General features: G+C 48.0%; 2 protein-coding genes, 1 long non-coding RNA gene and 1 other non-coding gene across 9 annotated transcripts; 3 read left to right on the top strand and 1 right to left on the bottom strand.

Annotated features, from left to right (window-relative positions):
* The first annotated feature begins 3,483 nt into the window (after positions 1-3,483).
* On the top strand, positions 3,484-114,549 carry LOC144733393 (tetratricopeptide repeat protein 39B-like). The gene is made up of 19 exons (XM_078615299.1): positions 3,484-4,097; positions 37,728-37,765; positions 57,763-57,867; positions 58,928-59,059; positions 59,600-59,676; positions 75,998-76,065; positions 76,156-76,220; positions 78,340-78,442; positions 79,834-79,899; positions 84,975-85,083; positions 91,300-91,367; positions 96,553-96,612; positions 97,510-97,671; positions 98,395-98,486; positions 99,671-99,791; positions 100,723-100,831; positions 101,031-101,148; positions 101,560-101,676; positions 113,178-114,549. The coding sequence occupies exons 1-19, from the start codon at positions 4,044-4,046 to the stop codon at positions 113,305-113,307; spliced, it is 1,794 nt and encodes a 597-aa protein (XP_078471425.1). The 5' UTR covers positions 3,484-4,043; the 3' UTR covers positions 113,308-114,549.
* Positions 37,777-57,360, top strand: LOC144733394 (uncharacterized). Its single transcript, XR_013588353.1, has 2 exons — positions 37,777-51,088; positions 56,461-57,360. It is a non-coding gene; the product is annotated as an uncharacterized LOC144733394 (long non-coding RNA).
* Positions 114,550-132,119: 17,570 nt separating the features above from the next.
* On the bottom strand, positions 132,120-132,201 carry TRNAS-GCU (transfer RNA serine (anticodon GCU)). The gene has a single exon. It is a non-coding gene; the product is annotated as a tRNA-Ser (tRNA).
* A 47,171-nt stretch (positions 132,202-179,372) lies between these two features.
* On the top strand, positions 179,373-273,912 carry RAD17 (RAD17 checkpoint clamp loader component). 6 transcript variants are annotated; one of them, XM_078615300.1, is made up of 18 exons: positions 179,373-179,474; positions 182,489-182,570; positions 200,574-200,813; positions 213,509-213,592; positions 213,831-213,954; positions 214,851-215,005; positions 215,748-215,800; positions 216,354-216,479; positions 218,118-218,187; positions 219,092-219,203; positions 240,658-240,675; positions 241,152-241,343; positions 250,157-250,242; positions 258,232-258,378; positions 258,982-259,125; positions 263,726-263,846; positions 270,960-271,017; positions 272,959-273,912. In XM_078615300.1, the coding sequence occupies exons 2-18, from the start codon at positions 182,532-182,534 to the stop codon at positions 273,182-273,184; spliced, it is 1,995 nt and encodes a 664-aa protein (XP_078471426.1). In that variant the 5' UTR covers positions 179,373-179,474; positions 182,489-182,531; the 3' UTR covers positions 273,185-273,912. The 6 variants fall into 6 exon arrangements, with proteins under 6 accessions (XP_078471426.1, XP_078471427.1, XP_078471430.1 ...); XM_078615301.1 differs by having other exon boundaries at positions 273,063-273,912; XM_078615304.1 differs by lacking the exon at positions 263,726-263,846.
* Positions 273,913-288,358: the final 14,446 nt, after the last annotated feature.

Here is a 288,358-nt window from a genome sequence, read left to right on the forward strand (position 1 = left end):
CCTTTCACATTTAGAAACATGCGTTTAGAGTATTTGGCTGCTAGACATTTGCACGTGATAAGCCACTTCGTTGAGCTTTTATTTGTGGCCAAGTTGCTTCTGACAAAGAGCCATATAGCTCAGTGAGCCTTACCTGGTAAAATAAAAAGAATTATTCTTAGGTTTTTTCGGTAAAGTCACGTAGGTAAAACATCAAAATTAATAAAAATAAAAATCACGACGTTTCGGAGGCAACACAAGTCTCCGTCATCAGGTGGGACCGTCACAGCCAGATTAGCTGCATCAGCTAGCCAGATTAGCTGCATCAGCTAAATCTGGCTGTGACGGTCCCACCTGATGACGGAGACTTGTGTTGCCTCCGAAACGTCGTGATTTTTATTTTTATTAATTTTGATGTTTTACCTACGTGACTTTACCGAAAAAACCTAAGAATATGAATCCTTGCAGTTACGAAAGCTTCAAATCTAGAAATAAAAAGAATTGTTTAGTTTTTAGTAGTTTCTGCCAAATCTAGTTTGCCCTCACTACGCATTGTGTCCCTAGACTCACATCTCATTTAACAGGTCGTTAACTTGAAGCATATACTCTTTGGTTCTTTCGGTAAAGTCATGTAGAAAGAAAATAAATTAAATAATAGAATACGATCTTTCGATTGCAACACAAGCAATCGTCATCAGGTAGAACTAATATTGAGAGAGAGACAAAACACAAACACGGAGACACAGACAGACACACAAGCAGAGAGAGACAACACATAGACACAGAAAGAGACACACATAGTCCCAATGCCTCTGTGTCGTGGCCTTAAATAGAGAAGGGGGAGGCAGAGAGAGAGGTGGGTCTGCTGGAGCAGAGAAATTAGCATGTCAATGAGAGAGCTGTGTGGAAATCCACTCCGCGGCGGCAGCGGGAGTGAAAGACCCAGCAAGTCTGGTAAAATGTAGAGAGAGTTGTGTGGAAAATCTACCAGTCTTGCTGGGTCTTTTTCTCCCCCTGCCACCGCGGGGTGGATTTCCACACAGATCTCTCATTGACATGCTGTCTCTGCTCCTGCAGACCCACCTCTCTCTCTGCCCCCCCCCCTCTCTCTCTATTAAAGGCCACGACACAGAGGCATTGGGTCTCTGTGTCTATGTTGTGTGTCTCTCTCTGCTTGTGTGTCTGTCTTTGTGTCTGTGTTTTGTCTCTCTCTCAAATGTAGTTCTACCTGATGATTGCTTGTGTTGCAATCGAAACGTCGTATTCTATTATTTAATTTATTTTCTTTCTACGTGACTTTACCGAAATAACCAAAGAGTAATTACTGCAGTCACGAAAGCTTCCAATCAAGTTTGAAGCATATAGGCGTTTTCTCGGATTAAAACTGTCCTTCAAGGCCGACATCAATCATATGGCCACAAGAAAAAAACTAATTGGATTACTCTACAGAAAGAAACAGCATCTCACCTCAGTTCCGTCTTGAAATAGTCAAAGCCGCCATCTATGACTATTGCGACATCATCTACCGCCTAGCCTCTATAACCACTCTGAATGTCTCGTTCTCTTGCACCACGGCGCTCCGCTTTGGCATCGACACCCCCTATAGAATGCACCATTGCAACCTCGGAATCACCCCCAAATTGTCCCCCCTAGAGATGTGAAGAGACCACCACTGGGCTGTCTTCAGTCTAAATTTATTTTTAACAAATTGTCCAAAGAGCTAAGTGCCATAACCTCAGCAGTGCCTCCTCCCTGCTGCTGTTCTTACTAAGAATAGCGGCTGATAAAAGGAGGTTTGGCGACGCGTCACGTGGGGCTGCTGCTGCCCCACGTTACTGGAAGCCTTCGCCTCTCAGCTCAGGCTCGGCTCCCTCCCCCGTTCCCAATCGCTCAGAACGCGGAGCGCGGCTGCGGCTGCTTCTGCACCCAACCCATTTGCCGCCGTTGCTCTGCGCGTCCTCGCCGTGGTTGTTTTCATCACTCGAGCGCGCTCCCTTCACCTCGCGCGATCTCCCTCCTCTCAAACCGCACTCCTCCTCATCGTTGTTGATGCAATGTGCGTGTTTACAGTATTTCATCGATATTGTTTCTGTTATTTACACAACGTTTGCCTGTTCCTCTGTACGAATCACTTGGATGTTGTTTTGTGTGCTGGCGAATCAAAGTTCTCGTGATTCCTTGCAAACTAGCTGGTTGACTGGATGAATTGGACTTTTACTGCAACAAATAACCATTGCTTTAATGATGACAGTGCAGGATAGTGGCTTTCATGCCACGCCAGTCTCGCATGCCCTCCCCTGGGCTAACGTGGGTGCATCGATGAGGTTCCTGCTCATCCCCTCTGCACTGTCTTATCTTGGGATGAGGTTTCTCGTCATTTCGAGGTTTGAATAATCCTTTCCGCCTGCCGGCCACATTGACGTTTGTTTATTTTTCTGAGATCTCATTTGTTTCCCCCCCCCTCTATCCCTTGGCCTGACCCTTCTAAACATTGCGCGACCTCTCCTACTGCGTCCAGGAACCTTCAACGCTGCCACCTCCTGGCGCTGTCCTTGGGCCTCATCTGCAGCTTGCTCTGCCCAGGAGCTCGTTGTTGGATGGGCGTGGGGCCCCTGCCACCCGTGAGATTCAACTGATTGATAGTTGTCATGGAATTACGTCTCATTCTCCTCTTCCAAAAGGGAGAAAAAACTCTCCTATCACATGTGCATAGAGTACATTGCTCACGAAGACCACTGGAAACAGTAATGAACGACTGCACGAGCAAGTGCGATTTAGGAGAGGCGTTTCTACCATCGATTGCATAATTTGAACACGATTCCGTAAAAAAAGTCCAATGAAGATCAATTACCATTATGACTACCCTGTGTAGACGACAGAGGCATTTGAAATCGATGCAGTCATCCGAGCAGCTATCATCATCATTAGTCATGATCAGTCCACAGCTGGATGAACGCCTTCCAACTGTAGCGGGGCGGTGACGTTGGTCTCGCGGTAGCGTTGCAGAGGTTTGTGGGTCTGCTCCGGCGGCCGTACTGATTAATACTGCGAGAGAGGTGGGGGGGGCATCAACCTGACTGATGCTACTCGCCGCCTGCTTCACGGCGGACGTTAAATATCCCGTGACATCTTTCTTTCTAAACGAGCAGGCCACTGTGTGTCGGGCGTAACGGGCCAGATTTTTTATTTAAAAAAACGTACATACAGATAAATTATCGCCTCCTACTGCGACAAATTGGTAGGACCAACGTGAAAAAGCCCTCCTGGGTAAACGAGCGTAGTGATCACGGAGTGTTTTCTTTATGCAAATCTGTTGCAATTGGTTTGTGGAAAAAAGAACGTGTTACGTGACGTCCCCCGCGTGTCCGCAAAATTGACGTAACCGCGGGCGTGCCGTAGAATGACGTCACTCGCCAACCGACGACGACGAGGTCGCAGGTAAACACTGGCGTGACCTCACCGGCCCCCGCCACCGCGTGGCTCGTGACGTCACCACGGGTGGGCGCGCATCACGTGGCCGGCGCGGGGGCGCGCGCGCGCGCGGGAGACGCAGAAGACGCAGAGAGAGGAAGCAGCGGTGAAGTCGCCAGCAGCAGTAGGACAGCGAGAGTACTACAGCAAGCAGCACTATAGCAAGCAGTACTACAGCAAGCAGTACTATAGCAGGCAGTACTACAGCGGGAGTACACAGCAAGCAGTACTACAGCAAGCAGTACTACAGCAGGCAGTACTACAGCAGGCAGTACTACAGCAGGCAGTACTACAGCGGGAGTACACAGCAAGCAGTACTATAGCAAGCAGTACTATAGCGAGAGCACACAGCAGCAGTACTACAGCAAGCAGTACTACAGCAAGCAGTACTACAGCAAGCAGTACTACAGCAAGCAGTACTACAGCAAGCAGTAGGACAGCGGGAGTACACAGCAGTGCGGTACAATAGCGGCAGTCCACAGGAGTGCAACAGTGGGTGTCGTACAGCAGCATAGACGTAGACGACTACGGCCGTGTACAGCAGCGCTGCTGCGGGTGAAGCAGACGCGGCAGCAGGAAGCGGGCGCGGGGAGATGGCCGAGCCGCCGCCGCCCACGCGCGGAGTCAACGACAGCGGCCTGCCCGAGGTGACTGCCGCTGCTGCCGCTGCTCGTGCGGTGCTCGTGGCGCACTCTGCGACATTCTCCACGAGCGCGGCGTGTTTGCTTCACCTGGACACGAGCGGCGCTTGCCGCCTGCGTGGTTGCGGCTCGGCGCTCACGCCGCCACTGCTTCGCGTGGACGCGTTCATGCACAGTTCATATACAATGTACACCGGAGGGGTTTCTCGGCCCATCACAGCCTCCCCGGGTCGATAGAATTAGTACCACTCTGTATGGAACTCAATAGTGGATGTCCGATATGGACTCGTCTCCGCCACAGGAATGTGGAATTCCCACATACACGTCACGCACTGACATACGCGCGACCATTGACCAGAACTTAACGCGTGAGTGGTGTTACAGGTGAATTGTGGAGTGCCACAGGTGAGTGATAAGTTTATACACAAGTCGGGATTGTTGCATGCGAGTGGGGAGTATTACATGTGACAGGGAGTACACACGAATCCTGGAAAGGCAACTTGTTTTTTCCGGCAACAACCCCCAGTTTAACAGGAGGCTTTCGCGACCAATATTATCCGTAATAGAGGGTTTTTTGGGTTAGTGAAAATAGAAATGCGTTGTTAAACCCGCCACCATCCGACACAGTTGGTTAGTGAAGTTTGTCACGTTAACAACGTGCCAATGAGTCACTACATTGGCACAGCCGCTATCGCCTGCTGAAGCTCCTAATTACCGTCGAAACGTCCTTCTAGAATTGTAAACGTTGTGGGGTTACTCTCCCAACATTGTAACAATAAATACATTCAAGTGTCGTTATTGTAGAACAACAAATATGAAAATACGTTTTGATTTAGAAACAATGACTTTACCGAAAACCCCAAGAGAATGAAGCCATGATTTGATGTGTCAGGCAGACCTCGCTTAGCGCTCAAGATGCGTTCCTGGAGAACTGAGGGCGAATCAAATTGGCGCTAAAAGGGGTCATTCTTTAATATATAAAAATCCAGAGCCTTGATGTCACGCTCACTCCGTAACGCTGTCATTAATAATCATGAGCGGTTGACGTCACCCCATATGGGGGGGGGGTGGGGGCGCCACCTCACCGATAACTTAACCCTCATTAAAAAGCCAGAACCCTCATGCCACGCGAACTCTGTAACCCTATTGGGACGCAGAAGGAAAAAGGGCGTCATGATGAACATGGGATATAACCTTACAAATGGCACACCAATGGATGCACAGAATATGATTTTACTGTCTGCTTTTCACTTGAATGTCAGATTTACTGCAATACACCCGTCCTTGGACGGGCTATAGGCTAGTTGTATATATGGGGATGCGTTCTTAACAGCATGATTTCTTTTGTATGGGCAATATATGAGGTGCTTCATTGTGGTATCAGTAATAGGACTGATAATACAGATGGTAAACATTTCACGAATAGAAAGAATACATTAAAATAACAGTGTTATCAACTGTAGTCACGAGTACATTCTACTGTGGTCCTACATGGCAGCGGTGGGAGACGAGGTTGGAGGGAGCACCCAATTGGGGTCACTCACAGAAGGGCTCCAGGACCTCCGTGTTCTTAGTGATGTACTCAGTATAAAGTTTTTTTGTGACGTTTCTTTTAGCTGGAGCATGGTACGCAATCCTGGTATCTCGTGAGTTCTCACCTGGCTCAACAAATCGATTTTTTAAATCAAATCGTGACCACAAAACATAATAATTGAATTGTGGTCGGTGGGGTTCTGACTGACTCAAGAGCGTACGTCGCTTTTTGAAACATTTTCTCCAGCATAAAGAGCGCAATAACGAATCGGCATTCTATGGGGTCGCGCTAAGCGAGGTCTGCCTATACTCACCAGGCCTAGTGAGACACATGGCCTTGTGACAGACAGCTCAAAATTTGGCCATTTTGATATTGCACATTTGATCTCAGTTGTGATATCCAGTGAGACTTAATACAAACAAGTGTTCTGAATCCGCCTTTACATATGTACGTGCTTGTGAAGGGTACCATTAGTTTCAAGGCATGTTAAGATTCCGGGGTAATCTTTATTCACAGAAGCCAACCATGTGATCCCAAATAATATTTTGCCCTCTATGTGGCCATGGGAAGTGGCAGACAAAACAGGATGCCCTAAAGTATAGCATCCTTCGAAATGTATCGCACAAAAGCCAATGAGTGTGCATCATTGCCCTCGGTGTTCACATTAATTTCAAAAGTTGAAGCAGAGGTGCATTTCAGGCATTCAACTCATGTTTGTTCCTGATCGTCTGCTATTGCCTCAATTCTTTGTTTCACAGTGTTATTGAACAGTGGTATAGATTTCAGTTGATTTGCCTATGCCTCCCCACACATTTTTACCATGTCAGTTGCAGCAATTAAAACAACTTTTCACAATTTGATGTGGCGTCTTAGCCTAAGTAATCCTGTAGCTCACCTCGAATGATACTTTTTGACCTTTGTCAGAAACAGTCCCATGTTAAAACGCACCTTCTAACACGACAGATCTTTTCTGTGTTGAACAAGCAACTTTGGCTCTCCTGCATATGCTCTGTGACCAGTGTCCAAGTGCTGTTTCCGTTTGTTTGGTTTTCTGCTCTTGCTCAACACCACAGTGAGACATAGGCATTTTGTCTCTTCTTCCTTCCAAAAAACGCTTATGAAGCCATACTCAAGAAATAAATCATCGTAATTGCAAACGCGTTTTTGTGAGTTACTTTTCACGTTCACTGAGTTAGTGGACTCAGAATTAGAGTGGACAGTTTAAAATATTCCATTGTGGAAGAATGAACACTCGTGAAGACTTTTCTCATTCAGATGGAGCAAACTGCAATTCCCACAATGCTAAAATATATCCACCAATCAGAAAACTTTACGAGCTGACTCAAATCAATATGCAGCTTTATGATTGGTGGAGATGTGTTGGGCTTACTCCCAACCGAAAACACAGTTTGAATGTTAGAAATGTCTGAGACGTCTCTCTATGCCTTCGTTTTGCTCTATATGACCAAAACATAGTCATATTTCGATATACGAAGTAGATATACGTTCCTGGAGCTTTGTATGTTTTGAAACTTCGTACATTGAATTACATGACAGTACGATGAGGATACGTTCCCAGCCCTCATAACTTACTATTCATATTGTAAACAAACGCAATTTATAGTGGAAATAATGTTTTATACTGTAGAGTATTAAAATGAAAAACTTACAAATTAAATAAACTGCAGAATCAACATTTTATTTAGTACTGTAGATCGATAAATGTATTATTTATACATTTCCATGTATTATCTTTATTTTTAGCTTCCTGTTTAAAATAATGGTAATAAATCCAAAGTTCATTATACTGAAACTGAATTTATCGAATATATGCATATTGAGGAATTACTGCATTTGTGGCCATGATATTCGTGGGATTTAACTGTTTCTCACAACCACATACTCTGGTGAAATTATCTTATTGGGGATCGCGATCCAAAGTTTTGTAACCGCTGCTTCAAGGCGTTCGAACATGACCCTTACACAGGTGAGTAGGAAGTGCTACAGGCGAGTGGGGAGTGTTACTGTGAAGGGGTAACTTTTAGGTGAGTGCTTCACTTAAGTGGGGAGTATTACAAGTGAGTGGGGAGTGTTGTAGATGAGGGGTGAGTGTTAAACATGAATGTGTGGTGTTATAGGCCCAAGAAGTTTGAACTTTGAAATATTTCCAAACATTTTTAAAGATGATTATTGAAAGCGTAATGCAGCAAATACATTATGCATGGTGGAAACTGCTTGAATTATTTAACATAGAGCCCAGCTTTCTTGCCTGCCGAGTGTATTTTATACACCAAAATTTTCCTCATTGCTCATGAAAACAGATAATGTGCAATAAACAGCCCTTTAACTTTATTGTGGTCACATTGGTAAAGCAGAACATGACACAACCCCCATAATCCTTCTGTCACTGTTCATTCGAGTTATAGATACGTTCCATTTTCACTCCATGCAAATAATTTGTAAAACTATATCTTGGCTGCCTTTCTCAGGACATGCTGTGGCCTCTGGTTGTCCCCACCTGCCTGTGTTGGTGCAGCACTGCCTCCGGCCTCATCTGCCCCGCAGAAAGCCACGGGGCAGATGCGGCGGTGTTCCGTGGTGCCAGGCCGCCTGCTCCGGCCTCGCTTAGATCCTCCCCAGCCGCTGTCGGCTTGCGCGTACATCTAGTGGTGCTTTGCGGCCTGGGGCTAGTGACCTCTTCCCCTTTGCCTGGCCTTCATGGCCTCAGGTTGCCTGTGCCTACCTGCCCCAGGGGGTATTTTGCTTTTTTAGTCCGCCTGCATTAGCCTCGTCTGGGCTCTGGGTTATTCTGTGCTCTACCCTGTGGATTTTTGTCGCACCTGTTGGCCTGCAACCACCACCGTTAGATAGCTTCTGTAGGTGGACTGCTGCTACCCCTGGCAGCATGCCACAATCTCCAGTTGCTAGGGCTCATCAACCATGCCCATTCATAATACAGATTTTTTGGGTTAGATCGCTTAAATATATAAATGTGTCGTTAAACCTACCACCACCCGACACAGCCAATTAGTAAGGGTTGTCACGTAAACAGAACGTGCCAATTCGTTACTAGTACAGCACACCGGTGTGTTCGAGAGCAAAGCCACAACGTTTAATATCTGAGTACAATGTTTTGCCAGTAATTACAACTAGCTTCATCGGGCGACAGCCAGATTTGTGGAAACATTATCCTGTTTCGTTCCTTAAATAGAGGGGTAGATGTGATGACACCACTTGTGAGCTCTTCTTGAGTGAAGTGGAGGTGCGAGTTGGTGTTTTGTGGCCTCAGGCTGCTGGTGCCGCCTCTGCTTGGGCTCCCATCGCTTTAGCTTGTTCATAATCAACGTTTTTGGGTTTAGATCGCGTTATTTATAAATGTGTCGTAACCCTCCACCACCCGACACGGCCAATCAGTAAAAAAGTGTCACGTTGACAAAAGACAAATAGTTCACTGCTTTAGCCCACCGGTGTGTTGAAGCGTGAAACCACAACATTTACAATTTGAGTACGACGTTTCGCTGGTAATTGCATCCAGCATCATCAGACAGTGCCTTCAAGCATTGCACAGATGAATTGGCAATAATGGTTAAGCATGTTGCTAATGCCTATTTTCTGTCCGGTCTTTTTCCAGTGTATGTATGTTGAACTTCTTTCGCACTGTATGTAGCCAACCGTGGTAATCGGAGGTGTGGGGGAAGGACAACAAACTAAACACAAAAAAATATTCTAAAGAAATTAGTTTTAATCTCGATTTAAAAGTGCATAGCTCCAGTAGCTTCCTAACACATTCCTGTGGAGGGAGCTGGTAGAAACGTTTGGTTGCTCGGTCAATGGCTAGGGTCAACAGCGACGTGGTGTATTCAGCAAATATGCCCGACTGTGAGGGCGGGCACAAGCCGGCGTGAAGGGTGGGGACCGAGTGGGGACCTAGGATGGTGGAGAGAAAAAAACAGCTGTTCCTCAAAAAAAAATACTACAATACCCATCGGGGGGTTGTTGAACAAGTTATCATACAATACTTACTCTACCTGGATGTGCATGTACCGCCTGAATAGAGTGCAATTCCGCCAGAAGGCGGTGGCGGAAGACGGGTATCGCGCGGATGTTTTTTTGGATGCACGACGGACAGACACAATAATCCCCTGTGGGCTGGTGGAACCAGGGTGTTCCAACCAGTATCAGAAGCAAGAGCATTCCAGATGGCTGCAGAAGCGCACTGGAAAGCACGCAATGCAGTGACAGTCTTCGTTTGATGGTTAGCTAAAAGCCGCTGCGAGGATGATTGGCGTTTGCGTGATGATTTCCGCTTGGCGTTATCAGCAAAGTATTGTGGTTAATTTCTGACAAGCACTTCGTGTATAAATGTCACTTAAATCATGGCAAGTGACACCTCTGAGAGAAACCTACAAACTACTGTCTAATCACTAACATATCAACCATCTCCCAACGCCTGGAGAACCTTGCCCTTGTCAGAATCAATAATCACTTCACATCATCTGCCTACCACCCATCCTACTCGACCGAGACTTCATATGTAAAGATTATTGACGATATCCTAGTCTCTATTGACTCCGGTTCTATTGTTGCTCTAGTTGGCCTCAACATGTCTGTCACCTTTGACACTTTAAACCACAATAATTTGATTGAGTTTTACATTAGTGATATAGCTCTACTCTGGCTCACATCATACCTCTCTGACAGAAGGTCCTCCATTGTACGCCCCGCCTGCGTGGTTCTGTACGCCCGTGTACGCGCTCAACGAGTGTTTACACGGGCGTGTTTGCATCCGCTATGTACGGGGAAGTGCTTGCTGACAGCATGGAGCTTGGACAACGACACCTCGACTTGCTGCTCAGGGCAGCAGAGCCGCTGATTGGAGTCCACCCGAATCCGGGCCCCTTCATCAGCACCATCGGTGCAGCACGGGCTGATATAATAGGGCTACGACATGCACCATCTCTTCATCATCTGCACCTGGAACCCGCGCTTCTCTGAGGTCAACGTCGGAGACTGCATCGGCACCGTGGTTGCAGAGGTGGTAGGGGCCGCCGTTCACAGGTCGACCTCGAACCAGCCATCTCCTCTATTCCCTCGACGCCTCACCTGCATGGATCTTCACATCTACCTTCACACATCCGCCTTGGCCTACTCAACGCACGCTCCATCACCAATAAATCAGCCCTGATTCACGACACCATCTCGGACCACCACATCGACCTTTTGCTCATCACTGAGACCTGGTGCAGGCAAGACTCCCCGCCAGCCATCTCTCTGGAAGTTGCGCCCCCAGGATACAAGGTTTTTCATAAACCTCGCGCAACTAACCAGCGGGGGTGGTGGCTTAGCAGTCGTTTACAATGCTCACTTGAAAATTAAAGAGCTCTATCTACCAATGGATCCCGCCACCTTCGAGGTCCAGTCCGTATCCCTTACTACTAACGATTGCTTTTCAATCATTTCCATCTATCGCCCTCCAGATGGCAGCATCAACACCTTCTTAAATGAGCTTTCGGAATTCCTATATCCGATTCCTAACCCATCTCACAGGCTCGTGCTTACAGGTGACTTTAATTGCCCCGGCAATACCCCAGCCTCCATCGATAGTCACCATGAGTCAACTTTGGTCTGCCATAACCTAGTCATCACAAACTCAGGCCCCACCAGAGCTTCGTCAACAAACGTTGAGAGCATGCTCGACCTGGTTCTGGAACCTGACCAGTACCGACGCATCACTGCACTGGGAGTTTTCCAAACTGGTTACTCCGACCACCGCCTCATACTTTCTTCCCTCCAATTTCCCAAGCCAATCACCATCAAATTCACCCGCAACTTGCGTAATTTTAAGGGTATCGCATTTTCTGCTTTTCGTCACCTCCTTGCAAATTTGCTTTCAATGTTATCCCCATCATCGGATCCAACCGTCTGCGCTCTCCAACTAGAAGCTGACATGAGGGCGGCGCTGGACAAACTAGCTCCATTAAAATCACGAACCGCTAGGCAGTCTTCCCACGACACTCACTGGTTCTCAAGAGATGCCATCATTGCTAAGCGAACCAGGAGGCACCTTAAAGTATCGCATCCCGCAGTGGTCTACCTGCTGATCGACTTGCTTACAGAGTCGCCTGCAGGAAAACTAACAAACTTATCCTAGTCTCACGTTCCTCCTACATTGAGGAACGCATCAAAAAAGCAACCGGAAATCCGCGCATTCTATGGAAAACCCTCAAAGATCTTCTACATCCTGGTAGCACCATGGTCCTTCACCTTAGCGATCCCCTTGCCTCACTGAAACTTGCCACCTCTTTTAATACTTACTTCACCAACAAGCTAATCACCGTCGCAAACTCGTGCACATCTACCGACACATCGCACCATTGTACTCCGCTCATGGTACTTAAAATTGTAAGCACTAACCCAGACACTCTTCTAATTACGCAAAAGCTGGTGTCTACAAAATACGTTTTCTCTTTAATTGAATCACTTCATTTGAAGTCATCTCCACTCGACGTGCTCCCAGGTTCCTTGTTCAAGCAATGTGCTCCGGAACTTGCCATCATGATCAGGAACATCGCAAATGCCTCCTTCTCTTCGGGGTGTTTTTCTTCCAACCTCAAACCTGGCCTGGTTTCTCCCTTGTTAAAGAAACCAAGTCTAGATCCGGATGACCCATCTAGTTATCGTCCCATCACTAACCTCTCGAACCTCTTTAAACTCCTTGAACGACTAGCCCTCGCCCAGCTAAAACCACACATCACCTCCTCCGCAAACTACTGCTGCTTCCAGTCAGCTTACCTTCAAAACTATTCCACAGAAACAGCACTCACTAGAGTGCTCGATGACATTTTAACGATCATTGATTCCGGCTCAACTGTCGCACTTGTAAGTCTGGATATTTCGTCAGCCTTCGACACCATCAACCATTCGCTCCTTACTTCCCTCCTGAAATCCGACTTCGGTATATGCGGCTCAGCACTCAAGTGGATAGTTTCGTACCTTTCTGACCGGCAATCTTCAGTCAGGGTGGGCATGTCCACATCGCCTGAAACAACTGCATTATGCGGGGTTCCCCAGGGATCTGTTCTAGGTCCCCTGCTCTTCACAGCCTACACTTCCCCGAACGGCCGGCTCATTGCAAGCTTCGGTGTTAAGCATCACTCATACGCGGATGACACGATTCTATTCACCGCCATCGATTCTAGCAATGCATCTGGATTCGTGAGGCTCTCGGAATGTACCACCGCCGTGCAACAATGGTTCACTGCACACAACCTAGCCCTTAATCCGAAAAAGTCAGTGGCCATCATGTTAGGTACCAAGCAACGTCTCAATTCAGCAGCACTCCCCACACACATACACATTTTCGGTCACAGCATCAAGTTCACCGACCACTTCAGCTACCTCGGTGTCATCCTAGATTCAACTTTATCCTTCGACCGTCAAACCAACCATATCATCAGCTCATATAACTTTCACCTGAAGGCTCTTAGACACATACGTCCTCTCATCTCTACTGAAATTGCCAACACATTGGCATGTTGCATAGTTGGGTCTCGCCTTGACTATTGCAACTCCGTCCTAGTCCGGACCTCTGCTGGCAACCTTAAGAAACTTCAAAGACTACAAAATAACCTAGCACGCGTCGTCATTGCCCACACTCATCCCCGTCTCGACTCACTAGCTTGTCTCCGTGCTCTCAACTGGCTACCCATCGCCAGTAGGGTCACATACAAGACCGCCTGCCTCTGCCACAATGCCTTCATATCCGCCTGCCCGCCGTACCTTTCTTCATTATTGACAACTTGCAGCTCAGCACATGGCAGATGCCTGCGCAGCGCGACTCACGATCTCCTCTTGATACCAAGATCCAGGATGGTCATGTCTATGCACCGCTTTTCGGTGGCAGCCCCAACAGTCTGGAACGATATCCCTCTGCACATTCGCAGCATCACCTCAATCGCTTCCTTCAAGAGAGACTTAAAAACTCACCTATACAATCATGCTTTTGAGCGACTCTGAGCTTGGCTCCGCGCCTCTGAGTTGCGGCCACTACGTCTGCAAATTTGCGCGCGTTACAAATTGAACTATTATTATTATTAAACCTGGAAAGTCTTTAACCCCAATCAACATATGCACTGCAGGTGTCCCTCAGGGATCCGTACTGAGTCCTGTACGTTTTTCAATCTACATCTCCCCAATTGGTCACCTCATTGATAACACTATGTAACACAATTTTTGTTCCTGGGTAGTAAGTGTTATTTCGTAATTTCTTATGCCTAAAAAGTAGAGAAAATGACTTATTCCCCACAAACTTCGCTTTTGTGACCAGGACAGTGATATTTTGAAATGTACCTATTTTCAATGAGAAAACGGGCAAAAGTCAGAAAACAACAACATATGAATCAAAATTGACATGTATTTATACTAAAGTAATAAAACAAATACTACAAAAGATTTAGAAGTGAGTCGTTTTTCCAGATTTTTACGATTATACTGTAAATCACCTTCACGAATCAGCCCCCAAATGTAGTCTCCCATCGTGTTCTCGTTATACTGTCCTTGGTAGCGGCGTTCAAAGTCCAGTATATGCTGGTGGAAGCGCTCGCCTTGCTCCTCCGAGTACGCTGCCATGTTCTTCTTGAATTTATCAAAATGAGCATCAAGCATATGGACTTTGAGGGACATCCTACAGCCCATTGTGCCGTAGTTCTTCACCAGAGTCTCAACCAGCTCCACATAGTTTTCGACCTTGTGATTGCCCAGGAAGCCACGAACCACTGTCATAAAGCTGTTCCATGCCACTTTCTCCTTACCGGTGAGCTTCTTGGAATTCATTGCACTCCAGGATCTTCTTTATCTGTGGTCAGACGAAGACACCAGCTTTGACCTTTGCCTCAGCTTAGGGAAGCAGTCTTGAAGGTACTTGAAGGCTGCTGACTCCTTATCTACAGCTCTGACAAATTGTTTCATAAGGCCCAATTTGATGTGCAGTGGTGGCATCAGCAACTTCCGGGGGTCCACCAGTGGCTACTACTTGACGTTGTTCCTCCCCACAGAGAACTCGGTCCACTGTGGCCAGTCCCGCCTGTGGTAGTGCGCCTTGGTGTCCCTGCTGTCCCAAAGGCAAAGATAGCAGGGAAACTTGGTAAAACCGCCTTGGAGACCCATCAGGAATGCTACCATTTTGAAGTCTCCGATGACCTCCCAGCCATACTCATCATACTTCAAGGCGTCCAGCAAGGTCTTGATGCCGTTGTAATCCTCTATGAGGCGCACTGAGTGAGCTAGGGGAAGAGACGGGTACTTGTTACCATTATAGAGCAGCACGGCTTTGAGCCTCCAGGATGAGCTGTCAATGAAGAGGCGCCACTCATTCTGGTTACAATGTGACTGGTCACATTTTGGCAGAAGCAGAGCCCATCTTGATGGGTGAAGAAGCTGCAAAAAGGTTGGTGATGCTTGTTCTGATCTGCGACTTGCACACTTTCATCCAACAAGTTCCACTGCTTGAGCCTAGACGTCAAAAGCTTGAGGTCTTTTTGGTTGGGGTAGTATGGGTTTCTCTCCTCAGCTCCACCTTTGAAATTGTCATCTGGATCTACAACGTCTTCCTCGCTCTCTGACTTACTGATCTCTTCTAAAGACGGCTGCTCTCTCTCCGGAGGAGTGGGTACGGGGAGCTCATGGCAGTATGGCACCGGGGGCGATGGATGAAGGAAGGTCCGGATACGTGATAGCAGGTGCATTCTTGCCGGTCCGACGTTTGGAAGGGTCCACCATGCAGAAGTAGCAGTTGCTTGAGTGGTCAATGGGTTCCCGCCAAATTCTTGGAATAGCGAACTTCATGGCTCTCTTTTCCCCTCTGTACCATCCTACAAAATATATTTATTTCACCCATGACTAATGTGTAAGAGATTCTCGCAACATTTTTCATATGATATATTTTTTTCAATAACATTGAAAATTGTAAAACATTTTAAAATTTAAAACTTTTACAATTTTAAAAATGTTAACAAATTTTATAACATAAAATTCCGAGCAACAATTGTACATCTTACCTTCCAGAGTTTTTTCGCATTGCTCGCAGGTGAAATCAAGTGCCCAGGGTTTGTCTTGATCCCCGACAGGCAGGCCGAAATGTGCCTTGTAGGCCTCACACATCTTAGCAGATGCTTCCTTAGAGTACTTTTTCTCTCTTGTCTTGATAAATTGGCTGCAGAAATATCAAAATGCATCTGCCGGATGCTTTACAGCCTCTTGATGCCATCTCAGAAAAATGCAGATATGTATCCACTTAGGCAGTTTGAATGAAACTGAACTGGTGGGCTTAAGGCCCCTGTATTTATACTACTATTTATATTACTGGAAAGTTCTAGAATGTTATAGAAGTTACTCCAAGTGTACTCAGCACTAAATCTATCTGGAATGTTCTTGAAAATAGGTAAATTTCTAAATATTTATGTTCTGGTCATAAAAGCAAAGTTTGTGGGGAATAATAGGCATTTTCTGTACTTTCGAGGCATAAGCAATTAGGAAATAACACTTACTACCCAGGAACAAAACATTGTTTTGCTACACAGTGTAATCACAGTATTAACTATCACACCTATGCTGATAACACTCAATTATACTCCGCTCTAACCTGCGATGAACAATCTCGCAAATTGTAACTCAGCGTTATAAGCACTGGTTTTAGTCAAATCACATATTAAACCCCGAAAAATCCATAGCCCTTAGGAATTATCTTATCTTTCCCACACATCCGATTAGCACTTTTGGCTATGAATGGTGGCGAAGAAGTTCAACAGACCATACATAGGCACGAGGCAATGGCTCACTGCAGTGTTGCTTCAAAATGTAATCGATGGGTCCACCATGAGCCTCTCAAATAATTTTTAAACCATCGGTATTAATTTGGACACTACATTATTTATTTCTCGTCAGCCATGTCCTCAATGTAATAAACACAATCACTATCTCAGAGTCTTGTGGCACATCCGCCCAATGTCGAATGTAACCACAGTAAACAGTCTGGCTTGTAGGAGTGTCAGCATTCACCTTGATTGTTGCAACTGCATCCTTACTAGGACATAAAAATACCTCAGTAAACTGCAGTGTCATTTAAAAATCTATCATTAGGCATGTCCATATTAGGCACATCCATATAATATTCATGGATTCGCTAACAACTTTACACGGGCTCCCTATCAAATAAAGAATATGGTACACAACCGGTGTTCTGTGCCACCATGCTCTCTTTCAACGTCCCCTGCCATACCTCTCCCCCCTTCTCACTTCACTGACCACAGCAAACCTCCACGTCCTATGTCTAACAATTTGCTTATTGTACCCAGAACAAAGACTGTCTTGCCTGTGCAGCATTTCTCCATGGCTACACCAGCCATCTAGAACTCTACCACTGCACATTCGCAGCGTACACCATCCACCTTCAAGTGACAGCTCAAGGCTCACCTATTAGGGCTCTCACCTGTGCAAGCTGGCTTACAGGAGACTTTGAGCTTTGCTTTGCCTCTCAGGTTCTTGATCTAACATTGTGGCCTTTTTGTGAAAAATGCCCGCTATAAAATTGTGTTCATTATTTTTTACTAGCAGGAAGTACCCGGCTTTAACTGGGGGGAAATATATGTTTAAAAACTTGTCTTTAAAAAAACATAACATATAAATACACAAATACTTAGCTATTATGAAAGCTCGGCGTTCCGTTTGTCCAATTTTCCGTCAACAAAATTATAAGCACCTTTCAGAAGTCCTTAATCAAAAAGTCCCAGAAAGTTGGGGGAAAAAGTTAATCTAAAAGGTTTCCAAATCTTGTCGACACCCCCCAATTTTCTTTTTACTCTCCCCACACCACCCATTTTTCTTTTATTTTGTAGGCATATATACCTACACACCCTACATACAATAGAATAAGTAGTATCCAGTGACTTTACACTGGTATTTAGTGGCTCTACAGTAGTATCTAATGACTCTACAGTTGTATCTACTGACTCTATAGTGGTATCTACTGACTATAGTAGTAACTACTGACTCTTAGTTGTATCTACTAACTATAGTAGCATCTACTGACTATAGTAGTGTAGTGTGGGCTTTACGAGAGTGGAGACGGACGGTTAGAGGCAACACGTTTATTAACAACTAGGTTGTTGGGGGGCGCCTATGGCACTCCCGCACAACCACAGCCTGCAGCATCCCCGAACAACCACAGCCTGCGGCACCCCCCAACAACCACAGCGTGCGGCGGCCCCCAACAGACTGGTCAAGTAAATACTCTTAGTTTTTTCGGTAAAGTCACGTAGGTAAAAAAATGAAATTCAAATTAATAAAAATAAAATAATAAAAATCACGACGTTTCGGAGGCAACACAAGTCTCCGTCACCAGGTGGGACCGTCACAGCCAGATTTGCTGTATCAAGTGAGGCAGGGATTCCAAGATGCAAGTTCTTAAATACAAGTTAAGGGGGAGGAGAGGGGGGGGAGCTTATCAGAATGTGGTAGCCAATGAATGGAACGTATTGGGAGGGGGGGGGGCGGGGCTAAAAGAGAGCACGAGGTGTAAGTAGACGTAGACGTGGACGTGTTTGTGCGCAAGCCCCTGTTGGTGCACATGATAACGTATTGGAAGGGGGGGGCTAAAAGAGAGGATGAGGTGTACGTGTACGTGGACCTGTTTGTGCACAAGCACCTGTTGGTGCACATGATAGAAGAGAACGGAAATGCCCATGTTGTTTTTACCAGTGTTGGCTGACAATCAAATACGAAAAAGGAGAGTACTGTTAAACGATAGGGATGTTAACACTAGGTAAAGTAAAATAGTGCCTGGCAGATAAGATGGTCCAAAAATGTGTAGTTAAATCTTTTTTGCATGGTTAATAAAATCTTTCCAATGATTACTAAGTTTGTACCCATCATCACGGTTGAAATTATGTCTGTGTTTGTATATCTGAATGGCTTCGTGTACAAACCTTTGATGGTAGCCAGATGGTTTGCAGAGCACCTTGGTCTCGGAAAAAACAATATCATGAGAGCCCACCGCGTTGTAGCAATGATCGGCAACGGCGGAAGACTCAATTTTGCCGTGTTTCAAATCTGACTTGTGCTCGCGGACACGATCAGAGACATGACGTTTCGTTTCCTCAATGTAACAATCACCACAGCTGCAACACAGTTTATAGACTCCAGGGTATTGCAAGTCAGAGATGACGTCCTTCACAGATGGAATTAGATCACGGATTTTATGTACTGTACTGAATCGGACTTGGATCTTATGTTTGTTTAGAATTTTGGAGATCTTTTTGGTCACGCCAGCTATGTATGGCAACGTGATAGTTTTGATCGGAGTTTCAAGTGGCTGTTTCTGTATGGTGGGAGAAACAGCTTGGCGGATGGTGCGGTCAGAGTATCTGTTCATCCTGAGGGCCCGATGTACATGTCTTAATTCACTGGCCAGGTGGTGTTGGTCAGAAATGCCATGAGCTCTGTGGTATAGCGTTTTGATGAGAGAATTCTTTTGAGATGGGTGGTGGTGGGGAATCAGGTTTCAAGTAGGAATCTGTGTGGGTGGCTTTCCTGTAGACAGACTGTCCCAAGGATCCGTCAGGTCTCCTCTCAAACAGAATATCTAAGAATGGTAGTTTGCCATCTTTCTCCACTTCCATGGTGAATCTGATGGATGGGTGTCTGGAATTGATGTGGTCCAAGAAGTGGTTCAATGCTGGGAGGCCATGTGGCCAAATGACAAAAGTATCATCCACATACCTCTTCCACAGGGAAGGATGTAGGGTGGATGTCTGGATGGCGTCTGATTCAAACTTTTCCATGAACATGTTGGCTATCACTGGTGACAAGGGGGAGCCCATAGGGGTACCCTCATTCTGTTTGTAGAAGGTGCCATTCCAGGTAAAATAAGTGTTGGTGAGGCAATGCCTAACCAGCGCAGGTACATGCGAATTCAATCCATGTTGGACCAAGTCCTCAATTATTGTTAGGGTGTCAGGCACTGGGACTTTGGTAAACAGAGATACTACATCAAAACTGATGAGGATATCATCAGGAGATAGTACCATGTCCTTGACCATAGAGACTAATTGGGTTGAGTTGAGTACTGCCGAAGAGGTCTTGCCTGTGAAGGTGTAACGGGTTCTGGAGACACTTGTAGAGGTAACTTCTTTATTACAATCCAACACTCCAACACTCCAACAGTCCTGATACTCTGTTACAGCCTAGGTACACAGCCTAGGTACACAGCCTAGATACACTACTCTGGCTACGCTCTGGAACTCGCCTCACAAGGACATAGAGCCGGGAGTTCCAGAGTCCCACCACTGGCCCTCACATCGTCCCAGGGTCCTGAGATGGCTGGTCTTGGGTCTTGGGTCTTGAGCTACAACTGGCCCCGATCGTCCAGGGAGCTGCCCTTTTATGCCTCGTCCCCAACGAGGGGTGGGGTTGTGTGCGCCCCCAGATATCCCACAGAGCACACACAGCCCCCCCCGTTGGTGGCGCCAAGGGGCTTAAGCGTCTGGGTTGCCTGGGAACCTAGCGCCTGGCGCCAAGGGGCTTAAGCGTCTGGCCTAGGGTCCCAGAGCCCCCAGCAGCCCCTCCCCTCTTATGTCACTACATTACCCTCTTCTATGTAGCCTCCAGCCGTCCCGGCTGTCAATAATTAGAAAGTTTAAATTAGCGAAAGGGAGAGAAGAAAAAAAATACGCGAGCCTCAACAGGAAAAGAAAAGAAAACAAGAAAGCAACCATAAATACCCTAACCAACCTGTACAACTTTACACTATATACACGCGTCAATCAACAAAAAGGTGAAGCAATGACACGTGAACAAACGACCCGCGGCACACCTAGCCCTCCTCGGGATCCACATAGAAAACGGGGAATTAAAAACAACAAATATACAGATTCCGACGCGTTGGATGCACAACCAACACCGGTAATCGAACCGAAATCACACAACCACCGCATGGATGGCAGGGATCCACACCACCCTGCCACCCTCCCATCCGTCAGGTGGTGAGAAGGCGAAGACCAACATGTCTAGCACCCCTCTACACACACTTATCCGGACGTCTGTCTACGTCCCGGGTCGAGAAGTCGTACTTCAGGGCCGACCCATGTACTGGGCAAAGAAGTCGCACTTCAGGGCTGCTCCAGTATCTACATTTTAAAATATATATATAAAATTGACATGACACAAACAAAATAAATCTGCCCGCTCCTGCCCAGAAATGGCGGACGCACGCGCGAACCGCATCTCCAAGGCATCCCATGCTTGCGTCCCAGCTGCCCTCACTGAGGACCACCACCGACATTACATGTCACCCCCTAGCACCCCCCGCCTTTCCGACGTGGCGTCTCCATCCTAAAACCGCGCACGTCGGCCATATTGGGGGGACTTCAACCCAGTCTCTCTTCAAGACTCACGTCGCAGCATATAGCTGTACCGACCGAGCTGAGACGACCCATCGTTCACTCACTGCACAACATGCACCCTAACAACTGAGGGATACAGTCCCAACGTAACGGGACAACTACACCTGAACACTACGAATCTCCAGCCCACTGTTTCAACGCGCCTCGGAGTGTTTCAATCTCCGGGCCGTCAGGGCGAGCCTACAGCTCCAGACACACCACGGAGGGTCTCAACCTCCGGGCCGTCAGGTCAAGCCGTCAGCCATTTCATGACGGGACCACACTCTCCGAGCCATGTGAGCACACAGCCCACTAGGCTAGACATGCCACGGAGTGTCTCTATCTCCGGGCTGTCAGGTCAAGCCGTCAGCCCTAGCATGACGGGACCACACTCTCCGAGCCATGTGAGCGCACAGCCCACTAGGCTAGACATGCCACGGAGTGTCTCTATCTCCGGGCTGTCAGGTCAAGCCATCAGCCATAGCATGACGGGACCACACTCTCCGAGCCATGTGAGCGCACAGCCCACTAGACTAGACATGCCACGGAGTGTCTCTATCTCCGGGCTGTCAGGTCAAGCCATCAGCCATAGCATGACGGGACCACACTCTCCGAGCCATGTGAGTGCACAGCCCACTAGACTAGAAATGCCACGGAGTGTCTCTATCTCCGGGCTGTCAGGTCAAGCCGTCAGCGATAGCATGACGGGACCATAACTCTCGTGTTAGACACGCAACACCCACTGGGCCATCCTGGTCAGGATCTGCACCCCAAGATATTTGAGAGCCAGCACGACAATTCCAAATCCTTGGCAGCATGTCACCATCTCAAGATAAATGCCCCATACAGTCGTTACCAATGACAGCACAAGCTATACATTAACAATCACGAACAAAGCTCCATACAAACCATACATTGTTAACAATCACAAGCAAGGTTTCACACACACATTGACAACACCCACGAGCGAAGCTCCAAACAGTTTACCCAACAACAATCACGACTCCCCGACGACAACGAAGAAAATGTCAACAAAAATCATTAACCCGGAGAGTGTAAATGGACGAAGTGTCAGGGGCCTGGTCTCCCGACCTCCAACCTTTGGCCAGAGCAGAGGCGACGACCAGCGTGTCGATCGATGTGCCGGCCCCGGCGCCGGTTACAGTAAGAATGGCGCCCTCACTGTCCGGTCGCAGCGCTAATGACGCGGTATGCTAGGTTGAAGCCAGCTGTTGTCCGGCGGTGAAGGTCGCAGCGCTGATGATGCGGCGTTGTTTGGTTGGACCACGCTGGGCCCGGAAGTGACGTTGCTCCCAGGGGTCATTGCTCCCCCGGCGGCAGTGACGACACACCCGGAAGTATTCCCCACATTTGTGGCGGGAATGCCGGTGGCGGGAACGGCGGTGGCGGGTTCGGGCGAGCGCTGCGCCTCTTCTCTCCCTCCCGCCATCGCATGTGAGCGCCGCATCTTGCCCAGGAGGGAGGCGGTGGCGCCGAGCAGCTCTGCGAGGCGAAGCAGCGCCTCCTCCATCCCTGCTCCCGACGCTGGAGAGGGGACGGTCGGCGGAGCAGACAGCTGCTCAGCCGGCGGTGCGGCGTCGCTGTCGGCCGGCGGTGCGGCTCCCATCGCTGCTTGCTTCTCGACATCGCCGTCAGGACTGAAGGTACGTGGCTTACTTCTTGTCTCCATGGCCACTTCTGACTCCAAATGTAATGGGTTCCGGAGACACTTGTAGAGGTAACTTTTTTATTACAATCCAACACTCCAACACTCCAACAGTCCTGATACTCTGTTACAGCCTAGGTACACAGCCTAGGTACACAGCCTAGATACACTACTCTGGCTATGCTCTGGAACTCGCCTCACAAGGACATAGAGCCGGGAGTTCCAGAGTCCCACCACTGGCCCTCACATCGTCCCAGGGTCCTGACATGGCTGGTCTTGGGTTTGGATCTTGAGCTACAACTGGCCCCGATCGTCCAGGGAGCTGCCCTTTTATGCCTCGTCCCCAACGAGGGGTGGGGTTGTGTGCGCCCCCAGATATCCCACAGAGCACACAAAGCCCCCCCCCCCGTTGGTGGCGCCAAGGGGCTTAAACGTCTGGGTTGCCTGGGAACCTAGCGCCTGGCGCCAAGGGGCTTAAGCGTCTGGCCTAGGGTCCCAGAGCCCCCAGCAGCCCCTCCCTCTTATGTCACTACAAAGGGAAGCAGAGTATCTGATAGAAAACGGGCTAGTTTGTAGGTTGGGGAGTTGATCGTCGACACGATGGGTCGTAGCGGGGTGCCTTCTTTATGGATCTTGGGAAGACCATAGAATCTGGGAGGTCTAGCCGCCGAGGGTTTTAGAGAGGGACGTTTGGTTGGTTCGATTAGGGAAGTCGAACTTGTGATGATCTTGTTGGTTTTTGTCGTTAGGCTGTTAGTAGGATCGCTTTTAATTTTGGAGTAACTCCCATCATTAAGTAGGTCCAGGATTTTGTTGTTGTATGATTATTTATCCATGATGACCCTGGCATTGCCCTTGTCTGCCGAGAGGATGACTATATCATCTCTCTTTTTTAGGTTTGCGAGTTCAGGGCGTTCGTTTTTTGCTAATGTTACTAGTGGGTTTCTTAGCATTCTTAAGAATAATGGCTATTTCAGCTCTTGCTACATCCGCATGGATGTGTCCTATGCCTCTGAGGGCAACATCAACCTGAGAAATGACATCCTCTACTGGTATATATTTAGGGGTGACAGCGAAATTTAGTCCTTTGGCCAGTACCGTTTTCAGATTGTCAGAAATTGGGATGTTACTCTGATTAATAACGGTCTTGTTGACATCCAGCTTTGTGATTTGTGGCTCTGATTTCTTCTGAGATAGGAGGTTGAATTTAGAAATCAGGTTGGCTTTGCATTTGGCTGGCAGTGAGTCAGCAGAGGCAGAAGTCATGTTGTCAACGTGGTTCCAATCAGAAGGGGACATTTTTTTGTGTTAACATTAAATGTGTTTGTAAGAGAGTCTTGTCTAAATTATCTTGTTCAACTCAGAGTAACCTTATTCTCTCCGAGATTAGTGATAGGCTAGCTTCAAATAAAATCTGTTTAGAGTTCGGTGAGGACACAGCAGCAGATGTGAGTGTGAAAGCGATGGGTATTACCTTGTTATCGCGACATCTCTTGAGGAAGGCCAGCGTCTCGAGAAGCTGAAGTATGGTCAAGTAAATCCTTACAATCCACTCGCACAGCGTGCGGTGGGCCTTCATCCAGCAGTGGATTTAAGCACCAAAAAACCTCCAGTACGAATGTAATGGACAGAGCACGGATCTCCCTCAGGGCAGCAGTGGACAGAGCACGGCTCTCCCTCAGGGCAGCAGTGGAGAGAGCATGGCTCTCCCTCAGGGCAGCAGTGGAAAGAGCACGGCTCTCCCTCAGCAGTAGTGGATGGAGCACGGCTCTGCTTCAGGGCAGCAGTGGAGAGAGCGCGGCTCTCCCTCAGGGCAGTACTGGAGAGAACGCGGCTCTCCCACAGGGCAGCAGTGAACGGAGCACGTCTCTGCCTCAGGGCAGCAGTGGAGAGGGCGCAGCTCTCCCTCAAGCCAGCAGTGGAGAGCACGGGGGTCCCTCAGGGCAGCCGTGGACAGAGAACGGCTCTCCCTCAGGGCAGCAGTGGAGAAAGCACGGCTCTCCCTCAGGGCAGCAGCGGAAAGAGCGCGGCTCTCCCTCAGCAGCAGTGGACGGAGCACGGCTCTGCTTCAGGGCAGCAGTGGAGAGAGCGCGGCTCTCCCTCAGCCAGCAGTGGAGAGCACGGGGGTCCCTCAGGGCAGCAGTGGACGGAGCACGGCTCTCTCTCGGGGCAGCAGTGGAGAGAGCACGGCTCTCCCTCAGGGCAGTACTGGAGAGAGCGCGGCTCTCCCACAGGGCAGCAGTGAACGGAGCATGGCTCTGCCTCAGGGCAGCAGTGGAGAGTTCAAAGTTCAAAGTTCATTTATTAGGTATAGCCCTGTGAGCCATTCGGCTCTTGAAACGGGTGCAACCGCAACAAACAAAAAAACATGAACAAGAAAACATCTTAAAGTGACTATGTGCAAACAGAAAATCCAAGAAAAGACAGCAAAATATTGCAGAAAAATTACCGTACACCCACCCTGTGCAAATATCCCAGTGGGATGCAAGTCAAACAACAACAACAACCACAAGACAACTTAGATTAAGGCCATCAGTCTAACTCTGTACTACAACAAACAAACATGGCCAAACCAAAAAACTTTTCGAAAATCACCAAAATAAAGCCATAAAAGCAATGAAACAGTGGTCATAGGAACTGTGACCGAATTTTCACAATAAACGACATAAACAACATGTACTACCAAACTCTGCAGCCATAGCTGGCTGCATGAGTCACTCCACAACAGTAGGAGCATCAGTCGGAGTATCAACATTTTTCAATGCACCTTTAAGATCAGCACACTAAATCAAAACACAGATCATACTTTGCATACTTTGCAGCGATCATCCGGAGCGAAACATTGTATTTTAGGCCAATAAATTGCAGTGGCAGCTAGGGGTGTACAACTCCTCTAGAGCAGTTTTGAGTGAAGATTTCATAGGTAGTGATTCAAGTTGCAGTTTATTGGCAATAGCATTCTAGACCCTGGGGGCATCAATAGCAAAGTCCCTTCCTCCAGTATTTGTACGGGAATAGGGAATGTGAAGCTGGTAAATGAGCGAAGACCTTAGGTCAAATTTGTTCTTTGAAACAGAGAGGAGATCCAGTAGGTAATCTGCGGATTTTTTTGTAAGTACATCATGAATAAATAAGATCTGATGCACAAGCCATCGAACATTGAGAGATGTTAAGTTTGACCCAATGTAGAGATCACAGTGGTGAGTCCTATATGGGCAGTTCAATGCAAATCTTAAGGCTGAGTGATACATTGAGTCAAGCTTCTTCAGCACAGTACTTGGGGCTGATTTATACACGATGTCACAGTAATCAAATAGAGGCATTATGGTAGCTTTTATCAATTCCAAACGGAACATAGGGGGGAAGCAGTGCTTGTGTCGATACAGAAAAACAATTTTTCTTTTTTTCTTTTTACCAATATAATCAATGTGATCTTCAAATTTCAGTTTTGAATCAAGAATGACCCCAAGATACTTATAGATCTTGATTTGCTCTATTTGATAATTATTTAAGGAATGTAATTGGGGGAAAATAACTTCCCGCTTTAGTCCTGGTGAGAAGCATAGCACCTTGGTTTTGGAGGTATTCAGGACTAGTTTAAGAGCAACTAGCTGATGTTGTAGTTTGTTTAAATCACCCTGGAGCTTAGCAATCACGTCATCCGGAGAGCGGCCAGCAGTAATCAATATCGTGTCATCTGCAAAAAGATTTACCCTGGAATGATCCAGGTCAGTGCCCAATTCATTGACATTAAGAGAGAACAAGAGGGGGCCGAGGATTGAACCCTGTCGAACCCCTTTTGTTATCTTAATACTGAGAGAGCGCAGCTCTCGCTCAAGCCAGCAGTGGAGAGCACGGGGGTCCCTCAGGGCAGCAGTGGACGGAGCATAGCTCTGCCTCATTCTGACTCACCCGTCTCCTCTGACGTGCATGCGATTGTGTGTGAGTGAGTGTGAGTGAGCTGTGTGTATGAGTGAGCCGCGTGTGAGTGGATCGACCGTCAGATTTCCGTGGCTGCGTCTCTGGCGCTGTGGCCGTGATGTTGCTGCTTCTCGGGCCTCCGAGGTGCGGGGCGCACCACAACAGAAAGTGGCCAGCTCGCGGTCACGTGACCCACATCAACCAATCTGGGGGCGTTAATCACAGTCACAGAACGACAGAGCTGGGCTATTATATATGTGTATGGCTACAATACAGCACGTAGCGAACCCTAACACTTGAAGGGGTAACGGCCCCTTCACCCGCTGCCTAAGGAGGTACCGTCTCCAAACTGACGTGCCCTACTACTGGGGCTACAGTCTCTGGGTCATCCGGCTAACGGTGACCTAGGAGAGGCTATTCTGACCTGACCCAGCCAAGGTAAAGGTCCCGACCACTGGGCCGCTCGGTCCCGGCCCTTACAAGGACGTCGGGCCCTGAGGGTTCCAGGGTCGCACCACTGGCCCACTCAGACCCGGCCCTTACAAGGACGGCGGGTCAGAATAAAGGTCAGGGTCCTGGCTAGCGGGTCTTCAGTCTTCAACTGGCTCCTCGAGCCGTCAAGAGGTTCGACTTTTATACAGCTCCGGAGGCGTGCCCGCCCTCGGCCACGCCTCCCTTCCAGAGTTCCAAGGGGGGTCCCGGGGGATCCCAGCACACCCCGCAGCCCCCCCCCCCCCCTTGCCTCGGAGCTGGGGAATCTAGCGGCCCCTATCCCGGTCCGAGGTATTGCCCCTGGTGGATCCCGTCTGCATCTGCAGGTAAGTAGCGCGACCCATTAAGTATATATATAGCCCTATTTACACCGCTACAGTAGTATCTACTGACTATATTATCAACTTCTGACTCTATCGTAGTAATCTGACTGTCGTAGTATTTACTGACTCTACAGTAGTAACTGCACACATGGGGGGGGGGGGGGGGGAGAAGAGGACATCACGATGTTCAGGATTTTCCTCAGCCTGTGCATCTACTGTAGTAATTGTGCAGTCTCTGGCTTGTCTTGACGCAGGCTGCTCTGTAGTTTTCTTAGCCGTGCTGCTGAGGTGCCTTAGTTGTTTATTTGTTGTTGAAACAGCCTCTGCACCTCCACTGTTTGTTTTGTGCGCCACAGCGCCACTACTCTTTGTGTTTGTTTTTTTTGTCTTGGAGGGACTTGGTTTTATTGTGACATTTTTTTCTTGTAAACAAAATGACCACCAAATCTTTAATGCGAGAGAACCTCTCTCCCGTCGCGTTTACGCACATGCGCAGATGCGTGCTCTCAAAGTTATCATTACAATCAGCGTACATTATTACAAAGTGTGATTTTCTTAGTTTACTTTGGACCAAGGGCGAAAATAAATAGTGAGTTTTTGTCCGGGGGCTTAGTTTGTTGTATCTGTGTACTTTGTTAAAACGTAAACCCAACAGTTTGTCAGTTAAAGCATTACAAGGATTGGCATCCCCACACACACACACAGAGAGACATAAAATTACTTTACTCGGTAAGACTTATAAATGCACAATATACTTAAAAAAGAAGCCTAAGGATCAGATGGATTGGGAAACATGATCTGAAGCAGTTGCTCCTAATATTTCTGGACATGCGGAGCACTGCCAATCATCAACACATCTTAGTGGACCACCATACAGTACAATACCGGGTGTGTTGTGTGGAATATATTATAACATCACATCTGAGCCTTTTCAATTGGGATTTAGGGCCATTCACAGCACCGAGACCACTCTAATGGGAGTGACCAACGCTGTATTTCTGTTAGTGGATAAGGGGCAAGGCCAGTGCCCCTCGTCCTGCTTGATCTCAGTGCCGCGTTTGACCCCATTGACCACAGGGCCATCGAGCGATTCCAACTCTGAGGATTTTTGGTGCTACTCTTGCAGTGGTTTTGCTATTATTTAGAGAAACGCATGCACTACAGCACACTGGATACCTTTAAATATCCAATCAGACCAGTTCAATTCGGTGTTCCACAGGGATCTGTACTTGGTCCCTCAATGATCAATGCCTACATGGCACCTTTGTGTACTTTGATACTCAATTTGGGCTTCTCTTATCACTGTTATGCAGATAACACCCAAATGTATGTCTGGTTAGGCTCTGGCTCTGATGACAGTTTCTGCACAGTTTTGAGTCATTAAAATTAGTCTTGGTTGCAGCAAAATCTTCCGACTAGCACACAGTTAACGCATAGCCTGGCTGATTACGTTCTTCCAAAGATTGCTAAATTAGAAGTTAAGTCTAGATTTGAAGCTTTCGTGACTGCAAGGATTCATACTCTTTGGTTTTTTCGGTAAAGTCACGTAGGTAAAAAATAAAATAAATGAAAACAACTAAATTAAATCACGACGTTTTGGGCGCAACACAAGCGTCTGCATCAGCAGTAGGCCATGCTTTCCCACCTGATGATGGACGCTTGTGTTGCGCCCGAAACGTCGTGATTTAATTTAGTTGTTTTCATTTATTTTATTCTTTACCTACGTGACTTTACCGAAAAATCCAAAAAGTATAGAAGTTAAGTGTGAAACAAACTTTACCGAAAGAAACAAAGAGTAATTCCTGCAGTCATGAAAGCTTCGAATCTAGTTTGAGACCTTTATTATTGTGTTATTTATATTATTCACAACTATGCTCATTGTTATTTAGAGTTATTGCTTTCTGATTGGTATGTTGTGACTTTATTCAGTCTCACTGAAGCTGGTTCATCAGTCTACATAGGTACACAGTATGAGGTGGCTTATGCCAGTTTGGACGACTGCTTCTGTTTAAAATAGAACCACATGCATTTTCATAGTCGACAAAAGCTATGTGTAATGGTCGAAAAATAATAACTTTTATTTCGTATAATCTGGTCGTATATATGTGGTCAATGGTATAGAATCCTTTTTTTCCAAAAAACAGCTTGCCGTCATGCTTGATTTGCCTCTAAATGTATCTCTATGCGATTCTTGCATTTTTTGAGCTCCTCACACATTGCCATGAGCTCCGAGTAAGTTTGTGTCGCACGTGAGGGCATGCGTGTAAATGTAGGGTAGTAAAGTGTGCCCTAACGAATGCATTCTAAACTCTTGCAGTACTTTGTGTTGGCAGCTTTGCCACACTGTGCCATTGCTTTGAAGAAAGAATGTAGTAGCGCTATGATATTTCCTTTCACTGTCTCTTGTTTTTGAGTCCTGGTCGTGTAATACGGCTGTCTTTGTTTTCTGAAAGCACAGTCCTTGACCAAATGACCAGAGTTTATTTTTAGACCAGTTTTGGGAAGGGTTAATGTTTAAAAATATTTCCTTCTGGTTACTGATTTGCTCAATTTTTCAGAGATAATGCAACATATTTGTATTTGTTTAATGTGCGTGATTTGTATCAATTATCTTAAGTTTCTGAATTAGCATGTAGTTTTGAGGCTTTATATTCAGTTTGTTGCACTTCACTTTGTTGTTGTGCTGCTGCTACATTTCATTCTTGCATTCATCTCTGCAACCCCAGGATGCTGAGGTGAGATCCTTTTAGCACTTATTTTTTATCACCATATTTTTGACATCCCTTTGATACATTTGGGCATTCTTGAGAGGATATGACCCTAATGACAATACGACATCAATCTAAACTCGGGCTCATAATGAATTATTTTTGGAGAGTTATCGCCTGTAGGCTGCGATGCGACAATGGGGCACGGATCGCGGCTCTGCCCGAGAGGAAGTGCTTCATTTGGTCAGGGTCAGGATGCCGTGGGGGGGGGGGGGGCACTCTTTTCGTGTTGATTTTTTTGTCCCTCAAGTTTTTGGCAAACTTTTTTTTATCAATTAGGCCAGTTTTCTTAAGGGTGGGTCTCGAATAGTAACAACTTTACACAAAAGTTGAGTTCATATTGGATCATCTTCACAAGGGTTATTGTACCCGCCTGTTACAGATTCCCGTACGAACAGAACTAACACATCACATAATTGAATTCTAAATTAAACCATAAAATAAAATATGGAATAAACTACTAAATACTCAACTTTTTTATTTTATCAAGGCCCACTTAGCTATGTAGCTTTTTTTTTCAGAAGTGACCTGGCTATCACAAATGATAGCACAACAAAGTGGCTTATCACGTGGAAATGTTTATAGCAACCAAATACTCTAAAGGCGCATTTCTAAATGTGGAGGGAAAAACCGGAGGATCCGGAGAAAATTCCACGCGACCACGGGGAGAACATGCAAACTCAACATATACAGGCGTCAGGGTCCGGATCGAACCCATGACCTGTATACCAAGCGATGTAGTTAACATCTCGCCCCCATTGCAAATCATGCAGCCACATTAGAACTGCGTGAGCTGCTTCTTGTCTTACAATTGTAGGACTCGTACTGATGCGACAGCTTCTTGTCTTTCTCGTCTCTTTTATTCACACATATAGTTCACACCTCCTCCTCGTCATCACTCCATTTCTCTCCGTTCGCTCCAATGCACAACCCGCCATCATCATCACTCCATGTCTCTCCGTTCGCTCGCTCCCTCTCTCTCTCCCCCAAGGTCCGTTACTCCGCTGCTACCCTACTCAGTACTCGCTCCGTCCACTGCTACCCTATCTGTATTCTCTCTATCCACTGCTACCGTACGCTGTATTCTCTCTATCCACTGCTACCCTATCTGTATTCTCTCTATCCACCCTTATCGTATCTATTCCTGCTCCCTGCTGCTCCGTCTCTGTCCCGGGCACCAACCACTCCAACTCCGACTCCAACACCAACCAAGACTCCCCGTCTCTCCGTTACGCTGTGCCTTTATACCCGAACCAATCAGCCCCAATTATTTTTCTCATCCCCCGCTTCGTTACTCGCCCCCAGGCCCCCAGCCTCATGTGACCATGTTATCGTCATCATCCCGGCGCCAGCCATCAGCCACTCACCCTCCCGACCAATCACCGGCCTCCGTCCTCAGTTACCCTTAACACCTGTGGTGTCTCTTAATGACCTCTCCCTCAAATGGCACACAACAACAACCGTATCCTCAGTTGCCCCCACTGTACGCTGCTCGCTCCCCTAGCAACAGAACGCGTGGCGCGTGACATTTCAAGTCCTACACAATTATTACAATAGTGATCAAGACCAGAGTCCGTGAAATGGTGCATTTTACCATGGACCAAAGCATAAAATAATCTTTGGTTTAAGAAGGGATTTCAGTCAAAAACAGGTGACATCACCATTAAAATATTAATCGTTTCAGGGTGTGCTCCACTCTCCACACCTCAAGTAGTAAGAAGAGGTACAGCATCACGAAGCCTTAGGTGTAGCCTTTGACGTGCTTGTGGTTTGCTAAACGTCGCTAACTATAGGGAGAAGTTGGTCGTGCCGTGTTGATCTTTTGTGACCAGTGGGTTTTCAGGAGTAAAGGATGTTTTGTGAAGACTAGCTCTGTTAGTCTGCAGAATGTCCATTTCAATTGGTTTTCGGAAAAAAGTTGTGATTAAGGGTAACTTATGACTGTCAAATTTCGATTTAAAGCTTTCGTGACTGCAGGGATTCATCTTCTTGGTTCTTTCGGTAAAGTCACGTAGAAGGGAAATAATAAAATAATAAAAATAAACCAATAAGATAATTCTCACGACGTTTCGGCCACAATGTAAGCAGCCATCCTCAGGTGAAGAACAGGTCTGTCGGAAAGACAGCGTCTGAATGAAACACCACCAGGCTTGGAGCGTATATTTAAGCTGGTTTGGAGGGGGAAGAGCGCCTTGACAAAATAATTTGCATATCAAGAGGAATTTCGCATATTTATGGGAAATGCAGATATGGGATTAGTCATTACTTGTGGAATGCGTAGGAGATGGGCGGGGGGTTTCAAAGTCATAATTTGCCCGTGCATTATGCAGGATTAGCAGCATCAAAGGGAAGGAATGTTAATAGTATGGAGCTGCAGCAACTAAATCACCACGTAAAAAAAAAACTAAAGTATAAACTACATCAGTATCATCAATATACTAAATATACTCTCCAATAAGCTGAGCTACTAACAGTAAGTAATACATTACAATTCTATGTCGCAAAAATATATAATGCTTCCAGCTAAACTTTTTTTTTCCTCTTACATCACACGGGTCTACCCCGTACTATATACTGCCATAAACAAACCCAACATTAAATTATATACTGTATTACTATACACCATCCTATACCTTAGACAATACATTGTAATATTACACTATGTATTATTCTACCCACCCTACTGTATACCACTCTGCTGTATATTCACTATACAATTATGATACTATATATTACCTTATACATTCTATTAAACATTACACTTTTATACTATTTATTATTATACAATCTGCTATACACTATACCATTGACCGTCGCGTGCAAGGTACTAAGAGGAAGCAACGAAATATGTCAATGGGAGAGTGGTGGTAGGAGACTTGGAGCGGAGCAAAGAATCCATTCCCAGCGGAGAATAAAAGATATATAGTCAATGCCAGTGAGTGGACTGCGGTCTGAAAGTCACCATAAACGTGAACACAATCAGTTAAGATCCGAAATGGTTTATTATGTCCTTCCAATGATTGCTGAGCCAGAATCCATCTTCTCGGTTGAAATTGTCTCTGTGTTTGTATATGTGGATCGCCTCATGAACGAATCTCTCATGGTATCCAGATGGCTTGCAGAGATCCTCGGTCAATGGTATAGTGTATAGCAGATTGTATAATAATAAATAGTATAAAAGTGTAATGTTTAATACATTGTATAAGGTAATATATAGTATCGTAATTATATAGTGAATATACAGCAGTGTGGTATACAGTAGGGTGGGTAGAATAATACATAGTGTAATATTACAATGTATAGTCTCAGGCAGACATGGGCAAAGTACGGCCCGTGGGCCGTATACGGCCCGTTGGGCTTTTTAATCCGGCCTGCCGAACTTGTCCAAATATTATTATTAAATAAAATGTTACCTTCCTCCTGTAATGCCCCCATTTCCCAAATAGATGGCGCACCTCGAACAACAGAGAAAACTAACATTGCCACATCAAGGTTGAGAACCGTTCAACAAGATGATTGTTTCGTCTGCTACATCAATCGGTCGATTCTGAGAGAGAGAGAATATTCGTATGAGCAATTCATGTTTCTATTGAAAGTAAGTTAACAGTAATATTTGGGTACAGTATTGTTTTTGGAAGCATTCACCGTAATATCGTATGAACTTTTATTTCACCGCATCATCGTATGAATGATGCGAGAAGAGATTAACGGGTTCTTATGTTACCGATTTATGTACTCGGCGCTTTCGCTCTCTGAATTACGGCTTGAATGAGGGGGAGGGGTATGACTACACTCACAAAATTAATATCTTACTAGGAATTTTATATAACAAAAGTTATATACATAACTGTTACGCTTTGTGTAATTCAACAAAACAAACAAAACTTAACTCCGAATTCTCTCCGAATTTCACGAGTCCGTTCTAGACCCCATAGTTTTTTTAAAGAGTTTTAAGCACAGAAAACATAATTAAAGTTTGAAAAATCATTAATTATACTAAATTTTCAATAATTTCCTTCTTCACTTCGATTTAAATTTTCTTTATAATCTTCTTCTCACCAAGATTACCACTCATTACCAATTTCTCCGAAGGCAAGTTTGCAAAAGAATGCATGGTACAGACAGCAGACATCTTGTGTCCGGAGATCAAAAGCAAATTTGAAAAAGTCAGTTATCACGCAGGACTGTGACTCGCCGTGTGGAAGTGATTGATAAAAATATAGCCAGTCAATTAAACAAAAAGTCTGATTCCTTTGAATTATATTCACTAGCACTAGATGAAAGTACGGACGTAAAAGACACTGCTCAGCTCCTCATTTTTATCCGAGGCATTGACGACAGTTTTGCGATAACAGAGGAGTTTTTGACCATGGAGTCCCTGAAAGGAACAACGCGGGGAGAGGACTTGTATAACCAGGTATCTGCTGTCATCGAAAGAATGACGCTACCTTGGAGTAAACTTGTCAATGTCACAACGGATGGATCGCCAAATTTAACTGGAAAAAATGTGGGGCTGCTGAAAAGAATCCAGGATAAAGTGAAAGAGGAAAACCCTGTCCAGGATCTTATTTTTTTTCACTGCATCATCTATCCGGAATCCCTGTGTAAGTCTGTATTGCAGCTTAATCATGTCGTGAGTCCAGTCGTAAAACTTGTGAACTTTATACGAGCAAGGGGACTTCAGCACCGTCAGTTTATTACGTTCCTGGAGGAAACTGATGCGGATCATCAGGACTTGCTGTACCACTCTCGTGTCCGCTGGTTAAGTTTGGGGAAAGAGTTACAACGAGTGTGGGAGCTGAAAGAGGACATCATCGCATTTTTGGAGTTGATGGGGAAATCTGACGAATTCCCTGAGCTAAGCGACAAGAACTGGCTTAGTGACTTTGCGTTTGCTGTGGACATATTTTCACACATGTGTAATAAAGAACTCGGACGCTTCTCTCTGACTCCGTGTCCTTTATTTGGGTTTTTTTTGCTTTCCCTCACGGCACTCCTCTAGAGACCCGCTGCGTGCAGCCCCAGGCTGCTGTCGCTCTCGTAGCCTCCTCCCTCTCCTTGCAGACCCGCTGCTGAACTCTTTGTGCAGACTCCCGCTGCCGAACTCCCCTTGCAGCCCCGCCGCTGCTCCTGCTGCCCTGGGGTCGGTCACCGTTGGCCGACGGTGCCGAACCTCGTTCTCTGTGTATGTGGCGATCTCGCCACTCACTCACCCTCCGCCCTGCGTGGCCTCACTCTTTCCCAGTCTCCAATCACTCCCCTTCCTCTTCCGGTTTCTCCCCTTATAGACCTGAACCCTCTCCCCACGTGACGTAACTCCTCCCCCCATGACGTCACATCCGGAAGGTCGTTTACGCCCGCATTACACATGAATGAGCTGAATGTGAAACTGCAGGGGAAATATCAGTTTGTTCACGACATGTACAAACATGTGAAAGCCTTCAAATTCAAGCTCACTTTGTTCTCCAGACAAATTGCGAACAAATCTTTGGCTCATTTTCCCACACTTGCCATGCAGGAAGAGCCACCGCGAAACGGAAAAAAATACAGCAAATCGCTTGAGGACCTGCGCGGAGAATTCTGCCGTAGGTTCTCTGATTTCGAAAACATTGAACAATCACTTCAGCTGGTGTCCTGTCCCCTGTCACAAGACCCTGAAACAGCACCACAGGAGCTGCAGTTGGAACTGATAGATCTTCAGTCTGACTCCGTCCTAAAGGAGAAGTTAAACTGAATGACTTTTATGCTTCACTTAACAGAGCCACGTTTCCAAACCTCCGGAGGACTGCACAGAAGATACTTTGTTTGGCTCGACTTATGTGTGTGAGCAGACATTCAGCGTCATGAACGCCAACAAAGCCCGTCACAGATCAAAGTTAATGGATCAGTACCTCAGATCTATCCTGAGAATTTCCACAACCAAAATAACTCCAGACTTGGTTGCACTGGCAAAAATGGGAGATCAACAACACTGTTCCCACTGAAACTGAAAGTGATGATGTGTTGCTGCAGCAAGGTTGGAGCCAAATCTCCGACACACATCCTGCGTGGCTGCTCTAACCTGTTAATGTAGATAATAAAGAAGTTCAAGTGAGGTAATTGGTTTGGCGCAGGCCTCAGATGTTTTCATGATGTTTGATCAGTCACATTTACGACATGTTTTTGTATTGTTCATGTTCGTGCAATTTGTTAAATTGCTTTGCAAATAAATGCTTTGCTACCTGTTAAAGGCCAAATCCTTTCATGTAATGATTTTTACATGTCATTTATATTAGTTCACACAAACACTCCATCCATCTGTTCCTGGCCCGGCCCCTCTGTCAAATTTTAGAACCCATTGTGGCCCGCGAGTCAAAAAGTTTGCCCACCCCTGGTCTAAGGTATAGGGTGGTGTATAGTAATACAGTATATAATTTAATGTTGGGTTTGTCTATGGCAGTACATAGTACAGGGTAGACCCGTGTGATGTAAGAGAAAAAAAAGTTTAGCTGGAAGCATATTATATTTTTGCGATATATAATTGTAATGTATTACTGACTGTTAGTCGCTCAGCTTATTGGAGAGTATATTTAGTATATTGATGATACTGATGTAGTTTATGCTTTAGTTTTTTTACGTGGTGGTTTAGTTACTGCAGCTCCATACTATTAACATTCCTTCCCTTTATTAATGCTAACCCTAATCCCTCCCTTTGATGCTGCTAATCCTCCATAATGCACGGGCATATTATGACTTTGAAACCCCCCGCCCACCTCCTACGCATTCCACAAGTAATGACTAATCCCATGTCTGCATTTCCCATAAATATGCTAAATTCCTCTCGATATGCAAATTCTTTTGTTAAGGCGCTCTTCCCCCTCCAACCCAGCTTAAATATACGCTCCAAGCCTGGTGGTGTTTCATTCAGACGCTATCTTTCCAACAGACCTGTTCTTCACCTGAGGACGGCTGCTTGCGTTGTGGCCGAAACGTCGTGAGAATTATTTTATTATGTTTTATTTTTATTATTTCCCTTCTACGTGACTTTGACTGTCAGTCAACCATATATTCCTGACCAGAAGTACTGTACATTTGCTTTTTTTTTCAATGGGCTTTAACATATGACTAATCTGAAAATTAGTGAAACATGTCAAGTTTATTTGGCAATGTCCATTTTAGTATAATATATACAATAATGTTTTTGAGCAGTTGGATAGTGATTAAGTTAACTTTTCAATGAACCACGGCCCTCCTTTCACGAACCCACACTGGCCAACGTGGGGAAGTACGGTCAAACCTCATATTGGTCATAGTTTGGAGAAGTATGGTCATATTTAACTATACCGCATGGGGAGACCTTCATCCAGCAATGGATTAACAAATGGCTGCAAATTATTATTGTGTTTTCCTGGATACTGTGCTGTGCATACAAAATATTGTTGTTTGTGCTTTGCGCTTTACAGTTGTGGTAGTTAGTTTTTGCTCGACTAACGATAGCTGTGTGTCTGTGTGTTCCCAGCACGACGAATTTGAAGATGCCTTTGAGCACGTGCCTGTGTAAGTATCCCATTGTGAATTACAAAGAGAAGGTGTGAAAGTTCATAGTGTCACCTTCATAACTGAAAGAACTGAACATCACAGGGGAGTGGCTCTAGTTTGGCCAAGAGGCCATCGCGGCCAATGCAATTGGTGCCAGCGCAGCTCCTCCTGTCTGCTAGATACTGGAATCATAGCAGTGTTGACGCCCGACTTTCGCGGGTTGCTCGTGCAGTCGGCCACCATGCGGCCATAGGCGATAATCTAACAGAGGTGGGACAAAGTCATTGTTATGCAAGTCCAAGTCGAGTCGCAAGTCATCAAATTCATGACTCGAGTCTGACTCGAGTCCAAGTCACATGACTCGAGTCCACACCTCTGTAATCTAATGCCTGTCTCTGTACTGCCCATGCGCCTGCCCCTTGTCTGTACGTTGCTTACGCTATCTACTTCTGTCACAGAGGTCGTGTCATGTTACACACAGTAAATCATCTCGTTACGGGGGATGTCTGGCATACTGTTTCTAATTAATATTTACCACATATTTTTTTGTTACATCTTATTACAACCTAAGACATTTAAGCAACACTCAATAACTGAATATTGACAACTTAATGTAATCTAAGTCACTAACATTTATCTTGAAACTCACATGGAAAGCTGAGGTTTGCTGATTGTGGCAGGTAGCAGAGATTTTATAACGTGGGTGAAGCAGTTTTTATTTGTAAGGTAAACGTAAAATAGATGTGAAGAGAGTGAACTAACAGAGCATGAGGATGGGTATAACATTCACAAGCAATTCTGCACGCAGTTCAATGCGCACGCAGTGTTCAACTCAGTTGTTTGCTTTTTATGTTCTATCTGTCCATTACAGCCTGAAGCACTGGCCCTTGCATTTTTTGTTGAAGCTAGTTGTGCCCGATATGAAGACTCGTTCTTAGAAGCGGTTTTGAACCAAACATCCTAAATTTGGCTGAAGCGTGATGCACAAAATACAATATATTGTAATAATTATAGTCTTAAGTTATAAGGAGTAAGTAACAATTATGGCACCGAAAAAACGAATGTTTAAAATGTATGGCATGTTGTTCATTTAGCAGACACAGCACACGCCGCAGAGGGTGGGGGATTGAAAGTGAGGGATTGTGAATGCTGTTGTTTTTACTTTAATAGAAAATAACCTGAGCCCGCTGAAACTCGCTTGTTTTTATGAGAGTGTCTAACAGCTAAAGGCTGTGACCGGTCACCACGTGGATGAGATGCCACAAGGGTTCCCGTGTTCTGCCGTAGCAGATTGCTCGGAGCTATATTTCCGTGGGATTAATTATTCTGAGAACCAGTCGTATAATGGGGGTTTATTTCTTGACTTTGCTGCCTAAGATAATTTGTTTTCAAGAAAATCTATATGTACTGGTTTCTCTGTGGCTGCATCTGTGGCAATACACTTTTGCCACCTGCTGCACTTATTTGATCAACAGGAAAGTTCATAGTTGAAACACTTAGATATGCAGACTCGTCTTTTTTTGTTAAGTCTCTGTAATTTTTTGAGATTTGCAGGTTTGTATTTTTTTTGGGGCCTGGTTTAATTGAAGGTCACTTAGTTGGGTTTCTTCAGGCTTTGCCCCTTCTCTCTTTTTAGGCTCCCACCTCTTCCTGATCAGGCCCCACCCTTCCTCTGGACACAGTGTTGGGCTGGTTGAGGTGGTGGTGAGGGTTGTGGAAGAGGTGGGAGTGTATCTCCAACAGTGGGTGGTGGTGGTGGGTGAGTACAGTCGGTAGGGGTGGTTTCATGACGACCAAAATTCCTATTAGAGCAGCAATAAAAAAAAATATAGAAAAGAATTGTACGACACCATGACCAACCCACCCATAGAATGCTTTTGATTGGCATGACCATAATGCAGTTCATATTTATCATCAGCTATAAAGCTTGCCGCTGTAAATGTGGCTTCTAATGACATCTCTGTGCGCACTATTCAGGAGGCATACCATGGTTCATCACCTCTGAAAATGGAATTAATTACTTCTTGTTTAATTTCATAGGTTCATTATTCCCACCATTCGCCATTTCCCTTCTCTGCTTATTTTGCACAAGCTATTCTAGGATTTTCGATAACTCTCCAACATTTTCTCCATGTTTATTAAAGTTTGACCATAAGTCACAATTCAAGGCGTATAAAGTTGCATTTATTTAATTCAGTTCAGAAGCTTGTGCATGATACGTGCGTCAGAATCAATTATGTTTGCATCATGTGTGGCATTCACGTGAGCTCTGCAGTCACTGGAGGTGCTGCCCCTATCACAAAGTAGAATAATTAATTTATTAGGAGTCTCATTGTAATGGTGCATTAAATTTATAATTTGCGCTTAATCTCACACTGCATTTTAAATGCAATGAAGTGATTTATTTTAACGCTCTCGCAGTAAATTCATGTGACGGCTACTTACGCTTCTCTCTGGTCTAGGGAGTGTTAGCATAGCACTGCCACCCTACTTGTATAAGCTGGGCCTGGGGCTGTTAAAAGGAGCATCGGAATCTGTTATTGTATTATTTTTGCATTCATGAACGATGGCATTGAGAACTTAAAAGGAAAGCTTAACACTAAGCAACTGTGTTATATGGTGTGGGTATAGACAGCGGTGTTGTAGTTGCCAGTGCATTGTATTTGGAGGCACAGAGGCTCACTGCTCGCAATTGCTGCGTTCAAACCTTCATCCAGCATTGCTGAGCTCCTGGGTTAAAATTCGATTACATCATATTTTCTTCTGGGAGGAATGTTCATAATGTCAGGCTAACCACCGACATCACAAGAGAGCACCATTTTTTTACATAACTGAGCCTAGTACTGTATTCATTTTGAAACACGTTTACCCAGTAAAGTTTCACCGAGTCAAGACCTTTTCAGGAGGGTCCTGCCAAGTTTTCCCAATTGAGTAAGTTGCAGATAGTGTTTCAGCATTGGAATATTCTGCCAATACCAAGTAATATTTAATCTTGTTTTTAGTTACAGAAGGAAACGAGAGAACTCGGACAAAACCCATGCGCATTATGGGGATAAAATACAAATTCCACAGAAAAGGATCTGGGTTGGGAATCCACCCATGTGGTTCTTGTTGTGCCGCACCCTGCCGCCCATGCGGTGTGTATTCATGCCTGTCAGTAAAAAGAAGCAGACATGACTCAACATTCAATTTGGTGGTTTTTTGTAATAAAAAAAGGCATTGATTCTTGTTTCGAATCACAAGACTAAGGACCGCAAGAATCATATATCACAGAGCAGAGAGACACAGTTTGACTCATTCTGAATCTGACTTTTTGCACAGGAGTCATTCACCACCGTTGATCAGCATGAACCACACGCAGCTGCTTTCTTGTATCAAATGCAAGCATTGTCTTGTTCCCATTGCACACGGCTCCTTTGTGTGGTTGGCTCTCGAGCTTCTCGGTCATCTCTGTTGGATTCATCATCCTCAGCTCACCAACCAGTTGACACTACCGTGGTTCGTGTTCCCCTGAACTTCATATTGAGGACTTGGTTCATTAAGATGCTGACTGTTTCGTCTCATCCACGTTGTGTTCAACCACCAACACTGCAGGTTACAAAAACACACTCGCTGATGCATCCACTCACCTGTTCACCCATTCACTCGGACCATATTGAAGTTTAAAACACTTCTCTTTCTGCTTCTTCCTTCGCATTGCTTCACTTTGAAATTCCTTCCCATAGTCTCTTTTCCCCAAGCTCTTACAATAATAACCTTGCTCAATTCAAGAAACACGTTATATATTCTATCTTTAATAGTGCTCTTTGTTGTTGACAGCTTGACATTTTGAACCTTTGGGCCTGTGATCTTAGATACCAGAGGTCCTTTCCTGTAACTGCCTTGTGTTCAAGCCAGGTATTAGTGCCTGCCACTAGTGCCTGCCACTCATTAAATGTGTCGGTGTGTTGTCGATTTAACTCTATAAGCCTAAAAAGCACTTGGTGTATGCACTGTTGTCAGTCACTTTACAATGTAGATACTCCTATGCCTCAGGCATTGGCAGCTGCCATACGTAGAAGACATGCAGGGGCCAATGCAAGTGTGAAGTGTGTGGTCTGGCCAGGCATGTGTCTCTACACCACGTGGCACTATTTTGGTTAATTGTCGCCTTCAGGTGCAATGGCTCTGACTTCTTGTGCAGAGAGCCAACAAACTGTGAGAAAAGGAAGAACCATCATAATTGCAGAATAACGACAATGACTTGTTAAAATTGAGTTTTGCATCTAGTCATACACTAATGGTGAGACATACATTCAAAGGGAATCATTAAATCTAGGCTTGGTGAATATAATGCCATAACCGGGCGGTGGTCGTTATGCATGTGACCTGTAATCTAGCACTGTGGAGGCAGCGAGACTTGGAAGATCGCACAAAAGTAAATATCTCTTCCCGTGGGCATTGAGGAGCCATACCCTTGGCTTGCCAGGAGAAGGCAGTACAGCAACGTGTGGACTAATATATGGGCAGTCCTCGACTTTTAAACGAGTTTAGTTTCTGAGACCCGTTCGTAAGTCAAACGGTTCGTAAGTCAGAACACAATACAGGCAGTCCCCGGGTTACAGAAGACCCGACTTGCGGAAATCATATTTTACGAAAATGCTCTCATAAATCACGTAAAAAAAATCAATATGCGGAAATGTTTGCGTGAGTTACATAAGCACAAATAGTTCAGTGTGGTGAGGTTGCGGATGTATACCGTGGAGCGAGCGCTAAGCCCCACCTTATGCCTTGCTCCACCAAAACACTGCCTTCACCGAGCCTAAGCTTCACTAGGATTAAGGTAAATGGAATTTTTTGTAGGGTTATGTAATTGTTTGTTTTCTATGCTTAGAAGTAGCTTTTATTCCCATGTTTATATTGCTAGTTTTCTTCATTTTAAGTGTATTTCATAAGTTATTTACTCTATGTACTATGTGTGTATCTGTGTGTGTGTATGTGTGCTAGTGTGTGCGAGTGTGTTTTTGTCTTGACTTAAAGCTTTCGTTACTGCAGGAATTCATATTCTTGGGTCTTTCTGTAAAGTCACGTAGATAGGTTCAAAGAAAATAACAAAAAAGTACGATGTTTTGATCGCAACACAAGCAATCGTCATCAGGATACGATTGCTTATGATCAGCTCGGGGGCTGCATTATCTTTTCATCGGCTGCCTAATGCTGTGTGGAAGCTACCTGGTCTGTTGCTCCGCACGAAGCTTTGGGTCTTCTCGGCCACAGTCATCTGCTTCCTTCTCTATGCTTGTGAAACGTGGACCCCTCTAATGGAACATCTGCACCGGTTAGAAACATTCAGGCTGGCCTTCTTACAATCCATTGAACTCGAGCGGGAATTTAACTCGGGAGGCCGGGTTCATAGCGCAGCATGCTAACTGCTACACTAATGCTCCCACCCACACACTCACTTTCACACGCAAACTTTCACACGCAAACTTTCAAACACACACGTGCCGTGCACACACACCCAACACTTACTGCCAATGCGAGGCTGACTGATTACATCTCACGGAGGATCGCTTCACTGAACAAAATAGTTCTGTGGTTCAGTTTGCGAGTGCGAGTTTGCGTTTGAAGTCGATGTTAAATATAAATATATTTCATGGATGTGGGTGTTCGTAAGTCGGGTATGCATAAGTCGAGGACAGCCTGTAATTTATTCCATCCGTATGGGATTGAGTGTTGCACCTTGCATGTATGGATTTTCTCCGAGTGCTCCGATTTTCTCTCAAATCTAAACACTTATTGATTGGCTGAAAACATCTTCATATATAAAAGACTGAATAGTTTTGGTAATTGTTGGAAGTGCCAGCTCACCACCTGGCTGACATTCAGCTTGTCTCTGGTTCCTCAATGATTGTGAGATGTAATTTGTCTGAATTACCCGGTATATAGATTTGGTTGGGCCAGCGCAAAAATTGAACAATGTAATGAAGTCACCTGCCCCAGATTTATTTGGCCTCAGGCCCAACTGGCCTATCACTATCACCCACAAAGCAAGGATGCAGTTTGCAGCAATTGCTCAGTAATAAGACACTTTTTTTTATTGTATGTTGAACTTCTTTTGCACCGTATGTAGCCCACCCTGCTAATCGAGGGTGCGGTGGAAGGACAGCAAACTAAACACAAAAAGCACTTCAAAAGAAGTTATTTTTTTATCTAGATTTGAAAGGGCATAGCTCCAGTGGCTTCCTCATATTGGAAGGGAGAGCAATCAAGGCGGTTGCAGAAGCGCATCTGAAAGCGCACGATGTAGTGATTGTCTCTGTTCGATGGTTAGCCAAAAGCCTCTGAGAGGATGATCGGAGTGTGCGTGATAGTTTATGCTCCTTGACAAGATCAGCAAGGCATTGTGGTTCATTTGTGGAAAGGACTTTGTATATAATGATTGCGGCCTTATAATGGATTTGTTCAGCGAACGGAAGCCAATACAGCTCAGTGAGCACCGGACATGTGTTGTGTTTAGCACGAGTTATAATATTGGTGAGCGTTTGAGTAACATTAATGGGGAGTGGTGGCGTGGTGGTTCACACATTGCACTATGAACCCAGTGATTTGATGTTCGATTCTTGGCCGCAACTAAAATCAGTGGTGAATGGTATCAGTCCTGGGCCTTCCCTAGGTTGAGCAAACCTTAAGATAATGAAGTTTACTTGTTTTAACTGGGTGAGAACTCAAGAGAGCCAGGCAGTCTCATTTTCAAGAATGACTTTAAACTAGGACAGTAAAGCCTCCGCTTGCCGAACGAATATGGGAGAGCCCTTGATCCAGCTGGCTGAAGAGCCCTGCAAGCTGCTCATTGATGAAAACCCATGAAGCAAAGTCCCGTGCTAGTGTATATGTAGTAAATGTGTCGGTGTGGGCAGTGCTTTTCGATTTTACTCGATAAACCAAAAAATAATTGGTGTATGCACTATTGTCAGTCTCTTTACGATGTAGGTCCTCCCAGGCCCCAGGTAGTGTTGCACTTGCCATATATATGATTATACATGCAGGGGCCAAAGCAAGTGTGAAGTGTGCGGTTTAGTCAGGCATGTGTGGCACTGTCTCTGGTTTGTTGTTGCCTTCAGGTGCAAATTGTGTTTTGTACATACTCATACGCTAATATTGAGACATTTGAAGGGAATAACCTTTAATGGGTGAAAATAATGCCTTCGCCGGGCAGAGTTGGCGATGCAAGTGACCTGTAATCCAGCACTGGAGGCAGCGGGGGTTGGTGGATCACTGAAACGTAAAACTCTCTTCCCGGCGGTGTCGAAGAGGAGCCGCCATACCTTGGCTTGCCAGAAGAAAGAAGTATAGCAAAGTGTGGACGAATATAGTGTGTTCTATCTGTATGGGATAAAGTTATTGCCCCATCGCACACGTGGGTTTTCACCGAGTGCTCTAATATTCTCCTACATTTAAACTCTCATTAATCGTCTGAAAACATCTTAATATATGGAGGACTATAGAGCATGGGTAATTGTTAGTAGTTCCAGCTCACCACCTGGCTGATATTCAGCTCGCCTTTGGCTCCCCGGTGACACGACATCCTCCGGTAATGGCTACAATGCATTCCAACCCAACACACCTGAACCCACAGTTACAATTTTGGTTTGGTGTATTGCGAATGTTGAGAGCCCAAATTCGAGTATAGTGCCGTGGAGTGAGAAAGTTTGAGAAGCACTGCTGCAGGGCGACGGCTAAATGCGAAATCTAGCTCGTCAGCGTTTTTTTTACTGTACCTGGTGTGGTGTGTGATCACCAGCATTGGAGAAAACAAAGTAAGTTGACCATGGTTCTGGCCACACCACCCCTGCGTCCACTGTGTATTGGCCTTAATAGGTCCTCGCTTAACAGCACTTGCTCCAACAGTCTTCATGGCTCTGCAGGATCTTTGTAGTGGTAGTGTGTGCACTGTGATCATAGCATTTGGGTGCAGTGTCAATGAATACAAGTGTGAGTGTTAATTTTGATCCTCCACGAAGCCCATTGTCCACCCTAGACCGCATCCACACAAAGCGTGGCAGATGCGGATAACTGATGCACAAATAGAACATTAAAAACTCACCAGTGTGTGACTGTGGTCATCCAGAACAGACCGTACAACGTATAACGCAATGCCTCCATCCACAAATACGAAGGAGACATCACACGAAACACTCCGCTGCTCCTGACACGGTTGTCTGGCTTGACCACCTGAATGTGAAATTGTCGTTGTTGCTCTGCATCTGCATCAGCCATACGGAAGAAGTGTTAATTGTAGTGGTGAATGCAAGTGTTAATTTGAGTTGAGAGTTAGTGTGATTTGTCACGTATTAAGATGGCCCGGAGTCATATTGGTGAGAGTGATGGTAAGCGTTAGCGTGTCTGATGCCAATCAGCCCCAGATCAATTTCAATGTCGCCCTCATCATCTTCAAGATCTTCCGCGGACCGACGCCTGCCTCTACCCCTCTCCCCTCTCATCTCAACTTCCTCTGTGCACTTGCTGTTGATCCCTCCAGTCAATCTCCACTCAGTGGGACACCGCTCATTCTCCTTTGCTTCTCCCCAAAGTTTGGAACTCGCTTCCCCCAGACAACCATGCTGCCAGTTATCTAGTCTAGGCGCAATGTTTTTAATGTATTGCCTCTTGAAAATAAATATGCCCACTGTTATTGTACAGCGTCTAAGATGCGGTCACAGTATAATACCCATGTAAATCCCAATTGGTATATTTGATGTAATATATTAGTGATAAGTGTTTGTGTACTTGATGAGTGAGTGTTATTGTGAATTTTTGTATGGTAAGTGGTGAGTTAATATGATTGTGTAGTGAGTCCAACTGAGTCGCAGATGCTATCTTGGGAGCAACACTATTTATTCACATAACAGTACGTAACATAACACAACCTATGTTCGGGTCTCAAATTCTCATCTAGCCACGCTATGGTAGAACTATACACGGTTCGCTATCCTGGTCCGGACTACAAGCGGGGTCCTGGACTGCGTGGTTAGAGGCTTCTTCTCCCCGACTTGGATCTTCGAACACCAACACTTGAAGAACCCTGAGCTCCTCACAGAGCTCTCATTATGTGCTCCTGGGCTGGGGCTGGCTCCGCCCTCAGCCCCGCTCACCTTCCAGGATTCTGGAGCTCCTTCTCGAATGTTCCCGAGAGCTCCTTATAACCACGTGACCGCCCCTCGGCCCCCGTCCACCGGTTGCCCCTTCCAGTATCGTCCGGTCACGTGACAACAGGTCAGCCAGAGTGTCATGCCCCAGAGTAACCCTGGCTGGCTGACACTCCCTCTCACTCTCTCACTGGCAGCTGGCACCGCACACTGCTCGCGGTGCCTCCGTGCTAACCAGCGCTCACCCAACCACCGCTAGAGTTGGTACTGCAGCCCATAACCCGGGCTGCTTGTAATCACAATGTTACCAGCCGTGACTTCGCAAGCCCAGCACCATACAGTGACAAGTACAGTCACTACAATTGTATAAGTGGGAATGGTGATTATTGAGTGAGTCAGGTGTATATATGAGCGAGATGAGTATAAGTGAGTGGTGAGTTTTAATTTTGTTTTCTCTGTGTAAGGGCAGCCTTCAAGCGGCGTAGGCCTCTTAGGGGTTAAGAATACGTGCAAGTCCACATGTGACAAAGCAGCAACTCTTGACCAATGGGGTAGCCTGACTCATTTCCGTAGTGGCATCACTTATCCTTTTTTTAATTTTTCAAATTTATTCTGTGACAGAGAAGAGACTCTTCCTCTTCAACAGTGTGGAGTATTTCTGAATTTTGGTTTAAGACCTCATTGTTATTTTGCGTGTGCATTTGTATATTACAATATCAGCACATTTTCATGGACAATATTCAAAGGTTTGTGTTAACATAGATATTAAAGGGGCCTCTGGAGATGTGTAGAGAGAGGTGAATGGTGAACATGAGACAAAGGGAAAGAGTAACGATGTCAAAGAGTGGCAGGAGGGAGAGCTTATTGCAAGGACAGGACAAAAGCCATGGTGAGAGACGAGAGGATGTGTCGGTTGAAGGCGAGAGGGGGATGCGCAAACCTTGCTGAGTGAGTGCTGCCTAGCCATGGCGTCAGCGCAATTTTTGTTATTTGACTCATCGGAGTAATGTCTGGGGCATTATTTTTTAGCCTTGTGTAACGACAATCGATTCAATAACAATTTTATGCTCATTTCCTGCAGTGAATTATGTGTTGTTATAATATAACGCTGACAATTTTTGCAAATCATAAACAGACTTTACTAACGGGACGATGTTTATGGCATGGAGAGAACATATGGGACAGTAAATGCAAGTTATATTTATATTCTATAAATGACGTTTGCTGAGCACACCTACAGTGACCCAAAATGCCAAGTGGCTAGCAGTAAACAACACTGTTAAAGTCGTAATTGATACGAACTAATATGATTAATTGTTCGTGTCGTTTAGGTTAGCTCATGTAGGTATAATGCCAGTTTTTGTTCTTAACCCTTCAGCACCCGACAGACAATCAACTCAAATTGTCACGTGTACCAGTCAATTAGTTTTTTTACCAAAACCAAAATATTTTAACCGCGAGCAGATTTTTTAAATTCATTTTTGCTGGAAATTACATCCAGCATTGCCAAGCGCTAACAAGAGCTCTGCTCTAGTGGGTACTTAAGTAGGTGCCATGACGTCATCAGCACAGTCATGCACTGATCCAGTTTAATAGCGGATAATAGGAGTCGTGGGTAATAGGGCCATGGATAAGAAGAGTTCTCCTTGGTTATCCATTCCTGATTCCTCCAGTCCAAATAAATGATTCTGATTCATGACATGTCAGGTCAGATTATTGTGCCAAGCATATTAATACTTTTACCTTAGATAAGAAGATCATTGTTCATATGATGGTTAGAACTGGAATTGCCAGCCTTTTACATAATATTACCAGCGAATGGGTTTGTCCAGTTGAACGGGACCAGGTTTTGATGGTTAAAGCCATTGCACGTTGGGCAGCTAAATGTCTATAACACTCATCTTGTAATGTTAATGAGTATGATGCGTGATATGTACTGTCATCTGCAAAGGAGGGGACCGTGTTGTCAAGATAATAAGACGGTGCCGATGAGATGGTCAAGACATCATGAGATGGGCAATATAACCAAGGCACAGAAGAAACGCACGTTATGATAGAGTAGATCATACATATGAGACGGTACAGAACGAGATTATCTACAAGACATACAAAAACATTGTTTATAAAAATTTAATAGCAATCACCCATTACTTATGTCCATCATCAGAGAACATAGCTGGGACACCTATAATTCCTCATGCCACCAAAGAGAAAAGCAAAAAAGCCTTGTGCTGTGCGCCAGAAAGTGGGATATTGGATCAGATTGCTTTGGGCTAGGTGAGTCGTTACATATGTAATATGAGGATATATCCAGCTCACTGACGTATCACAACTCGTCATGGTGATTGGCTCTGCCGGTCCTGGTTTACAGCCAATGGGGGGAAGCCTGGGGGCATGGCCCTGACGTGATGGAAAGGTGACAGCTATAAGGATTGGTTCTGCTGGCTTTGGCCTCAGCCAATGGGGAGATGAGTCAGGGGCGTTGTCCCGGGAGCTGACGAGGGAGCCTGGAAGATTCGATGCAGGCTAACGAGGATTGGCGGAAACGTACCACGTGACCCGGGTATTAAATAGGGGTGGAGACGAACGACACGTGGTCAGAACGGGAACGAAGAGAGGAAGGGGGCCACGCGGGAGCAGGGCTCCGAGTTGCCACGTGGCAGTGCGTCTCTCTCTGTCTATCTGTCCCTCTCACACTGCCTATCAGCAGCGTGAAGTAACTGTGACATAAGTTGAACAAAAGACGGATTCCAGAAGTCGTCTCAACGAGATTTATTACATTGGTGTCAGAAGTATCTTCTGAGACCGTTTGGACGATCCTTCAAGATGTCCAAGCACCTCAGGAAGAAGAACCCACCGGACCCTCCGTCGGAGGAAGAAGTTGAGGCGGACGAGGACGAACTGCTGGGAGCTGCGGGTCCTCTGCCTCCGGCTGCTGCTCTCCTTTGCGCCGCTCATCGCTGACAGGCTGGAGAAGCGACGGCTTCGACTGCGGACGAGGGATGGCAGCTACTGGCGGAGCAGATCGAGTCGCTCCGCGCGATTTTGCTGAATCTGGTGACGGCGGTCGCATCCTCAGCGGCCCTTGGTCGGCCGCGTTGTGTTTCAGCCGAGTGCCGATGACCAGGATTTTCAGCGCGAATCGACGTCCGCCATAGCTCCTGCCGCGCGGGGAGAGGCCTCCATCTTGGGCGGGGCGGCCGCGATGGAGCCGCCGGACGCCATCTTGGGAGGGGCTGCTGCAAGGCGGCCGCCGGACGCCATCTTGGGCGGGGCTGTCGCCACGCGGCTGCCAGATGCCATTTTGACGGAGCCGCGAAGAACGCGGGAAGCGGGAATGGAGACGCTCGAGGCGTCGGACATTCACCGCGGACATCGCCTTCCTCAAATCAAGGAATTTATCGCCGGGGCGATTGGAGTGCCTTCACGTGGCGCTTCGAGTCGGCCTTTAGATCCGTTTGATGGACGGAGGCGGAGGCACTGGAGGCGCTGCCCACGCTGCTAGATGATGTCTCCCTGGCGGTCTTCCGATCCATCCCGGCGACCAAGAAGAAGATGCTTCGTGATGCTTTCACAGAAATGGCGGAGTTTTACGACCCGCCGACGGCAGCTACCAGAAAATTTGTCACGTCGTCGAGGATCAGAGGAATCGCCCTTGGCCTACCGGGGGGCGCTGTTAGCTTTGGCCATGGCCGCCTACCCCGACTCGTCGGCTGATCTCCTGGATCTTCTCATCCTTTCCCGAATGCTTGAGCTATCCCAGGAACTGAACATCTCGTTGCCGGTATGCGGCCACGAACCACTCACGTCACGATGGGCGGCGCGCTGCTTGGACGCTAAGTTCAATCTGAAGCGCTGGGATCAGATGGCGGCATGGACGGGGAATCCCCAAATAGACGGTCCACCGTTGGGGTGGTCTCCACGGCGGGTCGTCCACTGTTCCAATGACTCCGGCGATGACGAGGTGATGGCTGCTGTTCCTCGCTGGGTCCCGAGACGCCGGCTGCGTGACCAGCGTGATGATATGGGTCGACCACGTGCAGGGCCCGGGACGAGCGACCGCCGGGCGACGACGGCCACGTGCTTCAAGTGTGGCCGACGGGGCCATTTCGCCCGGGATTGCCGCTGCCGACCTCTGCCTTCTCAGCTCCCGTCGGGTCGGCTTCCACCTCCTCCACCGGACGCGAGTCGGCACAAATCAGACACCCGGCAGGTCTTGTCACATCACCCATCCACTCGCACACATGTTTGCGCTCTGGACAGAAATTGTTGTACACCTGTGTCGATGCCACACTCTACGACACAATGGAAAAAATTGGCCCGTACGGTGGTAGCTGCCACGTCGGGTTCATCGACGGTACGAGGTACCATCGATCGGATCGATGTCCGTATTTTGATGGACACAGGCGCGTCTGCCACCATCATTTCTGATGTCATTTTTCATCTCCTGTCTATTCCCACGTCACGGATCCGTCCGGTTAATGACGCGTGTGTTGCTGCTAATGGGGGTAGCATGGGTATTTTCGGGCAAGTTGATGTGCGCATCGCTATCGGGAATATTACCGCGGAGGGACCAGTGTTGATTTCTCGCTCACTGGCCGTCCCATGCCTATTAGGCACCGATTTCTTGTGCCGCATGCCAGTTAAGATACTTGTCGACCAAGGTTGCTTAGAAATGCCAGGGGGCCGTAAGATGTCGTTCCTGCCTTCCCTGCTGGGCCGTTCGCCCCCGGGTAACGCAGTTAATGCGATTGTTGCTGCCACGGTAGAGGTGCCGTCGGGCTTGCAAATGCTTATTCCGCTGCGTTACCGGAAGCCTTTGGATGCTGCGGACGCTGCGACGGGTGTGCTGTTATCCCCATCGAATTCGGTGGCTAAATCTTTTTCCCTGGTAGCGGCTCAAACTATCGTTCGGCCAGGTCAGGCCCCGTTCATACAAGTGTTGAATGGGAGCCCGAACCGGGTCGTCGTTCCGGCTGGATCGGTATTGGCTCACGCCACTACCGATTTCACCAGCTTTGAGGGTAAACCACCCACTAAAATAGCCGCTGATGGACCTCGATACGATCGTTCACAGGATCGATGGATCGCGGATTTGTGCGGGGAAAATACGTCTTTGTCGACCACACAAAGGAGCGCTTTGCATTCATTGTTTTTAGAGTACGCTGACGTTTTCAGTAAAAACTATTTGGATCTCGGCCATACCTCGCTCTTGTCGCACCATATTGACACCGGTGCGGCGGGACCGATTTGTATGCACCCGCATCGCATGAGCCCTGCTGAAAGGGAACAAGTGCGCGGGGCGGTGGACGATATGTTGGCGGCTGATATTATTTCGCCGTCCAACAGTCCTTGGGGCATGCCGGTGGTGCTGGTTAAAAAAAAAGATGGTGGGACGAGGTTTTGTGTAGATTTCCGCCGATTGAATAAGATATCCGTGGCAGACGCATACCCCTTGCCACGGATGGACGACTCATTGGACGCTTTGCAGGGGCAAATTTTTTCTCCACCCTCGACCTGTCGTCTGGGTTTTGGCAGCTTCTCCTCGATGACGCGTCAAAACCAAAAACGGCGTTCCGCACGCCACAAGGCCTCTTTGAGTTTAACCGTTTACCTATGGGCTTGAATGCGGCACCGGCGACGTTCCAATGCCTGATGGAACTGGTGCTGGCGGGGCTGCAGTGGGAAACATGCCTCATATATTTGGACGATATCATCGTATTCAGCCGCACGTTCGAGGAACACCTCCAACGCCTGGAGACTGTCTTTCAGAGGATGCGCTCGGCTGACCTAAAATTTAAACCAAAGAAATGCCACATTTGCAACGGTCCGTCCGATACTTGGGTCACATCGTCAGTTCGGACGGTGTGTCCACGGACCCTCAGAAAACAAAGTGTGTCCGAGAGTGGCCCACGCCCACTTCAGTGGGCGACGTACGGCAGTTTATTGGGTTTGCATCCTACTATCGCCATTTTGTTAAGAACTTCGCGACACTGGCTAAGCCACTGCATGTTTTGACGGGGAAAAATCAGAGATTTAAATGGGGCCCGGAAGAGGAACGCTCTTTTCAATCTCTTCGCGATCACCTCGCCACGGCGCCTACGCTCGACTACCCAGACTTTTCCGAGCCGTTCATCCTTGACACAGATGCTAGCGATATCGGCATAGGAGCCGTTTTGTCGCAACGGAAAGACGGAGTCGAGCGAGTAAGTGGCATACGGCAGCTAGGTTCTGTCCCCTGCCAAAACGCGATATTGCGTGACGCGACGGGAACTGTTAGCAATCATATATTGTGTTCGCCAGTACCGGCCGTACCTATATGGAAGGAAATTCCTCGTGCGCACTGACCACGCGGCCTTGCAATATTTGTTGAAATTGGACCAACCATCGGGGCAATTGGCTGGGTGGTTGGAATCGTTACAGGAATTTTCCTTCGATATCACGTACCGCAAGGATACTCGCCATGCCAAAGCGGACTCTCTCTCCAGGTTGCCACCCACTCCTCCCTGCGCCTGTTTGACGGGTACGCACCGCTGTGCAGCGCTGCCTACCTCGCCCTGTCCGGTTATGGGGGCAATGTCGAACGATGAAGGCCAGGATGTACCCGTTGGCGCCGACGATACACTGCGGTTGCCGCACTCGGTGTGGCTACGTGAGCAGGAGGCCGATGCCTCTCTGGCTCCGCTGCGGAAACTAATCGAGAAACCGAGAGCTCATTTGGCGGGATGGAAATGGCAGATGTTCTGGGGCCAGGCAGGACTATTGATGTGTACTGATGGATTGTCTGACCGTTCACGCCTGGTCGTGCCGACATCCCTTCGCCACGACCTGCTCCGCGCTCTGCACGCTGACAAATTGATGCACCTCGGCGTGCAGAAAACGTTGGCCGCGATGCAGCAGGATTTCTTTTGGCCCGGCATGACGGCAGATGTCACTGACTTTGTCCGGTCATGCCATGATTGTGCGAAGAGGAAACCGCCTCGGCAACATTATGTTCCGCCACTACGATCGATTGAGGTATCCCGTATCAATGAACTAGTTGTTCTGGACATCCTGGGCCCGTTCCCTCCATCAGCTAGGGGAAACAAATACCTTTTGTTACTAATAGGGTTTTTACCCTTTTTTCTGGCAACAAAACTGACACCTTTTGCAAGGAATCATGCTTACATTAACCACAATGCTTGCAGTCAAATGAAAAAAAAAACAATACTCTGATATTCTTTGGTTCTTTTCGGTTAAGTCACGTCTAAAAATAAAATAATAAATCAAAATAAAACAACACATTACGACGTTTCGATTGCAACGTAATGTGTTGTTTTATTTTGATTTATTATTTTATTTTTAGACGTGACTTAACCGAAAAGAACCAAAGAATAATTCCTGCAGTCACGAAAGCTCCCAAATTAAGAATACTCTGATAATTTATGCATTGTCTTTGAAACTGATTGGTCCACACCAGAGACAGCTTTCTTTGGAGCCTAGTCTCATATGGTGTTCGACCAGATGACGCCAAAAGGCGCACAGTTCAAGGACAATGCATTACCAGAGTAATGAGAGCTCGGGGTGAGCAGCTACATCATGGGACCTCCTTTGCCAGTACCAAAATATACTAATAGGGTTTTTCCCCTTTTTTCTGGCAACAAAACTGACACCTTTTGCAAGGAATCATGCATTTGACTGCAAGTATTGTGGTTAATGTAAGCATGATTCCTTGCAAAAGGTGTCAGTTTTGTTGCCAGAAAAAAGGGGAAAACCCCTATTAGTATATTTTGGTACTGGCAAAGGAGGTCCCATGATGTAGTTGCTCACCCCGAGCTCTCATTACTCTGGTAATGCGTTGTCCTTGTACTGTGCGCCTTTTGGCGTCATCTGGTCGAACGCCATATGAGACTAGGCTCCAAAGAAAGCTGTCTCTGGTGTGGACCAATCAGTTTCAAAGACAATGCATAGATTATCAGAGTATTGTTTTTTGTTTGCATTTGACTGCAAGTATTGTGGTTAATGTAAGCATGATTCCTTGCAAAAGGTGTCAGTTTTGTTGCCAGAAAAAAGGGGAAAAACCCGATTAGTATATTTTGGTACTGGCAAAGGAGGTCCCATGATGTAGCTGCTCACCCCGAGCTCTCATTACTCTGGTAATGCGTTGTCCTTGAACTGTGCGCCTTTTGGCGTCATCTGGTCGAACACCATATGAGACTCGGCTCCAAAGAAAGCTGTCTCTGGTGTGGACCAATCAGTTTCAAAGACAATGCATAAATCATCAGAGTATTGTTTTTTGTTTGCATTTGACTGCAAGTATTGTGGTTAATGTAAGCATGATTCCTTGCAAAAGGTGTCAGTTTTGTTGCCAGAAAAAAGGGGAAAAACTCTATTAGTATATTTTGGTACTGGCAAAGGAGGTTCCATGATGTAGCTGCTGACCCCGAGCTCTCATTACTCTGGTAATGCGTTGTCCTTGAACTGTGCGCCTTTTGGCGTCATCTGGTCGAACACCATATGAGACTAGGCTCCAAAGAAAGCTGTCTCTGGTGTGGACCAATCAGTTTCAAAGACAATGCATAAATTATCAGAGTATTGTTTTTTGTTTGCATTTGACTGCAAGTATTGTGGTTAATGTAAGCATGATTCCTTGCATAAGGTGTCAGTTTTGTTGCCAGAAAAAAGGGGAAAAACCCTATTAGTATATTTTGGTACTGGCAAATACCTTTTGGTCGGGGTCGAATATTTTTCTCTGGCCTATGGCCTGGCCTCTGCCTGACCAAACGGCCGCGTCCATCACCGAGGCTTTCTTGAATGGTTATGTCATGGATAAAGGAGCACCTGAAGGGCTGCTCACGGATCAGGGACGTAACTTCTCCTCCAAATTGCTCAAGGATGTATGCACTGCGCTGGACACAAAGAAAATACGCACTTCCCCTTACCATCCGCAAACGGATGGCATGGTGGAACGGTTTAACCGCACCCTTTCGGCCATGCTTTGTCACACGGTAAGTGAAAAACAAACCGATTGGGACTTGCACATACCGGGCGTCCTGGCTGCATACCGCATGGTTCCGCACGCGTCCACAGGATATTCGCCATTTTTCCTGATGTATGGCCGTGAGAATGTACCCCCGATTGATGTGCAACTGGGTACGGCGGGTAAACAACCGTCCCCTTCCTTGCCTGATCACGTACGGGACTCGCTTAAACAGGTTACAGAGGCGCGAGTGGCCGCCAGATGTGCGACGGCCCGTACGCAGGCAAGGAACGAGAGGTATGCGCGTCGATCGCGAACTGACATGCCCTGGTCGGTGGGCGATCTGGCATGGCTCCATTGCCCTCAGGTGCCAGTGGGCACGTCCCCTAAACTACACAGGCCTTGGCGGGGGCCTGTGAGGCTGGTGGACATTCGGAACCCCCAGAGTGTTCGCATCCAGTACGGCCAACGTCGTTGGTATGTCCATTCGTCGCGACTCAAACCCTACGTTAACCCGCGTGCTGGCCCCTCATCTCCACTTGTTGACCTGCCGGGGTCTGGCGTGCCGAATGTGCCACTTGCCTCGCCCGTTGATCCCCAGCGGGGCTGTGTTGTACCCCCCGCAGATGAACAGGTTTTGAGGGACAACGAGACCCCGGACGTCCCTCCTCCAACGGGACCTATCCCAGATACGACCGAAACTGAACATTCTTCTTCTTCTTCTTCTCCACGGCAACCACCTCCTGCAGATCGGGCGGCGAGGCGACCATGCGCGAAAAACGAAGAGGGTCCTGCGTCGCGTACGCGGTCGAAATCTCTTCCGTTTCATTAGTAATGATTGCCTTGCGGTCTGTTACCCTGTTGTTACTGCGCTACAGGGGCGCCCTAATGTATGTCTGTTGTTTAATGTTTTGAATTCCTCGACGCGTAGACGCCTACTCCCCCCCCTTACCTTGTTAATGCGTCTCAGACGCCCTAATAATTATCTAAATTGGATCCGGCATGTCACCCTTTTTCCAGCCGAGACGGCTGACTTTTTACATCGGGGGGGGGGGGGGGTGATGTAATATGAGGATATATCCGGCTCACTGACGTATCACAACTCGTCATGGTGATTGGCTCTGCCGGTCCTGGTTTACAGCCAATGGGGGGAAGCCTGGGGGCATGGCCCTGACGTGATGGAAAGGTGACAGCTATAAGGATTGGTTCTGCTGGCTTTGGCCTCAGCCAATGGGGAGATGAGTCAGGGGCGTGGTCCCGGGAGCTGACGAGGGAGCCTGGAAGATTCGATGCAGGCTAACGAGGATTGGCGGAAACGTACCACGTGACCCGGGTATTAAATAGGGGTGGAGACGAACGACACGTGGTCAGAACGGGAACGAAGAGAGGAAGGGGGCCACGCGGGAGCGGGGCTCCGAGTTGCCACGTGGCAGTGTGTCTCTCTCTGTCTATCTGTCCCTCTCACGCTGCCTATCAGCAGCGTGAAGTAACTGTAACATAAGTTGAATAAAAGACCGATTCCAGAAGTCGTCTCAACGAGATTTATTACACATAGTTATTCCTGTATCCAGCTGTCAACCTCTAATGTTGTTCTCTCTTTGCTTTGCAAAATGCCAGCCTGTTATTGGAAGTCACTGCTAGTAAGTAAAACTCTGTATTATATAGTGCCATTCAAGCAAGTCTCACAGCGATTTTCAACACAATCCCAGTAAAAAGCCTTAACATTAAAATAAGAGTATAACAACCCTACGCAAACGAATATGCAAGAGAAAATAAATGTGTTTTCAGACGAGTCTTAAAAACCTCGACCGATGGAGCATCCCTAACGAACTGAGGTATGACATTCCACAAACGAGGCACCTGATTACTGAAAGCTCACCCATTGCTGTTGATGAATGTGGTGAGTTTGTCTATGTTTGTGCCTCCAGCCCATCCCACATGGATCTGGAGACCGGGATTGCAGAGTGCACACTCGTCCTCAACCTCTTTCTCAACAACAAGTTCTCTGAGGCCCTGGAGAAGCTGCAGCCTTGGTATCTGCTCTCACGCACGCTTGACCACGGGGGGAACCCTTGCGTACCCGAGTCGTGCTCACCAATGCACGAAACACCTACCGCCATTGGTTGATACATTTTCCGCATACTCGCTCACCCACGAATTGCGCTCTCTCACCGATGATTCACTCCGTCACTCTCCTATAAGATCGTGCTCACTCGTGCACAAGTCTCCCATATACGCTCACTCTCCTGTGAATTATGCCTACTCAGCTGGTGTACACACTCATCCACGTATATCCCTTTATCTCGGATTTGAAAAGAGCAGGCTATTTTGTGCCTGCTTCATGATCCAAATTTGCCAAATTAGAAAATTACATTGTAAATTACTCAATTGCGATTGCACATAATGGTCATCACCACCTACTGACAGACTATTGCCGACTTGCAGGGAAATTTTGAGTCGCCTCGTGCCACACCAGAACAGCTGTCATGGGAGGTCCCCTTCGAATGTGTGAGATGTGATGTAAGGCGCTTTTGATTTGCTGATGGTTGAAGCCATGCCATACAAATGCAAGGGTGATTACCGTTATTACCGTAGTCTTCCAGCAGTCACACACACACTGCCTATCTTGAGTGCATAATATGCATTCATAGAATTGGTCTTTTTTATAAATGCATTGTTTTTAATTTGGAGCTGCATTTGTATATTGATATTTTGCACACATATACATTGTATTGTGTTGGTTGTGTTGAAGATGGGTTGAACAGGAATGATGATGATGGTGGTGAATGATGGTAGGAGTGGTGGTGATGTGTACACGATAGGGGAGGGCTGGTTGCCGAAACAGACAGAGTGGTCTAAGTGATTCCAGCGACCGAGGGGAAGAGAAGACCGAAGGCTAAGTACGTGGATACTGTCAGGGCGGATGTTGGAAGTCACGTGTCGGCTGTGGGATCTGGCAAAGGGTAGAAAGCGTTGGTGAGGTGCAGTCGTGGCATCATCAGCTTGAGCCAAGAGTGACATCTCGATCTTGAACGGGGGGAGGGTGATGGGAGTGGTGGTGTTTGAAGGCTTTCCTTGTAATCGTGCGCGTAGGTCCCAGGACAGCATATACCATGCCCTGGGATACTGCACCATTCTTGGCCTACAGGCAAACATGACCTTCGACCCTCAGGACATCGCGAATGCCATCGGCTCCACCAAGGCATCTCTGGACGCTTGTCACAAGTAGGTCGGGCTGGTCACAAAGTTACTCGATGATGAAGGTTTATGCGCTCATCCTCTTTACATTGGCCCGTGCTTTTAAGGACAGAGTACCAATATGTAGAAGAAGTTTGTGTTAATGAGCCATTTGGTTGAAAGGCATTGGAAATGTTATTTTGTGATTTTATTGTTTAAAATAAAAGGCTTATTTGTGTTGAGTGAAGTAGTTGATTAAATCATAACTCCCACGTATGGCACGTTGTCATCTCGGGGAATACTCCTTGAATACACACCAGGTTATCGTTGGAAACTGCTGAATTTCAATTGCCATGATGTGCCTGGCTTTGTAGACCATAATATATTATTTTTAATTTTATTTTTCTACCTACGTGACTTTACCGAAAGAACCAAAGAGTATGAAAAAGCATTTGACTTGATAAAAATTGAAGCTCTCACAAACATGGCACAAAATAAAACATATTTAGAAATAATACTGTCTTTATAAAATGCAAGTCGCACTAAGGTTACATTTAGATAGAACCAACATGCATTTTTGTGTACTAGGTTTCGGAGAAAAGTGAGCATTGCGGAGTCTCTAAGCAGCTTTCTGAATCGACCAACGGCAGACCGCTGTACAGAGGGTGAGCATTACACGTGCGAACACGTATGGGTTTACTCTCTCACCACTTGCATCTCCTCAGTTGCGCTTAACTCTCCTGCCTGAGTCCATGTCACGTGGATGCCTGCTCTGTTTGTCCCTTGGTAACATCTCGCCACGGTGGCCATGGTGGCGAGATGTTATCTCCCTCGCTTGGTATGCAACAGATTGTGGTTTCGGTTCCAACCATCACGCCTATGTATTTGGAGTTTGCACATTCTTTCCATGGTCACGTGGATTTTTCTATAGTTCCTACGGTTTTTCACTTCACATTTCGAAATATGCGTTTAGATTATCTGGCTGTAACTATAAAATTCCACACGATAAGCGACTTGATTGGCTTATGTGGAAAAAGAGACTTGATTAGTGGGCTTTGCCTGGTAAAAAAATAGTTTTTAGTTTAGATTAAAAAAGAATATATCTTTCAGTACCGACAAATAACAGCATCTTTTGAGGCCGCTGGCCCCCGAGGCCTCTCCCTGCTGGGCGCCGGCCGCAGGGGGTCCGCCGTCTCCCGATCCCTCGCTCGTGTGTGAACACCTGCTGCTGTGCTCATCGCTCGCGGGAGAAGGGCTGCCGCTCGCCGGCTCTCTTGCGGTTCGACGCTCCGGTGCGCCTGTCCTCGCAGCACTTTGACTCGTCACACGGACGTTCGATTAGCTGAACTGAAGAGACGACCGCCCCGGTGGCTGACTCGAGAAGCAAGAGACCTTCTCCCCTTTCTGCGGCCCCTTTTTATTGTTACCCACATCAAGATTATCCCTATGAGAGGGCTTCTGGGTGAAAACCTGTCAGCCAGGTGCTCTATGGGGGGGAAATCTGTGAGGGTGTGTTTATGTGGAGGGTGGTGAGGTGGAAGCAGTGCCGGCCCTGTCGCTTGGTGGTGGCGAGGTCGTAGATGGGGCGCCCGCAGAGTGGCTTCGCGGCGGTGGCATCACACATCCTTAGTTCTCTCCATTGCTGTGAGGCACTTCCAGTTGTGTTTAACTATGATGTGTCTGTAGAATAATAGTATTACTACTATGAGCCAAGAATGTCTGTGTGTAACACACGTGACGTCACTCCACATGCCGCACCCCCCCCCCCATCATTAATATTCATGAGCGCGTGGATTTTTACACTCACGCAGAAGAAGGTCGAGCGGAAAGATTTTTTTCGCAAATTCGCTTTAAGTTTCACGTTTCTTTATTGAAAGTGAATCTAATAAATAATTATATTCAGAAACAAAGTGGATTTGGAAAAGGATGCAAACTACAATTTTTAGATGTTTTAATCGAAAAGAGAGCAGATGGCTCAATGGGCCACTTTCTACAGGAAAGCAACCCAACTCCCACCACCATCCATCCCAGAAGAATTCCCTCATCAAAACTCTACACCATAGAGCTCGATGTATTTCCGATGATCATCACCTAGCCAGTGAACTGGAACATACACCAAGCTCTCAAGACAAATGTTTATTCAGACTACACAATCCATAAAGCTATCACCCCAACCGTTGGGAAAGAACCATCTGAGGACCCAATCAAAACCATCACCTTGCCATACATAGCAGGGGTCACCAAAATATTTCGAAAATCATGAGCAAACACAAGATCCAGGTTAGATTTAACACAGTACGTAAATTCGTGATCTGATCCCATCTGTGAAGGATGTGATCCCTGACATGCAATATCCCAGCGTCTACAAACTAAGCTGTGTTTGCGGCAGTAGTTACATTGGGGAAACTAAGCGACATGTCTCGGACCGTGTTCGTGAGCATAAGGCAGATCTAAAACCCGGTAGGACCATTGTTTTAATGTGGTTGGCGCACGAAATTGATTTCTCTAAGACAAAGGTACTTTGCAACCCACTGGCTATCAACAAAGATTCGTTCATTAAGCCATCCATCAATACAGACATAGACACAAATTTTAACAGATAAGATGGGTACAAACTCTGCAATCACTGGAAGGATGTTGTCAACCAGTTTAAGTCATAACTGGCTGTCATTTTTCCATTTTAGCACTGCCGTTGCTCACCAGTTTTTTAACCCCTCACATTAACATAACCTCCGCTCTACATGCGGTGTCCTAGCGTTTTTTTCATCCCTCAGATTAACATAAGCTCCTCCTCCAATGCTGCTGACACTTGGGCTACGCCAATTTTAAACCTTTATAAACAGTTTGCCTTTAGAGGCTAACCCCTCTTTTTTTCTCCATATGATGACGACCGCTCGTGTTGCGATTGAAACATCGTAGTTTTTTGTAAAAAAAATGTAACCTATCTACGGGAGTTTACCAAAAGACCCAAAGAATAATTACAACTAGCATCATCAGGCGGACAGCCAGAGTTGTGGAGAAATCCTCCTGTCTTAAATAGAGGGATAAATCGGATGTCGTCACATGTGAGCCAATCAGGTGTGAAGGCCAGAGGGTGGGGGGGGGGGTTTAAAGTATCTTTACCTATAAATCTCATTTTTTGTCTGTCTGTCTGTCTGTGTGTGTGTGCGCACGTTTGTGAGGTATTTGACTCTCAAACGTTGAGGTTTACATAAAAAAGTATGGCTAGGTGCCACGCCGTAAGCCCCGCGGTGAGCAAGCGCTATTCCTTTTTCACATCCGTCAACTTTTAAGTACTTTATTTGGCGATTTTGTGCAGTTTCCGTTTATTTATTTAAAACGCCACTCGGCTGACCGAGGGTTGCCCTTGGCAACGCACACGCGTCATTGGTGGAGGGGGAATTCTCTTTCACCTTCAAAATGCAAATCAACGCTGAGGTAAATTTTTCAAAGTTTAATGTCCCCCCCCCCCACCCCGATGCGTGCAGTTACTACTATACAGTCGGTTGATATTAATATTATCGCGTTTACATAGTATTATTGTAGCGCGGGCAGGGGGATGGTGGGGGCAGGGGTAGCGGCCCAGCCCCAAGCCTGCCAAGGTGCCACCTCGGCCGGCTGGGCAATCTAGGCGAGGCCGGGGGCTCTGCACGTACATAGAAAACTATTATTTAACTATTATTTAAAAAATACGTTTGGAAATATTCAACTATTAATGTTTGTGTGTAGACTAATATTTAAAATTAAATTAAATGCAAAATATTACCATATGATTGTGTGTTTTTATGAAGCTGCGCCAGTCTACTGGCAGTCTGTCATGTGGCCTTTTGCCTGCCTATTAATTCAAGTCAGTGCACTGGCAGTCTATTATCTACACTATATGCATTGCTACTGGCCAGGGTGAGTGTATGCCAGTCTATAATCTGTTGCCTGCTTTTTTACCTTGCTCAGTGTACTGCCAGTCTTTCATGTAGACTGTATCCTGCTTTTTAAGCTGCTGACCGTATTGCCAGCTTATTATGTCGACTTTAGCAATGCTTAGGTCATTGAGTCAGTGTACTGCCAGTCTATAATTTAGACTGTAGCCCGCTTATTAACTTAAGTGTGCGTACTGCTGCTCTATAATGTAGACTTATTCTAGCTTGAATGCATTTCTATTGTTTGGTTTGCTCACGTCACGCTATTTACTGATATGTAGTACTGCGATGCTGATTTTTATGTTATACTGTTAAATACGTTGTACTTAGCTACAGCCGATTTTTTTTCATCTATCATTTTGTTACATTTGTGGGAAAATCAACCATTGGCGTACTGCACCTTTTCTTTCGACCCAAGCAGGGAGCACGCAGGGAGTTTCAATGTCCCAACTTTTGTTGAGCTTGCTGTTCTTTTGGTGGGTGAGGAACATGGTAAGAGAGACATTGTGCTTCGATACCAAGACAACACCATCAAACTTCCCTGACACAACCAGAGCATATGATGCCCTACAATACCCAATTTTACTGTGGCAAGCCCAAGATGGCTACCATGTCCAGATTCCTAAAATGATAATTATCAAAGCTACAGGACAAAGACATCCTCACATAACTGTCTCCTCTAAAGACTTCCATTCCTTCATGATCATGGACAGAGGAGGAAACCACATATTACGCTGCGCAAACCTCTTTCACCAGTATGTTGTTGATGAGTATGCCAAAATTGAGAGTGAGCGTCTTCTTTACGTGTTGAACAGTACGCTTATCTCTGGGATGCAATCAATGCTGACGGAGATGCAAACGCTCAGAATGTGGGCAGATTCCTTTTGTTTGCCTTCATCCTTCACAGCTGGACCAAGATACATGCATGATAAGACTCAGGATGCCATGACATACAACAGCCAATATGGCAGGCCCGATCTCTTATCACCTTCACTTGCAATCCGAAATGGAAAGAGATCCAGGTTTAGCTTTATCCAAACCAAAAAGCCAACAGACACACATGACATCTTAGCAAGGGTCTTTAAACTCAAAGTTGATGACCTCATGATGCTTATTACGACTAACGAAGGCGGCGTCTTTGGAAAGACAAGCAGTAACTTGCATACCATTGAGTGCCAAAAATGTCGTCTTCCTCATGCTCACATTTTGCTATGGATGAGGGAAAAAATTCACGCAAGTGACATTGACACATTTATCAGTGCTGAGTTACCTGACCCCCATCAAGACCCTGCCCTTTTTATGTGGTCTGCAAGCAAATGGTCTATGGCCCATGTGGGCAGTTCAATCCAAATTCGCCATGTATGTGTAATAGAGTTCACGACTTTTGGACGCCGGAGTTGGAGGCACACGGGTTTTATTCACACAGCACGGTTCTGGCATACAACACTAGAGGGGGTGTCGGCCCCCTCACCCGGCTAGCTGGGGATACACGCGCTAGCTACTTCCTAGCCTGCCTCCTAGTCCTCCTCTAACGGGCTAGGGGAGGCTATCTGGCCCGACACTGGTAAGTCGGGCCCGGTACCCCGAGTCCCAGACCAGCGCTGACAAGAGCACCGGCTCTGGATCTCGGGACCATGCCGCTGGCTCGGTCCTGTTCGGCCCTGATAAGGACGGCGAACCAGGGGAGTCCAGCGCTCTAGCTAAGACGTCTTCAGTCTTCACTGGTTAGCTTAACAAGAACCCCGAGCCCTTCGATACATCCCCTTTTATACCCAACCCCCCGCTGAGGGGTGGGGCCCCCCCGGGGTGCCTGGCGCGGACGTCGTAGAGAGCACCTCCCCGTGCACTCACGTAGCCCCGCCCACTGTGTTTGTTTGCCATAAGCTGCCATGCATAATGGGCTCTCTCTCTAACACCCCTACATCACCCCTCCCCCCCGCATAGCTTGCAGCCGTCCCGGCTGCCAACATACAAAAAAAATGACAATAAAAGCGCATTTACCCCCTGACCGCGCGTGTGCCTCACTATTTTTCAACAATAACAAGAACAACAACAAGAACACAACAAGAACGCAACAGCGAGAAGAGAAAACAACCCGACGCACCCCCCCCGAATAAATATGAATTCCGTAAAAACAGCCTATATACAATTTGCAGGGAACCCACCACACACACAACACATGGCGAACCCAACATATGTACATCCAATGAGCCGGGAACACACCACCCACACAACACACAATGAACACAACCTATGTACACATCTTCCGGCCTCACAACAGTCTGCGCATTTTAGCGCGCATCCTTGCAGCGGGCCCCTCACACGGGGTAACCCCAGGTGGCGGACCGTCAAGTGGCAACTGTCCGTCTCGGAGTGAGTCCTCATCCGACGCCGCGTGACCCTTGGCATCCCCAGGAGGGGTGATCGGGCGTGAGCCCGTCACTCCTGATGCACCTGGAGGTGGCACAGCCGGCAAGGCGTTAGGTGAGAGCGACGGAGACGGACCCAGTGAGTCGGTCGACCCCCCACATGTTTGGCCACGCGTGTGTGAAGTGGGGATGTGTACCGCAACGAAGGGTTTTAATCTAGAGGGGTGCACGAACCACCGCCGCTTCCCCCATTTGATGCGCACGCACTGCGGTCGCAAAACCTCGACCACCTCCACAGGGCCCCGCCACGGCCGCACCAGCTTAGAGGAGGTAGCAAGTGGCACCTGGGGACAGTGCAGCCATGCCTTGTCCCCCGGCTTCCACTGCGGCATGTGCGCCCGACCCAGTCTGAGTCGCTCATTCGCTTTCTGACGGCGGTCAGAGTTTTGCATGGCAGCATCCCGTGCCTCAGTTAATTTGGCCAGATTAAATTTTACATGGTCAGCCAATTTAGTTTTACTCTGCGGCGCGGGGATCTGCAGCTGGGCACGAACAGGCGGGTCAGGTTCGCGGCCGTACATGAGGTAGAAGGGGGAAAATCCCGTAGCTGCATCGGGGGCCATTCGGTATGCCGCCAAGACCCCTTGAATTTGCAGGTCCCAATCGGTCTGTGAGTCCGAAACCTACTGTGACAACATTGACGTGATGGTGCGATGCAGACGCTCGACCATCCCGTCAGTTTGCGGGTGATACGGGGAGGTACGAATTTTCTTCGTGCCCAGGAGCTCACAGACTTGTTGGAGTAGTTTGCCGGAAAAATTTCTGCCCTGGTCGGTCAGCAGCCGCTCCGGAGCACCTTTGTCCAGGACATATCCCTGAACAAAGGCCTCCACGATGGCTGCTGCCGACTGATTGGCAAGGGGCCAGGCCATAGGCCAGCGCGTAAAATACTCCACACCAGTCAACAAATATCTATTGCCCCTGGGGGTGGCGGGGAATGGGCCCAAAATATCCAGCGCGACAAGCTCATTTATTCTGGACACTTTGATTGATTGCAAGGGTGGGTTAGACTCCCGTGCCGGCGGTTTTCGTTGCGCGCACCGAGGGCATGACCCCAATAAATCCCCGACATCCCTCGTCATGCCTGGCCAAAAAAAATCAAGTTGGAGCAAGGCGAGGGTCTTTTGGGTCCCCAGGTGTAGGAGGCGCTCGTGAGCGGCCCACACCACCTTGCCCCGCAACCCAGAAGGGACCACCAGCCGGTGTCGATGGGATTTCCCGTCCCAATGCATCAGCAGACCTTGCACCATCTCCCATGCGTCGGCATCACACCTCCCCCGAGCAGCACCCCCGACGCGACGACGCCACCCGAGGAGGGAGGTATCCTCCATCTGGAGGCGCCCCCATTCAGTGACGGGCAACCCCAACAGGGAATCTTTTCCCTGTTGTGCGATCGAATTAGTAATCAATGTTTCGTCGTCATCGGCGGCCGCCAAGACCGGAACCGATATGTCCCCCGGAGGCCTGCAATGTCCAGACCCCAGGAGGCATGCACATTCGGAGGTGGTTGGCATGCGCGACAGAGCGTCCGCATTGGTGTGGCGAACGCCCTTACGGTAGGTGGTTTCAAAATCACAGTCCTGGAGAATCTCCAACCATCGAGACAATTGTCCCGATGGTTGTTGAACTCGCAGGGCCTACTGTAGTGCCGCATGATCTGTGCGGACGGTGAAATGCCGACCGTACAGATATGGGCGATACTGTTGGATGAAATAGACAATTGCCAACAGTTCCCGACGGGTGACACAATATCTTTGCTCCGCAGGAGACAACACCCGACTACCGTACGCGACCACCCGTTCCACGCCGTCAACCACCTGGGAAAGCACGCCCCCAATACCCGTGTTGCTCGCATCGGTGTCAAGCAAAAAGGGCTTAGAAAAATCGGGGTAAACCAAGGGAGGAGCTTTCACCAGAGCGTCCCGAAGGGAGCGGAAAGCAGCTTCCTCCTCCTGTCCCCAGTGGAACCGAACCCCTTTTGACGTTAAAGCGTGTAGGGGTTTCGCAATCGTCGCAAAATCCGCGACAAACCATCGGTAATAGGACGCGAAGCCAATGAAACTCCTGACCTCTCCCACCGAGGTGGGAGTCGGCCAGGAGCTGACGCACTGCGTTTTGGCGGGATCGGTAGCAATACCTGAGCGTCCCACGATGTGTCCCAAATAATGCACCGATTCGCGTAACAGATGACATTATTGGGGTTTGAATTTCAAATTAGCAGCCCGCATCTTTTGGAAAACCGCCCGCAACCTCTGGAGATGTTCGTCAAATGTTTTACTAAAGACGATAACGTCATCCAAATAAATCAAGCACGAGTCCCATTGCAATCCAGCCAAAACTAATTCCATCAAACGCTGGAAAGTTGCCGGCGCTGAGTGGAGTCCCATCGGCAACCGGTTGAATTGGAACAGGCCGTGCGGTGTACGGAAAGCAGTTTTAGGCTTTGAATCATCGTCCAGAGGAAGCTGCCAGAATCCCGAAAGTAAATCCAATGTGGAGAAGAATCGCGCTCCCGCCAAGGCGTCAAGCGATTCGTCCATCCGTGGGAGCGGGTATGCGTCGGCCACCAAAATTTTGTTAAGGCGCCGAAAATCAACGCAAAACCGCAACGAGCCATCCTGTTTCTTAACTAGGACGATCGGCGCTCCCCAAGGGCTGGTGGAAGGAGAAATGATGTCGGCGGCTAACATGTCATCAACAGCCGATTTGACATGGTCCTTTTCGGCGGGACTTAACCGAAAAGGATTCTGGCGTATTGGCGCGCTGTCACCCGTATCAATATGGTGACGCAGCAGATGAGTGCAGCCCAAATCGTATTTGTCCCGACTGAAAACGTCGGAAAATTCCCGCAGTAGTGTTTTAAGCTGTTGACGCTCTGAATTTGACAGGTCCGTCGATCCCGCACAAAGCGCCTCGAGCCACCCTTCATCGCTGTCCGAATGTGGTCGCGGCGCAGGGACAGCGCTCACGTGATTCGCGACGGGTTCCTCACAGGGCACCGGCGTTGCGTGAGCTAGCACGGTCCCCTGTGGGACCACCACCGTCTGCGAGCCCACATTGAGGACCGCGATGAAGGGGTCTCCGTCCCCTCTTACTATGGTCTGGGCCGGAAGTAAATGAGGTCCACTAACCCCGGCCCTAGACGGCCCCAGCAGAACCCCCTGGGCCCCAATGCCCTTAGCGAAGGGCCGCCGAAGTTTCAAAGGAATCAACATTTGTGCCCCCAGAGGAACGCGCACCGTTCTATCTACGAACGCCGGCACCGTCGCGAACGCCGTCCGACTCGTAACGGGGGATGTCAGAAATGCCATGCGTCGGCCCAATGGGAGCTCAATGCATCCCTGGTCGATTAATATCCTAATCGGCATTTTGGCCAGGAAGTCTGTCCCCAGCAGGCACGGAACCGCCAGCGAGGAGGAAACAAAAATCGGCCCAGACAATTTAATATCCCCGATACAAATTTTGGCTCGAATTTGTCCAATGATGCCAAGTTAGCCCCCATTAGCAGCATAGAATGGCACGTTAACGGGCATCAAAGGACGGCTCTGGACAGGGAGAATATTGGAAATCAATTCCGAAATAATGGTCGCCGATGCTCCCGTATCGACCAGAATGCGCACCTCAACCCCGTCGATGTGCCCCACAACGGCAGACGACCCCGATGATGCGGCTACAACACGATGGGCCAACACAGACCACTGGCTGGGTTCGATATGAGTACCCAGAGTGGTGCGTGTTGGTGCGATGGTGCGCGATATCGACCCCCCATTCGCTGCGGTGTTTGAGTGTGTGACGGGCGTGTGCGTGGGCCAAACATGAGGGGTGCCGCGACTCGCTGGGTTATGATGACGGAGCTTGGGAAGAGGGCCGGCGTCCCGTCGAGGTGTCGTCCCCCGCTGCCGAGGAGAGCGGCACCCCGAGGCGACATGGCCCCGGATGCCGCAGTTGTAACAGCGCGGGAGCGCTGGCGAAGACGATGGATGGTCGAGATGGCCCGAACCGCCCCGGTCCGCCCGTACTCCCGCTCCCTGCTGCCGTTGAAGGTCGATGGCGCAAATCTCTTCCGCCGGGAGGGTGGCTGCAGCCACGGCACGCCCGCTCGCCGCCTTGCTGGCCTTCCGTCGTTGCGCGAGCAGGTTTGCGTGGAGGAGTCGTGCCACTTGGAGGGAGCACATCTCCGCGTCGTCTTGTGCGACGATGACGATATCCAAGTCGTCCGCCAGCAGGAATATCTTTTCCGTGACCATGGCGTCGACACCTTCGATGTCCATCCGTGGAAAGGCCGCCTTCGCCAGTGCCAGGAGGCTTGTGCGGTACGCCAGGGGCGACTCCTTTGCCCCCCGCTGGCGATCGTAAAAGAGTTGGCGACAGTCCGACGGCGGACCGTAGACCGCAGCCAGCAGCTGCATCGCCGTCTGCAGCGTGGAGCGCCTCTCCTTCGGTGCCGATGTTAGAGTGGCAAGGGCGTCGCTGTCGAGGAGTGCCGGCAGCGCGCGGAGAGCCTCGGCGTCCGTCCACTGCGCCATTTCCTGGTGAGCGAGGAAGCGCCGCTGGAAGCCGCCCCAGTCGCCTTCCTCGCCCACAAATTCTTTGAGTGGAGGTAGCCGCTGATGTAACGCAGCGGCTGCCGCGGAAGGTCGCACTCCCCCGTCTCCCCCACCCGGCTGTGCCGCGACTCCGTCTCCCCCACCCAGCTGTGCCGCGGCTCGAACAACCGATGGCATCGCCGGTCGCACCCGTGGTGACGTGCCGTCCGTTGGTGATGACGCTGCAGGTACTGTATGCCCGCCGTTGGACTCGATGCTCAACCCGGCCACGCCCTCAACAGCAGCTGCGGCGATGGCGGGATTTTTAAAGTGGTGCTCCGTCAAAATGGCGGGAAGGCGCTGTGGTCGCCGGCTGCCGTCGCCCCGTGGCGGTCCAGCAGCCCCCAACTGTGTGATCTGGTCCAGCATGGCGGCAGCGGCGTACAGCAGCTTAGCGTGCGCCTGCCTCAGCCCCTCTGTCGACGGCTCTCCATTCTCCTGTTGCTGCGGTGTGGACGCATCCGACCCCGACTGCTCCGTGTTTTCTTCAGCTGTCCCGGGCTCCCCGACTGCAACGGTGTCCTCCCCCTCCGGTACCCTGACTCGAGCTGTCCGGCGCGTGTCCATGTTCGTAGATCTTTACTTCTGACACCAGATGTAATAGAGTTCACGACTCTTGGACGCCGGAGTTGGAGGCACACGGGTTTTATTCACACAGCACGGTTCTGGCATACAACACTAGACGGGGTGTCGGCCCCCTCACCCGGCTAGCTGGGGATACACGCGCTAGCTACTTCCTAGCCTGCCTCCTAGTCCTCTTCTAACTGGCTAGGGGAGGCTATCTGGCCCGACACTGGTAAGTCGGGCCCGGTACCCTGAGTCCCAGACCAGCGCTGACAAGAGCACCGGCTCTGGATCTCGGGACCACGCCGCTGGCTCGGTCCTGTTCGGCCCTGATAAGGACGGCGAACCAGGGGAGTCCAGGGCTCTAGCTAAGACGTCTTCAGTCTTCACTGGTTAGCTTAACAAGAACCCCGAGCCTTCCGATACATCCCCTTTTATACCCAACCCCCCGCTGAGGGGTGGGGCCCCCCCGGGGTGCCTGGCGCGGACGTCGTAGAGAGCACCTCCCCGTGCACTCACGTAGCCCCACCCACTGTGTTTGTTTGCCATAAGCTGCCATGCATAACGGGCTCTCTCTCTAACACCCCTACATATGCAAGACCGCAGGTGTACCAATAAGTATCCACGAAACTTCTTGAAAGACACTCAGTCGGGCCATGATGGCTATCCTCTATATCGTTGCAGAAATCCTGAGCATGGTGGATTTGAAACAATGCTCAGACCTGCCACTAACTCTCAAATGAAGGTTGACAACCGGTGGATCATTCCCTACTGCCCTCTTCTGTGCAAGATCTTCGAGGCACACTTTAATGTGGAATTCTGTGAAAGCCATAAAATATGTTTGCCAATACATCAACAAAGGCTCTGACATGGCTGTCTTTGCCTTACACAACAGAGCAGCAAAGTGTAGATAATAATAATAGTTAAATTTGTAACGCGCGCAAATTTGCAGACGTAGTGGCCGCAACTCAGAGGCGCGGAGTCAAGCTCAGAGTCGCTGAAAAGCATAATTGTAGAGGTGAGTTTTTAAGTGTCTCTTGTAGGAGGTGATTGAGGTGATGCTGCGAATGTGCAGAGGGATATCGTTCCAGACTGTTGGGGCTGCCACTGAGAAACGGCGCATAGACATGACCATCCTGGATCTTGGTATCAAGAGGAGGTCGTGAGTCGCGCTGCGCAGGCATCTGCCATGTGCTGAGCTGCAAGTTGTCAATAATGAAGAAAGGTACAGCGGGCAGGCGGATATAAAGGCATTGTGGCAGAGGCAGGCGGTCTTGTATGTGACCCTACTGGCGATGGGTAGCCAGTTGAGAGCATGGAGACAAGCTAGTGAGTCGAGACGGGGATGAGTGTGGGCAATGACGACGCGTGCTAGGTTGTTTTGTAGTCTTTGAAGTTTCAAATGAGGTTAAACATGTTGTCTAAGGAAGATACATCAGCAGCAATGAGGCCATTTGGTGAATTCTTGGCTTCCCCATCCATGAGCGTTCCCCCACATTCATCCATTTGGCAGTTCACCTCGAAAATGGTCAACGCATCTACTTCACCGAAGGATATGCCCAACAACAGGTCTTGGCTCCACAAGATACCACCCTGATGGCGTTCTTTGTTTTGTGCCAAAGGGATCCATTTGCTGCCAACCTGCTCTACCATTAAGTTCCTCCTACTATACATGAAGTGCTAAAAAAATGGAAGCGACGTGCTGCTCACGGTGATTCTGATGCCTTATGAAGAGTATACACAGTTCATCCCAACAATCAGGAGAGTGCTACTTTCTCCGAATGCTTCTCCATGTTGTCAAAGGGCCCAAATATTTCTAACACCTCAAAACGGATGATATTGGAGGGGGGCCACCGGTGGACGGGGGCCGCTGGGTGGTCACGTGGTATAGAGGAGCTCTCGGGAGCCTTCGAGAAAGGGCCAAAGAGATCGAGAAGGTTCGGCGGGGAGAGAGGCGGAGCCAGCCCCAGCCCGGGCCGATATAACGGGGGCCCGTGTGGGGCACGGGGTTCTTGACTGTTGGTGAGTGAAGATCCATGTCGGGTTGAAGAAGCCTCTAGCCACGTGGTCCGGGTCCCAGCTCTTGGTCCGGACCGGGATAGCGGGACCGTGTCTAGTTCTGCCATAGCATGGTTATATGGGCGTTCAACACCCGAGTGTAGGTTACGTGATGTGTTGAGTTGATGTAATAAATAGTGTTGTTCCCAAGACAACGTTTGTGACTCAGTTGGACTCACTACAGTAGTACAAGTACAAAGAAGGTAAACAAATCACCCAAACATCTATATACAGTGAGGGAAAAAAGTATTTGATCCCCTGCTGATTTTGTATGTTTGCCCACTGACAAAGAAATGATCAGTCTATAATTTTAATGGTAGGTTTATTTGAACAGTGAGAGACAGAATAACAACAACAAAATCCAGAAAAACGCATGTCCAAAATGTTATAAATTGATTTGCATTTTAATGAGGGAAATAAGTATTTGACCCATCTGCAAAACATGACTTAGTACTTGGTGGCAAAACTCTTGTTAGCAATCACAGAAGTTTCTTGTAGTTGGCCACCAGGTTTCCACACATCTCAGGAGGGATTTTGTCCCACTCCTCTTTGCAGTTCTTCTCCAAGTCATTAAGGTTTCGAGGCTGACGTTTGGCAATTCGAACTTTCAGCTCCCTCCACAGATTTTCTATGGGATTAAGGTCTGGAGACTGGCTAGGCCACTCCAGGATCTTAATGTGCTTCTTCTTGAGCCACTCCTTTGTTGCCTTGGCCGTGTGTTTTGGGTCATTGTCATGCTGGAATACCCATCCGCAACCCATTTTCAATGCCCTGGCTGAGGGAAGGAGGTTCTCACCCAAGATTTGACGGTACATGGCCCCGTCCATCGTCCCTTAGATGCGGTGAAGTTGTCCTGTCCCCTTAGCAGAAAAACACCCCCAAAGCATAATGTTTCCACCTCCATGTTTGACGGTGGGGATGGTGTTCTTGGGGTCATAGGCAGCATTCCTCCTCCTCCAAACATGGCGAGTTGAGTTGATGCCAAAGAGCTCCATTTTGGTCTCATCTAACTACAACACTGTCACCCAGTTGTCCTCTAAATCATTCAGATGTTCATTGGCAAACTTCATACGGGCATGTATATGTGCTTTCTCGAGCAGGGGGACCTTGCGGGCACTGCAGGATTTCAGTCCTTCACGGCATAGTGTGTTACCAACTGTTTTCTTGGTGACTATGGTCCCAGCTGCATTGAGATCATTGACAAGATCCTCCTGTGTAGTTCTGGGCTGATTCCTCACCGTTCTCATGATCATTGCAACTCCACGAGGTGAGATCTTGCATGGAGCCCCAGGCCGAGGGAGATTGACAGTTCTTTTGTGTTTCTTCAATTTGCGAATAATCGCACCAACTGTTGTCACCTCACCAAGCTGCTTGGCGATGGTCTTGTAGCCCATTCCAGCCTTGTTTAGGTCTACAATCTTGTCCCTGACATCCTTGTAGAGTTCTTTGGTCTTGGCTATGGTGGAGAGTTTTGAATCTGATTGATTGATTGCTTCTGTGAACATGTGTCTTTTATACAGGTGTAGGGGTGTTACGGGAGGGCGAACAAACACACAAGGGGTGGTTATGCCCGCACGCGGAAGGATGCTTACATCCACGTTCGCATCGGTTAGCCCTGGGGGGCTGTAACGGCATTGTGATCCCCCACGGCCCCACCTCTCGTGGGGGAGTTGCTATATAAGGCAGTGAGCCGGTGGGCTTGGGGTTCAGTATTCATCTTAACCAGCGAAGAGTGAAGACCGGCTAGATAGGCCCTGGGACTCCCCTGGATCGCTGTCCTTCTAAGGACCGACCAGGGCAAGCCAGTGGCGTGGCCCCGAGAGCCCAGAGCTGATGCTCTTGTAAGAGCCGGTCTGGTGGCTAAGGCTGCCGTGATCCTAGCTTGGCCAGAGCTGGATCAGCTAGCGTCCCCTAGCTCTCGAGTGGAGGACCTGGGAGTAGGCTAGCCGGGCTAGAGTTTGTGGGGTCTCCCTGTTAGACGGGTGAAGGGGCCGTTACCCCTTCAAGTGTTGTATACATTGGCCTATGCTGAGTGTAACATTATAATAAATAAGTGTGCCTCCGACTACGTCGTCTATGTCTCATTGAACCTACTACACAGGTAACAAGCACTCCCTGTAAGAGTGTGCTCCTAATCTCAGCTCGTTACCTGTATAAAAGACACCTGGGAGCCAGAAATCGTTCTGATTGAGAGGGGGTCAAATACTTATTTCCCTCATTAAAATGCAAATCAATTTATAACATTTTTGACATGCGTTTTTTTTATTTTTATGTTGTTATTCTGTCTCTCACTGTTCAAATAAACCTACCATTAAAATTATAGGCTGATCATTTCTTTGTCAGTGGGCAAACGTACAAAATCATCAGGGGATCAAATACTTTTTTCCCTCACTGTATATAAAGTTAATAGTTTTGTGTGTGTGTGCGCGTTTTTGCCAGCAAGTGCCTGTTGTATGTACCGTTTTTTTTGGAGTCCAGCGATTCCAGCGATTGATTTGATATGTCTCCATTTTATCATGTACTGCATCTGTATCATGTGAGAAAGGGCGTATGAGTATGCGCAACGTTGGTGCTCTTGTTGCACAACATTAATGGTTGACACCTCATCAATGTGGCTTTTATTTCACTATATACGATTATCACCTCTGTGACTTTTCTTTGATGACATACACTTTTAATTGTTTTCTCAAAATACCATCACCATTTACTGTATACAGCTCAGCTATAGTACATGGTGAGGGTATGTAACAACATCACACACTCGTGTACTATATCTGAGCTGTATACAGTAGATAGTATGATGTGTAATGTTTGGAACAACCTCATCCCTTGGGTCCGAATTACGGCCCCCCCAGTTAGTGCATAAAAATTACAATGGATATCCATTACAAGTTGGTCGCGAAAGCCAACGTGTTAAAAAAACATTCTATTGATTTTGATAATGTTTAAATGTTATGTAAAACGAATTATTACTGGCCAAGACTAATTCGTGAATCTATTGAAATTAGAAAAATAAATAACTTTGAACATGCTGACAGCTGCAGGCTTTTAGCATATCGTAATATAATTACAAAAAAAACCCCTCTGCTCTCTGCACATCTTTGGTTCACAGTGATGACGTCCTCTGACTATATTTGAGACCGAAATCAGGTAGATCTCTTCACAATTCTGGCAAAATCGCCCGATGATGCTGGATGCAATTAGCAGCGAAACATCATACTCAAATTGTAAATGTTGTCGATTTACCCTCCAACACACCAGTGGGCTGAAGTAGTAACTAATTGGCATGTTTTGTTTACGTGACAAACCTTACTGGTTGGCAGTGGCGGGTGGTGGCGTGTTAACACCCCTAACCCACAAAAAACCTTAATATGAATAAACTGTAAGTGATGAATAATCCGTGTCTTTGCATCTTTGTCTCTCAACCTTCAGAGGAGATGCATGCGGAGTTGTGTTATGCTGAGTGTTTACTCCAGAGAGCCGCACTCACGTTCATACAGGTAATGCACACACGCTTGCACGCACATACACAATTACTCAGGCACAGGTGAGCATTGGTACAGGTGCACATTTGCGTTTGTGCATTTCAGGATGAAAATCTCATTAGCTTCATACGTGGAGGTATGAAAATTCGGAACAGCTATCAGATCTACAGGTATGTGCAGCTACACATGTGTAATGCATTGGCCTATTTACTATATTGTCATCTTACACACCGCTTTAAATGATATACTGTTCAGTTCATAAAGGTTGGACTTTTTTCATAACGAAGTTAATGTCTGTTGCAATAAAATATTTAATCTGCACATTCCTAGCCCTTCCATAGATTAGCCACTCCCCCTTCCACCTCCTCTTGAACCCCCCACCCCCCCTCACGTGTTCATTTTGAAAAAAAAGTTCAGTGAACCTTTTAAAATCCCAATGGCAAGCTATATAAATAAGGACGTGGACCACCTGTAACACTGGACCACATGTTTATTGTTGGAATGTACACATGAAAGCAGGGATGCAAAAAAAACAGGTGCATTTGGATCTATACAGACAGACAAGTAAATGCTGATGGAATACCCATAGCGAGTCAGTGACTGCATGCTCCCACTGCCCGCAGTGTAGCTGCATGTCCACGCGTTTTCATCACCATGCGAGGGCAGGCATGTGCATCTATACCGTGAGCAATAGGCACGTAGCAAATGCGAGAAAACACTTTTAAGACACAGCTTCTGATGATGGAGAGATTGATCCTGTCCGAAAAGGGGCAGAGTCATTTTACTTTCTTTTCTCACCTCCGGCCAGAGTTTCCCACTGCAAAGGCATTTTTCAGTGCTACCGTCTTCACGTATAAATGCACCAGTTTGTGGACTCGAATCGGTTGGGAGGAAAGTTCAAGGTTTCAAGTTTATTGTGTTTAACCATCATGAGGCCTCCTTTGCCAGTAGCAAAATATAATAATAGGTTTTTTACCCTTTTTTCTGGCAACAAAACTGACACCTTTTTACAAGAAATCATGTTTGCATTAACCACAATACCTGTGGTCAGAATGGAAACAAAAAACAACTCTGATAATATATGCATTGTCCTTGAAATTGATTGGTCCACACCAGAGACAGCTTTTCTTAGAGCCCAGTCTCACATGGTGTTGGACCAGATGACACCAAAAGGCGCCTTTTGGCGTCATCTGGTCCAACACCGCAGGTATTGTGGTTAATGCAAACATGATTCCTTGTAAAAAGGTGTCAGTTTTGTTGCCAGAAAAAATGGTAAAAAACCTATTATTGTGTTTAATCAGGTGAGAACTCAAGAGACCAGTATAATCTCATTTACAAGAATTAACTGGGTCTCTATAATGACAAAGCTAAATCATAAAAATTAAGGACAGCGGCTTCACGTTTTACGCGTGTTTACGTAACGCTATTTTGAACTAGCTTGTTAAATGTACAGGTCACAGTGTACGTAATGCACTGCGAGCTAATTGTTAGTCAGGCAGCAAAGTTCAGTAGCGACGCCTCAGGTGCAATACGACAACCACAAGCGTGGGCAGCATCAGCTTCTCCTTCTCGAGCGCCAATTTGAAGGTCTTGTCCACGTGAGCCACCGCTCCCTACACCAAAAATCCACTAAAGCGCTTGCTGTTACATTTAGGCCAATGGACAGACCAAAACTTTGCGAAGGGGGACAGAAATAACGCTAAACAACACAAAGAAGATTGTAACAGCTATGCAATGTATTTATCGAATCGTGACCCCGAATTGTGACAGTCCTCGCATAATCTCTAAGGAGGGGTTGTGAATCATGAACACGTCTCTCATTTTGAATGCACTACTTTACCTGACCGAGCGTCACGGAGTGCTGTACGACTGGAAAGGACCGTAAACTGGGCGCCGAGCGGGGAAAGGGAACAGTTCTTCCCAAATCATCTTTATCATCACCATTGATATCATCATCATTGCAGGGAGCAGCATCAGCGTTTAACGCACTATTCTATAATCACAGTGCTTGAGTTTGTTTCCTGAAAACCATGATGCACAACGCCAGTTGTGTGAATATGGCCTTCGCCTCATATCAGCTTGGCTTAACTCTGTGTGCTATCTTGACATCAGCATGGGAGATGAGGTGGCAGCTGCCATTTGTGATGCTGGCAAAACCATCTTTTCATTTGTCACATACCGGCTTGAACAGATGCTCGCTAACATCTCTTGCACCCACAGTCTGTATGGCCAATTGCGTGTTTTCTGTTAAGGTTGCGTACTCATGTGTTTCTTTGGATGCGTGTGCAGGGCTTGCCAGCAGATACTGGATCAGAACAACAGAGCTCATCACAGTGTTAACTTTCCACACTTCCAAGGAGGAGTCAAACTGGGCATCGGGGCATTTAACCTGGTGATATTCCTTAGCACATCCCTTGTTTATGGTTCACCCTTTCTCTAGCAATCTCTTGGAGACGAACAGCAGCCTGCATTCACTACTCAATGTCAGTATTAGTACTGCAGTGCCGGGGCCAGGCAAGGTGCACTTTAAGGTAAAAGGTTTGCTGGTAGGTCACAATATAGACACAGGTGTTAAAGGTTAACATCATGAATGACAGATAACCTGCAATTCCTACTGAGTCAGCTCACTGTTTTAGCCAGAAGATGTTCTGCACATTGAGTGCTCCTGTTTTGAACCTCCACTGCTAGTGTTTGCCAGCAGCATGTCCTCTTAGCTGCAGAGGCCCCCTTATAAAATATAATCAGCCATATATTCCACCATGCGCTGTGCACCTTTAGCTGTGCCTCGTTGGTCAAGCAATGTCACGCATGCTGGCAGAGAGCACGCGGACTGCACCTGATCATGGGTGTTTCGCATAGGCTGCATCTTTGCATCATCTATCAACTGAGCCTTTAATTCGCCAAAGTACATAACACAAGCCCAATTCTTGTCAAGAGCTATAAAATCTCTTCATTAGGATATTGTGGAATTAATTTCCCTAATCTTTAATCCCTGCAGATATGCAGGACATTTATGAATATACGCTTGTAGAGCACATTCTTGGAAATGAAGAAAATATTTTATTTTATTTCTAACTACGTGATTTTACCTAAAGTCACGAAAGCTTCAAATCAAGAATGAAGAAAATGTTATTTAAATGTCATATCCTCTGTTGAACTAGAGGAAAGCCCAATGAGGTTATTCCTTTTAACAGTTGGTGTGGTTATGTAGCAATGGTACACACACACTCTTTTTCACGAGTAATTTTCATACTGCAACTCTGAGTCATGGCACCCACTGTAGTTCATATCTACAAATACATCCTACAGCAACACACTTGCAATCAATGTGGTGTGCAACCCATTTAAAATCCTGCATACAGCCATTAAAACTAAGCATTGACACTGCAAGCCCCAATAACAGCAACAGTCCTCTATTAAGTGACAGAGTGACGTCATCATAACACCTTTGCCAGGCAGGTACAATTTGCCGTCACCTGGAGTGGCATTATACACGGATGAGACAGACCCACATGTTACGAGCTATCAGATATACTTGCTTTGTTTTCTAACTTTTATGCATATATTTTTGTATGTTTAAGAGTAAATGGGAGTGCTTACAAAACCAAAGTGTGTACTGACGCTCTACCTGTGCGTCTCGGGTGACAACTTGTGTTCCTGCAAAAGCGGAGCTGGAGCTCAAAGTGCTCATGCACTTTTATTCACGGTCATTCCACGCACACATACAGCTGATGCACGGTATATTTTGCTTGTGTGACTCATTTGGCCAATGTATCTGTCCAGATGCTGTCCATGCTACCAAGTCGTGTATTGCGTCTCCTTGAGTTCATCGGATTCTCTGCCAACAAGGTGCAGTCTTGATCTTGTTATCCGTCTATTATCTGGCACAGCTGCTGTGTGCTTGTAGTTATGCAATTGTGTGTTAATGTATGGTTATATACAGTCTGCAGACCAAGGGGAAGACAGGACCCAAGGCCAGGGTGGAGGGATACTGTCATGGCACTGTCTCGGCCTCGTTGTGCGCTGCGTTGCACCGCTAGCTGAGTAGTTAACCTCACGTCCAATAAACCCTCGGAGCCAGGATGAACGTCCGACTCCAAACGTCATTTATTGAATTTAACGAGGTAAAACTGGTGAGAAAACAGCACAGATACAGCATCTGTTAATACCCGGAAACACCAACACAATGAATGAACACCACAGCATCATAACATTGTCTTAGATAACATGTTTCTCAACAATAGATCCTGGATGGACCAGGCACCTATATTACCACTGAATAGCTATACAAGCGCATAAGCTACTGTGTTACATAAAGGCACACTGTGTTATCATCACACTGCACCCCAGATGTACAGTACTACACATAACACTGCACTATGAATGAGACATTTTGTCATCCTTGCTCTCCAGATCGCAATATAGTTTACTTGGGTACAAGTTTGACTCGACTTATTAAATTACAAGTAACATTCACAATAAGGAAAGTTGCAGGCTTCGTTGTTAACTAGGCCTCGTATTTATCATAACAATTTAACAGCATTATAAAGGCATTTACATCATTATAACGGTCATTCTAACATTATAGCAGCATTGCCAATATAAGAACATAAACGAACTTACAGACAATGCTTCTTAAGGTCCCACAATGGACAATTGCGGCTGGCTTCACTGGGACGCGATGTGTGCCGCCATCTTGAATTATGTGTGTAATGGCCGACGCCCGCGTGGTTGAGCGCGAATCTTAAATCGCAACTTCCTGGTCACGTGACCAAAATTAGCATCAAAAACAGGAAATCCCTGTGTTCATACGCCCCCCCCCATCTGCTGTGAGGCAAAACTCCTGCCGTGAGGCAGAACAGGCACATTTCGTTGGTCATGTGTTTTACTGTGCAGCAGCTGCGGAATCTGTCGGAGGCCAGAAAGCATTGTTAAGGTGTCATGGCATCAACGGCTTTGCCTGTGGTGACATCTTCATATGATAGGGGTAGGACCTGTCATCCTCATTGTTGCATTCAGGGTCAGGTTTGACTCCGTACTTTTATTTTACATTGCAGTGAATGGTAGCTCATTTAGTAGCCGCAGGGATGATCTGAAAAAATTGCATTTCCTGCAATATGAAAAACATTCTTGCACATATGCAAGTTTCATGAGCTTAAGGGTGGATACGAATTATTGAACTGGTGAGTCGTTCCACGCCAAGCCCCTGTGTGTGTGCGTGGGGTGTAATGGGGGCCCGAGTACCACAACCAGGAAAACGGCAATAACACGGACGCGCTTAACGTAATTTCAGACCACCTCAATCACATTACATAAACTAATCCAAAATATTTATTTTTGCGTTGGATTGCGTACATATAAATGTGTCGTTAAAGCCGCCACCACCCGACAGCCAATTAGTAAGGTTTTTCACGTAAACAAAACATGCCAATTTGTTTAATTCAGTGCATCGGTGTGTTGGAGAGTAAACCCACAACATTTACAATTAATGTACGATGTTTCACCGGTATTTATAACCAGCCTCATCAGGTGACAGCCATAGTTGTGGAGAACTTCTCCTGTTTCATTGGCGTCATTGTGGAGCATATAAGTACTAAAACAAATAAGAAGCAAATATGACTACTTGGTTATATATCTGTGAGGCGGCCCAGCCACAGGAGGATCCCCGCCACCTCTGGTGGCTGGGACCATCTCACATTGACATGCTAATTTCTCACATTTACATTTACGTACAAATTCCTTCTCTAGATCCGCCCACTTACCCTTGGGTTGAGCCCACCAAAATCCTATATAAACTCTTGTTGCAGCAGCTCTTTCTCCTATATCAGCAGTTCTCCTGCTGTATCTGTTCCACCTGATGATGGTCGCTTGTGTTGCGATCGAAACGTCGTGATTTATTTTATTTTATACCTATGTGACTTCACCGAAAGAACTAAAGAGTATAAAAATAATAGTTTGTTTTAAACATCCCATCAGCGACACGGCTGTTATTCAGCGTGTTACAGGAGAACCGTTATTCTGCATATTCGCTTAAGAATGGGGTCACGGGTCACAGCACAGGCTTGAGCTCTGTCCACCCAGGAGCAGCGGCCATAAAGAGCTGCCTGTGCCACATTTGATTGACACTTGATTAAAACTTCGATTTAACCCAACTACATACAGTGTACAAATCTCAAAATGCAAATGTGTACGTTTAAAATGTGCGCATACGTGTCACTACCAGTTTGCGATGCATATGTCATTTGACAGACTGGTGGACACCGTTCAAAATGACATTTTCCATCTCCGAATCATAAGTGTATTTCCCGTGTAAAGCCTATTGAGCAAAGAAGTTATTTTTCAAGCGGGGCGACTTGTCTGGCAGACAACATGACAGCATTCCACAATCACAGATTTGAAAAACAAAACATACTTAACAATAACGTTGTAAAATTACATTAGCACTTAAAGTGATTTTAATAGTCAGTTTAAATGAGGACAGGGATGCCAGAATAAAGATGCCAAGAGACAAAACTAGGTGCTTTCGAACACTTTGGGACAGCTACATTAAATGCTTTTAATCCAAATTGTGTGCAAAATCTGGGTATTAATAGACAAGCAGACGTGCGTCACAGAATTAGAATTGTCCAATGGTAATAACAGGTCAAACAAATAAAGGGCAGATCTACTGACAATAGCCGTGTAAATTAAAGTAGCCCTGCACTGAAAAAGTCTTCTCACGTCTATGATCATTTGCCAAGCAATGGCATAGTGACCACAGTGATGCGTCCTATATGGAGCATTCCCTGCGAACCATAATGCAGCACTGTAAATTGAGTTAAGTTGGTTTGCGTGTACCAAAAAGCAACCCAATATGCTACATCATAGTAGTCAAATAACGGAATTGCTGTAGCTTCAATAATCTGTTCTACGAAATGGAATTCGAAGACCTGGCATGTTTCTGCACAAAAAGCCAACCTTACATTTAACTTGTTTGATTACCTGATCAATATGCATATTGAAGGATTATGCAGCATCAATAATAAACCTAAGCTATTTATATTGATTAGTCTGTTCAGTAATTAGACAATTTAATTCCACAATCGAGAGTGCAAAGGAAGTGTCACAAATATTTATAGTTTTACTAACAACAATGTCGTTTTGTAAATAAGTTTTCATATCATTAGGTGAGCAACCCTTAGATCAGCAGTCCCCAACCTTTTTGGCACCAGGGACCGGTTTCATGGAAGACAATTTTTTCACAGACCGTGGGGGGGGGGGTTCATCATTGGGTCTTTCCCCCTTTTCAAAGAAGCTCTCCAGCAACGTTTGTTTTTTACTCATTTTGGCTAGGGTTAGCTTGTGGGCTTACCAAAACTGTGACTGAGACAAGTGCGCAGTGCGGGAAAGAGACACGGACGGAAGTGGTAAATAAAATAATGGGCGGGCCACGAGCGGACTAAAATAAGTGTCGGATTATGACTTCTCATAAGGAGTGCGCAACCTAGATCCCTCGCATGCGCAGTTTACAGTAGGGTTCGCGCTCCTATGGTAATCTAATGCCGCTGCTGATCTGACAGGAGGCGGAGCTCACACGGTAATGCGAGCGATGGGAAGCGGCTGTCAAAACAGATAATGAAGCTTCGCTCGCTCGCCCACCACTCACCTCCTGCTGTGCGGCCCGGTTCCTAACAGGCCACGGACCGGTATCGGTCCGCGGCCCGGGGGTTGGGGACCCCTGCGTTAGATAACAAAACGATATCATGTACAAAAACATTTCTTGCAAAACAATTTAAACCACTATCTAAATGAGTGAAATAATAATAGAAAATAAATGCTCTGGAAAAACAAGCCATCGTAACGTCCACAATTGACACTTGGGATCATGCCTGCCTTGGCTCCGAGCAAAAGTGTTAAGCTCGCACTGTAAAGACCATCACCAAACAGAATAAGTCAGCTGTAGGCAGACAGAAATTAAATCCAAGAATACAAAAATATAGCACAGGCACGTCTCGGCTTAACGAGTGTTCTTTCTACGAGAATTTTCTATAACGAGCAATTTTTATTTGGACCCATTTGTTCGCATAACAAGCAAAATGTTTGCTTATCGAGCAGAGACTGATCGATAGATATGCATCGTTGGCGGCAGGAGGCGCACTGTGGTCCGCAGCTGTTTGTTTACCAGATGTGCTGAGTGCGCGTGTTTGGTCATGTCGGAGAAGGGTGCCTCGTGGGTGGCGGAAGCGGTGGTGTAACTATTGGCGCGCGGCGCTACGAACCCGGCGACCTGAGTTCGATTCCCGCGCATGGCCAACACCAGAGACAATTATCTGAACCAGTCCTGGGCCTCCCATAAGTCGCCTCAAATGAGTTCCTGGTGTGGTGTATAAACATCACCAACTGGGGGGAAACAAAGGCGGCCAGGCGTCGTGCTGGCCACCCACCTCTCGTGTGCCGTAACGCCCTTCATAAATGTTCGCCCCAATAGTCTGTTAAGGCTATACGGGGAATCTTGCACTGTGGTTCTTCGGGTGTTACATTTTATGTTTTATTTAAAAAGTATTTGTATTTCCCACGTGAAAAAAGTTGTTCAAGAGTGGAACATTTTGGGGCTGAAAAACATATCTGAGCTTTTAACATGGGAGTCAGTGTTAACACGATGATCATTTAACGAGTTTTTCCTTAACGAGCAATTTCTGCGGAACATACCTCTCTCATTAAGCGAGACACACCTGTAAGCCTGAAAGTTACATAGATCCGAGTGTCTCACTCGTGTGTCTAATATGTCTTATGTGTCCCCAGGAATTGGTGTTTCTCTGTCTATCACCATTCATTGTCTGATCCTCTCTGTGCATCCTCATCTATAACTGTCTCCACACGATGGTCTATCCCTGGTATATCTTTTTAAATTCCTGTACGTCCTCTGTGCGTCCCCATGCGTGCAGGAGTTTGGGCTGACCCAACTGCGGGAGGGCGCCGCTCTGCCCGGGATCCGCGCTGTGCTCTGTGTATTCGTCCTTCTCTTCTACCAGACATTCATCTGCATCATCCTTGGTAAGACACGACTCGTACACACCAATGACTTTACGTCTTGTGTTACCTTTCATAGGCAATTTCAATGCTATCCTGTTTTACAATTTGTTGTATATGTCGGGTCTTGAAAAATTAATAAAAATAATAAGCATTTCATGAAAATGGAAAATTACATAATTATCTGAATTTATGCTAAATTATGTAATTATGCACACAAATTATGATAATTAGGGAGGTGGTCATATTAAGTTGTGCAAATGTATGCAATTATGCTAATATGCGCAGTTATGATAATTAAGCTTCGCTTCATTGTCTAGGGTCGTATTATCAATCGGGATAATACAATTATTCTCGCTTTAACATTTACTGATTATGTCTTAGTGTTTTATGTCAGGTCTCCAAATTCAAATCTCACCGCAGGATACAGTTCTTATAATTAAGATTATTATGCATGAACTTAGGAAGGCACCGCTCAGACACTTCTGTGTTAAGCAACTTAAAATTTTAAACAAAAACATAACACTCTAAAATGCGAACTCTTATGCTTGGAATTGTTAACACAGTACTCTTGGAGATGTTCTCCTCATTGATCCGTACATTTAACCCTCAATGATTACTTTGTCAACTGGGTAATCAGAACAATCGATTAATTTCTCGGAGTAGCGCGAGCATATACGGCGATAGGAAAAAGTCCTTAAACATGCATGCGACGATATTCATACGAACGGCAATAAAGAAACATATCCCGAAGGCAAAGTATGCGTCAATGAATTCATCGGTAAGATTATGCATTTAACGAATTGTCTTGGAATGATGGTGTGCGGCAGTGTGCCTGCTTCAGCAGGTGCTTATCAATTGGCTAAGGCTTCAATAGTTCGCGGGCAAGATTCTGATCAAACGAAAGATTTCAACACAATATTCTCCCTGTGAGCGTGTAGATTCGTACCGTAGGTTTCTAAATGTTTAGTTTCATCGATTAATTCATTAGTAATATTTATGCAATTAAAAAGAAAAACAACGAATAAAATACTTCTAAACGACCGTATCCACGTAACTCAATGGGCAGCAGTGTTCTTCGTTATCACTAATAGTTGACGCACCCTTATCATTAGTCTTATTTTTTATCACTCCGGGTATGTGTTTCATGTGTGTGTGGGGATTTGTCTCCTTGATCCTTATTATTAGTCCGGGTATGTTTATGTGTGTGTGTGGTTTGGTTTCCTTGATCAATTCTTTGCGTCAGGCATACGCCAGGCGATGCGTGGTAGCGTGTGCGTGTGGGCGTGTCATACAAACGGCTTCGTTGCTCTCTGATGCTCGGGGCGTTACATGGAGCTGCTGCTGCTGTAGCTGCAGGCTCCTTCCACTGCTGGATAAGCTGAGTCGGCACAACGCTTGTTATTGTCCGCTGGCAGCTGACACCCTTGCTCGGTGGCGCTGGTGGCACTGCTGCGCGCTCTCTCCGGCTCCGTGCTTTCTGGCGATGCTCGGTTGCGCGTGCAGCTGGTTCTCTGCGATGCTGGCTTGGTCGATGCTTGGCGCTTTCCGCCCTTTCTCGAAGTTGATTGCTTGACGTTGCTCGTCAGTTCAACTCGAGCTGCCGCTGCCCGTGGGAGCTGTCACTCAGTGTAGAATGACTTTCGAGCAATACTTCTGTCAGCGCTGAGCTCGTACTGGGTGACACATCGCTACTCAGCAAGCCTCGCCATCCTTGGTTGATTGCAGAGCCCTTTTGTGATGTGTAGTCTTCTGTAGCTGGTGGTGATCTTCTGTCGCTGGCTGGAGTGTCGATGTATGGCCGTGTCTCTGTTTATATCTGAAATTCTCTCCTCTCCGCGCGTCTCTTGCGAGGAAAAACAGGACCCTGCGGGGTGGGCTGGTAGGAACGAACAATTGAATGGCTATAATAAAATGAAATGGCAAAAAATGGCCGCCAATAAGTGGATGCCCGTGGCCCCGCCCTCCACCCGCGTAACCCCGCCCCGACCACCCGTGGTCCCGCCCCATCTCGGTGTCCCCGGCCCCAGCTCGTTGCCCCGCCCCTTACCGCCGTAACCCCGCCCCAACCCCGCGTAGCCCCGCCCTCCACCTCGTGCCCACGCCCCCTGCCGCCGTTGCCCCGCCCAGCCCCGCTTAGCCCCGCCCCCTGCCGATGTAGCCCCTTCCAATACACCCCTAGCGGGGGAGAGATTCCCAGGCCTGGCTCTAGGCTGGAAAGCCGCGGACGAGGAGGGGGTAGGGAGTTGTTTTTAATGTAAAAGCTTTAAATGTAAATGTTTCTATTAAAAAACATCAGGGAATGTAACATTGTTAAACATTAACTCCCTTTCACACACGCGGGGGAACTATACAAAGGGAGAGTTTGAGGCCTAGGTCTAGGCTTTAGGCCTAGCTGTAGGCTTTAGGGCGCCGTGAGTTAATTTTTAATTTACCTGTTTTAATTATTTATGTAAAAGCTTTAAATTTAAATGTTTCTATTTAAAAGCATCAGGGAATGTAACATTGTTAAACATTAACTCCCTTGCACACACGCGGTTGAACGATACGAAGGGAGAGTTTGAGGCGTTGTTCGAGGCTTGAGGCCTAGCTGTAGGCTTTAGGCCGCCGTGAGTTAATTTTTAATTTAAATGTTTTTATTATTTATGTAAAAGCTTTAAATTTAAATGTTTCTATTTAAAAGCATCAGGGAATGTAACATTGTTAAACATTAACTCCCTTGCACACACGCGGGGGTACGATACGAAGTGAGACTTTGAGGCCTAGTTCTAGGCTTTAGGCCTAGCTGTAGGCTTTAGGGCGCTGTGAGTTTTTTATTTAATTTCAAAGTTTTAATTAAAAGCTATCTCAGGGAATTATAAGGGAATGTTACACGTGTTTAGCCAGGAAAGCCTCATTAATTAAAATGTTTTAATTAAAAGCTATCTGAGGGAATTATAAGGGAATGTTACACTTGTTTAGCCAGGAAAGCCTCACTGAGTCTAAAGGTTTTGTAGGGTCATGCCAAGTGTTTGCAGTAGGGGGCGATGTTGCTACACGGACGGACGGACGATATAATCTATTGTAGGCTGGTCCACTTCGTTCCTACCAGTAAAAAAAGATGCTTACTCTGTCATGCTCTCCCCCCGCGGCCGTGCCGGATTTCCCCCCCCCCCTCTTCCCTTGATGACCCCGGACGGGCTGTTTTCTGTCAAGTTTATGCTTGTTTGCATTCCCCCCCCCCCCCTCTTCATAGTGTTTGTTATCTCGAGGCCAGACACCCTTCATACGTATTTATGGCTACCATGTGTTTGTGTCAAATTGTTTGAAGACAAAGGTGGCCGGGGAGGCTGTGATTCCATGGAATACATATTATCTGGTCTTGTGTGTGTTGGACCTATTTCTTGTATCTCTTATGAGTTACCCCCGGTTTAATATCTCGTGGTTATTATTTGGTTAATGTTTAACCAAGATTCATAATGACCCTCGTTGTTACCATCATTATTCCGAGGGTTTTGCCAAGCTTTGTTATAAGTCTGTGTCTCCAGGGATCGGTGTTTTATTCTAGAGTTATATTTTGATATCCCGAGGCTGGAGATATAACCAAGCCCTCACTTTCTTGACTGCCAGAATTCACTTTCCTTGGTTCTCTTGGTGAAGTTACAGAGATAGAAAGATACAATACAAAATAATATGAGTTGAATTAGGGTGAAATAAAATAAGTAATAATAAAACCACTAATATAGACTACAGTCTATAACGTCGATTTGTTCTTTTTGCTGAGTTTCAAACTTTTACCGTTAAAGAAAACGCGAGTTGTAATTATTCTTTGGTTCTTTTCGGTTAAGTCACGTCTAAAAATAAAATAATAAATCAAAATAAAACAACACATTACGACGTTTCGATTGCAACACAAGCAATCATCATCAGGCATAAAAGAAATAGCAACAAAAATCTAACTAGAAAACTATAGACCGACATACAAGCAGACAGACATCACAACGGCACACATAGAGAGGAGTATACAGGCACACGAAAATTAAATAACCTAGTAAAATATTGAAATGTGATGTAATACAACACAGAGAGTCGGTTAACACCAGAGGTGTGGACTCGAGTCATGTGACTTGGACTCGAGTCAGACTCGAGTCATGAATTTGATGACTTGCGACTCGACTTGGACTTGCATAACAATGACTTTGTCCCACCTCTGGTTAACACACAATTAACGCATGGCCTGGTTGACTACGTGTTTCAAAATTTGCTAAGTTAGAATTTTAAGTGTGAGCAACAAATATCTAACTAGAAAACTATAGACAGACATACAAGCAGACAGACATCACAACGGCACACAGAGAGAGGACACAAATCGGCTGTGTGAGCAACAAAAATCTAACTAGAAAACTATAGACAGACATACAAGCAGACAGACATCACAACGGCACACAGAGAGAGGACACAAATCGGCACAAAGAGATGGTCGTTTCTGTGACGGTCCCTTAAATATAGAGAGGAGGGGGAGGGGACGGGGGGAGGGAGAGGGCGGGGAGATCAATGGGTGCACGCCAACGTACTCCTATTGTAAGTGAGATGATAGACGCGGCACGGGAGGCAAACCTGAAAATTAGGACAAACGCGGCACGGGAGGCAAGCCTGAAAATTAGGAGACAAGCACACGAAAATTAAATAACCTAGTAAATTATCGAAATGTGATGTAATACAATACAGAAAGTCGGTTAACACACAATTAACGCATAGCCTGGTTTATTACGTGTTTCAAAATTTGCTAAGTTAGAATTTTAAGTGTGAAATTTCAAGGAGAGGACACAGGCAGAGAGAACAAATAGCCAGAAAGAAAAAAGGATAAGTTTAAAACTTCCCCGTAACTTATCCTTTTTTCTTTCTGGCTATTTGTTCTCTCTGCCTGTGTCCTCTCCTTGAAATTTCACACTTAAAATTCTAACTTAGCAAATTTTGAAACACGTAATAAACCAGGCTATGCGTTAATTGTGTGTTAACCGACTTTCTGTGTTGTATTACATCACATTTCGATAATTTACTAGGTTATTTAATTTTCGTGTGCTTGTCTCCTAATTTTCAGGCTTGCCTCCCGTGCCGCGTTTGTCCTAATTTTCAGGTTTGCCTCCCGTGCCGCGTCTATCATCTCACTTACAATAGGAGTACGTTGGCGTGCACCCATTGATCTCCCCGCCCTCTCCCTCCCCCCGTCCCCTTCCCCTCCTCTCTATATTTAAGGGACCGTCACAGAAACGACCATCTCTTTGTGCCGATTTGTGTCCTCTCTCTGTGTGCCGTTGTGATGTCTGTCTGCTTGTATGTCTGTCTATAGTTTTCTAGTTAGATTTTTGTTGCTCACACAGCCGATTTGTGTCCTCTCTCTGTGTGCCGTTGTCATGTCTGTTTGCTTGTATGTCTGTCTATAGTTTTCTAGTTAGATATTTGTTGCTCACACTTAAAATTCTAACTTAGCAAATTTTGAAACACGTAGTCAACCAGGCCATGCGTTAATTGTGTGTTAACCGACTCTCTGTGTTGTATTACATCACATTTCAATATTTTACTAGGTTATTTAATTTTCGTGTGCCTGTATACTCCTCTCTATGTGTGCCGTTGTGATGTCTGTCTGCTTGTATGTCGGTCTATAGTTTTCTAGTTAGATTTTTGTTGCTATTTCCTTTATGCCTGATGATGATTGCTTGTGTTGCAATCGAAACGTCGTAATGTGTTGTTTTATTTTGATTTATTATTTTATTTTTAGACGTGACTTAACCGAAAAGAACCAAAGAATAATTCCTGCAGTCACGAAAGCTCCCAAATTAAGAGCGAGTTGTAATGTCCGTTTGTCTCTTCTATGTGCTCTGGAGATTTGTTTGTGAACTGTCCAAAACCTCTGGGGAGGTCCTTTGGCAATCTGGAGATTTCCCATATTGTCGTTAACCCCTCTTTGCCCCGAAGTTTGTTGTTAAAAATTTAGTTATGACCTCCAGATGCTTGGTGTGGCTTGTGAGGGGTAGCGGAGTTGAGAGTGTTGGTGTCATTTATTTATTATTTAAGAAAAAAATAATGTTGGCCAAATTATTCTTAATATACATTTTTGGAAAAAGGCCTATATATACAACAAATTACAGCTTTGTGGTATTGCTAGACGTAAATTAGACTGCAGGGCACTCTGAGAGGTCACATGCAGCACAGGCTGTGTTGTGCATGGTCTAAATGCTGTAACTCGTGTTGCACTGGCAGGCAATGGCGACTGTAACCTGGAAGAGGCAGAGTCTCTGCTCCAGCCCTATCTCAAGAAGTATCCCAATGTGAGTACCTCGCTGTAACATCACATCACGTAATAATGCATATATTGCAACATAGGTTTGAAACAAAGCATTCATTAATATAGTGATGGTGATTATCTAGACTCTCGATATGCTTAATTGAGTGTGGAAGACATTTTGTCGGACAATAATACTCAGGTTTACGTCGGGGATCCTGAAAGTCGTGACGAAGATCAAAACGACGTAAATTGAACCAAACGTAGTTTGCACGCCACGAGAGCGAAACCAAAACAACGGTGGGTACGGTGAAGCTGTGTCTTAATGTGCGTCTGCATCGTAGACGTACCCACGTTACATTAAATGACTGAAAATACTGTACTCAACACGAGTGTAGAGAGTAAACTTTAACACAAATTAAATAGAATATCCAATAAGGTACAGTACACTATAATAACATCACCAAAATACTGTACATGTATAATATATTGTATTCTGCAGTACATTTATTTATGCGCGATGCAAAGTAGTCAGTGTACAGGGTAGGGGAGGTGAAGGCTGAGGCGACGGATACGATAAAGGATGGATGATGCTGTCAGCAATGTACAGTGAGGGAAAAAAGTATTTGATCCACTGCTGATTTTGTATGTTTGCCCACTGACAAAGAAATGATCAGTCTATAATTTAAATGGTAGGTTTATTTGAACAGTGAGAGAGAATAACAACAAAAAAATCTGGAAAAACGCATGTCAAAAATGTTATAAATTGATTTGCATTTTAATGAGGGAAATAAGTATTTGACCCCCTATCAATCAGAAAGATTTCTGGCTCCCAGGTGTCTTTTATACAGGTAACAAGCTGAGATTAGGAGCACTCTCTTTAAGAGGGTGCTCCTAATCTCAGCTCATTACCTGTATAAAAGACACCTGTTCACAGAAGCAATCAATCAATCAGATTCCAAACTCTCCACCATGGCCAAGACCAAAGAGCTCTCCAAGGATGTCAGGGACAAGATTGTAGATCTACACAAGGCTGGAATGGGCTACAAGACCATCGCCAAGCAGCTTAGTGAGAAGGTGACAACAGTTGGTGCGATTATTCGCCAATGGAAGAAACACAAAAGAACTGTCAATCTCCCTCGGCCTGGGTCTCCATGCAAGATCTTGCCTCGTGGAGTTGCAATGATCATGAGAACGGTGAGGAATCAGCCCAGAACTGCACGGGAGGATCTTGTCAATGATCTCAAGGCAGCTGGGACCACAGTCACCAAGAAAACAGTTGGTAACACACTATGCCGTGAAGGACTGAAATCCTGCAGCGCCCGCAAGGTCCCCCTGCTCAAGAAAGCACATATACATGCCCGTATGAAGTTTGCCAATGAACATCTGAATGATTCAGAGGACAACTGGGTGAAAGTGTTGTGGTCAGATGAGACCAAAATGGAGCTCTTTGGCATCAACTCAACTCGCCGTGTTTGGAGGAAGAGGAATGCTGCCGATGACCCCAAGAACACCATCCCCACTGTCAAACATGGAGGTGAAAACATTATGCTTTGGGGGTGTTTTTCTGCTAAGGGGACAGGACAACTTCACCGCATCAAAGGGACGATGGACGGGGCCATGTACCGTCAAATCTTGGGTGAGAACCTCCTTCCCTCAGTCAGGGCATTGAAAATCAGAATCAGAAAGGGTTTTATTCGCCATGAAAGTTTGCACAAACAAGGAATTTACTATGGCAGGAAGGTGCATACATTCAACATGTAGGAATCTTAAAACTTAAATAAGTGGTATACAGTCTAACTATAGTAAAATTACAAAGTCTAACTAATACTCAGGGGCTAACGTATGTAAAATTTTGAATAAGTATACAATATAAAATGTAAACTCGCCGTAATATACAATCCTAAAATACAAAAATACAAATAAGGTAACATGTTGTAAATATGGCAAGGTGTAATTTTGTAGATAAAATGTTAAAGTAAGTGTAAAAATTATTTAAAGCCCTTGGCCTTGCTGAAGAGGCCCACAGCGGATGGGAAGAAACTGTTTTTATGATGTGAGGTTTTGGTCCATCAGGACCGCAGCCTTCTGCCGGAGGGGAGTAGCTGGAACAGAGAGTGTCCGGGGTGAGAGGAATCGGCCACAATCTTCCTCGCTCGCCTCAGGGTCCTCGAGGTGTGCAGGTCTTCAAGGGTTAGTAGATTGCAGCCAATCACCTTCTCAGCAGTGCGGATGATACGCTGCAGTCTGCTCTTGTCCTTGGCAGTGGCAGGAGCGTACCAGATGGTGATAGAGGAGGTGAGGATGGACTCAATGATGGCTGTATAGAAGCGCACCATCATTGTCTTTGTCAGGTTAAATTTCTTCAGCTGCCGTAGGAAGTACATCCTCTGTTGAGCTCTCTTGGTAAGGGAGCTGATGTTCAGTTCCCACTTGAGGTCCTTGGAAAGAATAGTGCCCAAGAAGCGGAAGGACTCCACATTTTTGACTGGGGAGTCGCACAGGGTGATGGGGGTGAGTGGGGCTGTATTCTTCCTAAAGTCCACAACCATCTCCACGGTCTTAAGAGTATTAAGCTCCAGGTTGTTCTGGCTACACCAGGTCACCAGGTTGTCAGCTTCCCACCTATAGTAAGACTCATCCCCATCAGAGATGAGCCCAATGAGGGTGGTGTCGTCCGCAAACTTCAAGAGTTTGACGGACGGGTGAGTGGAGGTGCAGCTGTTGGTGTACAGGGAGAAGAGCACAGGGGAAAGGACGCAGCCCTGAGGAGATCCGGTGCTGATGGACCTGGAGGCAGAAACTTGTGTTCCCAGCTTAACGCACTGCTTCCTGTCAGACAGGAAGTCTGTGATCCACCTGCAGGTGGAGTCTGGCACGTTCAGTAGGGAGAGCTTGTCCTGAAGCAGGGCAGGGATGATGGTGTTAAAAGCCGAGCTGAAGTCCACAAACAGGATCCTGGCGTAGGATGCTGTGGAGTCCAGATGCTGTAGGGTGAAGTGGAGGGCCATGTTAACTGCGTCATCCACAGACCTGTTGGCTCTGTAGGCAAACTGAAGGGGGTCCAGGAGAGGGTCTGTGATGGCTTTGAGGTGTGCCAGGACCAAGCGCTCAAAAGACTTCATTACCACAGAGGTAAGGGCGATGGGTCTGTAATCATTTAGACCCGTTGGCCTTGGCTTTTTGGGCACAGGGATGATGATGGAGGACTTGAGACAGGCTGGTACATGGCATGTCTCCATGGAGGTGTTAAAGATGTTGGTGAACACCGGAGACAGCTGGTCCGCGCAGTGCCTGAGGGTGGCTGGAGAGACAGTCTGGCCCAGCTGCTTTGCGTGGGTTCTGCCTCTTGAAAAGTCTGTTAACCTCTTCCTCCTGAATGGAGAGAGTCGTCTCTGTAGTGGGGGGCGGTATGGGGGCCTCTTGGGTGGGAAGGGGTAGTTCAGGACAGTCCAATTGTCTTTCAAATCTGCAGTAGAACTCGTTTAGGTCGTTGTCCAGGCGGGAGTCGTTAGTGGTGTGGGGGGCTCTGGGCTTGTAGTTGTTGATCTGCCTGAGCCCTCTCCAGACAGAAGCAGAGTCGTTAGCAGAGAACTGGTGTTTTAGTCTCTCGGAGTACAGTCGTTTAGCCTCTCTCACCACCTTGCTAAACCTGTTCTTCGACTCCTTGAATCTGTCTTTATCCCCACTCCTAAACGCTTCCTCCTCCAACCTCAACCTTCTGAGCTTTGCTGAGAGCCAGGGCTTGTTGTTGTTGAAGTTCACCCTGGTGCGTGTTGGAATACAGCAGTCCTCACAGAAGCTGATGTACGACGTCAAAGCCAGACTATTGGTAGCAGTCGTGAACATATCCCAGTCAGTACAGTCCAAGCACGCCCGCAAATCCTCTATAGCCTCACTGGTCCACTGTTTAGATGTCCTCACAGCAGGTTTACAGAGCTTTAGTTTCTGCCTGTATGCAGGAATTAGGTGGACCATGGCATGGTCAGAGTGTCCCAGTGCTGCTCTGGGGACGGCGTGGTAGGCTCTACTGACTGTAGTGTAACAGTGATCCAGAGTGTTCCCTTCTCTGGTAGGGCATTTAATGAATTGTCTGTATTTGGGGAGTTCGTGGCTGAGATTACCTTTGTTAAAGTCGCCAAGTACGATAACCAGCGAATCTGTATTTGCTCGCTCCACACTCAGAATCTGGTCGGCAAGCATGCGTTGGGCCTCTTTATCCTGAGGACCCGGCGGCAAGTAAACTCCGACCATAATGAGCGACGCGAACTCGCGAGGCGAGTAGAAAGGTTTACAGTTTATAAAAAATGATTCAAGAAGCGGAGAACAATGTTGCAGAATCACTGACATCTACACACCAGCCACTATTAATGTAAAAACAAATACCACCGCCTTTCGTCTTGCCGGAGAGTGCTATGTCCCGATCCGATCTTACGAGTTGGAAGCCTGCCAGTTGTAATGCAGTGTTCTGGATCAAATCACACAGCCATGTCTCCGTGAAGCACAAAATAGAAGATGAAATAAAAATAAAATGGGTCGTGGATGGGCATTCCAGCATGACATTGACCCAAAACACACGGCCAAGGCAACAAAGGAGTGGCTCAAGAAGAAGCACATTAAGGTCCTGGAGTGGCCTAGCCAGTCTCCAGACCTTAATCCCATAGAAAATCTGTGGAGAGAGCTGAAGGTTCGAGTTGCCAAACGTCAGCCTCGAAACCTTAATGACTTGGAGAAGAACTACAAAGAGGAGTGGGACAAAATCCCTCCTGAGATGTGTGGAAACCTGGTGGCCAACTACAAGAAACGTCTGACCTCTGTGATTGCCAACAAGGGTTTTGCCACAAAGTACTACGCCATGTTTTGCAGAGGGGTCAAATACTTATTTCCCTCATTAATATTCAAATCAATTTATAAAAATTTTGACATGCGTTTTTCTGAATTTTGTTGTTGTTATTCTGTCTCTCACTGTTCAAATAAACCTACCATTAAAATTATAGACTGATAATTTCTTTGTCAGTGGGCAAACGTACAAAATCAGCAGGGGATCATACTTTTTTCCCTCACTGTAAGTGTGGGTTGAGGCGACGCAAATCAGATTGCGGCATTATTCAAGTGTCGACGTATTTGTGAAATTAAGTCAAAGGAGGACACGTAAATCGGGGTATGACTGTACAAGTGATGCCTCCATTAATTACAAGCTATGACATTCACCACGGTGTTCTGGTGTGCAGGGTGCACTCTTCCTCATGTATGCTGGGCGAATTGAGGAAGTGAAGGGAAACGTTGAGGAGGTATAATTCACCCCTGCAAGCTCATACACAGAAGGCTCACACAGACACTGAAGTCCGGAAATTTAAGAGATCCCAATACTGAATTGGCATGATCTAGCATCTACCCATTTCTGTCCACTCTCCACCTGGCCTCTATCAGTCTCCCTGCATCTCTTAGAGTCTCTGATTGGCTTTTGTCCCGCTATATTAGCCTGTTGCTAACCTGTTGGTGTTGTGATTCATCAAGTAATTTTTTTTAACTCTTTGGTTCTTTCGGTAAAGTCACGTAGATAGAAAATTAATAGATCACGACATTTCGATTGCAACACAATCAACCGTCATCAGGTGAAACAAACACAGTAGGAGAACTATACATTTTCTATCTCCGTGACTTTACCAAAAGAACCAAAGGGTATGGATTTCTGCAGTCACAAAAGCTTAAAATCAAGATAAAAAATGTAACTAGATTCTGACATGCATTGTATATACATTCAATAAAGTATGTAAGAATTGTATTTCATTCATTTGTGTTGTATACAATTGGATGCACTATATTCACCAGTGTTAAGTATATATTATAAAATTTAATCGTGACAATTTTATAAAATCACAATGGGAGAGCAGTCTCTAAAGGATTACTACTATCTATCAGAGGATGTTTGCATGTTTTTCCACAAGTACGTGTGCTTAATGCACACTTGATGCTTTGAAATAGGTATATTTAATGTTTGAACATCTTAACACCAGTTTCATTGCTAGAAAAGGGTAAAGCCTATTCTTCTTTTATCATCATTTTGATACTTGCCAAAAGGGCGCATAGGTAGTATCTATGACGGAGTCTGCCTCACTCTGTCTTGTGTATTCTGGGTCTTGTGTATGCACGTCTCTCTGACCCTGTTTGTGGCCTGTGTGTCATAGGCAATTTCAGTGTTCGAGACCTGCATTGGCTGTCAGCAGGAGCTTAAGCAGCTCCACCACATCTGCTTCTGGGAGATGATGTGGTGCCATGCCTTCCAGCAGAACTGGTTGGCAGCTAGCGCACTCGCCAACAAGCTTAGCCAGGAGAGCCGCTGGTCTAAGGCACGCACGCGCACACAATCACCATTGCACAATGGGCTATTAGTATGCAGGGTTGAGCCTAGCTACTATTAGGATGGGTCACTACTGGCACTTTTCAGGTGTTAGAGACACGGAGCTGCAGGATGGCCTTAAGAAAGCAGTGCCGAGCATTGCACCATCGTACGTGTGGGTTTTCTGCTATGCTCTGTTATCCTCTGGTGTCAAAACACTCATGAATGCAATTAGCCAAACATCTAGATTAAGTACGAACTTCCTGAGGCGAACTAATTGTGATAATTTTTTATTACTGACAGGATGGGTGCACAGCAGGGTTATGTATTCAACTGTACATTTGTCGAGCTGAATTGAAGTAGAATTGTATCTTATTACACCGACCACAACATCACTGCTAGGCACACACACATATTCCTATGCCTAGATATACAGAGCAAGTACTGATTTTTTTGGATGATGGTTCCTTATCCAGAGTTACCCTAAGCAATGATTGTGGGCTTATGGAAATTCAGTTTTTTAGTGCAGACATTTTCAGCCTGAGGAAGCTTTGAGTTAGGCATACAGTGTTGTTTTATGTCACTCTCGCATAAACGGCACAATTCTGCTCATACCGACTGATACTCGAAGCACTCAAAGAGTAATTGTTCAGATTGAAGTTCCAACAGTAACACTATGGCCAGGGGTGAGTCTTTGGCCGCTGCTGAGGGAGCGATGTGTGTGGCGGTGCAGGCGATATATATCTACCAGAAGGCGGCGTTCCTCTCCATGCTTGGGGATGAAGAGCTCCGAGCTACAGGAGAGGATCCACAACAGCTATTTCAGTACAAACACCACAAACTCCACAGATATCATGAAAACTACTCGCATATATCACGAGACTACTGACAGCCTGCATAACACCTGATTGTATTAGCACATTCATAATAACCAAAGGGTCCTTTATGACCATATAAACTGTGCTAATAAATCTATATATCTTACTATGTATAAAGACAACTATATATTCATGTAATTTCCCAAATATTTTAAATGTTTTCATAAACATTGCATTCTTCTCTAGGTTTTTATTCTGTCTATCTATGAATAGGAATTATATCTTGAATACCATGTATATATAACAGTATTTTAACGAAGAGAAATACATTTACTGTACAATTTTACAGAACAAACTAAAGGTCATCGCAGCACAATTACTGTGACCTTCCAACAACGAATTCGATGAAAATCGACCAGACAAATTTACCAGTGACCCACCCCTCCAGAAATAATGACAACAGATTGTAGGTTGTAAGCTTGTTAAAAACACCGTGTCATGCCATCATTTGCAGGATGTGACTATTTGCTGGCATTCCAGCTCATATCCAGGATGTGTAATATTTCCACAATTAAACTGTTAGCTTCTAATAACATTATTGATATACCTGGATCTCACTTGTAAACTTGTACATTTGTAATAACAGTCTTGGAGACGACTTCTGGAATCGGTCCTTTTATTGACTTAGGGTTACAACTACTCCCCGCTGCTGATAGGCAACGTGAAGTGGACAGATGGACCGAGAGAGACGCACGGCCACGTGGCAACTCGGAGCCCCGCTCGCGCGTGGCCCCTTCCTTCCTCTGTTCCTCGTCTGACCACGTGTCGCTCATCTCTACCCCTATTTAATGCCTGGGTCACGTGGTACGCTTCAGCTAATCCTTGGTAGCCTGCGTCGAATCTTCTAGACTCCCTTGTCAACTCCCGGGACCACGCCCCTGACTCATCTCCCCATTGGCTGAGGCCAAAGCCAGCAGAACCAATTTCCCTAGCTGTCACCTCTCCATCACGTCAGGGCCATGTCCCCAGGCTTCCCCCCATTGGCTGTAGACCAGGACCGGCAGAGCCAATCACCATGACGAGTTGTAACACGTCAGTGAGCCGGATATAGGCTCAAATTACACTTTAATATACTTCACAAATGGCATTGACTTTGGTTGCATACTGCTGTTCCCTTTGTGTTCAATGCAGGCAGGTGCCAAAGCTGATGCAAAAGATCGCTGGGAAATCGATCGCCATTGAGAAGTTTGCCGTGCGCAAGTCTCGGCGCTATCTGAGCTCCAAGCCGATCAAGTTGGTCCTACCGGCGTTTGTGAGTGCCTGGCGCATGAACGACGTCGCTCATTATTAATGAACTCCTCCGAGCAGGCATTTTTATGCCAAGCTACATTTGACCAATTCTATCCCTGTCATCTTAACGTTGCATTCTGATTTACTCGTAAGTATAAGAATTTACATTTTATTGTGAGGCCAACATTGAAACCCAAACCGTAAACATATTTCAATCTTCAGGTATAACCTTGCAACTACATTTATTTTGCAATTTGTGAAATTAAATCAGAAATTTCATCCAACATCCTAATTTGTATCAAGATATTTAAATTGTGTTCCACTTATATGATAGTTTAGAGGTTGGAAACATGTGGCTGTTCAACCGCATGCAGCTCTTTGGCTGCCCCCTTGTGGGCAGCCGTATTTTTTACTTACATATTAAACATAATTGAACGTGAAGATAATTGATTAATTATTGTAGGGAATGGATCACTATGGAATGTCTTGGCGACGACAAAATGTGCAACAGTCAACTGCATTGTTAAAGAGTAATTAAAGGGGGAAAAAACTAAATAGATGCAGTTTATTCCATCAACTGTTTTGTTCAAGTCATAATTTGTTTGCAATTTGCTGGATACCTGCCACTGTGTTTGTGTATGTGTACAAGTAGCTCTGTGTGTCATGCGGCTTGTAAACTATTTTAGTGAAAGACAAAAACAAAAACATAAATTTTCTTTCAAAGGTTTGCGACCCCTGGTTTCCAATCACTGTGATCGTTGTTTTTTTATTTACATGCAGATCGGTATGGGACATTTAATCTCTTCAAATAATTCTCAGTAGTAGAATTGTTAAAATTCTCTAATTTCCTCAATTTGGCTATGGCAGATTGTGGTGATACATGTTTATGAAATGTTTTGATGACGAAGAACCTTTGTTAATCATCTGTGCTCTAATGCTGTCGCTATGACTAGGAGATGATGTACATTTGGAATGGGTTCAGCATCGTCGGCAAGCGCAAGGATCTCACAGACAAGATCCTCGTTACCATTGAGGCAGCTGAAGCAGCGCTGAAAGTTGCAAGTATGAGAGCTTCACAAGGCACACCCTGTCATTCCATTCATGAGCATTTACCTTCCACCAATAACACTTGGATCCATCCACTCTTTTTTTCCTCCATGTAAGTCGTCCGAAGCACTCTTAAAAGCGTGCGTCAGCATTTCAAATAACCAATGATTAACAGTCCGTGGTTAATAATACACAATTGCTTGTTTGCCTGCAGAAGACAACGAGTTTTTGGCAGATGACCAATCACTGGTGCAACTGCTCAAGGGAGCCTGCCTTGCGCAACTGGGCCGATATCTGCAGGCAGAGTTGTGCTTCAACGAAGTGTGGCAGAGGTGCAGACACACAAACACCTTCGTCCCAAAACCTAGCATTAAAAGCTATCATTTTATTCGAGTAGAAATGTGTGTTAGTTACAATAAGTGGTTTACAAACTCTTTGAGAAAAAATGAAAGGTAACATTTACTTGAATTGTAAAATAATTTAATCATGTCCACACTGAATTCAAAACTTTAAAAATGTTGATGCTACATTATCACATCTTCCCTTCATCATTATCTTAATTTTACATTTTCACGCAACTTAATTGCCTTCTCATATGCGGATATCTCTAGTTGTAGAGGCGTCCACGCATTATTAGCGACTCGGTTGCAAGCAACAGGTGTGGAAGTGCCTTCACGAATGACGCAACACTGTTACGTCACTTTTGAGTGTTGACACATAGTCTTTGTCTTGGTCCTCGACAGCGAGAAGCGAATCAAGTATGATCACTTCTTGGTGCCGAACGCCCTGTATGAGCTGGGACAGCTACATCTAAAGCAGGGTCACCCGGAGGATGCGCTCCACTACCTACACCTCGCCAGGTAAGGAACCCCTGACCCCACACGCCACCCAATACCACCCAGATATTTACGTTTAAAGAGGTACGAACACGCATCTATTCATGCATTACACATATATTTAATAATTGTTTACGTGAGATTCGATTAGTTTAGAATTATCTGTTGTATGTGATGCGTTCAAATGAGTCTAGTTGTCAACTTTTATTAATGGTAGGTTTTTACCCTTTTAACTGGTACAAAACTGACACCTTTATTCAAGGCATCATGTTTGCAATGACCACAACACAAGTAGTCAATAAAGCAAACAAAAAGAAGCAACTCTGATAAGGATAATAATATGCACTGTCCTTGAAGTTGATTAGCCCACACCCGAGACGGCTTTCTTTAGAGCCTAGTCCCCATTGGTGTAGGGCCAGATGACACCAGAAGGCGTACAACTCAAAAACAGTGCAATATCAGAGTATTGAGAGTTCGGGGTAAACATTTACACTATGAGATCTCTTTCACCAGTGGCAAAATATAATGGTAGGTTTTTACCCTTTTAACTGGTACAAAACTGACACCTTTATTCAAGGCATCATGTTTGCAATGACCACAACACAAGTAGTCAATAAAGCAAACAAAAAGAAGCAACTCTGATAAGGATAATAATATGCACTGTCCTTGAAGTTGATTAGCCCACACCCGAGACGGCTTTCTTTAGAGCCTAGTCCCCATTGGTGTAGGGCCAGATGACACCAGAAGGCGTACAACTCAAAAACAGTGCAATATCAGAGTATTGAGAGTTCGGGGTAAACATTTACACTATGAGATCTCTTTTACCAGTGGCAAATAATAATGGTAGGTTTTTACCCTTTTAACTGGTACAAAACTGACACCTTTATTCAAGGCATCATGTTTGCAATGACCACAACACAAGTAGTCAATAAAGCAAACAAAAAGAAGAAACTCTGATAAGGATAATAATATGCACTGTTCTTGAAGTTGATTAGCCCACACCCGAGACGGCTTTCTTTAGAGCCTAGTCCCCATTGGTGTAGGGCCAGATGACACCAGAAGGCGTACAACTCAAAAACAGTGCAATATCAGAGTATTGAGAGTTCGGGGTAAACATTTACACTATGAGATCTCTTTTACCAGTGGCAAAATATAATGGTAGGTTTTTACCCTTTTAACTGGTACAAAACTGACACCTTTATTCAAGGCATCATGTTTGCAATGACCACAACACAAGTAGTCAATAAAGCAAACAAAAAGAAGCAACTCTGATAAGGATAATAATATGCACTGTCCTTGAAGTTGATTAGCCCACACCCGAGACGGCTTTCTTTAGAGCCTAGTCCCCATTGGTGTAGGGCCAGATGACACCAGAAGGCGTACAACTCAAAAACAGTGCAATATCAGAGTATTGAGAGTTCGGGGTAAACATTTACACTATGAGATCTCTTTTACCAGTGGCAAAATATAATGGTAGGTTTTTACCCTTTTAACTGGTACAAAACTGACACCTTTATTCAAGGCATCATGTTTGCAATGACCACAACACAAGTAGTCAATAAAGCAAACAAAAAGAAGCAACTCTGATAAGGATAATAATATGCACTGTCCTTGAAGTTGATTAGCCCACACCCGAGACGGCTTTCTTTAGAGCCTAGTCCCCATTGGTGTAGGGCCAGATGACACCAGAAGGCGTACAACTCAAAAACAGTGCAATATCAGAGTATTGAGAGTTCGGGGTAAACATTTACACTATGAGATCTCTTTTACCAGTGGCAAAATATAATGGTAGGTTTTTACCCTTTTAACTGGTACAAAACTGACACCTTTATTCAAGGCATCATGTTTGCAATGACCACAACACAAGTAGTCAATAAAGCAAACAAAAAGAAGCAACTCTGATAAGGATAATAATATGCACTGTCCTTGAAGTTGATTAGCCCACACCCGAGACGGCTTTCTTTAGAGCCTAGTCCCCATTGGTGTAGGGCCAGATGACACCAGAAGGCGTACAACTCAAAAACAGTGCAATATCAGAGTATTGAGAGTTCGGGGTAAACATTTACACTATGAGATCTCTTTTACCAGTGGCAAAATATAATGGTAGGTTTTTACCCTTTTAACTGGTACAAAACTGACACCTTTATTCAAGGCATCATGTTTGCAATGACCACAACACAAGTAGTCAATAAAGCAAACAAAAAGAAGCAACTCTGATAAGGATAATAATATGCACTGTCCTTGAAGTTGATTAGCCCACACCCGAGACGGCTTTCTTTAGAGCCTAGTCCCCATTGGTGTAGGGCCAGATGACACCAGAAGGCGTACAACTCAAAAACAGTGCAATATCAGAGTATTGAGAGTTCGGGGTAAACATTTACACTATGAGATCTCTTTTACCAGTGGCAAAATATAATGGTAGGTTTTTACCCTTTTAACTGAGTTGTACGCCTTCTGGTGTCATCTGGCCCTACACCAATGGGGACTAGGCTCTAAAGAAAGCCGTCTCGGGTGTGGGCTAATCAACTTCAAGGACAGTGCATATTATTATCCTTATCAGAGTTGCTTCTTTTTGTTTGCTTTATTGACTACTTGTGTTGTGGTCATTGCAAACATGATGCCTTGAATAAAGGTGTCAGTTATGTACCAGTTAAAAGGGTAAAAACCTACCATTATATTTTGCCACTGGTAAAAGAGATCTCATAGTGTAAATGTTTACCCCGAACTCTCAATACTCTGATATTGCACTGTTTTTGAGTTGTACGCCTTCTGGTGTCATCTGGCCCTACACCAATGGGGACTAGGCTCTAAAGAAAGCCGTCTCGGGTGTGGGCTAATCAACTTCAAGGACAGTGCATATTATTATCCTTATCAGAGTTGCTTCTTTTTGTTTGCTTTATTGACTACTTGTGTTGTGGTCATTGCAAACATGATGCCTTGAATAAAGGTGTCAGTTTTGTACCAGTTAAAAGGGTAAAAACTTACCATTATATTTTGCCACTGGTAAAAGAGATCTCATAGTGTAAATGTTTACCCCGAACTCTCAATACTCTGATATTGCACTGTTTTTGAGTTGTACGCCTTCTGGTGTCATCTGGCCCTACACCAATGGGGACTAGGCTCTAAAGAAAGCCGTCTCGGGTGTGGGCTAATCAACTTCAAGGACAGTGCATATTATTATCCTTATCAGAGTTGCTTCTTTTTGTTTGCTTTATTGACTACTTGTGTTGTGGTCATTGCAAACATGATGCCTTGAATAAAGGTGTCAGTTTTGTACCAGTTAAAAGGGTAAAAACCTACCATTATATTTTGCCACTGGTAAAAGAGATCTCATAGTGTAAATGTTTACCCCGAACTCTCAATACTCTGATATTGCACTGTTTTTGAGTTGTACGCCTTCTGGTGTCATCTGGCCCTACACCAATGGGGACTAGGCTCTAAAGAAAGCCGTCTCGGGTGTGGGCTAATCAACTTCAAGGACAGTGCATATTATTATCCTTATCAGAGTTGCTTCTTTTTGTTTGCTTTATTGACTACTTGTGTTGTGGTCATTGCAAACATGATGCCTTGAATAAAGGTGTCAGTTTTGTACCAGTTAAAAGGGTAAAAACCTACCATTATATTTTGCCACTGGTAAAAGAGATCTCATAGTGTAAATGTTTACCCCGAACTCTCAATACTCTGATATTGCACTGTTTTTGAGTTGTACGCCTTCTGGTGTCATCTGGCCCTACACCAATGGGGACTAGGTTCTAAAGAAAGCCGTCTCGGGTGTGGGCTAATCAACTTCAAGGACAGTGCATATTATTATCCTTATCAGAGTTGCTTCTTTTTGTTTGCTTTATTGACTACTTGTGTTGTGGTCATTGCAAACATGATGCCTTGAATAAAGGTGTCAGTTTTGTACCAGTTAAAAGGGTAAAAACCTACCATTATATTTTGCCACTGGTAAAAGAGATCTCATAGTGTAAACTTTTATTAAACCAAATTTGATCTTTGTTAATTATCCCTAGCCCTCACCCTTTCGCAGAAAAGGATTAGAGTTTCAGCATAACTGTCGTAGTTCATAATCAGAATCAAAATATTTATTTATACTGGAGGAATACGATGAGCTATAAAGCTCTTTTTCACAGATGCCCAGTCGGGGCGGCTCATTGGGATCAAGTTATAACTTGCATGCCTCTGAGGTCTATAAAATATTCTTCTGGCATTGATGAGGTAGCACACCTACAGCCATCAGGTTGTCTAATGTGGGTGCTAAAATATGGATGAAGGTGGCAGTGTTGGGCTCGGTTGAATTCTTGTGCTGGGCTCGGTTGAATTCTTGTGCTGGGCTCGGCACTATGCCGAGAGGGGAACGTACAGTGAGGGAAAAAAGTATTTTATCCCCTGATGATTTTGTACGTTTGCCCACTGACAAAGAAATGATCAGTCTATAATTTTAATGGTAGGTTTATTTGAACAGTGAGAGACAGAATAACAACAACAAAATTCAGAAAGATGCATGTCAAAATTTTTATAAATTGATTTGGATATTAATGAGGGAAATAAGTATTTGACCCCTCTGAAAAACATGACTTAGTACTTGGTGGCAAAACCCTTGTTGGCAATCACAGAGGTCAGACGTTTCTTGTAGTTGGCCACCAGGTTTCCACACAGTTCAAGAGGGATTTTGTCCCACTCCTCTTTGTAGTTCTTCTCCAAGTCATTAAGGTTTCGAGGCTGACGTTTGGCAACTCGAACCTTCAGCTCTCTCCACAGATTTTCTATGGGATTAAGGTCTGGAGACTGGCTAGGCCACTCCAGGACCTTAATGTGCTTCTTCTTGAGCCACTCCTTTGTTGCCTTGGCCGTGTGTTTTGGGTCAATGTCATGCTGGAATGCCCATCCACGACCCATTTTATTTTTATTTCATCTTCTATTTTGTGCTTCACGGAGACATGGCTGTGTGATTTGATCCAGGACACTGCATTACAACTGGCAGGCTTCCAACTCGTAAGATCGGATCGGGACATAGCACTCTCCGGCAAGACGAAAGGCGGTGGTATTTGTTTTTACATTAATAGTGGCTGGTGTGTAGATGTCAGTGATTCTGCAACATTGTTCTCCGCTTCTTGAATCATTTTTTATAAACTGTAAACCTTTCTACTCGCCTCGCGAGTTCGCGTCGCTCATTATGGTCGGAGTTTACTTGCCGCCGGGTCCTCAGGATAAAGAGGCCCAACGCATGCTTGCCGACCAGATTCTGAGTGTGGAGCGAGCAAATACAGATTCGCTGGTTATCGTACTTGGCGACTTTAACAAAGGTAATCTCAGCCACGAACTCCCCAAATACAGACAATTCATTAAATGCCCTACCAGAGAAGGGAACACTCTTGATCACTGTTACACTACAGGCAGTAGAGCCTACCACACCGTCCCCAGTACCTTCGTCTTAGAGAAATCAATTTCGTCTGAGCCCACCGCATTAAAACAATTATCAGCCACGGCCGAGCTACAGTGGCCCACTGACAAAGAAATGATCAGTCTATAATTTTAATGGTAGTTTTATTTGAACAGTGAGAGACAGAATAACAACAACAAAAATCCAGAAAAACGCATGTCAAAAAATTTATAAATTGATTTGCATTTTAATGAGGGAAATAAGTATTTGACCCCCTTTTAATCAGAAAGATTTCTGGCTCCCAGGTGTCTTTTATACAGGTAACGAGCTGAGATTAGGAGCACACTCTTAAAGGGAGTGCTCCTAATTTCAGCGTTTTACCTGTATAAAAGACACCTGTTCACAGAAGCAATTAATCAATCAATAAGATTCCAAACTTTCCACCATGGCCAAGACCAAAGAGCTCTCCAAGATGTCAGGGACAAGATTGTAGACCTACACAAGGCTGGAATGGGCTACAAGACCATCGCCAAGCAGCTTGGTGAGAAGGTGACAACAGTTGGTGCGATTATTCGCAAAAGGAAGAAACACAAAAGAACTGTCAATCTCCCTCGGCTTGGGGCTCCATGCAATATCTCACCTCGTGGAGTTGCAATGATCATGAGAACGGTGAGGAATCAGCCCAGAACTACACGGGAGGATCTTGTCAATGATCTCAAGGCAGCTGGGACCATAGTCACCAAGAAAACAGTTGGTAACACACTACGCCGTGAAGGACTGAAATCTTGCAGCGCCTGCAAGGTCCCCCTGCTCAAGAAAGCACATATACATGCCCGTCTGAAGTTTGCCAATGAACATCTGAATGATTCAGAGGATAACTGGGTGAAAGTGTTGTGGTCAGATGAGACCAAAATGGAGCTCTATGGCATCAACTCAACTCGCCGTGTTTGGAGGAAGAGGAATGCTGCCTACGACCCAAGAACACCATCCCCACTGTCAAACATGGAGGTGGAAACATTATGCTTTGGGGGTGTTTTTCTGCTAAGGGGACAGGACAACTTCACCGCATCAAAGGGACGATGGACGGGGCCATGTACCGTCAAATCTTGGGTGAGAACCTCCTTCCCTCAGCCAGGGCATTGGAAATGGGTCGTGGATGGGTATTCCAGCATGACAATGACCCAAAACACACGGCCAAGGCAACAAAGGAGTGGCTCAAGAAGAAGCACATTAAGGTCCTGGAGTGGCCTAGCCAGTCTCCAGACCTTAATCCCATAGAAAATCTGTGGAGGGAGCTGAAGGTTCGAGTTGCCAAACGTCAGCCTCAAAACATTAATGACTTGGAGACGATCTGCAAAGAGGAGTGGGACAAAATCCCTCCTGAGATGTGTGCAAACCTGGTGGCCAACTACAAGAAACGTCTGACCTCTGTGATTGCCAACAAGGATTTTGCCACCAAGTACTACGCCATGTTTTGCAGAGGGGTCAAATACTTATTTCCCTCATTAAAATGCAAATCAATTAATAACATTTCTGACATGCGTTTTTCTGGATTTTTTTGTTGTTATTCTGTTTCTCACTGTTCAAATAAACCTACCATTAAAATGATAGACTGATCATTTCTTTGCCAGTGGGCAAACGTACAAAATCAGCAGGGGATCAAATACTTTTTTCCCTCACTATACTTGCGCAGTCGGCAGCTCCTTGGCTGTCAGTGGGCTGCACGACTCTGTAGAATAATTCCAGAGATCTTGTGAAGGTTCCCCCTTGGATTGCAACACCTCATAAAAATGTCTGGATCTGAGTTTCTGTTGATTTTATATGAAATCTTGCACCTCCTAGATACATCATAGATAACAGCCAAATCATTCAACATGTTCACGTTCAATAGATGTTTTGGACCTGGAGCCAGTGTTGCTTAGAAGTGTAACAGAAATAAGGGTGTGGTGATGAGTGAAGACCCGATTCAGTTGATCATAAATTATCCGGCACGCAATTATCCGGCTTCCAACATCTGGCGGTCCCAGGCCGATCCGGTGAAACCGGCATGTAATCCGACGATCGCCGGAAAACCGCTGAAAAAGCTGTACCAGTCCGGCGATCGGCATCTTGTGCGTGACAAAAAAAGTATCTATTCTTGATTTCAATGTAAAATATTATATACGGTGCATTATACACTACATACAACTTAAACAAATAAATATTGCACGTATATACATTTTTCATGACTAAGAACTACAGTAATACAAACAGGAAATTTCCAGTGCGATCCGTCAAAAAGTGTGTAATTCGGAGTTCGCTGGAGCGCCGTTCTAAAGGCTACATCAATCCAGCAATCGTCAAACACATGGTTGTTGAAACAAGAGAGTAGTGCTACGTACATCACCCTATGCAGAGTCTTTGAGATTGGAGTGGTAAGTATGGTACAGTAAATACAGTACATTTTTACAGTACGACGCTTATGTTTGTCTATTTGTATGTTTATTCTTGCCAATTTCACATAGTAAACGAATTTAAAACACAAAAAACATACACAACACCAAGAACATCATGTTATACAAGAATGCGCAAAAATAAGTTATTTTTAAAAATTACGTGATTATCCAACATTTTAGAAAATCTGGCGCCCTCTTCCTCCCTCTGCCACTGGATATGTAAGAATCCCAGAGACTGTCCCGTGCATCCTACAGGTGTAAGTGTAATTTCTGTCCTGAGTTACTGGCACCTATAGAGGTCATCGCTGCAAGACAGTTGTAGTCGTAATATGTTTGTGGATACGCTCAGGGCTGAAGTAAGGTAGACTAATGGAAAAGGAATCTATCCAACATGTGCATAAAAGCTACAGAAAAAGAAAAACTGATAACAGAAGACAAAGATCATTATAGTAAGAAAAGTTTAGAAAATGCAAGGAGATGAGATGACATTGAATTAAAGAAGGGATTGGCCCGGAGACTGGGAGAGACACCACTCTCAGCGTTGTTACATGGCTGGAAGTCTAAATTGAGATACTTTTTTAAAGGCAAGATTTCACAGTTTTGTTCTTCCCAGAACCAGGTTTTTCCTCGCTCGCATCTTTCACAGCAAACCCCAATGTGTCCATATTGCTATACTTTGCTGATTCGGTGTTGTGATCCGCCTCCTCCATCAGACTTTATCTCCCCTGCTGCAAAAACCCAAACTCTGGGCTTTTCCTCACGATGCAAACCAACACAAATAATTACTTGTTTATAAAAGCTTAAATTTACGTATTATTACTTGCAGGAATGACTCTTTGGTTCTTTTGGTAAAGTCACATAGAAATAAAATAAATAATAGAATACGACGTTTCGATTGCAACACAAACAACCGTCATCAGGTGTGAATGAATGCAAGCTCGGAGAGAGACATTCAGAGAGCGAGACAACACAGACACGGAGAGAGACGCATACACAGAGAGAGAGACACACACAGAGAGACACACAGAGAGACACACATGGGGGAGATACACATAGAAAGACACACGCAGAGAGAGACACACACAGAGACACAGAGAAACAATGCCTCTGTGACTAGGCATTAATTTTGAGAGAGGGGGGGGGAGCAGAGAAATTAGCATGTCAATGAGAGCGGCAGAGGGAGAGAAATTTGAAGTTTGAGAAAACAAACCTAGTAAACTTAGAAATGTAATGCAATGCAACACAGAGAGTCGGCTAACACAACAGTTAACACTTTACCTGGTTGATTACGTTCTTCCAAAGATTTCAAAATTTGAAGTTAGTGTGAGTCGATGTGGAAATCCTCCCCGTAGAGGCGGTTCAAACTTGATTTGAAGCTTTCGTGACTGCAGGAATTACTCTTTGGTTCTTTCGGTAAAGTCACATAGAAATAAAATAAATAATAGAAAACGACGTTTCGATTGCAACACAAGCAACCGTCATCAGGTTTGAATTAATGTAAGCTCTCCCCCATGTGTGTCTCTCTGTGTCTCTCTCTCTGTGTGTTTGTCTGTCTCTGTGTCTGTGTTGTCTCTCTCTCTGTATATGTGTCTCTCTCCGAGCTTGCATTCATTCACACCTGATGACGGTTGCTTGTGTTGCAATCGAAACTTCGTATTCTATTATTTATTTTATTTCTATGTGACTTTACCGACAAAACCAAAGAGTTATGTATTATTGTTAAATTATTTGTATTATGAAGTGTCCACTTAATCCAAGTAAATGCACATAAACTTAAAATTTCGTGTCTATGAACATATATTTCTTACATTTGTATTACCTCATGTTTAAGATGATGACAAATTATGATATATGTTAATACTGCTTAATAGAGGGTTAAATCCACATGTTACATTCGAATATACTTGAAAAAGGCGTGGAGTATGCTACAGCATAGAAGCATGGCTCACTTGTCAGAGTGCAGTACACAGCTGTAGATGACCATAGCCACCTTTGGACTACCAATAAAACATCAGTGAAATGTGGGGCAAGGAGACCTTATTCAGACTTGAGGCCATGGTGGTCTCCTTCACACTGAGGTTGTATAAAGGCTATGTATGCTGAACTTATTCAGCACTGTCCGTAGCAAACCATCCTAATTGTAGGTGCGGGAGAAGGACACCAAACGAAACACAAAAATCAGTTCTAAAGAATGAGTTTTCAATCTAGATTTAAAAGTGCATAGCTCTATTGGCTTCCTAATATCGGAAGGAAGAGCATTCCAGACGACTACAAAAGCGCATCTGAAAGTGGCCATTATAAGGATAACTGGAGTTTGCGTGATGATTTATGCTCCTTAACAAGATAAATAATGGTGAATTTTTGCAAGCACTTTGTGTGTAGTGAATGCGACCTTATGTATTAGTGAGCCAATGTAGCTCAGCGAGAATGGGACGGACATGGTCGGATGTTGTAGTACCCATCACGACAATTGCGAAAAAAATGTTTACATGCTGCAGCTTGGTAATATTTTTGCCAGACGTCCCGTAGCGTAGTGAGTTGCAATAATCTAGCCTTATTGAACACGATGCTACTACATGCCACCATATTGGCTATGTCCCAACTCAATAGTGGTTGAATGTGTCGTAGAGCCCTGATATGAAACTTTACTATATATTACACGTGGTGATCAAAAGATAATATTCTGGTCAAGTATGATGCTGAGGTTCTTTAGACATCTGTTGAAAATAGGAAGGGCCAAGGATGATGGGTCCCTATGGTACGCCAACTAGGTATGGCATAGGTGATGACTGTTCGGTCACCCAGCATGACGAACTGTAAGTGACCATCTTCTTGGTTCTTTCGGTAAAGTCACGTAGATGGGAAATAATAAAATAATAAAAATAAAACATAATAAAATAAAATTCTCACGACGTTTCGGCCACAACACAAGCAGCCGTCCTCAGGTGAAGACAGAGCTGTCTGAAAGACAGCACTCCAATGAACACTGCTAAGCTTGGCAGCGTATTTTAAGCTGGGTGGGAGGAGAAGAGCGCCTTGACAAAGGAGTTTACATATCAACAGAAGAATTTAGCATTGAATAAGCTGTGTTAATGTGAGAGAAAGCTTTACATTGAAATGTAATTGACCATATAGGTATGACTCAATCCACCCCAGTGCCATACCTGATACACCATGTCTTGACCTTAGCCGCCCAATGAGTATCTCGTGGTTGATGGTGTCGAAGGCGGCTGAGAGATCGAGGCCAACCAACACTGCTGCGCGCCTGTCATCCATGATCTTGCAGAGGTCATCAGTGATCTTTAGTAGAGCCGTCTCAGTGCTGTGGAACTTCCAGTAAGCCGACTGCAAGGGGTTGAATCTGCCCGTCACAGCGACGTGGGGAAATAATCACTTCAGACAAAATCGATAGTTTTGAAATCTTTTCAGATTTGAGATCGGGTGATAATGTGCGGGGTCACTGGCTCAGGCCAACTTTTTTTTAAGGGTGGTTTTACCTGCGCCATTTTTAACCAGTCTGGAAAGAGCCCACACTGAACGAAATAGCGTGGGCTCTTTCAAGCATGATTTGGACCGTATCATGGTTGTAAAGTGCATACAAATGAGGTCTCGTACATGTTGCTGAGGTGGTTGTAAGCTGAGTAATGGCACACTACTCCGTGTGTGTGGCGCGTGTAAGCCATGTGTGCGTGTGCATTTTTCCGTAGAAACAACTACAAGAACTACTCGATGGAATCACGCCTGCACTTCCGCCTGCACGCGGTGCTCTGTAACCTCCAGGGCAGCTCCCAGGCCGACCTGAGAGGGGCGGCTGGGGCAGCGAGGCCCTCCCTGTGAACCTCGGCCTCTTCCTCTTCACCCTCCTCTGTCCTATGATTGTATATGTTTAGTTTTTTTCCAAAAAAGCCCAACATTCTATAGCAGGAGGGGCAAGAGGGTCCTGCTGTATACGAATTTTGGCCAATTGCTATTCACAATATTTTATCAGAGGAAAATACACACTGGATAAGACAACACACAAACTTTGTCCACATACAATTTTCCAGCGGTATTTGTTGCGCTGCTCCTTACAGGTCAGAAGATGGCGGTCCTGAGCGCACCATTTTGCTTTCACCACCGCTTGACCATTTATGTCCCGGTGTGGCTGAGTGATGGGCAACCTAGACTAGTTAGTGAGCCACATGAGCGGCCCCTCCTTCAGCTCAGTTGGCCGCAAGCTTTACATCTTGCTCGTGTATTAATCATGACCCCACGCATTACCCTAGACCAGGGGTCGGCAACCTACGGCTCCGGAGCCGCATGCGGCTCTTTACGGACTGCTTCTTGACGATATATACGTATGTACAGTATGTACTCAGATGCATTGCGGCTCTTGAAATACTGAATTTTGTACCGAATTGGAAAGAAATGGCTCTTCTTGTTATTTTGGTTGCCGACCCCTGCCCTAGACACACTTAGACCAGGCCACCACAAGGGGCTCCACAGGCCGCATATGGCTTACGGGCCACAGGTTGACCACCACGAGTACTGTAGCTGGATCGCGCGCGGACAGGCATTGTCACGTTATCTGGCGAAACAAAGACCGTCGTCTCCCATTTCGCCCATGTCTCTACGTTGCTATGGTATCTTCACACAAGGTAATAACTGTAAACCAAGTAAACCTTCAGTGGGTCCAGGCTTCTGCCAAATTATTGCAATTACATCCATGGGTTACTGGGATAGTGTGCAGTGTGATAACTGCTGTGCTAACATCGTATAGTGTCCATTTTAACTTAAATCTTGTGTAACCAGGTTGATGTATCATCCACTTGTTTGTGACTATCATGTGTTTTATAGAAAAAAGCAATACCTGTGCCATTTTAGGGTGAATAGGAGTTGAGGCTATCTAATTTCATTCTCATCTCTGCTTGGCTCTTAAATGGGACCAAATATTTAAATGTGGTTTCGTCTTTAAATGAGCACTTGCGTTAAAAAAGTGTGTATTATTTTGCATATCTTTAAACTACGGTTGTGGTGTCATGTGTGCATGCTTTGGGGTTTATGTACGTCCAGTTCAGTAAAAATTCTGAATCATTTAAACGGTTGAGCTCAATTATCTTAATATTGGGTATGTAGTGCTTACCATGCTGTGATTAACCAGCCATGAGGCAACAGATTATCGCTTTTGGAATGGAGACCTGTTATTCGGACAGTTATTCATATTTATGAACATAGTTCAAATATTGCAATTTGTGCAAAGTGAATGCATTGTGGACATCTGAAGAATAGTGATGTTACAGGGTATTTAACATCTTCTTTCCAAATGCTTGGGTATATCCCTGGAAGCAAAATTATACCGTGTATGTTGCAGTGCAATCATATTCTCTTATTTGCACATTAAGGCTATGAGTGAGAGCTCATTGACTTAGACATCAGAAGAAGCCGTCAGTCGCTTCAGAGCTCTTTCCTTTGTATGTGCAGCAGAGGGGCTCTTGTGATGGCAAAGCTTGGCTCTGATTATTGATCTGTAGAAACTACAAATACACCAAAGCAAATGAATACTATTTATTGACAGAAAATAAATTTATATATATAAATATTTTCTTTAGCTTTAGAAAATCTGAATTATGCAGAGTGAAGAAGATTCATTTGAATGGTGGTAATTTTTCTAATATACTCTGCTCTCAGTAAAAATATACAGTACACTATCTTCATGTATACACGGTATGGATATACTGTAGTATGCTTGAGCCATTTAGCTTCGATAGTGCTTATTTAAGTTGGTGTTTCTAGATTTAAGTCACTTCCTACGGCAAGCGCCACAGAATAATGACTGGAGACTTCCCAGACTAGACAGAAGACGCTCACTGGGGCCCGGGGGGAGTTGTAGTCGTGGCAGCAGCAGCAATGACGATCAGACGAATAAAGCCAAGCTGACCAAGGCTGGAACTTGCGCTCCCACATTTGTCAGCCCTGTTGCTGTGCCCGGCCACGGCAACTATAGTAGCAAATCTTGACTTAGCGCTTTCGTGACTGCAGGAATTCATACTCTTTGGGTCTTTCGGTAAAGGTATGCACGTATGTTATCCAAATGTTGCAGTTGCAAACAGCGACTTCAAAGGTAGCAATACCTTCATACACGTTGCCTTTGCAGTATGTTACAACAGATGTAGTACAGATGCAGTAAAAACGCTTATGTAAGTGTTGGTCACCAACAACATGTTTATCACGGGCATTTGTCGGTGTGTGCTTTGGTATGAGTTATGGTAATACATTTTGAGAACTTGCCAGTAAAAGCAGTCTGAGGAATTTGTTCTCCAGATTAGTGCACTCTTTCCATCAAACCCCCTCTCTCTCTTATCGCCTTTGTTTGACCGGATGAGGATGTTGAGATACATGGTCTCTTTGAGATGGATTGACCCATATGCCAGTAACATGTGTGAAGTCATAATATTCCCTGCAGAAATGCAAATTTAGAAAAGCACTTTGTTTCCGAATCCGTGACAATGTGTAAGCTACAAGCATATGTAACTGGTTAAAAGGTCACGCAACGCAAAGTCTACACGAGCAGGGTGGGGGAATTGGTGGGCCGGCGCCATCCGAGGCTTTGCTGGTGCGGAGAGTGCCAGCCAGGCTCTTGTGCGCCGACGTCGCCCTCTAACCACGCCACCGCGTCTAGCCACGAACTCGACATACCCACCCCAGGCAGGTCTCCATTTCCGCCTTAGTGTCGTCATCGCCGCCTGTATAGTAGAACAGTGAGGCCCTCCTGGGGGGTACTCCCCCCTTCCCGCCTCCGAGTGCACCGGCGTGCGCCACGGGTTCGTCATCACACCTCGGCTGGGCAACCGCTCCGTACTTCACGACCTCACACGAGTTAATATTCTACTCCCCGCTTCAATTGAGTCGAAGGTGCCCGTGCGATCATCGGTTTATATGAGTGTCTCTATGTAGATGGATATCTCCACATGTATATGGGTGTGTTCTGTGCGTGGATGTACCTATATGTAACCAGAAACTTGCGGACGAGCCTTCGACACTTTAGGTGGATTCAAAGTGCACCCAGCCTGGCACAAGTGTCGAGGCACTGTCGCCGCCCCCTAGTGATGAACGGCCGCTGGGATCGCTAAATATGTAACAATTTTTGCTCCTGGGTAGTAAGAGTTATTTTGTAATTGCTTGTGTCTAAAAAGTATAGAAAATGGATATTATTCCTTGACTTAAAGCTTTCGTTACTGTAGGAATTCATATTCTTTGGGTCTTTCAGGAAAGTCACATATAACACATTTTTTACAAAAAAACTATGACGTTTCGATCGCAACACAAGCAATCGTCATCAGGAGAAGAAAATATGACTTTACGGAAATACCCAAAGAATATGGATATTTATTCCCCACAAACTTAGATTCTTTTTCACCAGGACAGTGATATTTAGAAATTTGCCGATTTTCATTGAGAAAACGGGCGAATTTGTGTCTTTTCGTCCACAAAGTCAGAAAAAACCAACATGAATCAAAATTAACATGTATTTACACTAAAGTAATACAAAAATGACTACAAAAGATTTAGAAGTGAGTAGTTTTTCGAGATATACGGTTATACTGTAAATAACTTTCAAGAATCAGCCCCCAAATGTCTCCCATCATGTTCTCGTTATACTGTCCTTGGTAGCGGCGTTCAAAGTCCAGTATATCCTGGTGGAAGCTCTCACCTTGTTCCTCCGAGTATGCTTACATATTCTTTACATTTATCAAGATGAGCATCAAGGATATGGACTTTGAGGGACATCCTACAGCCCATTGTGCCGTAGTTCTTCACCAGAGTCTCAACCAGCTCCACATATTTTCGACCTTGTGATTGCCCAGGAAGCCACGAACCACTGCGACAAAGCTGTTCAAAGCCGCTTTCTCCTAACTAGTGAGCTTCTTTGGGAATACATTGCACTCCAGGATCTTCTTTATCTGTAGTCCGACGAAGACACCGACTTTGACCTTTGCCTCAGACAGCTTAGGGAAGAAGTCTTGAAGGTACTTGAAGGCTGCCGACTCCTTATCTACAGCTCTGACATTGTTTCATAAGGCCCAATTTGATGTGCAGCGGTGGCATCAGCACCTTCCGGAGGTCCACCAGTGGCTCCCACTTTACGTTGTTCCTCCCCACAGAGAACTCGGTCCGCTGTGGCCAGTCCTGCCTGTGGTAATGTGCCTTGGTGTCCCTGCTGTTCCAAAGGCAAAGATAGCAGGGAAAATTATTCTTTAGTTCTTTCGGTAAAGTCACGTATAAAGATAAAATAATAAATTAAATAATAGCATACGACGTTTCGATTGCAACACACGCAATCATCATCAGGTATAAATGAAATAGCAACAAAAAATCTAACCAGAAAACTATAGACAGACATATAAGCAGACAGATATCACCAAGATACATAGAGAGTAACACAGGTGAAGTATTGGAAATGACGGCAGGAAACTCCTTGACGGGTAACACACTTCTTTTATTAAATCTTCACTTATCTCGATACAACGTGTAGTCTCTATTCTTCCGCGTACGGTCACCAGACACCGGTACAACTCGTAACCTCTTCTCTTCTTATAACACACCGTACTGAACTCGTGTAGACTCCAAGCCTCTAGCTACACACGCCTCACTCGTCTCGTGTAGACTCGCCTCGTGTAGACTCTTCTCGTGTAGACCCTATGCCTCTGGCTACACACACATCACTCGTCTCGGGTAGACTCTTCTCGTGTAGACCCTATGCCTCTGGCTACACACACATCACTCGTCTCGGGTAGACTCTTCTCGTGTAGACCCTATGCCTCTGGCTACACCCACATCACTCGTCTCGGGTAGATTCTTCTTGTGTAGACTCGTCTCGTGTAGACCCTACGCCTCTGGCTACACCTATATCACTCGTCTCGTGTAGACTCTAGGCCCCGGCTACACACTCGGCATGCTGACACTGCATGCTCACACTACCCCCGCCTCTGGGTTACACAGAGTCCCGGTCCTCGCAGGACAGCGGGACTAGGTACCGCAGGGCCCTGGCTCTTCTTCCCGTCTTCTGTCTTCGCTGGTTACACTCTCCCTGTGCGCCTGTGCGCATCCCCTTATATAGTCGTTCCTCCCGGGAGACGGAGCGGATGCGGACCTCGATGCGAGCATCGCTTGTTAGTGAACCAATCACAACGCGTTATCTGTACGATCCTCTTTCCCCAACACGTGTTTCCACTCACCAACCAATCACGCCGCGCTGCCACTCGATCACTCCCACACCCGCACGTCACCGGCACCCAGCCAATCAACACCACACAACCCACGATCCCGCGCTGACCCCTGATCCCTCACCGTCAGCGCGCGTCACCACCCACACATCCAATCACAACGCGCTGGCACCTGATCGCTACCCCAGCGCGTATCACCACTACATCACCCCCCCACTCATAGCTTGCAGCCGTCCCGGCTGCTAACTAACAACCTCCCACATCGTTAACACAACAAAAACCCCCAGTGTGCCCCGTAACACAACAACAACACAACAGCAACCTATGTACAATTTGACAATAACCGCAAGAAAAGTTAACAATACCACACACAACACCTTATATATAAAAAACTATATACAGCCCGACGAACAACATAATAAAAGCAATTTCTAGAAAACGAACGTGCTCCGCGTCTCTGCAAGTAACGAAGTGACGAGGCGCTCCCACTGCCTCGACTCCTCACGTGGCAGGTCAAACAAAGTAGCGCGACCTGGCGCGAGTCCGTCTGGCTGGTCCGTCATACGGGACGGGACACTGACGACCGTCAGGCGGCTCCGGCTGCTCTAGAAGGCGTGGAACGGGCCTGAAAGGCCCGGCCCCGCCGCGAAGATCCGGCCGCCGGTGGTCGGCAGCTGTCAGTTCCGAGACACCTGGGAGCAGATCAGGCGGAGACATTTCCCCCTTTGGGTCGTCGGTCACGTCATATGCTCGGCCCTCACGACACTATGGGTGGCCATATGGAGGCGAGAACGGTTTCAGTCGGGAGGGGTGAACGTACCACCGTCGTTTTCCCCATTTTATCTGAACGCACTGGGGCCGTGCCACGCGCACGATCTCCACGGGCCCCCGCCATGGCCTCAACAATTTAGGCGACGTAGCCAAGGGCGCCTGAGGGCAATGCAGCCAGGCCCTGTCACCCGGTTTCCATTCGTGCACGGACACCTTCCGTGCCCGCAGTCGTTCGTTAGCAATTTGGCGAGCCCGTGAATTAAGCCGTGCGGCCTCCCTTGCCTCCGTTAGCTTGTGAATATTGAATTTAATATGTTCCGCCAATTTAGAATTGGTTCGTGGCGCGGACAGGCCAAGCTGCGTTTCCATGGGCGGGTCGGCTTCCCGACCGTACATCAAATAGAATGGGGAAAACCCTGTCGCTGCATGGGGGGCCATTCTGTACGCGGCAAGGACCCCTGGGACCTGAAGATCCCAATCTACATGTGCCTCACACACCTGCTGGCACAGCATAGAAGTCAAAGTCTTGTGAAGTCTTTCCACCATCCCGTCTGTCTGCGGGTGGTACGGGGAGGTACGCACCTTTTTAGTACCCAATAAATCGCACACCTCTTGCAACAATTTACTCGAAAATTTTTTACCTTGGTCGGTCAGCAAGCGTTCGGGAGCCCCCTTGTCCAGGACATAGCCCTGGACAAAGGCGTCCGTCACAGCCGCTGCCGACTGGTTGGCGAGAGGCCACGCCATAGGCCACCGGGTGAAATATTCGACCCCCACTAACAGGTATCTATTCCCTTTAGGCGTGACTGGAAAAGGCCCCAAAATATCGAGTGCAACGAGCTCGTTAGAGCGCGAGACCTGAATCGATTGCAGCGGTGGATTAGCTAGCACGGGTGGTGGTTTCCGTCTGGCGCACTCAACGCACCCCTTCAGAATATTTACCACGTCACTCCCCATTCCCGGCCAATAATAGTCACGCTGAAGCAGGGCAAGAGTTTTGTTTACTCCCAAATGCAAGTGCCGTTCGTGTGCGGCCAAAACAATTTTCCCCCTTACAGCCGAAGGCACCACCAGCGCGTGCCGCCGGGACAAATTGTCCCATCTCATCAACATGCCCTGTTTAAGTACATAGGAGCCAGTTCGCTCCTGGTCCTCTTTAGGACCACCCACCCTGCGGCGCAATGCTAGCAGGGAGCTGTCCGCCATTTGGAGGCGGCCCCACTCGCCCAGCGACAATGAGAGCAGCGAGTCCCGATCCTGACAAGTAGCGGGGACCTCCCCGATTGGCGCGCCCGCAGTCGCAGCCAATGTCCCCTTATCTTCCACAACCGGCGGTTTACAGCGCGCCGATCCCGATAGACACGCACATTTCTGACACGGCAACAATCGCGACAGGGCATCGGCATTTGTGTGTCGCAACCCCTTACGGTATGTGGTCGTGAACTGATAGTCTTGGAGGACTTCCAACCACCGCGACAATTGGCCCGAGGGTTGGGCGACCCTCAATGAATACTGTAGCGCCGCGTGGTCCGTCCGGACCGTAAAGTGACGCCCATAGAGATACGGTCTGAACTGTTGTACAAAAAAAACAATGGCGAGCAGTTCACGACGGGTGACGCAGTAGCGCTGCTCAGCCGGAGACAACACCCTGCTACCATAAGCGACCACCCTTTCGACTCCCCCAACGACCTGGGACAGTACCGCCCCAATGCCCGTGTTGCTAGCATCCGTGTCTAGCAAGAAGGGACTCGCAAAATCCGGATAACGCAAGGGTGGGGCGCCCACCAAGGCATCCCGAAGGGCGCAGAATGCGGCCTCCTCTTCCGGTCCCCATTTGAACTTCACACCCTTTGCCGTGAGAGCGTGCAAGGGTTTTGCAATAGTGGCGAAGTGCTCAACGAATCGGCGATAATACGAAGCAAACCCAATAAAACTGCGCACGTCTGCAACCGACGTGGGCGTCGGCCATGAACCGACACAGTCCGTCTTCGCGGGATCGGTAGAGATCCCCGAAGAGTCGACAATGTGACCCAAGTATCTAACGGACTTACGAAAAAGGTGGCATTTGGCCGGTTTAAATTTCAATTTAGCCGATCGCATTCGCAAGAACACCCCTCTCAATCGCTGGAGGTGTTCCTCAAATGTTTTACTGAAAACAATGACATCGTCAAGGTAAATCAAGCACGTCTCCCATTGCAAGCCTGACAAAACCAACTCCATAAGGCGCTGAAACGTCGCTGGAGAGGAGTGAAGTCCCATGGGCAACCGGTTAAACTGGAACAGGCCCCCTGGAGTCCGAAATGCTGTCTTAGGTTTAGACTCTTCGTCGAGCGGCAACTGCCAGAATCCCGATAACAAATCAAGAGTCGAAAAATATCGTGCACCAGACAATGTATCGAGGGACTCATCCATCCTGGGGAGCGGATACGCGTCAGCCACAGAGATCTTATTCAGGCGACGGAAATCTACGCAAAATCGCAAGGAGCCGTCTTGCTTCTTAACCAGCACAATAGGTGCTCCCCCTGGACTGGAGGAAGGCGAAATAATGTCGGCTTCAAGCATATCGTTAACGGCCGACTGAACATGTTCCTTTTCGGCAGGACTCAGCCGGAAGGGATTTAACCTGACCGGTGCCGCATCGCCCGTGTCAATGTGGTGGCTTAACAAATCCGTACACCCAATGTCATATTTATGCTTGCTGAACACATCAGAAAATTCCATTAGTAACTCGCGCAGCGCACCCAACTGCACCCCTGACAAATCGTCCGCGCCCGCGCACATCGAATGGACCCATTCAAGGTCCTCTTTCGGTTCAATATTCTGCGTGGGGCTCGAATCAACATGCGCAACCAGCCGTTCCTCCGCAGGAACCCGCGCCGCGTGAGCCAGCACGGTACCTTGCTGAATGACGGCTGGCCGCGATCCAGCGTTTAAAACCATCACAAACGGATCCTTGTCCGCCCGAACCAAAGTGTGAGCCACCGACAGATCGACCCCTCCTACAGCCCTGTTAGAAGGACCCAAAAGCATGCCTTGTTCCGAAGTCCCCTCTACCCATGGTTTCCTTAACCGGAGGGGAATTAACATCTGTGAACCCGGGGGCACGTGCACGGTCTGCGTCGCCAATGCTTGTATCGTGGCGCACGCCGTCCGAATCTCAGTAGGGCTCGTCAAAAATGAAATGCGGCGACCCGAAGGTAGTTCAATGCAACGCTGATCGATTAGAATTTTAATGGGCATCTTAGCCAAAAAATCAGTGCCCAATAGACAAGGAACCGCCAAAGAAGACGAAACAAAAACGGGTCCCGACAATTTGATATTTCCAATGCAAATGGACGCCCTAATCTGACCGATAATGCCCAACGATCCCCCATTTGCGGCGAAAAACGGCACATCCACTGGAAGCAGTGGACGGCACTGGACGGGGAGAATGTTATAAATGAGGTCAGATATAATCGTCGCCGATGCCCCCGTGTCCACCAATACCCTGACCTCTACCCCATCAATAGAACCCGCAACGACGGATGAACCCGCTGAAGCAGCCACAATTCTATGTCCCAACTCCGACCACTCAATGTCTCTCCGGTCCCGGCCGAAACCCCCTCGCCGTACCGAATCCCCGAACCCTAACCGGCCCTCTTCCGTCGCTCCGCGACGGCCCATGCGTGTCGAGTGTGTGGGCCGAGCATGTGAGGTGCCGCGACTTGCCGGGGTTTGTAGGGATGCCTTGGGGCCTTGGTCGTCGTCCAGCCGAGATCCCATGGCACGCTGACGGGGCGCGCGGCAACCGGACGCCACGTGGCCCCGGAGGCCGCAGTTGTAGCACGTGATGAGGGTCGTCGGTGATCTCGGTTGCTCCAGCTTGCGGGTCGATCGCAGAGGCGACCGATCCCCCGACCTCCAGTCCCCCGGTCGTCCCGCGGTGAACGCCTCCTCTCGCGGACTGACGACTTGTAGTTCGGTGATCACCGGACCCGGAGTTGAAGCCACAGCAGCGTTGCAGACGACCCCCTGTTTGCGTTGAAGGGCCTCGTGCGCTTGTATACTCGTAGCGACCCGTAAGGAAGAAATGTCGATCTCGTCGGCCGTGTTGATGGGGACCCCCAGGTCCTGCGCCAACTTAAGCAGCTGCTCCAAAACCATCGCATCCTGGCCCTCCTCGTCCATACGAGGGAATGCAGCATCGGCGAGAGCCAGCAACGCCGTGCGATAGGCGAGCGCGGTCTCCGTGTCCGCCTTCCGCCTCGCATAAAAATGATGGCGGCACGCCGAGGGAGGTCCGTAGACCCTGGCCATGAGACCCAGCGCTGCCTTAAGCGTGGATCGGTCCGACCTCCGAGCTGACATGAAGGCCGCGAGCGCGTTGTCGTCCAACATGGCAGGCAATGCCCGCAGCGCCGTAGCATCGGACCAGGCCGACATCTCCTGATGCGCCAAAGATCTGCGCTGAAACTGGCCCCAGTCCCCGCCTTCCGCCTTGAAGGCTGACAATGCGGGGAGGCGCTGTTGAAAAATGAAGTCGTCCTCCGCGTCGTGGTTTCTTCCCGCCGCGCCGTCGGTGTGTAAGATGGCGGCTCCAATGGCGGACGCCTGATGGCGGTCCGCAGCGCGCGTCGATGACGTAAGATGGCGCGCTTGGAGACCCGCACCCACGTGGCGGTCGCCGTTCCCGCCAAAAGTCGCCGCCGATGAAATGGCGGGAATCGCCAAGTCATTTTGGCGGGAATCTGCAGGGCGACCCTGTAGAATGTCCGCTGCCGTCTCCGCTCCAGCCGACGAGCTGATCTCCGCCAGGATGGACGCGGCGGCGAGCAGCAGCTCCGCCAGACGAGAGTGCGCCTCCCGGAGCACGGCCTCGGTCCCCCTCCGCTCCTCCGGCGCCGCCGGCGGATCCTGCAGCGTGGGCCATTCTTTGTCCTCACCCCCCGACGGCAGCTGGCCCGGGTCGTCAAGGTTGTCCTCGCGGTCACTCCCGTGGGTCCGAACGGTCTTCCTCGTATCCATGCTTGGAAGACAGTTTCACTTCTGACGCCAGTTGAAGTATTGGAAATGACGGCAGGAAACTCCTTGACGGGTAACACACTTCTTTTATTAAATCTTCACTTATCTCGATACAACGTGTAGTCTCTATTCTTCCGCGTACGGTCACCAGACACCGGTACAACTCGTAACCTCTTCTCTTCTTATAACACACCGTACTGAACTCGTGTAGACTCCAAGCCTCTAGCTACACACGCCTCACTCGTCTCGTGTAGACTCGCCTCGTGTAGACTCTTCTCGTGTAGACCCTATGCCTCTGGCTACACACACATCACTCGTCTCGGGTAGACTCTTCTCGTGTAGACCCTATGCCTCTGGCTACACCCACATCACTCGTCTCGGGTAGATTCTTCTTGTGTAGACTCGTCTCGTGTAGACCCTACGCCTCTGGCTACACCTATATCACTCGTCTCGTGTAGACTCTAGGCCCCGGCTACACACTCGGCATGCTGACACTGCATGCTCACACTACCCCCGCCTCTGGGTTACACAGAGTCCCGGTCCTCGCAGGACAGCGGGACTAGGTACCGCAGGGCCCTGGCTCTTCTTCCCGTCTTCTGTCTTCGCTGGTTACACTCTCCCTGTGCGCCTGTGCGCATCCCCTTATATAGTCGTTCCTCCCGGGAGACGGAGCGGATGCGGACCTCGATGCGAGCATCGCTTGTTAGTGAACCAATCACAACGTGTTATCTGTACGATCCTCTTTCCCCAACGCGTGTTTCCACTCACCAACCAATCACGCCGCGCTGCCACTCGATCACTCCCACACCCGCACGTCACCGGCACCCAGCCAATCAACACCACACAACCCACGATCCCGCGCTGACCCCTGATCCCTCACCGTCAGCGCGCATCACCACCCACACATCCAATCACAACGCGCTGGCACCTGATCGCTACCCCAGCGCGTATCACCACTACACAGGTACAGAGAGGGAGATCGTCTCTGTGGGGTGGCCTTAAATAGACAGAGGGGGGCGGAGGCAGAGAGAGGGAGGGGTTAGAGAAAAAATTTACATGTCAATAAGTACGAAGAGACGCGTAGTAAAGTGCGCAGGCTTGAACATTAGGAGAGAGGGAGAAAGAACACACTAAATTAAATAACCTAGCAAAATATCGAAATGTTTTGTAATACAACAGAGAGAGTCGGTCAACACACAATTAACGCATAGCCTGGTCAATTACGTATTTCAAAGATTGCTAAGTTAGAATTTAAGTGTGAAAATTCCAAAGAAAGACAAAACATAAAACAAGAGGAACGGAGACACACAGACAGAGCAGAACATAAGAACGACAAAAAACGAGTGTAGACAGAAAAAAGTACACTAAATATACAGGCAGAGAGAGAGAACAAAAAACCCAGATATTTTGCTAGGTTATTTAATTTAGTGTGTTCTTTCTCCCTCTCTCCTAATGTTCAAGCCTGCGCACTTTACTACGCGTCTCTTCGTACTCATTGACATGTAATTTTTTTCTCTAACCCCTCCCTCTCTCTGCCTCCGCCCCCCTCTGTCTATTTAAGGCCACCCCACAGAGACGATCTCCCTCTCTGTACCTGTGTTACTCTCTCTATGTATCTTGGTGATATCTGTCTGCTTATATGTCTGTCTATAGTTTTCTGGTTAGATTTTTTGTTGCTATTTCATTTATACCTGATGATGATTGCTTGTGTTGCAATCGAAACGTCGTATGCTATTATTTAATTTATTATTTTATCTTTATACGTGACTTTACCGAAAGAACCAAAGAATAATTCCTGCAGTCACGAAAGCTCCAAAATTAAGATAGCAGGGAAACTTAATGAAACCACCTTGGAGACCCATCAGGAATGCCACCATTTTGAAGTTTCCGATGACCTCCCAGCCCTACTCATCATACTTCAAGGCATCCAGCAAGGTCTTGATGTTGTTGTAATCCTCTTTGAGGTGCACAGAGTGAGCCAGGGGAAGAGACGGATGCTTGTTACCATTATGGAGCAGCACGGCTTTGAGGCTCCTGGATGAGCTGTCAATGAAGAGACTTACAGCCCATCTTGACGGGTGAAGAAGCTGCAAAAAGGTTGGTGATGCTTCCTCTGAACTGCGACTTGCACACTTTCATCCAACAAGTTCCACTGCTGGATCCTAGACGTCAAAAGCTCGGCATTGGACTTGGTGAGACCAAGATCTCTGATCAAGTCATTGAGGTCTTTTTGGTTGGGGTAGTATGGGTTTGTAATCTGGATCTACAATGTCTTCCTCACTCTCTGACTTTCTGCTCTCTTCTAAAGACAGCTGCTCTCCAGAGGAGTGGGTACGGGGAGATCATGGCAGTGTGGCACCGGGGCGATGGATGAAGGAAGGATACGTGATAGCAGGTGCATTCTTGCCAGTCCGACGTTTGGGAAGGGTCCACCATGCAGAAGTAGCAGTTTCTTGAGTGGTCAGTGGGTTCCCGACAAGTTCTTGGGATAGCGAATTTAATGGCTCTCTTTTCCTTTCTGTACCATCCTACAAAAATACATTTATTTCACCCATGTGTAAGAGATTCTCGCAACATTTTTCATACATGATATATCTTTTCAATAACATTGAAAATTGTAACAAAAAAAATTAATTAAAAAAATTTAACAGGTTTTTTTTTAAACAAATTTAATATTAGTAGTTACATTGGGGAAACTAAGCGAAATGTATCGGACCGTGTTCTTGAACAAAAGGCAGATTTGAAACACGGTAGGACAAATACAGTGAGGGAAAAAAGTATTTGATCCACTGCTGATTTTGTACGATTGCCCACTGACAAAGAAATGATCAGTCTATAATTTAAATGGTAGGTTTATTTGAACAGTGAGAGACAGAATAACAACAAAAAAATCCAGAAAAACGCATGTTAAAAATGTTATAAATTGATTTGCATTTTAATGAGGGAAATAAGTATTTGACCCCCTCTCAATCAGAAAGATTTCTGGCTCCCAGGTGTCTTTTATACAGGTAACGAGCTGAGATTAGGAGCACACTCTTAAAGAGAGTGCTCCTACTCTCAGCTTGTTATCTGTATAGCTGAGATTAGGAGCACACTCTTAAAGAGAGTGCTCCTACTCTCAGCTTGTTATCTGTATAAAAGACACCTGTTCACAGAAGCAATCAATCAGATTCCAAACTCTCCACCATGGCCAAGACCAAAGAGCTCTCCAAGGATGTCAGGGACAAGATTGTAGACCTAGACAAGGCTGGAATGGGCTACAAGACCATCGCCAAGCAGCTTGGTGAGAATGTGACAACAGTTGGTGCGATTATTCGCAAATGGAAGAAGCACAAGAACTGTCAATCTCCCTCGGCCTGGGGCTCCATGCAAGATCTCACCTCGTGGAGTTGCAATGATCATGAGAACGGTGAGAAATCAGCCCAGAACTACACGGGAGGATCTTGTCAATGATCTCAAGGCAGCTGGGACCATAGTCACCAAGAAAACAGTTGGTAACACACTACGCCGTGAAGGACTGAAATACTGCAGCACCCGCAAGGTCCCCCTGCTCAAAAAAGCACATATACATGCCCGTCTGAAGTTTGCCAATGAACATCTGAATGATTCAGAGGACAACTGGGTGAAAGTGTTGTGGTCAGATGAGACCAAAATGGAGCTCTTTGGCATCAACTCAACTCGCCGTGTTTGGAGGAGGAGGAATTCTGCCTATGACCCCAAGAACACCATCCCCACCGTCAAACATGGAGGTGGAAACATTATGCTTTGGGGGGTGTTTTTTTGCTAAGGGGACAGGACAACTTCACCGCATCAAAGGGACAATGGACGGGGCCATGTACCGTCAAATATTGGGTGAGAACCTCCTTCCCTCAGCCAGGGCATTGAAAATGTGTCGTGGATGGGTATTCCAGCATGGCAATGACCCAAAACACACGGCCAAGGCAACAAAGGAGTGGCTCAAGAAGAAGCACATTAAGGTCCTTGAGTGGCCTAGCCAGTCTCCAGACCTTAATCCCATAGAAAATCTGTGGAGGGAGCTGAAGGTTCGAGTTGCAAACGTTAGCCTCAAAACCTTAATGACTTGGAGAAGAACTACAAAGAGGAGTGGGACAAAATCCATCCTGAGATGTGTAGAAACCTGGTGGCCAACTACAAGAAACGTCTGACCTCTGTGATTGCCAACAAGGGTTTTGCCACCAAGTACTAAGTCATGTTTTGCAGAGGGGTCATATACTTATTTCCCTCATTAAAATGCACATCAATTCATAAAAATGTTGGCATGCGTTTTTCTGAATTTTGTTGTTGTTATTCTGTCTCTCACTGTTCAAATAAACCTACCATTAAAATTATAGACTGATCATTTCTTTGTCAGTGGGCAAACGTACAAAATCAGCAGGGGATCAAATACTTTTTTCCCTCACTGTAGCTCGGCCGTGGCTGATAATTGTTTTAATGCGGTGGGCTCACACGAAATTGATTTCTCTAAGACGAAGGTACTTTACAAGCCCACTGGCTATCAACAAAGATTCGTTCATGAAGCCATCCATATATATAGACACAGACACAATTTCAACCGAGAGCAATCATGGGAAGGACGTTATCAACCAGTTTAAGTCATAATTGGCTATAGTGTTCCCATCCTACCACTTGTGCTTTCACAGGGTTCACACTAGCACAGCCACTTCGTGCGCCGACCTTTTGGTTGCTGCTCTGCGATCTCACATTAACATGATAATCTCTCATGAAAAATGCAAATTTTCAAACTAGATTCGAAGCTTTCGTGACTGCAGGAATTACTCTTTGGTTCTTTCGGTAAAGTCACGTAGAAAGAAAATAAATTAAATAATAATAGAATACGATGTTTCGATTGCAACACAAGCAACCATCATTAGGTAAGAATGAATGAGAAAACAGTAAACTTAGAAGTATAATGCAATACAATACAGAGAGTCGGCTAACAACAGTCAACACCCTACCTGGTTGATTACGTTCTTCCAAAGATTGCTAAGTTTGAGAGAGAGACAAAACACAGACACGGAGACACAGACAGACACACACGCAGAGACACGAGACACAGAGAGAGACATACATAGACAAACAGAAAGACATACATAGACAAACAGAAAGACAACGCCTCTGTGTCGAGGCCTTAAATAGAGAGGGGGGTGGGGCAGAGATAGAGGGGGGGGGGTAGAGAACAATGAGACAGTTGTGTGGCATTCCTGCCCATAGCGGCCCGGAGGAGAGACAATGGACTTAGAAACAAACAACCACGGCAAAATTTAGAGAGAGAAATAGGAAGTTTGAGAAAACAAATTTAGTAAAATTAGGAAGTGTAATGCAATGCAACACACAGAGTCGGTTAACACACAGTTAATGCATAGACTGGTTGATTACGTTTTCCCAAAGATTGCTAAATTATAAGTTAAGTTTGAGTTGAGGCAAATCCTCCCCGTAGACGTGGTTCAAACTAGATTTGAAGCTTTCGTGACTGCATGAATTACTCTGTGGTACTTTCAGTAATGTCACGTAGAAATAAAATAAATAATACAAGAATACGACATTTTGATTGCAACACAAGCAACCGTCATCAGGTAAGAATGAATGAGAAAACAAACATAGTAAACTTAGAAATATAATGCAATTGTAGTGAGTCTAACTGAGTCGCAAACGTCTGGGTAGCAACACTTTAGTACATCAACTCAACACAACATAACGTAACCTACACTTGGGTGTTGAACGCCCATCTAACCACGCTACGGCAGAACGAGACACGGTCCCGCTATCCCGGTCCGGACCACAAGCTGGATCCCGGACCGCGTGGCTAGATGCTTCAACCCGTCGTGGATCTTCTTCACCAACATTTCGAAGAACCCCGAACCCCTCACGGGGCCCCCATTATATCGGCCTGGGCTGTGGCTGGCTCCGCCCCTCGCCCCGCCCACCTTCTAGATCTCTCGAGCTCTTTTCCGAAGGCTCCCGAGAGCTCCTTTATACCAAGTGACCGCCCAGTGGCCCCCGTCCACCGGTGGCCCCCCTCCAATATCATCCGGTCACGTGTCGGCAGGTCAACCAGTGTATCATGTCCCAACGTGACCCTGGCTGGCTGACACTCTCGCTGCCTCACCGGGAGCCCGCACCGCACACTGTCCGTATGTGCTTCTGCGCTAACCAGTGCTGACCCAAGCCCCGCTAGGGTTGGTACTACGCTCAGTAACTGAGCTGCACATAATGACAACATCCGCCGTGGCCTCGCAAGCCCTGCACCACACAGTGACATTCACAGTCACTACACCCCCCCCCCTCCCTAGCATCCAGCCGTCCCAGCTGCCAACTCCCCCGCAAGTAAGCAACCGACGTACATATATACAGAACAACGAACAAGTGTGCTCCAAAAATAACAACAGCACAATATATTACCCAAACCGAACTGTACAATATATACACCGAGAGAAGAAAAAATACACAACAGCGAAAAAATTAACAACCCAACAATCGCATCGTACAAGATCCCCACAATCAACATCTCCCACCCACAACATGTAACAATGCCCGTGAGCTCGATGGCGAGCAGGATCAGCCAAATACTTGCCACGACAACCCATGACGGTGTGGGAGTGTGCAATGCACAGGGATCATGCGAATCGAGTCTTTGAGTGGGTCCGTGATGCCGGGCCTCTCGGCGGGTTGGGCTCGCCCGCCCTGGACGGCCTGGGGGGAACAATAAATCGAACTGATGAAGCCGGCTCCTCCGAAGAGCAGCAGGCCGGGCCGTCGGGTCCTTCACGTCCAGAGCACGCGAGGCATCAATCGCGCAGCGCCTGGGGGCGGAACAGAAACACTATTCTGAGGACCCGCGTTGGCAGACACATGCCCCAGCTCATCGGGCACACCCGACATTCGGCCCCTGCGATATGGAGATGAAACAAACTCACATGGCATGATAAATGGCTTAAGACGAGAGGGGTGTGCAAACCAACTCCGCTTACCAAACCGAATCTGGACACATTACGGCCATACGACGAACCGAACCACACCAACCGACCCTCTCCATGGTTGCAGCAATTTGGGAGATGTGCCCACCGGCACCTGTGGACAATGCAACCAGGCCTTGTCCCCCGGCGACCAATCGCACAAGGAAACACTCGCTCCATTGAGCCGCTCGTTGGCCAACTGTCTGGCCCGGGAGTTAACACTGGCAGCTTCCCGCACCTCGGAAAGTTTGGCAAGTGTGAAACGAACCGAATCAGAAATTTTTGACACTTTCGCGGCAGGCGCAGCTTGTAACTGCACATTGATGGGAGGATGATACTCCCTCCCAAACATAAAAAAATTTACCCGTAAAAACAAAGTTTTTCACTATAAATCCTTTATATGCGTGGCGGCTAGAGTCCTCTCGTCCTCTGGCTTGAGGTGGCTGCCACCTATGGGTCAGATGATTGCCTGCCACCATTAAGCAATTGGTAATTACATATAATTTTTTTTCCTAAAAAGTGTAAAATTTTGGAAAACATTTTTCACGAAAATTAATTGTCACGCACGAGTCTGTGTGCAAAATGTCAGCTCGATTGGATCACGGGAAGTGGGTAAAAAAACGACCGAAAGATTTGCACGGTCGTAAGCGCGCAAGCAAGCAAGCAAGTGAACTTAATATAAAAGATAAAAAAAAAATCGCGACAAAGGTGGGATTCGAACCCACGCGTGCAGAGCACAATGGATTAGCAGTCCATCGCCTTAACCACTCGGCCACCTCGTCTCACGCACTCACACACGCAAGCACATACAACCAGAACCAGGATGAAGACTTGCACGCACATACATATGTAATGCGGGCGTAAGCGACCTTCCGGAGGTGACGTCACGGGGGGTGGAGTCATGTGACGTGGGGGTAAGGTTCGGGGCTTTAAGCGGGTAAACCGGAAGGGGAAGGTAGTCGGGGTGCGAGCGGAAAAGAGTGAGGCCACGCGGGCAAGTGTGGAGAGGGGGGGCGCCGACGGCGATCGGGAGCCAACCCTGAAGATAAGAGGAAGCTGCGGAGTGGTGTGCAGCTGGGGAGGAGACAGCCAGGAGGGCTGCGTGTTAGAGGCAGCGGTGTGGCTGCCAGGAGGAGCTGCGGAGAGAGAGAGAGAGGGGGCTGCTTGTTAGAGGCAGCGGTGTGGCTGCCAGGAGGAGCTGCGGAGAGAGAGAGAGAGGGCAAGAAGCTGTGAGAGCTGCGGAGGGAGAAGAGCAGCAGCGAGTACAGCCAAGAGGGGCTGTGTGAGAGAAACAGCAGCGGAGCTGCTGTTGTGGATCGGGCCGACATTGGAGTCAGCACCGTGGAGAAGCTACAGAGTAAAGACAGCCGTGTGGGTGTACAGCACGAACCGAATAATAAAGGACACTGAGCCAGACATCGTGGTCCAGTCGTTTATTACACATACAAACAGACCCCCCCACCCCCACACACACAGTCATACCATTATTTTTTCCTAAAAAGTGTAAAATTTTGGAAAAGAATTTTCACGAAAATAAATTGTCACGCACAACGAGTCTGTGTGGAAAATGTCAGCTCGATTGGATCACGGGAAGTGGGTTAAAAAACGACCGAAAGATTTGCACAGTCGTAAACGCGCAAGCAAGCAAGCAAGTGAACTTAATATAAAGGATTTAAAAATAAGGGAGAGTAGCCGATGGACGTGTGAGGGGTTACCCTATAAGTGGCAAGATCCGCAGGAATATGCAAGTCCCAATCGACCTGTGACTCGCTGACCAAGTGACTCAACATGGAGGTCAGAGTCCGGTGTAGGCGTTTGACCATGCCATCTGTTTGCGGGTGGTACGGTGACGTGTGTACCTTTTTCGTCCCCAGAAAATCGCCGCAAACCTCACGCAGCAGCTTGAACGATTTTGTTTTACCTTGATCCGTCAAGAGGCGCTCGGGGGCACCCTTATCCAGAAAATAGCCATTGAGGAATGCCTCGGTAATAGTCACAGCCGATTGATTCGGGAGCGGCCAGGCCATAGGCCAGCGTGAGAAATACTCAACGCCCACAAGCAAGTACCTATTTCCACGTGCGGAAGTAGGAAACAGCCCGATAAAAAATCGAGGGCAACAATTTCGTTAATATGCAAGACCTGGATGGATTGCAGTGGAGGGCAACAGGATCTCGCTGGCAGCTTCCGCCGGGCACATTGCACACAGTCCTTAAGCAGATCTTCTACGTCGGATGCCATGGCCGGCAAATAAAAATCCAATTTAAGAGCGGCCAGCATCTTTTGCACTCTGCAATGCAACAATCGTATATGCCCCATCCATACAACCTCGCCACGCAGGGAAGTAGGGACAACAATAGCATAACGGGGGAATCCCTTGTCCCAATACATGAGTAGCCCGCCCCGCAGGACAAATGAGGCGACACTTCGCGGAGCTGCGGAGCCGTGCCACCGGCGGTCTCCCTGACACGCCGGCGCAACTTAAGGAGAGACGCGTCCTCTGCCTGCAGGCGTCCCCACACCTCGTAGTCCAACCCGATAACCGCATCCCGTGCGGCAGGGACGTCACCCGTCCTGCCCATCGTGTCCGCGGCAGACGCAATGAGAGGGCAGGGGGAGGTCGACTCGGCCGGTCGACAACGACCGGAACCCGAAAAACAAGCACAAGCACACGCCTCGCCTGTGGGCAATCACGACAGGATTTTCATATGGCGAGAACCTTTACGATACGTAACTTCGAACGAAAAATCCTACAGGATTTCAAGCCAGCGTGACAATTGACCTGGGGGCTAATCCACACGCAGTGTGTACTGGAGCACCGCGTGATTGGAGCGCACCTCAAAATGTCTCCCGTACAAGTAGGGCTGATATTTTTACGCAGTACCGCTGCTCGGCAGGAGACAGCACCCTGCTACCATAAGCGACCACGTGCTCCACGCCATTGACAACCTGGGATAACACCGCACCAATGCCGGTATTACTGGCGTCCATGTCCAACACGAATGGCAACGAAAAGTTGGGATAATGTAGGGGAGGGGCGTTAAACAGCCCATCACGAATGGAGCAGAACGCAGCTTCCTCCTCCTTCCCCCAATGATATTTTTAGCCCTGAACTGTCAATGCGTGGAGAGGTTTCGCAATAGATGTGAAACCCGCGACAAATCGGCGATAGTAACAGGCAAAGCCGATAAAACTGCGCACCTCGCTGGCTGAGGTGTGGTCGGCCACGTCCGAATGCAAGCAGTTTTTTTCGGGTCTGTCGCGATGCCCGATTCGCTAACTATATGGCCCAAGTATCGAACCGATTTTTGGAGTAGGTGACATTTTTGGGGCTTGAATTTCAGGTTGGCTGCATGCATCTTAATGAAAACAGCCTGCAGGCGATCCAAATGCTCATCAAACGTGAGACCGAAAACAATGACGTCGTCCAAATATATTAGGCACGGATCCCACTGGAGGCCCGCGACAACCAACTCCATCAGATGCTGAAAGGTGGCCGGTGGGGAGTGGAGCCCCATTGGAAGCCGGTTAAACTCAAACAACCCTTCTGATGTTCTAAAAGCCGTCTTGGGCCTTGAAGTCTCGTCAAGCGGCAGCTGCCAAAAGCCCGACAGAAGGTCAAGGGTGGAAAAAAACCACGTGCCCGCCAAAGCGTCCAACGAATCGTCCATACAAGGTAAGGGCTATGCATCCACAACAGAAAGCTTGCGGAAATCAACACAAAACCGCAAACCGCCATCGTGCTTTTGGATGGCGAGATGATATCTGCGGCCAACATCTCATCAACCACCGCCTGAACGTGTTCCTTTTCGGCCGGGCTCAGGCGGTAAGGATTCTGCCGAATGGGGGCGGCATTTCCCATGTCAATATGGTAGCTCAAAAGGGACTTGCGACCGATATCAAATTTACTCTTACTAAAAATGTCAGAAAACTCCTGCACGCGTGCTCTCAGTTTCCCCACGCCGACCCCGACATTTCCCACGACATTCTTCTCCGGACACATCGGAGACGCATTTGTAGTGGTGCAATGCGTGCATATTTGGGAACGACTGAATGTCCGCGCTGGGTAGCCAGAAGAGGTGGTTGGTGAGCATCATTGGGGGGATGCTAAGAGCAGCTAAGGTCAGGACGACCGTTGGGGTAATTTTGTTGGGGTAAACAAGGGGGGAGGTGGACCAGGATTTGATAAGACCGGTATCTTCCAACCATAGAGGGTTCTTCTGAGAATGTTCTGGAAGGGGTCGCGAGGGATATATAAGACGGGCAAACGAGCAGAGAGTTGAGTTGTTGAAGACAGAAGACAAGGGAAGCTGAAGCCGGACCCGCCAAGCTAGTTAGAGTGTTCTTGGCGCAAGTAGTCCTGTGTGGACCTGGGTAGGCTAGGATAGGGTCACTAGGGGTATATGCAGTCCGTGCGTCGGCACGCTTGACCCCCGGGGCTACCGTGGTATCTTCCTGAGACAGCGAGACACGGGCCCCGTACAGACCAGGAGTAGGACGCTAAAGGCGTGAGCGCAGTCCGTACGTCGGCACGCTTTTAACGCCGTGGCTGCCGGGAAGTGTGACCAAGGAGAGTAGTGATTAGGATCGGGAAGGGGAGTAGAGGATAGGATAGGGACACGGCGAGTGAGGAAGTAAACGAGCGATGGGCGGCGGATCCTCGGCTGAACTAACAAGTGTTCTTTAACCAAACTGTAATAAAGTGGCCTGGACAGAAGGCAAGAAATCGTCCACCTTTATTTGCAATACTATATTTGGTGTCAGAGGTGACTGAAGAACCGCGCCGACATGTCAAAGAAGACAATGAAAAGAAGAAACGTACCGGTAGACTCAGAGCAGGAGATTGCTGCTCCCCCGGTGGACCCGGACAACCAGCTGCCTTCAGTGCAGGAGGGCAAACCAGGCGAGGCCGAGGCCCCGAGCCCGGCTCAGGAATGGAAGGCCGTCATGGCACAGTGGGAGGCCAAGCTGGCGGTGCTCATGGCGTCGTTCGACCGCTTCACAACGACGGCATCACCGACGGAGTCAAGCCAGCCTCAGCCCGCTCCTGCGATGCCGGTTGTTGCCGTGAACGCGGCCGCAGCTCCCACCGTGCCGCAAGCAGCGCCGGATGCTACAGGGGCGCCGGAGTCATCACTTTCGGCTTCAAAGCAGGAAGCGGGAGAACATGGAGTCTCCCCTCACTTACCGCAGCGCATTGTTGGTCCTCGGCCAAGCAGCTTACCCAGCGATGGACTAAGCTGCCCTCGACTCCCTGGCCCACGAGAAGCTGTTGATAGTGGCAAACGAGCTGCGAGTCGTCCTTTCACTTCCCAGCAACGACGACGTGTTGCAGATAGCCAGGAACATCCAAACCAACCTGGATCTCCGCAACGAGCCAACAGCTGCAGCGGCACAAACTCCGACGGTGAACGCCAGCACGGCCGGGTGCGCGGCGGGGGTGGAGGAGCTGCGGCTTGCTGCAGCAGCGGGAGGTTGGCCGTTCGCGAGCTTGCCCCGTCGCCCGGAGGCGCCAGGAAGTGGCGCTCATCACACGTGCTACGAGTGCAAACGGAGAGGACATCAAGCCCGTGACTGCTGGCGATGCAAGGGCGTTTTCCAAGGGCACCGGACGACTACAACTGCGGCTTCTCCCCATTTTGAGGACCACAGGCAATTCGCGACCCATCGAATACACGGCCGTTTCCTTCACATCACACATCCGCGCTGCCTCACCCTGCACCCACTCATTCACACGGATCGCGCGATGGGGTTGTGTCGGGCGCATATGCGCATTGTGTTCTGGGTGCTGCGCCGGATTCGTCAGATCTAATGGCGCTTATTCAAGGGGTGGAGATCAGGGTCATTGTCGACACTGGGGCTTTGGCCATCCTCATCTCTTTACAAACTTTTCGCTCATTGCTGCAAATGGGGGTAGCCTGGGGATTTTGGGCCGCATGCTTGCCAAATTGGGGATGTGTGTGTGACAGGAAACATCCTGGTTTCCACAGCCCTGGCTGTGTCGTGTTTATTAGGCACGGATTTCTTGCAAAGGATCTCCATAGAGAGAGGCTGTTTGGAAATGCCTTCTGGGAAGTGCCTCAAATTCTTGGGAACTCTAAATTCACGGCAGCAAACGCCGTGGTGCAGGCTGTGGTTAGCCACACGGTGCGTGTTCCGCTAGCCATGCAAATGCTCGTGCTGCTGCGCTTGAAAAAAACCTGCCTTTGAGAAACCTACTTGAAGGGATATTACTAACCCCTTCGAGCGCTGTGTCACGGACGCCCTCTTTGGTTGGGGCTTTAACGGTGGTGTCAGCAAATTGTTACCCGTTCATTGTCATTCAAAAGGGAACTACGCTGGCATGCGCGAAGGCAGCGTCAGGTTCGGCCTTGGAGGTGTGCATGGCAACGGGAGTGGGGGATGCACTATTGCCGTGTGCTGAGGAGCCCGATTGGTTGCGGGGATTGTACGAGCAGAAGCACGGTCTGACACCCGAGCAGCGGTCGTGTCTCCATAAACTACTTTTGGAATTTAGGGATGTTTCAGTTCTGGAAAATATGATATTGGTCGGACATCCCTGTTGCGGCATCACATCAACACGAGGGACGCGCCCCAAATTTGCCTAAATTCACATCGAATTAGCCCACTGGAAAAAGACTGCATTCGGAAAACTGTGGATGAAATGCTGGAACAGGAGATCATCTCTCCCTCCACCAGCCCATGGGGGGCTCCCATCGTGCTGGTTAAAAAACGCGATGGCTCCCTGCGATTTTGCGTCGATTTTTGAAAACTTAATAAGATTTTGGTTGCGGACGCGTACTCGCTTCCACGCATTGACGACTCGTTGGATGCCCTGTCTGGTGCAAACATTTTCTCGACCCTCGATCTCTTATTGGACCTTTTGGCAACTGCCCCTAGACGAGGAGTCCAAGCCGAAAACAGCCTTCCGAACACCGCAAGGGTTAAATTTCGACTCTGTCTTATCGACAGACCTGTTCTTCACCTGAGGACGGCTGCTTGCATTGTGGCCGAAACGTCGTGAGAATTATTTTATTATGTTTTATTTTTATTATTTTATTATTTCCATTCTACGTGACTTTACCGAAAGAACCAAGAAGAAGAAGAGAAAAAAGACCGCAAGGGTTCCATTTCAACGTACTCCCGATGGGACTCCACTCCGCGCCGGCCACCTTCCAACGTCTAATGGAGCTCGTATTGTCCGGATTGCAGTGGGAATCGTGTTTGATATATCTAGACGATGTCATTGTTTTCAGTAAAAATTTTGATGAGTATTTGCAGTGATTGCGTGCCGTATTTGGCCGAGTGCGGGACGCCAATGAAAAATGTAAGCCCCAAAAATGCCACTTGCTCAAAATGTCTGTTAAATATTTGGGTCATGTTAGCGCATCGGGAGTCGCCACCGATCCGGACAAAACGAGCTGTGTACGCACATGGGCAGTCCCGAAAACAGTGTCAGAGGTACGTAGTTTTGAGGGTTTTGCGTCGTACTACCGCCGATTTGTCAAAAATTTTGCAACAATCGCAAGGCCACTACATACCTTGACCGCTAAGGGTAAGAAGTTCCTGTGGGGCGAAGAGGAACAGCGTTCATTTGAGACGCTTCGGGGCGCATTGGCAGACGCACTGCCGCTCGGATACCCAGATTTTTCCAAGATGTTTACCCTCGACACCGATGCCAGTGACACTGGCATAAGCGCCGTCTTGTCGCAAACGGCCGACTGTGTTGAGAAGGTGGTAGCATACAGCAGCCGCGTGTTGTCTACTGCAGAGCAACGATATTGCGTAACACGCAGGGAGCTGCTGGCCATCTTGCACTTCATACAACTGTACCGGCCGTACTTGTATGGCAGGGATTTCTTGGTCCGCACTGACCACGCGGCACCGCAATACTCCTTGCGAGTTCATCAGCCTTCGGGCCAAATGGCCAGTTGGCTCGAAATCCTGCAAGGATATTCTTTTACGGTCCAACACAGGAAGGGGACGTGCCATGTCAATGCGGACACGTCACTATTGCCGCAGCCATCAGGCTCCTGTAGGTGTGCAGAAGGCTCACTACGGTGCGATCCACCACTGCAGGCGGCTCCTGTGATGGTCGCTACAGCTGATTCGATTCCAGCTGATGGTTTGCTCGCGCAGGGGAATGGCATATTGGGCCTTACGTTGGCCGAATGGAGGCGCCTGCAAGTGGAGGATTCTTCCTTGACCAGGATGAGGCTTCGGGCTTCTCGCTCTAAGGGGTCTGTGGATCGCCCTTTCCTTCGGCTTGTCGATGGGCTCCTCATGCAATGGGACGTCGAACTGCAGAAGTTCTGTATTGTCGTGCCCTTGTGTCTGCGGGGCAAGCTCATTCATGATACGCACGGAAAACTTATGCATTTGGGTGAAGAAAAGACCGCATTGACCTTGTGCAAAGATTTTTATTGGCCAGGCATGCAAAACGACGTGCATCAATTCATTAAATCTTGCCACGAGTGCACGCGGCGGAAGGTGCCTGCGCAGCCATATCGGGTGCCATTACAATCGATACAGGTCTCCCGTGTTAACGAGATTGTTGCCCTGGATATTTGGGGTCCATTTCCCATTACCCCGAGAGGCCACAAATACTTGCTCGTAGGGGTCGAGTACCTCACCCGATAGCCTATGGCGTGGCCATTGGTGGACCAATCTGCGGTTTCAATCACCATGGCTTTCCTGCAGGGATATGTCCTTGATAAAGGCACACCAGAACATCTGCTCACCGACCAGGGCAATAATTTTTCAGAGTTTAGATTTCGGCGGCGGCTGCTCTATATTCAACCAAGCGTCGGCTGGGGGAATGGCATCCCTACCGTACATTAGGAAAAACTGGTCGCCGCGTGTGGCGCCATGCGGTATGCGGCGAGAACCCCCGGAACCTGCAAGTCCCAATTGAGCTGGGATTCGTCAACCTGGTAGCACATCATAGAAGTGAGGATTCTATGAAGGTGCTCTACCATACCGTCAGTTTGAGAGTGGTAGGGCAAAGTGCGCACCTTCTTCGTGCCCAACAGGCGGCACACATTGCATAACAGGACACCCGAGAAATTTCTTCCCTGGTCGGTCAACAGCCGTTCTGGAGCTGTAAGCGTCGCCCGCCAATGACGCGGCGTGTTGTGATTGGACCACAACGTTCCCGAGATGCATCTGGCTTCCGTTTCCGACGGAAGCACGTGATTCCTCGGCAGGAATTTCAAAATATTCGGCTTGTCCGATGGCGGGAACGTTCGTTGGTGGCTGGTCCGATCCGCCCGCAGCCTCCAAGTTGATCTCGTCAGGAATGGAGGCTGCAGCATGGAGAAGTTGGGCGAGACGGCAATGTGCAGCTCGGATCCCGTCGCCCGTGGCAAGAGGAACGATCTGCTGCTGGGCTGGTGGTTGGGCGGCCGGCAGCATGCCGACATCTTCTGCGAAGTTTTCAGCCCTCGTAGGTAAGTCTGAGTTATATTTGTCTGGACTTCGCATGTGGGTTGTTCGTCTTGTTTCCATTTTTTTCAACCACTTCTGACTTCAGTTGTAGTGTTCAAATATTGACGAATAAACTTCTTTATGAGGCACACTATATTTATTGTCTTTCTTTGCGACATGGTCCCTAACACACAAGGGGTATGACGGTCCTCTTACCCGATACCTAGGGAGGTACATCCTCTGGCTGGGACCTAGAGGAGGCTAACTAACCCGACCACTCGGTCTGTGGGTCTGGACCACTGGTTTCACTGAGCCCCAGCCCTTAGAAGGGCTGTAGTGCTTGGATCCAGGGTCCTTTTTATCCGGGACCTATTCTCCCCCTGACCACTGGCCTCACTGAGCTCCAGCCCTTAGAAGGACTGTAGAGCTTGGGGTCCAGGGTCCTATCTTCAGCCCGGGCTTCAGTCTTCGTGTGGAGATAACTGAGCCAGTGCTCCCAGCACTCTGGCTTTTATACTGGTTCGTGGCTGGCTCCGCCCAAGCCACACCCCCTTTCTGGAACTTTCTGGTTTACCCTGGGAGGTGACATCATCCCCTCAGGATCCGTCGTTTGGATCCGTTCTCACTTCTATATGACCCGGGTATTTCCCCAGTAGGATCTGTCGTTTGAATCCGCTCTCACGTCTGTTTGACCCACAGCATTTCCCCAGTGGGGTAACACTGCTGCACCCTGTTGACACCCAGTGGTACTGCAGGTTACTGAATGGTGAGTGACGATCACCTCTACACTATTATAGAGTCAGTAGATAATAGTACAGTCAGTAGACACTACTACTGTCAGTAGATACTACTATGGTCAGTAAATACTACTACAGTCCGTAGATACTACTATGAAGTCAGTAGATACTACTATTGAGTCAGTAGATATGACTGTAGAGTCCGTAAATACTACTATAGTCATAAGATACTACTGTAGAGGCACTATTTCGTACTATAAAGTCGGCAGATACTACTATAGAGTGAGCAGATATGACAATAGTCAGCAGATACTACTATAGAGTCGGTAGAAACTACTGTCGGGTCAATAGATACTTCTATACAGTCAATAGATACTACTGTAGAGCCAGATACTAGTGAAGTATTGAATGACGGCAGGAAACTCCTTGACGGGTAACACACTTTTTATTAAATCTTGACTTGTCACTATACAACGAGTGGTCTCTATTCCTCAGACTACACACACTTCACTTGACTCGTGTAGCATCTATTCCTCCGGCTACACACACTTCACTTGACTCGTGTAGCATCTATTCCTCTGGCTACACACACTTCACTTGACTCGTGTAGCATCTATTCCTCCGGCTACACACACTGCACTTGACTCGTGTAGCTTCTATCCCTCCGGCTACGCACACTGCTCTTGACTCCGTAACGTCCGTGAAGCCTACAGGCCCACCCCGGCTTGGGCGTGGGCCACAACCTCCGAGTCCCACGAGCCGGCTCTCTCATGGACGTTCGGCTCCGGGTCCCAGGGTTCCGCCTCTTCCTCCGTCTTCCGTCTTCGCTGGTACTCTTCTCCCCCGTGCGCCTGCGCGCATCCCCTTATATAGTCCCCGCTCACGGGAGACGGAGTGTATGCGGACCTCGACGTGAGCATCGCTCCTTAGTTGACCAATCACGCCGCGCTGTTCCTACGATCCGTTTTCCCCAGCGCGTGTTACCACTACACAACCAATCATGCCGCGCTGCCACACGATCACTCCCTCTCAAGCGCGTCACCGGCACACAGCCAATCACCACCACACAACCCATGACCCCGCGCTGACCCCTGATCCCCCACCGTCAGCGCGCGTCACCAACACACACAGCCAATCACTACGCGCTGACACACGATCCCTACCCCAGCGCGTATCACCACTACATCACCCCCTCCCACATAGCTCGCAGCCGGCCCGGCTGCTAAACAACAACACAAGAAACCCCACCCCCCTAGTGTGCCCCGTAACTCAACAACAACAACACAACAATAACAACAACTTATGTACAAATCGACAACCAACGCAATAAAAGTCAACAACAACACCTAGATAAGAAGCTATGTACAGCCCGACGAACAACACAATAAAAGCGAATTCCAGAAAATGAACGCGTCCAGTGTCTCTGCGACCACATGCAGTGACGAGGCGCTCCGGCCGCGTCGACTCCTCAATCGGAAGGTCATAACAAGTAGCGCGACCTAGCGCGAGTCCGCCTGGCCGGTCCGTCGTATGGCACGGGACGCTGACGACCGTCCGGTGGCTCCGGCAGCTCTGGACGGCGCAGATCGGGCCTGGAAGGACCGGTCGCGCCGTGAAGATCCGGCCGCCGGTGGTCGGCAGCTGTCAGTTCCGAGACACCTGGGAGCGGATCAGGCGGAGACACGTGAGGATCAGGCAGAGACATTTCCCCCCTTGGGTCGTCGGTCACGTCACATGCTCGGCCCCCACGACACAAAGGGAGGCCATATGGAGGCGAGAACGGTTTCAGTCGGGAGGGGTGGACGTACCAACGACGCTTTCCCCATTTTATCTGAAAGCACTGGGGGCGTGCAACCCGCACGACCTCCACGGGTCCCCGCCATGGCTTCAACAATTTAGGTGACGTAGTCAAAGGTGCCTGAGGGCAATGCAGCCAGGCCCTATCACCAGGTTTCCAGTCGTGCACGGACACCTTCCGTGCACGCAACCGCTCGTTTGCAATTTGGCGAGCCCGCGAATTAAGCCGTGCGGCCTCCCTTGCCTCTGTCAGCTTATGGATATTAAATTTAATATGTTCAGCCAATTTCGAATTTGTTCGTGGTGCGGGCAGGCCCAGCTGCGTTTCCATGGGCGGGTCGGCTTCCCGACCGTGCATCAGATAGAATGGGGAAAATCCCGTTGCTGAATGGGGGGCCATTCTATACGCGGCGAGGACCCCCGGGACCTGCAGGTCCCAATCAACATGTGCCTCACACACCTGCTGGCACAGCATAGAAGTCAAAGTCCTGTGGAGTCTCTCCACCATCCCATCCGTCTGTGGGTGGTACGGGGAGGTACGCACCTTCTTAGTACCCAATAGGTCGCACACCTCTTGCAGCAATTTACTTGAAAAATGTTTCCCTTGGTCGGTCAGCAAGCGTTCGGGAGCCCCCTTGTCCAGGACGTAGCCCTGGACAAAGGCGTCCGTCACAGCCGCCGCCGACTGGTTGGCGAGTGGCCACGCCATAGGCCACCGGGTAAAATATTCGACACCCACCAACAGGTACCTATTACCCCTAGGCGTGACTGGAAAAGGCCCCAAAATATCGAGCGCAACGAGCTCGTTAGTGCGCGAGACCTGAATATATTGCAGCGGTGGATTAGATGCCCTGGGTGGTGGTTTCCGTCTGGCACAATCAACACATCCCTTTAGAATATTTACCACGTCACTCCCCATCCCCGGCCAATAATAGTCACGCTGAAGCAGAGCAAGCGTTTTGTTTACTCCCAAATGCAAGAGGCGTTCATGTGCGGCCAGGACAACTTTCCCCCTCACAGCGGAAGGCACCACGAGTGCGTGCCGCCGGGACAAACTATCCCATCTCATTAATAGGCCTTGCTTAAGTACCCAGGAGCCAGTTCGCTCACAACCCTCCTCGGGGCCCCCCACCCTGCGGCGCAACGCCAGCAGGGAGCTGTCTTCCATTTGGAGCCGGCCCCACTCAATCAGCGACAGTGAGAGTAGCGAGTCCTCTCCCTCAGGGACAGCGGGAACATCCCCGATTGGTGCACCCGCAGTCGCAGCCAACGCCCCCATACCTCCCCCAACTGTCGGTTTACAGCGCGCCGATCCCGATAAGCACGCACATTTGTGACAAGGCGACAATCGCGACAGGGCATCGGCGTTTGTGTGGCGCAACCCCTTACGGTATGTAGTCGTGAACTGATAGTCCTGGAGGACTTCCAACCACCGTGACAATTGGCCCGAGGGTTGGGCGACCCTCAATGAATACTGAAGCGCTGCGTGGTCCGTCCGGACCGTAAAGTGACAGCCATATAGATACGGTCTAAACTGTTGTACAAAAAAAATAATAGCAAGCAGCTCGCGACGGGTGACGCAGTAGCGCTGCTCCGCCGGTGACAATACCCTGCTACCATAGGTGACCACCCTTTCGACCCCTCCAACGACTTGCGAGAGCACCCCCCCAATGCCCGTGTTGCTAGCATCCGTGTCTAGCAAGAAAGGACTCGCAAAGTCAGGATAACGCAAGGGTGGGGCACCCACCAAGGCGTCCCGGAGGGAGCAGAACGCAGCCTCCTCCTCCGGTCCCCATCGGAACTTGATTCCTTTTGCCGTTAGAGCATGCAAGGGTTTTGCAATGGTGGCGAAATGCTCAATGAATTGGCGGTAATAAGAAGCAAACCCGATGAAACTGCGCACGTCAGAAACTGACGTGGGCGTCGGCCATGAACTGACACAGTCCGTCTTCGCGGGATCGGTAGAGATCCCCGAAGAGTCGACAATGTGGCCCAAGTATCTAACGGACTTACGAAGAAGGTGGCATTTGGCCGGTTTAAACTTTAAATTAGCCGATCGCATTCTCAAGAACACCCCTCTCAATCGCTGGAGGTGTTCCTCAAACGTCTTACTGAAAACAATGACATCGTCAAGGTAAATCAAGCACGTATCCCATTGCAAGCCCGACAAAACCAACTCCATAAGGCGCTGAAACGTCGCGGGAGCGGAATGAAGTCCCATGGGTAACCGGTTAAACTGGAACAGGCCCCCTGGAGTCCGAAACGCTGTCTTAGGTTTAGACTCGTCGTCGAGTGGCAACTGCCAGAATCCCGATAATAAATCAAGAGTCGAAAAATATCGCGCACCAGACAATGCATCGAGGGACTCGTCCATTCTGGGGAGCGGATACGCGTCAGCCACAGAGATTTTATTCAGGCGACGGAAATCTACGCAAAATCGCAAGGAACCATCCTGCTTTTTAACCAGCACAATAGGTGCTCCCCAAGGACTGGAAGAAGGCGAAATAATGTCGGCTTCCAGCATATCGTTGACGGCCGACTGAACGTGTTCCTTCTCAGTAGGACTCAGTCGGAAGGGATTTTGCCTGACCGGTGCCGCATCGCCCGTTTCAATATGGTGGCGTAACAGGTTCGTGCACCCAATGTCATACTTATGCTTACTAAACACATCAGAAAACTCTATCAGCAACGCCCGCAGCGCACCCAACTGTCCCGTTGACAAATCGTTCGAGTCCGCGCACAGCGAATCGACCCATACAAGGTCCTCCGTCGCTGTAATGTTCCCCGTGGGGCTCGGATCAACCTGCGCAACCAGCCGCTCTTCCGCAGGGATCCGTGCCGCGTGAGCTAGCATGGTGCCCTGCTGAATAACGGCCGGCCGCGACCCAGCGTTTAAAACCATCACAAACGGGTCCTTGTCAGCCCGAACCAAAGTGTGAGCCACCAACAAATCGAGACCCCCGACAGCCCTATTTGAAGGACCCAACAGCATGCCTTGTTCCGAGGTCTCCCCCACCCACGGTTTCCGCAACCGGAGGGGAATTAACATCTGTGAACCCGGGGGCACGTGCACGGTCTGTGTTGCTAACGCTTGTATCGTAGCGCACGCCGTCCGAATTTCAGTAGGGTTCGTCAAAAATGAAATACGGCGACCCGATGGTAGTTCAATGCAACGCTGATCGATGAGAATTTTAACGGGCATTTTAGCCAAAAAAATCAGTGCCCAATAGACAAGGAACCGCCAAAGAAGAAGAAACGAAAACGGGTCCCCTCCAATGCAAATGGACGCCCTAATCTGACCGATAATGCCCAACGATCCCCCATTAGCGGCGTAAAATGGCACGTCCACTGGGAGCAGCGGTCGACATTGGACGGGGAGAATGTTGTAAATGAGGTCCGATATAATAGTCGCCGACGCCCCCGTGTCCACTAACACCCTGACCTCGACCCCATCAATGAATCCCGTAACGACGGATGATCCCGCCGAGGCAGCCACTATTCTGTGCCCCAACTCCGACCATTCAATGTCCCCCCGGTCCCGGCCGAACCCCCCTCGCCGAACCGAATTCCCGAACCCTAACCGGCTCTCCTCCGCCGCAACGCGACGGCCCATGTGTGTCGTGCCCGTAGGCCGAGCATGTGAGGTGCCCCGACTTGCCGGGGTTAGTAGGGACGACTTGGGGCCTTGGTCGTCGTCCAGCCGAGGTCCCATGGCGCGCCGACGTGGAGCGCGGCAACCGGACGCCACGTGGCCCCGGAGGCCGCAGTTATAACACGTGATGAGGGTCGTCGGAGATCTCGGTTGCTCCAGCTTGCGGGCCGATCGCAGAGGCGAACGACCCCCCGACCTCCAGTCCCCCGGTCGTCCCGTGGTGAACGCCTCCTCTCGTGGGCTGACAACCTGGGGTTCGGTGACCACCGGGCCCGGAGCTGAGGCCACGGCAGCATTGCAGACGACCCCCTGTTTACGTTGAAGGACCTCGTGCGCCTGTATACTTGTTGCGACCCGCAAGGAAGAAATATCGATCTCGTCGGCCGTGTTGATGGGGACCCCCAGGTCCTGCGCCAACTTGAGCAGTTGCTCCAAGACCATCGCGTCCTGGCCCTCCTCGTCCATACGAGGGAACGCGGCGTCGGCCGCGTTCCCGAGAGCCAGCAACGCCGTCCGGTAGGCGAGCACGGTCTCCGTGTCCGCCTTCCGCCTTGCGTAGAAATGATGGCGACACGAGGGAGGTCCGTAGACCTTGGCCATGAGACCCAACGCGGCCTTAAGCGTGGAGCGGTCCGACCTCCGTGCTGACGTGAAGGCCGCGAGCGCGTTGTCGTCCAACATGGCAGGCAGTGCCCGCAGCGCCGTAGCGTCGGACCAGGCGGACATCTGATGCGCCAGAAATCTGCGCTGGAATTGGGCCCAGTCCCCGCCATCCGCCTTGAAGGCTGACAATGTTGGAAGGCGCTGTTGAAAGATGAAGGCGTCCTCTGCCTCGTGGTTCCTCTCCGCCGCTCCGTCGGTGTGCGAGATGGCGGCCCCAATGGCAGGTGTCTGATGGCGGTCCGCAGCGCGCGTCGATGACGTAAGCGGGCGCGCTTGGAGAACCGCCGCCACGTGGTGCTTGCCATTCCCGCCAAAAGATGGCCGCGCAGTAGAAAGGGCGGGAATCCCGCAGTCATTTTGGCGGGAATCCCCGGGGCGACCCTGTTGAAAGTCCACCGACGTCCCCGCTCCTCCCGACGTGCTGATCTCCGCCAGGATGGACGCGGCGGCGAGCAGCAGCTCCGCCAGACGGGAGTGCGCCTCGCGGAGCACGGCTTCCATCCCCAATTGCTCGTCCGGCGCCCTCGGCGGATCCTGCGGCGTCGGCATTTCTTCTTCCTCACCCCCCGATGCCAGCTGGCCTGAGTCGTCAAGGTTATCCTCGCGGTCAATCTCGTGAGTCCGACGGGTCTTCCTTGTATCCATGCTTGGAAGACTTTCACTTCTGACGCCAGTTGAAGTATTGAATGACGGCAGGAAACTCCTTGACGGGTAACACACTTTTTATTAAATCTTGACTTGTCACTATACAACGAGTGGTCTCTATTCCTCAGACTACACACACTTCACTTGACTCGTGTAGCATCTATTCCTCCGGCTACACACACTTCACTTGACTCGTGTAGCATCTATTTCTCCGGCTACACACACTTCACTTGACTCGTGTAGCATCTATTCCTCCGGCTACACACACTTCACTTGACTCGTGTAGCATCTATTCCTCCGGCTACACACACTGCACTTGACTCGTGTAGCTTCTATCCCTCCGGCTACGCACACTGCTCTTGACTCTGTAACGTCCGTGAAGCCTACAGGCCCACCCCGGCTTGGGCGTGGGCCACAACCTCCGAGTCCCACGAGCCGGCTCTCTCATGGACGTTCGGCTCCGGGTCCCAGGGTTCCGCCTCTTCCTCCGTCTTCCGTCTTCGCTGGTACTCTTCTCCCCCGTGCGCCTGTGCGCATCCCCTTATATAGTCCCCGCTCACGGGAGACGGAGTGTATGCGGACCTCGACGTGAGCATCGCTCCTTAGTTGACCAATCACGCCGCGCTGTTCCTACGATCCGTTTTCCCCAGCGCGTGTTACCACTACACAACCAATCACGCCGCGCTGCCACACGATCACTCCCTCTCAAGCGCATCACCGGCACACAGCCAATCACCACCACACAACCCATGACCCCGCGCTGACCCCTGATCCCCCACCGTCAGCGCGCGTCACCAACACACACAGCCAATCACTACGCGCTGACACACGATCCCTACCCCAGCGCGTATCACCACTACACTAGTGTAGAGCCAGATGCTACGGTAGGCACTAGATACTACTCACTCTAATGTATGTAGGGTGTGTAGGTATACATTCCTACGGGGAGGGGGTAAAAATATTTTTTGAGGGTGGGGGAAATGTTGTGGCCGCTGGCCACCGAGGTCTCTCCCTGCTGCGCGCCGACTGCAGAGGTCTCGCCGCTTCCCGACTCCTCGCTGGTATGTGAGCAGCCGCTGCCGTCACTGGGCTCATCGCTCGCGGGGTAGGGATTGTCGCCTGACGGCTCCCCTCCCTGGTTCGCCCCACCGCGAGTCCGCAAGAGAGGCATGGCTCGTCGCCGGCTCTCGGACGCCTGTAAACACTGCATTGCCTCTCCGCCAATCAAATGCAACGCCTCCCCTCACACAGCCCCGCGCACCAATCACACTCTCTTGAACGGGAGGTCAGGGGTCGGAGGGCGAATGGCTTCGCTCGCGTCTGCGTTGCCGATTGGTGTTCTCGTTACGGGAGGCTTAAAGGGCATGTGAAAGGGGGGGTTTAGTCCGTACGCGGTGCGGGGTCCGCAGCAGCCAGAGGGAGCGTACACCCGTGGAGCGCTGACTACACCCGCGGTGAGCGTACGTACACACAGCACCAAGCGCTTCCACACTGTCGTGGAAACCACACGAGGCTACGATTGGTTATTAATGATTTATTCCGGCCGACTGCGCTTCACTGTTACGTCAGTAGGGATCGACAAGGCAGGCCTACTCACTCGCCCGAGGGTCTGTACCCGATTTATCTAATGGGATGGACTCTACGTGGTGTTAGTTTCACTAGACTGAATCCCAACCCTCTCTCTCTCCTCTTACTCACAGGTAGATGCTTATGGCGCTCCGTTGGTCTCGTCCTTGCTGCTCACCTCGACGCGTCACACGGACGTTCGAGTGGCCGCACTGGAGACCGTCCCGGGGGCTGACTTCTGGAGCAAGAGACCGGTTTACCTCTCTGTGCCCTCCTTTTATCCTTAACCTACATCAAAGGACGCGGACCTGAGCGTTTTCTCGGCCAATCAGGTCACCACGCCCGTTCAGCCGCATTCCCGGTTTCCCTAACAATGGGTCCCCCGCCGATTGCAGCGCCGGCGGTGGTCCACTGGCGCCTTTGTTATACCAATCAGCCGCCCCCCCCCCCCCCTGGCTTCCCCTTCGCTCGTGTCTGCGGACCCCTGCCTGCCTTGCCAATACGTGTGTGTGGGGGTGCGTTTCAACCATGGTGGCTGGACAGCCTTCCGCCGTGACCATGCAATCTCAACCCAGGTCACAGCGCCGCGGTGCGAAGTAGCATCGGGGGAGGTCGTCCAATTCCCTGGCCGCAGAAAACCGTGAAGATTATCCCTATGAGGGCTTTCGGGTGAAAACCTGCCGGCCAGGGGACCTCCCCTCGGAGCTCTATGGGGGAAATGTGTGAGGGTGTGTTTATGTGGGGAGCAGTGAGGGGGAAGCGGGGTCGGCTCCGTCGCTTGGTGGTGGCGAGGTCGAAGATGGGGCGCCCGCCGAGCGGCTTCGCGGTGGCGGCATCACAGGGAGGTCGACAATTTTCGGAAACCTTTTAGATCAACAATTTACCCACCACTCTCTGTTACTTTTGGATTCAGCACTTCTTCAAGCCTCTTATAACTTTGTTGATGGACAGACAAATGGAACGCCGGGCTTTCACGATAGCTTAGTATTCTTAGGTTTTTTCGGTAAAGTCACGTAGGTAAAAAATTAAAATTAATAAAAGTTAAATAAAAAATAAAATTAAAATCACGACGTTTCGGAGGCAACACAAGCTTCCGTCTTCAGGTGGAACCCTCACAGCACGATAGCTGTATCAAGTGAGAGAAATTCCAAGAAACAGTATTTGTATATATACTGGTTGAGGGTGGGAGGAGCCAAGGTAGGCCCTGAATATTATTTTTGTGAGGTGCGGCTGAAGCACGCTGTTAAGAATGAGCCTTTGTTGTGTAAACTAGGTGCGGATGATGTAAAGGTGCGTGTAAAAGGGACTGAGCATTTTTGTTATGTAGAGATGATGCGGCTGAAATCACTGCCAGGAAATGAGTCTGTTGTGTAGAATGGTTGACTGAGCCTATTATTATGTAGAGGTGGTGCGGCTTAAATCGCTGCCAGGAAATTAGTCTTTGTTGTGTAGAATGGTTGACTGAGCGTATTGTTATGTAGGAATGCTCCAAATATGTGTAGTTAAATCTTTTTTGCATGGTTAATAACATCTTTCCAATGATTACTAATATTGTACCCATCATCACGGTTGAAATTATGTCTGTGTTTGTATATTTGGATGGCCTCGTGTACAAACCTTTGATGGTAGCCAGGAGGCTTGCAGAGCACCTTAGTCTCGGAAAAGGCAATTTCATGAGAGCCCACAGCGTTGTAGCAATGATCGGCAACGGCGGAAGAATCAGTTTTGCCGTGTTTCAGATCTGACTTGTGCTCGCGGACACGATCAGAGATATGACGTTTCGTTTCTCCAATGTAGCAATCACCACAACTGCAACTCAGTTTGTAGACTCCAGGGTATTGTAAGTCAGGAATGACATCTTTCACGGATGGAATTAGATCACGGATTTTATGTACTGTACTGAATCGGACTTGAATCTTATGTTTGTTTAGAATTTTAGAGATCTTTTTGGTCACGCCTGCTAAGTATGGTAACGTGATAGTTTTGATCGGAGTCTCATGTGGCTGTTTCTGGTATAGCATTTTGATGAGATAATTCTTTTGAGATGGGTGGTGGTGGGAATCGGGTTTCAAGTAGGAATCTGTGTGGGTGGCTTTCCTGTAGACAGAATGTCCCAAGGATCCGTCAGGTCTCCTTTCAAACAGAATATCTAAGAATGGTAGTTTACCATCTTTCTCCACTTCCATGGTGAATCTGATGCATGGGTGTCTGGAATTGATGTGGTCCAAGAAGTGGTTCAATGCTGGGAGGCCATGTGGCCAAATGACAAAAGTATCATCCACATACCTCTTCCACAGGGAAGGATGTAGGGTGGATGTCTGGATGGCGTCTGATTCAAACTTTTCCATGAACATGTTGGCTATCACTGGTGACAAGGGGGAGCCCATAGGGGTACCTTCATTCTCTTTGTAGAAGGTGCCATTCCAGGTAAAATAAGTGTTCGTGAGGCAATGCCTAACCAGCGCAGGTACATCCGAATTCAATCCATGTTGGACCAAGTCCTCAATTATTGTTAGAGTGTCAGGTACTGGGACCTTGGTAAACAGAGATACTACATCAAAACTGACGAGGATATCATCAGCAGATAGTACCATGTCCTTGACCATAGAGACTAATTGGGTTGAATTGAGTACTGCCGAAGAGGTCTTGCCTGTGAAGGGAAGCAGAGTAACTGATAAAAACCGGGCCAGTTTGTACGTAGGAGAGTTGATCGTCGACACGATGGGTCGTAGCGGGGTGCCTTCTTTATAGATCTTGGGAAGACCATAGAGTCTGGGAGGTCTTGCCGCCGATGGTTTTAGAGAGGGAGATTTGGTTGGTTCGATTAGGGAAGTCGAACTCGTGTGATGATTTTGTTAGTTTTTGTCGTTAGGCTGTTAGTAGGATTATTTTTAATTTTGGAGTAACTCCCATCATTAAGTAGGTCCAGGATTTTGTTGTTGTATGAATCTTTATCCATGATGACCGTGGCATTGCCCTTGTCTGCCGAGAGGATGACAATATCATCTCTCTTTTTTAGGTCCGCGAGTTCAGAGCGTTCGTTTTTGCTAATGTTACTAGTGGGTTTCTTAGCATTCTTAAGAATAGTGGCTATTTCAGCTCTTGCTATATCCGCATGGATGTGTCCTATGCCTCTGAGGGCTACATCAATCTGAGAAATCACATCCTCTACTGGTATATATTTGGGGGTGACAGCGAAATTTAGTCCTCTGGCTAGTACCGTCTTCAGATTGTCAGAAATTGGATGTTACTCTAATTAATAACGGTCTTGTTGACATCCAGCTTTGTGATGTGTGGCTCTGGTTTCTTCTTAGATAGGAGGTTGAATTTAGCAATCAGGTTAGCTTTGCATTTGGCTGACATTGAGTCAGCAGAAGCAGAAGTCATGTTGTCAACGTGGTTCCAATCGGAAGGGGACATTTTTTGTGTTAATGTAATGTTCTTGGAAGGAGACGGAGTCTTCTTAGAGGCAACACGCTTTTATTCACTAACAGTTACTACACCTTAACACAAAGGGATACTGGCCCCTTTCACCCACAACCTGGGGAGGTACAGCCTCCGGGCTATCTTACCCACACTTCTTCCACTTAAGCCCTCCGGCTATCTTGCCTAGGGGAGGCTAACCCACCGCTGGCACCGGTGGGTCCCCGACCACTGGCCCGTCCGGACCTGGCCCTTACAAGGGCATCAGGCCGAGGGATCCTCAGGGTCCTCACGCCACGACCACTGGCACCGCACAGAGCCCCGGCCCTTAGAAGGACATCGGCGGCTTGGGGTCCAGGGTCTTCTGGGTCTTCGGGCGGCTTCTGGCTTCGGCTTGAGACGGACTGACTCGCGCTCTCTGAGGGGCGGGGGTTCTGGGGGACCCCAGTTCCCGCCAGCCCCCTCCCCTCAGAGGGGTTCTAACCGCCTTTGGCCCGACCGGTTCGGACCGGTTCCTACCCCTCCCCCAGGTTGTGGCGCGTGTGTGTCAAACCTGACCACCACATTAACATTAAATGTGTTTGTAAGAGAGTCTTGTCTAAATTATTGAGTTCAGATCGGAGTAACCTTATTCTCTCCGAGATTAGTGATAGGCTAGCTTTAAATAAAATCTGTTTAGAGTTCGGTGACGACACAGCAGCATATGTGAGTATGAAAGCGATGGGTATTACCTTGTTATCTCGGCATCTTTTTAGGAAGGCCAGCGTCTCGAGAAGCTGTGACTTCTTGTCTCGTTGTCTGTTAAAAACTCTAACAGATAGGTGGAATTCCTCCCCGTAGAGGGTATTAATTCTAGATTTGAAGCTTTCGTGACTGCAGGAATCCATACTCTTTGGTTCTTTCGATAAAGTCACGTAGGTAGAAAAATAAAAAATACATTATATTTAATATATATTTAGATATTATTTTTTGTTTTATTTTTAAGAGAAGTTTTGAAATGTATTTTTCCCCAGGCAACGCCGGGTTCTTCCCGCTAATAAATGTATGTTAGGTTATTTTTTTTAAATTTACCATACAGTATTTATTACAGTATTACATATGTAATAAATCACTGCGACGACAATCTGGAACTTGTGTCTTCTTTATTGTTTAATTATTCCTTCACAGCTGGACAGCTCCGTGCTTTCTCTCTGATACGGCTGCACTCCCGTTCCCGCGCGGTTAGGTGTTCTCTCGCGCCAGCTCGCTGACAACCTCTCCAGCTCCCACGCGCCGCTGACAGGCGGCTCGCAAGGAGGAAGCCTCCGGCCCGCCATGTGGCCGCTGGCGTTCCGAAGACGCGCGACGTGGTCCGGCTCTCTGACTCCACACACTGACCCCAAGCTCTCTTCCGCTTTCCCTTATATCCCCTGACCTACATCACCAAGCCCCGCCTACAGCCATGCCCCCTTACGATCCTTCTAGATGGTTACTCCCCAGAGCCTTTAAGCTCCGCCCCTAACTTCGGCTCATCCTTCTGATTGGGTGATGGCCCAGGCGGCGGAGCCTATCCCACTGATCGGCGATCGTTGGTGAACTCTCACATGCAAATTAACTATACTTCTTATTTATGCGTTTAACAATGCTTCCCCTTTTTGTTGAACTGTAACACATTTTATAACACTGACTGTATGGGCATTTAAATACAGTACATTATTGTGCTACGACTTATGAACCGTCCGTCTTACGAACGGGCCTCAGTAATGAAACCCGTCCCTATGTCAGGGACTGCCCATTTCGGTTTTTGGAGATGGAATGTTTGCCTCTTCATAACAGTGGACCCTGGCGGTGGCCACCAATGAAAGCCAGAAATAATGTAAGTACTAAAGCCAGGTTTTTATAGTATGTGCCAAAAGTTTTTTTGCCAGGATTAGGTCATCCAAGTAGCACATACCCACCCAGTTGCATATCGGGCCAAGGGCCTAATTCATGAGTCGCTGAAACTCCTATAGGCCATTGGTTCAGCTGAAAATATGGCATTCAAATTGTCCCATGTTGTCTGGCATGACAAACGCTGTTTTCACCTTTGCTTTTTGTGAGTGGTATCTGTAGATAGATGTGTTTTCAGATCCAATACTGTGTGCAATGTGCAGCCTGACAATTGCTCAAGTTGGTCACCTTTCCCTTGCCCCCTGCCCCCCCTCACGCACTCCTCCCCGCACATATACTCGCACAGCCCCACTTTTGTGACAACCCTACTGCCCCCGCTGACGGGGTCTCCCCCGTGTCCATGTGCGTACAGGAGGAGCGTGTGGTGCATGCGGACCACGTGCACTGTGTGTCCGTGTCTCATTGTTCCCCGGTGTCCCCCCACGTCCCTCCGAATCCACCCATGTCCTCCAGTGCCATCGTGTTTCCCCGTGTCTCTGCATGTCTCTCCGTGTTGCTCCATGCCACCGTGTCCCCCCATGGCCCCCAATTTACCGTGCCCCCCCTCCCCCCACCGTCTCCTCATGTCTCCAAATGTCTCTCCATGTTGTAGTAATTACCGTATTTCCCTGTGCCCCCTTCCACCCCCTGAGTCTGGTCATGTCCTCCAGCGTCTCCCTGTGTCACTGAAATTCACCGTGTCTCCCCATGTCCCCGTGTCTGGTACTCGATAGCTTATCATTGGTACTATGCAATCGCCATTCAGAAAACTAGTTGTGGCGAGGTGTATATTCCCCCATATCCACTCACACGGTCTTTCCAGCAATCGACCCCAGATAAAATACAGAGACCAAGCTCGGTTGTAAGAGAACCTCCCTTTTAATAACATCAAAACCACCATAACTAACTTTTTGAGTGTCAGAGGGAATTTCTAATCCTGAATGGCAATGTGCATCAGGGCGGCAATGAAAGAAAAAATCATCAGAACTATTTCCCACAACATGCACGCACACAGTTGCCAGTCCACAGAGTTTATAATCTGAGGTCATCGTCGTTCTTCACTCTGGAGAACACACGTTGCCAGAGTGTAGCACAAGCAGAACAAGCCCTGGGTGTGCGATGGCCATGAACTTCACGCCGGGGCAGGTCACGGATGCGTGTAAGTAGGGGAAAATGGACTTAGCAAAGGTGAGTCACGTCAATCCGCACAAACGACTGAGCTACCGGGAGCACGCAGTTGTGGGGGCTGACGCCCGCCTTCCCGCTCCCTGTGAGCGGGCGGGGCACGACGTCCACCCCCTCCACTCCCCCCTGCCTCCTCATCGGCCGCCTCTCGCCGGGCCCCCGCCGATCAGATGATCGGCCCCCCCACGCCAGCGCCCTCTCTGAGGGACATAGCTAAATTGCTGGCTCACCGCTGCACGGGGTTACTCCGCACATGCACCACCACTAATACTAAGGCAGCTGCGCGCACACGCGCACCCCTGCAGGCACTCGTTTCGCACAAAGGCTAGCGCTAAAAACGGTGGTATGAATATGCGCACGCACCTCCGGGTGGTTAAGCCCTAATCCACTTGCACACAAAGGCTAGCGCTAAAGGGCTGTGGGAATTTGCATGCGCGCCTCGCCGTCAATGCTATTGTTGCTGTGTGAACACACGCGTCGGCGAGCGGGTTCTAACGCGCCCCTCCCCTGCCCTAATATTCGCGTAGCACAGACGCGCGAGCGTGGGCTGGCCGTCTATGTTTAATAGACACGCGCCTCACACACACACTCAAATTAGCAACACCCCACCGACGCTGCAGCCCTGCGCTCGCTCTCTCGCGCACACCATCCCACCGCACAGTCGCACTACACACAAATCGCAGACACCACGCCAATGTTCTACCCACACACACAAAAATCACACTGCACCTATACTCTGTACTAAAGTTTATTACTGGTGCAAATACACACTACCTGGAGGGGGAATGTTTTGCGAGAAGAGCTTAGCCTAACTCTGCCTACGAAACGAGTCACTCAAACGTCCTACCACGTACCTCGAAGCTGTACTCATGGAGTCCCACGGACGCTGTGAGAGTCGGAGGGAGGACGAGAAAAAACTTTATCTATCACTGCCTCGTAGCAGCACTCCTTGGCATCACACGGATGCTGCGAGTGGCTTGAGGAGGCAGGATGGCAAGGAGTGGGTCTTGAAGGCCCGAAGGTTGAAGACAACTCACCAAAATCATCCCGGGCTACTCTTTTTATTCCCTTAACTTCAAAGGCCCGGGGTGCCATTGTGCCGCGCGGCCAATCGTGCCCTTACCTGCAGTTACTACCCCCCCCCCCCGTTACCGTGTCCTCCCTCGAGTGCTGCTCGGCGGCGGCTGTAGGCAGCGGGCGGCGGCAGCCACCCATTGTCCCTTTGTCTGGAAGGGCGCTTGCACCCTTCTTGCTCAATATTCCGCCCTCCGTTCTCCCCCCAGTGTTGTGAGTAACTCATTGCGGTTGCGCCCATACAATTTTAAACCAATTTTAGTGGCATCGCAATGTAACCTGTCCTGCGAGGGTCGGCCAATCTCCTGGCACCGGGAAACCGTGGGACTTTCCCTCTATGTGCCCTTCGGATTAAAACCCAATGTGCCAGGCAATCCCCCGCCAGTACACTACATGGGTGCAAGTGCTGTGTGTGTGCGTGTGCTCAGGGTGGGGGGTAGTGGACCATCGCGGTGCTTGTGGAGTTGCTCCGTGGTCATGGCACCACACAGTGGCTAAGTGCACCTGATATCCCCAGACTAGGGTCTACAATTACGCTGAAAAGTTAACGAAATGATGTGCCGCTTTGTATCTATATTCATGGGAATTTCTGCTCCCAGTTTAATGATTCGGAGAGTTATATTGATCATCCTAGGACTCGTGACACTGTTACTCCGGTTCATTTTCACATTGGCACTCTGGATCGCTGTTTTTTTAAAGATGGGGTCCACTTGAAATCCTGGAGCTCATTTATTACTGTCGTGCATCCCTGTTAGCGATCGCTGTCACCCTGTGTCTACCTGTGTGGCTGTGTCTGTTTGTCTCTTTCTGTGTCTCCTTGTCACTCTGTCTCCCTTTGTCTTTGTGTCTCTCTGTCTCAATGTATTTGTGATGTTCTTAATCGATGTCTGTGTCTCTGTCTCAATGTCTGTCACACTCAGTCTTTGTGTCTCACTCTATATTGTTGTTTATCTCACTGTACATTGAGGGAAAAATGTATTTGATCTCCTGCTGATTTTGTACGTTTGCCCACTGACAACTAAATTATCAGTCTATAATTTTAATGGTAGGTTTATTTGAACGGTGAGAGACAGAATAACAAAACAATCCAGAAAAACGCATGTCAAAAATGTTATAAATTGATTTGCATTTTAATGAGGGAAATAAGTATTTGACCCCTCTGCAAAACATGACTTAGTACTTGGTGGCAAAATCCTTGTTGGCAATCACAGAGGTCAGACGTTTCTTGTAGTTGGCCACCAGGTTTGCACACATCTCAGGAGGGATTTTGTCCCACTCCTCTTTGCAGATCTTCTCCAAGTCATTAAGGTTTCGAGGCTGATGTTTGGCAACTCGAACCTTCAGCTCCCTCCACAGACTTTCTATGGGATTAAGGTCTGGAGACTGGCTAGGCCACTCCAGGACCTTAATGTGCTTCTTCTTGAGCCACTCCTTTGTTGACTTGGCTGTGTGTTTTGGGTCATTGTCATGCTGGAATACCCATCCACGACCCATTTTCAATGCCCTGGCTGAGGGAACGAGGTTCTCACCCAAGATTAGACGGTACATGGCCCCGTCCAATGTCCCTTTGATGCGGTGAAGTTGTCCTGTCCCCTTAGCAGAAAAGCACCCCCAAAGCGTAATGTTTCCACCTCCATGTTTGACGGTGGGGATGGTGTTCTTGGGGTCATAGGCAGCATTCCTCCTCCAAACACGGCGAGTTGAGTTTATGCCAAAGAGCTCCATTTTGGTCTCATCTGACCACAACACTTTCACCCAGTTGTCCTCTGAATCATTCAGATGTTCATTGGCAAACTTCAGACGGGCATGTATATGTGCTTTCTTGAGCAGGTGGACCTTGCGGGCACTGCAGGATTTCAGTCCTTCACAGCGTAGTGTGTTACCAACTGTTTCTTGGTGACTATGGTCCCAGCTGCCTTGAGATCATTGACAGGATCCTCCCGTGTAGTTCTGGGTTGATTCCTCACCGTTCTCATGATCATTGCAACTCCACGAGGTGAGATCTTGCATGGAGCCCCAGGCCGAGGGAGATTGACAGTTATTTTGTGTTTCTTCCATTTGCAAATAATCGCACCAACTGTTGTCACCTTCTCACCAAGCAGCTTGGCGAGGGTCTTGTAGCGCATTCCAGCCTTTTGTAGGTATACAATCTTGTTCCTGACATCCTTGGAGAGCTCTTTGGTCTTGGCCATGGTGGAGAGGTTGGAATCTGATTGATTGATTGCTTCTGTGAACAGGTGTCTTTTATACAGGTTTAGAGGTATTACGTAGAGGGGTGTAGCAAGCCGTTACGTTGGGGTGTGTACATCAACGTCCGCATACAGCTCCGCCCCTCGGGGGGGCAGTTGGGTATATTAGGCGGTGCGCGAGAGAGCTCGAGGCAGTCGTTGGAGCAGAAGAACCAGTGAAGACTGAAGACCAGCTAGCTAGCCCTGGGACTACCCTGACTCGCTGCTCTTATAAGAGCCGAGCAGGGCAAGCCAGGGGCGACCTCAGAGCAGCGAGGTCTGTGTCCTTGTGAGGGCCAGGCTCGTGTGGCTGAGGGTCGGACCTGAGCCGAAGCTGGGCCAGGTCAGTTAGCCTCTACTAGGATGGTCTGGGTTAGAGGAGTGTAGGAGCTAACGGGGAAACGTTAGCCGAGGGACACTGCCTCGGATAGACCGGGTGAAGGGGCTGTTACCCCTTCCTGTGTTAGGGTGCGCTACGTACTGTATAGTACCCATTTGTTAATAAATACGTGTTGCCTCCATCAAACGTCTCCTGCGCTACTTACGCCGTTACAACTGGAGTCAGAAGTGGTCCTGTCTTCACGAAATGGATACCAGGAAGACAGTTCGTACCCACGGGCCGGGCCAAGGTGACGACCAGGAGGAGTCGAGTCAGCAGGCCTCGGACGGGGAATCTGAGATGATGCCGACGCTGCAGCACCCATCGCGGCCGCCTGACACACCGCTGCAGCTGGAGGGTGGGCTCCAGGATGCTCACTCCCGCCTGGCTGAGTTGCTGTTCGCTGCTGCCTCCATACTGGCGGAGATTACTGCATCGGGAGGAGGGGTGGCTGGTGACCGTGGAGAGAATTGGCGCCAAGCGCCAGCTCGCGCCAGCACAATGCCGCGACACGAGGATTGGCGCCAAAAACAGGCTCCCGCCACGGACACCGTGATGCGGCTTGAATTTGGCGCCATTTTACCAATCAGTTGATTGACTGGCGGAGACCGGGAGCACCACGTGAGGGAGGGTCTTCAATCACCACCTCCCACGTCATTGATACGCGACGCTGCGCGGGAACATCAGCAGCGACTGCCCGTGTTGACGGCCTTTCAAGCAGAGGGAGGCAACTGGGGAGCCTTTCAATGGAGGTTCCTCGCTCACCAAGAGATGTCAGGGTGGACCGATGCCGAGGCACTGCGCGCGCTCCCAGCGACTTTGGACGATGACGCTCTGGCCACCTTCAGGTCGACTCCAAGGTCTGGCCGCTCCACACTCCATGCTGCGCTTCGGCTGATGGCCAGGGTCTACGGACCACCGTCTGCCTGTCGCCACCACTTCTACGCTGGCCGTAAGGGGGAGACGGAAACTCCTCTCGCCTACCGCACTGCACTTCTGGCTCTCGCTGATGCCGCTTTTCCTCGCATGGACGAAGAAGGCAAAGACGCAATGGTTACAGAGCAGCTTTTGGCATTGGCGCAGGACTTGGGTGTTCCCATCAACGCGGCAGATGAGGTTGATATATGCTCGTTGCGAGTTGCTACGAGCATTCACGCGCACGAAGTTCTTAAACGGAAATGGCCTGTCATTGTCTGCACCTCAGCCTCAGCTTCTGCCTCAGCCTCGGCGCCCAGTGAACCCCAAGGCGCTCTATCACAGGAGGAGGTCTTCGCCACGGCACGGTCTGGGGACTGGAGGTCGGGAGGTCGGTCGCCCCAGCGCACGCCACGCAAGCTGGAGCAACCGAAATCAGCGACGGCCCTCGTCACATGTTACAACTGTGGCCTCCGAGGCCACGTTGCTTCTGGGTGCCGGGCTCCACGTTAGCACGCTACAGGACCTCAGCTGGATGACGCCCAAGTTCCCAAGTCGTCCCAACAGTCCCCGGCAAGTCGCGGCACCACACATGCTCAGCCCACTCACACTTTTCACACGAGTCACTGCGCCGCGCCTGATGGGCCACGGGATTCAGTGCGGGGAGGGGGTTCGTACGGGAGCTCGGACCAGGCCAATGGTCTGAGCTGGCCCATAGGGTGGTGGCTGCGTCGGCCGGTTCGTCCGTGGTTACTGGGTCGATCGAGGGTGTTGAGGTTCGGGTTTTGGTCGACACGGGGGCGTCGGCAACGATCATTTTACGACCTTATTTACAATATTCTTCCCGTTCAATGTCGACCCTTACTCCCAGTAGACGTTCCATGTTATGCGGCGAATGGAGGTTCCTTGGGTATTGTGGGTCAGATTTGGGCGGGTATTTGCATTGGGGATATTAAATTGTCAGGATCAGTCTTGGTCTCATCGTCTCTTGCGGTCCCATGTTTATTGGGAACGGATTTTCTAGCTAAAATGCCGATCAAGATCCTCATTGACCAGGGTTGCATGGAGCTCCCCTCGGGCCGCCGCATAGCATTTTTGTCCTCCCCTAGCAATCTACGCACGGCCTGTGCGACGGTGCAGGTGATGGTCACCCAGACGGTACTCGTACCGCCGGGGTCACAGATGTTAGTGCCCCTACGCTTGCGGAAATCTCTTGGTGTGGGTACGACGGAGCATTGTGTACTGTTAGGCCCGTCTAACGCAGCTGTCAGGGGTTTGGATTTGGCGGTGGCTCAGACGATGGTGCGGGGGGACAGAGACTCCTTCGTTATGGTTTTAAATACGGGGTCATGAGCAGCTGTGATTCCACAGGGTACCGTGCTCGCTCATGTAGCACTGGCACCCGTGGGAGAGCCACTGGTAGCGCATGTTGATACTGCTCCGGCTCCGCATCTGAAATCGGGGGGTGATCTAGGGTGGTTGGATTCACTGTCTTCTGGATCCAGTGATCTGTCTAGTTCACAGCTGGCGGCATTACTTGCCCTGTTGGTCGAATTTTCGGACGTTTTCAGCAAGCACAAATATGATATTGGTTGCACTGACCTATTACGTCACCACATTGACACGGGTGACGCTGCCCCCATTCGGCAAAATCCCTTCCGACTGAGCCCAGCCGAGAAGGAACATGTGAAATCATCTGTTAATGACATGTTGTCTGCCAACATCATTTCGCCCTCATCCAGTCTATGGGGGTCTCCCATCGTGCTTGTGAAAAGCACGATGGGTCCCTGAGGTTTTGCGTTGATTTCTGTCGCCTTAATAAGATCTCTGTGGCTGACGCATATCCGCTCCCCAGGATGGACGAATCCTTGGACGCTTTAGCAGGGCACGGTATTTTTCCACATTGGACCTGCTATTGGGATTTTGGCAACTCCCCCTTGACGAGGTGTCGAAACCCAAGACCGCATTTCGGACACCTGTGGGCCTATTTCAGTTCAATCGGTTGCCCATGGGACTCCATTCAGCTCCCGCAATGTTTCAGAGGTTAATGGAATTGGTTTTGTCCGGCCTGCAATGGGATACCTGTTTAATTAACCTGGATGACGTCATCTTTTTCAGTAGAACGTTCGAGGAGCACCTCCAACGTTTGAGGGCAGTGTTCCTCAGGATGCGATCCGCCAAATTTAAGTTTAAGCCACAAAAGTGCCAGTTACTCCGGGAATCAGTGCAGTACTCAGGGCACATTGTCGGCCGTTCGGGTATCTCCACTGACCCCACTAAGACACATTGTGTCAGTACTTGGCCGACACCCACTTCGGTTAGCGAGGTCCGTAGTTTTATTGGGTTTGCCTCCTATTACCGGCGATTCGTCGAACAGTTTGCCACCATAGCCAAACCCCTGCACGCTTTGACAGCAAAAGGTGTGAAATTTCGCTGGGGGCCGGAGGAGGAGGCCGCTTTTCACTCCCTTCGTGACGCCTTGGTGAGTGCTCCGCCCTTGTGTTACTCTGATTTCTGCTTGACACGGATGCCAGTAACACAGGCATTGGCGGAGTACTCTCACAGGTAATCGGGGGTGTCGAACGCGTTGTCGCCTACGGTAGCAGAGTTTTGTCGCCGACGGAACAGAGGTACTGCGTGACCCGTCGCGAGTTACTGGCTATTGTGTTTTTTATCCAACAGTTTCGACCGTATCTCTACGGCCAACACTTCACTGTCCGTACGGACCACGCGGTGCTTCAATACGCGCTTCGCGTTGACCAGCCATCGGGCCAGTTGTCCCGATGGTTGGAGGTTCTCCAGGACTATCAATTCATAACTACTTACCGTAAGGGTGTTCGCCATACCAACGCGGATGCCCTGTCGCGGTTGTCACCAAGTTCGGAATGTGTGTGTCTTTTGGGATCGGGACATTGCAAACCCCAGACTGTCGTCCCTCCGGCAGCTCTGGCCGCCGCGGCTGATGCACCGCGACCCGAGATTCCCTTCTCTCCGACGGGTGGGGATTCTTTGCTCAAATTGTCCCTCGTTGAGTGGGGCTGGCTCCAAATGGGCGACGCGTCCCTGCTCGCGCTGCGTCACAAGGCCAATGGTTCCGATAAGGGTGCAATTTGCGTCAGCTCGTGGGTATTGAAACAGGGCCTCCTTATGAATTGGGACGGTACGTCCCTTCGCCATAGGCTTGTTGTGCCATCTGCTGTGCGGGATAGGGTTGTTCTGGCCGCTCATGAACGACTGTTACATTTGGGATTTCACAAAACCCTTGCTCTGCTCCAGCGTGATTACTATTGGCCGGGTATGGCAAGGGATGTGTCCACCATTCTCAAAGAGTGTGTGCAGTGCGCCCAACGGAAACCGCCTCCCATTGCAGCTAACCCACCATTGCAATCTATTCAGGTCTCGCGCATCAATGAACTTGTTGCACTTGATATTTTGGGGCCCTTCCCGGTGACACCTAGGGGTAACAAGTACCTGCTGGTTGGCGTGGAATATTTAACTCGATGGCTCATGGCCTGGCCACTTGCCAACCAGTCGGCAGCGGCCGTTGCCGAGGCCTTTGTCCAGGGCTATGTCTTGGACAAAGGTGCACCGGAGTGGTTGCTGACCGACCAGGGGAAAATTTTTTCCGGCGTTTTATTACGGCAGGTGTGCAACCTTTTGGGCACTAAAAAGGTGCGTACCTCCCCGTACCACCCACAGACTGATGGGATGGTGGAGCGGCTCCACAGGACGATTACGTCCATGTTGTGCCATCGGGTGTGCGAAGCTCAAGTGGATTGGGACTTACAGATTCCAGGTGTCCTCGCCGCCTACAGGATGGCTCCCCACGCGGCGACAGGGTTTTCCCCCTTTTTTCTTATGTATGGCCGGGACGCTGATCCGCCCATGGATGCCCAGTTGGGGATTTCCGAACCCCGTGCTAAGTCGAAATTGGCTGATCACATCAAATTAAACATTTCTAAATTGGCCGAGGCACGGGAAGCAGCGACACTAAACTCGAGATCTCGCCAGATGGCGAACGAGCGGTTGCATGTGTAATGTAGTAACTCGGCGGGAGACGACTTCACGGGTAACACACTCTTTATTTTACCAAACTCGTTCACAGGTGACTAACACCTACTTTGTATCTCGGGTGACAAACACCCACTTAGTATCGCGGGTGACAAACACCCACTTAGTATCTCGGGTGACAAACACCCACTTAGTATCTCGGGTGACAAACACCCACTTAGCTACCCTGGCGACTAACGCCCACTGAGCTACTCGGGTGACCAACACCCACTTAGCTACTCGGCGACTAACACCCCTGAGCTACTCGGGTGACCAACACCCACTTAGCTACCCTGGCGACTAACGCCCACTGAGCTACTCGGGACACTCCCTGCCCGGGGTATCCGTCTTGACTGTGGGTCCCCAGCCCGACCCACGTGGGCGTCGGACCCCGGGTCCCACAGTCTCGCCTCCGAGCCACACAGGGCCCCGGTCCCTACAAGGACGGCGGGACTAGGGGTCTCGGGGCACTAGGTCTTCAGCTCCGTCTTCTGGTCTTCAACTGGGTAACTCTCTCCGAGTGCTCTCGCGCGTCCCCCTTTATACCCCACCTGCGGACGTCGCTGCGAGCACCCATCCTATTCGACCAATCACTGGGCGCTGGCTACGATCCTGTTTTCCCACATCTCAGCGTGCCTCAGCACCCACGCCGCGCCGCCCCGTCATCTGTCACTCCCGGCGCGCGCGTCCACACCACGCCCACAACGCGTGCCCAACCCCGCACCTCGCGCCGCCCCGTGATCCATCACTGTCACAGTCGGCGCACGTCAACACCACCACTACATCACCCCCTACCACATAGCTCGCAGCCGACCCGGCTGCTATAAAAATATACAAACCCCCCTGTGTGCCCCGTAACACAACACAACAACAAGAACAACAACTAACGTAACAACCCAACACAACGCGAACACTACCATCCGCAACCATCAACCAATGCCACCGCGACAACAGAACAATATATACAATCCGGCGAGTGACAATAGCAATGTGTATGCAGCAAGAAAAATAAATGGAATTTTTTTTTTTTTTTTTTTTTTTTTTTTTTTTCTCTCTCGACTCGTGCAGCGTCCCATTCTTTCCGAGCGTCCCTACAACGGGACAATACCCCGGCAGAGGGGAACACCGGGCGAGCTCGGTGTCGAAAAAAAAACGTCTTCATGAAAATTGTTGTGCCCTAGCCCGAGTCCGCCTTGCCGGTCCGTCGTACGGCACCAGACGCGGTTGAACGTCCGGTGGTGCCGGCGGTTCAGGAAGACATCGGCCAGGCATCGAGGACCCGTGCGTGCCGCGGGGTTCAGGCTCCCGACGGTCAGCAGCCGTCAAGCCCGAGGCACCTGGGGGTGGGTCAGGTGGAGACACGTGAGGATCAGCCTGCGACACCTCCCTCCCCGAGTCGACGGTCACATCACACGCCCGGTCGTTACGGCACAGAACGGGGTCACACGGTGCCGCATAGGGCTTCAGTCGGGAGGGGTGCACGTACCAACGGCGTTTTTCCCATTTAATCTGTATACTCTGGGGTCGTGCAACCCGCACAATTTCCACCGGTCCCCTCCAAGGTCTCAACAACTTGGGGGACGTAGCCAACGGTGCATGTGGACAATGCAGCCAGGCCTTATCGCCTGGTTTCCAATCATGCGTATGCACCCTCCGCCCATGCAATCTCTCGTTCGCAATTTGCCGAGACCGCGAATTCAACCTCGCCGCCTCCCGCACTTCAGTCAATTTGGCGATATTAAATTTGATGTGGTCTGCCAATTTTGATTTTGCACGTGGCTGGGAAATCCCCAGTTGGACGTCCATGGCCGGATCGGCCTCTCGCCCATACATAAGAAAAAATGGGGAAAACCCCGTCGCCGCATGAGGGGCCATTCGATAGGCCGCGAGTACCCCCGGCACCTGTAAGTCCCAATCAACCTGATCGTCGCAGACCTGTTGGCACAACATAGACGTAATCGTCCTGTTCAGACGCTCAACCATCCCGTCAGTCTGCGGGTGGTAGGGGGAAGTACGCACTTTCTTTGTACCCAACAGGTCGCACACCTCGCGCAACAAAACGCTCGAAAAATTCTTTCCTTGATCCGTCAGCAAGCGTTCGGGGGCGCCCTTGTCCAAAACATAGCCCTGGACGAAGGCGTCCGCCACCGCTGCAGCCGACTGGTTGGCGAGTGGCCATGCCATGGGCCATCGGGTGAAGTATTCTACGCCAACCAGCAGGAACTTATTTCCCCTTGGTGTAGCAGGAAAGGGCCCCAAGATGTCCAACGCAACTAATTCGTTTATGCGCGAAACTTGAATGGATTGCAGCGGTGGATTAGCTGCCAATGGTGGCGGTTTTCTTTTGGCGCACCCTACGCATCCCTTAAGAATATTCGCCACGTCGTTACCCATCCCCGGCCAATAATAGTCTCGCTGGATTAGGGCGAGCGTTTTGTGAAAACCCAGATGCATGAGCCGTTCATGAGCTGCCAGAACGACCCTACCCCGCATAGCAACAGGCACAACGAGCACGTGACGCCGGGACATGTTGTCCCACTTCATCAAAAGGCCCTGTCTGCACACCCAGGAACCGACCCGCGCATCCCCTACCTCGGGAGCGCCAACTTTTCGACGTAGCGTAAGTAGGGAACCGTCGGACATTTGGAGACGGCCCCACTCAATGAGGGGCAACGACAACAGCGAATCCCTCCCCGTGGGGGCGTCGACTCCCGGCGTGTCAGTGGCGGCGAGCGCAACTCCCGGGGTGCCGGCGACCGGGGGTTTGCACCGCGCCGATCCCAACAAACATGTGCAGTCCGTGCACGGTGGCAACCGCGACAAGGCGTCCGCATTTGAGTGTCGCAATCCCTTGCGGTAAATCGTCGTGAATTGGTAGTCCTGAAGGACCTCCAACCATCGGGACAATTGGCCCGATGGCTGTGCCACGCGCATAGCGTATTGTAGAGCCGCATGGTCCGTACGGACCGTAAAATGACGGCCGTAAAGATACGGCCTGAATTGCTGTGTAAAAAACACAATCGCTAACAATTCACGACGAGTTACGCAATAGCGTTGTTCGGCGGGGGAAAGAACTCTACTACCGTAGGCGACCACCCGTTCAACCCCCCCGACCACCTGTGAGAGCACCCCCCCGATACCCGTGTTGCTGGCATCTGTGTCAAGCAAAAACGGTTGTGTGAAATCGGGGTAACACAAGGGGGGAGCCCGCACCAAGGCGTCACGAAGGGAGCAGAACGCAGCCTCCTCTTCCGCCCCCCAGTGAAACCGCACACCCTTAGCCGTCAAAGCGTGCAGGGGCCTGGCTATGGTGGCAAACTGCTTGACAAAACGACGGTAATAGGAGGCGAAACCAATGAAACTGCGAACCTCCGTGACCGAGGTTGGCGTTGGCCATGAGCTGACGCAGTGCGTCTTAGCAGGGTCCGTCGAGATCCCTGAACGACTCACGATATGGCCCAAATACCTGACCGATTCCCGAAGCAGAAAGCATTTAGCCGGTTTAAATTTAAGCTTAGCGGAACGCATCCTGAGGAACACCGCTCTCAGTCGCTGGAGGTGCTCCTCAAAAGTTCGACTGAAGACGATGATATCGTCGAGATAAATCAAACAGGTATCCCATTGGAGGCCCGACAAAACCAATTCCATGAGTCTCTGGAACGTGGCGGGAGCGGAATGTAAGCCCATGGGCAACCGGTTGAATTCAAATAGGCCACCAGGTGTCCGGAAAGCGGTTTTAGGTTTAGACTCGTTATCGAGTGGCAATTGCCAGAATCCGGAAAGCAGATCGAGTGTGGAAAAAAACTGTGCTCCCGCCAAGGCATCCAGCGACTCATCCATCCTGGGGAGCGGATACGCATCCGCCATCGAGATTTTGTTTAAGCGGCGGAAATCGACACAAAACCGCAAGGACCCGTCCTGTTTTTTTACTAGGACAATAGGAGCACCCCACGGACTAGAAGAGGGCGAAATGATATCGGCCGCCAACATATCATTAACCGCCGATTGCACATGCTCCTTCTCGGCTGGGCTGAGCCGGAAGGGATTCTGACGAATAGGGGCCGCGTCCCCTGTAGCTATGTGGTGGCGCAACAGGTCAGTGCAGCCGATATCGTACTTATGTTTGCTGAACACGTCAGCAAACTCGAGTAGCAAACCCCTCAATGCTCCCAATTGCACCTTGGACAAGTTAGCCGAACCGGCACACAACGAGTCCAACCACTCAGTCCCCTCATCACTTGGAGGATGCGACTCGACAGTGAAATCTGCTTGAGCCACGAGCCGTTCCTCAACGGGTAGCGGCGCGGCGTGAGCCAGCACCGTTCCCTGCGCAATTACGGCCGGCCGCGAGCCCGTATTCAAGACCATTACGAACGGCTCACTGTCCCCTCTCACCATGGTTTGAGCAACCGCTAAATCGAGGCCCCTTCTGGCCCTGTTAGACGGCCCCAACAGCACCCCCTGTGCCTCCGCACCCACCTCGAGTGGTTTCCTCAACCGAAGGGGTACCAACATTTGCGATCCCGGGGGCACCCGTACAGTGTGAGTTGCCAGCGCCTGCACCGTCGCACAAACCGTGCGTATTTTGGTAGGGCTCGTCAAGAACGCAACCCGCCGACCTGACGGAAGCTCAATGCAGGCCTGATCTATAAGAATTTTGATGGGCATTTTGGACAAAAAGTCCGTACCTAGCAAACAGGGAACGGCCAGCGATGATGATACAAAAATAGGGCCCGCCAATTTGATGTCACCAATGCAAATAGTCGCCCGAATCTGGCCGATGATCCCCAGGGATCCCCCATTCGCCGCATAAAATGGCACGTCTACTGGCAGAAGGGGTCTACTTTGGACGGGAAGAATGTTATAAATAAGGTCCGAGATGATAGTGGCCGACGCACCCGTGTCCACCAGCACCCGGACCTCAACCCCGTCAATAAACCCCGTCACCACGGACGACCCGGCCGACGCAGCCACTATCCTGTGGGCCAATTCGGACTACTCGACTGCTTGCGGGCCGTGTACGGACCCCCCTCGCCGAAGTGAACCCCCGGCACCCAGCCGCGAACCCCCCACCGCCAAGCGGCGACCCGAATGTGCCGTGTTTGTGGACCGAACGTGTGAGGTGCCGCGACTTGCCGGGTTTTGTTGGGATGACTTGTGGGCCTGGTCGTCGTCCCGACGTGGTCCTGTGGCGCGCTGACGCGGGGCCCGGCACCCGGCTGCGACGTGGCCCCGAAGGCCGCAGTTGTAGCAGACGACGAGGGACGTCGTAGGTTTCGGTTGCTCCAGCTTGCGGGATGAACGTGTGGGCGAACGACCTCCCGTTCTCCACTCCCCCGGACGCGATGCAGCGAAGGCCTGCTCCTGATCCGCAGCTGGCTGAGGTTCGGCGATCGTGGCGGCCAGTGCCGCGTTCCCCGCCCATTTGCAGACGACCCCCGGCTTGCGTTTGAGGACCTCGTACGCGTGAATGCTCGTGGCGATCGCCAGGGAGCAGATATCCATTTCGTCCGCCACATTGATGGGGACCCCCAACTCGTGGGCCAACGCCAGCAGCTGCTCCGTCACCATGGCGTCCTTCCCCTCCTTATCCATGCGGGGAAAAGCTGCGTCCGCCAAGGCGAGCAGTGCCGTGCGATAGGCGAGCGTCGTTTCTCCAGCCACCTTCCGCCGATCGTAGAACTGGTGGCGACACGTGGAGGGCGGTCCGAACACCTTCGCCATCAGGTGTAGTGCGGCCTGGAGCGTAGAGCGGGACGACCTTGCAGCAGATGTGAAGGCTGCAAGCGCGTCGTCGTCGAGCATTGCTGGCAACGCACGCAGGGCAGTGGTGTCGGACCACCCCGACATCTCCTGATGAGCGAGGAACCTTCGTTGGAAGGCTCCCCAGTCGCCCCCATCCGCCTTGAACGCCGACAGCGCGGGCAATCTTTGCTGGAGGACCCGATCGTCGTCGACGTCGGAGAGATTTTCCCGCGCTCCGCTGTAGTTGTGTAAAATGTCGGCTCGGTTGTCAGGCGCAAAATGGAGAGCTCCGGCGCGCGCTGATGACGTGGGTTGCGCTGAGCGGAGGTCTCCGGCCACGTGGTGTCCGTGTTTCCCGCCAATCGATGGCGGCCCCTCAAAAACGGCGGCAACTTCCAGACTTTTGGCGCGAAGCGCCTTTTGGCGGGATCCCTCCAACGTCGCTTTCTCCACCAACCCCGCAGCCGTTTTTCCCCTCGCCGGAACAGAGATGTCCGCCAAGACAGCGGCGGCGGCGAGTAGCAACTCCGCCAACCGGGAGTGCGCGTCTTGGAGGCTGGTGTCGGAGGCGAGCGGAGCGTCGGCCATCACCGCGAAGTGCTGCATCGGCGGCAACTCCTCGTCCTCTCCTCCCGAGGTTGGTGTCCCCGGTACGCCGTCGTCGTCCCGACCTCGCTCGTGGGTACGGGTAGTCTTCCTCGTGTCCATACTTCTTGAAGACAGGTTTACTTCTGACGCCAGTTGTAATGTAGTAACTCGGCGGGAGACGACTTCACGGGTAACACACTCTTTATTTTACCAAACTCGTTCACAGGTGACTAACACCTACTTTGTATCTCGGGTGACAAACACCCACTTAGTATCGCGGGTGACAAACACCCACTTAGTATCTCGGGTGACAAACACCCACTTAGTATCTCGGGTGACAAACACCCACTTAGCTACCCTGGCGACTAACGCCCACTGAGCTACTCGGGTGACCAACACCCACTTAGCTACTCGGCGACTAACGCCCCTGAGCTACTCGGGTGACCAACACCCACTTAGCTACCCTGGCGACTAACGCCCACTGAGCTACTCGGGACACTCCCTGCCCGGGGTATCCGTCTTGACTGTGGGTCCCCAGCCCGACCCACGTGGGCGTCGGACCCCGGGTCCCACAGTCTCGCCTCCGAGCCACGCAGGGCCCCGGTCCCTACAAGGACGGCGGGACTAGGGGTCTCGGGGCACTAGGTCTTCAGCTCCGTCTTCTGGTCTTCAACTGGGTAACTCTCTCCGAGTGCTCTCGCGCGTCTCCCTTTATACCCCACCTGCGGACGTCGCTGCGAGCACCCATCCTATTCGACCAATCACTGGGCGCTGGCTACGATCCTGTTTTCCCACATCTCAGCGTGCCTCAGCACCCACGCCGCGCCGCCCCGTCATCTGTCACTCCCGGCGCGCGCGTCCACACCACGCCCACAACGCGTGCCCAACCCCGCACCTCGCGCCGCCCCGTGATCCATCACTGTCACAGTCGGCGCACGTCAACACCACCACTACACATGCACAGCGGACACACACGCACGAGTGGAAACCGGGCGATAAGGCCTGGTTGCACTGCCCGCAGGCACCATTGGCAATGTCCCCAAAACTACTGAGGCCATGGCGAGGACAGGTCGAGGTTGTGCAGGTTGCGCTCCCCCAATCTGTTCGGATTAAGTGGGGGAAGCGTTGTTGGTTTGTTCACCCCTCCCGACTGAAACCTTTCACGGCACCACATACCTTCCCTTCATGTCCAAATGGCCGAGCATGTGATGTGTCCTTTGACTCGGGGAATGGGATGCCGCCGCCTGATCCTCACATGCCTCTGACTGACCCGCTCCCAGGTGCCCCGAAATTGACAGCCTCCGAACGCCAGCAGCCGGATCCCCGGAGCACGTGCGGACAAGCATGCCCTGTCCCGTACGACGGACCGGCCAAGCGGACTCGCGCTAAATTGCACCACTTCTCATGACGTGCGGCCAGATCCACCAGGTTGCCCGTGTCAGGGTAGCCCCCTTTGACTGTCCGGATGTCCCGCTTCTCCTGGACGTGTGGGGTCGCGGGCACGGGTCACGGGACGGTGTAATGGCGTTTTTTTATTTTTTTTTCGACATTGTACATATGTTCATGGTGTTGAGTGTTGGAGGGTTGGGTTATCTATTGGGGCGTTTGGTTGTTGTTGTTAATTGTTGTTAATTATTGTTACGGGGCACACACACGGTTCTGCTTTTTGATGTATTCTTTATTGAAAAGGGGGGTTTTTGCAGCCGGGCCGGCTGCGAGCTATGCGGGGGGGGGGGGGGGTGATGTAGAGGTATTACGTAGAGGGGAGTAGCAAGCCGTTACGTTGGGGTGTCTACATCAACGTCCGAACGTGGGGTGTCTACATCAAAGTCCGCATACAGCCCCGCCCCTCGGGGGGGCAGTTGGGTATATAAGGCGGTGCGCAAGAGAGCTCGAGGCAGTCGTTGGAGCAGAAGAACCAGTGAAGACTGAAGACCAGCTAGCTAGCCCTGGGACTACCCTGACTTGCTGCTCTTATAAGAGCCGAGCAGGGCAAGCCAGGGGCGACCTCAGAGCAGCGAGGTCTGTGTCCTTGTGAGGGCCAGGCTCGTGTGGCTGAGGGTCGGACCTGAGCCGAAGCTGGGCCAGGTCAGTTAGCCTCTACTAGGATGGTCTGGGTTAGAGGAGTGTAGGAGCTAACGGGGAAACGTTAGCCAAGGGACACTGCCTCGGATAGACTGGGTGAAGGGGCCGTTACCCCTTCCTGTGTTAGGGTGCGCTACGTACTGTATAGTACCCATTTGTTAATAAATACGTGTTGCCTCCATCAAATGTCTCCTGCGCTACTTACGCCGTTACACAAGTAACAAGCTGAGATTAGGAGCACTCCCTTTAAGAGTGTGCTCCTAATTTCAGCTCGTTACCTGTATAAAAGACATCTGGGAGCCAGAAATATTTCTGATTGAGAGGGGGTCAAATACTTATTTCCCTCATTAAAATGCAAATCAATTTATAACATTTTTTACATGCGTTTTTCTGGATTTTGTTGTTGTTATTCTGTCTCTCACTGTTCAAATAAACCTACCATTAAAATTATAGGCTGATCATTTCTTTGTCAGTGGGCAAACGTACAAAATCAGCATCTGTGTCATTGTCTCTGAGGCTGTTTGTCTCACTGTGTCTCTCTATCTCACTCTGTCTCTGTTTTTTCATTTTGTCTCTGTCACTTTGTTTCTGTCTCACTTTGTCTCTATCTCACTGTCAATGTCTGTCTCCCTGTCTCACTTTGTCTTTGTCTCACTCTGCCTCTGTCTCACTTTGTCTCTGTCTCACTATATCTCTGCCTGTCTCATTTTGTCTCAGTCTGTCTGTCTCACTCTGTCTGTTTCTGTCTCACTCTATCTCTGTCTTACTCTGTGTCGTCTCCCTTTGTTTCTGTATCTCACGTTGCCTGTCTCATCTTTGTCTGTTTCTGTCTCACTGTCTCTGTCTCTTTGTGTCTCTCTGTCTCAATGTATTTGTGATCTTCTCACTCGATCTCTGTGTCTATGTCTCAATGTTTGTCACACTCAGTCTTCGTGTCTATCTTGGTGTCTCTGTCTCACTCTGTGTCTGTCTCACTCTATCTCTGTTTTTGTCTCTCTGCCTCTGTTTCTGTCTCACATTGTTTCTGTCTGTCTGTCTTCCTGTCTCTGTCTCACTGTCTTTGTCTTACTGTCACTGTTTATCTCACTCTGTCTCTGTCTCACTCTTTCTGTCTGTCTCACTTTGTCTTCGTCTCACTTTGTTTCTGTCCACTTTTGTCTCTCTAATTTTCTCTCTGCCTCACTCTGTTTCTGTCTCACACTGTTTCTGTTTCACCCTGTCTCACTGTCTGTCTGTCTCACTGTGTATTGGCTTACTCTGTTTGTCTGCCTCTGTCTGTCTATCTCACTGTCCCTGTCTGTCTTACTTTCTCTTTCTGTCTCACTATCTGTTTCTGTCTCACTGTCTCAATTTATTTGTCTCACTTTGTATGTCTCACTCAGCCTCTCTTTCGGTCTCACTCTGTCAATGTCTGCCTCACTGTGTCTTTGTCTTACTCTGTCACTCTGTCTCACTTTGTCTTACTGTTTCTGTCCACTTTGTCTTTGTCTTACTGTTTGTCTCACTCTGTCTCACACTGCTTGTCTGTCTCTGTGTCTCACTGTGTCTTTGTCTTACTCTGTTTCTGTCTTACTCTGTCACTGTCTGTCTCACTTTGTCTGTGTCTCACGTTGTCTGCGCTTCACTTTGTTTCTGTTTCACTGTCGCTCTCTGTCTCACACTGTCTCTGTCTCACACTGTCTCTGTCTCACACTGTCTCTGTTTCTGTCTCACACTGTCTCTGTCTCACTCTGTCTCTGTCTCACACTGTCTCTGTCTCACTCTGTCTCTGTCTCACACTGTCTCTGTCTCACTCTGTCTCTGTCTCACAGTGTCTCTGTCTCACTCTGTCTCTGTCTCACACTGTCTCTGTCTCACTCTGTCTATGTCTCACACTGTCTCTGTCTCACACTGTCTCTGTCTCACACTGTCTCTGTTTCTGTCTCACACTGTCTCTGTCTCACACTGTCTCTGTTTCTGTCTCACACTGTCTCTGTCTCACACTGTCTCTGTCTCACACTGTCTCTGTCTCACTCTGTCTATGTCTCACACTGTCTACGTCTCTGTCTCACACTGTCTCTGTCTCCGCCTCACCCTGTCTTTGCCTCACCCTGTCTCTGTCTGTCTCACACTGTCTCTGTCTCACACTGTCTCTGTTTCTATCTCACACTGTCTGTCTCACACTGTCTGTCTCTGCCTCACTCTGTATCTGTCTCACAGTCTCTGTCTCACACTGGCTCTGTTTCACTCTGTCTCTGTCTCACACTGTCTCTGTCTCACACTATCTCTGTCTCACACTGTCTATGTCTCACACTGTCTACGTCTCTGTATCACACTGTCTCTGTCTCACTCTGTCTCTGTCTCCGCCTCACCCTGTCTCTGCCTCACCCTGTCTCTGTCTCACACTGTCTCTGTGTCTGTCTCACACTGTCTCTGTCTCTGCCTCACCCTGTCTTTGCCTCACCCTGTCTCTGTCTGTCTCACACTGTCTCTGTCTCACACTGTCTCTGTTTCTGTCTCACACTGTCTGTCTCACACTGTCTGTCTCTGTCTCACTCTGTCTCTGTTTGTCTCACTCTGTCTATGTCTCACACTGTCTCTGCCTCACCCTGTCTCACACTGTCTCTGTCTCACACTGTCTGTCTCACTCTGTCTCTGCCTCACACTGTCTGTCTCACAATGTTTCTGTCTCACACTGTCTGTTTCTGTCTCACACTGTCTCTGTCTCACACTGTCTGTCTCACACTGTCTCTGTCTCACTCTGTCTCACACTGTCTCTGTCTCACACTGTCTCTGTCTCACACTGTCTCACTCTGTCTCACACTCTGTCTCACACTGTCTATGTCTGTCTCACACTGTCTCACACTGTCTCTGTTTCTGTCTCACGCTGTCTCTGTCTCACACTGTCTCTGTCTCACACTATGTCTCACACTGCCTGTCTCTGTCTCACACTGCCTGTCTCTGTCTCACACTGTCTGTCTCTGTCTCACACTTTCTGTCTCTGTCTCACACTGTCTGTCTCTGTCTCACACTGTCTCTGTCTGTCTAACACTGTCTCTGTTTCTGTCTCACACTGTCTCTGTCTCACTCTGTCTCTGTTTCTGTCTCACACTGTCTCTGTCTCACAATGTTTCTGTCTCACACTGTCTCTGTCTCACACTGTCTCTGCCTCACCCTGTCTCACACTGTCTGTCTCACTCTGTCTCTGCCTCACACTCTCTGTCTCACAATGTTTCTGTCTCACACTGTCTCTGTTTCTGTCTCACACTGTCTCTGTCTCACTCTGTCTCTGTCTCACACTGTCTCTGTTTCTGTCTCACACTGTCTCTGTCTCACTCTGTCTCTGTCTCACACTGTCTCTGTCTCACTCTGTCTGTCTCACACTGTCTCTGTCTCACTCTGTCTCTGTCTCACAGTGTCTCTGCCTCACCCTGTCTCACACTGTCTGTCTCACTCTGTCTCTGCCTCACACTCTCTGTCTCACAATGTTTCTGTCTCACACTGTCTCTGTTTCTGTCTCACACTGTCTCTGTCTCACACTGTCTCTGTCTCACACTGTCTGTCTCACACTGTCTCACTCTGTCTCTGTCTCACACTGTCTCTGTCTCACACTGTCTCTGTCTCACACTGTCTCTGTTTCTGTCTCACACTGTCTCTGTCTCACTCTGTCTCTGTCTCACACTGTCTCTGTCTCACTCTGTCTGTCTCACACTGTCTCTGTCTCACTCTGTCTCTGTCTCACAGTGTCTCTGTCTCACTCTGTCTCTGTCTCACACTGTCTCTGTCTCACTCTGTCTATGTCTCACACTGTCTCTGTCTCACACTGTCTCTGTCTCACACTGTCTCTGTTTCTGTCTCACACTGTCTCTGTCTCACACTGTCTCTGTTTCTGTCTCACACTGTCTCTGTCTCACACTGTCTCTGTCTCACACTGTCTCTGTCTCACTCTGTCTATGTCTCACACTGTCTCTGTTTCTATCTCACACTGTCTGTCTCACACTGTCTGTCTCTGCCTCACTCTGTATCTGTCTCACAGTCTCTGTCTCACACTGGCTCTGTTTCACTCTGTCTCTGTCACACACTGTCTCTGTCTCACACTATCTCTGTCTCACACTGTCTATGTCTCACACTGTCTACGTCTCTGTATCACACTGTCTCTGTCTCACTCTGTCTCTGTCTCCGCCTCACCCTGTCTCTGCCTCACCCTGTCTCTGTCTCACACTGTCTCTGTGTCTGTCTCACACTGTCTCTGTCTCTGCCTCACCCTGTCTTTGCCTCACCCTGTCTCTGTCTGTCTCACACTGTCTCTGTCTCACACTGTCTCTGTTTCTGTCTCACACTGTCTGTCTCACACTGTCTGTCTCTGTCTCACTCTGTCTCTGTTTGTCTCACTCTGTCTATGTCTCACACTGTCTCTGCCTCACCCTGTCTCACACTGTCTCTGTCTCACACTGTCTGTCTCACTCTGTCTCTGCCTCACACTGTCTGTCTCACAATGTTTCTGTCTCACACTGTCTGTTTCTGTCTCACACTGTCTCTGTCTCACACTGTCTGTCTCACACTGTCTCTGTCTCACTCTGTCTCACACTGTCTCTGTCTCACACTGTCTCTGTCTCACACTGTCTCACTCTGTCTCACACTCTGTCTCACACTGTCTATGTCTGTCTCACACTGTCTCACACTGTCTCTGTTTCTGTCTCACCCTGTCTCTGTCTCACACTGTCTCTGTCTCACACTATGTCTCACACTGCCTGTCTCTGTCTCACACTGCCTGTCTCTGTCTCACACTGTCTGTCTCTGTCTCACACTTTCTGTCTCTGTCTCACACTGTTTGTCTCTGTCTCACACTGTCTCTGTCTGTCTCACACTGTCTCTGTTTCTGTCTCACACTGTCTCTGTCTCACTCTGTCTCTGTTTCTGTCTCACACTGTCTCTGTCTCACAATGTTTCTGTCTCACACTGTCTCTGTCTCACACTGTCTCTGCCTCACCCTGTCTCACACTGTCTGTCTCACTCTGTCTCTGCCTCACACTCTCTGTCTCACAATGTTTCTGTCTCACACTGTCTCTGTTTCTGTCTCACACTGTCTCTGTCTCACACTGTCTCTGTCTCACACTGTCTGTCTCACACTGTCTCACTCTGTCTCTGTCTCACACTGTCTATGTCTCACACTATGTCTCTGTCTCACACTGTCTCTGTTTCTGTCTCACACTGTCTCTGCCTCACCCTGTCTCTGTCTCACACTGTCACTGTCTCACTCTGTCTCACACTGTCTGTCTCACACTGTCTGTTTCTGTCTCACACTGTTTCTGTCTCAATGTCTCGAGCTGCCGTCGTACGCGACCGCCACACCGGTGTGATCAGAAAATATTTGTCAAATGTAATTCTCATCAGGCCCCATGGCGTTAAGTGCAGCTGCATCCACTATCAACATTATTCCTGGCCGATGTGCTCTGAATGAGGGCCATTGCCCAAAACGTCGCATATTCTACGTTAATCTCCACAAATCAGGCTGTCGCCTGATGAAGCTAGTTGTAATTACTGACGAAACGTCGTACTCAGATTGTAATCGTTGTGGCTTGACTCTCCAACACACCGGTGTGCTGTAGGAGTGACGAATTGGCACGTTCTGTTTTCGTGACAACCCTTACAAGTTGCTTGTGTCGGGTGGTGGCGGGTTTTAACGACACATTGATATATGTACATGATGATATAACCCCAAAAAAAACCCTTATGTATCCCACGTGTGTTTTTACATCTCCGTACAGCAGCACAGTGACATCGTCGTCGATGTTGTTACGGCCGAACGCGTTGAGATTTCCACTTATAAATGAACCCCGGTCGGCTTTCGGCCAATGGGAGCGCTGTGTTGGCGTGACGTAGCGCGCAGCCACGCGCCGCCCACTTGCCCCCCCCCGGGCAGGAAGCGAGGCACAGAGCGGCCATGAGCGAGGAGGGAACGGAGTGGTGCTGCTGAGCGACTCTCATCGCGTGGCGATTTGTGGCGTGTTCGTAAGTGGAAACGGCATGCGACAAGCACAAGCCCGATGCACGCACGCACGCACGCAACACGTTAATGCGCACGACGATTTGTCGCTGGAATCTATTTGCGTTGCTGCTGAATGACGGAATAGATTCGAGGAGTCGGCGTAGACGGATATTGTTGTATTGACTCGGGAGGTACAGTTCGCTTGGAAGTGGCCGGGTTTCCTCGATCACCACGCGGGTTCGCGTTACACAGCGTTTAGTCTGAGTGTGATACAGAGTCTGTTCGTGTGTTAGTGTGTGTACATGTACGCGTGTTATTATGTTTGTGTATTCGTGTGTTAAGAGTCCATAGGGAGAGTTGTGTGTCCATCCCGTGCTGTATGAAGAGTGTTATGTTCACCCCATACTGTGTGTTGTGTCCACCACATACTGTATGAAGAGTGGTGTCTACCCCATACTGTATGAAGAGTGTTGTGTCCATCCCATACTGTGTGAAGAGTGTTTTGTTAACACCATACTGTATGAAGAGTGTTGTGTCAATCCCATACTGTATGAAGAGTTGTCCACCGCATACTGTATGAAGAGTGTTGTGTCTATCCTATACTGTATGAAGAGTGTTGTGTCCATCCCATACTGTGTGAAGAGTGTTTTGTCAACACCATACTGTATGAAGAGTGTTGTGTCTATCCCATACTGTATGAAGAGTGTTGTGTCCACCCCATACTGTATGAAGAGTTATCCACCGCATACTGTATGAAGAGTGTTGTGTCTATCCTATACTCTATGAAGAGTGTTGTGTCTACCCCATACTGTATGAAGATTGTTGTGTTCATCATGTGCTGTATGAAGAGTGTTGTGTCCACCCCATACTGTATGAAGTTGTCCACCGCATACTGTATGAAGAGTGTTGTGTCTTATTTGTTTCTTTCGGTTAAGTCACGTCTAAAGATGAAATAATAAATTAAATTAAATAATAGAATACGACGTTTCGATTGCAACACAAGCAATCATCATCAGGTATAATGAAATAGCGACATAAAATCTAACCAGAAAACTATAGACAGACAGATTTTATGTCGCTATTTCATTATACCTGATGATGATTGCTTGTGTTGCAATCGAAACGTCGTATTCTATTATTTAATTTAATTTATTATTTCATCTTTAGACGTGACTTAACCGAAAGAAACAAATAATAATTCCTGCAGTCACGAAAGTTCTAAAATTAAGAGTGTTGTGTCTATCCCATACTGTATGAAGAGTGTTGTGTCTATCACATACTGTATGAAGAGTGTTGTGTTCATCATGTACTGTACAAAGAGTGTTGTGTCCACCCCATACTGTATGAAGTTGTCCACCGCATACTGTATGAAGAGTGTTGTGTCTATCCCATACTGTATGAAGAGTGTTGTGTCTATCCCATACTGTATGACGTGTGTTGTGTCCACCACATACTGTATGAAGAGTGTTGTGTCTATCCCATACTGTATGAAGAGTGTTGTGTCTATCCCATACTGTATGAAGAGTGTTGTGTCTACCCCATACTGTATGAAGAGTGTTGTGTTCATCATGTGCTGTATGAAGAGTGTTGTGTCCACCCCATACTGTATGAAGAGTTGTCCACCGCATACTGTATGAAGAGTGTTGTGTCTATCCCATACTGTATGAAGAGTGTTGTGTCTACCACATACTGTATGAAGAGTGTTGTGTCTACCCCATACTGTATGAAGAGTGTTGTGTCTACCACATACTGTATGAAGAGTGTTGTGTCTATCCCATACTGTATGAAGAGTGTTGTGTCTACCACATACTGTATGAAGAGTGTTGTGTTCATCATGTGCTGTATGAAGAGTGTTGTGTCTACCCCATACTGTATGAAGAGTGTTTTGTCCATCCTGTGTTGTGTGAAGAGTGTTGTGTCCACCCCATACTGTATGAAGAGCGTTGTGTTCATCATGTGCTGTATGAAGAATGTTGTGTCCACCCCATACTGTATGAAGAGTTGTCCACCGCATACTGTATGAAGAGTGTTGTGTCTATCCCATACTGTATGAAGAGTGTTGTGTCTACCACATACTGTATGAAGAGTTGTCCACCACATACTGTATGATGAGTGTTGTGTCTATCCCATACTGTATGAAGAGTGTTGTGTCTACCACATACTGTATGAAGAGTGTTGTGTTCATCATGTGCTGTATGAAGAGTGTTGTGTCTACCCCATACTGTATGAAGAGTGGTGTCTACCACATACTGTATGAACAGTGTTGTGTCTACCCCATACTGTATGAAGAGTTGTCCACCACATACTGTATGAACAGTGTTGTGTCTATCCCATACTGTATGAAGAGTGTTGTGTCTACCACATACTGTATGAAGAGTGTTTTGTCCATCCTGTGTTGTGTGAAGAGTGTTGTGTCCACCCCATGCTGTATGAAGAGTGTTGTGTTCATCATGTGCTGTATGAAGTGTTGTGTCCACCCCATACTGTATGAAGAGTTGTCCACCGCATACTGTATGATGAGTGTTGTGTCTATCCCATACTGTATGAAGAGTGTTGTGTCTACCACATACTGTATGAAGAGTGTTGTGTCTACCCCATACTGTATGAAGAGTGTTGTGTCTACCACATACTGTATGAAGAGTGTTGTGTCTACCCCATACTGTATGAAGAGTTGTCCACCACATACTGTATGAAGAGTGTTGTGTCTATCCCATACTGTATGAAGAGTGTTGTGTTCATCATGTGCTGTATGAAGAGTGTTGTGTCTACCCCATACTGTATGAAGAGTGTTTTGTCCATCCTGTGTTGTGTGAAGAGTGTTGTGTCCACCCCATACTGTATGAAGAGTGTTGTCCACCGCATACTGTATGAAGAGTTGTCCACCGCATACTGTATGAAGAGTGTTGTGCCCATCTTGTGCTGTATAAAGAGTGTTGTGTCCACCCCGTGCCATATGTAGAGTATTTTGTATACATCCCGTGCTGTGTGAAGAGTATTATGTCCATCCCTTGGTGTGCTCTACATGCTGCATGCACAGGAAGGCCACTGCTGGGTGGCGTTGGCCCCGTGACCCGGCCATCATGATTCCAGGGACCATGCAACAGCCATCGAAGCGAAAAGCAAGTACAAACAACGTCCTTACCTATATCTGTAAATTCACCAGCATTGTTTCGACTGCTGATGAGACCCTGAATGTTGAAACGATCCAATGTTTTATTTTACTGAACCAGTTTTGCCTATAGGATGCACTCCCTGAAGGTTTTCTGAGGATAGACACATGGGAATGAGGCATTATTTATTTTGGGTCACTTGTTTCAATGCTCTGATCCACACTTTATTCTTCTTGTCTTATGTTGTTTTAAGCGGCTGTAGGGACATGCTGTTGACTATGGTAAAAGTTGATTTGCCTATTCTTGGGTCTTTCGGTAAAGTCACGTAGATAAGTTCAAAGAAAATAACAAGAAAGCCACGACGTTTCGATTGCAACACAAGCAATCATCACCAGGGGAAAAAATATAGCGGGAAAGCTGCTGAGGCAGGATGTTTTAAAGGTATTAAATGGGTGTAGCCCAAGGGTCATAAGCGAAGTGGGCAAAGGCTAGTGATGTAAAAAGTGAGAAATTTGCATGTAAATGTAAGATTGGAGAACTACCTCCACGACGACGATGCTGCGGAGGTGGCCATTGTATTGTGAGAGATTAGTATGTCAATGTAAGATCTCAAAGCCACCGCCACATCGAGGAAAACGAGCAACGGTGGCTGTGTTAGTGAGACATTTAACCTGTTAATGTAAAGACATTTAACATGTTAATGTAAAACCAGAGAGTCGAAGATAACTACTAACATCGGAAGGTAGGATGGCAACATCACAGCCAGTTATGACTTAAACTGGTTAATAACTTCCTTCCAATTATTTCTCAGTTTATACCTGGAGAGAGACACAGAGAGAGAGAGACACACACAAAGAGAGACAAACCCCACACAGAGAGAGACACACACACAGAGAGACACGCAGAGAGAGAGAGAGATAGATACACACAGCGAGACACACATGGAGAGAGACACAGAGAGAGAGACACACAAAGAGACACACAGAGAGACACACAGAGAGAGAGACACAGAGAGACAACCCCCACACAGAGAGACAACCCCCACACAGAGAGAGATACACACAGACAGAGAGACACGCAAAGAGAGAGATACACACAGCGAGACACACATGGAGAGAGACAGAGAGAGAGACACACAAAGAGACACACAGAGAGACAACCCCCACACAGAGAGACAACCCCCACACAGAGAGAGACACACACACAGAGAGACACGCACACAGAGAGAGATACACACAGCGAGACACACATGGAGAGAGACACACAGAGAGAGACACACAGAGAGAGAGACACACAGAGAGAGACACACAGAGAGAGACACACAGAGAGACAACCCCCACACAGAGAGACAACCCCCACACAGAGAGAAACACACAGAGCCACAACACAGAGAGACACACACAGAGACAGAGAGAGAGACACACACAGGGAGACAACCCCCACACAGAGAGAGAGAGACACACAGAGAGACACAAAGAGAGAGAGACACACACAGAGACAACAACAACAACCGCCATTCGCCACTAAGTGGTCGTGACGTCACCACGACGCTTGTGCCAGGCCATGTGCACCTTGAGGCCACGTGAAGTGTCGAACGCCCACTGGCAGGAGGTCACGGGGCAGACCCAGGTGCCACGGGTCGACTGACTGAGATGATCGAGATGACTGGCTGATGCACCACCTGTGCCCCCGCTCGTTGTTGTGAGCGTCGCTCCTCCGCCCTCCGTTGTTGTTGGAGGGGCGACTGCCTCCAACTGCCCAGTAGCGTCCTTCACGAGCCTCCTCCACAGAGGCCGATCTTGACACCGCTGGTACCAGTCATCGGCAAGTCCACTCAGCTCCACGTCCTCCTGTACCACATCACTCCATCTCTTCTCTAGCCCGTGCCGTGCCCGTTTAGCCCCCTCGATCTGGCCGAACAAAAGCTGTTTAGGCATGCGGTGGCTGGGCATGCGGGCTACATGACCCAGCCAACGCAGCCTTGCCTGCCAGAGGAGCTCACATAGAGACACACACATAGAGACACACAGAGAGACAAACAAACAGAGACATCACAGCCAGTTGTAGTCTGTTAAATAACGAGAGGTCCTGCCACATCGAGGGAAAGGGGGCAACGGTAGCTGTGTTAGTGAGACACTTAGCCCGTTAATGTAAAGACATTTAACCTGGTGATTTATTCATAGTCGGAAATAACTGCTGACATCAGCAGGTAGGATGGAAACATCACAGTCGGTTAAGACTATCTGGTTAATAACGTCTTTCCAATGGTTGCTCAGTTTGTACTCATCTTCTCGGTTGAAGTTGTGTCTGTGTTTATATATCTGGATGGCTTCATGAACAAATCTCTGATACCGGTGGGTTGGCAGGGTACCTTCGACTTCGTGAGTTCTCAGATGGGATCAGATCACGAATATTACGTACTGTGTTAAATCGAACCTGGATTTTGTGTTTGCTCATGATTTTGGAAGTCTTTTGTGACCCCTGTTATGTATGGCAAGGTCATGGTTTTGATTGGGTCCTCAGATGGTTCTTTCCCAACGGTTGGGGTGATAGCTTTACGGATTGTGTGGTCTGAATATCCATTCATCTTGAGAGCTTGGTGTACGTGTTCCACTTCACTGGCTAGGTGATGATGGTTGGAAATACATCGAGCTCAATGGTGTAGAGTTTTGATGAGGGATTTCTTCTGGGATGCATGGTGGTGTGAGTCAGGTTTTAGGTAGGCATCTGTATGGGTGGTTTTCCTATAGACAGTGTCCCATTGAGCCATTTGGTCTCTTTTCAATTAAAACATCTAAGAATGGTAACTTGCCATCCTTTTCCACCTCCATGGTGAATTTGATGGCTGGGTGTATGGAATTGATGTGTTTGAGGAATTGGTTTCGTTTAATAGCAGATTCCATAACTTCAAGGATTCCAGCTTTAAAAAGCTGGATGTTACGTGTTGCATATACTACAAGAGTTGCATTCATACATGTTCAAAGCATAATAACAACTGGTACGTCTTCCTTGGGGGGATTCCACAAGCTGCTTTATAGTGTTCATGGTAATGTGAATAGTTGCACTAGTTATGGTCATACAATCATGCTGGCACTATGATAATGAAAAATAAGATAAGAGTGGAATATCTCGCTTTGTTTTAATTGCCTTAAAAAATAAGTTGAGGGAGATATTCATATTTGCAGTTTTCAAAGTCATTCCTAAAGTTAAACTGTGGATTGTCTCATTGGGCGTTATGGGTTGCCAACAATAGGCTGAATGTAAAGGTTTAATTCAACCAGTTGTAGTAAATAAAGCTGTTAATATTGAAAACAATAGGCCTGCACGGTAATGCAGCTAGGTGGGATCTCACTTGGTGGACTAATTGCTCTTGTGATAACTTTTTTGAGTTCTTGTGATAACTTGTTGTTTATACCTTTAGTTTGTATGCCATTTCTTGATTTGTTTATTCATTTTCTAAAGTTGTTCATTTAATAATTGTTAAAATAGGATGTAGGCCTTGTATATAATTTTAGTACAGAATTGTGAGTAGAAATTGACATGGATGATGCTTTATAACGCAAAATTATGATTGTTATGTCAAATACAAGGATACATCCAAAGGTAGTTTAAAATGTAAAAACAATTATTTCAAATTAGACATCTTAGTAATTTCCCATATGTTGGAGGAATTGTTTCATGTCAATAGATACAAATTCTTAACTGCATCAGAATCAGAATATTCATTTATATTGAAGGAATCCGATGAGCTATAAAGTGCTCTTTGACAGATATCCAGTAGGACAGTCAGAACGTTACAACAGCAAATAATACAAAACATGATAGGAGCACACATAGGCAAATAAACAAATCACTTGAAAAATGATAGCTCAATGCAGTAGCTTATCATGTGGAAATCCAAAGAAGCAACATAATTTAGACGCATGTTTCGAAATGTGGAAGGAAAAAACGGAGGACCAAGAAAAAATATCCACATGATCACGGGGAGAATATGCAAACTCCAATTATATAGGCGTCAGGGTCAGGATCGAACCCCTACATCCTGCGTGCCAGGCTAGGAACATAACATGCGTCACAAGTCTGCTGCACCCCACAACCGAGGCTGGTGCTGCCAGGGTGAGCTCAGCAAGTCTAGTGCGCCCCACTAACAAGGCCGGTGCTACCAGCGCCAGCGGGAGCACGTCAATGGTGACCTGGTCGAAACCATACCCATGGAGGAAGACTTTAAACACAGCGATAGCCCGGTGGGGGCTCGACACGGTTCGTCCCCCGCTCAACACCATCAGTGAGTGGGAGCTCTGCGCAGCTCGTCCCTCGCTCAGCACTACCAGTAAGTGGGAATTGTTGATTTAAAGCTTTCGTGACTGCAGGGATTCATCTTCTTGGTTCTTTCGGTAAAGTCATGTAGAAGGAAAATAATAAAAATAAAACATAATAAAATAATTATCACGACGTTTCGGCCACAACGCAAGCAGCCGTCTTCAGGTGGAGAACAGGTCTGTCAGACTCTGTCTACTTGACAGACCTGTTCTCCACCTGAAGACGACTGCTTGCGTTGTGGCCGAAACGTCGTGAGAATTATTTGATTATGTTTTATTTTTATTATTTTATTATTTTCCTTCTACGTGATTTTACCGAAAGAACCAAGAAGACAGTAAGTGGGAGTTCGGCGCAGGTGCATCCACCACTCTACGCCACCTGAGAGCTGGAGCACGGCGTGTGGTCTGCTCCTTCACTGGACCTCGTGTTCATCGGGCCACTCCATCGTAGGTGCCATGTGCGTGGTTGTGTCTGCGGGTGTACACGCTCAACAAATGTTGACATATATGTGTACATGCCCTCCATGTATATGGGAACGCGTGCTGATGGCGTGCACCACCGGACTGCACCAAGTTGGTGCCCAGCTGCTTGCCTTCCCTGGATGTGCACGAGTATCTGGACTGCACTGTCCACCGAACCCACCGGACAACGGCATTCGGCGCCGCACTGTTACTGCCGTAATGATTTTGTCGTCCACCACCATCAACCTCCACCGGCCATACTGTTGGTTGGTGTTCACCCAACCCAGGTCCTGCTTGCTTCTCTTGCTTCGACCTCCATCAGGCCACAACTCTGCACCATCTACACACCGACACCAGCCTCATCTCCAAGCTCGCCAACCTCGGCCTCCTTTGTGGTCAACGTAGCCGTTGTCGGTCCCATGGCTGCAGGGGTGGCAGGAGCTGTGCTTCCCGGCAAAACTTTCCACTTACCACAAAGAAATCTGGACCAAGGTTCCGTCACACATTAATGCATCTACTTCAACCTTCATTTGTTTTGGCCTCCTAAAATCCCACTCAATCACCAATAAATCTGTCCTTATCCACGATATCACCCACGATCACCAAATATATCTGCTCATCATCGAAACTTGGTCCAGACCATATCTCCCTCCTACTATCACTGCAGAAGTTTAACCCACGGGTTACAGCATCCTTAACGTCCCTCACGCAACGGATCTCCGAGGCGGGGGCCTGGCTGTCGTATTTTCTCATGATATTTTCATCAAACCTCACCAATTATCGATCGTTGCATCCACCTATGTATTTCAGTCACTGTCCCTCATCAATAGAACCTCTGGTTTTTACTCCTACTTATCTACCGTCTCCCAGTAGGAAGCATCCCTGTGTTCCTTAGCTCTCAGATCTCATATTTCCTACCCAGATCACCTCGCAGGTTCATACTCGTTGGTTATTTTAACTTCCCCTGTCCTTCCCCACATTTCATTGATCAACGCTTTGCTGACCTATTAGTCTGCCACAACCTGGCGGTTGTAACCTCCAGCCCCACCCGAACCTCTCCCACTGGTATTGAGAGCATGCTGGACCTAATATATGAACCTGACTCGGACTGCCACATCTCCACAACTAGCAAGTCCAAGGTCATCTTCTCGGATCACCACCTCATCCTCACACATCTCCCCTCACCCAAGCCACCTGCTGCAAAATCATCCTGCATTACTCGTAACCTGAAGAACATTGAGCACCGCACCCTCAGGCTCTCACTCGCAAACATCCAATCCAAACATCTGTGCCAACCAAGCAGAACAATACCTCAGGGAAGCTCTAGACAAATTTGAACCACTTAAATTTCGGTCAGTCGGATCATCATCTCATGACTTGCGTTGGCTGTCTGCAGATGCCAACCTTGATAAACCATCACAGGAGATGCTGTGAGCGCACCTTAGACCGTCACAACTAAATTTACTGTATCAAGTCACGAAAGCTTCAAATCTAGAATGCTCTTTCAAACTCCAGCACTGGATAGCATAGTCTCTCACTGAACCCTTCCAAATATGAAGCCATCCTCATTGTTACCAGACAAAAGCTAACCTAGCTTTCACCACCTACAACCATCCTAATCGCTGGGTCTGCTGTTAAATTCACTGATCATCTCAAATTTCAAGGTGCCACCATGGATTCCACCCTGTCATTCAATTCTCACACCAATCTGGTCATCAGCAACTGTAACTACCACCTTAGAGCCTTTCGTCATCTTTGCCTATTCATCACTACAGATATCTCAAACACGCAAGCATGCAGCATCAACGGGGTTGACGCATAGACTACTGCAACTTGGTAATCACACGGTCCTCACAAAACAACCTGAATACACTTCAACGTCTACAAAACCACCTCACACGCACTGTCTCCACCTCCCACAAACCGCGTCTGAGCTCCAACTTCACTCTCTGGGCCCACAAATGGCTCCCAATCCCCATCAGAATCACCTTCAAATCGCCTGCCTCTGCTACACTGCCTACAGAACCGGTTGCCTTCCATACCTTTCGGACCTCCTGACGCCCTGTTCCCAAACCACCATCAGGACTCTCCGCAGCTTTTTCCAGGAGTTACACTCGACACTCAGAGTCAGGACCACGATTGCCACGCGTCATTTCTCTTTTGTCGGCGCCTCCACCTGGAACGCCAACCTCCTCCATATTCACAGCACTGACTATTTATCTAGCTTTAACCGCCTTCGCAGACAACATCTTTTTATTTTACTTTTACTAAACGGATCTCTGAGCAGGGTCCACACCTCAGGGTCGCTGCCGTCGGGCCAGTGAAAATTGGGCGCATTACAAATTAGCATTATTATTATAACATCCCATCACTCTGGTACTCCTTAAATAATTCAAGTATGGAAGTTAAAATTGCATTCGTACATCAATATAGCACGGTGTAGTCATATTCTTAGGTTTTTTCGGTAAAGTCACGTAGGTAAAACATTAAAATTAATAAAAGTAAAATAAAATTAAAATCACGACGTTTCGGAGGCAACACAAGCTTCCGTCTTCAGGTGGAACCGTCACAGCCACGACAGCTGTATCAAGTAAATGAGAGATTGCAGGAGCTACCACTCCGTTTATATAATGGTTGGAGAAGGGGGGGGGGTAAGGGCCAAGTACAGCACACTTTTTATTAATATGGTAAGGTGAGGCTTAAGAGGGTGAGCCTTTGTTATGGAGAGGTACGGTTTGTGACTAAACCTGTGACAAGGAGAAAACCACTAAACATGGTAAACCTGTAATAGTTGTCTGTCAAATAAGATTGGCAAATAAGTGTAGTTAAATCTTTTTTGCATGGTTAATCACATCTTTCCAATGATTACTCAGTTTGTAACCGTCATCACGGTTGAAATTATGTCTGTGTTTGTATATTTGTATGGCTTCGTGTACAAACCTTTGATGGTAGCCAGGAGGTTTGCAGAGAACCTTGGTCTCGGAAAAGACAATTTCATGAGAGCCCACCGAGTTGTAGCAATGATCGGCAACGGCCGAAGAATCAGTTCTGCTGTGTTTCAGATCTGACTTGTGCTCGCGGACACGATCAGAAACATGACGTTTCGTTTCTCCAATGTAGCAATCACCACAAATGCAACTCAATTTGTAGACTCCAGGATACTGTAAGTCAGGAACGACATCCTTCACAGATGGAATCAAATCACGGATTTTATGCACTGTACTGAATCGGACTTGGGTCTTATGTTTGTTTAGAATTTTGGAGATCTTTTTGGTCACGCCTGCTATGTATGGTAACGTGATAGTTTTGGTCGGAGTTTCATGTGGCTGTTTTTGTGTGGTGGGAGAAACAGCTTGGCGGATAGTGCGGTCAGAGTATCAAATCTAGAAGTACGTTGTAGACTCGTGTGTTGTAAGAGAATAAAGTTTAGCTGGAAGCATATTATATTTTTTGCGACATAGAATTGTAATGTATTACTTACTGTTAGTAACTCAGCTTATTGGAGAGTATATTTAGTATACTGATGATACTATGTAGTTTATACTTTAGTTGTTTACGTGGTGGTTTAGTTACTGCAGCTACATACTATTAACACTCCTTCCCTTTATTAATGTTAACCCTATCTCTCCCTTTGATGCTGCTAATCCTGCATAATGCACGGGCATAATGACTTTAAACCCCTCGCCAAACCTCCTACGCATTTCACAAGTAGTACTAATCGCATATCTGCATTTCCCATAAATATGCTAAATTCCTCTTGATATGCAAATTATTTTGTCAAGGCGCTCTTCGCCCCTCCATCCCAGCTTAAATAGTCGCTCCAAGCCTGGGGCGTTGTCATTCAGACTCTTGTCTTCTCGACAGACCTGTTTTCCACCTGAGGATGGCTGCTTGCATTGTGGGCGAAACGTCGTGAGAATTATTTGATTATGTTTTATTTTTATTATTTTATTATTTCCATTCTACGTGACTACCGAAAGAACCAAGAAGATGAATCCCTGCAGTCACGAAAGCTTTAATTCAAAAGGTTTATGATGATAATTAGTTTTTTACACTTCTTTCTGGCAACAAAACTGACACCTTTTTTACAAGGAGTCATGTTTGCATAGACCACAATACCTGCAGCCATAATGCAAAAAAAACACAACTCTGATAATATATGCACTTTCCTTGAAGTTGAGTGGTCCACACCCGAGACAGCTTTCCTTAGAGCCTAGTCTCACATGGGTTGGACCAGATGACGCCAAAAGGTGCACAACTCAAAGGGTGTGGACCAATCAACTTCAAGGACATTGCATATATTATCAGTTATGTTTTTTGTTTGCATTATGGCTCCAGGTACCATTCTTGGATCTTTTTATCGCAAACATGACTCCTTGTAAAAAAGGTGTCAGTTTTGTTGCCAGATAGAAGGGTAAAAAAACATTTATCATATATTTTTACTGGCAAATGTGGTTCCAATGGTCTAAATGCTTACCCCGAGCTCTCATACTCTGATGGTGCATTGCAGAATCAAACTTGGGTCACTGTTTTCGTAGTGCAGTGCGCTAACCGCTACACTACCGCTTCCCACAAAGACGAAGAATCTGTCGTATAGCCTTAACAGACTTATGGGGCAAGTGCTGTTTGTGAGCACCTATGAACGCCGGAACGGCACACGAGGGGGTGGGTGGCCAGCACCACGCCCGACCGCCTTTGTCTCCCTAGTGGTGATGTTTATGCATCGTATCAGGTACTCATTTGAGGCTGAGTCGACCTAGGGGAGGCCCAGGACCAGTTCAGATAATTGTCACTGGTGTTGACCATGAGCGGGAATCGAACTCGGGTCGCCAGGTTCGTAGCGCAGCACGCTAACCACTACACTGCCGCTCCCCACAATGTTCAGTTAGTAAATTCAAGTACTCCTTTTGTTCAAATGGTGGTGTTTCTGATATTCGAAATAGGTGAAGAGACTGAAACTGGATTTATGTTTGAGGAAAAGATCATGATCGTTTTTTTAAGATTCACGAGGATGACAATTGATGTTGAATTAAATAGAAATCGTGTTGTTTTCATGGAGAAATTTTAGACAGATGCCATCCAGGCATCCACCCTATGACCAGACTCCGCCATCCACACTTGTCTCTCGCTGCCTCGTAGCTGGCCACATGGCCTACCAACTCTGGACCAATTCTTCAACCACATCAATTCCATACACCCAGCCATCAAATTCACCATGGAGGTGGAAAAGGATGGCAAGTTACCATTCTTGGATCTTGTTATCGAAAAGAGACCTGATGGCTCAATGGGACACTGTCCCATCCACACTTGTCTCTCGCTGCCTCTCATAGCTGGGTTAGTGCAAGGCCAGTGGTGTTCCAGATGTTGTCCATCCACCTCCTCTCGAGGTCAACCTCTGCCCTTGCTACCTTCTCAATTCCGAAGCAAGACCCATTCCTCTAGTCCAGAGGTCCTCATAACGTGTCCAAAGTATGTCAATATCTGATTCACGAATAAGGCCTCGACTAGGAGAGTAAGACCATTCTTTCTTAGGACGAACATGTTTGATATTTTGGCTGTCCATGGTATACGTAGCATTCTTCTCCAGCACCACATCTCAAATGCACTTTCGTTCACTCAATCTCAGTGTCCATGACTCACATCCATATAGGGCAACAGGAAATACCAGAGCTTTGAAAAGCCTCTTCTTGGTGTTTATGGTAAAGCCCTTGTCTCTCCATATCTTATTAAACTGTGGCATAGCTTTTTTTTTTCTTTGGTTATTTTCGGTTAAGTCACGTCTAAAAATAAAATAATAAATTAAAATAACATATTACGACGTTTCGATTGCAACACAAGCAATCATCATCAGGTATAAAAGAAATAGCAACAAAAATCTAACTAGAAAACTATAGACAGACATACAAGCAGACAGACATCACAACGGCACACAGAGAGAGGACACAAATCGGCACAAAGAGAGGGGTCGTTTCTGTGACGGTCCCTTAAATATAGAGAGGGGGGGGGGCGGGGACGGAGAGAGGGAGGGGGCAGAGAGAATTAGCATATCAATGAGTGTACGGCAACGTACTGCTGTTGCAAGTAAGATGACAATGTGGAACGGGCACGCAAAATTGAAAACGGGCATGCAAAATTGAAAATTAGGAGACAGGCACACGAAAATTAAATAACCTAGCAAAATATCGAAATGTGATGTAATACAACACAGAGAGTCGGTGCCGATTTGTGTCCTCTTTCCGTGTGCCATTGTGATGTCTGTCTGCTTGTATGTCTGTCTATAGTTTTCTAGTTAGATTTTTGTTGCTATTTCTTTTATACCTGATGATGATTGCTTGTGTTGCAATCGAAACGTCGTAATATGTTATTTTAATTTATTATTTTATTTTTAGACGTGACTTAACCGAAAAGAACCAAAGAATAATTCCTGCAGTCACGAAAGCTCCTAAATTAAGATTGTGGCATAGCTGTTCTACCGAGAACTAGCTGCCTTCTGATCTCGTAGCTACACTCCCCATCTTCAGCAGTCAAGGAGCCCAGGAATACATTTTTCACAACTTTGATTGGTTTATTTTCCAGACTAAATTAGTTTAGTTCGGTCGCCATCACCTTTGTTTTTTGGAGAATCCAGCCTTCTCACTAGCTTCGTTAACATTTACCAACAGGGTCATCATTTCAGCTTGGCTATTTGCTAGTAGGGTGGTAATTCTAGATTTGAAGCTTTCGTGACTGCAAGGATTCATATTCTTAGGTTTTTTCGGTAAAGTCACGTAGGAATTTTTTTAAAAATTAATTAATACAAGTAAAATTAGTAAAATAAAATAAAACATTTTTTTATTTTACTTTTATTAATTTTTATTTTTTATCTACGTGACTTTACAGAAAAAACCTAAGAATAGGGTGGTATCATCAACATATCTTAAGTTATTTATTCTTCTGCCTCCAATCTTCACACCTGCTTTGATGGAATCCAGGCATGTCTCTTGCATAATGCGCTCACTGTACAAATTTAATACTCTTTGGTTCTTTCGGTAAAGTCACGTAGAAAAAAATCACGACGTTTCGATCGCAACACAAGCAATCGTCTTCAGGTGAAAAGAAATACAGCAGGTGAACTGCTGAGGCAGGAGAAATATAGCGGAGAGCTGCTGCAACAAGAGGTTATATAGGTTTGAGATGGGTGCAACCCAAGCGGAAGTGGGCGGGGCTAGAGATGGAATTTGCATGTAAATGTAAGATCGGAGAGCCTGAAATACCTCGCGACTACGGTGTTGAAGAGGCGGCCATTGTATTGCTAGAGATTAGCATGTCAATCTGTAATTTGCATGTAAATGTAAGATCGGAGAGCCTGATATACTTCACGACAACGGTGTTGAAGAGGCGGCCATTGTATTGCTATAGATTAGAGATGAGCATGTCAATGTGAGATGGCTTCCGCAAGCAGCGGCTGTGTTAATAAGAAGATTGGCATGTCAGTGTCAGAGAACCGGGCACAACGCCACCTCGTGGGCAACAAAATCTGCGGTGTTGGCCGCTGCACTGAGAGAGACCAGTATGTCAACGCAAGAGAACCACCGCAACGGTGGCCTTGTCAGTGAGACATTCAGCCTATTAAACAACGAGAGCCACCGCCACATCGAGGAAAAGGGAGCAGCGGCTATGTTAGTGAGAAATTTAGCCTGTTAATGTAAATACATTTAACAAGGTAATGTAACTCAGAGAGTCGGGAATAACTGCTAACATCGGCAGGTAGGATGGAAGCATCACAGCCAGTTATGACTTTACCTGGTTAATAACGTCCTTTCAATTATTGCTCAGTTTGTACCCATCTCCTCGGTTGAAATTGTGTCTGTTTATGTATCTGGATGGCTTCATGAACAAATATTTGTTGATAGCTAGTGGGTTTGCAGAGTACCTTCGTCTTGGAGAAATCTATTTCATGTGTGCCCACCGCGTTAAAACAATGATCAGCCACGGCCGAGGTATTGGTCCTACCGTGTTTCAGATCCGCCTTGTGTTCTCGAACACGGTCTGAGACATGTCGCTTAGTTTTCCCAATGTAACTACTGCCGCAGACACAGCCTAGTTTGTAGACGCCGGGGTATTGCATGTCAGGGATCACATCCTTCACAGATGGGATAAGATCACAAAATGTACTGTATTGAATAGAACCTGGATCTTGAGTTTGCTCATGATTTTGGAAATCTTTTTGGTGACCCATGCTATGTATGGCAAGGTGATGGTTTTGATTGGATCCTCAGATGGTTCTCTCCTAATGGTTGGGGTGGCAGCTTTACGGATTGTGCAGTCCGAATATCTATTCATCTTGAGGGCTTGGTGTACGTGCTCCAGTTCACTGGCTAGGTGGTGATGGTCAGAAATGCAATGAGCCCTATGGTGTAGAGTTTTGATGAGGGAATTCACCTGGGCTGGATGGTGGTGGGAGTCAGGTTTTAAATAGGCATCCGTGTGGGTGGCTTTCCTGGAGATAGTTTCCCAATGAGCCATCTGGTTACTTTTCGATTAAAACATCCAAGAATGGTAACTTGCCATCCTTTTCCACCTCCATGGTGAATTTGATGGCTGGGTGTATTAATTAATGTGGTTGAAGAATTGGTTCAGTGCTGGCAGGCCATGTGGCCAGATGACAAATGTATCATCTACGTATCTCATCCACAAGGAATGACGTAGGATGGATGCCTGGATGGCATCTGTCTCCATTAAAATATTGGCTACCACTGGAGACAAGGGAGAACCCATTGAGGTACCTTCAACTTGTTTGTAGAATGTACCATTCCAGGTGAAGTATATTCTTGGTGAGGCAGTATCTCACCAGGGCCGGTACATCAGCATTCAGTCCTTGTTGGACCAAATCTTCGATGATTGCAATGGTGTCAGGCACAGGAACTTTAGTAAACAAAGAAACTACATCGAAACTGACAAGCAAATCACCTGGAGATAGTGAGATGTCTTTAATTAGAGATACCAAGTGAGCTGAATTAAGTACAGCTGAGGTGGTCTTGCCAGTGAATAGAAGCAGTGTCTCAGACAGAAATCGGGCCAGTTTATAGGTGGGTGAGTCAATGGTGGAGACGAAAGGACAGAGTGGTGTACCTATTCTATTTCTAATTTATATAGCACCCTTTCCAGGGCACTTTACAATGAATTTTAACTGTTTGCCGATAGGTCTCCAGACAGCGCCAGCCACTTTTCAATGGTTGATGGAGTTGGTCCTGACAGGTCTTTAATGGGACGTCTTTTTGATTTACTTGGACGACTTCATCATTTTTGGGCGGTCTTTTGAGGAACATTTACAGCGGTTGGCACTGGTTTTTTCAAGCATTCAGGGGGCAAGCCTGAAGCTTAAACTGTCTTAAGTGCCACCTAGCGCAGTCCTCTGTCAAATATTTGGGGCACGTCAGCATGGCAGGTGTGGCCACAGACCCCGACAAGACTCACTGTGTTCATGACTGACCCCACACTGACCCCACACCCGTCTCAGTATCGGATGTTTGGAGGTTTGTTTGATTTGTGTCATACTATCGCCGTTTTGTACTGGATTTTTCCGCCATTGCGAAGCCATTCCATGCGCTTACTGCCAAGGGTCAGAAGTTTCACTGGGGTCCTGAGGAGGATTTGGCCTTTAGGAATTTGTGAGGGTTTCTTATGGATACTCTGGCACTGGCTTAGCCTGATTTTTAGTTGCCTTTTATATTGGACACGGATGCCAGCGATATGGGGTTTGGGGGCATGTTATCGCAGGCCCAGTCTGACCGGAAAGTCGTGATCGCCTATGGCAGTTGGGTGCTGTCACCGGCTGAACAGCGGTACTCCGTCATGCGCCGGGAACCCCTAACAGTTGTACATTTCGTCTGCCGATTCCGCCCTTATACGGCCAACGATTTGTGGAGAGGACCGACCATGCGGCGCTGCAGTTTTCATTCGGCAATCAACATCCTTCGGGCCAGATGGACAGATAGATTGAGTGCCTGCAGGAAATCTCTTATCACGTGGTCCACAGGAAAGTGATGCGCTACGCCAAGCAGGATGCCTTGTCGGGCCTGCCAGCTAGGACGGCTTGCACTTGCTCTGGGGGGTCTGGTAGATGCAGGCCAGCTCCGAATGATACGCCGAGCCTTGTAACGCCGATCGACACGCATGCAGGCTCCTCCAAGGCTACGTTGATGGACTGTGATATAGGGCTTATCCGGGAGGATTTGTTGCGGTTGCAAATGGAAGATGACATGTTAGCGTCGTTTCGTGCCCTGGTTCACTCTCGCCCCCGCAAGTCGATTCTTGCTGCGGCGTCATTTGCGAATGTTAATGGCCTGCTTATGTGATGGGAACTCGACACCCAGCGTCACTGGCTGGTTGTTCCTATATCCGTATGGGAACGGCTGGTGGCGGAGGTTCATTGTCACCGTCTCCTGCACTTGGGTGAATGCAAGACGCTCGCCACGCTTAGAAGTCACTACTTCTGGCCAGGCATGTCAGCAGATGTACGCACGTAGATAGCCACGTGTGCTGAATGTGCTCCCCTTGTGACAGTGCCATTGGAATCTATCGCTGTCTCCCAGGTGAATGAGCTGGTGGCTCTTGACATTTTAGGACCCTTCCCTCGCACTGCTTGGGGTCACAAATTTTTGCTCGTGGGTGTTGGGTATTTCACCCGTTGGCCTTTGGCATGGCCCCTCACCAATCGTACGACTCTCTATTGTGGTGGTTTTCCTGGAGAAGGGTGCCCTGGAGAAATTGCTCACGGATCAGGGCCGCAATTTTTTGTCTAAACCAGTCCAGGAGCTGTGCGACATTTTGGGTATGAAGAAGTTGCTCACATCACCGTACCACCCACAGACTTATGGGATGGTGGAACGCCTAATCTGCACCATAACTGCTTGCTATCTTGTGCCAAGTCGTCGATAAGTCAGACCGACTTGGACCTGCACATTACGGGGGGTTCTCACAGCGTACCGGTTGGCACCTCATACCTCCACAGGATCCCCCCCATTGGATATCAGCTGGTTGACCTCCCGAGTGGGCAACTAAGTGGCCGACGATGATACGCCGTTCAATGCAGCAGTGACAGTCGACAAGGGAGGTGGTGCAAGTGGCGGCGGCGTCCGCTCACTTTGTGAACGAACAGACTAGATAGAACGTCATTACTGCTTTTCCTTTCCAGTGGGGGACAATGGCTTGGTTGCATTACCCCCAGGTTTTCTTGGGGACATGGCAGGGGCCTGTCAAAGTTGTTGAAGCTCTTCAGCCCCAGTTTATACATGTCCAATTGGGCTAATGCCAGTGGTATGTACACCCTGCGCGGCTGAAGCCTGACGTGTCGAGACCCATCACTGAGATGCCACTGCTGGCCGACGCACCACCACACGCACCGCCACCACTCACACCTACAGATTCACCCCTATCCGCTCCATCGCCTCCTCTGTCACTGGCGAGGTCAGGGGGACAGCCAGCTGCGACGGGACCCCACTAAAGGCTGATGCCTTCCTCCCCCAGGGCCGCATGTGACGGGAGGGGTGGATCAGCCTCGGATGCTGCTGTCGGCACCTATCACTTGTGCAAAAGTCCGGAGCATGCTCCTGCGGTGATTGGGGGGGGCGACGATGTGGCACGACGAAGGGACCTGGGAGGATTGTTCAGGATGATTCTCCTTAGGGTTCCCCAAGGCTGATGCATTGACGGGGATGTGGTTGCTCCATTGGAACCTCCTTTTCCAGTAGCAAAATATGATAATTATTTTTTTACCCTTTTATCTGGCAACAAAACTGACACATTTTTTACAAGGAGTCATGTTTGCATTGGCCACAATACCTGCGGTCGGAATGCAAACAAACAACACAACTCTGATAATGTATGCACTGTTCTTGGCGTCATTTGGTCCAACACCATGTGAGACTAGGTTCTAAGAAAAGCTGTCTTGGGTGTGGACCAATCAATTTCAAGGACAGTGCATACATTATCAGAGTTGTGTTTTTTGTTTGCATTCCGACTGCAGGTATTGTGGTCAATGCAAACATGACTCCTTGTAAAAAAGGTGTCAATTTTGTTGCCAGATAAAAGGGTAAAAAAACAATTATCGATGTGGTTGCTGTTGACATCCTGTACAGGCTGTCGTCTGTGCGTTGTGTCACCCTGGCTGTCTTGTGTGTTTTGTTCCCCCCTCCCTCACCGGGGTTACACTGTGGGTGTTTAGATGCCTGCAGGATTGTCAATAATTTTTTATATAAAATATTTGTGGTTGTGTATGCTTATGTTGTTCGCCCTTTCTCCAGTTGTTGTGTTACACAAGCGCGGGTTGTCATTTGGAGGGGTGTGCTGCTGGTGTGCGTCCGCATGCTGAGATGGGACACACATGCACATTTGAGGGCGATGCGTTCATGGATGACTTGTGCTGGCACCATCTTTATTTGGGCAAATGGTGCGGTGTATCTGGACATTGGGCTCGTCCCGGTGCCACGCAGCGAGGTTGTTACGTTGAGGACAACTTTTTTTTCAGGGTGGTGGGGTGATGTAGGATACTCAGGGCTGTGATAATTCGGAAGAGAGAAGCAGTACATAGCTGTCAGCGGAGTCTCGCAGTTCTCCCATTGGAGAACGAGCCGCATGGCCGCGCGCTGCGATAATTCGGAAGAGAGAAGAAGTACATAGCTGTCAGCAGAGTCTCGCAGCTCTCCCATTGGAGAACGAGCCGCTGGCCGCATGGCGCGCTCTAGGAAAGGTCCTTACGGGGGACATGATTGGAGGAGGAGAGAGCAGGATGAAAGAGGCCGGGCGAGGAAAATAGCGGGAGTCGCGGGGAGAGAGAGCATGGAGATGGCTGCGTGAAGCGAAGCTGAAGAGAGAAATAAAAAGGGTTAATACTTACCTGTCTCCCTCGTAGATTTCATTACAAATGTAAAACACATACTGTATTAAAGAGCTTAGCTTTGAGGTTGATCTTCGGCAATTCCACACAGCTGTGTTGTTATTGATGTTATACTCACCTGTACTTTCACTTGCCTGTAGACTCTCTCACTTCTACCATGACCTGTACACTCACCTGTACACTTATTAAGTTTATTAGCCTAACTCCAGAATAAAGGGATCAATCTGGGTTTCTGAAGTGATTTGAGATTTTTTGACTGAGTTTCAAAGATGTTTTTATAGCCACATGCCATCTTTTGATAGCACAGTTGTAATTTAATTTGTGATCTAACCTTTCCATATTTCCTCTGCACAGATGGATCCGCCATGGGTGCAGTCATCCTTTGAAGGTATCGGTGGAGACCTGTCAAAGGCCAGTGGTTGTAGAGATACAATCTCAAGCCTTAGACCACACATACCAGTTGCAAGCAAAGTTAAATCCCGACGTGGTGCTGCTGCTGCTTCTTGTGCTGCCATGGCCAAAACTGGGTGGCGACAGGACTACAACAGAGACAGTGCAGAGAGCTGGGTGGAGCGGCATGCGCCAACAACAACGGTGAGGCCCCCCCAGTGGTAGGCTGGACCATGATTACACTTGTGACCACTCTTCCAGGACTCCTACTTCTAAAGGCTATTGCTTGAGGTCCCTCTTGACCTTCATTGTTGAAATAAAATTTGTTCATGCTGCCCCTAATGGGGTGACGCCCACTTCACTAGGCCATGTCCACTAACGTAGGCCATACTGCTGGGACACGACTTGTACCTTGCAGGAAGTTTTGCGTATCAGTGTGTTTTAAGTTTTGTGTACTGGTAGTGTAGCGGATAACACTTTGCACTACTAAACTGGCAACTCGAATTCGATTCCTGCTCATGGCCAACATCAGTGAGGCGATTATCTGAACCAGTTCTGGGCCTCTCCTCGTTCGACTCAGCCTCAAATAAGTACGTGGTGGAGTGTGTAAACATCACCACTTGGGAGACAATGGCAGCCGGACTTGGTGCTGGCCACCTCTACCCCCTTGTGCACCGTACCAGCCTTCATAGGTGCTCACTAACAACACTTGCCCCAACAGTCTGTTAAGGCATCTCATCCTGCCTGACAGCCATGCAAGCCTGGATGACCGAAAATTTCCCTTCCCTAAATCCTTCCAAAACTTCGATGCTTTTATTTCCATCCTCTCGCTCAACCCTTCCTGCACCCCTCATTTCTTTACCCCCCCCCCCCCCCCATTAGCCTCTTCCCAAACTCTACCACACTCACTCTCGGTGTTACCTTCAATTCCACTCTCTCCTTCATTTTTCACATTGCCAACACCACTCGCACATGGCGTTACCATCTGTACAACATCAGGAAAATCCGCCCACTCATCACTACCACACTCCCTTGTCTTCACTCGTCTGGATTACTGCAACTCACTCCTGGTCGGTCTCCCTGCTTATGCCTTTATCTCTCTCCAACACATCCAAAACGCAGCTGCACGGACTGTACTCAACCTTTCATACACATCTCACTGCTCTCCTCTCCTTCAATAACTTCACTGGCTTTCGTGACTGCAGGGATTCATCTTCTTGGTTCTTTCGGTAAAGTCATGTAGAATGGAAATAATAAAATAATACAAATTAAACATAATAAAATAATTCTCACGACGTTTTGGCCACAACGCAAGCAGCCGTCCTCAGGTGAAGAACAGGTCTGTCGGGAAGACAGCGTCTGAATGAAACACCCCAGGCTTCGAGCGTATATTTAATCTGGGTTGGAGGGGGAAGAGCGCCTTGACAAAACAATTTGCATATGAAGAGGAATTTAGCATATTTATGGGAAATGCAGATATGGGATTGGTACTACTTGTGAAATGCGTAGTAGGTGGGCGGGGGGTTTCAAAAGTCATATTATGCCCGTGTATTATGCAGGATTAGGAGCATCAAAGGGAGGGGATAGGGGTAGCATTAATAAAGGGAAGGAATGTTAATAGTATGTAGCTGCAGTAACTAAACCACCATGTAAAAAACTAAAGTATAAACTACATAGTATCATCAGTATACTAAATAGACTCTCCAATAAGCTGAGCTACTAACAGTAAGTAATACATTACAATTCTATGTCGCAAAAAATATAATATGCTTCCAGCTAAACTTTTTTCTCTTTCATCACATGGGTCTACCCCCTACTATATACTGCCATAGACAAACCCAACATTAAATTATATACTGTATTACTAGACACCACCCTATACCTTCGACTATACATTGTAATATTACACTATGTATTATTCTACCCACCCTACTGTATATCACACTGCTGTATATTCACTATACAATTACGATACTATATATTACCTTATACATTGTATTAAACATTACAATTTTATACTATTTATTATTATACAATCTGCTATACACTAGCAGATTGTATAATAAGATACTAAGAGGAAGCAACGAAATATGTCAATGGGAGAGTGGTGGTAGGAGACTTGCAGCGGAGCAAAGAATCCATTCCCTGCGGAGAATACAAGATCTATAGTCAATGCCAGTGAGTGGACTGCGGTCTGAAAGTCACCGTAAACGTGAACACAATCAGTTAAGATCCGAAATTGTTTATTACGTCCTTCCAATGATTGCTGAGCCAGAATCTATCTTCTCGGTTGAAATTGTCTCTGTGTTTGTATATGTGGATCGCCTCATGAACGAATCTCTCATGGTAGCCAGATGGCTTGCAGAGAACCTCTGTCTTGGAGAAGTCATTATCATGTGAGCCCACTGGTGGCTTTCCTGTCGACAGAGTGGCTCATTGAACCATCAGGTCTCCTTTTAATTAGGACATCCAAAAAGGGTAGCTTGCCATTTTTCTCGACTTCCATGGTGAATCTGATGGCTGGGTGTATGGAATTGATGTGGTCGAGGAATTGGTCTAGAGCAGGCCGGCCATGTGGCCAGATGACAAAAGTGTCATCTACGTACCTCTTCCATAAGGTCGGGCGCAGAGTGGCAGTCTGGATAGGCGTCAGTCTCAAATTACTCCATGAAAACGTTGGCTACAACCGGAGATAGGGGGGAGCCCATTGGAGTGCCCTCAGTTTGTTTGTAGAAAGTTCCATTCCAGGTGAAGTATGTATTGGTTAAGCAGTGTCTCACCAGGGGGGGTACCCCAGTATTTAGTCCTTGATGAACCAAGTCTTCAATGATTGCGATGGTGTCCGGTACAGGAAATTTGCTAAATTCCTCTTGATATGCAAATTATTTTGTCAAGGCGCTCTTCTTCCCACCTCCCCCCCTCCAACCCAGCTTAAATATACGCTCCAAGCTTGGTGGTGTTTCATTCTTCACCTGAGGACGGCTGCTTGCGTTGTAGCCGAAACGTCGTGACAATTATTTTATTATGTTTTATTTTTATTATTTTATTACTTCCCTTCTACGTGACTTTACCGAAAGAACCAAGAAGACAGTACATAAAATCCGTGATCTGGTCCCGTCTGTAAAAGATGTGGTTCCAGACATACAGTACCCTGGCGTCTACAAACTAAGTTTCCTCTGTGGTAGCAGTTACATTGGAGAAACCAAACGACATGTCTCGGACCGCATCCGTGAACATAAAGCAGACTTGAAACATGGTAGGACAAACACCTCAGCCGTGGCAGATCACTGTTACAATTCAGTGGGCTCACATGATATTGACTTCTCCAAGACAGAGGTTCTCTGCAAGCCATCTGGCTACCATGAGAGATTTGTTCACGAGGCGATCCACATATACAAACACAGAGAGAATTTCAACCGAGAAGATGGATTCTGGCTCAGCAATCATTGGAAGGACGTAATAAACCATTTTGGATCTTAACTGATTGTGTTCACGTTTACGGTGACTTTCAGACCGCAGTCCACTCACTGGCATTGACTATATATCTTGTATTCTCCGCAGGGAATGGATTCTTTGCTCCGCTGCAAGTCTCCTACCACCACTCTCCCATTGACATATTTCGTTGCTTCCTCTTAGTATCTTTCACGCGACGGTCAATGGTATAGTGTATAGCAGATTGTATAATAATAAATAGTATAAAATTGTAATGTTTAATACAATGTATAAGGTAATATATAGTATCGTAATTGTATAGTGAATATACAGCAGTGTGATATACAGTAGGGTGGGTATAATAATACATAGTGTAATATTACAATGTATAGTCGAAGGTATAGGGTGGTGTATAGTAATACAGTATATAATTGAATGTTGGGTTTGTCTATGGCAGTATATAGTACGGGGTAGACCCGTGTGATGTAAGAGAAAAAGTTTAGCTGGAAGCATATAATATTTTTTGCGACGTAGAATTGTAATGTATTACTTACTGTTAGTAGCTCAGCTTATTGGAGAGTCTATTTAGTATACTGATGATACTATGTAGTTTATACTTTAGTTTTTTACGTGGTGGTTTAGTTACTGCAGCTACATACTATTAACATTCCTTCCCTTTATTAATGCTATCCCTATCCCTTCCCTTTGATGCTGCTAATCCTGCATAATGCACGGGCATAATATGAGTTTGAAACCCCCCGACCACCTCCTACGCATTTCACAAGTAGTACTAATCCCATATCTGCATTTCCCATAAATATGCTAAATTCCTCTTGATATGCAAATTATTTTGTCAAGGCGCTCTTCCCCCTCCAACCCAGCTTTAATATACGCTCCAAGCCTGGGGTGTTTCATTCAGACGCTGTCTTCCCGACAGACCTGTTCTTCACCTGAGGACGGCTGCTTGCGTTGTGGCTAAAACTTTGTGAGAATTATTTTATTATATAAATTTTTTTATTATTTTATTATTTCCATTCTACGTGACTTTACCGAAAGAACCAAGAAGATCATTGGAAGGATGTTATTAACCAGGTAAAACCTTAAATACTTTATGGTTGTTCCATCATATTTACCGGGCACTTGTCTATTTTGCCAAGTTAATTGCATCCTTAGCGTTTGGCATTGCTGCTGCATTGGGGTTGTTGGCTTTATTGGTATGATTTGGTTCTTTCGGTTAAGTCACGTCTAAAGATAAAATAATAAATTAAATTAAATAATAGAATATACGACGTTTCGATTGCAACACAAGCAATCATCATCAGGTATAATGAAATAGCGACACAAAATCTAACCAGAAAACTATAGACAGACATATTAGCAGACAGATATCACCAAGATACATAGCGAGAGCAACACAAGTAACAGAGAGGAGTGATCGTTTCTGTGGGGTGGCCTTAAATAGACAGAGGGGGGGGCGGAGGCAGAGAGAGGGAGGGGGGTTAGAGAGAAAATTAGCATATCAATGAGTGCTCCACAGACAAGGCAAGCAAGCCTGAAAATCAGGAGAAGTACACACTAAAATTAAATAACCCAGCAAAATATCGAAATGTAATGTAATGCAACACAGAGGGTCGGTCAACACACAATTAACGCATAGTCTGGTTGATTACGTATTTCAAAGATTGCTAAGTTGAAATACGTAATCAACCAGACTATGCGTTAATGATGATTGCTTGTGTTGCAATCGAAACGTCGTATTCTATTATTTAATTTAATTTATTATTTTATCTTTAGACGTGACTTAACCGAAAGAACCAAATCATAATTCCTGCAGTCACGAAAGTTCTAAAATTAAGATTGGCTTTATTGGTACTTCCCAGCCCTGGCTTTCGTCGTGCAGCACCCCATTCCTCCTACCCCCCAGCCCCGCTTACTTCCCAGCCCCGGCATTTGTCTCAGCACCCCATTCCCCCCTACCCCACACCCCCACCCTTTCTATCTCTCCTCCCTGGCTCTGCCCCCCCCCCCCTCTCTTACCTATATAGCCTCTTGATACAAGCACCTCTGTTGCCCACTTCAGCAATTGTTTCTTGCTGTGGTTGTCCCACCTGAAGACGAATGCTTGTGTTGCGCCCGAAACGTCATGATTTAATGTATTTTATTTTATACCTAAGTGACTTTACCGAAAGAACCAAAGAGTATGGATCCCTGCAGTCATGAAAACTTCAAATCAAGATTGTATTAGCCTTTGTATAACCGTCTTCAGCTTACAACATGGTCTGGATTCAAGGCCTGATGCTGAAGCTTGTAAGGATCATTCCCTGCATCAAAACATTATCCCTGCTATGGACGATGCTGAGGAATAGAGGGGGGAGCTACGTGTCCATTGGGGTGACAAACTCACCTCGCCTCATTTCCCCAATAATGGTGTTGCCACAGGATCCAGTACTCGCAAAGAGGATCTTCAGCGTCTACACAAACAGCATGCCCCCATTGAGTAATACATTTTCCTACGCGGATGATCTTGGCTCAAGCCAAGCCTCCACAAAAAACTGTCACTGCATTTCATCTTGATAACAGAAACACTAACGCTCATCCTGACAGTATTATTTTGTGGCAAATCTGTGACATGATCCCGCTAAATTCTAAATATGACCTGATCCCACTTGGCAATCTCCCATTTCATTCTCACACTTCACCTCTTCACCGTAAAATTCATTGTCTTGTTTACATTCTATTCTATTTTGGATTTATAAAGCGCCTGTCACCAAGGCGCATGACAATGCTTACTGACTACGCTACAAAATGGCAAAATAAGGAATGCGGTAGTGACTAGGGTGGAGGGAGCGAAAGGTGGAGGCTGCGGCTAGAGAGGGGTTAGGGGCGTTAGGTGGTGCTGGTAGGGGTGGTGGAAGAGGAAGGTTAAAGGGATAGGATCTGAGGGCAGTGCAAAAAGAATCTGATGTGGAGAGGGAGTTTGTTCCAATGTAAGGGGGCAAGCAGAGAGAAGGAGCGAAAGCGAGATTGTGCATAGGGTGGAGGAGGGACAGCAAGAAGATAGACAGCTTGTGCCCGGAGCGGGAATGATGGGATTGTCTCGGCCTCGCTGTGCGCTGCGTTGCACTGCTAGCTGAGTAGTTAACCTCGTGTCCAATAAACCCTCAGAGCCAGGATGAACGTCCGACTCCAAACGTCATTTATTGAATTTACGAGGTAAAACTGGTAAGAAAACAGCACAGATACAGCATATGTTAATACCCGGAAACACCAACACAATGAATGAACACCACAGCATGATAACAGTCTTAGATTACATGTTTCTAAACAATAGATCCTGGATGGACCAGGCCCCTACATTACCACTGAATAACTATACAAGAGCACAAACTGCTGTGTTACATAAAGGCACATTGTGTATTCATCACACTGCACCCCAAATGTACAGTATTACACATGACACTAAATTGTGGATGAGATATTTCGTCATCCTTGCTCTCAGGATCGCAATATAGTTACTTGGGTACAAGTTTGACTCGACTTATTAAATTACAAGTAACATTCACAATAAGGAAATATGCAGGCTTCGTTGTTAACTAGGCCTCGTATTTATCATAACAATTTAACAGCATTATAAAGGCATTTACATCATTATAACGGTCATTCTAACATAACAGCATTGCCAATATTATAAGAACATAAACGAACTTACATACAATGCTTTTTAAAGTCCCACAATGGACAATTGCGGCTGGCTTCACTGGGACATGATGTGTGCCGCCATCTTGAATTATGTGTGTAATGGCCGACGCCCGCGTGGTTGAGCGGGAATCTTAAATCGCAACTTCCTGGTCACGTGACCAAACTTAGCATCAAAAACAGGAAATTCCTGTGTACATATGTAATGTAGTAACTCGGCGGGAGACGACTTCACGGGTAACACACTCTTTATTTTACCAAACTCGTTCACAGGTGACTAACACCTACTTTGTATCTCGGGTGACAACCACCCACTTAGTATCTCGGGTGACAAACACCCACTTAGTATCTTGGGTGACAAACACCCACTTAGCTACCCTGGCGACTAACGCCCACTGAGCTACTCGGGTGACCAACACCCACTTAGCTACTCGGCGACTAACGCCCACTGAGCTACTCGGGACACTCCCTGCCCGGGGTGTCCGTCTTGACTGTGGGTCCCCAGCCCGACCCACGTGGGCGTCGGACCCTGGGTCCCACAGTCTCGCCTCCGAGCCACACAGGGCCCCGGTCCCCACAAGGACGGCGGGACTAGGGGTCTCGGGGCACTAGGTCTTCAGCTCCGTCTTCTGGTCTTCAACTGGGTAACTTCTCCCCGAGTGCTCTCGCGCGTCCCCCTTTATACCCCACCTGCGGACGTCGCTGCGAGCACCCATCCTATTCGACCAATCACTGGGCGCTGGCTACGATCCTGTTTTCCCACATCTCAGCGTGCCCCAGCACCCACGCCGCGCCGCCCCGTCATCTGTCACTCCCGGCGCGCGCGTCCACACCACGCCCACAACGCGTGCCCAACCCCGCACCTCGCGCCGCCCTGTGATCCATCACTGTCACAGTCGGCGCACGTCAACACCACCACTACACATACGCCCCACATATGCCGTGAGGCAAGACACCTGCCGTGAGGCAGAACAGGGATATACAGTGATACCTCGGTTCACGAACGCTTCTGTTCACGAACAACTCGGTTCACGAACAGAAAAGTTCATAAAAATATGCTCCGGTTCACGAACTCCGCTTCGGTTCATGAACAGGAGCCGCGGCCATTTTAATGCTATTTCCAGGCTGTCACATGGTCGTGACTTCCTGTAGGAAGATCGTGGAGAGAAGAAGAGACGCAGAAAGAAGTACTGTAAGTACTGTGAAGACACTTTCAGTGACTTTTTGCTTTTTGGTGTGCTTTTTAGCACATACAGTACTGTACTGTACTACTGTACTGTACAATACTGTACTTACTGTATTGTACAGTTCACCCGTTTGAGTGCTTATTGAAGTAATCTCAAGCAAGGTTAGTGTTCTCTCTTTATACATTACTATACTGTACAGTACTAATGTGTATTGTAATTTGTTTCATATTTTTGTGCTTCAAAAACCAAAAAAAAAGGTCAGAACGGATTAACCGGATTTACATTGAACCCTATGAGAAAATGTGCCTCGGTTCACGACCAATTCGGTTCGCGACCAGAGTCAGTTCACGAATTAAGTTCGTGAACCGAGGTATCACTGTATAAGGAAAGGAGAGAAGAGAGGTAAGGGGTGGGCAGTTCACGCAAAGCTTTGAAAACTAAGGTGAGCAATTTAAAGAGACAGCTTTGATAGATAGGAAGCCAGTGAAGTTGTTGAATGAGAGAAGCAATGAGAGATGAAGGGAAGGTTAAAGGTGGAACTGCTGAACCAGCTGGTTCAGCAGTTCCACTGCTGGATTATTATTATTTTCCGCCTGAGTGCGACCGCTTGTGTTGCGATCGAAACGTCGTGATATATATATATTTTATACCTACATGACTTTACCGAAAGAACCAAAGAGTGTGTGTCATTCATGCTTTAGATGACCATTAGGCAGGATGAGATGTGGTCGGAAAGGTCGGGAGTAAGAGCCTTGAAGGAAAAGAAGATTTGAGTGTCGTCTGTGAATAGGTGATATATGATATAGAAAGAATGGGTTTGAGGGGGGATGTGTCAAGGGAGAATAGGAGAGGACCAAGTACAAAACCCTGGGGGATACCAACTGTGACGGGGGAGTGAGAGAGAGAACCATGGTTAAAAGAGACAGTGGATGAACGAGAAGTGCGGTAAGAGCGGAGCCAATGAAGTGGGGTGCTAGAGATACCGAGGTTAGACAGTTGATAAGAGGATGGAGTGATCAAGGGTTTCGAATGCTGCAGACAGGTCGAGCAAAATTGGGGAGATGAAAGGCCCAAGTGGCGTGAGTTAGCCAAGTGGTTGTGCACGTGGAGGACAGCGGTTTCGGTGGAATAGAGAGGACAGAAACCAGACTGGTGGAAGGGATAGAGAGAGTGAGTAAGAAATTTAAGAAGTGAGTCGGGTGTGAACTAAGCGTTCAAGGAGTTTGGAAAAGTAGGAAAGCAAGGTAATAGGGTGATAGTGTGCAGGGATGGAAGGATCTAGGGAAGGGGTTTTGAGAAGGGGTAGGATGATGGTGGTTTTGAAGGAGTTAGGGAAGATTCCAGATAAGAGGGAATCAGTTGAGAGTTAGGAGGAACGGGAGGATAGTGGGGAAGACAGATGGAAGCAGGGAAGGCGGTAGGGGATCAAGGGAGGAAAAGGTTGGGTGAATTTTGGAAGTTATATTTGACATCTCCAAGAGGGAGGACAAGGGTCAACTAGTACATGCGACACTGAGCAAGCAGAAGTGAAGATAAGGTCAAGCAAGTTACTGGAGGAGTGAGCTGGAGGAGAGGAGACAAGGTGTAGGTTGATAGAGCTAGTGAGATACATTCAAGTCGAGGACGTACATGGGGAAGTAAGATAGAGGTTGAAGTCTCCCAGAAGAATCAGCAGACATGAGATAGGAAGGATAGTGGAAGGAAGGCAGTCCAAGTCGTCAAATAACAAGGAGGGCTGACTAGGGTGGCGGTAAACAATTAGAAATGAAATTGCAAAGGGAAAAGAGAAAGAGGATAGTTGAAAATCGAAAGAGGGAAACATTGGAACAACAACAGATGGAGGCGATGGGATCCAGGTAGAGGAGAAGAGCCAGATGGTCTTGGGAATGGATGACGTTGGTGTGGGATGTGGAAAGCGCAGCTGGGATGGCAGTATTCAACGTGGATATCCAGGTTTCTGTAATTGCTAGGGCTTCAAGGTTTTTTTAGAAAAAGGCATCTAGGGTGGAAGCGGACTTGTTACCGACTGAATGGCAATTCCAGAGGCCGAGGTGAATGGAGCTGATGGGTGGAGGGAGCGGGGTAGGGTGGTGCGGCAGGGATTTTTAGAGTAGAGGGATGGCGATGAGGTTAGAAAGAGTCGCACATAGTGAAGATGGGGGGCGTATAGAGGGCAGCAGATGGCAGCAGATGGCAGGGATGGACGATAGGAATTAGGGAATTTAAGGGGGTAATCGATTTAGGGGGTATGGCTGTAGCTGGTGGGGATCTGGACATGGAGCAGGCCATCTGCTGCGCTGCTCGACCCCTTACACCCTGACAGCCCCTTCGGCAAGGTCTTTGGGAGGCCCTGCACCTTTAACAAGTGGGTTGTGCTTAGCACGACTGGCATAGGCTGGCAGCAGAACCCCCAGAGAAATACCCTGGTGTACATGAGCCAACCAGGTTTCTGGTTAATGCCCACCAGACATTTTTGTGAGCTATCACGATGGGCCGCCTTGCACAGATCGTCCAGCAGAACCCCCGACACGGGCAGCAAGAGGCACGGCTGACTCGTGCACAGGTAGGCGAGGAATCCGCCCTGTACCAACAGATGGCCGCACGGCTCAGTGAGCGGGCTGTTTGTTGCATGTGTCGTAAGGGCCCATCGGCCGGACCGATGGGCCCAGCCCGATTGCCCTGAAGGCTGTCTTTTGAAATACCTTACACTATCTCCTTTGGCCTTTCCCCCATCTTATCTTACATCTCTTATCTCTTTTACGTCCTGCCTCGTGTTCTTCGTTCACAATCTTCCCTATCTCGCTCAGGCCCTCCTTCCTGTGCCCAATCTCGATTTCGGTCCTTCTCCCTCCTTGCACCCTACCACAGGAATCAACTTCCCCTGTACATTAAGAAGTCCCCCTCCTTAATCACCTTTCTTTCCTTTCTTAAAGCCTCACCTTTTCTCCATTGTCCATTCCATTCCTCTTCCATTCCCTCATCCCTCCACTGCATTTCATCCCTCCCCTGCCCTTTTGTGACCCCATATGCCCTCTGTTATGGCCACTTATTCCGCGGCTGTTGCACACCCTTGCCATATAAATCAGTCAGTTTGTGTTACCGCTTTTAAAATACGTAAAGCACATGTAAAGCACCTTGAGCTGAGGTGCTCTATAAATATAAAATAAGATCAAATTAAGATGGCGGTCAGTATGGACGTCTGACTGTGCCACTGCCCGTGTCTCTCATGGAGAGGTGAATCAGGACACCCTGACCAGTCCATCCTCCCGTCCAATCTGTCCGACCTGAGTCCCCCACATCATCGAGTGGTTCTCTCACTATCTCCCCCTAGGCCCCCCCGGGTAACGGAAAATGTTTGTGGCGACTTGGCCTAGTCCCACCTGGACTCTAACATGACTGCCGGCAGGGTAGCGATCAAATGTGGCCCATCAACGGTCTCCAAGCGAAGTCTCGATCTCTTCCGGGACTGGTATGGACGTCTACCTGCGCTGCTCCCTTTGTCTCTTTGGAGTGGTGTATTGGGAACCCTACCCGCTCATGCTATCCTTTTACTATAGCCTATCCCCCACCTTGTTGGGTGCCCCCTTCCTTTTGATGTCCCCCACTGGACCCTGCTGGTGTCTGGGTGTTTCGTAGTGACTGGCCCTGGTTGAGGTATGGTCCCACCTCTCTGTCCACGACCTCTGTTGGCCACCTTTGTGATCGCGATTGTGTGTGGCCTGCCAATAATTTTCAGGCGAGGTCACTACCTGCTTTGGGGCTGGTGGGGCACCACCAAGTGGTGTATGTTAACTTGCAATCATATGCATTTTCGTACATTTCATGCCATTTAGTCATTGTTTTCAGAAATGTCGGCTAGGAACACAACCCTTTATTTCAACATTGTCTAATGGGAAATTAGAGTTCGCTATCAGTAATATTGTGTGAAGTAGCATTTTCCAGGAATGCATCCCCTACTTATCATGAGGGATTCCTGTATCTGCTACTCCTGATGCAATTATTTTACTCGGCCACCTCAGTGTAAAATTATAGTTGTTCCACAGTAATATCAGCCATATGAAGAAGAAGCATGCTGGCAAGTGCTGGTTGGTGAAGACAAGGAGCATATACAGACTGCCATGCAATGGAGAGCCTGTACTGGGGGATTTCTGCTGTTGGAGGGGGTATTTTGTGTTTTTGTATTGTTGGCACGTTATGACCTGCCCCTACTAAACATATTTGAAAAAGAGCTTTATTGCTCATTGGATTCCTATAAATAAAGATTCTGATTGTGATTTCAGGTTGTGGTCCCCTCATGCTTCATACAGCACTTCCGATTAGCACGGTTGGCTACATACAGTGCGAAAGAAGTTCAACATACATGCATGCAAACTAATCCGTTGCACTTACATTGTGTGTCCTGAACCAGCTAACTGGCCGATTCAGAGCTAAGGGTGTTGCTCTTGGGCAACAACATCCACTCCCCACCCAACTGCTACTCGCCCCTCTTGAATCCTGTAGTGTTTTCATATTTATTTTTGTGTCATGTATGTTTATTTAATATGTATTTTTTCATTTGTGGTTGGCATTGTGTTTGTTTCTCAGATGGAGCTGGCTGTGCACAAGAAGAAGGTGGAGGAGGTGGAGACATGGCTAAGAGCTCATGCCTTGCAGCATAATGCTCACAAGGTGAATGTGGAACACCCAGTGCTACTTAGCCACGCCTCTGTACCCTTTACACCATTATGCACACCTCCATATATAACTGTTATCATCTCCCAATTCCTTCTTGAACATTGGCATATCCTTCACCCATATATGCACGACCATTGTTCACACCCTGCTTGCCATATACCTACACTGCTGCGCATATTACACAAATATATCAGCACTTCCTGGACTAACACGCTGTACGCACGTCTCGCAGGGCAGCATCCTACTGATCACGGGTCCAGCAGGTGCGGGCAAGACAGCCACACTCCAGGTTCTCTGCAAGCAACTGGGGATCATTATCCATGAGTGGATTAACCCACTCGGCCAGGAGACACTTGGTACGTCACGACACCAATTACACTGGTGCTGCAAAAACTCCACACTATTCTTAATATTTGGCCACCAGCTCACTGTCAGACATGTATTTGCTACCTGGCTCCAACCAGTTAATACATTTGCAAAAATATGCAAAGTTGTATAAATTAGGTAATTTGTTAGTGATTTGCCTTCATTGTGAATCGATTTATTGTCATGATTTTGTGTTGTGATTTGCTTCAATAATCAATTTTACACTATCCAGCTAAGATTGAAATTGTTCCTGCAATTGCTCTGTCCATCTGTCTGTCCACCTGTCTGCATCATGTGGTCAATGCAATTTTAGAACACAGTCTTGTAGCTTTCATAAAACTGTATAAATGCATGATATGGTTCCAAAATACTGGGCAATAAAAACAGAACTAATAATAAAAGTGTTTTCTGCCAAGATGTGGACGTCACAGAGCATGTGTGCATCTCCTGATGAGGTCATCTTGTGAGGTCATCGGGAGGCGTTGGTATCATCTTGTGCATCTCGGAAGATCACAAATATCATTAACCATGATACATTCACTGTGAAACCAAATCCTCCCCAACCTACCACCAACCCCCATAGTCATGCAATGTAATAATGCACTTAACGCCGGCACACGAGTGGATTTCATCGCTCCACATCCATGGTGGGCCTCCTCCCAAATGCATTCTATCCCGTGGTTGCCATTCTGTCATTATTTTAAACCAATGGCCATCATTTTGTCTCCTATCATGTACACTACCATGCATTCCTTTGTATGTAATAAGAGATCCTACAAATTTGAGAATGATATGTTTTGAAGGATGCAGTGTTATAGGTATGAAGGTTAGCCATAGGAACATAGGGGCATGCGGGCTTGTGGTAATTGGTGATGTCACTTGTCAGGGTGGGAGAGGGAGCCTGGTGGCTTTGGCAGTGGTGTGCAGACACAGGTGGCTCTATTCCGGGAGTTCCTGTTGAGAGCAAATCGATATCATGCACTCTGCCTCAACGGGGTGGAAGTCAGTGTGGAGCCAGAAGCGCGGCTTATCCTGCTAGAGGTAGGCATTATTTTGCACGTACACACATGCACACACACCTGGCGGTGCACAAACAAAAGCATGTACTACATTGAGTCCAATAATATCCATGAAAATTACGTTTCCAGAAAAGTCCGACTTAACCTCAAACACGTTTTTCATTTGGATGTTTAGTCCAATTGGCTTTGAGAGGAAATGTGAGAACCCTGAATTTAAAGCTTTTCAGTACCCATGCTTGCCAAACACTTTTGCCTCCCCAGTGCGGGTACTAACCACACCATTTGGCCAGGTATCCATTTTTTGGAGAATTATCCTTCGGAGGACCATGCCAGGTTTCGACAACCACTTTCCACTGTTCTATATATGCATAGTCAGGCAATGGAACCTTGATTGCTATAATTACAGCACAGTAAGACCTCTCCTCACACAAAGATACATTGGTTAACCTCATCATTAGATCTGGCACCACACAACATAATATAGTTTGTTCTCGATTATGGGACCTTGCAAATCCAGCTGCCCTTTGCGTCCCACTGCTAATGCTAACCATAACACAACAGATAACATGTTAGGTTTATGTGACATAAGGAAGGTCCTAGACAGGTTCACATACATATTGATGCTGGTGTTATGCATGACCAATATTCGATCCTGATCACTGGAATCATAACTTATAAATCACCACTCCCTGTTCCCCGCACACACAGTGCATACACCATGTTTGCTGTTACATCCATGACTGTGCTTATCTCTTTCCTCCTAGGATATTCCAAACCAGTTTTACAGGGAGGCCTCTACCCTGCATGACGTACTCAGGTAAGATATGACTGGTGAAGTGAAGTGGGGTTTGACCAGCACTTTTGAGTCCTATGTCCCACGAGGGTTCACAATCGCAATGTAGTAGAGCAATAGTTATGAGTTGTAAACAATTGCAGTTTGCCATTGAGCAGTGGTACTACAACGATACTACCATACTCCCAAGCCATAGGTTAATTGTTAATTTTACAATGGTTTAAAATCATAATGTGTGTGTTAACAGAAATGTATAAAATGCTAATCACAAAATGTGTTATGAAGCAACCAAAGAAAGTTTCTGTTTCACCAGCACATTGTTCGATTTCATAAATCTATAGCTTATTTTATTCTGCAGCATTTGAATTGGTATTCTCCATACTAACCAGAGCCGGCTTCCATTGCCTTGTGTACATTATATGCCTTCTTCGTCTCTTTGTTATTATGTACAGTATGTTGAGGTGCATGAAGCTGTTTTTTTAATGATGAGCTATTGGTGATGCTGCTTGTGCCATAACCCTTGTACTCCTGTTATCTTGTGATTCCTTTCCCTCTGTAACCTGATGGGCTATTTTAGAAAGTTTTCTATCCGTGGCCGGTGTCCACTGGTGCTGGTGGCGAGCGACTGCTCTGGGAGTGAGTACAGCCTCCGAACCCTACTGCCCCTTGGCACTCAGGAGGATCTAGGCGTTCATGTTATCAGGTGAGGACCAAGGTTTCCACCAGTCTGCTGTTTGTGTTATTCAAGTCCACATCAAGAATATATATTTGCGGAAATTATTTTTCCATGAAGATAATTATAAATATATCATCAGAATGTATAGGTACACAAGTTGGGTTATTCTTTTCAAAACCACAATCCTGAATAAAACCCCTTTTTAGCTGAAAGGGGTTCCAAGGTGGCAAAATGTTAACTACCTCACTTGGTATACAGGAAATCGTGGGTTAAATCCCGACCCTGACGCCTGTATATTTGTAGTTTGAACGTCTCTCTCCTATATTGATAAAGCAAGAATCATTGACATTATCACGATCGATAATACATATCTCTAGACAATGTGAAAGCCAATAATAACTTCATTAATGTGAAAATCTATCAATAAATAATTATTATTTCCATTATATAATACATTAATAACGCACAAGTAAATACATAATAATGAATAATAGTTATATAATAACGAGTTAATAAGCCCTGTCTTCGCCAGGAAAAGTTTTCAATGAATATAATAATTAACCTGATATGATTGATTATTTGACAATTTTTTCGATGCTATGACACTAACAACTACACCAAAAAAAATGTTATGCAAAAAAACACATTGTTGACGGAGGACGGCTGCTTGCGTTGTGGCCGAAACGTCGTGAGAATTGTATTTTATTATGTTTTATTTTTATAATTTTATTATTTCCCTTCTACGTGACTTTACCGAAAGAACCAAGAAGACTTGATTCAACTTGTTATATTTAAAGACCTACCCATCTGAAACTTTTAAATTTAAATAATCTGTTCTTTTTATTAGAAAGAACAAAAATTTATTAACATAATACTCCGAGGGGAAGCTTCTATATTTTACCGTTTTCGAATTATTCATATTTGAAAATCATAAAATGTTTAATTTTTTATTCAAAACCGTCTGAATCCGAATATCTCAAAAACAATAAAAGATAGAACAATGTTGATTTGAAGCTTTCATGGTTCTTTCAGTAAAGTCACGTAGGTATAAAATAAAATAAATCAAGCGTCCGTCATCAGGTGGGAAAGCATGATCTGCTGCTGAGGCAGACTGTTTTAAAAGGTTTGAAATGGGTGTAGCCCAAGGGTCATAAAGAAGTGGGCGTGGCTAGTGATGTTAATGTGAGAAATTAGCATGTAGCTGTAAGAACGGAGAGCGGCCTCCTCGACGAGGGTACAGAAGTGGCTATGTTAATGTGAGAGATTAGCATGTTAATGTAAGAACAAAGAGTGGTGCAATCCAAAGGCACGAGAGCGCAATCCAAAGGACATGTGAGCATGAGAGTGCAATCCAAAATGCATGAGAGTGCAATGTAAATGACATTTGAGTATGAGAGATCTAAGAGAGAGGCCTACTCGACTCTCTGTGTCTCTCTTTCTCTCTATGCCTCTTTCTTAGATCTCTCATGCTCAAATGTCCTTTCCATTGCACTCTCATGCCGTTGGATTGCACTCTCATTCAAATATAGTTTTAATCTTGAATTGAATTGTGACCCTGAATGTAATTAATTTATTAACAAGGATGGGTGGGGAAAGGGGAGTGAATCACTAACTGCCTCCCTAGAGTCACCTGAGTGTGTATCTGTGTGTGGTGTTTGAGTGCAGCTTCAACCCAGTGTCTCCCACCAGCTTGATAAAAGTGCTGATGCGTGTTGCCTCTGCAGAAACTGCCCAGGTGTGAATCTTCTTTTTTATGTAATGACTAAGCAATAGATACCCAATGTCATGCACGTCTGAATAATGGGGGTGGCCTGTTTCTTGGAAGTTTGTATTACTATTTTAGAGCACAATATAATTAATTTTTGTGGAATTTTTCTCTTGTCTGAAAACATATGTGATAGCAGCTTAAGATACTCCTCACATGCTACTGTCAATGAGAACACATCACCCGAATATGGGAAAACCGGGATTAGGTGATGTTGCGGTGATTGTTACACTGTATCATAAACCTGACCAGTTTGATGAGTATATGAGTATTAATATTCATGTAGTAATCAACCCAGATACCTAAATATGTGTAAGGTTTAACATTTGTGGCAGTAGAGCTGCACAGTGTGCCAAGTGGACTACATGGGGCATGAGAGGAAACATATCGCTGGGAAAGGATAAGTCCTTCGCGTCCCTTGCATTTAGCAGGAGTTGGAGCCAGATGAGGTCATTTTTAGTTGCTGGAGAACTTGAATGATGGCCACCAGGAATTTGATGAAAGAAGAGAAATGTCAAAGTGGGTTGAGGTTCTTTCAAGTGTTTGGCACAATGTGTTCGAAATTACTTGGAGTATGAGGCTTATACAGGTTAGCTTCAGCTTTGGGTGGGACATTGCAGTTTCTGGTAGTTGTAGATATGGTAATTAGAAATGGGGATTTTAAGCTGTGTTTTATATCAACTAAGTTGATGGCAATGGTTAGTGGTAGGAATTCTTCAGTTTTTTTGCAGGTACATGAACGATGTATGTTCATGTGTGCTTATGTCGGCGGGTCGTGTGTGATGCTGGCCGTGTTGGCCTTTATAGGTGCTTGTGAACAGCACTTGCTCCAAATGTTTCTATGGTTATACAGGGGATATTTGTCTTTGTGCAGGTAAGGGGGCGGCCGTGTGTGCTGAATCAGATGGTTCTGCACGACCTGTGTGCATCAAGTGCAGGCGATATCCGTGGTGCTATCAATGCCCTGCAGTTTGCCTGGCAGTGTGGTGAGTGCACCAGCAGCTCCACTTTCTTCATGAATGCGGTGATGAAGAGTAACCTTTAAACGTTTCCTGTAAACAACATGAGCAGTTTTCGAAGCTTTCGTGACTGCAGGAATTACTCTTTGGTTCTTTCGGTAAAGTCACGTACAAAGAAATTAAATTAAATAATAATAGAATACGACGTTTTGATTGCAACACAAGCAACCATCATCGGTTGTGCTGTACGAGTGACGAATTGGCATGTTCTTCTTCTTGGTTCTTTCGGTAAAGTCACGTAGAAGGGAAGTAATAAAATAATAAAAATAAAACATAATAAAATAATTCTCACGACGTTTCGGCTACAACGCAAGCAGCTGTCTTCAGGTGAAGAATGAGACACTACCAAGCTAGGAGCTTATATATAAGCTGGGTTGGAGGTGGAAGAGCGCCTTAACAAAAAGAATGTGCATATGAAGAGGAATTTAGCATATTCATGGGAAATGCGTAGGAGGTGGGTGGGGGGGTTTCAAAGTCATATTATGCTCATGCATTATGCAGGATCAGCAGCACCAAGGGGGGGTGCAGGGAGTAGCATTAACAAAGGAAAGGAATGTTAATGATATGTAGCTGCAGTTACTAAACAACCACGTAGAAAACTAAAGTATAAACTACATAAAAAACTAAAGTATAAACTGCATAGCACCATCAGTATACTTACTATACTCTACAATAAGCTGAGTTACTAACAGCAAGTAATACATTACAATTCTACGTCGTAAAAATTATATAATATGCTTCCATCTAAACTTTATTCTCTTACATCACACGAGCATATACCGTACTATATACTGCCATAGATAAACCCAACATTAAATTATATACTGTATTGCTATAAACCACCCTATACCTTATACATTTTAATATAACACTATGTATTATTCTACCCACCCTAATGTGTATCGAAATGGTTTATTACGTCCTTCCAATGATTGCTAAGCCAGAATCCATCTTCTCAGTTAAAATTGTCTCTGTGGGTGTATATGTGGATCGCCTCATGAACGAATCTCTCATGATAGCCAGATGGCTTGCAGAGAACCTCTGTCTTGGAGAAGTCAATGTCATGTGAGCCCACTGAGTTGTAACAGTGATCTGCCACGGCTGAGGTGTTTGTCCTACCGTGTTTCAGGTCAGCTTTATGTTCACGGATGCGGTCCGAGACATGTCGTTTGGTTTCCCCAATGTAACTGCTACCACAGAGGCAACTTAGTTTGTAGACGCCAGGGTATGTCTGGAACCACATCTTTTACAGACGGTACCAGATCACGGATTTTATGTACTGTGTTGAATCGGACCTGGATCTTGTGTTTAATCAGGATTTTGGAGATCTTTTTTGTGACCCCAGCAATGTAGGGTAAGGTGATGGTCTTGAAAGGCTCCTCCACAGGATCCTTCTTGATGGTTGGAGTGATGGCTTTGCGGATTGTGTAGTCGGAGTAACCATTAGCCTTAAGAGCTTGTCGTACGTGTTTGAGTTCACTGGAAATGTGTTCATGGTCGGAGATGCATTGGGCTCTATGATATAGAGTCTTGATGAGGGAATTCTTCTGGGATGGATGGTGGTGGGAATCCGGTTTTAGGTAAGCATCCGTATGGGTGGCTTTCCTGTAGACAGAGTGGCTCATTGAACCATCAGGTCTCCTTTTGATTAGGACATCCAAAAAGGGTAGCTTGCCATCTTTTTCGACTTCCATGGTGAATCTGATGGCTGGGTGTATGGAATTGATGTGGTCGAGAAATTGGTCTAGAGCAGGCCGGCCATGTGGCCAGATGACAAAAGTGTCGTCTACGTACCTCTTCCATAAGGTCGGGCGTAGAGTGGCAGTCTGGATGGCGTCCGTCTCAAATTTCTCCATGAAGATGTTGGCTACAACCGGAGATAGGGGGGAGCCCATTGGGGTGCCCTCAGTTTGCTTGTAGAAAGTTTCATTCCAGGTGAAGTATGTATTAGTTAAGCAGTGTCTCACCAGGGGGGGTACCCCAGCATTCAGTCCTTGATGAATCAAGTCTTCAATGATTGCGATGGTGTCAGGTACAGGAACCTTGGTGAATAAGGAAACCACATCAAAACTGACAAGCGTTGTAGCCGAAACGTCGTGAGAATTATTTTATTTTATTATGTTTTATTTTTATTATTTTATTACTTCCCTTCTACGTGACTTTACCGAAAGAACCAAGAAGATGAATCCCTGCAGTCACGAAAGCTTTAAATCGAAATTGGCATGTTCTGTTTACGTGACAACCCTCACTAGTTGGCTGTGTCGGGTGGCGATGGGTTTTAACGACACGTTCATATATTTACGCGATTTAACCCAAAAAACCTCTATTATGGATGATATTGGTCGCGAAAGCCTACACGTTAAACTGAATTATATCGTTCTTTTCATTCACTATCCGTAACATTTTTATTAAAAATTACGTAGTTTGCATAAATGCCAGAGATTTTCTTATACAGATATTCCTCAACTTACGAACACCCGACTTACGAGCACCCGCACTTACGAACCAGATTTTATGAAATATATATCTATATATTTATTTTTAAACATTGACTTAAAACGCGTACTCACACTTACAAACTAAACTGGGGAACTATTTTGGTCAGCGGCGCGATCCTCCGCAAGATAAGTCAGCCTCTCACTGGGAGTGCGTGTTTGTGTGTGTGTGCACGCGCATGTCTGTGTGTCAAAGTGGAAACACTGAAATAAGCTAGTGCTCGAGACCTCAGGGCAAAGGCGTTTATGATGCCTTCTGGAAAAACTCCATTTAGCATAGCCAGACTGAACCCCCCCTCGGGGTTCTCCCAGGAACAGGAGACTACTGCTGTTAGCCACGTGGAATGTTTGAAATGGGCTGTACCACTTAGACCTCTGTGGAATACAGGAGGCACAGTGGACCTGTTTTGGCTCCAGTCATAATGAAGGGTGGACAGTTCTCGACTCGGGGTAGGAAACTGCCAAACAACAGGGAGTGCCACTTATTTTGAACAAAATAAAGGAGGTGTGGGAGCATGGTGGTGAGGTTTGGGAAGCTGTAGGTCCCAGGCTCCGGTGGGCTTGACTCTCCATCAACAAGAGGCGAGGGGAATGGTGGTGGTCACTGGCAGAGCCAGTGGAGGGGGGGGGGGGTGGCACGTGCCTCCCCAATGATCCGATCCCTAATTTTGATCGGCTCATTGGGATTTATCTATATATTTAAAAGGGAAATTTGTGATTATGTGTGTCTGTTCAAAATGTTTAGCATACTTCCCGACATGGAACAAACTTGTACTTTCCAGACTGTACACCATGCAAAAATTATTAAAATAGACTTTTGTATTTTGGGGGCGGGGGGGGGCTCAATAATGCATATTTTTTTGCACGGCAAGTGAGCTGTGACGTCACATCTGTCATGTGACCCACGCATGTGGAAGCATAACGGAGTGTGCCTGCTGACGTCACGCCCCCCCCAACCCTCCAAGGCGCGAGTAAAGTGCCATACAAATGTGTTGCAGGTCTAAGGCGTTATTTGCGCAGCATTGCTTTATTATTTCAGTCGTTTACTGCTGTACGCACCCTGATAGTTGTGTGTGTCTGCAGCAAGCATGTGTATGTGTACCTATGGATGCGCGCGCGTGTGTGTGGAGGGAGCGGTAATGTAGTGGTTTGCGCTGCGCTACGAACCCAGCGACCCGAGTTCGATTCCCGCTCACGGCCACCACCGGTGACGATTATTTGAACCAGTCCTGGGCCTCCCCTAGGTCGACTCAGCCTCAGACGAGTAACTGCTGTGGTGTGTGAACATCACCATTGGGGAGACAAAGGCGGCTGGGATGGTGCTGGCCACCCACCCCCTCGTGTGCCGTGCCAGCCTTCATAGGTGCTCACTAACAGCACTTGCCTCCTACAGTCTCACAGGCTACACGGGGGATCTTTGTCTTTATCCTTTGTGTGTGGGGGGGGGGGAGCAGCAACTGCGTAGCGATTCGCGCGCTGCGCTACGAACCTGGCGACCCGAATTCGATTCCCGCTCACGGCCACCACCGGTGACGATTATTTTAACCGCTCCTGGGCCTCCCCTAGGTCGACTCAGCCTCAAACAAGTAACTGGTGTGGTGTGTGAACATCGCCACTGGGGAGACAAAGGCGGCTGGGCATGGTTAATGCAAGCCCTGGGCGAAGCCAGGTAGTAAAGCTAGTTAGTAATAAATCGGCATTTTGCAACCCCCGCTGCCACTGTGTAGCATATTATTATGTGCCAGGGACTTTATAAGATGATAGGACAATCGTCTGAGTCCATAATTGGCAATAAGTAATGGCAAAGCAGTTATAAGTGACTCACAGAATTGTGCACAGTTGCGTATACAGTACACGACTTCCCTGAAGGCATACCTTCAGCGAGCGCGATGCCGATCTCACACGGTTTTAATTCGACCCTCGATCGATGGCTGCGCCATCGCCGCACACGCGTCGAATAAAAAGCCAGGGACAAGTCCTTACTTACTAACAACATCCATCATTTTTCATTGCTGGAAGGGTTGCCCCCACAACCTGAAAATCCTGGCTCCGCCATTGGTGGTGGTGGTTGCTTATGCCCCCACCGATGATGAACATCAGTGGAGGGATGCAGACAAGGCTGATAAGTCAGACGCCTTCTATAACCTCATGTCCCAGGTACAAGCTAAAGTGGCCCTTTGGGATAAGTCGTCCTGTTGGGTGACTTTAATGCCTGTGCGGGTTATGACGCAGACACGTGGGTCGGAGTGATTGGAAGGCATGGGCCATATCAGCTCAATAATAATGGGAGGAGGCTGCTAGGCTTGTGTGCAGCCCCTGGGCTTGTAATTCCCAACATGCTGTTCTGACATTGGTGCATCCATACAAAATCATGGATACACGCCAGGTCCAAGCAAGAACATCTGCTGGATTACAAAGTGACGGAGCAGTGGGTGCGTGCCCATGTCATTGACACCAAGACCTACCGGGGAGCTGATCTGCCCACTGACCATTGGCTTGTTATCTGTAAGATGCACCCTCCATTCTTCCACTCCGGTGTTGGGTGTCCATCTAGTACCCAATTCAAACCCACAGTAGCCTGGTCTCAGCTAGCTAAAGATACAGGCACTCCTTGACATACGCGATAGATGCGTTTCTGGAAAAGTGCGCGTATCTAAAAATCGTGTATGTCAAAAGCAATTTTCCCATAAATAATTGTAAAGGATGGTGTTAAGGAATTTCACTCACACTCACAGACATGATCACCTATATTATCCTAGCCTATATCAATCAATGCATGTACACAAAATAATACTTAAATTAAAATCATGTAAACTCTAATATACGTCTGATAAAATAAAAATGTAAATAAAGAATTACAGTAAGAAATAAAAAAGCGGTGAACACAACACAAGTAAACTTTAGAGCGTGCGATCTCATCGAGAGACATGAGTCAAAGGGAAGAGCGCTGGTGTATACGCGGAGAAATGCTGTATAGTATAGCACACTAGTTATAGTTATTGTATCGCACTGTCTGCTGGCAACGCCATTGGGTTGTGGTGCCAGGCTAGGGTGGCATATGTCGCGTTGTGGATGACGTTATTCTGAAAATTGCCTCACGCATGTCAAAAGGTCTAAATACAAAGCGCGCGTTATTCCAAAATGGCGTACAAAAGTGCGTAAACCAAGGATTGCCTGTAGTTGCAAGCAAGAATTTCAACATCACTTGCAGCTGGGGTTGGCATCGTCCCCCCTCCTGATGCTGTGAGGGGAAATGGGTGAGGTTCAAAACTGTGGCTCATGTAGCTGCAATGACTGCGTTGGGTATCCAGTCCAGACTTCCTGGCAGAAGCAGGAGGTGTTCCGGATGGATGAGAGAAAACGATAGGCCCACTCCCGTCATCTATAACATCCAACATCGGAGAATGAAGAGGCTTGCCGCAGCCTTTGCTCAGAGGTTGAGAGCCATGCGGCGCTGCAAGGATGAGTGGTGGGTGCTCTTTGCTGAGGGGATGGTTTCTGCCTCAGTAGCCCACAATCACAAATCACTATTTAATTCCATCCAAAAAGTTACTTGCAGCATCTCGCCTATCACTGTCCTTAAGGGAAAAATGGTGATCCGATCTCCTACCCTCAGGAACTGATCTGCCGGTTTTCATAGCATTTCTATGAGGTCTTTGGGGAGGGGAATTCCCTCAGCCCAGACAACATCATGGGGCAAGGTGTGCATGACTCTGCTGGGGCCTCTGTGCCTTAAATATTGGCAGAAGTAGTCACCTCTTCTGAGTGGTTGGCTGAGGTACCATCTGTGGAGGAAGTATGAGCAGCGCTCCGGAGTCTGAAACCAGGAAAAGCACCGAACAGATATGCTGAAGAAGAGTGGCGTCTGTGTACAGACTGCCCTACATGACATCATCACAACTGTCTGGACCACAGAATGGGTTCCACAAGATTGGAAGGATCCCTGGTGGCTCATCTTTTTGAAGGGGGACAGCACAGATTGTAAGAACTACAGGGACATTTCTCTCCTCAGTGTGCCGGGAAAGGTCCTGGCAAGGATGGCACTGTGGAACAATTTATTTTTTTATCCTGGGTAGTAAGTGTTATTTCCTAATTATTTATGCCTCAAAAGTACAGAAAATGGCTATTATTCCCCACAAACTTTGCTTTTGTGACCAGGACAGTGATATTTAGAAATTTACCTATTTTCCAGATTCAGTGCTGAGTAAACTTGGAGTAACTTCTAGAACATTCTAGAATTTTCCAGTAATTTATATAGTATAAATACAGGGGCCTTAAGCCCACCAGTTCAGTTTAGTTCCAGCTGCCTAAGTGGATACATATCTACATTTTTCTGAGAATGCATCAAGACAAGAGCGAAAAAGTACTCTGTGGAATTCTAGATTTGAAGCTTTCGTGACTGCACGGATTCATATTCTTAGGTTTTTTCGGTAAAGTCACGTAGGTAAAACATCAAAATTAATGAAAATAAAATAAAACAAAAATCACGACGTTTCGGAGGCAACACAAGTCTCCGTCATCAGGTGGGACCATCACAGCCGAATTAGCTGCATCAAGTGAGGCAATGATTCAAGATGTAATCCCTTATAAGCAAGTTGAAGGGGGGGGAGGAGGGGGGGGGAGCTCATCAGAATGTGGTAGCCAATGAATGGAACGTATCGGGAGGGAGGGGGGGCGGGGCTCAAAGACAGCACGGAGTGCTAACTTAGCACTCCGTGCTCCTCCTCCCCCCCCTTCAACTTGCTTATAAGGGATTACATCTTGAATCATTGCCTCACTTGATGCAGCTAATTCGGCTGTGACGGTCGCACCTGATGACGGAGACTTGTGTTGCCTCCGAAACGTCGTGATTTTTGTTTTATTTTATTTTATTTTCATTAATTTTGATGTTTTACCTACGTGACTTTACCGAAAAAACCTAAGAATATACTCTGTGGAAGCATCTGCAAAGATGTGTGAGGCCTACAAGGCATATTTTGGCATGCCTGTCGGGGATCAAGACAAACCCTGGGCACCTCATTCCACCTGTCAGAAATGCAAAAAAACTCTGGAAGGCAAGATGGACAATTGTTGCTCGGAATTTTCTGTTATCGAATTTGTAAAAAAAGAATAATTGTAAAAGTTTTTAATTTTAAAATGTTTTACAATTTCCAATGTTATTGAAAAAATATATATAAAATTTGAAAAATTTTGCGATAATCTCTTACACATTAGTCATGGGGGAAATGTATTTTTGTAGGATGGTACAGAGGGGGAAAAGAGAGCCATGGAGTTCGCTATCCCAATAATTTGGTGGGAACCCACTGACCACTCAAGCAACTGCTACTTCTGCATGGTGGACCCTTCCAAACGTTGGACTGGCAAAAATGCACCTGCCATCATGTATCCGGACCTTCCTTCATCCATCGCCCTGATGCCACACTGCCATGAGCTCCCCATACCCACTCCTCCGGAGAGAGAGCAGCCGTCTTTAGAAGAGAGCAGCAAGTCAGAGAGTCAGGAGGATGTAGATCCAGATGACAATTTAAGAGGTGGAGCTGAGGAGAGAAACCCATACCACCCCAACCAAAATACCTCAATGACCTGATTAGAGATCTTGGTCTCACAAAGTCCAATGCCGAGTTTTTGACGTCTAGGATCAAGCAGTTGAACTTGTTGGATGAAAGTGTGCAAGTTGCAGATCAGAGGAAGCTTCACCAACCTTTTTGCAGCTTCTTCTTGGTTCTTTCGGTAAAGTCACGTAGAATGACAGACCTGTTCTTCACCTGAGGACGGCTGCTTGCGTTGTGGCCGAAACGTCGTGAGAATTATTTTATTATGTTTTATTTTTATTATTTTATTATTTTCATTCTACGTGACTTTACCGAAAGAACCAAGAAGATTAATCCCTGCAGTCACGAAAGCTTTAAATCGAAAATTTTTGCAGCTTATTCACCTGTCAAGATGGGCTCTGCTTCTGCCACAATGTGACCAGTCTGTTCAAGGCAATCGGAATCGCCTGTAACCAGAATGAGTGGCGTCTCTTCATTGACAGCTCATCCAGGAGGACAGCTCATCCAGGAGCCTCAAAGCCGTGCTGCTCTATAATGGTCACAAGTACCAGTCTCTTCCCCTAGCTCATACGGTGCACCTCAAAGAGGATTACAACAGCATTAAGACCTTGCTGGACGGCTTGAAGTATGATGAGTACGGCTGGGAGGTCATCAGAGACTTTAAAATGGTGGCATTCCTGATGGGTCTCCAAGGCGGTTTTACCAAGTTTCCCTGCTATCTTTGCCTTTGGGACAGCAGGGACACCAATGCGCACTACTCTGGTGAAGAACTAGGGCATAATTGGCTGTAGGATGTCCCTCAAAGTCCATATCCTTGATGCTCATCTTGATAAATTTAAGGAGAACATGGGAGCGTACTCGGAGGAGCAAGGCGAGAGCTTCCACCAAGATATACTGGACTTTGAACGCCGCTACCAAGGACAGTATAACGAGAAATTGATGGGAGACTACATTTGGGGGCTGATTCGTGAAAGTGATTTACAGTATACTGTAATCGTAAATCTCGAAAAACTACTCACTTCTAAATCTTTTTAATAATTTTTGTATTACTTTAGTATAAATACAGGTGTAGTGACATCGCCGGATGTCCCAATGAAGTGGGTGCAGTACCGGCCCTAGAGGGGCACGGCGTGCGGAGTAGCGACATCGCCGGATACCACAATGTTGTGGGTGTAGTACGGCCCTAGAGGGGCACGGTGTGCGCTGAATAATAGCACTGGATGGTACCACGCTTTAAGTGCAGTGCCGACCCTACAGGACAGGGTGTGTGGGTGCCGACCGAAGGATAAGGTTGTGTGAGGCCATGGCACTCTGGTTGACCCGGAAGGACACGTGACCAGTTAAGTTGACAGAGGGGGCCCCAAGAGGGGGCTAGGGGGTTCACTTGATTGGGATCCAGGTCCTTCCCGAAGATTCTGGAAGGTGGACGTGGCCAAGGGCGGAGCCAGCCATGCCACAGAGAATATAAGCCGGGTCCCGAGAGGGGACCGGGGTTGTTGTTCATCCTGGAAGAAACCCTTCGTCTACGATCTCTGTTCAACGAGTCTCGAACACGTGGACCGGGGCCGAAGTCCCAGTCCATAGTAACTAGTGTAGTAACTTAGCTGGGTGGTCACCACCTTAGGTTGTTATTCTGTTAAGGGGAAGTTACCCTGTGTGTTGGAACTGAATAAATGTGTTACCTCCAAAGTCTACACCTGCGACTCAGTTGAACCCATTACACATGTTAATTTTGATTCATATGTTGTTTTTTTCTCACTTTATGTGAACGAAAAGACACAAATTCGCCCGTTTTCTAATTAAAAATAGGAACATTTCAAAACATCACTCTCCTGATCACAAAAGCAAAGTTTGTGGGGAATAATAGCCATTTTCTATACTTTTTGGGCATAAGCAATTAGGAAAGAACACTTAATACCCAGGAACAAAAATTGTGTTACATAGTGTTGAATACTTATTCAACATTTGTTTGCCAGGTTCTCTAAGGAGAGGCTTGCGGAGCCCCAATATGGTTTCAGACCCGGGCGGTCCTGCACAGATGCCATATTCACTGTACGTTTGCTACAGCAGAGGTGTAGGGAATTCCAACAAAACCTACATCACTCCTTTATTGACCTGGTGAAGACCAATGATTTTATCAACAGGCCAAGGTTCTGGGCTGTTGTTTGTGATTTCGGAGTCCCTGACTGGTCACTATAATTAAGGGCCTTGATTATGATGGGCAACCCCAGGTAAAGCTATGTGGCTTGAAGTTATAGCCATTCCCTCTTCACCTTGGGGTGCGACAGGGATGCCCTGTGGTTCCCATATTATTTAACATTATCTTTGACCATGTAGTGGTCATCCATCTTATGTATGCTGATGATCTGGTAATTGTTGCCCGCTCAGAGGAGGAATTGGAGGTGCTGCTGCTGAACCTGGAGCATGCCAATAAGAGGTGGGGTCTTACCATCAGCCCCACCAAAACTATGCACCTGCCTGGGTATTTTGGGCCATCAAATACTCCACCCCCTCAACTCACCATTGGTGATGGGGCAGTTGTGGAGAGAGTGGAGAGTTTTCCATACCTGGGCAGTGTGCTTATGACCAGCTCCGGTTTTACATCAGAGGTCTCACTCCAAATCAGTCCAGCAGCATTATCTTTTCATCGGCTGCGTAACAATGTATGGAAGCTACCTGGTCTGTTGCTACACATGAAGCTTTGGGTCTCCCCGGCCACAGTCATGTCCTCCCTTTACGCTTGTGAAACATGGACCCGTCTAATGGAACATCCGTGCCAGTTAGAAACATTCAGGCTGGCCTGCTTACGATCTATCCTGGGTTTAACCAGGCTAGATTGTGTGAGGAGCTCACATCCTTGAGAGATCTGGACAAAGTCCCATTGGTGAGCCCCTCCGGGAGGCAAGGCTGCATTGGATGGGCCATATAGCCTGCATGCCCAGCCACCACATGCCTAAACAGCTTTTGTTCGGCCGGATAGAGGGGGTTAAATGGGTGCGGAACTGGCTATAGAAGAGATGGAGTGATGTGGTCCATGAAGATGTGGAGCTGAGTGGACTTGCCGATGACTGGTACCACCAGTGTCAAGATCGGCCTCTGGAGGAGGCTCGTAAAGGATGCTACTGGCCAGTTGGAAGCAGTCGCCCTCCAGCAACAACTGAGAGCAGAGGAGTGACGCTGACAACGAGCAGAGCGCCGAGCGGCTAAAACACAGCAAATTGGCACAGTAGGTGCACAGGTAGTGCATCGGTTGGTTATTTCATTCAACCCATGGCACCTGGGTCTGTCTCGTGACCTCCTGCCAGCAGGCTATCAACACTTCACATGGCCTTAAAGTAGACTTATCCTGGTGTTATATATTTTGGGTCTTGAAAATTTTATAAAAATAAAAAAAAAATTCAATGAAAATAAAAAAATGTGTAATTTCCTGAAACTATGCAAATTATGCTAATGTATGCAATAACGATAATTAGGTTCTGCCTCGTCTCGGGTAGTATTATCAATCGGGATAATACAATGAATTGTATAAAGTTATGCAAGTGTGATGTAAGTATGCTGATTAAGCTCGGCTTTGTTATCTAGGGTTGTATTATCAATCGGGATAATACAATGATTCTCGCTTTAACTTTTACTGATTATGTTTTAGTGCTTATGTCAGGTCTCAAAATTCAGATCTCTCTGCAAGATACAGTTCTTATAATTAAGATTATTATGCATGAACTTAGGAAGGCACCACTCAGACTCTTCTGTGTTAAGCAACTTTAATCTCTAAACAAAAACAACACTAATATGCGAACTCTTCTGCTAGGAATGTCAACACAGTACTCCTGGAGATGTCCTCCTCATTGATCCGTACATTTAACCCTCAATGATAACGTTTGTTAAACTTTGTAACAGAACAATCGGTTATTTCCTCAGAGTAAGGCGAGCATACATGGTGATGGGAAAAAGTCCTTAAAATTAATGTGACAATATTCATACAAACAGCAATAAACAAAACATATCCCGAAAGCAAAGGTAGACCTCCATGAATTCATTGGTAAGCTTATGCAATTAACGAAATGTCTTGGAACAATGTTGTACGGAAATGTGCCTGTCTGTCTAGCAAATGCTTATAAATTGGCTAAGGCTTCAACACATTCGCGGGCAAGATTCTGTAAACAAAAGAAAGATTTCTACACAATAGTCTCCCTGTGAATGTGTAGATTTGTAATATAGATCTTTATACATGTGTAATAAAAGACTCGGACGCTTCTCTCTGTCCTGTGTCCTTTATTTGGGTTCGATCTCTTTTCCCTCACGGCACTCCCCTATATACTCTCTGCTCTGCAGCCCCAGGCTGCTGTCGCTCACGTAGCCCAACTCCCTCCTAGCAGACCCGCTGCTGTCTCGTCGCGCAGACCCCTGCTGCCCAACTCCTCCCTTGCAGACCCGCTGCTCTCCGCAGCCTCCTCGCTGCTCCTGCTGCCCCGGGGTCGGTCACCGTTGGCCGACGGTGCCGATCCTCGTGGCCCGTGTGTGTGTGGCGATCTCGCCACCCTCTCTCTCACCCTTCGCCCTGCGTGACCTCACACTTTCCCAGTCTCCGATCACTCCCCTACTGCTTCCGGTTTCCCCCCTTATAGACCTGAACCCTCTCCCCCACGTGACGTAACTCCTCCCCCCATGACGTCACTTCCGGGAGGTCGTTTACGCCCGCATTACACCACCCTCCCCCGTAGAGAAAATCCAGCCGACCTCGGCTGAACACAGCTCCAACAAGCAATGCGAGCGAACACGACCGAATACGAAATAGGACACAGAACACACAATAATATACCGAAGAACAAGAACACAACACAATAATTAACGAAATGTGAGGGATTTCGAGCGGGTGCGGGTCGCCGGGCCATCCCGGACGGTCGGTGGCCCTCCCGCCGAGCGGGAACGTGGCAGGGTTTTAAGAGCGACAGGCTGAAGTTCGTCTGTCGCTATTGGAAGCCTGGCAACGTCCCGGTCCCCTATTCTCGAAGGCGCAGCATCAGAGGCATCCCGCAATCGTGTCCGCGGCGGGGTTGGAAGGGCTGCGGGCCTCAAGGGTTCCGCAGCCGTGGTAGGCGCACCCCGAGCTGAGTCTTCTTTCCCCTGCCGCGTCACGGCCGGCTCGTCTGTGAAAGGCACGACAGGCGCTCTAGCAAAGTCAGCAGGCACAGGCAAGGGCGAGTCGGCAGCAACAGACCCCGGCAAGGCAACCTCAGGAGATGACGCATCCGGTCGAGGGGCCACGTATGGTTTCAACCGAGATGTATGGACGAACCAACGCCGAGAACCAAACCGAACACGCGCCGACTGCGGGTTGGGAACCTCGATGAGGCGAACCGGCCCTTGCCATGGCTTATGTAACTTAGGAGAGGTACCTGGCCGCACCTGTGGACAATGGAGCCAGGCCAGGTCCCCCGTTTTCCAGGGGCATTCCCCTTTCGAACGTCGCGCACACCGCTCGTTCCGAGCCTGGGCTTTGGCCGTAGCCATGCGAGCCCCTACCCGCGCCTCAGTAACTCGGCGAACGGTGTCCTGAATATAATCAGGAAGAGGCTTGACAGGTCCCCTCGCTCCGGTTCCCAACTGTTCATTAATCGGCGGTACGTTTTCACGACCGTACATTAGAAAAAACGGCGAATATCCTGTAGCCGCATGCGGCGTCATCCGGTACGCTGAAAGCACCCCAGGGATATGCAAATCCCAATCCGATTGTTTTTCACTAACCGTATGGCACAACATGGCGGACAGGGTCCGATTAAGCCGTTCCACCATACCATCCATTTGTGGGTGGTAGGGAGATGTCCGTATTTTTTTTGTACCCAGAGCCGCACACACCTCCCCCAACAATTTAGAGGAAAAATTCCGGCCTTGGTCTGTAAGGAGCCTCTCCGGCGCCCCTTTGTCCATAACATACCCAAATAGAAAGGCGTCTGTGATAGACGCCGCTGACTGGTCAGGCAAGGGCCAGGCCATCGGCCAGCGGGAGAGGTACTCCACCCCTACCAGCAAATATTTATTTCCCCTAGCGGATGGCGGAAAGGGTCCCAAAATATCTAACGCCACATACTCATTAACTCGAGACACCTGAATAGATTGTATTGGCGGCACATATGGATGTTTAGGTGGCTTACGGCGGGCACAATCGGGACACGCGCGAACGTGCCCGACGACATCCGTCGTCATGCCGTGCCAATAGTAGTCTCGCTGCAGCGTCAATAGCGTCTTCTGCACCCCCAGATGTAAAAGCGTGTCACAATGCAGAGTCCTAATCAATTCGTACCGTAATGATGCCGGTACAACAAGACGCCAGCGTTCCTGCATCCCTTCCCTCCACATCAGCAAGCCATCACGGAGAGCGGTTTCCGGCACGCCTCCCGCACAGAGTCTCCCACTCCCCTTAACAGGCCGCTTACGTAACGTTACCAAAGAATCATCCAACATATGTTCCCGAATCCACACAGACCTCGGGAGATGTAGAATGCCATCAGCCGGTCCCCCATCAGCCGGCCCCGCATCAGCCGGCCCCGGCTCAAGCGGAGCTTCAGGCACTTCGACTGCCAGCGCGACAGGCTGAGGGGGGTGCTGAATCGGGCCACACCTATGCGTCCCCGACGCACACGCGCAAGGGGATCGCTGCGGCAGCCTGGAAAGTGCGTCCGCATTAGCGTGACGCACTCCCTTCCGATGGTGAATTTGGAAGGAAAATTCTTGCAGCGTGTCCAACCACCGCGCCAGCTGGCCGGATGGTTGGTCCATTTTAAGAGCATACTGCAAGGCCGCATGATCCGTGCGAACAATAAACGAACGACCGTACAGATACGGTCGAAATTGGCGGAGAAAAAAAACAATAGCCAAAAGTTCCCTGCGAGTGACGCAGTAGCGGGTTTCAGCGGGAGACAAAACCCGGCTACCATACGCCACCACGCGTTCCACACCACCTTTGGACTGAGATAACACCGCCCCAATGCCTGTGTCACTCGCGTCCGTATCCAGAATGAAGGGATGTGCAAAATCCGGATAATCCAACGTCGGTGCCGTAGCCAATAGATCGCGTAGGCCTCGAAACGCCGCCTCCTCTGGCGGTCCCCAAGCAAATTTGTGTCCTTTACCCGTCAGGAGATGCAAAGGCCTCGCGATCGTAGCAAAATTTGGAACAAACCTCCGATAATATGAGGCGAACCCCAAAAACCGACGCACATCCCCCACCGTGGCAGGGGTTGGCCAGTCACGGACGCACGCAGTTTTGTCCGGATCTGTGGCCACCCCGTCCGCACTGACGATGTGCCCCAAATAACGCACGGAGTGTTGCAGTAGGTGACATTTCTTAGGCTTAAATTTCAAATTAGCAGAACGCATCCTGATGAACACAGCCTCCAACCGCGATAAATGCTCGTCAAATGTGCGGCTGAAGACGATAATATCGTCCAAATATATAAGACATGTCTCCCACTGCAACCCCGTTAATACCAACTCCATCAACCTCTGAAAAGTGGCAGGGGCCGCATTCAGCCCCATCGGAAGACAGTTAAATTGGAATAACCCCTGCGGCGTACGGAAAGCAGTCTTTTCTCGCGAGGACTCGTCAAGGGGAAGTTGCCAGAAGCCCGAAGAGAGATCTAGCGTTGAAAAGAACTTCGCCCCCGACAAGGCATCGAGAGAGTCGTCCATACGCGGCAGGGGATACGCATCTGCCACCGACACTTTATTTAATTTACGAAAGTCTACACAAAATCGCAATTTGCCATCTTTCTTCTTGACCAAAACAACAGGTGCGCCCCATGGGCTGTTAGACGGAGATATTATGTCCGCAGCCAACATGTCATCCACTGCCCCTCGAACATGCTCTCGCTCAGCCGGACTCATCCGATGCGAGTTCAACCGAATAGGGGCAGCGTCCCCTGTGTCAATATGATGGTAAAGCAACGAGGTGCGTCCTAAGTCCAAATCGTCGGAGCTAAACACATCAGAATAGCTCGATAATAATTTACGAATCGCACAACGTTCTTCCCCGGAAAGAGCTGAATTCTCCCCACACAATTCAGCAATCCAGCGGTCATCTGCAGCTCCGGGGCCCGAAACACCTCCAACAACCCCCCGGCCGGACAGATCATCATGAGCTGTAAACGCAGTAGTGGCATGTGCCACAATGGTACCCGCCGGCACACACACGCTTTCGGCACTCGCGTTAAGCACCTGCAAAAACGGCTGCTGGTCTGGCCGAACAATAGTTTGTGCCCCAACCAGCGCCGATCCACCCGTGATGGTGGCGGACGGCGACAACAAAACCCCAATCGCTCCTTGACGACCAGGTACAGGCTTCCGATAACGCAAAGGAATGAGAATCTGTGAGCCAGGTGGAATATCAACAGACACTTCGGACAACGCCTGCACCTGTGCGACAGGAGCAGGTCGCCCCCAGGGCGACGGCAAAGACGCAATTTTACGGCCTTCCGGTAATTGAATGCAGTTCTCATTAATTTTAATTAGAATGGGCATTTTGGCCAGAAAATCGGTCCCTAATAAACAAGGAACCGCAAGAGACCTCGAAATTAACACAATTCCCGAGGCCGACACTCCCCCGATAGCGATTGTAGCGTACACCTGGCCCACAATGCCCATGCTACCCCCGTTCGCGGCGAGGCAGGAAGCGTAAGCCGGACTCACGGCCTCTGGTGGGATGTTCAAGAGATGGAATATTACATCCGAAATAATGGTCGCGGACGCTCCGGAATCCACCAAAATCCGTACGTCCACCCCTTGTATCGACCCAGGTACGGTGGACGAACCGGTAGCGGCCGCGACGACCCTCCGAGCCAACTTACGCCACTGCGTTACCAAACGACAAGGCGCAGTCAATGGCCTCCCGTTATTAAAAACACCCGGATCGCATGACAACGGTGATGAGTGAGGTGTCAAGCCTTGCCGGGTGTCTGGTGCGCACCGACTTGCCTGTGCTGGCGAATCCTTTCTTGGAGCGGCCGCTGTCGAGGCCTCCTCCTGGGGCGGACCCGGTACGCGGGCCCAGCAGTCCCTGGCATAATGGCCCTTACGCCCGCAGCGGAAACAGTCGATGTTGTTGCGCCTTGCTGCGGGCGCCCCGTCCCGACGCGGCCGTGTCGGCGGCGCAGCCCGCGGCCCCGGCCACGGAGCAGCGGCAGCCGACAGCTCCTGCGGGCTCCTGTCGTCCGGCACATAAACTGCCTTCTTGGGGTCCCAACCCACGGCTCCCCCTTCGACGATGGGCCCCCCCGTCCACGCCGTAACTTGCTTCCACCGGCGCAGGTTGAACTGGGCGTCCAGACACTTAGCCGCAGCCCGGGATGTGAGCTTGTCATGTCCGCACACCGGCATGGGAATGCCGAGATCCCGGGACAACTCCAGCATCTTCCCCAGGATGAGAGGTTCCAACAGGTCAGGCTCCATCTCCGGGTATGCGGCCATTGCCAGCTCCAGTACCGCGCCCCTATACGCCACCGGAGACTCCTCGGGTGCGCGTTGTCATTGCACAAACCGGCGATGAGCATCATCCGGCGGCTCGTAAGCGTCTGCCATTTCGTCGAACACACCACGCAATGTTTTCTTCTTCGCGGCTTTTATAGAGCGAAAGAATCGAACGGACTCGTCATCAAGGAGAGTCGGAAGAACTTCTAATGCCTCGGCGTCAGTCCACCTCGCCGAGCGTACCGCTGCCAAAAATCTGCAGGCGAACGCACTCCAATTGCCCCCGATGGAGAATTCCTTGACAGTCGTTAGGTGACGACTGCGACTCCTTGGCGCGCTCCCTCCAGCCGCTGACTCATCCGGTGGCATGTTCAACATGGAGTCGCAGCGTGGTGTCGACAAGATGGCGGCCTTCCGTCGAGGAGGGCCCAAAATGGCGGCTTCCCGCCTTTCGTCGTGCGCCACGCCCAAGATGGCGTCTTCGTGCCGCGTGGCTGATGGCGTCGACATCGAAGACAACCCGGGCTCCTGCGGACCACCAACATCTCCTTCCGACGTCGCCCTCGGCGTAACGAGCTCACACAACTGTGCAAGTACGTTCTTGAGAGTTTCAAGTTGCTCCGCCATCTGACTCCATCTTAAATCCGCGTCCTTTGGTGCAGACTGGCCCGCCGACGCGGCGACATCTTGGACCCCCGGACCCGCACTCATCCCAGCACGGATCTCCTCCTCTGCCGGAGTCGGGTCCACCGCAGGAGGAAGGTCATCGTCGTCGGAAGATGAAGCCGATGCCGGAGACGGAATATTCTTTTTTCTCAGTTGTTTAGCCATGCCGTTACACTTTTGACACCAGTGTAATAAAAGACTCGGACGCTTCTCTCTGTCCTGTGTCCTTTATTTGGGTTCGATCTCTTTTCCCTCACAGCACTCCCCTATATACTCTCTGCTCTGCAGCCCCAGGCTGCTGTCGCTCACGTAGCCCAACTCCCTCCTAGCAGACCCGCTGCTGTCTCGTCGCGCAGACCCCTGCTGCCCAACTCCTCCCTTGCAGACCCGCTGCTCTCCGCAGCCTCCTCGCTGCTCCTCCTGCCCCGGGGTCGGTCACCGTTGGCCGACGGTGCCGATCCTCGTGGCCCGTGTGTGTGTGGCGATCTCGCCACCCTCTCTCTCACCCTTCGCCCTGCATGGCCTCACACTTTCCCAGTCTCCGATCACTCCCCTACTGCTTCCGGTTTCCCCCCTTATAGACCTGAATCCTCTCCCCCACGTGACGTAACTCCTCCCCCCATGACGTCACTTCCGGGAGGTCGTTTACGCCCGCATTACACATGTTTAGTTTCATCAATTAATTAATTGGTACAGTTAGGCAAATCACAAAAATAATGACTAAAATACTTTAACGACCATATCCACGTAACTCAATGGACAGCAATGCTTTTCACGATCAGCTAATATTTAACGCACCACCTTAGGATGGCCATGCTTTTTGAAACACAGAGAACGTTGGAGTACTCTTGTTAGTTCCGATATGTGTGGGTGGGCATATTGTTTCCTTGCTCAACTCTTTGCGTTAAGCAGACGCCGAGGTGGGGCGTTTCTTGTACCAAAAATGCCTTGGTTCCCTGCTGGGCGATGAGTCGTGTGTGTGTGGGCGTGTCATACACACGGTGCTCCCTCTCCCTCTTGGCTGGAGCAGCAGGGCCCTCCGCTGCTGGATGAGCTGAGTCGGCACGACGTTTGTCTTTGAAGCAGTTCATCCGCAGGTCGCCGGGGCCGGCACTCTTGCTCGGCTGCGCTGATTGAGCGCTCTCTCCTGCTATATGCTCTCTGGTGAAGCACGGTTGTGCTTGCAGCTTGTCTGCAGGTCGACGGGGCCGACACTCTTGCCCGGTTGCGCTGGTTGCGTGCTCTTTCCTGCTCTCTGGCGGTGCACGATTGCACTCGCAGTTCGGCTGCTGCTGCTGGTCCTGTGCGATGCTCGCTTGGTCGATGCTTGGCGCTTTTGCCCTTTTTCCACGTTGATTGCTTGTCGTTGCTTATCGCTCTTTCTCTCTTGCTGCTGGTGGGAGCTGGCACTCAATGTAGAATAAAACTTTTAGCGATGCTTCGTCTGTCAGCGCCGAACTCGTACTCGGTGACACATCGCTACTCTGCCAGCCTCGCCATCCTTGGTCGATTGCGGAGCCCACTCCCGGAGCTTGCCGAAGCAACACTCAATTTCCGTTGACTTCGTAGACTCGTGGCTTCTGCCGATGCAGCTCCCTATCGATGTGCCTGTCACGGGGGCAGATTCCCAGAGCCTGCCGCTTGCAGAACTAAGTTGCATTATCTGTGTCCTTGCTTATATGTGAAATTTTCTCCCCTCTGCGCGTCTATTGCGAAACAACAGATGCCCTTTGTCTCGATCTCCTCCCGTGGCCGCAGCCACCTGGTTGCCCCCCCCCCCCCTTTGACCTTTGACTGGCTGCTTTCGATCACCATGTTTTTGTTTGCATCCCCCCCCTCTGCCTTCGTGGTGTTGCTATCTCAAAGGGAGGCACCCTCCCTTCATACGTATTTTTTTGCTACCATGTGTTGTGTCAAATTGTTGGAAGAGAAAGGCGGCCGGGAGGCTCTGATTCCATGGAATACATATTATCTGGTCTTGTGTGTTTGACCTATTTTCCTTGTATCTCTTTTGAGTTACCCTAGGTCTAATACCTCACGATTATTATTTGGTTTATGTTTGACCAAGATTTGTAATGTACCAAAGTTGTTACCACTGGTATTTCAAGGGTTGTATTAACCTTTGCTCCCTGTCTGTATCCAGGGATCTGTGCTTTTTATTCTCGAGTTATATTTTGTTATCCTGAGGTTGAAGATATCACTAAGTTTTCACCTACATAGATAGAGGAGAAAAAGAAAAGAAAAAAACTCCAGTTGTAATGTCCGTTTGCCCTGTAGCTCTCGCCTGTGTGGAAAACCGATTGGGGAGGTGTAAAGGCTATGTCAGCAAGTTTGATTTGAAACCAGGCTGTTCCTGCTGGAGATTTGTTTGTGAATGTCCAAAACGTCCCACGAGGTCGTGACTTCATGGTCCCCTGCCCCGTGGAGATTTTCCAGAGTCATTAACCTCCCTTTGCCCCGGGGTTTTATTATTCAATGGCCTCCAGATGCTTGGTGTGGCTTGTGGGAGGTAGCGGGGTGAAGGTGTTTATTTCATTTTTTTATTGATTATTAAAAAATATATATATATTTTGGCAGAATTATTCTTAATATAATTTTTTGGAAAAAGGCCTATATATATACAACACTGGCACAAGCGCCGTGGTGATATCACTGCCACTTAGTGGAGAATGGCGGTTGTTGTGTGTGTAAAAGTGGTGTCGCGGTCAGAGCGCTGCGCTATGAAGCTGGCCACTGTAGTTCGATTCCTGCTCACGACCAATACCAGTGACGATTATTTGAACTGGTCATGGGTTTCCCCTAGGTCAATTCAGCCTAAAATGTGTACCTGGTGCAGTGTGTAAACATCACCACTGGAGAGACAAAGGGCGTGGTGTTGGCTACCCACCCCCTCGTGTGCCAATGCCAACCCTCATAGGTGTTCTCTAACAGCACTTTTCCTAATATTCTGTTAAAGATACATGGGGGACCGTTGTCGTTGGTGATCCCCCCCGTGTGTGTGGGTGTGGAGAGCAGTAGTGCAATGGTTAGCACGCCAGTAAAAAGTGGCCAGGCGTGGTGCTGCCCATTCACCCCCTCATGTGCCGTTCCAACCTTAAAAGGCACTGCTCACCAACAGCACTTGCCCTAACAGTCTGTTCAGGCTATACTGGAGATCGTTGTAATTGGTGTCTTTGTCTATGTGCGTGTGCCCCGTGCATGTTTTTTGTGCAATTTTGGTGACTCGTGCCCCTTCTAACAAGCAAGCCAGCATCAGGACTCAAGGTAAGTTAAAATAAAACAGATTTTTGTTTACATTACTTTATTTTACGTTATATTAACTCTGCAGTATGTACCACAGTATTACATGCAAATGTACAATCTTTTTTCTTATTTATGAGTTTAACAATGCTTCCCTTTTTTGTAAAAACTGTAATGTTTCAAAACACTGACCGTATGGGCATTTAAATACACTACATTATTGTGTTCCGACTTATTAATTGTTTGATTTACGAATGGGTCTCAGGAATGAATTATGTTCGTAAGTCAAAGATTGCCCGTAGTCATAGATACCATTTTTTCTGTCTTTGATTTGCTTGGTATCATGTGTAGTTTAGCAACCTCATGCTATGACGGGATGTATTGTACTTTCGGATAGGTTTGTATGTGTGTAATTGTTGTATATGGCATGGTGGTTTGTGGGGTTTGCGAGTGTTCGTGTAGATGTGAATTTATAATTTCGTGTACATGTGTGTGTGCAGACACATCTGACAGTACAAGCTCTGTATTTCCGCGGAAGCTGTTGCGAGGAGGTGTAGGGCTTGGATTAGGGAGGCGCGGACGACGAGGTACAGAGTCCCCCACAAGTCCTGAGGAGGCAAAGGCCGTCTTCGGGGGAAGGGATGTGTCACTCTTCCTTTTCCATGCGCTCGGGAAGATTTTGCACTGCAAGCGTAAGTGCTCATGTGCACACACACATGAACATTACTGTATTCTACAGGCAATAATGCAAGATAAGGCTCGTGTAGTGCCATTCATTTTAATTTCAGAATAGTCCTGACAAGTTCATCTCCATGCAACATTTTACTTACATTTTTTGGTCTTGACTAATGCAGATTCAGGTAGAATTCCTTTTTCTTTTTAAAATGAATCATTAATTTAAAACAACACAGACGTGCAAGAAGTACTCGGCTAAATCTTGACTTAAAGCTTTTGTGACTGCAGGAATTCATACTCTTTGGGTCTTTTGGTAAAGTCACGTAGATAGAAAAATAATAAAAAATCACAACATTTCGATCGCAACACAAGCAATCGTCTTCAGGTGAAAAAATACAGCAGGCGGACTGCTGAGGCAGGAAGAAATATAGCGAGGGAGCTACTGCAGCCATAGGTTATAAAGGTTTGAGATGGGTACAACCCAAGGGTAAGTGGGTGGAGCTAGAGATGGAATTTGCAAGTAAATGTAAGATCTCTAGCCCCGCCCACTTACCCTTGGGTTGTACCCATCTCAAACCTTTATAACCTACTAGCAGAAGTACCCGGCGTTGCCCGGGTGAAAAATATATTTCTTAATAACCTTACATATATACACAGATACTAAGGTATTGTCAAAGCCCGGTGGGCTTTGACAATACTCACCACTCACGCTCACCACTCACCCTCACCACTCACCCTCTCCCTCACCACTCACGCTTACCACTCACCCTCACCACCACCACTCACCCTCACAACTCACCCTCTCCCTCACCACTCACGCTTACCACTCACCCTCACCACCACCACTCACCCTCACCACTCACGCTCACCACTCACCCTCTCCACTCACCCTCACCACTCACCCTCACTAATCACCCTCACCACTCACCCTGACCACTCACCATCACCACTCACCCTCACCACTCAACCTCACCCTCACTACTCACCACTCATCCTCTCCAATCACTACTGACCAATCACCACTCACCCTCACCACTCGCCACTAACTCTCACTACTCACCCTCACCACTCACCCTCACCACTCACCCTAACTACTAACCACTCTCTCACCACTCACCCTAACTACTAACCACTCTCTCACCACTCACCCTCACCACTCACAACTCACCCTCACCACTCACGCTCATTACTCACCCTCACCGCTCACCCTCACCACTCACTAATCGCCACTCACAACCGCCACTCACCCTCACCACTCACTCTCAGCACTCACCCTCACAACAACCACTCACCCTCACCGCTCACCACTCACCCTCACCACTCACCCTCAACCTCACCAATCACCACTCACTGCTCACCCTCACCACTCACCCTCACCACTCACCCTCACCACTTACGCTCACCACTCACGCTCACCCTCACCACTCACCCCTCACTAATCACCACTCACAACCGAGGGAGAGTGGTGAGGGTGAGTAGTGAGAGTGAGTCGTGAGGGTGAGTTGTGAGGAAGAGTGGTGAGGGTGAGTGGTGAGGGTGAGTGGTGAGCGTGAGTGGTGAGCAGTGAGGGTGAGCGGTGATTGGTGAGGGTGAGTGGTGAGGGAGAGGGGTGAGTGGTGAGGGTGAGTGGTGAGGCAGAGTGGTGAGTAGTGAGGATGATTGGTGAGGGTGAGTAGTGAGGGTGAGTGGTGGGTTGAGTGGTGAGGGAGAGGGTGAGTGGTGAGGAAGAGTGGTGAGTAGTGAGGATGATTGGTGAGGGTGAGTGGTGAGGGTGAGTGGTGAGGGTCAGTGGTGAGCGTGAGTGGCGAGGGAGAGGGGTGAGTGGTGAGGGAGAGGGGTGAGCGTGAGTGGTGAGATTGAGTGGTGAGTGGTGAGGGTGAGTGGTGAGTCGTGAGTAGTGAAGATGATTGGTGAGTGAGGGTGAGTGGTGAGTGGTGAGGGCAAGTGGCGGTTGTGAGTGGTGATTAGTGAGGGGTGAGGGTGAGCGTGAGTGGTGAGGGTGAGTGGTGAGGGTGAGGGGTGAGCAGTGAGTGGTGATTGGTGAGGGTGAGTGGTGAGGAAGAGTAGTGGTGGTGAGTGGGGAGGGAGACGGGTGAGTGGTGAGGGTGAGTGGTGGCGGAGAGGGGTGAGTGGTGAGTGATGAGCGTGAGTGGTGAGAGTGAGTGGTGAGGGTGAGCGGTGAGGGTGAGTGGTGAGTAGTGAGGATGATTGGTGAGGGTGAGTGGTGAGCGTGAGTGGTGAGGGAGAGGGGTGAGTGGTTAGGGTGATTGGTGAGGGAGAGGGGTGAGTGGTTAGGGTGAGTGGTGAGGGAGAAGGGTGAGTGGTGAGGGTGATTGATGAGCGGTGAGGGTGATTGGTGAGGGTGATTGGTGAGGGAGAGGGGTGAGTGGTGAGGGTGAGTGGTGAGGGTGAGTGGTGAGAAAGAGTGGTGGTGGTGAGTGGTGAGGGAGAGGGGTGAGTGGTTAGGGTGATTGGTGAGGGAGAGGGGTGAGTGGTTAGGGTGAGTGGTGAGGGAGAAGGTGAGTGGTGAGGGTGATTGATGAGCGGTGAGGGTGATTGGTGAGGGTGAGGGGTGAGTGGTGAGGGTGAGTGGTGAGGGTGAGTGGTGAGAAAGAGTGGTGGTGGTGAGTGGTGAGGGAGAGGGGTGAGTGATGAGGGTGAGTGGTGATGGAGAGGGGTGAGTGGTGAGTGGTGAGGGTGAGTGGTGAGCGTGAGTGGTGAGAGTGAGTGGTGAGGGTGAGTGGTGAGGGTGAGTAGTGAGTAGTGAGGATGATTGGTGAGGGTGAGTGGTGAGCGTGAGTGGTGAGGGAGAGGGTGTGTGTGGTTAGGGTGATTGGTGAGGGAGAGGGGTGAGTGGTGAGGGAGAAGGGTGAGGGGTGAGTGGTAAGTGTGAGTGGTGAGGGTGAGTGGTGGTGGTGGTGAGGGTGAGTGGTGAGGATGATTGGTGAGGATGATTGGTGAGGGTGATTGGTGAGGGAGAGTGGTGAGGGAGAGTGGTGAGGGTGAGTGGTGAGGGTGAGTGGTGAGGGTGAGTGGTGAGGGTGAGTGGTGACGGAGAGGGGTGAGTGGTGAAGGAGAGGGGTGAAGGAAAGGGGTGAGTGGTGAGTGGTGAGCGTGAGTGGTGAGAGTGAGTGGTGAGGGTGAGTGGTGAGTGGTGAGGATGATTGGTGAGGGTGAGTGGTGAGCGTGAGTGGTTAGGGAGAGGGGTGAGGGTGAGTGGTGAGCGTGAGTGGTGAGTGTGAGTGGTGAGGGAGAGGGGTGAGTGGTGAGGGAGAGGGGTGAGTGGTGAGGGAGAGGGGTGAGTGGTGAGGGTGAGTGGTGAGGGAGAGGGGTGAGTGGTGAGCGTGAGTGGTGAGGGAGAGGGGTGAGGGAGAGGGGTGAGTGGTGAGGGTGAATGGTGAGCGTAAATGATGAGGGAAAAGGGGGAGTGGTGAGGGTGAGTGGTGAGGGTGAGTGGTGAGCGTGAGTGGTGAGAGTGAGTGATGAGGGTGAGGAGAGTGAGTGGTGAGGGTGAGTAGTGAGGATGATTGGTGAGGGTGAGTGGTGGGGGTGAGTGGTGAGCATGAGTGGTTAGGGAGAGGGGTGAGTGGTGATGGTGAGTGGTGAGGGACAGGGGTGAGCGTGAGTGGTGAGGGAGAGGGGTGAGTGGTGAGGGAGAGGGGTGAGTGGTGAGGGTGCGGGAGAGGGGTGAGTGGTGAGGGTGAGTGGTGAGCGTGAGTGGTGAGGGAGAGGGGTGAGTGGTGAGGGTGAGTGGTGAGGGAGAGGGGTGAGTGGTGAGGGTGAGTGGTGAGGGAGAGGGGTGAGTGGTGAGTGTGAATGGTGATGGTGAGTGGTGAGTAGTGAGGGTGAGTGGTGAGGGAGAGGGGTGAGTGGTGAGGTGGTGAGTGTGAGTGGTGAGGGTGAGTGGTGAGGGTGAGTGGTGAGCGTAAGTGGTGAGAGTGAGTGATGAGTGGTGAGAGGGAGTGGTGAGGGTGAGTGGTGAGGGTCAGTGGTGAGGGTGAGTGGTGGTGGTGAGGGTGAGTAGTGAGAGTGAGTGGTGAGGGTGAGTGGTGGTGGTGAGGGTGAGTGTTGTGGGTGAGTGGTGGTGGTGAGGGTGAGTGTTGAGTGTGAGTGGTCAGGGTGAGTGGTGGTGGTGAGGGTGAGTAGTGAGAGTGAGTGGTGAGGATGAGTGTTGTGGGTGAGTGGTGATTGGTGAGGGTGAGTGGTGAGGCAGAGTGGTGAGTAGTGAAGATGATTGGTGAGGGTGAGTAGTGAGGGTCAGTGGTGAACGTGAGTGGTCAGGGAAAGGGCTGAGTGGTGAGGGAGAGGGGTGAGCATGAGTGGTGAGAGTGAGTGGGGAGTGGTGAGGGTGAGTGGTGAGGGTGAGTCGTGAGTAGTGAGGATGATTGGTGAGGGAGAGTGGTGAGGGTGAGTGGTGAGCGTGAGTGGTAATGAAGAGTGGTGAGTAGTGAGGATGATTGGTGAGGGTGAGTGGTGAGGGTGAGTGGTGAGGGTGATGGTCAGTTGTGAGCGTGAGTGGTGAGGGAGAGGGGTGAGGGTGAGTGGTGAGTGGTGAGGGTGAGTTGTGAGTAGTGAAGATGATTGGTGAGGGTGAGTGAGGGTGAGTGGTGAGTGGTGAGGGCGAGTGGCGGTTGTGAGTGGTGATTAGTGAGGGGTGAGTGGTGAGGGTGAGCGGGAGTGGGGAGTGGTGAGGGTGAGTGGTGAGGGTGAGTGGTGAGCGGTGAGGGTGAGCGGTGAGGAAGAGTGGTGAGTAGTGAGGATGATTGGTGAGGGTGAGTGGTGAGGGTGAGTGGTGAGGGTGAGTGGTGAGGGTGAGTGGTGAGGGTCAGTGGTGAGGGTCAGTGGTGAGCGTGAGTGGTGAGGGAGAGCGGTGAGCGTGAGTGGTGAGAGTGAGTGGTGAGTCGTGAGTAGTGAAGATAATTGGTGAGGGTGAGTGAGGGTGAGTGGTGAGGGCGAGTGGCGGTTGTGAGTGGTGTTTAGTGAGGGGTGAGTGGTGAGGGTGAGTGGTGAGGGCGAGTGGTGATGGTGAGTGGTGAGCGGTGAGGGTGAGCAGTGAGGGTGAGTGGTGATTGGTGAGGGTGAGTGGTGAGGAAGAGTGGTGGTAGTGAGTGGTGAGGGAGAGGGGTGAGTGGTGAGGGTGAGTGGTGACGGAGAGGGGTGAGGGGTGAGGGTGAGTGATGAGCGTGAGTGGTGAGAGTGAGTTGTGAGTTGTGAGTGGTGAGTAGTGAGGATGATTGGTGAGGGTGAGTGGTGAGGGAGAGTGGTGAGGGTGAGTGGTGAGCGTGAGTGGTGAGGGTGAGTGGTGAGTAGTGAGGGTGAGTGGTGAGGGAGAGGGGTGAGTGGTGAGGTGGTGAGTGGTGAGTGGTGAGGGTGAGTGGTGAGCGTGAGTGGTGAGAGTGAGTTGTGAGTGGTGAGGGTGAGTGGTGAATAGTGAGGATGATTGGTGATGGTGAGTGGTGAGGGTGAGTGGTGAGGGAGAGGGGTGAGTGGTGAGGGTGAGTGGTGAGCATGAGTGGTGAGGGTGAGTGGTGAGGGTGAGTGGTGAGGGAGAGGGGTGAGTGGTGAGGTGGTGAGTGGTGAGGGTGAGTGGTGAGCGTGAGTGGTGAGGGAGAGGGGTGAGTGGTGAGGTGGTGAGTGGTAAGGGTGAGTGGTGAGCGTGAGAGTGAGTGGTGAGGGTGAGTGGTGAGAGGGAGTGGTGAGAGGGAGTGGTGAGGGTGAGGGTCAGTGGTGAGTGGTGGTGGTGAGGGTGAGTAGTGAGAGTGAATGGTGAGGGTGAATGGTGAGTGGTGAGAGGTGAGTGGTGAGGGTGAGTGGTGAGGGTGAGTGGTGAGGGTGAGTGGTGGTGGTGGTGAGGGTGTTGTGGGTGAGTGGTGGTGGTGAGGGTGAGTGTTGAGTGAGTGGTCAGGGTGAGTGGTGGTGGTGAGGGTGAGTGTTGTGGGTGAGTGGTGAGGGTGAGGGTTAGTGGTGAGTGTGAGTGGTCAGGGTGAGTGGTGGTGGTGAGAGAGTGGTGAGGGAGAGTGGTGAGGGAGAGTGGTGAGGGTGTATATATTTTTGCCTATGATGACAGCAGTACATGCTGGCATTTTGTATGTTAAATGTAAAAGCTAAATGTGTGAATGTGTGTGTCTGTTGGAAATGTCAAGCAAGCTTGGCGACACGCAGATTTTAAAACGGGAATAGGGCGATTCTAAAGTAATCTACAACCTTCGATGAGTCCTTTGCGCGATTCAAAGAATCGATTCCTGGCTTGTTGGGGGTTTACATTTTGAATGACAGAGTTTTATTTTCATTGGTATGTTATGTTTTTGATTATATTTTAGCCCCGGTGAGTTGTGAGTGGTGAGTAGTGAGGATGATTGGTGAGGGTGAGTGGTGAGGGAGAGTGGTGAGGGAGAGTGGTGAGGGTGAGTGGTGAGCGTGAGTGGTGAGGGTGAGTGGTGAGTAGTGAGGGTGAGTGGTGAGGGAGAGGGGTGAGTGGTAAGGTGGTGAGTGGTGAGTGGTGAGGGTGAGTGGTGAGCGTGAGTGGTGAGTGAGTTGTGAGTGGTGAGGGTGAGTGGTGAGTAGTGAGGATGATTGGTGAGGGTGAGTGATGAGGGTGAGTGGTGAGGGTGAGTGGTGAGGGAGAGGGGTGAGTGGTGAGGTGGTGAGTGGTGAGGGTGAGTGGTGAGCGTGAGTGGTGAGAGTGAGTGGTGAGGGTGAGTGGTGAGAGGGAGTGGTGAGGGAGAGGGTCAGTGGTGAGTGGTGAGGGTGAGTAGTGAGAGTGAATGGTGAGGGTGAATGGTGAGTGGTGAGAGGTGAGTGGTGAGGGTGAGTGGTGAGGGTGAGTGGTGGTGGTGAGGGTGAGTGGTGAGGGTGAGTGTTGTGGGTGAGTGGTGAGGGTTAGTGGTCAGAGTGAGTGGTGGTGGTGAGGGTGAGTGTTGTGGGTGAGTGGTGAGGGTTAGTGGTGAGTGTGAGTGGTCAGGGTGAGTGGTGGTGGTGAGAGAGTGGTGAGGGAGAGTGGTGAGGGAGAGTGGTGAGGGTGTATATATTTTTGCCTATGATGACAGCAGTACATGCTGGCGTTTTGTATGTTAAATGTAAAAGCTAAATGCGTGAATGTGTATGTCTGTTGGAAATGTCAAGCAAGCTTGGCGACACGCAGATTTTAAAACGGGAATAGGCCGATTCTAAAGTAATCTACAACCTTCGATGAGTCCTTTGCGCGATTCAAAGAATCGATTCCTGACGTGTTGGGGGTTTACATTTTGAATGACAGAGTTTTATTTTCATTGGTATGTTATGTTTTTGATTATATTTTTGCCCCGGTCAACGCCGGATATTTCCCGTTCGTAGCAGTTTATATCGACTATAACCAACTTATAGTAAACGGGAATCGGCCGATTTTAAAGGAGTCTACAAGCTTTGCGCGATTCAGATAATCGATTCTTGGCTCAGTCGGGTTTAAAATTTTAATTACACATTTGTATTTTCATTGGTATGTTATGTTTTAAAGTTTTCAGAATATTTTAAATGTATTTTTCCCCGGGCAACGCTGGGTATATCGAGTTTATAACACAAAGTCTTCGCCTGACACGTGTGGGGTGTTGAGGCCTAGTACCGTGCAGAGCCTCCGGCCTCGCCTAGATTGCCCACCCGGCGAGGCTGGGTGCTGGGGCCGCCCCCCCCCCCCCCCGCGCTAGAATAATACTGTCTAATCGCTATAATTTTATTATCTACAGACCCTATAATAGTAATTGCGCACACTGGAGTGGGGGGGGAGTGACGAGGACGTGAAACTTTGATGTATTTACCTCAGCGTCGCGTGTTAATGCGTGTGCATATTTTTAACGGGAATTAAAAATGGCGTCCACCCACAGCGACGGCGTTGCTGCCCGTTGCCAGGGGCAATCGCCCTGGTCGGCGTCTCGCGCATGCGCAACGGCATGCTTCAACACGTGCCGGCCGGCAATAGTAAATAAATAAATAAAGAGAAATCGCACTAAATCGATAATCGAACCGATTTAAAGGCGACGGACGAAAAATCGGAAATGCCTTTGTTCACCGCGGGGCACGGGACGTGCCTCCCGGCAAATCGTCCTAACCCCCACGGCCCGAGCACCAAATCCCTCGCAAGCGAGCGTACGCAGACAGACGGACGGACAGACAGACGGACAGACAGACAAAAAGTGACGTTTATAGGTAAGATGGCTGCAGTAGCTCTCTCGCTAAATTTCTTCCTGCCTCAGCAGTCCACATGCTGTATTTTTTAACCTGAAGACGATTGCTTGTGTTGCAATCGAAATGTCGTGATTTAGTATTATTTTATTCTTTTTCTATCTATGTGACTTTACCGAAAGACCCAAAGAGTAAGTACTCGGCTTTTGTGCCTAATGCAAAATCATCAATACATTTAAGATATTTTAATATAATCATAATTAAGTGATCAGTCATTTAAATCATATTTAACATATGGAACGTATAAAATGCATCATAATTTCACAAGTCAAAATGTAAAACTAATGCTCCAAGTCGGAGTACCACATGGAAAACATCACCTTTGTGAGAAACATTTGAATAACTTTAGTTAATACAAGTGTTTCCTTTTTAAATTAATTGTGACTGAATGTGTTATTGAGCAGAGTATGGTATAACATTGGTATATGGTGATGCATATCATGTTTTAATGCATAGAAATTGAATCTTTAAAAGTCACCCAGTATTGAATAGAAAATTGCATGCATTTACTTAGCAATGAATTAGGATTTATTCATATTTACCAGAATTGAATAGCATGTGGCCAGTTGAATTGTGTACAAATTACAGTTGTATGCAAATGTGTGCATGTGTGCAGGTGAAAACGGCCCTATCTCAGAATCCCACGCTCTCCCCGCTCACTTGACCCATCAACAGAGAAACATGTTGGCAGTTAATCCTGAGGTCAGGTAACACTTGTGCTGATCCACCCAACCACGATATCTCTTGTATATCTGTGACTGTATGATTCTATCTTCACATTACCTCACAGCTTCATAACTTCAGCATTTGACATGCACATCTATTTGTGTGTATGCAAATGTAACCGTCTCACCCTATGCCTCTCCTCCCATGATCATAACGAGGGGACAGGCCGATTAACAATAACTATCACTAAATGTAATTAACTATAACAAAATTAACTCCTTTTTTATACATAATATAACATTCACTTTCGAATCACCTTCCCATTACTGCATATCCATTAAATTAACTTGAAATTTTCAAACTAGACAAATTAGCACTCGTATATATAATTAAACAAGTACCACGGTCTTAACGGCGCCATCTTGTTTTTGAAAAAATGTACAATATAGAACTCAAAAGTAATTAACTTATACTTGTAATTATGACCAGATACACACTAACCGACCCCACATTGCACAACACCTCACTGCTCAATCTCTGTAGTTGGGATTGAGTGGAAGTGTTAATATTCTGCAACCACGCCCGAATTACTGTATTTAATAAGTTATTAAAATCGTATTCAATTATCAAAATCTTAACAGTGAATATATTTACTATCATTAAACAATCAAGCTAATTCACATTACTTTCAGTTAATTAATGTTAGAATAACAATATCAGTAACTATTAAACAGTTATATACAACTATATTTTTGCAGAGTCTTAAATCTGTGTTACCTGTACAGCCTCCATTTGAACCTGAATAGATGACCTGGACCCTGAATTGATTACTCCACTGGTAGGCGTAGCCGACTGTGCAGTTACGCGAGTCTGGGTCCAATCCATGGTCATTAACTCCATTGCTAATTATAAGTGTAATTCCTTACATTAAGCTCACCCTGCATACCCCACAAACAAATGTCTATGGATTTTTATTCAATTGTTTCTTGCACTCTCACAAAAAAATGCATTGTGGAAATTATATTACAAATTGATGTAAAGCTAAATATGGCCAGGTGATCAAGTTAAAGTACACAGCTCGACATTGGAAGTTTGTAAATTAAAATTATGATCTGTAATGAACACAAACCTTAATATCTTTTAGGTCAATGAAGTAACCAATACTATGGGAAATTAACAGTGGTTTCTTATGGTTTGATTTGCCCCTGAATTAGGAATGGGAAATTTTCACCACTAAGGTTACGTTGATCTGGAAAGGCTCAGGTTCAAGGCTGTATACATTATAAAAGTCGGTAGCCCCAATGCCGCATTAGTGGGCTCCATCATAAGCACATACCTAACTACAGGCAGTCATCGACTTACGAACACCCGCACTTATGAACCAGCTTCCATTATTTTATTTTTAGCATTGACTTAAAACGCGAACTCGTACTTGCAAACTGAACCGTGGAACTATTTTGTTCAGCGGAGCGATCCTCCACCAGATGTAATGTGTCAACCTTGCGATGCGAGTGAGTGTTTGTGTGTGTGTGTGCATGCGCACGTGTGTGTGTGTGGGGAGCAGTAGTGTAATGGTAAACTTGTTGCGCTACGAACCCGACAACCAGAGTTTGATTCCCGCTCACAGCTAACACCAGTGACGAGTGTCTAAACCGGTCCTGAGCCTCTCCGAGGTCGACTCAGCCTCAAATCAGTACCTGGTGTTAGTAAACCTCACCACTGGGGAGACCAAGGCAGCCGGCATGGTGGTGTTTGCCACCCACCCCCTCGTGTGCTGTGCCGGCCTTCATAGGTGCTCACTAACAGCACTTGTCCCAACAGTCTGTTCAGCCTATATGGGGGTTCTTTGTGTTTGTGTGTGTGTGTGAAAGTGAGTGTGGGGAGCGGTCATGTAGCAGTTAGGGCGCTGTCCTACCAACCTGGCATTCCAAGTTTAATTCCCGCGCACGACCAACACCAGTGACGATTATCTGAACAGGTCTTGGGCCTCCCCTAGGTCGACTTAACGTTAAATAAGTACTTGGTGCGGTGTGTAAACAATCGCTGCCGGGGAAACAATGGCAGCCGGGTGTGGTGCTGGCCACTCATTGTCTCGTTCCGTGCCATGCTTCATAGGTGCTCGCTAACAGCACTTGCCCCAGCAGTCTTGTGAAGGTTATATCTAGCATTGTTGTTAATGTGTGTGCGTCTGTGTGTGGAAGGATGCCCTGGTGGCCCCCCTTTTTAAGAAGGTGGCCCGCACAGACTGTAAAAACTACAGGGGCATCTCACTCCTCAGTGTGCCGGGAAAGGTCCTGGCAAGGATTATTCAACATCACCTTGACAGGCATGCTGAGGAGAAGCTTGCGGAGCCCCAATGTGGTTTCAGGAAAGGGCGGTCCTACACAGATGCCATATTTTCTGTCCGTCTACTACAGCAGAGGTGTAGGGAATTCCAACAAGACCTACATCTCTGCTTTACTGACCTGGTCAAGCCCTATGGTACCATCAGTAGGCCTGGGCTCTGGGTTGTTGCTTTCGGAGTCCTGACTCTGCTCACGATCACTAAGGCCCTTCATGATGGTGAGTGGGCCTGGGTAAAACTACGTGGCCGGGAGTCGGATACATTCCCTGTTCACCTTGGAGTGCAACAGGGATATCCTCTGGCTCCCACATTATTTAACATCTATTTCGACCACATTCGTGAAGCCTTCGATGGCTGTACTTGAGGAATTTACATCTGGTACAGATACAATGGGAGGCTGATCGATGCCCGGGTGCGGTCAAGGGATGGCTCCCTATTGTATTCTTTGGGTCTTTCGGTAAAGTCACTCAAGCTGTCGTCATCAGGAAAAGGGGGTTAGCTTCTCAAGGCAAACTGTTTATAAAGGTTTGAAATGGGTGTAGCCCAAATTTCCGCAGCCAATGTTAATGTAAGTGGTGGGCAGCGACGGTGGTGGGTTTTCCACCAATCAAAGGGCTGCCAGGTAAAAATTAGCATGTTAATGTAAGATCGTTGAGCAGTCTCCATGGCGATCGCGCTGAGGTAGCTATGTTAATGTAAGAGATTAGCATGTTAATGGAATATCGCAGAGCAGCAACCTCGAGGTCGGCGTGTGAGGTGGCTGTGTTAGTGTGAGAAATTTAACCTGTTAATGTAAAATCAGAGCTGAATATAACAACTAACATCGGAAGGTGGTAGGATGGAAACATCACAGCCAGTTATGACTTAAACTGGTTAATAACGTCCTTCCAATGATTGCTCAGTTTGTACCCATCTTCTCAGTTGAAATTGTCTGTGTCTGTCAATTAAAAAAGAGAAAAAAAGAGACATTACATCTTCTTGGTTCTTTCATCATCAGGTGAAAACCACACCTGATGATGATTGCTTGTGTTGCAATCGAAACGTCGTGAGAATTTTTATTATTTTTTATTATTTCCCTTCTACGTGACTTTACCGAAAAAAACAATAATATGAATCACTGCAGTCACGAAAGCTTTAAATCGAGAGATTACATCATCATCCTCTCAGCCGACAAGGGCAATGCCACAGTCATCATGGACAAAACCACATACATTCACAAAATTCAGGATCTACTTAATGATGGTAGCTATCCAAAAATTAAAAGAGATCCCACCAGCTGCCTCATTACGAAAACCAACAATATCATCACCGATTCTACATCTTTAATAGAACCAACCAAGCGGTTTTCCATAAAACCCTCTGCTGCTCTGCTGCACCCAGAATGTATGGCTTACCAAAAATCCATAAAGAAGGTACACCCCTTCATCCTATCGTCTCCACCATTGACTCACCCACGTACAAACTGGACCGATTTCTGTCTGAGACCTTACGACCATTCACTGGTAAGACCACCTCAGCTGTACTTAACTCAGCTCACTTGGTATCGTTAATTAAGGACATCTTACTATCTCCAGGTGATTTGCTCGTTAGTTTCGATGTAGTTTCTTTGTTTACCAAAGTTCCTGTGCCTGACACCATTACAATCATTGAAGATTTGGTCCCAGAAGGACTGAATGCTGATGTACCAGCCCTGGTGAGACACTGCCTCACCAATGCTTACTTCACCTGGAATGGGACATTCTACAAACAAGTTGAAGGTACCCCAATGGGTTCTCCCTTATCTCCAGTTGTAACCAATGTGGACAAATTTGAGACAAATGTCATCCAGGCATCCACTCTACGTCCATCCTTGTGGAAGAGGTACGTAGATGGCACGTTCGTCATCTGGCCACATGGCCTACCAGCTCTGAACCAATTCCTCAACCACATAAATTCCATGCACCCAGCCATCAAATTCACCATGGAGGTGGAAAAGGAAAGCAAGCTACCATTCTTGGAAGTTTTAATCGAAAAGAGACCAGATGGCTCAATGGGACACTGTCTACAGGAAAGCCACCCATACGGATGCATATCTAAAACCTGACTCCTATCACCATCTTTCCCAGAAGAATTCCCTCGTCAAAACTCTACACCATAGAGCTCGATGTACTTCTGACTATCATCACCTCGCCAGTGAACTGGAACACGTACACCAAGCTCTCAAGATGAATGGATATTCAGACTACACAATCCGTAAAGCTATAACCCCAACCGTTGAGAAGGAACCATCTGAGGACCCAATCAAAATCATCACCTTGCCATACATAGCAGGGGTCACCAAAAGTATTTCCAAAATCATAAGGAAAAACAAGATCCAGGTTCGATTTAACACAGTACATAAAATTCGTAATCTGATCCCATCTGTGAAGGATGTCACCCCTGACATGCGATACCCCGGCGTCTACAAACTAAGCTGTGTCTGCGGCAGTAGTTAAATTGGGGAAACTAAGCCACATGTCTCAGACCGTGTTCGTGAACATAAAAGGCAGATCTGAAACACGGTAGGACCAATACCTCGGCTGTGGCTGATCATTGTTTTAATGCGGTGGGCTCACACGAAATTGGTTTCTCTAAGACGAAGGTACTTGGCAAACCCACTGGCTATCAACAAAGTTTCATTCATGAAGCCATCCATATTTACTGACACAATTTCAACCGAGAAGATGGGTACAAACAGAGCAATAATTGGAAGGACGTTATTAACCAGTTTAAGTCATAACTGGCTGTGATGTTCCCACCCTACTACCTGCCGATGATAGTTATTTTCGGCTGTCTGATTTTACATGAACAGGTAAAATTTCTCACACTAACAAAGCCACCTCGCGCGCCGACCTCGAGGTTGCTGCTCTGCAATATCCCATTAACATGTTAATCTCTCACATTAACATAGCCACCTCAGCGCACTCACCGTGGAGGCCGTTCAACGATCTTACATTAACATGCAAATTTTTACCTGGCAGCCCTTTGATTGGTGGAAAACCCACCACCGTCGCGGTCGCTGCCCACCACTTACATTAACATTGGCTGCTGACATTTGGGCTAAGTTCATTTCAAACCTTTATAAACAGTTTGCCTTTCGAAGCTAACCCCCTTGTTCTGATAATGATCGCTAGTGTTGCGATCGAAACGTCGTAGTTTTTTTATATATTTTTTGAACCTATTTACGTGACTTTACTGAAAGACCCAAAGAATATTATTCATTCCTGCAGTCACGAAAGCTTTAAGTCAAGATTTTGGCTCCCTATTGGTCAACCATGTTATGCATGCCGATGATCTGGTAATTGCTGCTCAATCAGAGGAGGAGTTGGAGGCGCTGCTGCTGAACCTGGAGTGTGCCACTAAGAGGTAGGGCCTTACCATCAGCCCCACCAAAACTAAGCTCCTGCTTGGGTATTTTGTACCATCATACACTCCACCCCCACAACTCCCAATTGGTAATGGGGCAGTCCGTCTACTACAGCGCACCAGGTAGTTTCCACACAGCATAACGCTGTGTGGAAGCTACCTGGTCTGTTGCTCCACATGAAGCTTCAGGTCTTCACGGCCACAGTCATGCCCTCTCTTCTCTATGCTTGCGAAATGTTGACCCCCCTAATGGAATATCTTCGCCGGTTAGAAACATTTATGCTGGCCTGCCTACAATCCATCCTGGGTTTAACAAGGCTGGATCGTGTGAGGAGCTCACAAATCCTTGAAAGATCTGGAGACATTTCCATAAGTGAACTCCTCCGGCAGGCAAGGCTGCGTTGGCTGGGTCATGTAACCCGCATGCCCAGCCATCGCATGCCTAAACAGCTTTTGTTCGGCCGGATAGAGGGAGCTAAATGGGCGCGGCACGGGCTAAAGAGATGGAGTGATGTGGTATGAGAGGATGTGGAGCTGAGTGGACTTGCCTGGTACCAGTGGTGTCTGAGTGGACTTGCCTGGTGCCAGTGGTGTCAAGGTCGACCTGTGGAAGAGGCTCTTGAAGGATGCTGTTGGGCAGTTGAAGGAAATCGCTCTCCAACAATAACAACGGAGAGCAGAGGAGTGACGCTCAAAACAAAGCGGAGCACCTGGCTGCTAAAACAGCAAGTTAACACAGGGGGCACAGGTGGTGCATAGGCCAGTCATCTCAGTCGGTCAATTCATGGCACCTAGTTCTGTCCCGTGACCTCCTGCCAGTGGACGTTCGACACCTCACGTGGCCTTACAGTACACATAGCCTGGCGTAAGCGCCGTAGTGATGTCACCGCCACTTAGTTGTGAATGGCAGTTGTTTTGTGTCTTTGTATGTGTGCATGTCCTATATGTGTGTGCACTTGTGGTTACTGATTGCAATATTTTTTACAGTGCTACATGCAAAGGTACAATGTCTTCTTATTTATGCGTATAACGATGCTTTCCTTTTTTGCTGAACCGTAACACATTTCATCACACTGACCGTATGGGCATTTAAATACAGTACATTATAGTGTTCCGACATACGAACCATTCAACTTACGAATGGGTCCAGGAACAAAATATGTTTGTAATTCGAGGACTGCCCATACACACATGGTAAGGCCTCTACATTCTCGAGGACTTTGTTCTTGTAAATCTGCACAAGAGTAAAATTCGCAAATGTAGATAATGTTTATTTGGGAAAAAGGTTCCCGTGTCTCACTGATGATGTGGGAGAGAATTCAATATTTCATAACATTAATCCTCTTCCGTAAACATTCATAACCATCTACTTATTTGATTGTACAATAATACAAATAGATAATAACACAAATAATAATAGAACAAAATTTAATTAATTAAATTAAACATCAATAAGCTTTACTGTAAATGTATAAGTTTTATTTACCTCGACACAAAACGTCATGGTCACTTGATCGTTAACGATACGCTGTCTCGGTGTCCGTATGGCACGTCCTCAATGAGTGAACAGCAAGATGCATCCGGTAACGTCTGTACACATTTGCGTTGTGCTTAAGTGTGTCAATTATGTGTTACGTCTGTACACATTTGCGTTGTGCTTGAGTGTGTCAAGTTTGTGTTACGTCTGTACACATTTGCGTTGTGCTTGAGTGTGTCAAGTTTGTGTTACGTCTGTACACATTTGCGTTGTGCATGAGCGTGTCAAGTATGTGTTACGTCTGTACACATTTGCATTGTGCTTGAGTGTGTCAAGTATGTGTTACATCGCCACATGCATCTAGGTGTCTGTATATAAAATCGCAAATAATCCAATTTAGCAAAATAAGTTTTACTGTACAGTATACTTAACTAAATACACATGTACTTAACACATTGTCTTGTTCAGTGTATTCCCCGATTAAACAATTGTGTTTTGGTTATATTAATTGAGAGAGCTCATTGGTCAATGGACTGAATTTTACTTCATTTTGGCAATAAAACAATCTTTACTAACTCTTTGTAAAACACCTAGTCCTGCATACTAATGTATTTACTGCTGCACACATAACACCTGGGTCTGTCTGGGGATTTCACGTCAATGAATCTTCACTGTTCCCGGTATTCATTCCCTCAAAGTGAATTCGGCAAGTGTGCCTACACTTGTTGATCGATGCATAAATTATGTATCCATGCAAGCATTCTCATGCTTGCATGTACTTGTGAATGCGTGTGCACCTGTGATTTGGACACGTTGGCAGGACGTAGTGGAGAGGAGCCAAATGTCGCCCGAGCTCTTTACACTTTACCTGCACCAGAACTACCTGGGATTCCTGCACGATGCTGAGGATGTTAGTGCGGCTGCACAGCACCTGAGTGATGCGGATTGTCTCACAGCTGACTGGGCGGTATGCACGCAGTCTCACGAACACCATCGTAATATGCACACATATTTTAGTGAATGTTTTTCCTTTGGGAAATTAGTATTGGCGAGTGGATAAGAAAAGTATCCTTAACCTAACTTTCATTGAACATCCCTCAGTAATGCTTTTTTTCCATTGCCCTAATTTTACAGAACACAAACTAAAAAAAAAGATATATAATCCATTGATGTAAAAAAGTGATGTGCAGGCATAGGAAAGTTACGGGAACCTTTAATTATTGGATTCTGAGTAAGGTAAGCTCAATGTTGTTCAGAAACTTCAATTATGGAACTCATTCCTGTGTTTGGTTAGGAGCCACACCAAAATGCCTCGAGGCAAGGACCAGTGTATGATAAGGCATGTTAAGAGTAATGCTACGCTCAAAAGGGGATTTTTAGACAACAAAAATTGTAAATGTGACCATGAGCATGGTCCTCCCATTATGCCTTGTGGGTCATGTTACATCACTATTCTGTATGTAGAATGCACACAGATTTATTATTGTAAAAATTCTGATTATATTACTTCAGACAGCGGTAATCCTGGTGCTTCTGGTGGTCCCATTGCGACTTCTACCCACCGGTGCAGGTGAGAGTTGAAATGCGGGATTATGTGGCGGCAGTGGCCACGCGAGGGCTGCTTCACAGCCACGTGGGCAGAGCGCGGTCTGGTGTGGCTGGAGTCGGCTTCCGGCCTCTCCACAAACCAGAGTGGATCTCTGTGCACAGGAAGGTAAGTCTGTGCACGTGCATGTTCGTGCAACCCACACACAACCATGTTATGTCACGTACACAAGTCACAATCACAACTTTTGCTGTGGCACAGGTAAGCGGTGGGTGGGGTTCTTGATGTGTGACAGGAAGATCTCAAGCCAAGTGGACTTGCCATCAGTTGGCACCAGCAGTGTTAGGATTTATCTCAATGGAAAAGGCTAGAGAATTATGCTTTTAGTATCAGGCAGTTGCCACTCGCCAGAAATAGCAGAAGGAACATTGCTCACAATAATGAGCAAAGCATCTGACAGCGAAAGATTGAGTGCATATATGTGGCTCTCGAGTCAGACAAAAATACAGGTTAGGCAAGTTGATAGGATAGGAAAAACATCGATATTTTAAATAATAAAATAATAAATATCGTTGACGAAAACATGTGAACTAAATATCAGTGATTTTTCTATGTTTTATATTTTTTTACCATAATCCATTTAATAATAATGCTATTTATAATGCACAAAATATTTTTGAGACAGATGACCCTGTGACTGAGGCATGGAGTCAAGTTCATTGTTGCTTGAACACCAGGTGATACAGGTGGAGCCTTTAAGTGTGTTAAAAGAAAGTGCATCTTCAATATTTAATAGTAATTCTTATGATTGAAGAAAAAACTAAATTACAAAACATCAAAAGGCAGGCTGAGGTTGCAGGTTCAACACAAGACAATCTTGCGTTACTTTCCAGGTTAAATAATCAGAATAATTATTTTTAATTTGAGAAATAACAATGGCACAAGGTTGATGTTACACCATAAACATAATGGACTTACATCTATTTTCAGAATATACACCTGTTAGCGACATTTGAAGAGGGACCAGTTTTTTTTTTCATCAAAGAATATAACATCGAAAGTTAAATATTAAAAGGAAAACATTTATGTTCCAATGTTATAGAAGGGACATTGAAGTCTGCCCTTTAAATGTCTCGCTATCCGGCAATAGTTGTTGTAGGTGCTGCTCCAATAACCCTCCTAATCTCCATTCTGCACGTGCACTCCACCAATTGAAATAGTTTCTCCTTGGCTACATCTGCCACAATTTGATACACATGATATCACAGCTTTGTACTACTGCCACATAAGTTATTCAGACTAACACCTGTGATAAAGATATGTGAATTCCATCCTTCATTACTGTTATCAACTGTGTTTTAAGAAACCGTATCATTATGTTCCCAATGTCACCACAATAATTAACGTCAAGTGTATTACCTGGCTAAAGCCCATTGAGCTTTATAGATCTTTTTAAAGATATGTAATGGTCCAGATGAGCCCCTAGATAACAAACCTGCATCTGCAAATTCCAAGTCTGAGATACAGATGATTAAATATGACGCCTAGAGTTCTGCTGTCCCTTCCAGTACATTTCTATAAGAAGGGCGGAGGTACGGGTACAGTGTGGTAAGTTGTAGATGACGTGTGCAGACGCATTTTGGATCTGTTGCAGTGGAATGAATGCATAGGCTGCGAGACCGAGGAGAGAGTTGCAGTAGTCTAAGCAAAGGAAGATAAGTGAGTGTATTAGTAGTTTGGCAGTGGACTGAGTGAGGAGAGAGCGTATTTTTCGAATTTGAAAGAAGAGGACACCAAGGTTGTGGGCAGAGGGGATATGGGTGAGTGAGAAGAGGGGGAGGAAAGTGATGGTGGGAGTGGGTGGAGGGGAAAGAGCAATGGGGAAAAAGATAACCTGGGTTTTAGAGCGGTTGATGGCTAGTAAGCGAAGCGACATCCAAGACTGAAGGGCAGTTAAGCAGGCTGAAATACGAGAAGAGAGGTCCGGAGTGAATGTGGAGAAAGAGTATAATATGTGGATGTCATCGGCGAAGAAGTGGTGGGAGAAGTTAAAGGAGGAGATAAGTGTTTCAAGAGAGGAGATGTAGAATTGAGGGCACCACGATGGCGAGATGTTAACTACCTCGCCCGCTATACTGGAAGTTGTGGATTTGATCCCAACCATGACGCCTTTATATGTGGAGTTTCCATGTCCTCTCCGTCGTTGCATGGATTTTTCTCCAGATCCTTAGGTTTTTCCCTTCACATTTAGAAACATACTTTCAGAGTATTTGGCTTCTTTTAATTTTCACATGATAAACCACTTGTTTGAGCTATCATTTGTGGCCAGGTCACTTCTGAAAAAGAGCTATATAGCTCACTAGGCCTTATCTGGAAAAAAAGAAAATAGTTTATAGTTTGAAAAATAAATAAAAACAAACTCAATGCTTCTTTGCATATTCCCAGTTCATGAACAAACTTGTATAGCTACCACATTATCTGAGTGGACTGCACAGACCCTTTTTATCAAAATGGCGTCTGACTGCTTGACCTGTAATCATTTGATTTGAAGCTTTCGTGACTGCAGGAATCCATACTCTTTGGTTCTTTTGGTAAAGTCACAGTATAAAATAAAACAAAACAGTCTGCCTCAGCAGCAGACCATGATTTCCCACCTGATGATGGACGCTTGTGTTGCGCCCGAAACGTCGTGATTTATTTTATTTTATACCTACGTGACTTTACCGAAAGAACCAAAGAGTATGTAATAATTTGGTGATTTTATGAATATTAACGATTTGGGGTCGAAATTTACATTCAAACATGGGTTATTTAATATTGTGGTTGAATGTAGCACCTTTGGTTGCTATGGTCATGTGAATTAATTGAATACAACATTTATGAATACAAATAATACATTTGTACACAATTCAGCATATACATCATTAACATGATAATAATGAATGTCATCATGGGACCTCCTTGGCCAGTACCAAAATATGAGAATAGGTTTTCCTCTTTCTTCTGGCAACGAAACAGGTGTTAAGATGTTAAAACACCAAACTGAAACCTTTTACAAGGAATCATGTCTGCATTAACCCCAATACTTGTGGTCAGAATGCAAACAAAACACGTACTCTAATAATATATGCATTGTCTTTGAAACTGATTGGTCCACACCAGAGACAGCTTTCTTTTCAGCCTAGTGTCAAAATGGTGTTTGACCAGAGGACGCCAAAAGGCGTAACACCTGTTTTGTTGTCAGAAAAAAGGGGAAAACCTATTCTCTATAATGAATGTCAATTGATGAATTGATGCATCATTGCATGTCCTCTCTCACGAAAATGGGATATTTTACTGGAGTCTATGTTATAGTGTGATGGTTGGGCACTGAGCAGTAGCCTCTCATCCAATGGTGTATGTTGCATCATTGGGAGATTTCCCTCTCAGCAGACTGGATGTAGCACTGAGAGCACTGATCACTGTAGATGATGATGCTGTGGCCTGGATTTACAAGTACACTAACACAAGAAGAAGACTCTCCCGATGTTTGTAGATCCCAATGGGCTACTGGTGGCTCCTCTGCCTTCGGATCCCGCAATCTCAGATCAAAGCTGTGGTATCCCTCACTCTCAGATGGCTCCTGCTCTAAAGCTGAGAACAGGGTTTAACTCATTCCAGTTGACTCGCCAATTTAGGTCTGGGACATTATGGTAGCCTCTATTCAGCAAGTTTTTACCACTCCACACAGAACACAGGTTTTTCCTAAAACCTTGTGTGAGGGTTTATTATTACACTTACATTACCAAGGTATATCATGTGATCTACTTAGAGAAACCCTTCATACCTGATACACACTGGGGTCATTCTGAGCCAGACCAGTGCAGTTCAGGAGGCTCCAAGTTGTTTTTCGAATGCAGATCCCGAGCCATGATGTGAGTGTGATACTTTTGTAACATGCAATGAACGATTTGAGACACATGTAGATTAATTAATACATTTTATAATGCACCCAAATTTAACTTAAGAACGTTGACAGGCGTGGGAGAATAAATTAAAGTAAGAGAAAAAGGTCAGCACAGATGCCACTGCACACAGTGAGAGAGGGATTGAATTCCAGAAGACTAGAGCTGCAACAGCAAAGCAATGTTCACCTCGTCTGGTTTGAGAGATGGGCTTGAAAAGGAGGCCACTTTTGAGGCAGATCGGCGATTCCAAGATGGGATGTATGATGAGACAACATAAATTAAATATGCCGGTTGACCCAGCACGTGTGCTCTGTGACAGAGGACAATGACTTTGTACAGAATGTGTTCTTGAACTGGAAGATGGTGAAGTCGATTTTGAAGTTCAGAGAAATAAATGAAGGGGTCACGTCTTGTGCCGAACATCGTGTGGCGGGCACGGCAGTGCTGGATGCGCTGGAGACTGATGTTATTCGTAGTCCAGTATAGATCCGACGGTAGAGCAGGCTATAGTGTTGGCCAACTCAATGTTAAGGAGAGCACGAATATTGACGAAGCCCGGCGTGATGGTAATTGGACACAGATTGAGTTGTACTGGCTGACGTCACATGCAATGAGCATGTCATTAGCCCTGCCCTCAACTAGATTGATATTTTGAGGCCAGCGTATCACAGTTTGGTCCCGGCTCGGTAGAGCTCCTTATTACCTCAGCTCGGATGTGCCAGTGTGCCAGTAGAAAATGAGTATGAGTGAGCCAGGTCTGGCACATCCACCTTGGTGATGTTACCTCCACTTACTGGTGAAAGGTGGATTGTTGATTTCAGTATGTGGAGGCAAGGCTGGGGGCAAAACAGCTGTTCTCCTCATTCTGCCTGCCGCCTCTTGCCCTGCACCTTGAGCTACTACCGTATCTGGCCCTGCTCAACACTCCACTCCGAAATCCAGGCAAGTCAGTGCTGTGATCATCAATGGCACGCACGCATCCATACTCATGAAGGTGATATCCATCTCTCCACATTAAAAATACTCGTATTTCTAATAACCCATCAGCTGTAACGCCTACTGGGAGTGTATCATTTCAGCAGTATTATTTCAAGACAAGCAAATTATCTATCCTTTTAGACATACAGGCAATCCTTGAGTTACAAACACTTAATTTGCAAATACCTCATGTAGGAACCAGCTTCCATGAAATATATATTTTTAACATTGACCTAAAACGCGAACTCGCAATCGCAAACTGAACTGTGGAACTATTTTGTTCAGTGGAGTGATCCTCAGCGAGATGTAATGAGGCGGCCTCGCGCTGGGAGTGAGTGTTCGTGTGTGTGTGAAAATTTGTGTGTGTGAAAATTGTGCGTCAGTGCGCGTGCCCCCGTGTGTGTGTAATGGTTAGCACGCTGTGTTACAAACTCGGCGACCCGAGTTCGGTTCCCGCTCACAACCAACACCAGTGACAATTATCTAAATGGGTACTGGGCCTCCCCTAGGTTGATTCAGTCTCAGATGAGTACCTTGGTCAGGGTGTAAACATCACCACTGAGGAGTCAATGGTGGCCAGGTGTGGTGCAGCCCACTTACCCCCTTGTGTGCCATTCTGGCCTTTATCGGTGCTGCTGGCTAACAGCACTTGCCCCAACAGTTTATTAAGGCTATACAGGGGATCGTTGTTGGTGTGTATGTCTGTGCATTGCGTGTGCATTGCATGTGTGTGCAATTGTGGTGACTCATTGTGCCCCTTCCAATAAGCAAGCCAGCATCAGGACTCCAGGTAAGTGAAAAAAAGTTGTACATGCCAACGTACAATATTTCACGTACATTTTTCAGTTTAACAATGCTTTCCGTTTTTGTTGAACTGTAACACATTTCATAACATTGACCGCAAGGGCATTTAAATACAGTACATTATTGTGTTCCAACTGACGAACTGTTCGACTTACAAACGGGTCTCAGGAACTAATTTTGTCCATAAGTTGATGACTGCCCATATACTGCCTCATCGGCAGTCAGGCTTGCTTGGTTCAATGTTGTTGAAGACAGGGTCCTGCCTGTAACATCAGAAGATCACCTGCTTATTTTGTTGTTTATAGTCTAGTAATTGTTATGTTTTAGGAATGGTCAGTAGATTTTAATGTTTAGATTATAATATCATGTTTTAATGTGCTGACCATCTGTCCTATTGACCACAGTGACAATTATCAGTCACTGGTCAATAGGATAGACGAGCTATAAAATGTAATGGTTAATTACCTTTAAACTAATTTGTTGATGTAATTTTACTGTTACAATTCTCATATTTTCTGGCTTTAACAATGTTTTAATCGTACATGGTATGAACCTTATGGCGGGACCCCGGAGCCCCGAATAAACGGAAGTCTAAGTTGTAAAATAATGCATTTATTTTTGGCGACTCCGTCCCACCGTGCACATAAACGCCGCAACCCACCTGGCGCATATCATTTTGTTCTCATGTCGTCTAAGCGCAGCGAGGACGAATGCACTCCATGCTCGGGTATGGGCAGGATCATAAGTCTTATCCAAAGCTGCTCAAACTGCCTACACGACTTAAGTCCTTTATTTGTCATAACGGTATGCATAATACAGTGAAACTGCTCTCTTCATTATTATTTGTGACCTACCAATGTCTGCAGCCAGGCTCAATCGATGACAATCCTATTACTTGCAGATATTTAACAGATGAGATGCGTTGCACCGTTAATTTCTCCTGTTTGATAATACTTCTCTTTCGATTTAAAGCTTTCGTGACTGCAGGGATTCATCTTCTTGGTTCTTTCGGTAAAGTCACGTAGAATGGAAATAATAAAAATGAAACAGTATCTTTCACGCGACGGTCAATGGTATAGTGTATAGCGGATTGTATAATAATAAATAGTATAAAATTGTAATGTTTAATACAATGTACAAAGTAATATATAGTGTCGTAATTGTATAGTGAATATACAGCAGTGTGATATACAGTAGGGTGGGTAGAATAATACATAGTTAAATATTACAATGTATAAGGTGGTGTATAGTAATACAGTATATAATTTAATGTTGGGTTTGTCTATGGCAGTATATAGTACGGTGTAGACCCGTGTGATGTAAGAGAATAAAGTTTAGCTGGAAGCATATTATATTTTTGCGACATAGAATTGTAATGTATTACTTACTGTTAGTAGCTCAGCTTATTGGAGAGTATATTTAGTATACTGATGATACTATGTAGTTTATACTTTAGTTTTTTACGTGGTGGTTTAGTTACTGCAGCTACAGACTATTAACATTCCTTCCCTTTATTAATGCTTCCCCCTATCCCCTCCCTTTGATGCTGCTAATCCTGCATAATGCACGGGAAAAACATAACTTTAAACCCCTCGCCAAACCTTCTACGCATTTCACAAGTAGTACTAATCACATATCTGCATTTCCCATAAATATGCTAACATTCCTCTTGATATGCAAATTATTTTGTCAAGGCGCTCTCCTCCTCCCTCTCCACTTTAATATACGCTCCAAGCCTGGGGTGTGTCATTCAGACTCTGTCGTCTCGACAGACCTGTTCTTCACCTAAGGACGGCTGCTTGCGTTGTGGCCGAAACGTCGTGAGAATTATTTTATTATGTGAAAATGTTATTATTTTATTATTTCCATTCTACGTGACTTTACCGAAAGAACCAATAAGATGAATACTTCTCTTGTCCGTATGCATCTGTGCAGATAGGTTTTTTTTTTGCGGTTAAGCCATAGTCCCCACTTACCACTCGTATCAATGCGGAGAAGAGGAGCAGCGACCCACTACTCTGTAAAGTAACATTGGTATAAACGCTTGTTACAATATGAACAGCGCATTGAAAACCGCGTACTATTTTACGTACTGTTTACAAAGTGTGTTCACAAATCAACACTGAGAAACACGATTGACAGAGGGGTGTAAATTATTTTTTTGATAGTGTATTTAAATAGAGATACTACAGGTAAGTAGTTTTCATTTTTAAAGGCATAGTTTAACAAGACAACAGTTGCCACCATCCTTCAAACCCATTGGTGAAAAAGAGCAAAGTTTTTGTTTACATTATAATATAATGTTTATGCGAGAGCGGGGGGATTATGGGACCCCGGGGTCCAGCCATAAGGTTCATATATATATAGTTTAACACATAGGCCTTAACGACCAATGTCAATAATATTTTTTTTTTTACATCTCATTAATATAAATGTGTCGTTATATATTTATACTAACGGGAAGTACCCGGCGTTGCCCGGGCGAGAAATGAATTTCAAAACGTCTCTTAAAAACCTTACATATACAGTGAGGGAAAAAAGTATTTGATCCCTGCTGATTTTGTACGTTTGCCCATTGACAAAGAAATGATCAGTCTATAATTTTAATGATAGGTTTATTTGAACAGTGAGAGACAGAATAACAACAAAAAAATCCAGAAAACCGCATGTCAAAAATGTTATAAATGTATTTGCATTTTAATGAGGGAAATACGTATTTGACCCCTCTGCAAAACATGACTTAGTACTTGGTGGCAAAACCCTTGTTGGCAATCACAGAGGTCAGACGTTTCTTGTAGTTGGCCACCAGGTTTGCACACATCTCAGGAGGGATTTTGTCCCACTCCTCTTTGCAGAACTTCTCCAAGTCATTAAGGTTTCGAGGCTAACGTTTGGCAACTCGAACCTTCAGCTCCCTCCACAGATTTTCTATGGGATTAAGGTCTGGAGACTGGCTAGACCACTCCAGGACCTTAATGTGCTTCTTCTTGAGCCACTCCTTTGTTGCCTTGGCCGTGTGTTTTGGGTCATTGTCATGCTGGAATACCCATCCACGACCCATTGTCAATGCCCTGGCTGAGGGGGAAGGAGGTTCTCACCCAAGATTTGACGGTACATGGCCCCGTCCATCGTCCCTTTGATGCGGTGAAGTTGTCCTGTCCCCTTAGCAGAAAAACACCCCCAAAGCATAATGTTTCCACCTCCGTGTTTGACGGTGGAGATGGTGTTCTTGGGGTCATAGGCAGCATTCCTCCTCCTCCAAACACGGCGAGTTGAGTTGCTGCCAAAGAACTCCATTTTGGTCTCATCTGGCCACAACACTTTCACCCAGTTGTCCTCTGAATCATTCAGATGTTCATTGGCAAACTTCAGACGGGAATGTATATGTGCTTTCTTGAGCAGGGGGACCTTGCGGGCGCTGCAGGAATTCAGTCCTTCACGGCGTAGTGTGTTACCAACTGTTTTCTTGGTGACTATGGTCTCAGCTGCCTTGAGATCATTGACAAGATCCTCCCGTGTAGTTCTGGGCTGATTCCTCACCATTCTCATGATCATTGCAACTCCACGAGGTGAGATCTTGCATGTGTAGTAGGTTCCAGGAGACTTGGATGACGTAGTTGGAGGCACACTTATTTATTAACCACAATGTACATAACAGGCCGAGATGTACAACACTCGAAGGGGTATTGGCCCCTTCACCCGTCTAACAGGGAGATCACACAATCTATGTCACGCTAGCCTACTCCTAGGTCCTCCACTACAGGGCTAGGGGAGGCTAGCTAACCCAGCTCTGGTTAAGCTGGGATTACGGCACCCTGAGTCCCCAGACCGGCTCTTACAAGAGCATCGGCTCTGAGCTCTTGGGGCCACGCCACTGGCTTGCCCTGGTCGATCCTGAGAAGGACAGCGATCCAGGGGAGTCCCAGGGCCTATCTAGCCGGTCTTCTTGCTTCGGTGGTTTAGGCTGAACACTGAACCCCGAGCCCTCTGGCTCACCGCCTTATATAGCAACTCCCCCACTGAGGGGTGGGGCCGTGGGGGATCCCAGCACCGTGTTAGCCCCCCAGGCTAAACGGTGCGGACGTGGATGTAAGCACCTCTTGGCGTACGGGCATAACCATGCCCAGTGTGTTTGTTTGCCCTCCGTAACACCTCTACACATGGAGCCCCCGGCCGAGGGAAATTGACAGTTCTTTTGTGTTTCTTCCATTTGCGAATAATCGCACCAACTGTTGTCACCTTCTCACCAAGCTGCTTGGCGATGGTCTTGTAGCCCATTCCAGCCTTGTATAGGTCTACAATCTTGTTCCTGACATCCTTGAGAGCTCTTTGGTCTTGGCCATGGTGGAGAGTTTGGAATCTGATTGATTTATTTCTTCTGTGAACAGGTGTCTTTTATACAGGTAACAAGCTGAGATTAGGAGCACTCCCTTTAAGAGTGTGCTCCTAATCTCAGCTCGTTACCTGTGTAAAATACACCTGGGAGCCAGAAATCTATCTGATTGAGAGGGGATGAAATACTTATTTCCCTCATTAAAATGCAAATCAATTTATACAAATTTTGACATCCGTTTTTCTGGATTTTTTTGTTGTTCTTTGTTATTCTGTCTCTCACTGTTCAAATAAACTACCATTACAATTATAGACTGATCATTTCTTTGTCAGTGGGCAAACGTTCAAAATCAGCAGGGGATCAAATACTTTTTTCCCTCACTGTACATACACAGATACTAAGCTATTGTGAAAGCCCGGTGAGCCGTTTGTATGTTTCTACACCAACAAAATTATAAGAGGCTTGCAGAAGTCCAAAAAGTAATAGAAAGTGGGGGTAAATAGTTGATCTAAAAGGTTTCTGAAAATTGTTGACCCCCTGCCCCCTAGTACATACTGACTGTGGTGGTACCTGCTTTCACTACAGCAGTGCATACTGACTGTGGTGGTACCTGCTTTCACTATAGCAGTGCATACCGACTGTGGTGGTACCTGCTTTAACTACAGCAGTGCATACCGACTGGTGGAACCTGCTTTCACGACAGCGGTGCATACCGACTGTGGTGTTACCTGCTCACTACAGTACATGCTGACTCTATAGCAGTATATATCGACTCTATAGCACAAACTACTAACTTGACAGTGCCGTCATGAGGCCTAGTCCCGTGCAGAGCCCCCGGCCTCGCCTAGATTGCCCAGCCGGCCGAGGTGGCACCTTGGCACCCTCGCCCTCCCCCACCATCCCCCCCCGCCTGCTCTACAATAATAGTATCTAAGTGCTATAATATTAGTATCTACCAACCCTATAGTAGTAAGTGCACACATTGGGGTGGGGGGTAGAAGAGGACATGACACTTTGAAGAATTCACCTCAGCGTTGTTTTCTTTTGCATTTTTTACGCAAAAGATAATTCCCCCTCCCCCCTCCCAATGAACGCGTATGCGTTGCTAGGAGCTAATAATAAATAGTACTTAAAATCGGAATAGCGCTGGCTCACCACGGGGCTTATCGCGTGGTACCTGGCTATTTTTTAAACAAAAACCCCACGGTTCGTGAGGCAAATCCTTCGCAAGTTTCGTCGACACACAGACAGACGGACAAAAAATGACATTGCAGACATGATTCCTTGTAAAAGGTTTCAGTTTGGTGTTTTAACAACTTAACACTTGTTTTGTTGCCAGATAAAAGGGGAAAAACCTATTCTCATATTTTGCTACTGGCAAAAGGGAGGTCCCATGATGTAGATGCTCACCCCGAGCTCTCATTACTCTGATAGTGCATTGTCTTTGTGCTGCACGCCTTTTGGCGTCCTCTGGTCTAACACCGTTTGAGACGAGGCAAAAAAAAAGCTCTCTCTGGTGTGAACCAATCAGTTTCAAAGACAATGCATATCTTATCAGAGTATGTTTTTTGTTTGCATTTTGACCACAAGTATTGTGGTTAATGCAGACATGATTCCTTGTAAAAGGTTTCAGTTTGGTGTTTTAACAACTTAACACCTGTTTTGTTGCCTAATAAAATGGGAAAATCCTATTCTCATGATGTACATAGAAAACTAATCTTTAAAAGCTGAGTTAGTAAATAGAAAAGTTCAAATCTGTGTGTGAAAGTTGTTGTCTATGTGTGTAAGTCCATGTGTGTGTGTTAGTCAATATGTGTGTGTGTGTAAGTCTATGTGTGTGCGTGTCTTTTTTGCCCGGGCAATACCGGGTACTTCCCGCAAGGATATAATATATTTTAAAATCTGATGCTGTTTCTTGATGGAGTACGTTTCTTCTGCAGGCCAAATTGCTTTTTTGCAGGATGTGGGGAGATTCATACACAGTAAGCTGCCACACAGGTAACCATGTGCCTTCGGATTCAGTACTCAACCTCATATGCACTAATAGCGGCTAAATGTATTGCACATATTTCATGTCTCCTGGATTTGAATACGTATTCCCATGTGAGTTCATGCAAAAGAGAATTTTTCATCTCTAGTAATTTACGGCTTGTATTTCTTTCCACAATACATTAAACCCTTAATATTCGTTCAGGATATATTGATAATGAATGATGAGCCATTAAATCCACGAATATTAATATTGAAAGCTTATGGGGAAAATATGGTTCGGGGCATACACATATAATCCATTTAAACATAAACATAGCACTACATAATTTGTTGCAGAAATGCAAAACCGTGATTATAAAACCAATGACTTAAGGGTTGACTGTACTTTGAAACCTTTTGAGTCACCATGACTCTCACATCTTTGATCATATTACTACAATCTCCGTAATAATTCCTTTCCCTGAGCTGCTACAGCATACATCATGTGATATGGTACAGCAATTTTGGACAACTAAGCTCTCCTTGTGTCCTAGGCAGAGACTTTCACAATTTGTGAAGGCAAATAAATACTTGGAACCCAGATTTCCATTAATATGTGGGACTCATTGAAAGCATTCATCACAGTGAAATGTATTGCAATAAAATAAATGTATTCCTATGCAATAGCCGTAGATGGTGAGAATGCATTTGATTTGGTAGAATGGCCTTTACTATGGCAACCACAAATATTGGACTTTTATGCCCTTAATCATAATTACATGTATATAGCGCTTTTCATCAAATATCTCAAAGCGCTGCACAGGACACAGCAGCAGCAGACGCTCAGCATGAAAATATAAATACATTTTAAGAATAATTTACTAAATGAATAAAAAATTTAATAAGCGGAAGAATATAAATTAATTTTAAGGCGCATTTTTTTAATGTCCATAGACTCCGATCCTGATATCTCATGGAAGAGCATTCCATAGCCTGGGGGCTACACGAGAAAAAGCTCGGTCACCCATAGACCGAAACCTCGACCTGGGAATATAGAGAAGATCTGCATCCTCAGATCTTATGGACCTTGTGGGGACATATGGGTGCAGCATGGGCAAGATGGTTCATTGCTTTATCTGTTAACAATGGGATTTTAAACCATATTCTATGTGAAACTGTAAGCCAGTGCAGGGAGACCAAAACGGGTGTAATATGCTTAACACGTAGGCTTTCGCGACCAATATCATCCATAACAGAGATCGCGAAACAATAAGACTTCTCCAAAAATCTGGCTGTCGCCTAATGAAGCTAGTTGTAATTACTGGCGAAACGTCGTGGCTTGGCTCTCCAATACACTGGTGTGCTGTATTAGTGACGAATTGGCATGTTCTGTTTACGTGACAACCCCTACAAGTTGGCTATGTCGGGTGGTGCCGGTTTTTAACGACACATATTTGCACGATCTAACCCAAAAAAAACCTCTTATGGGTGTAATATGATGTGAAGAAGTTGTTTTGGTTAACACCCTAGCAGCCGCATTTTTAACATGCTGCAAATTGATTAGCACCTTCTTAGCAACGTTAGGGAGTAAGACATTACAATAGTCTATGCGAGATGAGTTGAAGGCATGTACCAGCTTTTCTGCATCTGAGGCAGAGAGAAGGGATTGGATATGGGAGATATTCCAAAGATGGAAAAATTAAGTCGTGTGATCTTTTTAATATATATTAGTAACCATACTGAGCACTTTAGAAGAAACAAAAATAACACCATTAACATTAACGCAGGTACGTGTGTTGTATACCAACATTGTGTTTTGCTTGTGTTTTCATTTAATGTACGTTTATTCAGATGAAGTCCCTCAATGTAAATGTGGTTCTGTTGGTGCCATCATGCTGCACAGTAGGGAAATATGCATCTTTCCACACATGTTTTTGCATCCTCTCTGTGATGCGTTTTTGTGCACAGGCAAGAGGTGATCACCATTGCAGAGCATGATGGAGGCGGGATTGACCCTGACAATGACCCCACTGACCCCACCTCTGCTCTGCCCGCGCCTTCCAACCAATCAGCTTACAGGGACCTTTCTGCTAGCCAACCCCAGCCAATGGACTCGCATGAGGGATACGAAGATGAGGAGGGATACGAAGATGAGGAGCTTTTCATTGAAGAGTTTGACTCTGACAAAGAATGACGAGTTTGAGTTGGAAACCAAACAGCAGCACTATTCTCAGAATAAAGACCGACCAGGGCTAATAAGATGTATGGAAAAAGGAATGTTCTGTCATACAGTGGGCTTGAGGTGGTCAAAGTCTATATTATTTATTATTATGCTGTTTTACCCAGGAAGATGTCTCAAGAGTTTTTCTTGAGGGTCCTGTCAAGTTACTGCTGTAGGGGGCAATGTAATGCCGATTTACTAATTTGCAGGTAATTTTTCAGCATTGAAATATTTGACCAATATCAGTTACATTGAGTATTTTTTATCCTTTGGGTTCTCTGATTTCATCCCGAGGAAATCCAAGCAAAACAGGGAAAAAATACAAACTCTACACAAAAAGGCACCGAACTCGGGATCAAACCCATGTACTTTATGTGACGCACGAGTGTTACAACTGCGCCACCCTACTGCCCTCTCCAATTTCCACAGGATGACTTTTTTGGTCAAATTGCTTGCCCTTGGTTCAATTGCCTTTGTTAAGTAATGTAAGAAAAACAAGGGATTGGCAGATAACTTCATTGTTAAATATGGAATATTTTTTGTTCCCAGAGCTGCTCCGTTGCATTTGCAGTAAATGACCAAAGTGATGTCAACTGTTAATTCACATTAAAGTTCCTCCAATATCAAGCACAATAGGAGGCCATTCAACCGATGTCTGGAAAATACGAATACATTGTATGAAAATAAATGGTTTGTAAATACTTGGCCAGGTCAATGTTTGTGTTAAAACAACAGGGCTCTTAATCCTGTTGCTAGTTTCAATCTCACTGGGGTGGCAGTGGGTGATACCTCATATAAAACACTTTTTTTGTTGTTTAAATAACCTAAGCAGTTGAAAAGCCCCATTTGAGTTCAACCAAAATTGTAACATTCTTTGGGTCTTTCAGTAAAGTCGCGTAGATATAACAATAACATAATAAAAATGTCAAAGTGAATTAAAAAAATATCACCACGTTTCGATCGCAACACAAGCAATCGTCATCAGGAGAAAATAGGGGGAAAGCTGCTGAGGCAGGCTGTTTTAAAGGTTTGAAATGGGTGTAGCCCAAGGGTCATAAACGAAGTGGGCAGGGCTAGTGATGTTAAAGTGAGAGAGATTAGCACGTCAATGTTAACAGCGGCTGTGTTAGTGTGCACCTGTTAATGTAAAATCAGAAAGTCGAATATAACTGCTAACATCGGAAGGTAGGATGGAAACATCACAGCCAGTTATGACTTAAACTGGTTCATAACGTCCTTCCAATGATTGCTCAATCTGTACCCATCTTCTCGGTTGAAATTGTATCTGTGTCTATATATCTGAATGGCTTGGTGAACGAAGTCTTTGTTGATAGTGGGTTTGCAGAGTACCTTCGTCTTGGAGAAATCAATTTCGTGAGCCCAACGCATTAAAACAATGATCAGCCACGGCTGAGGTATTGGTCCTACCATGTTTCAGATCTGCCTTATGTTCACGAACACGGTCCGAGACATGTCGCTTAGTTTCCCCAATCTAACTACTGCCGCAGACACAGCTTAGTTTGTAGACAACCGAGAAGATGGGTACAAACTGAGCAATCATTTGAAGGACGTTATTGACCAGTTTAAGTCATAACTGGCTGTGATGTTTCCATCCTACCTTCCGATGTTTTCAACTCTGATTTTACATTAACAGGTTCACACTAACACAGCCGCTGTTTACATTGACATGCTAATCTCTCACTTTAACATCACTAGCCCCGCCCACTTTGTTTATGACCCTTGGGCTACACCCATTTCAAACCTTTCAAACAGCCTGCCTCAGCAGCTTTCCCCTCTTTTTTCTCCTGATGACGATTGCTTGTGTTGTGATCGAAACGTCGTGATATTCTATTATTTTTTATTCACTTTATTTTCTTTTTTTATTATTTTATTGTTCTATCTACGTGACTTTACCGAAAGACCCAAATAATATGAATTCCTGCAGTCACGAAAGCTTTAAGTCAAGATTGAAAATTGTAACAATTTTGGCTAATGTAAGTAGTTTTTTCAATTTAAGTTAATTCTGATGGAATACAACAATGAGTTTCAATTGATTCAAGCCATAGGGGCACATCTCTGGCCTCTTGTGAAGTGGGTATTTCGGCATCTCAATGGCCATTTCAATCCACCCTCACCTTTGTTCAAACAGGGTACTCAGGTGGTGGGTAGAGGTTGTGCCTCATGGCCAATCAAAAGGTGCCATGCTTGGTCCCTACTACGACCTCTGGGTGCTGCTAACCCCACAGAATACCAGACTGCAAGGTCCTGTCCAACTCTATAGCCTCCAAACTAGTGGAGACAACAAAAAGGGCCACTTGACAAAAACATCAAGCAAGAGATCCATCACCAATTACACCAGACACCGGAAGAGTCGACGGGTAAGTTCTTGTAGCCGCTTTCTTTGACATGGTTGCGTAGTTCTTTTACCACTTCGACACCAAATGTAGTGCTGTTATTTCACGCGGACAACTTTTTTTTCTCCTGTTGTCACTTTTATTCGAACAGAATGCCTCGCGTTCAACACCACGTAACTCCATCACAACTCTCCCACGTGCGCTGCTCGCCTGCTTCGCTCCGCTCGCTACGCTCTCCCTGCCTCTCTCATTCTGATAGCCTCTCCCGCGGCTAGCCTGTCTCTGTTTACCTCTCCGCTGCGAGCCTGCTGGCTCTTTGCTGGCCTCTCCGCTGTTAGCCTGTCTGCCACGCTCAGCTCGCTCCACTCTCACTTTGCTAGCCTATCACTACATACTCTGGTAGCTTCCCACCGTACACTCTGCTAGCCTCTCCACTGTTAGCCTATTACGATACACTTTGCTAGCTTCTCCACTGCTATCCTTCCGCGATATACTCTGCTAGCTTCTCTACTGCTAGCCTCTCGCTATATACTCTGCTAGCTTCTCTACTGCTAGTCTTCGCACACTTAGGATTCCGCTAGCTTCTCTACTGCTAGCCTAGCCTTCCTACCCTCGCCTCTCCAACCTCGCACTTGCTTCCAGTGGGTGTTCAGCCATCACCGCTGGAGAGGACGAGGTGTCGAGAACGGGGCCCTGGACTTCTCTTGTGTTCGCTCTTCTCTTGCTCCAACCAACTCAACCTTCCGCCTCACATGTTTCGTATTTATCCTGCTCATTAAACGCCCTAATTAAGCTGGTGTCCTCCCGTCGCCTGTCGCACTAGGCGTCCGCTGCTATGCCTCAATCTGCAGACTCCCGAGGCGCCTACACCGTGTCTGCATTTGCAGCCAGCCAATCACCACTATGCATTCTAATTGGTCGTCTCTGGATTGCTTTCACACCGCACCTGTTTGTCCTGGCGTGACTTCAATGTCTGCGGCTCACGTGCATGCACACTGCAAAACCCCACGCGTGTTACTCCACTACAATTATTTCGCACAATTCATGCAAAGAATGAAATACAAAATGCTTTACAGGACTAAATGAAGGAACTGACACAATGTAAACGACAATAAGAATGATACGTAAAAAGGCATATTCTAATGAACTAAAAGTGTAATAAAATGCATAATAAACAAAGCATTCCAATTAAAAGACAACCTAAAAAAGGTATGTTTAAGATTTCGTTAAAAAATATTCACCTATTTAGATTCCCTCAAATCCTCAGGCAAGCTTTTCCAAAGGCGAGGACCATCGAAGCTAAAGGCTGCCTCGCCATAGGTCTTGGTCCTGGCCTTTGGCATAACCAAGAGACCAGTGCCAGAGGACTCGATGGATCTACGAGGTTCATACCTTAAAAACATGTCAGACATGTATTCAGGTGCCAGTCCATTTAGTGACAAAAAATCAAATAATCTTGAAATCAATTCTAAAGCTGACAGGCAGCCAGTGTAGAGACTTTTTAAAAGGTGTAATGTGTGCTCTCCTGATCTTGGTCATCACTCGTGCTGCAGAATTCTGAATGAGTTGCAGTTTGACTATTGCTTTCTTAGTGTAACGATTCGAAATAGTTGCCCTCACATGAAAGCTGAAGGGTAAGTCCTTGTAGCTATTCGTGTCCTCGTTCTTGGAGTGGCGAGTCCCCGCACTCCAACAGTCGACACTAATCACTCAGCTCTTGAAGTGGTCTCTGCACTCCAATAGTTGATAGAGCCCTCCTTGTGGCCATGGGTGTGGCATGTCGCCCCCACCTCACTCCAGCAGTCGAGACTGCACCAGGGACGTGCGGTCAGGGGAGGCAGAGCCTCACCAGTCATACTCCAATGAAAATAGCTGTTACGAAAAGTAAAAAAAAGAATACTAATTTAAAATAAATATTAAGATTTTTCCACTGATCTGTTATAAATGTAATTTCTATACGATTCCAATCATTTTTATAGTCAAAATCGCCAAATTTGCGGAGCTCCACTGCAAATACAGGAAGAGACGAGAGGTGAGGCAGCGACGAGCTCAGCCTCCCCTCTGATTGCGCAACCCCTCAGTAACTGGATGGAGCGCGGGCAATAAGCGCATGCCTGTTACTATCTCAGTATGTCACCAATGTAATTTTTGTAGACCCCTTCATTTAATGTCCTCCCATACTCCAGGTAACTTATTTCACGTATGTGTATAAATATATTTAGGCTCGCTGGTCTCGTCATGAAACTGCAATGAAAAAGCACCAGGGGAGGCAGATCACAACTGCCTCACTGAGGGGGACATGTCTAACACGCCCCCTCAGTGAGGACACGCCCCCTCAGTGAGACCACGCCCCCTCGGTGAGACCACGCCCCCCTCTGTGTGAATCTGGCTCTGACACTAGTCAGTGCCTCCCCAGCCATTGACCTCACCGTACGTCACTGGACTGCACCCACAACCGAGAAGATGGATTCCGGCTTAGCAATCATTGGAAGGACGTAATAAACCATTTTGGATCTTAACTGATTGTGTTCACGTTTACGGTGACTTTCAGACCGCGTTCCACTCACCGGCATTGTATTCTCCGCAGGGAATGTGTGAGGGTCGCTGGCCCCCGAGATCCCTCCCTCGGTACCCCTAACGGCCGGGTTAACCTCATTACTCGCCCCCTCGCTGCTAGGCGAACCGCTGCTGGGTTCTTCACCCATGGGGTGAGAGCCGTCGCTCGAGGATTCCCCTCCCCCGCGGGTCCGCGTAGTAGGCATGGTTAATTACGTACGCGCACACCCACACACAGCTCTGCGCGGCACTCACTCAACCCTGACCACTCACGTTAGGATCGCGCACCTGTATTATACATGTCGTGAACGTGCGCGCACACACACATACAGCTCCACACGCGATACCCACTCTTGCGCCGCTCTGCGCCGCGCTCGCCGCCCGCTGGCCGCTCACGTTATGATCGCGCACCTGGGGTACGCCGATTACGCACGCCGCGAGCTTACGCATACACAGTACCACACGCGTTCACACTTATAACACGAGATCACACGAGGCCACGATCAGCTATTAATGATTTATTGTCTGCTACCTGGGACTGGTGTTAAATCAGTGAGTCGACGAGGCTGGCCTACGCTGATACCTCTATACCTATTCCCGATTTATCTGCTATGATTCTAATTCACCTTCTTACTCACTGTTAAGTGTCCACGGCGGTCCGCTGATCCTTGTGCTAACAGCGTACCTCGGTGCATCGCACGGACGTCCGGGTCGCTGGCTGGAGCTGCGTCTGGTCGCCTGGCGCTGGAGTAAGAGAGCGATTTCCCCTTTGCGCTCCCCATTTATCCTCATTCCCGGACTCGGGCCCCTACCTCCTTCCCACGCACCATGCGCCTTCGCTATGCTAATTAATCCTCTGTCCGCGCGGCGTAAACTCCAAACAATGAAACGCGCCCCCCTCGCCCGGGCCAGGCGGCTCCGCGGTGCCTTTGTTCCGCTAATCAATGAGCGACCTGCACGGCGCAAATTCCAATCAATCCCTTTCTCACGCACCGTGCGCCTTCGCTATTATTGCAGTTCAGATGCGCTGCGTGTTTTCTAATGATGTTCCTCCATCACAATGCTTATTCCCTCTGCCTGCCCCGTCGATACTTGCGTGTGTGGGGGGAAATGCGCCTCTACCGCGGTGGCCGAATGCCCCACGCCGCGACCACACCATATTAAGGCCGGTCGCAGCGGTGCCACGTAGCACGGGGGAGGTCATCCAATTCCCTGATCGCCGGAAACCGTGAGAGTTAATCCCGATAAGGGTTTCTCGGATAAAAACCGGTCGATCAGGTGACCTTCCCTTCCAGCTCTATGGGGGGGGGGGGGGGGAAATGTGTGCGGGTGTGTTCATGTGAGGTGAGGTGAGGGGGACGCGGGGTCGGCTCCGTCGCTTGGTGGTGGCGAGGTCGTAGGTGGGGCGCCTGCTGAACGGCTTCGTGGCGGCGACATGACATAGCCCCCCGAGGTGCCAGTCCCCGTTCCGGGTTGACTGGAGCACCTCGCCTGGGTTGCCCCCACGAGGTATCGCCGCGGGGTCTGCGGGATTCGCCCGGCCCTTGTGGCTGGCCTCGGGGGTGGCGGCTCCGTCTCCTGGGGCTCCGGCGGTGGTCTCCTCCTCCATTCCAACGGCTCCCCTCGGCCTCTGGCACCTGCGGGCTGGGGAACAAACTCAGAGGCGGTGGGGTTTAAGGGTCGCCATCCTCGTCGCCCCCGGCCCCGCCCGGGGCCCCTCGGAGCTCGGGGCTCCGTGGGGCCCATATACTGCGCGAGGCCCCCGGGCACGGGGGGTGGGGGGACCCCGGGGTTTCGGGGTACTTGGACGGCGGGGCTCCCCCCCTCGGGGGCTGCTCGCCACGGCTTCAGTCGGCGGAAGTTGACCACCATTTCCCGGCCCCTCTCTCCTCCCTGAATCAGCACCGTCCATGGTGAGATCTGCCGTCTCACAATCCAGGGTCCTCGCCAGTAGGTGGTCAGCTTCCCCACCTGTCTGGCACCGACGCGGGGAGTGTACAGCCACACCTCGGAGCCCGCAGTGTAGAAGGGGGGCTCCATACGGGGTCGGGCGCCCTGCTCTTGCCGCTGGTGCGCGGCCTCTCCGTGCGGGTAGGCTCAGCCCCTGGCCCCTCGCAGGGTCTCCAGCAAGTGCTCCACGGGGTGGCTCCCTTCCTCCCGTTGCGGCGGAGGGACACCGAACAGCAGATCTGCGGGCAGGCGAGACTCGCGACCAAACATCATTAGGAACGGGGTCTGTCCTGTAGATGTGTGAACGGCGGTGGTGTAGGCGAACAGGGCATAGGGGAGGTGTTCGTCCCAGTCCTGTTGATTCACGGCCGCCATGCGTTTAAGCTTCCCGGCCAGAGTCTGGTTCATCCTCTCTACCATCCCGTTCGCCTGGGGGTGATACGCCGTGGTTCGGTCCTTCTGGATCCCGAACTCTCGGCACAGCGCCTGGAATAGTTCGGCCTCGAATTCTCACTACCCTGGTCGGTAATGACTCGTTCGGGGATCCCGCACTTAAGTATGTAGTTTTCCACGAAGGCCCGGGCCACTACGAGGGCTGTTTTATCCGGGATAGCCACCGCCACGGGGTAGCGGGTGAAGTACTCCACCGCTACGAGAATATATCGGTTGCCCCGGTGGGATCGCGGAAAGGGCCCCTGCAGGTCGATTCCGACCAACTGATTCGTCCGACTGACTCGGAACGGCCTCAGGGGTACCTGGTACCTCGCCGGCTTATGCCCACACTGCTGACAGGCCCGGCAGCCCTGCACCCAGGCGGCCACATCTTGCGCCAATTTAGGCCAGAGATACTGGCGACGCAGAGTCTCCCGGGTGCGCCGTTCCCCATCATGGCCCCCGAGCGGGTGGTCGTGTACCAGTCGTAGTAGTTGGGGTCGCACATGGGCGGGAACGCAGATGCACCCCGGCTGCCCAGCGTCGGCCAGTTCCCTCACCACCCCGTTTTCTACACACAACCGGGCATACAAACCGCTCCAGGGCCCTGGTAGTGCATCCTTCTTCTCTCGCAGTGCCACCTCCACCGCCGCCAGATCCGGATCCCGCTGATGGGTTTGTCGCAGCTGCTCGTCGTCCAAGCCCGGGAAGGCACAGCCGACATCCTCTTGGATCCGCCCGGTCGGGGTGGGATGATCCGTCTGTCCCCGGGCTCCTTCTGCAGGGGTTCCTGCGGCGCACACCGCACTCTCTCTCGGGGGGGGAAGTTTAGTTTCCGCGCGCTCCTTGGGTTCTGCTGCCTGGCGGCAGCGTCCCCCCGTGAAGCACGGGCAGGCGTCTCCCTCCCTCGTCTCAGCGCGCACCGCGGGCCGCCTTGACAAGGCGTCCGCGTTCGCGTGTGTCCGCCCCGCTCGGTACTCGATCTGCAGGTTGTACTCCTGCAGCTGCGCCAGCCATCGAGCCATCTGCCCCCGTGGTTCCTTGAATGTAAGGAGGAACTGCAGTGCATAATGATCGGTGCGCACACGACATCTCCTGCCGTACAAGTACGGTCGGAACTGTTTACACGCGAAAATCACGGCATACAGTTCCTGACGGGTTACACAATAGTTCAGCTCGGCCCCGCTCAGGGTCCGACTGGCGTATGCGATGACCCGCTCCGTGCCACCCTGCACTTGCGACAGCACCGCGCCCAGCCCACTGCTGCAGGCGTCAGTGTCCAAAATAAAATCGGTGGTGAAATCTGGGAAAGCCAAGGTGGGGGTGTGGGTGAGGTGGTCTTTGAGTGTGGTGAAAGCCGTCTGGCAGGCCTCCGACCACTGATAGGGGTTCTTAGGGGAGGTGAGTTGGGTGAGGGGGCGTGCAATCTCACTGAATCCCTTTACAAATCGACGGTAATAAGTGGCGAGTCCCAAGAATGACCTGATCTTCGTCAGGTTCCTCGGCCGCGGCCAATCCACTACGGCACGCACCTTCTCGGGATCGGTGCTCACCCCTGCCTCGCTGACTCGGTGTCCGAGGTACCCCACCTCGCGCTGCGCAATGTAACACTTACGCGGCTTGAGCCTGAGATGGGCTGCTCGCAGTCGCTGGAATACTTCCTGCAGCCTGGACCAGTGTTCGGACAGCGACCTACTGAACACTATTACGTCGTCCAGGTAAATCAGGCACTGTTCCCACTGCAAGCCCCGCATCACCAACTCCATCAACCGCTGGAACGTCGCGGGCGCGTTAGTGAGTCCGAACGGCAACACTCGAAACTCAAACAGGCCCATCGGGGTGGTGAATGCTGTTTTTGGCCGATCCTCCTCCGTCATCTCCACCTGCCAGTAACCGGACGCCAGATCGAGGGTGGAAAAATACCGCGCTCCTGCGAGACTGTCGAAGGTGTCGTCGATGCGTGGGATGGGAAAAGCGTCGCCGAGGGTGACTGCGTTCAATTTTCGGTAATCAACGCAGAACCGAGTCGATCCGTCCTTTTTCGTTACCACTACCACCGGGGCAGACCAAGGGCTCGCGGAGGGCTGGATTATGTTATCGCGTAGCATATCCGTGACTGCCTCTTTGATCTGGGTCCGTTCAGGCGCGCCCACTCGGTATGCGGGGAGTTTGATGGGTCGGGCTGCACCTGTGTCAATTTAGTGCTTGACCAGGTCGGTCCGGCCCACGTCCGAATCGTGCTCACTGAACACGTCGGCGTACTCCCGCAATAACCCGCGCCCAAGACACATGTAACGCATCCTGCAGTGGAACAATCTCGGCTCGGGGGGTCGGGCCGACCCGCCAGGCCAGATCCTGGCTGTCCTCGGGGCGGCCAGGGTCCTCCGCCCAGAGTGCGAACATCGAGTCGTTCGAGTGGCGAGCGTGCAGGGGGTGTACGGTGGCTACCGGGGTGCGTCGTCGTATCATTGCCGGGGTACTGTGTGGGTTAAACACACGTATAAACAGCCGGCCCCCATCTGCGTTTACCAGTGTGGCTGACCCCACCACCCCGTATCGCGATGCCAACTCCGGGTGAGGAGTCAGCATTACCTCGCCCGATGGTCGGTGGGTTGGGTCGGTGGAGAGGGTTGCCACTGGCACCAGCATCTCGGCGAGAGGCCCGATGGTGACGGCCGACACCAGCGTAGCGGCCACGGGTGTGAAGCGTGGGCGATTCGGCTCCTGTCCTAGGAACGGAATCCGCTCCCCGCTGCCCTCCACCGTAGCGCATCGTTGGCGGGGCTGTACGTTAAGTCCCAACTTTTCCAGGAGGTCCGTTCCTGCAATGCACTCGTGGCACAACACACTCGAAACGTAGAATTCCTGTGTGCACACCTGGTTTCCTAGACGGACCTCGAGGGAGACCTTCCCCAGCAACCCCATCCCGGCTCCGCTTGCCATGTGCAGCGCGCGATCCGGGGCCTGCAGGCAGCCCACGTCCACCCCGAGCATGCTGCAGTGCGCGGCGCTCATGAGAGAGGCCACGGCGCCCGTGTCCAGCAGGATCCGGGTGCGCTGCCCGTTCACCTGGCCTTCCACCAGCGACGTGGCTCCCGTTATCCCTGCCACCAGCTCCCGCAGCCAATCGCCCGAGGTCCCCGCGCCCTTGGGTGTTGTCGTTGTAACCTGTTTATGGATCACTCGCTCGCCATTATTACCGTCTTTTTGCATCGGGACCGCTTCGATTGCACCCCTAGATGGTCCACTCTCTAGGGGGCGTTGGGGGTTTAACCCCGGCGCGTTTCTAGCGCGGGCGATCTGCGGACAGTCTCTCACGAGATGCCCTCGCCGGTCACACAGGTAACACGTACGGGGGGCCGTCCCGTAGGAGCCCCCCCGTCCGTTCCCTATCCCCCCTCCGGCACGCCGCTGCCCCGACTCTGCCTCTAGTCGAGCCACTCTCCCAGTTAATCCTCCTACCTCGGCCTGGACCGTCTCTACCATTGTCTCCAGCGCAGTCATGTGTGCCCGTATTTGGGTTACCTTGTTGTCTACTTGGGTTACCCTGTCACCTACCTGGGTTACCCTGTCGCCTACCTGGGTTACCTGGCCGGAGACATCCTTTATACCCGTTTGTATACCGGCAACCCATCCCGGGGTTGTCTCGCGGGACACTGGAGGCTCTCTTTCCCGGCCCCTTACCGTCCTCGCGAGCTCCTGTTCCTCCTCCTCGTCTTCCGAGAGCAGGCTCGCAATGGCGCGCTCTCGTCCCAGCCCCCGGAGCTGCGCGCGTTCGCTGTGAATTCTTTCACACTTACGTGCGCGCTCGACAAGGGCGTTAAAGGGAAGACGTGGGCAGCTCATGTCTGGCTGCCACCACGCCGTGCGAGACAGGTACCGCTGGATTTTCTCGGCGGCCAGTTCCTCAATAACATCAGTTGCGTACCCCGGGCGTGCGATCTTTGTTAACTCGCGCACATCCTCGGCGTAATCACGTAGATCCTCGCGAGGTTGGCGACGGCGCGCCTCTAAGGCTGATTTTGCTTCCTCCTCGTCACGCGTGCCAAAACGCTGATCGAGTCGGCGCATCAGCTCCTCTAGCTGTGTCTGTGCGCTCGCGGGTAACACTTCTACAAAATCGGCTGCCCGCCCATCAAGATTCATATTAAGTTGACGTACTGCCTGCGCGTCCATCCATCCATTAATTTCCTTGGCCCCTAAGAGATTGCGGGCGAATGCCTTCCACGAAGGGGCCCCCCGGCCGGTAAATATTAGTCTTATTTTAGCGTGAGGTAACGCGGGGGTCCGTACCCCACTTCTGACACCAATTTGTGAGGGTCGGTGGCCCCCGAGATCCCTCCCTCGGTACCCCTAACGGCCGGGTTAACCTCATTACTCGCCCCCTCGCTGCTAGGCGAACCGCTGCTGGGTTCTTCACCCATGGGGTGAGAGCCGTCGCTCGAGGATTCCCCTCCCCCGCGGGTCCGCGTAGTAGGCATGGTTAATTACGTACGCGCACACCCACACACAGCTCTGCGCGGCACTCACTCAACCCTGACCACTCACGTTAGGATCGCGCACCTGTATTATACACGTTGTGAACGTGCGCGCACACACACATACAGCTCCACACGCGATACCCACTCTTGCGCCGCTCTGCGCCGCGCTCGCCGCCCGCTGGCCGCTCACGTTATGATCGCGCACCTGGGGTACGCCGATTACGCACGCCGCGAGCTTACGCATACACAGTACCACACGCGTTCACACTTATAACACGAGATCACACGAGGCCACGATCAGCTATTAATGATTTATTGTCTGCTACCTGGGACAGGTGTTAAATCAGTGAGTCGACGAGGCTGGGCTACGCTGATACCTCTATACCTATTCCCGATTTATCTGCTATGATTCTAATTCACCTTCTTACTCACTGTTAAGTGTCCACGGCGGTCCGCTGATCCTTGTGCTAACAGCGTACCTCGGTGCGTCGCACGGACGTCCGGGTCGCTGGCTGGAGCTGCGTCTGGTCGCCTGGCGCTGGAGTAAGAGAGCGATTTCCCCTTTGCGCTCCCCATTTATCCTCATTCCCGGACTCGGGCCCCTACCCCCTTCCCACGCACCGTGCGCCTTCGCTATGCTAATTAATCCTCTGTCCGCGCGGCGTAAACTCCAAACAATGGCACGCGCCCCCCTCGCCCGGGCCAGGCGGCTCCGCGGTGCCTTTGTTCCGCTAATCAATGAGCGACCTGCATGGCGCAAATTCCAATCAATCCCTTTCTCACACACCGTGCGCCTTCGCTATTATTGCAGTTCAGATGCGCTGCGTGTTTTCTAATGATGCTCCTCCATCACAATGCTTATTCCCTCTGCCTGCCCCGTCGATACTTGCGTGTGGGGGGAAATGCGCCTCAACCACGGTGGCCGAATGCCCCACGCCGCGACCACACCATATTAAGGCCGGTCGCAGCGCCGCGGTGCCACGTAGCACGGGGGAGGTCATCCAATTCCCTGATCGCCGGAAACCGTGAGAGTTAATCCCGATAAGGGTTTCTCGGATAAAAACCGGTCGATCAGGTGACCTTCCCTTCCAGCTCTATGGGGGGGGGGGGGGAAATGCGTGCGGGTGTGTTCATGTGAGGTGAGGTGAGGGGGACGCGGGGTCGGCTCCGTCGCTTGGTGGTGGCGAGGTCGTAGGTGGGGCGCCTGCTGAACGGCTTCGTGGCGGCGGCATGACAAATGGATTCTTTGCTCCGCTGCAAGTTTCCTCCCACTACTCTTCCTCTTAGTATCTTTCACACGACGGTCAATGGTACAGTGTATAATAACAAATAGTATAACATTTATATGCTTAATACAATGTACAAAGTAATATATAGTATCGTAATTGTATAGTGAATATACAGCAGTGTGATATACATTAAGGTGGGTAGAATAATACATAGTGTAATATTACAATGGTTTATAGCAATACAGTATATAATTTAATGTTGGGTTTGTCTATGGCAGTATATAGTACGGTGTAGACTCGTGTGACGTAAGAGAATAAAGTTTAGATGGAAGCATATTATATATATTTTTTACGACGTACAATTGTAATGTATTACTTACTGTTAGTAACTCAGCTTATTGTAGAATATATTTAGTATACAGATGATAATATGTAGTTTATACTTTAGTTGTTTACGTGGTGGTTTTAGTTACTGCAGCTACATACTATTAACACTCCTTCCCTTCATTAATGCTACCCCTATCCCCTCCCTTTGATGCTGCTAATCCTGCATAATGCACTGGCATAAATAGTACTATTCACATACCTGCATTTCCCATATCACATACCTGCATTTCCCTTATCCCCCTCCCTTTGATGCTGCTAATCCTGCATAATGCACGGGCATATGCAGTACTAATTACACACCTGCATTTCCCATAAATATGCTAAATTCCTCTTGATATGCATATTCTTTTTTCAAGGCTCCCCCCTTTCTTCCCCCCTTCCAACCCAGCTTATAGATGTAGTGGTGGTATTGACGTGCGCCGACTGTGACAGTGATGGATCACGGGGCGGCGCGGGGTGCGGGGTTGGGCACGCGTTGTGGGCGTGGTGTGGACGCGCGCGCCGGGAGTGACAGATGACGGGGCGGCGCGGAGTGAGTGGTGAGGCACGATGAGATGTGGGAAAAGAGGATCGTAGCCAGCGCCCGGCGATTGGTCGAATAAGTGGGTGCTCGCAGCGACGTCCGCAGGTGGGGTATAAAGGGGGACGCGCGAGAGCACTCGGGAAGAGTTACCCAGTTGAAGACCCGAAGACGGAGCTGAAGACTTAGTCGCCGAGTAGCTAAGTGGATGTTGGTCATCCGAGTAGCTCAGTGGCGTTAGTCGCCGAGTAGCTAAGTGGATGTTGGTCATCCGAGTAGCTCAGTGGCGTTAGTCGCCGAGTAGCTAAGTGGATGTTGGTCATCCGAGTAGCTCAGTGGGCGTTAGTCGCCAAGTAGCTAAGTGGGTGGTTGTCACCCGAGTGCTAAGTGGATGTTGGTCATCCGAGTAGCTCAGTGGGCGTTAGTCGCCAAGTAGCTAAGTGGGTGTTTGTCACCCGAGTACTAAGTGGATGTTGGTCATCCGAGTAGCTCAGTGGGCGTTAGTCGCCAAGTAGCTAAGTGGGTGTTTGTCACCCGAGATACAAAGTAGGTGTTAGTCACCTGTAACCAAGTTTGATAAAATAAAGAGTGTGTTACCCGTGAAGTCGTCTCCCGCCGAGTTACTACATTACAACTGGCGTCAGAAGTAAACCTGTCTTCAAGAAGTATGGACACAAGGAAGACTACCCGTACCCACGAGCGAGGTCGGGATGACGACGGCGTACCGGGGACACCGACCTCGGGAGTAGAGGACGAGGAGTTGCCGCCGATGCAGCACTTCGCGGTGATGGCCGACGCTCCGCTGGCCTCCGACACCAGCCTCCAGGACGCGCACTCCCGGTTGGCGGAGTTGCTACTCGCCGCCGCCGCTGTCTTGGCCGACATCTCCGTTCCGGCGAGCGGAAAAACGGCTGCGGGGGTCGTGGAGGAAGCGACGTTGGAGGATTCCCGCCAAAAGGCGCTTCGCGCCAAAAGTCTGGAAGTTGCCGCCGTTTTTGGGGGGCCGCCACCGATTGGCGGGAAAGACGGACGCCACGTGGCCGGACACCTCCGCGCAGCGCAGCCCACGTCATCAGCGCGCGCCGGAGCCCTCCATTTTGCGCCTGACAACCGAGCCGACATTTTACACAACTCCAGCGGAGCGCGGGAAAATCTCTCCGACGTCGACGACGATCGGGTCCTCCAGCAAAGATTGCCCGCGCTGTCGGCGTTCAAGGCGGATGGGGGCGACTGGGGAG

This window comes from Lampetra planeri, chromosome 46, assembly GCF_965212315.1.
Source record: "Lampetra planeri chromosome 46, kcLamPlan1.2.h2, whole genome shotgun sequence".
NCBI classification, from domain to species: Eukaryota; Metazoa; Chordata; class Hyperoartia; order Petromyzontiformes; family Petromyzontidae; genus Lampetra; species Lampetra planeri.

What these genes read in the sequence shown, in the direction of transcription:
- LOC144733393 (XM_078615299.1), top strand. Translation starts at nt 4,044, where the DNA reads ATGGCCGAGCCGCCGCCGCCCACGCGCGGAGTCAACGACAGCGGCCTG. An exon ending in GGCAGACCGCTGTACAGAGG is followed by an intron (nt 59,677 to 75,997) that starts GTGAGCATTACA and finishes CTCAACCTTCAG; the next exon opens with AGGAGATGCATGCGGAGTTG. An exon ending in AGGAGAGCCGCTGGTCTAAG is followed by an intron (nt 97,672 to 98,394) that starts GCACGCACGCGC and finishes GTGGCGGTGCAG; the next exon opens with GCGATATATATCTACCAGAA.
- RAD17 (XM_078615300.1), top strand. Translation starts at nt 182,532, where the DNA reads ATGATTCCAGGGACCATGCAACAGCCATCGAAGCGAAAA. An exon ending in ACTCGGCCAGGAGACACTTG is followed by an intron (nt 213,955 to 214,850) that starts GTACGTCACGAC and finishes GTCACTTGTCAG; the next exon opens with GGTGGGAGAGGGAGCCTGGT. An exon ending in GTCTCACAGCTGACTGGGCG is followed by an intron (nt 258,379 to 258,981) that starts GTATGCACGCAG and finishes CCACCGGTGCAG; the next exon opens with GTGAGAGTTGAAATGCGGGA.